Below are 274,125 nucleotides of genomic sequence, written 5' to 3'. Positions count from 1 at the left end.
TGGAGCAGAGATGGTTAAGGGAAGATTTAATAGAGGTACTCAACATCATGAGGGGTTTTAATAGAGTAGAGAGAGACAAACTGTTTCCGGGGCTGGAGGGTGGGTAACCAGAGGGCACAGATTTAAGGTGATTGGCAAAAGAACCAGAAGGGGAGATGAAGAGACATTATTTTTACGCAGCGAGTTGTTGTGATCTGGAACAGGCGGTGGGAGCAGATTCAATAGTAACTTTCTGAAGGGAATTGGATAAATACTTGAAGGGGGACAAAATTTGCAACACTACGGGGAAAGCGCAGGGGGGAGTGGGACTAATTGGATCGCTTTTGCAAAGAGCTGGCACACGCACGATGGGTCGAATGGCCTTCTTCTGTGCTGGATGATGCTGTATGAAAAGACTGTAAGAGAAGGAATAACCATCCGTGGCTAACTAAGGAAATAAAGGATGGTAGCAAATTGAAAACAAGGACATACGATGTGGCCAACATTAGTGGGAGGCCAGAGGATTGGGAAACTTTTAAAAAGCAGCAAAGAACGAATAAAAAAGATAATAAAGAGAGAGAAGATAGATTATGAAAGTAAACTAGCAAGAAATGTAAAAACAGATAGTAAGAGCTTCTACAGGTATATATATAGAAATAAAGAAAGTGGCTAATGTAAACGTTGGTCCTTTAGAGGATGAGACTGGGGAATTAATAATGGGGAACAGGGAAATGGCAGAGACATTGAACAAATATTTTGTATCGGTAGAAGACACTAAAAACATCCCAATAGTGGATTATCAAGCGGCTATAGGGAGGGAAGAACTTAATACAATCACTATCGCTAATTAAGTAGTACTCGGTAAAATAATGGGACTCAAGGTCGACAAGTCCCCTGGATCTGATGGCTTGCATCCTAGGTGTGGTGTATGTAGCACACAAATCACTGACTCCACACGGTCTGGTGTAAGTCTACCTGCTGTGATCTTCGTCCTTTATTGTTCAGCTCCAGAGTGCCTCCCAGGTGCGGTGGTCAGCCTTATATAGTCCTTGTTACAGGTGCTACCAGGGTTTCCCACCGCAGCGCCCTCTGTGGTGTGGCATAGTACTTACATTACATTTAAGGTACTGGGACGATACACACATCATTACATAACATCACCTTCCCCCCCCCCCCCCACCTGGACACAGGACAACGATACACACATCATTACATATGTATGTAGCACCAGGGTCTTAAGAGAATTGGCTGCAGAGATAGTGAATGCATTGGTTGTAATCTACCAAAATTCCCTGGATTCTGGGGAGATCCCAGTGGATTGGAAAACCACAAATGTAACGCCCCTATTTAAAAAAGGAGACAGACAAAAAGCAGGAAACTATAGACCAGTTAGCCTGACATGTGTCGTTGGGAAAATGCTGGAGTCCATTATTAAGGAAACAGTAGCAGGACATTTGGAAAAGCATAATTCAGTCAAGTAGAGTCAGCATGGTTGAATGAAAAGAAAATCATGTTTGACAAATTTGCTGGAGTTCTTTGAGGATGTAACGAGCAGGGTGGATAAAGGGGAACCAGTGGATGTGGTGTATTTGGATTTCCAGAAGGCATTCGATAAGGTGCCACATAAAAGGTTACTGCACAAGATAAAAGTTCACGGGCTTGGGGGTAATATATTAGTGTGGATAGAGGATTGTCTAACTAGAGAGAGTCGGGATAAAAGAGTCATTAAAGAAAGGTAACTTCGATGGTATGAGATGTGAATTGGCTAGGATAGACTAGTGAATGATACTTAAAGGGTTGACAGTGGATAGGCAATGGCAGACATTTAAAGATCACATGGATGAACTTCAACAATTGTACATCCCTGTCTGGCGTAAAAATAAAACAGGGAAAGGGGCTCAACCGTGGCTAAAAGGGAAATTAGGGATAGTGTTAAATCCAAGGAAGAGGCATATAAACTGGCCAGAAAAAGCAGCAAACCTGAGGACTGGGAGAAATTTTGAATTCAGCAGAGGAGGACAAAGAGTATGAGAGTAAGCTTGCAGGGATCATAAAAACTGACTGCAAGAGCTTCTATAGATATGTGAAAAGATTAGTGAAGACAAATGTAGGTCCCTTGCAGTCAGAATCAGGTGAATTTATAATGGGAAACAAAGAAATGGCAGACCAATTGAACAAATACTTTGGTTCTGTCTTCATGAAGGAAGACACAAATAACCTTCCGGAAATAGTAGGGAACCTAGGGTCTAGTGAGAAGGAGGAACTGAAGAATATCCTTATTAGTCAGGAAATTGTGTTAAGGAAATTGATGGGATTGAAGGCTGATAAATCCCCAGGGTCTGATAGTCTGCATCCCAGAGTACTTAAGGAAGTATCCCTAGAAATAGTGGATGCATTGGTGGTCATTTTCCAACATTCTATAGACTCTCGATCAGTTCTTATGGACTGGAGGGTACATAATATAACCCCACTTATTAAAAAAAGGAAGGAGAGAGAAAACAGGTAATTATAGACCGGTTAGCCTGACATCGGTAGTGGGGAAAATGTTGGAATCAATTATTATAGATGTAATAGCAGCGCATTTGGAAAGCAGTGACAGGATCGGTACAAGACAGCGTGGATTTATGAAAGGGAAATCATGCTTGACAAATCCTCTAGAATTATTTGAGGATGTAACTAGTAGAGTGGACAAGGGAGAACCAGTGGATGTGGTGTATTTGGACTTGCAAAAGGCTTTTGACAAGGTCCCACACAAGAGATCGTGCGGCTCGGCGCTCTGTAACAGGGGCCAGGCTGCGGACACGGCACCCCCCGCATCCACCGGTGGCCGAGCGGAGGCCCACCCAACGGCCGTTAACGGAAGGGGCGGGATCGTGGAACGCGTCAGCGCTACACGGAGCGCTCCAGCGTCGGTCTGGTTAGTGCCTCCCGGTTCCCCCCTCCCCCACCCCCGAGAGGAAGTGGGGCAAGCGACATCGCGCTCGACTTCCTGTCGGCGGGGGGGGGGGGGGGGGCGGGGGGGCGGGGGGGCGGCGGGAACCCCAAGTTCGCTTTCGGAAAGGTTTCCGTCCCCAAACCGGAGTGACACGCAGTTTCGGCCCCATGCGATTCTCCAATGCAGAACTTCCCTCTTTCAGCTCTTGCCTGCAGTCTCTGCATCCCAACTTTTCCTGACTGTATTTTATCAATAACACACTTTGAAAGTTGTCCTCCAATTCTCACAGAATCACAGAAACTTACAGCACAGAAGCATGCCATTTGGCCCATCGTGCCTCCGCCGTCTCTTTGAAAGAGCGACCGTGCTCAGTCCCACAACCCGCTTTGTGTCCGTAACCCTGTAAGTTCCTCATCCTCCATGAACCCTCCAACTCCCTGTCACAATTGTTTGAGAGTACAGCGGGTGCCAGGCAGCTCGGCCGAACCCAGGGGGCACAATACTCCGTCCGACTTCCAACATAAAATGGTAGCTGCAGCACTGGGCCCTCGTCTTTAATGGCCGTCGCGCAGTCAGGGCGGAGACAGAGCGCGCAAGATGCGCCGACAGAGAAAGCTCTCGGGGGCACAGCTCGGCGGCAATAGGAGTTTGTTTGCTAAATTTCATGGTAGGTGGGGAGAGGATCCCGGCAGTGCATGCTCTGAGTGGGGACCGCCAGAAAAAAACCCCCCCCCCCAAGCTGAATTTAGCTTGAGGCGGCCATTCGACAAGAAATCGGCTGTCACTCGACTCCACCACATGGCCGCTGCAAACAGGTGGTAACGGGCCTTATTGGGGAGCTAACTTTCGGCCCCCTGGAGGCCCAATTGGACAACACAGCGGGGCCTCGACCGGTGAAGTCCGAGATATATTCAGTGAGCAGTCCACGTGTTCCGGTCTTATATAATACGCCGCTGAGCTTGGTCATCGGGCGCAGAAGCATCCCTTGACATTTCTCCAAATGCCATCGCTGCAGTGGGTGAAGGGTGTGTAATGGATCCGTTGGTCCGGACCGGGGTCAAGCAGGGCTGGGTCATTGCGCCAAACCTCTTCTCGATCTTCCTCGCTGCAATGCTCCACCTCACGCTCAACAAACTCCCCGCTGGCGTGGAACTAAACTACAGAACCAGTGGGAACCTGTTCAACCTTCGCTGTCTCCAGGCCAGGTCCAAGACCGTCGCAACCTCTGTCGTCGAACTACGGCATGCGAACGACGCTCGCGTCTGCACACATACAGAGGCTGAACTCCAGGACATGGTCAACATCTTCACTGAGGCGTACGAAAGCATGGGCCTTACGCTAAACATCCGGGAGAAATTTAGAATTCAGCAGAGGGGGACTAAGGATTTAATTAGGAGGGGGAAAATAGAGTACGAGGGTAAGCTTGCAGGGAACATAAAACCTGACTGCAAAAGCTTCTATAGATATGTGAAGAAAGAGAAAAAGATTAGTGAAGACCAATGTAGATCCCTTGCAGTCAGAATCAGGTGAATTCATAATGGGGAACAAAGAAATGGCAGACCAATTGAACAAATACTTTGGTTCTGTCTTCACGAAGGAAGACACGAATAACCTCCCGAAAATACTAGGGGACCGAGAGTGTAGCAGGAAGGAGGAACTGAGGGAAATCCTTATTAGTCAGGAAATGGTGTTAGGGAAACTGATGGGACTGAAGGCCGATAAATCCCCAGGTCCTGATAGTCTGCATCCCAGAGCACTTAAGGAAGTGGCCCGAGAAATAGTAGATGCATTGGTGACATTTTCCAAAATTCCATGGATTCTGGATCAGTACCTATGGATTGGAGGGTAGCTAATGCAACCCCACTTTTTAAAAAAGGAGGGAGAGAGAAAACAGAAAATTCTAGACTGGTTAGCCTGACATCGGTGGTGGGGAAAATGCTGGAATCAATTATTAAAGATGTAATAGCAGTGCATTTGGAAAGCAGTGACAGGATCAATCCAAGTCAGCATGGATTTATGAAAGGGAAATCATGCTTGACAAATCTTCTAGAATTTTTTGAGGATGTAACTAGCAGAGTGGATAAGGGGGAACCAATGGATGTGGTGTATTTGGACTTTCAAAAGGCTTTTGACAAGGTCCCACACAAGAGATTAGTATGCCAAATTAAGGCACATAGTATTGGGGGTAATGTATTGACGTGGATAGAGAACTGGTTAGCAGACAAGAAGCAGAGAGTCAGGATAAACGGGTCCTTTTCAGAATGGCAGGCAATGACTAGTGGGGTGCCACAAGGTTCAGTGCTGGGACACCAGCTATTTACAATATACATTAATGATTTAGACGAAGGAATTGAATGTAATATCTCCAAGTTTGCAGATGACACTAAGCTGGGTGGCGGTGTGAGCTGTGAGGAGGATGCTAAGAGACTGCAGGTTGACTTGGACAGGTTAGGTGAATGGGCAAATGCATGGCAGATGCAGTATAATGTGGATAAATGTGAGGTTATCCACTTCGGTGGCAAAAACAGGAAGGCAGATTATTATCTGAATGGTGACAGATTAGTAAAAGAGGAACTGCAACGAGACCTGGGTGTCATGGTACATCAGTCACTGAAAGTAGGCATGCAGGTACAGCAGGCAGTGGAGAAAGCAAATGGCATGCTGGCCTTCATAGCAAGGGGATTTGAGTACAGGAGCAGGGAGGTCTTACTGCAGTTGTACAGGGCCTTGGTGAGCCCACACCGTGAGTATTGTGTGCAGTTTTGGTCTCCTAATCTGAGGAAAGACGTGCTTGCTATTGAGGGAGTGCATTGAAGGTTGACCAGACTGATTCCAGGGATGGCTGGACTGACATATGAAGAAAGATTGGATCGGCTAGGCTTATACTCACTGGAATTTAGAAGAATGAGAGGGGATCTCATAGAAACATATAAAATTATGATGGGACTGGACAGGTTAGATGCAGGAAGAATGTTCCAGATATTGGGGAAGTCTAGAACCAGGGGTCACAGTCTAAGGATAAGGGGTAAGACATTTAGGACCGAGATGAGGAGGAACTTTTTCACCCAGAGAGTTGTGAACCTGTGGAATTCTCTACCATAGAAAGTTGGATATATTCAAGAGGGAGTTAGATGTGGCCCTCACGGATAAGGGGATCAGGGGGTATGGAGAGAAGGCAGGAGTGGGGTACTGAAGTTGCATGATCAGCCATGATCTTATTGAATGGCGGTGCAGGCTCGAAGGGCCAAATGGCCTGCTCCTGCAACTATTTTCTATGTTTTTATGTTTCTATGTAAGACAAAGGTCCTCCACCAACCTAACCCCACCACACAGCACTGCCCCCCAGTCATCAAGATCCACGGTGCAGCCCTGGACAACGTGGACCACATTCCATACCTCGGGAGTCTACTATCAACACGGGCAGACATCAACGATGAGATTCAATACCGCCTCCAGTGTTCGAAGATCAGGCCCTCAAATTTGGCACCAAGCTCATGGTCTACAGGGCTGTAGTGATACCCGCCCTCCTGTATGGCACAGAGCCATGGACCATAGACACCGCAAATCGCTGGAGAAATACCACCAATGATGTCTCCGCAAGATCCTGCAAATCCCCTGGGAGGACAGACGCACCAACGTTAGCGTCCTCGACCGGGCCAATATCTCCTGCATCATCATCATCATCATCATCATCATAGGCAGTCCCTCTGAATCGAGGAAGTCTTGTTTCCAATATGAGAACCACAGTCCCTGTCACAGGTGGGACAGATAGTCGTTGAGGGTAAGGGAGGGTGGGACTGGATTGCCGCATGCTCTTTCCGCTGCCTGCGCTTGGTTTCTGCATGCTCTCGGCGACGAGACTCGAGGTGCTCAGCGCCCTCCCGGATGCACTTCCTCCACTTAGGGCGGTCTTTGGCCAGGGACTCCCAGGTGTCGGTGGGGATGTTGCACTTTATCAGGGAGGCTTTGAGGGTGTCGCTGTAACGTTTCCTCTGCCCACCTTTGGCTCACTTGCCGTGAAGGAGTTTCAAGTAGAGCGCTTGCTTTGGGAGTCCCGTGGCTGGCATGCGAACGATGTGACCTGCCCAGCGGAGCTGATCAAGTGTGGTCTGTGCTTCGATGCTGGGGATGTTGGCCTGGTCGAGGACGCTAACGTTGGTGCATCTGTCCTCTCAGGGGATTTGTCAGATCTTGCGGAGACATTGTTAACATCTCACAACTTGCTTTCCCACCCATCTTTGTATCATCAGCAAACTTGGCTACGTTACACTCAGTCCCTTCATCCAAATCATTAATATAGATTGTATATAGAACCAGTGGGAACCTATTCCACCTTCGCCGCCTCCAGGCCAGGTCCAAGACCACCCCAACCTCTGTCATCGAGCTACATTATGCGGAGGACGCCTCCGTCTGTGCACATACAGAGGCTGAACTCCCTGATATAGTCGACGTATTTATTGAGGCGTACGAAAGCATGGGCCTTACACTAAACATCAGCAAGACAAAAGTCCTCCACCAGCTTACAGCACGGCACTGTCCCCCAGTGATCAAGATCCATGGCACGGCCCTGGACAACATGGACCATTTCCCATACTTCGGGAGTCTTCTATCAACAAGAGCAGACATTGATGACAGAGGAAAAGAGTGTTTGAAGACCAGGCCCTCAAAACTGTCACCAAGCTCATGGCCTACAGGGCTGTAGTGATACCTGCCCTCCTGTATGGCTCAGAGACGTGGACCATGTACAGTAGACACCTCAAGTCGCTGGAGAAATACCACCATTGATGTCTCCGCAAGATCCTACAAATCCCCTGGGAGGACAGACGCACCAACGTTAGCGTCCTCGACCAGGCCAACATCCCCAGCATTGAAGCACTGACCACACCCGATCAGCTCCGCTGGGCAGGCCACTTTGTCCGCATGCCAGACACGAGACTCCCAAAGCAAGCGCTCTATTCGGAACTCCTTCATGGCAAACAAGCCAAAGGTGGGCAGAGGAAACGTTACAAGGGACACCCTCAAAGCCTCCCTGATAAAGTGCAACATCCCCACCGACACCTGGCCAAAGACCGCCCTAAGTGGAGGAAGTGCATCCGGGAGGGCGCTGAGCACCTCGAGTCTCGTCGCCGAGAGCGTGCAGAAACCAAGCGCAGGCAGCGGAAGGAGCATGCGGCAAACCAGTTCCACTCTCCCTTTCCCTCAACCACTGTCTGTCCCACCTGTGACAGGGACTGTGGTTCTCGTATTGGACTGTTCAGCCACCTAAGGACTCATGTTAAGAGTGGAAGCAAGTCTTCCTCGATTCCGAGGGACTGCCTATGATGATGATGATGTATCATAAGCAAACTTGGTTACATTACACTCGGTCCCTTCATCCAAGTCAGTAATATAGATTGGAAATATCTATACCCACGACCTTCTGACTCAGAGGGAAGAGTGATAGCTTAAACAAAATTTGAACGTCAAGAAACTCGAACGACATGAACAGGAACTTTTTCAACAGCTACTAAATCCTTAGAGAGGAATAAAGGAGCAACATGTAAGATTCAGATGAAAAAAGCGAGCTTTGTTTAAAATATAACGAACTGCTGTTTGAAGTGATAATGGGACCGTGCGTGTAAAAGGCCCCAGGCCTGACTTCAATCAGCACCAGCCCACTCTGAGCAAATCATTCCAATTCGGCTCCCCTTTCACAATAAACGTTATAATTTCTTTTGAAATCTATAAATGTCGTTCCCTCGATGCTCTTCTGGCCCCTTGCTGCAGGACACAACGTGGTTGACAGGTGAGTGACAGGTGTTGGTGAAAGGGTGCGGAGGAATGTGTTAAACGCCCCCCACAACCGTAGCCAGGAAATGGTGTACTTGCATTTCCATACCTCCTGTCACATCCTCAGGACATCCCAAAGCGCTTCACAGCCAATCAAGTACTCTTGAAGTATCATCGCTTCTCGGCCTTTTGGCTAAGATCATGCGTAACTGACCTGACAGGGGAGTAACCATGACCCCAAAATGGTTCTCCCTGGATCAGGAAGGTGGTTCTCCTATGCTTTTTGGAAATAGGAGGTGTGTGGGGTGCTGACCCATCCACCTCCATGGCACGAACCTGGTATTGCAGTCCTTCCAGGAGCGGTGCAGTGGCTCTAGGCCTTTTGGCTAAGAGCATTGGCGCAGAGTGATCCTTGATGTGTGCAAGGTGACCTCTGGCGTTTGTGATCTGACAAAGAATTGGAAAGATTGGCTACGAAAAAAAAAAAGAAAAAAAAATCATCATGATAGGCAGTCCCTCGGAATCGAGGAAGACTTGCTTCCACTCTAACAGTGAGTTCTCAGGTGACTGAACAGTCCAATATGGGAATTTCAGTCTCTGTCACAGGTGGGACAGACAGTGGTTGGAGGAAAGGGTGGGTGGGGAGTCTGGTTTGCCGCACGCTCCTTCCGCTGCCTGCGCTTGCGTTCTGCATGCTCTCGGCGACGCGACTCGAGGTGCTCAGCGCCCGCCCGGCAGCAAGCTCCCACGAACATAAGTGTGATAATGACCAGATAATCAACAACAACAACAACTTTTATTTATATAGCGCCTTTAACATAGTGAAACGTCGCAAGGTGCTTCACAGGAGTGTTCTAAGGCAAAAATATGACTCCGAGCCACATAAGAAGAAATTATGTCAGGCGACCAAAAGCTTGGTCAAAGAGGTAGGTTTTAAGGAGCGTCTTAAAGGAGGAAAGAGGTCCCTTGCAGTCAGAATCAGGTGAATTTATAATGGGGAACAGAAAAATGGCAGACCAATTGAACAAATACTTTGGCTCTGTCTTCACAAAGGAAGACACGAATAACCTTCCGGAAATACTAGGGGACCGAGGATCTAGTGAGAAGGAAGAACTGAAGGAAATCCTTATTAGGCGGGAAATTGTGTTAGGGAAATTGATGGGATTGAAGGCCGATAAATCCCCAGGGCTTGATAGTCTGTATCCCAGAGTACTTAAGGAAGTAGCCCTAGAAAGAGTGGATGCATTGGTGATCATTTTCCAACAGTCTATCGACTCTGGATCAGTTCCTATGGACTGGAGGGTAGCTAATGTAACACCACTTTTTTAAAAAGGAGGGAGAGAGAAAATGGGTAATTATAGACCGGTTAGCCTGACATCAGTAGTGGGGAAAATGTTCGAATCAATTATTAAAAATGAAATAGCAGAGCATTTGGAAAGCAGTGACAGGATCGGTCTGAGTCAGCATGGATTTATGAAAGGATAATCATGCTTGACAAATCTTCTAGAATTATTTGAGGATGTAACTTCTCCAGTGGACAAGGGAGAACCAGTGGATGTGGTGTATTTGGACTTTCAAAAAGCTTTTGACAAAGTCCCACACAAGAGATTGGTGTGCAAACTAAAGCACATGGTATTGGGGGTAATGTATTGATGTGGATAGAGAACTGGACAGGAAGCAGAGAGTCGGGATAAACGGGACCTTTTCAGAATGGCAGGCAGTGACTAGTGGGGTGCCGCAGGGCTCAGTGCTGGGACCCCAGCTATTTACAACATATATCAATGATTTAGACAAAGGAATTGAGTGTAATATCTCCAAGTTTGCAGATGACACTAAGCTGGGTGTCGGTGTGAGCTGTGAGGAGGATGCTAAGAGGCTGCAGGGTGACTTGGACAGGTTAGGTGAGTGGGCAAATGCATGGCAGGTGCAGTATAATGTGGATAAATGTGAGGTTATCCACTTTGGTGGCAAAAACGTGAAGGCAGAATATTATCTGAATGGTGACAGATTAGGAAAAGGGGAGGTGCAACGAGATCTGGGTATCATGGTTCATCAGTCATTGAAAGTTGGCATGCAGGTACAGCAGACAGTGAAGAAGACAAATGGTATGTTGGCCTTCATAGCGAGAGGATTTGAGTATAGGAGCAGGGAGGTCTTACTGCAGTTGTACAGGGCCTTGGTGAGGCCACACTTTGAATATTATGTTCAGTTTTGGTCTCCTAATTTGAGGAAGGACGTTCTTGCTATTGAGGAAGTGCAACGAAAGTTCACCAGACTGATTCCCGGGATGGCAGGACTGACATATGAGGAGAGACTGGATCGACTGGGCCTGTATTCACTGGAGTTTAGAAGAATGAGAGGCGATCTCATAGAAACATATAAAATTCTGATGGGACTGGACAGGCTAGATGCAGGAAAAATGTTCCCAATGTTGGGGAAGTCCAGAACCAGGGGACCCAGTCTCAGGATAAGTGGTAATCCATTTAGGACCGAGATGAGGAGAAACTTCTTCACTCAGAGAGTTGTGAACCTGTGGAATTCTCTACCGCAGAGAGTTGTTGATGCTAGTTCATTAGATATATTCAAAAGGGAGTTAGATATGGTCCTTACAGCTAAAGGGATCAAGGGGTATGGAGAGAAAGCAGGAAAGGGGTACTGAAGTGAATGATCAGCCATTATCTTATTGAATGTTGGTACAGACTCGAAGGGCCGAATGGCCTACTCCTGCACCTATTTTCTATGTTTCTATGTAAAGAGCCAGCGAGGTTTAGGAAGGGAGTTCCAGAGCTCGGGGCCCAGGCAGCTGAAGGCACGGCCACCAATGGTTGAACGATTATAATCAGGGATGCTCAGGAGGGCAGAATTAGAGGAGCGCAGACATCTCGCGGGAATGTGGGGCTGGAGGAGATTACAGAGATACGGAGGGGTGAGGCCATGGATCGATTTGTAAACAAGGATGGGAATTTTGAAATCGAGGCGTTGCTTAACCGGGAGCCAATGTAGGTCAGCGAGCACAGGGGTGATGGGTGAACGGGACTTGGTGCGAGTTCGGACACGGGGCAGCCGAGTTTTGGATGACCTCAAGTTTACGTAGGATAGAGTATAGGAGGCCAGCCAGGAGTGCATTGGAATAGTCAGGAAATCTGCTGTCGTGATATTGGTTGAGGGATAACACCCGGAGACAACTCCCCTGCTCTTCTTTGAATAGAGCAATGGGTGGGTACGGGCGGGTGAGGTGCGGGGGTTGGGGTGTTATTTTTACTTTCAGCAGGGGGATGGTTTATTGCCCCGTTATACACCCCACCCAATTTACCTTTCCGCTGAGCAAACGTTGCTGTTCTCATGCGAAGACTTACAGTTGTTATATTTTTTTTATGGTAAGGTCACTTAAATTGGTAGACTGATGTACAATTTCTATTTCTGCGCCTAGGAATTTAACAGTTTAATATTCTGTAATGCTGAACTATAGAGCTGTAACAACTACTTTAAAAAAAATGATAGCAAACGTGGTAGCAAATGAGGTACAGTCAAAATGGTGTCCACAGTTCTCACTGCCAAACTGAGGTAGTCACCTTTTGATTGGCTCAACATTCAACTGGAAAGCAGGACTGTAACCAAATGGACCACTTAATGCCTGCATTTTTAATCTTTATCCAAAAAAGGTCGCTCCAAGAGTGACTGACATTTCATTCAAACCCTCACATCAATCCCAGTCATCATCACAGGCAGTCCCTCGAAATCGAAGACTTGCTTCCACTCTAAAAGTGAGTTCCCAGGTGACTGTACAGTCCAATACGGGAATTACAGTCCCTGTCACAGGTGGGACAGACAGTGGTTGAAGGAAAGGGAGGGTGGGGAGTCTGATTTGCCGCACGCTCCTTCCGCTGCCTGCGCTTGGTTTCAGCACGCTCTCGGCGACGAGACTTGAGGTGCTCAGCGCCCTCCCGGATGCACTTCCTCCACTTAGGGCGGTCTTTGGGCAGGGACTCCCAGGTGTCAGTGGGGATGTTGCACTTTATCAGGGAGGCTTTGAGGGTGTCCTTGAAACATTTCCTCTGCCCACCTGGGGCTCGTTTGCCGTGTAGGAGTTCCGAGTAGAGCGCTTGCTTTGGGAGTCTTGTATCTGGCATGCGGACAATGTGGCCTGCCCAGCGGAGCTGGTTGAGTGTGGTCAGTTGGCCTGGCCGAGAACACTAACGTTGGTGCAGCTGTCCTCCCAGGGGATTTGCAGGATCTTGCGGAGACATTGTTGGTGGTATTTCTCCAGCGATTTGAGGTGTCTACTGTATATGGTCCACGCCTCTGAGCCATCCAGTCCAGAGATGACAGCAGTCATTGTGGTCCAAGCTGTAAAGAGAGGATCTGTGGTTTACATGCATTAGACCATCATGATTTCTACTCGACATTAACCGAGAGCTCAGTGTTTGTGTTGCGTTCCTCTCTGTACCATTGTAATGCCAGCGTCTATATTAAAGGGGTCCATTCTGCTCATTTAGTAAAGAGGAGAATGTCACATGGATGAATTCGTCATTTGCTTTACAGGACTGCAACAACAACAACTTGCATTTATATAGCGCCTTTAACATAGTAAAACGTCCCCCAAGGCGCTTCACAGGAGCGTAATCATACATTTGACACCGAGCCACAGTAGGAGACATTGGGACAGGTGACCAAAAGCTTGGTCAAAGGGGTTGGTTTTAAGGAGCATCTTAAAGGAGGAAAGAGAGTTAGCAAGGTTTGGGCAGAGCTTGGGGCCCAGGCATCTGAAGGCACGGCCATCGATGGTGCAGCACTGAAAATCGGGGATGCTCAAGAGGGCAGAATTGGAGGAGCGCAGAGATCTCGGGGGGTTGTGGGGCTGGAGGAGGTTACAGGGATAGGGAGGGGCGAGGCCGTGGAGGGATTTGAACACCAGGATGAGAATTTGGGTCTTAAAGGAGGAGAGGCTGAGGGATTTAGGGAGGGAATTCCAGAGTTTTGGACCTCAGCAGCTGAAGGCACGGCCGGCAATGGTGGGGTGTAAGAATGGGGCGATACACAAAGGGGGCGCACACATCCAAAGTACTTCACTGACTGGGAAGAACTTTATCACCAACTGTAATCTCTAGGCTCGGAATGTTATTTATCGGTGTGGATTGTCTCTGTTTTACTTTATTGCATTTTATGCAGGATTGAATTATAAGGACAGGTTGCATAGACTAGGCTTGTATACCTTTGAGTTTAGAAGATTAAGGGGTGATCGAATCAAGGTATTTAAAATGATAACGGAATCGAATAGGGTAGACCGAGAGAAACTATTTCCTCTGGTGGGCTGACCAGAACAAGGGGCCTAACCTTAAAATTAGAGCCAGGCTGTTCAGGGCGATGTGAGGAAGCGATTCTTCACACAGGGCAGGGGGAATCTGGAACTCTCCCCCCCAAAAGGCCGTGGATGCAGGGGGTCAGTTGAAATTCTTAAGACGTAGATTGATAGATATTTGTTGGGGAAGATTGTTAAGGGATACAGAACCAAGGCGGGTAGATGGGGTTAAGTTACAGATCAGCCATAATCTAATTGAATGACGGAACGGGCTCGAGGGGCTGAATGGCCTCCTCCTGTTGCGATCTTCCCACAAGCGTTCTCCTCTTCCTTCCCAGGCTCTGATGCTTACTCTGATCGGTTCCATGGGAACTGACCTCCCTGGCCAGAGTATGACGGTGTGTCGGCTAGATCATTGTCCGTGGTCTGTTTGTGACCGTTTGATGAAGACAGGATTGAGTTTCCCGCCCGCCATCCGCCATCCATTGATTATCCAGCTGATACCCAGTGTCCAGGCACGCCCGCAGTGGATGGTAAGGTGGGCAAGGTGTCGGAGAAAGGCAGGGTGTCACAGGGGGAGCCAGAGGGGAGGAGAGGTGGGGAGAGGGGAGGTGGGAGAGGGGAGATTGGGAGAGGGGAGGTGGGGGGGGAGAGGTGAGGTGAAGAGAGGGGAGATTGGGAGAGGGGAGGTGGGGAGAGGAGAGGTGGGGAGAGAGGAGGTGGGGAGAGAGGAAGGGGAGAGGGGAGGTGGGGAGATTGGGAGATTGGGAGAGGGGAGATTGGGAGAGGGGAGGTGGGGAGAGGAGAGGTGGGGAGAGGGGAAGGGGGAGAGGGGAGGTGGGGAGAGGAGAGGTGGGGAGAGGAGAGGTGGGGAGAGAGAAGGTGGGGAGAGAGGAAGGGGGAGAGGGGAGGTGGGGAGATTGGGAGAGGGGAGATTGGGAGAGGGAGGTGGGGAGAGGGGAGGTGGGGAGAGGGGAGGTGGGGAGAGAGGAGGTGGGGAGAGAGGAAGGGGGAGAGGGGAGGTGGGGAGATTGGGAGATTGGGAGAGGGGAGATTGGGAGAGGGGAGGTGGGGAGAGGCGAGGTGGGGAGAGGGGAAGGGGGAGAGGGGAGGTGGGGAGAGGAGAGGTGGGGAGAGGAGAGGTGGGGAGAGAGAAGGTGGGGAGAGAGGAAGGGGGAGAGGGGAGGTGGGGAGATTGGGAGAGGGGAGATTGGGAGAGGGAGGTGGGGAGAGGGGAGGTGGGGAGAGGGGAGGTGGGGAGAGAGGAGGTGGGGAGAGAGGAAGGGGGAGAGGGGAGGTGGGGAGATTGGGAGATTGGGAGAGGGGAGATTGGGAGAGGGGAGGTGGGGAGAGGCGAGGTGGGGAGAGGGGAAGGGGGAGAGGGGAGGTGGGGAGAGGAGAGGTGGGGAGAGGAGAGGTGGGGAGAGAGAAGGTGGGGAGAGAGGAAGGGGGAGAGGGGAGGTGGGGAGAGGGGAGGTGGGGAGAGAGGAGGTGGGGAGAGGGGAAGGGGGAGAGGGGAGAGGGGAGGTGGGGAGATGAGAGGTGGGGAGAGGAGAGGTGGGGAGAGGAAAGATGGGGAGAGAGGAGGTGGGGAGAGGGGAAGGGGGAGAGGGGAGAGGGGAGAGGAGAGGTGGGGAGAGGGGATGTGGGGAGAGGGGAGGTGGGGAGAGGGGAGGTGGGGAGAGTGGAGGTGGGGGGAGGGAAGGTGGGAGAGGGGAGGTGGGGAGAGGAGTGATAGGGAGAGGGGGGTGGGGAGAGGGGAGATTGGGAGAGGGGAGATTGGGAGAGGCGAGGTGGGGAGAGGGGAGGTGGGGGAGAGGGGAAAGGGGGAGAGGGGAGGTGGGGAGAGGAGAGGTGGGGAGAGGGGAAAGGGGGAGAGGGGAGGTGGGGAGAGGAGTGATGGGGAGAGGGGAGGTGGGAAGAGGGGAGGTGGGGGGAGAGGGGAGGTGGGGAGAGGGGAGGTGGGGAGAGGGGAGGTAGGGAGAGGAGTGATCGGGAGAGGGGGAGGTGGGGAGAGGGGAGATTGGGAGAGGAGAGGTGGGGATTGTCACGAGATAATGTATAGCGCCCTCTAGCTTGGAGGTATAGGGAGCTGTATTGAGAGAGAGGGTTTGTGAAGGAACACCATCTTACGCTCCACAAAGCTTTCTCAGATCTCCCAAATAAATAGAGTTGTTGAATGAAGAGTGTTCAAGAGATTATAAAATACATGGTGTCAGAAGCAGAGAGTTCCGATCTTTCGTTGAACGCATCTTTGACCGAAGTATTGGAAATGTAAGACTTTTTCGAGCTGATCGAAATCGCCGTTAAGCAGTGCAGTGCAGAGCGTGCTTCCTACACATTGCGCGTGGATCCGTGAAGGGTAATAAATAGTTATAAGCTTGCAAAATAATCTAGAGGCATTAGTAAAATAAACTTAAAGTGGCATAGGTTATTGTAGAGCCTCGATTGAAAAAGTATTTCTACAAATACATAGCCACGATATTTTACTATTAGACTTGTTCTAGTCCTCTGGGTATTTGAACTGTATACATGTATGTGACATACTAAAAGTCCTAAACTGTAGCGAGCTATCATGCATCCACATGGTGGACTTTCTCCCACTCTCCAAACAAGGACTGACTACCATACAACGCGCAACTGCAAGCGACTCCACACTACAACTACATACAATAAATCACAACGGGATGGCCAGAAACTACACATGAATGCCCACCTGAAACGCATGCATACTTCAAAGTTTTGACGAACTCACAACACAGGATGGCATAGTCTTCAAAGGCTATCACTGTGTCATACCAAAATCCTGAGATCCGACATCCATCAGCAACTTCATGCTGCTCACACTGGTGCGAGAGCACTCTTCAACGTGCCAGAGAATCCATTTACTGGCCAGAACCGAACAGTGATATAAAAGACTATGTTTCAAAGTGTGAAACATGTAACACCTATCCATCGAGCAAACCAAAAGAAGTCACGATACATCACGACCTCCCTCAGAGACCATGGGAAAAGATTGGTTGTGACATATTCACATCGAAGACAAAGACTACTTATGCACAGTGGAGTCCTAGTTGGACTATTTCGAGATAGACAATCTGCATGGAAAGAAAGATGCCACTGTCATCATCAAACACCTCAAGGAACACTTCTCTAACCACAGTATTCCAGACAAGGTTCAATCCAACAATGGACCTCCCTTCAACTCAACAGTTCACAAACTTTGCCACAGAATATGGATTCGATCACGCAACAAGCTCACCAGAATATGCACAAAGCAACGGAAGGGTTGAAAACGCAGTTAAGCTCGCAAAGTGGTTAATCAAAAAGGCAAAGAAAGACTGTGGTGTCCTCTACATGAACTTTCTCATCTGGCGAAACACACCAACTGAAGGCCTTGATATTTCGCCAGCACAACGCTTACTCAGTCACCGCACAAAGACACACATCCCAATCGCAAACGAACTACTCAAACCAAGTATCATATAGGACGTCAACATCAACAAAGAAAGGAACCATGCCAAACGAGCACACTACTACACCAGAGGTGCTACAGCACGTCCTACACTGCAGGAAGGAGAAACAGTGAGACTCAAACAAACACGAGAAAGCAAAGAGTGGCAAAAAGCTCAGGTTTCAGAAACAAGTCGGCATTCAATCATGTCAGGTCATTACAGAAGATGGCCGTGAGTATCGCAGAAATAGGAAACATCTGAGAAAGAGCGCTGAGACATTCATTGAAAGTCCAGAGATCTCAGTGACACCCACACACGATTCGCTGCCAACACGGCCAACTAACACGTGAAAACAGGGATATGTTGCCTGATATTTCCCCTCAGAGCACTGATAAAGGGACTAAAGTGATCAGTGCACAGAACACCACTGAAACAACCAGTTAGAGGCAAAGCAACAGAATCCGCACAACACCAAAATACCCGGAACACTATGTACAGAAATAAGAAATCATGGACACTGGACACATAGATAAAGAATTAATAAGACAAGAGTTTTGTGGTTGTTTAATACATGTATTCATAAGACGTTAACTACCCGTTTATATCGAAGCTAACTTTAATTCATTTTTGTTTCTTATGAAAGAAAAGGTGTAATGAGATAATGTATAGCGCCCTCTTGCTAGGAGGCATAGGGAGCTGCATTGACAGAGAGGGTCTGTGAATGAGCACCATCTTAAGCTCCACATGGTTGTCTGAGATCTCCCAAATAAATAGAGTTAAGTTAAACTAAGAATGTTCAAGAGTGTTCAAGTGATTATAAAATACAGGGACAGGAGAGGTGGGGAGAGGAGAGGTGGGGACAGGAGAAAAGCAGAGGAAGAAGATTAATGTAAACTGCCTCACACTTTTGTACCTGTAACTGCAAGTCATAGGTCTTCCTCTCACCCTATCTCTCTCACCATGTCTCACTCTATCGCTCTCTCTGTCTCTCTCTGTCTCTCCTTGTCCCTCTCTCTATTTCTCTCTTTCTGTGCCTCTGTCCTCTGTCTCTCTCTCTGTTTCTCTCTCTCTCTCTGTTCCTCTGCCCCAGTCTGTCTCACCCTGTCTCTCACTCTGTCTGTCTCTCTGTCTCTCTATCTCTCTCTCTTGCCCTTCTCCCTCTCTGTCTCTGTCTGTCTCTCTCTGTACCTCCTCTCTCTCTCTCTCTCTCTGCCTCTGTCCTCTGTTTCTCTGTCCCTCTCTCTCTCTGTCTGTCTCTGTGTCTCTTTCTGTTGCTCTCTCTGTCTGTCTCTCTATCTCTTTCCGTGCCTGTCCCTCTCTGTGTCTCTGTCTCTGTCTGTCTGTCTCTCTTTCTGTCCCTCTCTGCCTCTCTCTGTTTCTCTGAACACAACTCTCTTTGTCTGCCTCTGTCTCCTTTTCTCTGGATTTTCCAGGATGTCTTTTATGCGTTCTTGAAATTTGGGCATTGCTGGCAAGGCCGGCATTTAATGCCCATCCCTAATTGCCCCTTGAGAAGGTGGTGGTGAGCCGCCTTCTTGAACCGCTGCAGTCCATGTGGTGAAGTCGCTCCCACAGTGCTGTTAGGGAGGGAGTTCCAGGATTTTGACCCAGCGACAATGAAGGAACGGCCGATATATTTCCAAGTCGGGATGGTGTGTGACTGGGAGGGAATGTGGAGGTAGTGGTGCTCCCATGTGCCTGCTGCCCTTGTCCTTCTAGGTGGTAGAGGTCGCGGGTTTTGGAGGTGCTGCCGAAGAAGCCTTGGCGAGTTGCTGCAGTGCATCTTGTGGATGGTGCACACTGCAGCCACGGTGCGCCGGTGGTGGAGGGAGTGAGTGTTGAAGGTGGTGGATGGGGGGCCAATCAAGCGGCTGCTTTGTCCTGGATGGTGTTCAGCTACTTGAGTGTTGTTGGAGCTGCACTCATCCAGGCAAGTGGAGAGTAATCCATCACACTCCTGACTTGTGCCTTGTAGATGGTGGAAAGGCTTTGGGGAGTCAGGAGGTGAGATACTCACCACAGAATACCCAGCCTCTGACCTGCTCTTGCAGCCACAGTATTTATGTGGTTGGTCCGGTTAAGTTTCTGGTCAATGGTGACCCCCAGGATGTTGATGGTGGGGGATTCGGCGAGAGCAATTAGGGATGGGCAATAAATGCTGGTTTTGCAAGCGATGCCCACATCCCATGAACGAATATTTTTTTAAATCCCATTGAATGTCAAGGTGACATGGTTAGAATCACTCTTATAGGAGATAGACATTGCCTGGCACATGTGTGGAATGAATGCTGCTTGCCACTTATAGCAGTCGGCCAATCGGTGGTTTTGTAGGAGGGTCGGACACCTCGAAAACTGTATAACTGTAACTGTAAAACCTCTGATTGGGGAAGTGTTCATCGGGACCGTCCCAAGCATGCTTGAATAAAAACCGGTTGAAGCGAGGTTAGGTCTCAGCGATTCCATGGTCGCTATACGGCAGGGATACGGGCGGGGGTCGATTCCTTAGATCAGGGAGTCCACCGTGAGGAAGAAAAGTCTTCTTTTTACCCCAACAACTGTCAAGAATTTTGACCCTGTAAGGAATTTTGTATGTTTCAACAAGATCACCTCTCATTCGTCTAAACTCCAGGGAAACATAGGGGCTGAAATTCAGGCCCGGCAGAAAGCTAGCACAATTACGTTTTTTTAAGTGTTTTTACCACCGTCTCGGAAGAGGTCAACTCTTCATCGATCCTCAGCTCTTTGCCTATTTTTTTTATGCGGCCAGGAAGTCGGTCATAATGGGGGCGGAAGTGCGACGGTAAGTGCTGGTGAGGGGCAGAACATAAGAACATAAGAAATAGGAGCAGGAGTAGGCCATTTGGCCCCTCGAGCCTGCTCCGCCATTTAATACGATCATGGCTGATCCGATCATGGACTCAGCTCCACTTCCCTGCCCACTCCCCATAACGCTTGACTCCCTTATCGCTCAAAAATCTGTCTATCTCCATCTTAAATTTATTCAATGACCCAGCCTCCACAGCTCTCTGGGGAGAGAATTCCACAGATTTACAACCCTCTGAGAGAAGAAATTCCTCCTCATTTCAGTTTTAAATGGGCAGCCCCTTACTTTGAGACTATGTCCCCTAGTTTTAGTTTCCCCTATGAGTGGAAATATCCTCTCTGCATTCACCTTGTCGAGCACCCTCATTATCTTATAAGTTTCGATAAGATCACCTCTCATTCTTCTGAACTCCAATGGGTAGAGGCCCAACCTACTCAACCTTTCCTCATAAGTCAACCTCCTCATCTCTGGAATCAACTTTGTGAACTTTCTCTGAACAGCCTCCAAAGCAAGTATATCCTTCGGTGTCATGGGGCCAATATTTATCCCTCGACCAACATCGCAAAAAAACATGATCTGGGTCATTATCACATCGCTGTGTGTGGGAGCTTGCTGTGCACAAATTGGCGTTTCCCCACATTGCAACAGTGACTGCACTCCCAAATAAAAGTATTTCTTTAGCTGTGAGGCACATTAGCCACCCGAATGTGCTGTAGGAATCCACGTTCTATATTATATGGTCCTAGTGGTTTTTTTGTCAAGGGATCAAAATTGGATTCGATGGGGTAGATAGCGAGAGAGAGAAAGTGTTTCGTCTGATGGGGGAAGCCCAGAGTAAGGGGGCCCTCACCGTTACATTCGAGCCAGGCCGTTCAGGAGTGATGTTGGGAACCAATTCTCTCCGTAAAGGGTTAGTGGGAATCTGCAAATCTGTACCCCTCAAAAATGGTTGAGGGGTCCCCACAGTTTATGGGGGTTAAGAAGTCCTACGCAAGAGGTTAGTGTGCAAAATTAAAGCACATGGTATTGGGGGTAATGTACTGACCGTGGATAGAGAACTCGTTGGCAGACAGGAAGCAGAGAGTCGGGATAAACGGGTCCTTTTCAGAATGGCAGGCAGTGACTAGTGGAGTGCCGCAGGGCTCAGTGCTGGGACCCCAGCTATTTACAATATACAATGATTTAGATGATGGAATTGAATGTAATATCTCCAAGTTTGCAGATGACACTAAGCTGGGTGGCGGTATGAGCTGTGAGAAGGATGCTAAGAGGCTGCAGGGTGACTTGGACAGGTTAGGCGAGTGGGCAAATGCATGGCAGATGCAGTATAATGTGGATAAATGTGAGGTTATCCACTTTGGTGGCAAAAACAGGAAGGCAGAATATTATCTGAATGGCGGCAGATTAGGAAAAGGGGAGGTGCAACGAGACCTGGGTGTCATGGTTCATCAGTCATTGAAAGTTGGCATGCAGGTACAGCAGGCGGTGAAGAAGGCAAATGGCATGTTGGCCTTCATAGCGAGAGGATTTGAGTATAGGAGCAGGGAGGTCTTACTGCAGTTGTACAGGGCCTTGGTGAAGCCACACCTGGAATATTGTGTACAGTTTTGGTCTCCTAGTCTGAGGAAGGACATTCTTGCTATTGAGGGAGTGCAGCGAAGGTTCACCAGACTGATTCCCGGGATGGCAGGACTGACATATGAAGAAAGACTGGATCGACTAGGCTTGTATTCACTGGAATTTAGAAGAATGAGAGGGGATCTCATAGAAACATATAAAATTCTGACAGGATTGGACAGGTTAGATGCAGGAAGAATGTTCCCGATGTTGGGGAAGTCCAGAACCAGGGGTGGAAGTGGAGAAAGCCAGAAGAAAACCCCTCCTTAATTTAGCTTGTGGCGGACATTGGATTCCGCCACTTGGCCGTCACAACCAGCAGTCACGGGCCTGATCCGGATCCTGAATTTCCGCCCCCTAGTCTCCTCAATCTCTCATCATAGGATAATTCCCACCCACTCACCCCCCCCCCCCCCGCCCATCCCAGGAACCAATCAGGTGAACCTTCGTTGCACTCCATCCATGGCATGTATATCATTCGTTAGGTTAGGAGTCTCCAAGTCACACCAAGGGCCTATATAATCACTCAGAGGGTGGTGAATCTTTGGAATTCTCTGCCCCAGGCTCAGTCGGTGAGTATATGCAAGGCTGAGATCGATAGATTCTAGGGGAATCGAGGGATATGGGGATAGTGCAGGAAAGCGGAGTTGGGGTCGATGATCAGCCATGATCTTATTGAATGGCGGAGCAGGCTCGAGGGGCCGAATGGCCGACTCCTGTTGCTAATTCTTATGGTTCTTATGAACAGCTGCATGAATGCTGCTGCCCACTAAAGCAGGCAACACCCTCGAGGGAGAAGCTGGGCGATGGGGAGGTGATGGAAAAAGCAGTGGGAGGTTTTCCAAATAGGCCTTGAATGGTACAGATTTTAAAGGGGACGCTTGAACCTGGGAGTGTACATACACTAATCTTTGAAGGTGCAGGACAAGTTGAAAAGGCTGATACAAAAGCACATGGGGTCTTTGGGCTGGATTTTTTGCTGATTTCGGGGCAGGTAATGGCGGCGGGGCGGTGAAGTTTGCGCCCGGGAAATAGTTTGCGCCTCAGTCAGCAAAAGTGGTCAGCTGGACCCTGAGTGTGGGGCGGAGCGCTAAGGGAGGCGTTACACACCTCTCTCAGGGCGCTAGGCCGGCTGGGCATGGGAACGTCCCGAGCTAAACAGCCGGCCTCGGAGCGCTGTGAGAGAGAGGCCTGGCGGGGGCGGGGAGAGAAAAAGTCTGAAAAAAACCCACCAAAAACATTCCCAATTCATAGCCCACGCCACCACAACATAAATCGGCAAAAAAAAAAAAGAATAAACGATCACACTTACCTGAGGAGGACATGACGCACCTCACTGCAGCCGGTCTAGGTCGGACTGCCCGCTTTCACAGGCGGTCCCAGCAGTGGGGGCGCTACAGAGCGCCACAGATCGGGCAGGAGTCAAAATTCAAGCCGGTGTCACAATCAGGGGGCGTTGCACACTGGCTCACCCCTCCCGGGCAGTAATTGGTCCCCGCCCTGCCAAATCCAGCCCCGAAAACCCCGGCGGGGCGCAGGAAGCTGGCTGCCCGCCCGCAAGAGCTCACCGCGTCCGGGGCGAAAACAGAGGCGGACAGGACCGGAACATCCAGCCCAAATTGACCTTGTAGAGGAATAGAGTGCAAGAGCAAGGAAGTTCTGCTAGACCTTTCTCAGGGCCCAATTTTCCCCCAACCCGTTTTTTCCGGCGCACTTACCCGAAATGCGCCGACTTTGCGCGCTGGAAACGACGCAGAAAAAAAGTGGCCCTATCCTGCCCGTTCTGCCGAGTCTCCCGTGTGCTAGCGCGGTGTACATAATGCAGTGTGCGGGGTGGGGGGAGGGGTGGAACAACAGCCCAGTGCAGAAAACACTGCCGGCAGCTGTCCGCATGCGCAATGGAGTCTGCGCGCATGCTCCTCACCCTCCCAGCATGTCCTGCAGGCTGTGAGCAGAACCCGATGCTCCCAGCCCCTATTCCTGGTTCGGCCCCAGCTGGAGTATTGTGTACAATGTAGGGCACTGCCCTATAGGAAGGATGTCAAGGCCTTGGAGAGGGTTGAATATATTTGAATATATTGAATATATTTAAGGCGGAGATAGACAGATTTTTGAGCGATAAGGGAGTAAAGGCTGATGGGGAGCGGGCAGGGAAGTGGAGCTGAGTCCGTGATCAGATCGGCCATGGTCGTATTAAATGGCGGAGCAGGCTCGAAGGGCCGAATGGCCTACTCCTGCTCCTATTTCTTATGTTCTTATGGCGCAGAAGAGAGTTACTGGAATACAAAAGCAAAGTACAGAGGATCCTGGGAATCTGAAATAAAAGCAGAAAAAGCGGATAATAATTGCAAATGCAGATTTACTAGACTGGTGCCCGGGATGAGGGACTTCAGATACGTGGATAGACGGGAGAAGCTGGGGTTGTTCTCCACAGAGCAGAGAAGGTTAAGGGGAGAATTAGTAGAGGCGTTCAAAATCATGAACCGTTTTGAGCGGGTCAATAAGGAGACACTGTTCCCAGAGGCAGGAGGATGGGTAACCAGAGGGACACAGATTGAAGGTGATTGGCAAAAGAACCAGAGGGGGCGATGAGGAGAATGATTTTACGCAGTGAGTTGTTGTGATCGGGAGCGCGCTGCTTGAAAGGGCGGTGGGAGCAGATTCAATAGTAGTTTGCAAAAGGAAATTGGATAAATACTTGAAAAGGGATAAATTTGCAGAGCTATGGGGAAAGGGCAGGGGGCACGGCACAGGTTTGATGGGCCGAATGGCCTCCTCCTGCGCTGTCAGGCTCTATGATTGTATATATGCGGGGATATAGACCAGCCAGGACATGATTCAACATCTGGTCTTCAAAGGTAAGAATCTGCTGGGGTTATTATCTGAGCAAATGGAGGTAGATTTACAAGCAGAGAGCTTTAATCCTGTAATTGTACGGCAATAATGTGATTAAGGTGTATAAACCTTCAAAATGCCCAGAGAAACATGTTCGAATGATGCCATTAATACAGTAATTCCCATGTGGGGGGGTGGGGGGTGGGGGGGAGGGAATAGACAAAACACCTTGAAGCAGAGGATTATAGGTCATCGCTCTGCCACGCACAATCCAGAGAAAAGGAACCTCTGAGCACGGAGAAAGACATGACACGTCATTGGCCGTGTTTGAAGTGAAACTTTCCCTTCCTACCCTCTGCCCTCTCCTCTGCTGACGGTGTGGGTTCTTGCTGGGGTCCAGTTCCACTGGGACCGCCGGTCTGACCACCCCCCTTCCCGCACCCCCTCCCCAACCCCCCGCACCCCGTCACAGTTGGTCACTCGACATGTCCATCCTCGTAAGGCCCCGCCCCCACGCTCCCACCATCGGTCGCCCGGCATGTACAACAACAACAACAACATAGTCATATAGCGCCTTTAACGTAATAAAATAATAACATAAGAACATAAGAAATAGGAGCAGGAGTAGGCCACCTGGCCCCTCGAGCCTGCTCCACCATTCAATAAGATCATGGCTGATCTGATCATGGACTCAGCTCCACTTCCCTGCCCGCTCCCCATAACCCTTTACTCCCTTATCGCTCAAAAATCTGTCTATCTCCGCCTTAAACACATTCAATGACCCAGCCTCCACAGCTCTCTGGGGCAGAGAATTCCACAGATTTACAACCCTCTGAGAGAAGAAATTTCTCCTCATCTCAGTTTTAATGGGCGGCCCCTTATTCTGAGACTATGTCCCCTAGTTTTAGTCTCCCCTATGAGTGGAAATATCTTCTCTGCATCCACCTTGTCGAACCTCTTTATTATCTTATATATTTTGATAAGATCTCCTCTCATTCTTCTGAACTCCAGTGAGTATAGGCCCAACCTACTCAACCTATCTTCATAAGTCAACCCCCCTCATCTCCGGAATCAACCTCGTGAGCCTTCTCTGAACAGCCTCCAATGCAAGTATATCCTTCCTTAAATACGGAGACCAAAACTGCACACAGTACTCCAGGTGTGGTCTCACCAATACCCTGTACAGTTGTAGCAGGACTTCTCTGCTTTTATACTCTATCCCCCTTGCAATAAAGGCCAACATTCCATTTGCCTTCCTGATTACTTGCTGTACCTGCATACTAACTTTTTGTGTTTCATGCACAAGGACCCCCAGGTCTCTCTGTACTGCAGCACTTTGCAATTTTTCTCCATTTAAATTATAATTTGCTTTTCTATATTTTCTGCCAAAGTGGATAACCTCACATTTGCCCACATTATACTCCATCTGCCAAATGTTTGCCCACTCACTTAGCCTGTCTATATCCTTTTGCAGATTTTTTGTATCCTCCTCACAATTTACTTTCCCACCCATCTTTGTATCATCAGCAAACTTGGCTACATTACACTCAGTCCCTTCATCCAAGTCATTAATATAGATTGTAAATAGTTGAGGACCCAGCACTGATCCCTGCGGCACCCCACTAGTTACTGTTTGCAAACTGGAAAATGACTCATTTATGTCAACTCTCTGTTTCCTGTAGTTAGCCAATCCTTTATCCATGCTAATATATTATCCCCAATCCCATTAGCTTTTATCTTGTACAGTAACCTTTGATGTGGCACCTTATAGAATGCCTTCTGGAAATCCCAATACACCACATCCACTGGTTCCCACTTATCCATCCTGCTCGTTACATCCTCAAAGAGCTCCAGCAAATCCAGTAAATCCATGCTGACTCTGTTTGATTGAATTTTGCTTTTCCAAATGTCCTGCTACTGCTTCCTTAATAATGGACTCCAGCATTTTCCCAACGACAGATGTTAGGTTAACTGGTCTATAGTTTCCTGCTTTTTGTCTGCCTCCTTTTTTAAATAGGGGCATTACATTTGCAGTTTTCCAATCCGCTGGGACTGGTTGAGATTCCAGGGAATTTTGGTAGATTACAACCAATGCATCTACTATCTCTGCAGCCACTTCCTTTAAGATCCTATGATGCAAGGCATCAGGTCCAGGGGACTTGTCCGCCTTTAGTCCCATTATTTTACCAAGTTCTACTTCACTAGTGATAGTGATCGTTAAAGTTTCTCCCTCCCTATAGCCCCTTCATTATCCACTATTGGGATGTTTTTAGTGTTTTCTACTGTGAAGACCGATACAAAATATTTGTTCAACGTCTCTGCCATTTCCCTGTTCCCAATTATTAATTCCCCAGTCTTATCCTCGAGGGGACCAACATTTACTTTAGTCACTCTCTTCCTTTTTATGTATCTGTTTTTATATTTCATGCTAGTTTACTTTCATAATCTATCTTCTGTCTCTTTATCATTTTTTTAGTTATTCTTTGCTGGTTTTTAAAAGTTTCCCAATCCTCTGGCCTCCCACTAGTCTTGACCACATTGTATGCCCTTTGTTTTCAACTTGGATACCATCCCATATTTCCTTAGTTAGCCACAGATGGTTATCCCTTCTCTTACAGTCTTTCCTTCTCATTGGGATATATTTTTGTTGCGATTTGTGAAATATCTCCTTAAATGTCTGCCACTGCCCATCAACCGTCCCATACTTTGTCTATTTTCCCAGTCCACTTTAGCCAACTCTGCCCTCATATCTTTGTAGTCTCCTTTATTTAAGCTTAGGACACTGGTTTGAGTTCCAACTTTCTCATCCTCCAACTGAGTTTGAAATTCAACCATATTATGGTCACTCATTCCTAGAGGATCCTTTACTAGGAGATCATTTATTAATCCTGTCTCATTACACAGTACCAGATCTAAGATAGCCTGCTCACTGGTTGGTTCCGCAACGTACTGTTCAAGGAAACCATCCCGGATACACTCTCTGAACTGTTCCTCAAGGCTACCCTGGCCAATTTGCTTTATGCAATCAATATGAAGGTTAAAATTGCCCATGATTATTGCCGTTCCTTTAATACAAGCCTCCATTATTTCTTGATTTATACTCCATCCAACTGTGTAGTTACTGTTAGGGGGCCTATAGACTACACCCAACAGTGACTTTTGCCCCTTATTATTCCTTATCTCTACCCAAACTGATTCTACATTTTGATCTTCTGAGCCAATATCATTTCTCACTGCTGTACTGATCTCATTCTTTATTAACAGAGCTAGCCCACCTTCTGCCGCAAGGCACTTCACAGGAGTGTTCTAAGACAACAAAATACATTTGACACCGAGCCAGATTTTTGAGCGATAAGAGAGTAATGGGTTATGGGGAGCGGGCAGGGAAGTGGAGCTGAGCCCATGATCAGATCAGTCATGATCTTATTAAATGGCGGAGCAGGCTTGAGGGGCCAAATGGCCTATTTCTTATGTTCTTAAAAGCAAAATACTGCGGATGCTGGAATCTGGAATAAAAACAGAAAATGCTGGAAATCTTAACGGGTCAGGCAGCATCTGTGGAGAGAGAAAGAGAGTTAACGTTTCAGGTCATAAGAACATAAGAACATAAGAAATAGGAGCAGGTGTAGGCCATACAGCCCCTCGAGCCTGCTCCGCCATTTAATACGATCATGGCTGATCCGATCATGGACTCAGCTCCACTTCCCCGCCCGCTCCCCATAACCCCTTATTCCCTTATCGGTTAAGAAACTGTCTATCTCTGTCTTAAATTTATTCAATGTCCCAGCTTCCACAGCTCTCTGAGGCAGCGAATTCCACAGATGTACAACCCTCTGGGTCGATGACCCTTCGTCAGAACTGGAGAGTGTTCGGAAAGAACGGATTCTTAAGAAGCACTGACAGGGGGGAGGGGAAGAAAGAACAAAAGGGAAGGTCTGTGATAGGGTGGAAGACAGGAGAGATTAGAGAGATAAAAGGGACGATGGGCCCGAACTCAAATGGTAATGGCAGGGGTGAGAAAAACATTAGTCAGGATAGGGTATGAATGACGGGATAATGACCGACCACCAAGGAGAAAAAAAGAAAGAAACAGGCTCTGAGGGGGTGCGGGGGTGGGGGGGGCGGGGGGGCAGGGAGGGGAAAGGGAGCCAAAGTTTGGCAGCGGTTATGCTCTCAAACTTTTTAACTTGATGTTGAGTCCAGAAGGCTGTAAAGTGCCTACATTTCTATCACCCTTTGTGTGTAGAAGTGTTTCCTAACTTCACTCCTGAAAGGTCTGGCTGTAATTTTTAGGCTATGCCCCCTAGTCCTAGACTCCCCAGCCAGCGGGTAAAGGAGACCAACAGTTAAAAACGAAAGATTGAGGTTGTTTCTATGTCCTTGTGTGTGAGACCGTCCCAACCTTTGTCGTCGAACTACAGTACGCGGATGACACTTGCGTCTGCGCACATTCAGAGACTGAACTCCAAGTCATAGACAACATCTTCACCAAGGCGTACAAAAGCATGGGCCTTACACTAAACATCCGTAAGACAAAGGTCCTCCACCAACCTGTCCTTACCGCACAGCACTGCCCCCCCCAGTCATCAAGATTAACGGTGCGGCCCTGGACAAGGTGGACCACTTTCCATACCTCGGGAGCCTATTATCAGCAAGGGCAGACATCGACAACGGGGTCCAACATCGCCTCCAGTGCGCCAATGCAGCCCTTCGCCGCTTGAGGAAAAGAGTGTTCGAAGATCAGGCCCTCAAATCTGCCACCAAGCTCATGGTCTACAGGGCTGTAGTGATACCCGCCCTCCTGTATGGCTCAGAGACATGGACCATGTACAGTAGACACCTCAAATCGCTGGAGAAATACCACCAATGATGTCTCCGCAAGATCCTTCAAATCCCCCGGGAGGACAGACGCACCAACGTTAGCGTCCTCGGCCAGGCCAGCAGCCCCAGCATCGAAGCACTGACCACACTCGACCAGCTCCGTTGGGCAGGCCACACTGTTTGCACGCCGGACACGAGACTCCCAAAGCAAACGCTCTATTTGGAACTCCTACACGGCAAGCGAGCCCCAGGTGGGCAGAGGAAATGTTTCAAGGACACCATCAAGGCCTCCCTGATAAAGTGCAACATCCCCACCGACACCTGGGAGTCCCTGGCCAAAGACCGCCTTAAGTGGAGGGAGTGCATCCTGGAGGGCGTTGAGCATCTCGAGTCTCGTCGACGAGAGCATGCAGAAATCAAACGCAGGCAGCGGAAGGGGTGTGCGGCAAACCAGACTCCCCACCCACCCCTTCCCTCAACGGCTGTCTGTCCCACCTGTGACAGAGACTGTAATTCCCGTATTGGACTGTTCAGTCACCTGAGAAGTCACTTTTAGAGTGGAAGCAAGTCATCCCCGATTTCGAGGGACTGCCTATGTTCACTTGTATGAGAAAGGGACCTAGGCTGCTCCCAACAGCTGTTTCCCCGTATTGTCAGTTCACAGGGATTGACGAGGGAGGGCGCTGTTTGCCTATAAATGTTCTCAGGCAGGGACCGATCTGAACAACTCTCCTCAAGGCTACGTTCAAATGTTTCCTCCTGTCTGAGCAGCAATATTTCTTCCTGATTTATCCTTGGGGCTTTGATTGGCCCCTTGTTTGGCAGAAGTGTACAGTTTTAAAGCACAGATTGAAAGTAATTGGTAGGAGGTTTAGAGGGGATTTGACGGGAACTTTTTTCACCCAGAGGGTGGTGGGGGTCTGGAACTCACTGCCTGAAAGGGTGGTAGAGGCAGAAACCCTCACCACATTTAAAAAGTACTTGGATGTGCACGTGAAGTGCTGTAAGCTACAGGGTTACGGACCTAGTGCTGGACAGTGCGATTCGGCTAGGTAGCTCTTTGTCAGCCGGTGCAGACACGATGGGCCGAAATGGCTTCCTGCCGAGCTGTAAATCTTTATGATTCCATGAGATGCAATTGTTTCAGCTGTGGCTCAGTGGGTAGCACTCTCTCTCTTGCCTCCAAGTCAGAAGGTTGTGGGTTCAAGACCCATTCCAGAGACTTGAGCACATGATCCAGGCTGACATTCCCAGTGCAGTGCTGAGGGAGCGCTGCACTGTCGGAGGTGCCGTCTTTCGGACAAGACGTTAAACCGAGGCCCCGTCTGCTCTCTCAGGTGGATGTAAAAGATCCCACGGCCACTATTTCGAAGAAGAGCAGGGGAGTTATCCCCGGTGTCCTGGGGCCAATATTTATCCCTCAACCAACATCGCTGGAACAAATTAACTGGTTACCTCTAAGAACATAAGAAATAGGAGTAGGCCATACGCCCCCTCGAGCCTGCTCCGCCATTTAATACGATCATGGACTCAGCTCCAATTCCCCGCCCGCTCCCCATAACCCCTTGTTCCCTTATCGGTTAAGAAACTGCCTATCTCTGTCTTGAATTTATTCAATGACCCAGCCTCCACAGCTCTCTGAGGCAGCGAATTCCACAGATTTACAACCCTCTGAGAGAAGAAATTCCTCTTCATCTCAGTGTTAAGTGGACGGTCCCTTATTCTAAGATTATGCCCCCTAGTTCTAGTCTCCCCCATCAGTGGAAACATCCTCTCTGCGTCCACCTTGTCAAGCCCTCTCATAATCTTATACATTGCTGTGTGTGGGAGTTTGCCATGCGCAAATTGGCTGCCGCGTTTCCTACATTACAACAGTGACTGCACTTTAAAAAGTACTTCATTGGCTGTAAAGTGGTTTGGGACATGCTGAGGTTGTGATAGGCGCTGTACAAAGGCAAGTTGTTGTTGTGCATCTGCTGCAGCCCAGGCTGGGATCAGCGAGCTCACCATCCATCAGCGATTGGACCTCCAACATTCCTGAGGCAGTGTTGCACAGTCCATCCCACACTGTGTGCTGCCTCATGGGGCTTGGGGCACCATTGTCGTGGTTTTAATGCCTTCACTTCTGTGCGTGGCGTGACACGGACAGCTGACCAGTGCCTTGAAGACGTAGCAGTTCCCTGGGAGGACAGACGCACCAACGTCAGTGTTCTCGATCAAGCCAACATCCCCAGCATCGAAGCACTGACCACACTCGACCAGCTCCGTTGGGCGGGGCCACATTGTCCGCATGCCCGACACGAGACTCCCAAAGCAAGCGCTCTACTCGGAGCTCCTACACGGCAAGCGAGCCCCAGGTGGGCAGAGGAAACGTTTCAAGGACATTCTCCTTGATAAAGTGCAACATCCCCACCGGCACTTGGGAATCCCTGGCCAAAGACCGCCCTAAGTGGAGGAAGAGCATCCGGGAGGGCGCTGAGCACCTCGGGTCTCGTTGCCGAGAGCATGCAGATAACAAGCGCAGGCAGCGGAAGGAGCGTGCGGCAAACCAGTCCCACCCACCCTTTTTTCCAACCACTGTCTGTCCCACCTGTCACAGAGACTGTAATTCCCGTATTGGACTGTTCAGTCACCTGAGAACTCATTTTTTAGAGTGTAAGCAAGTCTTCCTCGACTCCAAGGGACTGCCTATGATGATGAGTTGAAAGAAGCCAACTGATGCACAGCATGGTCCCAGAAACAGCAGAGACATGATGACCAGGTTATAAAGGTTGATTCCGGAGATGAGGGGATTGACTTATGAGGATAGGTTGAGTAGGTTGGGCCTCTACTCATTGGAGTTCAGAGGAATGAGAGGTGATCTTATTGAAACTTATAAGATTATGAGGGGGCTTGACAAGGTGGATGGAGAGAGGATGTTTCCACTGATGGGGGAGACTAGAACTAGGGGGCATAATCTTAGAATAAGAGGCCGCCCATTTAAAACTGAGATGAGGAGAAATTTCTTCTCTCAGAGGGTTGTAAATCTGTGGAATTCTCTGCCCCCAGAGAGCTGTGGAGGCTGGGTCACTGAATATATTTAAGGTGGAGATAGACAGATTTTTGAGTGATAAGGGAGTAAAGGGTTATGGGGAGCGGGCAGGGAAGTGGAGCTGAGTCCATGATCAGATCAGCTACGATCTTATTGAATGGTGGAGCAGGCTCGAGGGGCCAACTGGCCGACTCCTGCTCCTATTTCTTATGTTCTTAAAAGCAAAATACTGCAGATGCTGGAATCTGAAATAAAAACAGAAAATGTTGGAATACTCAGCGGGTCAGGCAGCATCTGTGGAGCGAGAAACAGAGTTAACGTTTCGGGTCGATGAACCTTCATCAGAACTGGAGTGTGTTCGAAATATAACAGATTCTTGAGGAGCACTGAAAGGGGGAGGGGATGAAAGAACAAAAGGGAAGGTCAGTGATAGGGTGGAAGGCAGGAGAGATTCGAAAGACAAAGGGGATGATGGGCCGAATTGCGATGGTAATGGCAGAAGTTAGAGAAATTGTCCAGATAGTGTTATTGGCAGAATTATGTCCATGGGAAACAAAGAGATGGCCAGATCATTTGTTTTAGTGATGTTGATTGAGGGAAAAAACAGTAAATATTAGGACCGAAAACTTGGACAAAGAGGTAGGTTTTAAAGGAGCGTCTTAAAAGAGGGGAGATAGGTGGAGAGACAGAGAGGTTTAGGGAAGGAGTTCCAGAGCTCAGGGCCTTGGTGGATGAGGATACAGCCACCGATGGTGAAACCATGGAAGTTGCTCATGGTGTTCATGGTCAATGAAGGGAAGTAAAGGTGGCTGCTCACAACTGGTTCCTCTTGGAAAGTAGGCATCAGGTTGGACATCATTCGACCTAATGTCAAACATGCTGCCACCACTCACTTCTCAGAATTTGTGGGTTGATGTCCCACTCCAGAGACGAACATAAGAACATAAGAAATAGGAGCAGGAGTAGGCCATACGGCCCCTCGAGCCTGCTCCGCCATTCAATAAGATCATGGCTGATCTGATCATGGACTCAGCTCCACTTCCCTGCCCGCCCCCCATAACCCCTTATCCCTTTATAGTTTAAGAAACTGTCTATTTCTGTCTTAAATTTATTCAATGTCCCAGCTTCCACAGCTCTCTGAGGCAGCGAATTCCACAGATTTACAGCCCTCTGCGAGAAGAAATTTCTCCTCATCTCAGTTTTAAATGGGCGGCCCCTTATTCTAAGATCGTGCCCTCTAGTTCTAGTCTCCCCCATCAGTGGAAACATCCTCTCTGCATCCACCTTGTCAAGCCCCCTCATAATCTTATACGTTTCGATAAGATCACCTCTTATTCTTCTGAATTCCAATGAGTAGAGGCCCAACCTACTCAACATTTCCTCATAAGTCAACCCCCTCATCTACGGAATCAGTCTAGTGAACCTACTCTGAACTGCATCCAAAGCAAGTATATTCTTCCTTAAATACGGAGATCAAAACTGTACACTTGAGCACGTAATCCAAGCTGACACTCCCAGTGCAGTACTGAGGGAGTGCCGCACTGTCAGAGGTGTCCTGGGCAATATTTATTCAGCAACCCACAACGCTCAAAACAGATTAGCCGATCATTCACCCAGCAGCTGCAGGTCCGTACACCAGCAGTGATCCAGGAGAGGAGGGAGGAAATTGGAGAGGAAAAGAGAGTTTGTATTGGAGTCGAGGAAATGGTTGAGTAAACTAGTTGAATTTCTGGGGAATCAGGTTGACACGATGCAGTACTGAGGAAGCGCCGCACTGTCGGAGGGGCAGTACTGAGGGAGCGCCGCACCGTCGGAGGGGCGTTACTGAGGGAGTGCTGCACTGTCAGAGGGGCAGTACTGAGGGAGCGCTGCACTGTCGGAGGGGCAGTACTGAGGGAGTGCCGCATTGGCGGAGGGGCAGTACTGAGGGAGTGCTGCACTGTCGGAGGGGCAGTACTGAGGGAGCATTGCACTGTCGGAGGTGCAGTACTGAGGGAGTGCTGCACTGTCGGAGGGGCAGTACTGAGGGAGTGCTGCACTGTCGGAGGGGCAGTACTTTGAGACGTCCGGTGAACGTGAAAGGCGCTATATAAATGCAAGTCGTTCTTTCTTTTATTAAAAATGAAGTAGGGTTTTGATAGAGTAAACGAGGAGGAATTGGTCCCTCTTCCGGGAGAGTGGGTAACGAGAGCACTCAGTTTTAAGGTAATTGGCAAAAAATACCAGAGGGGAGATGAGGAGAAAGTTTGTACGCAGCGAGTTGTTGTGATCGGGAACGCGCTGCCTGAAAGGGCGATGGGAGCAGATTCAATAGTAACTTTCAAAAGGGAATTGGATCAACACTTGAAGGGGAGAAATTTGCAGGGCTATGGGGAGCGAGTAGGGTGAGTGGGACTGATTGGATCACTCTTTCACAGAGCCGGCACAGGCACGATGGGCCGAATGTTCTCCTCCTGTGCGGTGTGAGTCTATGGTTGTACGATATGGGGAGGCTGATAGACAAACTGCTGGAGGTTATGGAGTAGGATTCTGTGTTACTGGTGGTCGGATCAGTCAAGAGTGGGAATCATTCACAGTTAATGATCGACTGCAAAAGTGCCGGGGCTGGGGGGGAGTGTTTGAACAGATAGATTTCATTAGGTTTGACAGAAAGGTGAAACATTCTGGCGAGCTATCAAGATCGGGAGCGTAGCTGGTTTCAATGATGTGAGAGAGAGGGAGAGAGAGAGAGAGAGAGACGGGAGGAGTCGGGTACACAAGGGATTATGGACGAGGAAGGCCATTCAGCCCGTATTAATTCATCCACCCAGCAGATGGGTGCATACTTTGATATCAGGTGCATGGGAACACCACCACCTCCACGTTCCCCTCCAAGTCACACACCATCCTGACTTGGAAATACATTGGCCATTCCTTCATCGTCACTGGGTCACAATCCTGGAACTCCCTCCCTAACAGCACTGTGGGAGCACCTTCACCACACGGACTGCAGCGGTTCAAGAAGGTGGCTCACCACCATCTTCTCGAGGGGCAATTAGGGATGGGCAATAAATGCTGGCTTTGCCAGCGATGCCCACATCCCAGGAACGAACAAAAAAATCCTCTTCACTGCCCTCTGAATAGGCCTAGCTCAGTTGTGTTGCAGCCCCTCTTCCGATATTTGAAGGTGCCGCTCCTCAAATTCTGGTTGCACTTCAGTCCCACGCTCCTGATCTTTGGGCACCCTGTGCGGAGGGGAGCGGGCAGGTCCGAGGGCCTCCTCGTAGGCCTGCTCCTGGGCCTGGCCAAGGGGGCCATCAGCCGGTCCAGGCAGCGGGCGGTCGAGGGGGTCGTTCAGCCCGACTGCCTGCCTCTCTTCCGCGGTTACATCCGGGCCAGGGTGTCCCTGGAGATGGAGCACGCGATGTCCACCGGTACACTCGCGGCCTTCCGCGAGAGGTGGGCGCCGGAGGGACTGGAGTGCATCATCACCCCCGGCAACCCAATTCTAATTTGTTTAACATCCAAAGTTTAATTTGTTTATTTGTCAGTTTCAGTGCCTCCTTTTAAAGGGGGCACTTGGTCTATCGTTTTACTAAAATAGCTGTGTCAAAGCATTGCCAGCGGTTCACGAAGAAGGCCCAACACCAGCTCCTCGGAGTAACTAGGGATGGGCAATAAATTCCGGCCTAGCCAGCAACGCCCACATCCCCAGAATGAATAAATGTAAAACAAACGAACAGACACAACGAAGGCATGTGCCTACAGAAAACATCCTTCATTTCTCACCAGTCTATTCCCTCTCCCCACCCAACACAGTGATTTCAAGGTTGCCCCTTTTACTACATTAATGGCGCTATATAAAGGCAGGTTTGTGTTGGTCAGTCCAATGATCTTTCCCTGTGCCTGGCACTGCCTCAAACACTTGCGGAATGGAAGATCAAGCTGAGCTTAGAATGAATGTGCTTTTTCCAGAGTGCGCACACAACCAACACTGGCTCCTCAGTATTGAGTAGTTCAGGAGCCACACACTACTTCCTGGTGGCAGCCTCAATGGTGCTATCGGCCCTGGCATTCGTGATGGCAGAGCGAGAGAGAGAGAGAGAAAAACAATCAAGTGAGGGAGACACAGAGGGGGAAACAGAGAGAGAGGAAAGAGAGAAGGAGAGAAACAGAGGGAGAAACAGAGAGAGGGGAAAGAGAGAAGGAGAGAAACAGAGGGAGAAACAGAGGGAGAAACAGTGAGAGAGGAAAGAGAGAGAGGAAAGACTGAAGGAGAGAAAGAGGGAGAAACAGAGGGAGAAATAGAGAGAGAGGAAAGAGAGAAGGAGAGAAACAGAGGGAGAAACAGAGAGAGAGGAAAGAGAGAAGGAGAGAAACAGAGGGAGAAACAGAGAGAGAGGGAGAGAGGAAAGACAGAAGGAGAGAAAGAGGGAGAAACAGAGGGAGAAATAGAGAGAGAGGAAAACAGAAGGAGAGAAACAGAGTGAGAAACAGAGAGAGAGAGAGAGAGGCAAGAGAGAGAGGAGAAGGAGACAGAGAGAGCGAGAAAATAAGAGGGGAAAGGGGGAAGGAGGGAAACAGAGACAGATGAAAAAAGAGAGCGAGAAGGAGAGAGAAAGAGGGAGAAACAGCGAAGCAGACAGATAGAGACAAAATAGAGAGGGACAGCGATGAAAGGGAGAGAAGGAGTAAGGGAGAGAAAAAGAGGAAGAAATAGAGAAAAAAAATAGGGGAGACATAGAGAAGGAAAGAAAGAGGGAGAGAAATAGCAAAGGGAATAACATGTTCTGACTTACAATGAAGTGCATAAAATATCTAAAAATCAGCAAGTGTGACTGATGAGTTGATATTGCACATGGCGATGAATCTAGAGCAGAGATAACCAATCTGTTGGAGCAGTGAGCTGGCTTGGTGCCACATCGAGTGCGGGGGCCACTCTGATTATGTAACTCGAGGTCCAGCATTATCTGACTCAGGGCAATGTCTAACTCCCACGGTTCTCCATTTCGTGCAAACCTTGCACACAGCATTTAACCCCACCGCCTTCAATGCACTTTCTCCCTCCACATATGTAAACATTACCAATGTATAAGACTTGCCACCAGGGGGCGCACCTGTGGGAGACCCAAGGGTCACCTGCACCACACTGGGTAGTCTAGCATGCTGCCTCCTCACTCTGGAGTTACAAGAGACCAAGGACACAACAGTTTGAGCTTAAGATATACAGTCTTGTGGAGTTATTCTAAACGTAACAATTGGCGACGAGTAACAGATCATGAATTTTCACGCAATTATGGCTGCCGTTGGTATTCTTGAGAGGTTTGTTGAGGGTGATGATTGGGAAGCCTTCGTTGAGCGTCTTGACCAGTACTTCGTGGCCAACAAGCTGGAAAAGGCAGAAACCGCGATCAAGCGCAGGGCGATTCTCCTCACCGTTTGTGGGTCCACGATATATGGCCTCATCAAAAATCTGCTAGCACCGACGAAACCAACGGACAAGACATATGAAGAGCTGTGCACGCTGGTTCAGGAACACCTCAAGTCGAAGGAGAGCATCTTGATGGCCAGGTATCGCTTTTATACACACCACCACTCCGAGGGCCAGGACGTGGCGAGCTATGTCGCCCACCTAAGACGCCTTGAGGGACCGTGCGTATTTGCTGGACTTGTGGGGGAAGTGTTGCAGGACTTTTTTGTGCTTGGAATCGGCCATGAGGTCATTCTTCGCAAACTGCTGTCTGCCGAATCCCGAGATCTGAGCAAGTCCATCACGATAGCCCAGGCTTTTATGTCCATGAACGATAACACTAGACAGATATCATTGCAGCATCGGAACTCACCGCCAATGTACTGTGCATAGATCATCATCATAGGCAGTCCCTCGGAATCGAGGAGGACTTGTTTCCACTCCCAAAGTGAGTTCTTTGATGGCTGAACAGTCCGATACGGGAGCCACAGACCCTGTCACAGGCAGGACAGACATTCGTCGAGGGAAAGGGTGGGTGGGGCTGGTTTGCCGCACGCTCCTTCCGCTGCCTGCGCCTGGCCTCTTCATGCTACTTGCGTCGAGACTCGAAGAGCTCAACGCCCTCCCGGATGGACTTTCTCCACCTCGGGCGGTCTGCGGCCAGGGTCTCCCAGGTGTCAGTGGTGATGTCGCACTTTACCAGGGAGGCTTTGAGGGTGTCCTTATAACGTTTCCGCTGCCCACCTTTGGCTCGTTTACCATGAAGGAGCTCCGCATAAAGCATTTGCTTAGGTGGTCTCATATCTGGCATGCAAACTATGTGGCCTGCCCAGCGAAGCTGATCGAGTGTGGTCAGTGCTTCAATACTGGGGATGTTGGCCTGGTCGAGGACACTGATGTTGATGTGCCTGTCCTCCCAGGGGATTTGCAGAATCTTGCAGAGACATCGTTGGGGATATATCTCCAGTGACTTGAGGTGCCTTCTGTTGTGTTCCTAACATACATGAGACTGCGCACAGGGAGGTTAAAGTAGCAGTGACCTCAGTCTTTATTAAGACACTCCAGAGTGAGTAACAGGCCTTAGGGGTCGGCTTGTATACAGTGCTCCCAAGGGATGCTGGGATCCCTTGGGACTTCAGGGGATGCGCTCCCTGGTGGCGGAACATGGGAGTGCATACTTTATAGATACACAACATCACTCCACCCGCAAAGTCAAAGTGAAAACTATTTACAAGGTGAGGCGGTCGGGAGCCTTTCTTTCCCTGGTGGACCGCCTCGGTACAAATGTCTGTTCTGGTGTGTTGGCTGTGCCCTTGCTGGGCTGGCGTATTGTTGGCCTTGCAGGGCTGCTGGGTGAGCCTGGCCTTGCTGGGCTGTTGGACGTGATGGGTTCGATTTCCTGTTCCGGGGTGGTGCCGTTGATCCTTTGGGTGTGTGTTGTGGGCTCGAAAAAGGTGGTGTCTGCTGTGGGTTGTTCAGGGCAGCCTGTGAACCACAGCCTCGTTTGGTCCAGGTGCTTTCTGCAAATTTGTCCATTGTCTAGTTTGACTACAAACACCCTACTCCCTTCTTTAGCTATCACCGTGCCCGCGATCCACTTGGGACCATGTCCATAGTTTAGCACATACACAGGGTCATTCAGATCAATTTCCCATGACACAGTGGCGTGACCATCGTTTACATTTTGTTGCTGCCGCCTGCTCTCTACCTGATCATGCAGGTTGGGGTGAAACAGCGAGAGTCTGGTTTTAGTATCCTTTTCATGAGTAGCTCAGCCGGGGGCACCCCTGTGAGTGAGTGGGGTCTCGTGCGGGAGCTGAGCAGTACTCGGGACAGGTGGGTTTGGAGTGAGCCTTCTGTGACTTGTTTGAGGCTCTGTTTGATTGTTTGTACTGCCCGCTCTGCCTGCCCATTGGAGGCTGGTTTAAACGGGGCCGAGGTGACATGTTTGATCCCATTGCGGGTCATGAATTCTTTAAATTCGGCACTGGTGAAACACGGCCCGTTGTCACTGACCAGTATGTCAGGCAGGCCGTGGGTGGCAAACATGGTCCTCAGGCTTTCAATGGTGATGGTGGCGGTGCTTCCCGACATTATTTCACATTCAGTCTATTTTGAAAAAGCATCCACCATCACCAGGAACATTTTACCGAGAAACGGGCCCACATAGTCGACATGGATCCTCGACCATGGTCTGGAGGGCCAGGACCACAAACTTAGTGGTGCCTCTCTGGGCACGTTGCTCAACTGAGCACACACGCTGCATTGCCGTACACAGGACTCTAAGTCAGAGTCGATACCGGGCCACCACACGTGGGATCTGGCTATCGCTTTCATCATTACTGTACCCGGGTGTGTGCTGTGGAGATCCGAGATGAACGTCTCCCTGCCCTTTTTGGGTAGCACTACGCGGTTACCCTACAACAGGCAGTCTGCCTGAATGGACAGCTCATCCTTTCACCGCTGGAACGGCTTGATTGGCCCTTGCATTTCAATTGGCCCAGCTCCCATGCAGTACATAGTTTTTTACTAGGGACAGTAGAGGATCTTGGCTGGTCCAAGTCCTAATCTGGCGGGCCGTGACAGGTGATTTATTATTTCCAAACCCTTCCATGACCATCAACAAGTGTGCGGGCTGCGCCACTATCAACAAGTTTTCAGGCTGTGCCATTTCCACCCCCGTGGTGGGCAATGGTAGCCGACTGAGAGCATCCGCACAGTTCTCGGTGCCTGGCCTGTGGCGGATGGTATAGTTATACGCTGATAGCGCGAGTGCCCACCTTTGTATGCGGGCTGAGGCATTAGTATTTATCCCCTTGTTTTCAGTGAACAGGGATACGAGGGGCTTGTGATCGGTTTCCAGCTCAAATTTGAGGCCAAACAGGTACTGATGCATTTTCTTTACCCTGAACACACACGCTAATGCCTCTTTCTCAATCATGCTGTTGGCCCTCTCGGCCTTAGACAAGCTCCTGGAGGCGTAGGCCACAGGTTGTAACTTCCCCGCAACGTTAGCTTGTTGTAATACACACCCGACTCCGTACGACGACGCATCACATGCTAGCACAAGTCTTTTACACGGCTTATACAATACAAGCAGCTTGTTGGAGCATAAAATGATTCTGGCTTTCTCAAAAGCAATTACTTGTTTTTTTCCCCATACCCAGTTCTCACCTTTACGCAATAACACATGTAGGGGCTCTAAGAGGGTGCTTAATCCCAGTAGGAAGTTACCAAAATAGTTGAGTCCCAGGAACGACCGCAGCTCTGTGACATTCTGTGGCCTGGGCGCATTCCTGATAGCCTCTGTCTTGGCGTCTGTGGGCCGAATGCCGTCCGCCATGATCTTTCTCCCTAAAAACTCCACTTCTGTTGCCATGAAGACGCATTTCGACCTCTTCAACCGCAGCCCTACGCGATCCAGTCGCTGGAGGACCTCCTCCAGGTTTTGTAGGTGCTCGACGGTGTCCCGACCCGTGACCAATATGTCGTCCTGAAAAACCACCGTGCGTGGTACCGACTTGAGTAGGCTCTCCATGTTTCTCTGGAAGATCGCTGCAGCCGACCGAATTCCAAACAGGCATCTGTTGTAGATGAACAGTGTCTTGTGTGTGTTGATGCAGGTGAGGCCCTTCGAAGACTCCTCCAGCTCCTGCGTCATGTAGGCCGAAGTCAGGTCGACCTTAGTGAACGTCTTGCCTCCTGCCAGCGTTGCAAATATGTCGTCTGCCTTCGGTAGCGGGTATTGGTCCTGTAGCGAGTAGCGATTAATAGTTACTTTATAATCGCCGCAAATCCTGACCGTGCTATCACTGGAACAATCGGGCTGGCCCACTCACTGAATTCCACTGGGGAGATGATGCCCTCGCATTGCAGCCTGTCCAGCTCGATTTCCACTCTCTCCCTCATCATGTGAGGTATCACTCACGCCTTGTGGTGAATGGGTCGTGCCTCTGGGACCAAGTGGATCCGCACCTTCGCCCCGGAAAAGTTTACAATGCCTGATTCAAAAAGGGAAGGAAATTTGTTAAGAACCTGGATACATGAGGCCTCATCGACATGTGATAGCGCTCGGATGTCATCCCAGTTCCAGCGGATTTTGCCCAGCCAGCTCCTTCCAAGCAGTGTGGGACCACCGCCCGGGACAATCCAGATTGGCAGTTCGTGCACCGTGCCCTCTTAGGTGACCTTGACCATGGCACTGCCCAGGACAGTGATAAGCTCTTTGGTGTACATTCTCAGTTTCGTGTGGATGGGGCTCAGGGCTGGTCTGAGTGCCTTGTTGCACCACAGTCTCTCAAACATCTTTTTACTCATGATGGATTGGCTAGCGCCAGTGTCCAGTTCCATGGCTACGGGTAAGCCATTCAATTTGACGTTTAGCATTATAGGTGGACATTTCGTCGAAAATGTGTGCACCCCGTGTACTTCAGCATCTGCCTCCTCTCTCTGAGGTTCGAAATTGCTTTGGTCCACCATGGACCGATCTTCCTCTGCCACGTGGTGGTTAGCAGGTTTTGCAGAGCTTGCAGCTCATTGGAGGTGCCCCATTGTTCCACAGTTCTTGCAAACATACCCTTTTAAGCGGCATGAATAGGCTGAATGGAAGCCTCCATAACATCAGCAAGGTGAGAATTGCCTTGCATTCATCCTTTGTTGCAGACTCTGAGTCATCTGTGTCACCTGAGGCCTGCTGGCAGTTGCAGACTCATGGGTTCTGCCCTGTACATTTCTGCTCGCAAACACAGTTACAGTTAATTTATGAACATTGCTAGCACTTGCGTGCTGAGAGATTTGTTTGGTGTTATCACTGGTGGACATAAACGCCTGTGCTATCGCAATGGCCTTACTGAGGGTCGGTGTTTCTAACAGTCAAAAGTTTTGGTAGGTGGTCTCGTGGCCAATGCCCAGTACAAAATAGTCTCTGAGCATTTGCTCAAGGTAGCCATCAAACTCACATTGTCCTGCAAGTCGCCTTAGCTCGGCGACGTAGCTCGCCACTTCCTGACCTTCAGATCGCTGGTACGTATAGAACCGATACCTCGCCATCGTACGCTCTCCCTCGGGTTAAGATGCTCCCGAACCAGTGTACACAGCTCCTCATATGACTTATCTGTGGGTTTCACCGGAGCCAGAAGATTCTTCATGAGGCTGTAGGTCGGTGCCCCGCAGACTGTGAGGAGGACCGCTCTCCTTTTTGCAGTGCTTCCTTCTCCGTCCAGCTTGTTGGTTACAAAGTACTGGTCTAGCCGTTCGACATAGGCTTCCCAGTCCTCACCCTCCGAGAACTTCTCCAGGATGCCCACAGTTTGCTGCATCTTTGCGTTGGATACGTATACTCGTCACCAGTTGTTGTGTTCCTAACACAGATGAGACTGCACACAGGGAGGTTAAAGTAACAGTGACCTCAGTCTTTATTAAGATGCTGCAGAGTGAGTAACAGGCCTTAGGGGCCGGCTTATATACAGTGCTCCCAAGGGATGCTGGGATCCCTCGGGACTTCAGGGGATGCGCTCTCTGATGGCGGAACATGGGAGTGCATGCTTTACAGATACACAACACCTTCTGTACATCGTCCATGCCTCAGACCCATACAGGAGGGCGGGTATTATTATAGCCCTGTAGACCATGAGTTTGGTGGTAGATTTGAGGGCCTGGTCTTCAAACACTCTTTTCCGCAGGCGGTCGAAGGCTGCACTGGTGCACTGGAGGCGATGCTGAATCTCCGCATCAATGTCTGCCTTTGTTGATAAGAGGCTCCCGAGATATGGGAAATGGTCCACGTTGTCCAGGGCCACGCCGTGGATCTTGATGATTGGAGGGCAGTGCTGTGCGGCGATGACAGGCTGATGGAGGACCTTTGTCTTACGGATGTTAAGCGTAAGGTCCATGCTTTCATATGCCTCAGTGAATACATCGACTGTATCATGCAGTTCAGTCTCTGAATGTGCACAGACGCAGGCATCGTCCGTATACTGCAGCTCAATGACAGAGGTTGGGGTGATCTTGGACCTGGCCTGGAGGTGGGGTAGGTTAAACAGCTTCCCACTGGTTCTGTAGTTTAGTTCCACTCCAGCGGGGAGCTTGTTGACTGTGAGGTGGAGCATGGCGGCGAGGACGATTGAGAAGAGGGTTGGAGCAATAACGCAGCCCTGTTTGTGCATAAAATAACACGTTCAGCAGGCAGAACTGTGCATGGCAGGGCCCACACGCCCGCAGAGACCAGACCTAGGATGACTCAGAGTCCGCCGTGGGGCGTGAATGCGAATCCATTAGCACCATGTTGGCGCTGCGGGGGTAATCATCGAGCCCATCAATGTCGATTCAAGCACTACGAGTGCAAGGGCTGTGGAACAATGGGGCACCTCCAGCGAATGTGCAGATGTGCTGTGACTCACCACGTGGCAGAGTCGGCAGGAGATGACCGATCCGACGTGGATCACGCTGATCGAGTAAGAGAGGCAACACAACCCGAGGCTGAAGAGGAAGTGTCTGGGGTACACACCTTCACCACCAAAAGCCCTCCGATAATGTTAAAAGTCAAATTAAACGGAATTCCAGTTTCCATGGAATTGGACACGGGGGGGGCGAGTCAGTCAATTATAAGACAGAAGGCTTTTGAGAAACTGTGGGGCAACAAGGCACAAAGGCCAAAACTAAGTCCGATCCACACCAAGGTGTGCACTTACACCAAAGAGCTCATACTAGTCATTGGCAGTGCGGCAGTTCAGTTATCGTACGATAGAGCGGTGCATGATTTACCACGATGGATTGTACCAGGCGATGGCCCAACCCTGTTCGGCAGAAGCTGGCTAGGAAAGATCCGATGGAACTGGGACGACATCAAAGCACTGTCTTCGGAGGATGATGCCAAGTGCTAAACAAATTCCCGTCGTTATTCGAGCCAGGCATCGGCACCTTCACAGGCCATCTAGACCCTGATGCATGCCCCGTTCATCACAAGGCACGAGCGGTTCCATTCATGATGCGAAAGTCGAGGTCGAGCTGGACAGACTTCAACGAAAGGGGATCATATCGCCAGTCGAGTTTAACGAGTGGGCCAGTCCAATTGTTCCGGTGTTGCAGAGTGATGAGACGGTCAGAATCTGCGGGGACTACAAGGTAATGATCAACCGAGTCTTGTTACAGGACCAGTACCCACTACCCAAAGCGGATGACCTGTTTGCAACGTTAGCAGGGGGGGAAGTCGTTCACCAAGCTGGATCTAACCTCTGCTTACATGAAACAGGAGCTGGCTGAACCTTCGAAAAAATTGACATGCATCAACATGTACAGAGGACTGTTCATATACCACAGATGCCCCTTTGGGTTCGTTCGGCGGTGGCCATTTTCCAGAGGATCATGGAGAGTCTGCTGAAATCGTGGTGTTCCAAGACAACATCTTGATCACTGGCCGCAACACCACCGAACACTTGCCCAACCGGGAAGAGGTTCTCAAGTGACTGAACAGAGTGGGACTCAGGATGAAATGTTCCAAGTGTGTTTTCCTGCCGCCAGAGGTCGAATTTTTGGGGAGAAAGATTGTGGCGGATGGCATCAGACCCACAGACTCCAAGACGGAGGCCATCAAGAATGCACCCAATCCACAGAATATGACGGAGCTGCGTTCGTTCCTGAGACTCATCAATTATTTTGGTAACTTTCTACCGGGGTTGAGCACTTTGCTGGAACCATTGCATTTATTGCTATGCAAGGGTGACGACTGGGTTTGGGGTAAAGCTCAAGATATAGTCTTTAATAAGGCCAGAAACCTGCTATGTTCCAACAAGTTACTTGTATTGTATGACCCGTGTAAACGTCTAGTACTAATTTGTGATGCATCTTTGTACGGGGTCGGTTGTGTGTTACAGCAAGCCAATGGGTCAGGCAAACTGCAACCGGTTGCATATGAGTCCAGAAGCTTATCTAAGGCTGAAAGAGCCGACAGTGTGGTTGAAAAAGAAGCATTAGCATGTGTATACGGGGTTGAGAAAATGTACCAATACCTATTTGGGCTCCGGTTCGAGCTCGAAACCGACCACAAGACGGCTCATTTCGTTGTTCTCAGAAAGCAAAGGTATTAACACCAACGCTTCGTCCCGCATCCAAAGATAGGCACTGACGTTATCTGGGTATGATTATGTAATCCGCCACAGACCAGGCACGGAGAACTGTGCGAATGCCCTCAGACGGCTACCATTGCCCACCACCGGGGTGGAAATGGCACAACCCGCAGACTTGCTCCTTGTAATGGATGCTTTTGAAAGCAAGGGGTCACCTGTCACAGCTCGCCAGTGAAGAACCTGGACTGGCCAGCACTCAGTGCTATCACTAGTAAAAAGCTGTGTCCTCAATGGGAGCTGGTCGGTGGTCCCAAGGGAAATGCAGCCGTTCCACCGATGCAATTAAGACGAAATGTCCATCCATTCAGACTGCTTCCTATGGCGGATTCCTGTAATTTTGCCAAAAAAAGCAGGGAAATGTTTATACGCGACCTTCACAGTACCCAACCAGGCCTAGTCCTGATGAAGGCTATCGCCAGGTCGCACGTTTGGTGGCCCAGCATTGACTCGGAATTGGAGTCATGCGTACACCAATGCAACACTTGCTCACAGTTGAGCAATGCACCAAGAGAGGCCCCACTGAGTCTGTGGTCATGGCCCTCCAAACCATGGTCAAGGCCCACGTAGATTTCGCTGGCCCCTTTCTAGGAAAGATGTTCCTAGTAGCAGTGGACGTTTACTCCAAATGGATTGAATGTACAATAATGTCGTCATGTACGTCCGCTGCCACCCTTGAAAGCCTCAGGGCCATGTTCTCCACCCATGGTTTACAGTGACAATGGACCATGCTTCACCAGCTCGGAATTCAACGAGTTCATAACCTGCAATGGCATTAAGCATGTCAGGTCTGCGCCGTTTAAGTCCGCATCTAATGATCAAGCGGAACGGGCAGTCCAAACCATCAAGCAGACCTTGAAATGCTTGACAGACAGTGTACTGCAGACCCGGCTATCTCGGGTTCTGCTCAGCTACCGCACGCGACCCCACTCGCTTACCGGAGTTCCCCCTGCAGAATTGCTAATAAAGAGAGCACTCAAAACCAGGCTCTCCTTAGTCCACCCGGATCTCAATGATCATGTACAAACCCGGCGTCACCGGCATTACATGTACCACGATCGCGCGGCTGTATCACGTGACATTGAGGTTAATGACCCTGTGTTTGTTCTTAATTATGGTCATGGTCCCAAATGGGTTACTGGCACCATGATAGCCAAGGAGGGGAATACGGTGTTTGTCGTCAAACTTTTGAACAGACCAACGTGCAGAAAGCACTTGGATCAGGCCAAACTGCGGTTCACTGACAACCAAGAACAGTTTGAAGAGGACATTACCATCATTGATCCACCCACACACACCCAACCAGCAATCGACCTCGCGGTCAACCACCAGGATGAACCCACCATGCCCGACAGTCCGATTAGACCAGCCACACCACAGCACTGCAATGATCCGACCAATTCACCCATACCAGGACTTCAACTCAGGCGATCAACCCGGGAACACAGAGCCCCGGATCACCTCAACTTGTAAATAACTGGTACATAAGACTTCAGGGGTGGGAAGGGGGGGGGCTGGGGGGGGGGGGGAATGATGTTATGTATGTAAACATTACCAATGTGTAAGACTTGCCACCAGGGGGCGCACCTGTGGGAGACCCAAGGGTCACCTGCACACCCTGGGCAAGCAGGTATAAAAGGCAGACTACCATGTTCCCTCCTCACTCTGGAGTTACAATAAAAAGACCAAGGTCACAACAGTTTGAGCTTAAGATGTACAGTCCTGTGGAGTTGTTCTAAACAGAACAGAAAGAGAGGAGAGCAACAGAGGGAAAAACAGAGAGAGAAACAGAGCGAAAGAGAAAAGAGAGGAGAGAAACAGAGTGAGAAACAGAGAGACAGAGGAAAGAGAGAAGGAGAGAAACAGGGGGAGAAACAGAGAAAGAGAGAGGAAAGAGAGAGAGGAGAAGGATAGAGAAAGAGGGAGAAACAGAGAGAGGATAGGGAGAAGGAGGGAAACAGAGACAGACATAAAAAGAGAGTGAGGAGGAGAGAGAAAGAGGGAGAAACAGTGAAGCAGACAGATAGAGACAAAATAGAGAGGGACAGCGATGAAAGGGAGAGAACGAGTGAGGGAGAGAAAAAGAGGAAGAGATAGAGAAAAAAATAAGGGCGACACAGAGAGGAAAAGAAAGAGGGAGAGAAATAGCAAAAGGAATAACACGTTCTGACTTACAATGAAGTGCATAAAATATCTAAAAATCAGCAAGTGTGACTGATGAGTTGATATTACACATGGCGGTGAATCTAGAGCAGAAATAACCAATCTGTTGGAGCAGTGAGCTGGCTCGGTGCCACATCGAGTGCGGGGGCCAGTCTGATTATATAACTCGAGGTCCAGCACTATCTGACTCAGGGCAATGTCTAACTCCCACGGTTCTCCATTTCGTGCAAACCTTGCACACAGCATTTAACCCCACCGCCTTCAATGCACTTTCTCCCTTTCTCCAACATCACTTCCACATTTCCAGCCTGTAACTCACTCCCGGGTAACCGTTATTCTATATATATAAACCCCCCCCCCGACCCCCGAACACCTTGATTAGATTCCAGCCTGTAACTCACTCCCGGGTATCCGTTATTCTATATATAGCCCCCCCGAACCCCTCAATTAGATTCCAGCCTGTAACTCACTCCCAAGTATCTGTTATTCTATATATAAACCCCCCCGAAACCCTCGATTAGATTCCAGCCTATAACTCACTCCCGGGTATCCGTTATTAGAAACATAGAAACATAGAAAATAGGTGCAGGAGTAGACCATTCGGCCCTTCGAGCCTGCACCACCATTCAATAAGTTCATGGCGATTATTCACCTCAGTACCCCTTCCCTGCTTTCTCTCCATACCCCTTGATCCTTTTAGCCATAAAGGCCATATCTAACTCCCTCTTGAATATAGCCAATGAACTGGCATCAACAACTCTCTGCAGTAGAGAATTCCACAGGTTAACAACTCTCTGAGTGAAGAAGTTTCTCCTCATCTCAGTCCTAAATGGCTTACCCCTTATACTTAGACGGTGTCCCCTGGTTCTGGACTTCCCCAACATCGGGAATATTCTTCCTGTATCTAAACTGTCCAGTCCCGTCAGAATTTTATATGTTTCTATGAGATCCCCTCTTATACTTCTAAACTCCAGTGAATATAGGCCCAGTCGATCCAGTCTCTCCTCATATGACACTCTTGCCATCCCGGGAATCAGTTTGGTAAACCTTCGCTGCACTCCCTCAATAGCAAGAACATCCTTCCTCAGATTAGGAGACCAAAACTGAACACAATATTCCAGGTGAGGCCTCACTAAGGCCCCGCAGTAAGACCTCCCTGCTGATATACTCAAATCCTCTAGCAATGAAGGCCAACATACCATTTGCCTTCTTCACTGCCTGCTGTAGCTGTATGCCAACTTTCAATGACTGATGAACCATGACACCCAGGTCTCGTTGCACCTCCCCTTTTCCTAATCTGTCGCCATTCAGATAATATTCTGCCTTCGTGTTTTCAGCACCAAAGTGGATAACCTCAGAGTTATCCACATTATACTGCATCTGCCATGCATTTGCCCACTCACCTAACCTGTCCAAGTCACTCTGCGGCCTCTTAGCATCCTCCTCACAGCTCACACCGTCACCCAGTTTAGTGTCATCTGCAAACTTGGAGATATTACACTCAATTCCTTCATCCAAATCATCGATGTATATTGTAAAGAGCTGGGGTCCCAGCACTGAGCCCTGCGGCACTCCACTAGTCACTGCCTGCCATTCTGAAAAGGACTCGTTTATTCCGACTCTCTGCTTCCTGTCTGCCAACCAGTTCTCTATCCACGTCAGTACATTACCCCCAATACCATGTGCTTTGATTTTGCACACCAATCTCTTGTGTGGGACCTTGTCAAAAGCCTTTTGAAAGTCCAAATGCACCACATCCACTGGTTCTCCCTTGTCCACTCTGCTAGTTACATCCTCAAAAAATTCCAGAAGGTTTGTCAAACATGATTTCCCTTTCATAAATTCATGCTGACTTGGACCAATCCTTTCTCCGCTTTCCAAATGCACTGCTATTTCATCTTTAATAATTGATTCCAACATTTTCCCCACTAGTGATGTCAGGCAAACCGGTCTATAATTATCCGCTTTCTCTCTCACTCACTTTTTTAAAAGTGGTGTTACATTAGCTACCCTCCAGTCCATAGGAACTGATCCAAAGTCGATAAACTGTTGGAAAATGATCACCAATGCATCCATTATTTCTCGGGCCACTTCCTTAAGTACTCTGGGATGCAGACTATCAGGCCCCGTGGATTTATCGGCCTTCAATCCCATCAATTTCCCTAACACAATTTCCCACCTAATAAGGATATCCTTCAGTTCCTCCTTCTCACTAGACCCTCAGTCCCCTGGTACTTCTGGAAGGTTATTTGTGTCTTCCTTTGTGAAGACAGAACCAAAGTATTTGTTCAATTGGTCTGCCATTTCTTTGTTATAAATTCACCTGAATCCGACTGCAAGGGACCTACGTTTGTCTTCACTAATCTTTTTCTCTTCACATATCTATCGAAGCTTTTGCAGTCAGTTTTTATGTTCCTGGCAAGCTTCTTCTCATACTCTATTTTCTCCCTCTTAATTAAACCCTTTGTCCTCCTCTGCTGAACTCTAAATTTCTCCCAGTCCTCAGGTTTGTTGCTTTTTCTGGCCAATTTATGTACCTCTTCCTTGGAATTAATGTCTCATCCGAAAGATGGCACCTCTGACAGTGCGGCATTCCCTCAGCACTGCACTGGGAGTGTCAGCCTGGATTATGTGTTCCAATCTCTGGAGTGGGACTTGAACCCACAAACTTCTGACGCCAAGGCACAAGAGAGGGTGCTACCCACTGAGCCACAGCTGATACCTCAGTCTGTCTGATTCTCGATGTCTGTCTGTGTGTGTCTCTCTCTCTGCACATATTTCTCTCTGACTCTCTGTCTATCCCCTCTCTCTTGCTCTCTTTCGATCTGGTTTCTCTACATCTTACTGTAATTTACTGGGCCAATATTTACCCATGATGTGCTGGGGTCAGGCAATGCAGTAAGTACGTGTGATTCCTATTTGCTGTGTGTTGTTTATTATATACTTGCCCCATTGTGCAGTGTGCATTTGACTTCTCAGCATTATGACCAGCAGATAAGTCGTGTCCTGTTCTCCAATCTGATTATTTTCTGTTTTCATTTAATTAATTCTATCATTTTTGAAAGCTCAATGTTTGTGCCTGAGGGATATTGGTGGTTGTGAAATTACCAGAGACCGTCTCTGTTTCCTCAAGCTGACTGTTGTCTTATAGATTTGGATATAATTCTATCTCCCCATTTTACTGGGAGGGGGAGTTTGTGAGAGTCTGGTTCCATTGTCTGATAACCCTGGGCTGGAGTCTAAGCGAGGGGTTCGGGGGGGTTTATATATAGAATAACAGATACCCGGGAGTGAGTTACAGGCTGGAGTCTAAGCGAGGGGTTCGGGGGGGTTTATATATAGAATAACAGATACCCGGGAGTGAGTTACAGGCTGGAATCTAATCGATGGGTTTGGGGGGTTTATATATAGAATAACAGATACCCGGGAGTGAGTTACAGGCTGGAATCTAATCGATGGGTTTGGGGGGTTTATATATAGAATAACAGATACCCGGGAGTGAGTTACAGGCTGGAATCTAATCGAGGGGTTCGAGGGTTTATATATAGAATCACAGATACCTGGGAATGGGTTACAGGCTGAAATCTAATCGAGGGGTTCGGGTGGTTTATATATAGAATAACAGATACCCGGGAGTGAGTTACAGGCTTGAATCTAAACAAGAGGTTCAGGGGGGTTTATATATAGAATAACAGATACCCGAGAGTGAGTTACAGGCTGGAATCTAATCGAGGGGTTCGAGGGTTTATATATAGAATAACAGATACCCGGGAGTGAGTTACAGGCTGGAATCTAATCGAGGAGTTCGAGGGTTTATATATAGAATCACAGATACCTGGGAGTGAGTTACAGGCTGAAATCTAATCGAGGGGTTCGGGTGGTTTATATATGGAATCACAGATACCTGGGAGTGAGTTACAGGCTGAAATCTAATCGAGGGGTTCGGGTGGTTTATATATAGAATAACAGATACCCGGGAGTGAGTTACAGGCTTGAATCTAAACAAGAGGTTCAGGGGGGTTTATATATAGAATAACAGATACCCGAGAGTGAGTTACAGGCTGGAATCTAATCGAGGAGTTCGATTAGAACCCATTTATCCCGATTCTCTGCTTCCTGTCTGCCAACCAGTTCTCTATCCACGTCAGTACATTACCCCCAATACCATGTGCTTTAATTTTGCACATCAATCTCTTGTGTGGGACATTGTCAAAAGCCTTTTGAAAGTCCAAATACACCACATCCACTGGTTTTCCCTTGTCCATTCTACCAGTTACATCCTCAAAAAATTCTAGAAGATTTGTCAAGCATGATTTCCCTTTCATAAATCTTGGACCTGGACCTGGACTGGACCTATCCCGTCACTGCTTTCCAAATGCGCTGCTATTTCAACTTTAATAATTGATTCCAATATTTTCCCCACTACCGATGTCAGGCTAACCGGTCTATAATTACCCGTTTTCTCTCTCCCTCCTTTTTTAAAAAGTGGTGTTACATTAGCAACCCTCCAGTCCATAGGAACTGATCCAGAGTCGATAGACTGTTGGAAAATCATCACCAATATATCCACTATTTCTAGGGCCACTTCCTTAAGTATATATATACCCCCCAAACTCCTCGATTAGATTCCAGCCGGTAACTCACTCCCGGGTATCCGTTATTCTATATATAAACCCCCAAACCCCTCGATTAGATTCCAGCCTTTAACTCACTCCCGGGTATCCATTATTCTATATATAGACCCCTCGAACCCCTCGATTAAATTCCAGCCTGTAACTCACTCCCGGGTATCCGTTATTCTATATATAAACACACTGAACCCCTCGATTCGATTCCAGCCTGTAACTCACTCCCGGGTATCTGTTATTCTATATATAAACACACTGAACCCCTCGATTCGATTCCAGCCTGTAACTCACTCCCGGGTATCTGTTATTCTATGTATAAACACACTGAACCCCTCGATTAGATGCCAGCCTGTAACTCACTCCTGGGTATCCGTTATTCTATATATAAACCCCCCGAACCCATCGATTAGATTCCAGCCTGTAACTCACTCCCGGGTATCTGTTATTCTATATATATAAACCTCCAAATCCCTCGATTTGATTCCAGCCTGTAACTCGCTCCCGGATATCCGCAATTGGAGTATTGTGTACAGTTTTGGTCTCCTTACCTAAGGAAGGGTATACTTGCCATAGAGGGAGTGCAGCGAAGGTTCACTGATTCCTGGGATGGCAGGACTGTCGTATGAGGAGAGATTGGGTCGACTAGGCCTGTATTCACTAGAGTTTAGAAGAATGAGAGGGGATCTCATTGAAACATATAAAATTCTGACTGGGTTGGATAGACTGGATGCGGGGAGGATGTTTCCCCTGGCTGGGAAGTCTAGAACAAGGGGTCACAGTCTCAGGATACGGGGTAGGAAATTTAGGACCGAGATGAGGAGAATTTTTTTCACTCAGAGGGTGGTGAACCTGTGGAATTCTCTACCACAGAAAGCTGTGGAGGCCAAGTCACTGAATATATTTAAGAGGGAGATAGATAGATTTCTAGAAACAAAAGGCATCAAGGGGTATGGGGAGAAAGCGGGAATAAGGTGTTGAGATAGAGGATTAGCCATGATCATATTGAATGGTGGTGCAGGCTCGAAGGGCCGAATGGCCTACTACTGCTCCTATTTTCTATGTTTCTATGTTTCTGTGTTATTCTATATAGAAACCATTCGAAACCTTCGATTACATTCCCGCCTGTAACTCACTCCCAAGTATCTGTTATTCTATATATAAACACCCTCCCCCAACCCCTCGATTAGATTCCAGCCTGTAACTCACTCCCAAGTATCTGTTATTCTATATATAAACCCCCCGAACCCCTCGATTAGATTTCAGGCCTGTAACTCACTCCCAAGTATCTGTTATTCTATATATAAACCCCCCGAACCCCTCGATTAATTCCAGCCTGGAACTCACTCCCAGGAATCCATTATTCTAAAAAACCCCTCGAACCCCTCGATTAGATTCCAGCCTGTAACTCAGTCCTGGGTATCCATTATTCTATATATAAACCCCCCTGAACCCCTCGATTAGATTCCAGCCTGTAACTCACTCCCGAGAATCCGTTATTCGATATATAAACCCCACCGAATCCCTCGATTATATTCCAGCCTGTAACTCACTCCCGGGTATCTGTTATTCTAGAAATAAAACCCCCAAACTCCTCGATTAAATTCCAGCCTGTAACTCACTCCCGGGTATCTGTTATTCTATATATAAACCCCTCTGAACCCCTCAATTAGATTCAAGTCTGTAACTCACTCCCGGGTATCTGGTATTCTATATATAAACCCCACTGAATCCCTCGATTAGACTCCAGCCTGAAACTCACTCCCGGGTATCTGTTATTCTATATATAAACTCCCCTGAACCCCTCGATTAGATTCCAGCCTGTAATTCACTCCCGGGTATCTGTTATTCTATATATAAACACCCCGAACCCCTTGTTTAGATTCAAGTCTGTAACTCACTCCAGGGTATCTGTTATTCTATATATAAACCCTCGAACCCCTCGATTAGATTCAAGTCTATAACTCACTCCAGGGTATCTGGTATTCTATATATAAACCCCACTGAATCCTTCGATTAGATTCCCGCCTGTAACTCAGTCCTGTGTATCTGTTATTCTATATATAAACCCCCCCTGAACCCCTCGATTAGATTCCAGCCTGTAACTCACTCCTGGGTATCCATTATTCTATATATAAACCCCCCGAACCCCTTGTTTAGATTCAAGTCTGTAATTCACTCCCGGGTATCTGTTATTCTATATATAAACCCTCGAACCCCTCGATTAGATTCCAACCTGTAACTCACGCCCGGGTATCTGTTATTCTATATATAAACCCTCGAACTCCTCGATTAGATTCCAGCCTGTAACTCACTCCCGGGTATCTGTTATTCTATATATAAACCCTCGAACCCCTCGATTAGATTCCAGCCTTTACCTCACTCCCGGTTATCTGTTATTCTATATATAAACCCCCCGAACCCCTCGATTAGATTCCAGCCTGTAACTCACTCTCGGATATCTGTCACTCTATATATAAACCCCCCGAACCCCTCGATTAGACTCCAGCCTGTAACTCACTCCCGGGTATCTGTTATTCTATATATAAACCCTCGAACCCCTCGATTAGATTCCAGCCTGTAACTCACTCCCGGGTATCTGTTATTCTATATATAAACCCTCGAACCCCTCGATTAGATTCCAGCCTGTAACTCACTCCCGGGTATCTGTTATTCTATATATAAACCCTCGAACCCCTCGATTAGATTCCAGCCTGCAACTCACTCCCGGGTATCTGTTATTCTATATATAAACCCCCCCGAACCCCTCGCTTAGACTCCAGCCCAGGGTTATCAGACAATGGACCCAGACTCTCACAAACTCCCCCTCCCAGTAAAATGGGGAGATAGAATTATATCCAAATCTATAAGACAACAGTCAGCTTGAGGAAACAGAGACGGTCTCTGGTAATTTCACAACCACCAATATCCCTCAGGCACAAACATTGAGCTTTCAAAAATGATAGAATTAGTTAAATGAAAACAGAAAATAATCAGATTGGAGAACAGGACACGACTTATCTGCTGGTCATAATGCTGAGAAGTCAAATGGGGCAAGTATATAATAAACAACACACAGCAAATAGGAATCACACGTACTTTCTGCATTGCCTGACCCCAGCACATCATGGGTAAATATTGGCCCAGTAAATTACAGTAAGGTGTAGAGAAACCAGATCGAAAGAGAGCAAGAGAGAGGGGATAGACAGAGAGTCAGAGAGAAATATGTGCAGAGAGAGAGACACACACAGACAGACATCGAGAATCAGACAGACTGAGGTATCAGCTGTGGCTCAGTGGGTAGCACCCTCTCTCGTGCCTTGGCGTCAGAAGTTTGTGGGTTCAAGTCCCACTCCAGAGACTGGAACACATAATCCAGGCTGACACTCCCAGTGCAGTGCTGAGGGAATGCCGCACTGTCAGAGGTGCCATCTTTCGGATGAGACATTAATTCCAAGGAAGAGGTACATAAATTGGCCAGAAAAAGCAACAAACCTGAGGACTGGGAGAAATTTAGAGTTCAGCAGAGGAGGACAAAGGGTTTAATTAAGAGGGAGAAAATAGAGTATGAGAAGAAACTTGCCGTGAACATAAAAACTGACTGCAAAAGCTTCAATAGATATGTGAAGAGAAAAAGATTAGTGAAGACAAACGTAGGTCCCTTGCAGTTGGATTCAGGTGAATTTATAACAAAGAAATGGCAGACCAATTGAACAAAAATACTTTGGTTCTGTCTTCACAAAGGAAGACACAAATAACCTTCCAGAAGTACTAGGGGACTGAGGGTCTAGTGAGAAGGAGGAACTGAAGGATATCCTTATTAGACGGGAAATTGTGTTAGGGAAATTGATGGGATTGAAGGCCGATAAATCCCCGGGGCCTGATAGTCTGCATCCCAGAGTACTTAAAGAAGTGGCCCTAGAAATAGTGGATGCATTGGTGATCATTTTCCAACAGTCTATCGACTCTGGATCAGTTCCTATGGATTGGAGGGTAGCTAATGTAACACCACTTTTTAAAAAGTGAGTGAGAGAGAAAGCGGATAATTATAGACCGGTTTGCCTGACATCAGTAGTGGGGAAAATGTTGGAATCAATTATTAAAGATGAAATAGCAGTGCATTTGGAAAGTGGAGAACGGATTGGTCCAAGTCAGCATGGATTTATGAAAGGGAAATCATGTTTGACAAACCCTCTGGAATTTCTTGAGGATGTAACTAGCAGAGTGGACAAGGGAGAACCAGTGGATGTGGTGCATTTGGACTTTCAAAAGACTTTTGACTAGGTCCCACACAAGAGATTGGTGTACAAAATCAAAGCACATGGTATTGGGGGTAATGTACTGACATGGATAGAGAACTGGTTGGCAGACAGGAAGCAGAGAGTCGGGATAAACGGGTCCTTTTCAGAATGGCAGGCAGTGACTAGTGGAGTGCCGCAGGGCTCAGTGCTAGGACCCCAGCTCTTTACAATATACATTAATGATTTGGATGAAGGAATTGAGTGTAATATCTCCAAGTTTGCAGATGACACTAAATTGGGTGGTGGTGTGAGCTGTGAGGGGAACGCTAGGAGGCTGCAGGGTGACTTAGACAGGTTAGGTGAGTGGGCAAATGCATGGCAGATGCAGTATAATGTGGATAAATGTGAGATTATCCACTTTGGTGGCAAAAACACGAAGGCAGAATATTATCTGAATGGTGGAAGATCAGGAAAAGGGGAGGTGCAACGAGACCTGGGTGTCATGGTTCATCAGTCATTGAAAGTTGGCATACAGGTACAGCAGGCGGTGAAGAAGGCAAATGGTATGTTGGCCTTCATAGCCAAGGGATTTGAGTATAGGAGCAGGGAGGTCTTACTGCAATTGTACAGGGCCTTGATGAGGCCTCACCTGGAATATTGTGTTCAGTTTTGGTCTCCTAAGCTGAGGAAGGACGTTCTTGCTATTGAGGGAGTGCAGCGAAGGTTTACCAGACTGATTCCAGGGATGGCAGGACTGACATATGAGGAGAGACTGGATCAACTGGGCCTTTATACATTGGAGTTTAGAAGGATGAGAGAGGACCTCATAGAAACATATAAGATTCTGACAGGACGGGACAGGTTAGATGCGGGTAGAATGTTCCCGATGTTGGGGAAGTCCAGAACCAGGGGACACAGGCTTAGGATAAGGGGTAGGTCATTTAGGACTGAGATGAAGAGAAACTTCTTCACTCAGAGAGTTGTTAACCTGTGGAATTCTCTACCGCAGAGAGTTGTTGATGCCAGTTCATTGGATGTATTCAAGAAGGAGTTAGATATGGCCCTTGCGTCTAAGGGGATCAAGGGGTATGGAAAGAAAGCAGGAAAGGGGTACTGAGGGAATGATCAGCCAGGATCTTATTGAATGGTGATGAAGACTCGAAAAGCCGAATGGCCTACTCCTGCACCTATTTTCTATGTTTCTATGTTTCTAAACCGAGGACCCGTCTGCTCTCTCAGGTGGACGTAAAAGATCCCACAGCACTATTTCAAAGAAGAGCAGGGGAGTTATTCCCGGTGTCCTGGGCCAATATTTATTCCTCAACCAACATTACCAAAAAAATCAGATTATCTGGTCATTATCACGTTTCTATTTGTGGGAGCTTGCCACATTTCCTACATTACAACAGTGACTAAACTTCAAAAAGTGCTTCATTGGCTGTAAAACGCTTCATTTTTATTTTGATAGACACATGTAGACAGAGAGATAAAGATAGATGGACAGAGACAGACAACGAGATTGATCGAGTGAGACAGACAGAGATGATAGTGAGAGGCAGAGAAGACAGGGAGGGGGAGAGTTAGTGATATATGATGATAGGGAGATATGGCGGAGGGGGGGGAATTGGGCCGCTTTACGCCTCCCATTAACGTCGCTAGCGGGGCACAAAATGAGTTTGCAACCTGCCGCAGTGCGAACAGCGCCACCTGCTGGACTCGCCGTGAGCTTTGCGGTGGCGGTAAGATGTTGCAACCGGCTCTGCTGAGCCTGGCGATGCTGATGTCATCACCGTGCGTCGCGTCCCAGAACAAAAATTGGTGTTCGCCCCCCCTGGTTGGGCGCCTGGTGCTGACAGCAACAGCTTTAGTAGTCGTGTTTCTGTCGGATGTGGGCTGGAGGAGCGCGATTTAAAGGCGTCAGTATCCGGTGAAGATTTAGTTGGCCAATAATGTTTCCTTCTTGGTTTCACCTCGGCAGACCGGCGTTTTGACCAATTAGAGCGATTTGCAGTTGTTCTGGCTCTTAAAGATTCATGACTTTCATTGAGGGCAGATTTGAAAGTCCATCATTTATGTCATTTCACGGAGGCTGTGTTGGCACTGGAACTCAGGCTCTGACTTCATCGTCGGAGGCGATTTAAGCACAGAGAGAAAGGCAGCAAAATATGGCCAAGAGAGAGGAGGGCCAACAATGCTCTCAACAGGAGACCTTACACTCCCAGGGTATTCCAGCAGCATTTCTCCAACATCAATTTCACTGAGGCACAGTGTGTTTGAAGGCTGCGCTTCAACAAGGACATGATCACAGAGCTCTGTCACCTCCTGCAACCTGACCTCGAGCCTCAGACCAGGGTGAGGATGGCTCTTTCAGTGGCAGTCACGGTCACCATCGCGCTCCATTTCTACACCAGTGGATCCTTCCGGTGCACAACAGGAGACACCTCCAACATCTCCCAGTTCGCCGTCATTGCTGTATCCCCGAGGTCACAGATGCTCTGTGCAGGAGGAGCACGGACTATATTTCCTTCCCCGTCACCAGACAGAAGCAGCATGAGCGTGCATGTGGCTTTGCCAGGATAGCGGGCCTCCCCATGGGGCCGGGCGCCATTGACTGCACCCACGTCGCTTTGAGGGCACTGCATCACAATCCTGGGATCTTCCATAACCGCAAAGGCTACCACTCACTGAATGTGCAGTTGGTGTGCGACCACACATGCCGAATCCTCACCGTCAATGGCCCGCTATTCTGGCAGCAGCCACACTGCCTTTATCCTGTGCCAGACCGGTGTGCCAGCTCTGTTCCAGCCACCACGTCAAGCTCGCGGCTGGCTGCTTGGAGACAAGGGCTATCCGCTCTCCACCTGCCTCGTGACTCCCCTCCACAACCCCAACACTTCTGCCCAGCACTCATATAATGCCACCAGGAACATTAGGGAGCAGATCATCGGAGTGCTGAAGCAACGGTTCCGCTGCCTTGACCGCTCGGGAGGAGTCCTCCAGTACTCGCCTGAGCGGGTGTCCCCATTCATCGTCATCTGCTGCATGCTGCACAACCTGGCCACCATGAGGGCGCAGACGTTGCCACCAGGCACAGCTCCCCCACCTCAGGAGGAGGTGGAGGATAAGGATGAGGAGCAGGAACAGCAGCTACGGAGGAGGCAGCCCCTCCCTTGGCCTTCTGCTAGGTTTGTCCGTGACTGTCTCATCAGACTTCAGTTCCAGTGAATTCCGAGCCACTTCCCAATTGCTCGGCACGTTCCCATCATTGCATCAATTTCTCATTCCATACCTCAGCCCCAAAACTGAAATGAGAGACAGCACCAAATATGCAACATTCCAATTATAATTTTATGCAAAAACGTTAACCGCATGTATACACAACAATTAAATTTACTATTAACACTGCCTTTACCTGTTCTACTGCTCCTACGCAGTGTGTCCCCTTTGGCATGGCTGGTGGAAGGCTGCTGAGTGTCGGGGCCAGAGACTACAGGTGGCCTTGCAGGATGCCCTCGACCAGCTCTGGGCCTGGAAGGCCCGGCTGTAGACCGCACCACCTCAGGCTGGGCGGCAGCAGTCCGGGCTGGCTGAATGACAGGCAGCGACAAGGGCAATGGTGGAGTGGCAGTGGTGGGATCAGGAATGCTGTCATCCTGAGAGAGGACAGCAGGTTCCTGCTCCACTGACCCACTGCCACGCCCCCCCCCCCCCCCCCCCCCGGGGCAACACCTTACCACCTTCCCCCGATCTGCTGGAGCACAGATTGCTGGCCTGCTGCAACACCGTGACATCCCGGTGGATTGTGGTGGACCCAGCGATGATGGCAGCAGTCAGAGATTGTGTGGCATCCAGCTGAGACTGCATGTGGGCAGTCTGAGGCTCGAAGCCATTAACCATTGTCTGCATTACAGCACTAAGACGTTGCGTTGCTTCCGCCTGTGCTACAATGGAAGCTGCCACATCGCCCATGACACACAAAAGGTCTGGATCTGCACGGTCTCTCTAGGAGTCCACCATCGTCTGCACACTGGCAATGATGGGCTCCATGGTGTGTGCAGAGCTCTGTGCAATGTTGGAGATGGACTCCTCCACGCTCCGTACCATTGCCGGGAGGCTCTCGGGCACCCTTGCCATTGCACCTATAATGTCAGAGCGCATGGGCATCACCCTTCTTGTGAATGCATTCCCATCGAGGTCCTCATCTGAGTCCTGTGCAGCAGAACTCGTGTGCGAGCTCTCCCTCCGCGCAGCTGACTCCCAAGCTAACCGTTCCCCTTGGACTTGTTGCAGCTCGCTAGGCCCTGGTGCATCGCCCAGCGCAGACCCCTCCACTGAGCTAACTTCTAATGAACTCACAGTGCCAGTCTCTGAGCTGGTGTCTGCGAGTGAGAGATGCAATGATGCAGTGCTTGGGTCCTTCTCCTCCTCTTCTCCTTCTTCACTCTCATTCGGAGGCTCAGGGATAGGCTGGTCATCTGCTTGCTGATTATCTGAAAACATAAAGGCACAAGACTCTCGTTAAGGTGAGGGCGAGGGGCTGGGATAGAGCAAGGAAGGCAGACGGTATCAGGAGCTTCAAAGTGATAAAGCCTCCTGGTGTGAGGGGGAAGTGGGATGAGAAAAGGAGAGGGGATAAAGATACCGTTGTTGCCTCCAGCGAGGTCAATGTCGCCAATGGCCACGGCGCCCACCACCTGTTGACCAATCAGTCGCAGCACTCGCTCCATTACGGCTCAGTGGGTAGCACTCTCTCTCGCCTCTGAGTCAGAAGGTTGTGGGTTCAAGTGCACTCCAGGGACTTTATCACATAAATCTAGGCTGACACTCCCAGTGCAGTGCTGAGGGAGTGCTGCACTGTCGGAGGTGCTGCCTCTCAGATAAGACGTTAAACCGAGGCCCCGTCTGCTCTGTCAGGTGGACATAATAGATCCCATGAAACTATTTCGAAGAAGAGCAGGGGAGTTATCCCCGGTGTCCTGGGCCAATATTTATCCCTCAAGCAAAACAACAAAAACAGATGATCTGGTCATTATCACATTGCTGTTTGCGGGAGCTTGCTGTGCGCAAATTGGCTGCCGCATTTCCCACATTACAACACTGACTACACTCCAAAAGTACTTCATTAGCATGAAGCGCTTTGAGATGTCCGGTGATTGTGAAAGGTGCTATATAAATGCAAGTCTTTCCTTTTTTTCTTTCTGAGAGCTGCTGGAGCTGAGGTTCACCTCCGGCTGACCTCTGCTACTCCCTCCTATTGTGGGCAATCTTGGCCTTCAAAATAAACGAGTGTGTGTGAATCAGCTATGTGGTCCGGGAAATATTCCTGCCGTCGCTGAATAGCTGTGAATGTAGGCAAGGCGCGAGATGAAGATGTCAGATTGAGTCGGTGCAGATGTTTGGTGGGTGAGTGGTGGTCTGTGCACAGACAGACGTTCAGGTGCTGGTATGCAGGACCTGTTGAAGCATGTACTCACCTTGACCATCCAAATGAGGTCATTGAATTTCTTCCGACACTGTGTTAGGCTGCGTACGACCACGAGACTGGCCGAGACCTCCTCTGCTCCTTCCCTCCACATTGCCCTGAAGACCTGGGCCAATGAATGGCCTTCCTCCACTGACCGGGAACAGCGCTGCCCTCCTTCGCTCCACTGAAGCCACCAATGCCTCCAATGCGACGTCAGTGAATTCACGAGCTCTCTCCCTGGGATTGGGATTGGGTTCAGCCATCGTCATGAGGTGTTTCACTTGCTCGCAGGTTGCCTTCAGTTCCATGAATGCTGAAAATGAGCAGCCGCACATTGATACAACCTCCCCGTTAAGAGCTGGAATGAGCCAGTGTGAAGGATCATTGTTGAATGAAAGTCACCTTTTGTGAAAATGGATAGCGCTTTGCTGGTAGCGACCCCTGTAGCACCCCACTGAGGTCATTAGTGTTTGATCAACGGCAAAGTGATGGGAGATGTCATCAACAGAGCTATCAAGCAGCACTTACTCACCAATAACCCGCTCACTGATTCCCAGTTTGGGTTCCGCCACGACCACTCAGCTCCAGACCTCATTATGGTCTTGGTCCAAACATGGACAAAAGAGCTGAATACCAGAGGTGAGGCAAGAGTGACTGCCCTCGACATCAAGGCAGCATTTGACCGAGTGTGGCATCAAGGAGCCCGAGTAAAACTGAAGTCAATGGGAATCAGGGGGAAAACGCTGTACTGGTTGGATTCATAGCTAGCACAAAGGAAAATGGTTGTGGTGGTTGAAGGTCAATCATCTCAGCCCCAGGACATCGCTGCAGGAGTTCCTCAGGGCAGTGTCCTTGGCCCAACCATCTTCAGTTGCTTCATCAATGAACTTCCCTCCATCATAAGGTCAGAAGTGGGGATGTTCGCTGATGACTGCACAGTGTTCAGTTCCATTCACAACTCCTCAGATAATGGAGCAGTCCGTGCCCGCATGCAGCAAGACCTGGACAACATTCAGGCTTGGGCTGATAAGTGGCAAGTAACATTCGCGCCACACAAGTGCCAGACAATGACCATCTCCAACAAGTGAGAGTCTAACTGTTATGTCTTGAATAAAGAGTCAGACCAGATACTGCAAGCTCAAAGGTGTGACCATAGTCCTTTATTACAGGTCTCAGAGTGCCTCTCCAGCCTGTGAGGCCTCCTTATGTGCTTCCAAGGGAGTGTGGAATCCCTTGGGACACCAGGGGATGAGCCTTCTCATGATTAAACATGGTATTTACAGGTTTACATATATAACAACACTCCCCCTTCCACCCCCAAAGTCAATAGTGTAACTATTTACAATGTCAGTCGATCTGGGGTCTTCCTTTCCCTGGTTGATTGTCTCGGTGCAAATGCTGGTTTTGGTGAGTCGTTTGTTGGGCCCTTGCTGGGTTGCTGCACAGCTGGCCTTGTTGGGCTGCTGGGCGTGGTGAGTGCTGCTGGGCTGCTGCGGGTGATGGGGTTCTGTTTCGTGGTCAATCGCTGGGACGGTTGCCATTTGTGTGTGTGTTGCAGGGTCAAAAAAGATAGAGTCTATTGTGGGTCAAAAAAGATAGAGTCTATTGTGGGTTGTTCTGGATAGTCGATGAATCTGAGTTTGGTTCGGAAAGTGTGAGGTCATCCACCTTGGAAAAAAAAAACAGTAAAAGGGAATATTATTTGAATGGGGAGAAATTACAACATGCTGAGGTGCAGAGGGACCTGGGGGTCCTTGTGCATGAATCCCAAAAAGTTAGTTTGCAGGTGCAGCAGGTAATCAGGAAGGCGAATGGAATGTTGGCCTTCATTGCGAGAGGGATGGAGTACAAAAGCAGGGAGGTCCTGCTGCAACTGTGTAGAGTATTGGTGAGGCCGCACCTGGAGTACTGCATGCAGTTTTGGTCACCTTACTTAAGGAAGGATATACTGGCTTTGGAGGGGGTACAGAGATGATTCACTAGGCTGATTCCGGAGATGAGGGGGTTACCTTATGATTGAGTAGACTGGGTCTTTACTCATTGGAGTTCAGAAGGATGAGGGGTGATCTTATAGAAACATTTAAAATAATGAAAGGGATAGACAAGATAGAGGCAGAGAGGTTGTTTCCACTGGTCGGGGAGACTAGAACTAGGGGGCACAGCCTCAAAATACGGGGGAGCCAATTTAAAACCGAGTTGAGAAGGAATTTCTTCTCCCAGAGGGTTGTGAATCTGTGGAATTCTCTGCCCAAGGAAGCAGTTGAGGCTAGCTCATTGAATGTATTCAAATCACAGATAGATAGATTTTTAACCAATAAGAGAATTAAGGGTTACGGGGAGCGGGCGGGTAAGTGGAGCTGAGTCCACGACCAGATCAGCCCTGATCTTGTTGAATGGCGGAGCAGGCTCGAGGGGCTAGATGGCCTACTCCTGTTCTTAATTCTTATGTTCTTATGTTCTTATGTCCAAGTGTTTCATAGAAACATAGAAAATAGGGGCAGGAGTAGGCCATTCGGCCCTTCGAGCCTGCACCGCCATTCAATGAGTTCATGGCTGAACATGCGACTTCAGTACCCCATTCCTGCTTTCTCGCCATACCCCTTGATCACCCTAGTAGTAAGGACTACATCTAACTCCTTTTTGAATATATTTAGTGAATTGGCCTCAACAACTTTCTGTGGTAGAGAATTCCACAGGTTCACCACTCTCTGGGTGAAGAAGTTTCTCCTCATCTCGGTCCTAAATGGCTTACCCCTTATCCTTAGACTGTGACCCCTGGTTCTGGTCTTCCCCAACATTGGGGTCATTCTTCCTGCATCTAACCTGTATAAACCCATCAGAATTTTAAATGTTTCTATGAGGTCCCCTCTCCAGTGAATACAAGCCCAGTTGATCCAGTCTTTCTTGATAGGTCAGTCCCGCCATCCCGGGAATCAGTCTGGTGAATCTTCGCTGCACTCCCTCAATGGCAAGAATGTCCTTCCTCAAGTTAGGAGACCAAAACTGTACACAATACTCCAGGTGTGGCCTCACCAAGGCCCTGTATAACTGTAGCAACACCTCCCTGCCTCTGTACTCAAATCTCCTCGCTATGAAGGCCAACATGCCATTTGCTTTCTTAACCGCCTGCTGCACCTGCATGCCAACCTTCAATGACTGATGTACCATGACACCTAGGTCTCGTTGCACCTCCCCTTTTCCTAATCTGTCACCATTCAGATAATAGTCTGTCTCTCTGTTTTTACCACCAAAGTGGATAACCTCACATTTATCCACATTATACTTCATCTGCCATGCATTTGCCCACTCACTTAACCTATCCAAGTCACTTTGCAACCTCATAGCATCCTCCTCACAGCTCACACTGCCACCCAACTTAGTGTCATCCGCAAATTTGGAGATACTACATTTAATCCCCTCATCTAAATCATTAATGTACAATGTAAACAGCTGGGGCCCCAGCACAGAACCTTGCGGTACCCCACTAGTCACTGCCTGCCATTCTGAAAGGTACCCATTTACTCCTACTCCTTGCTTCCTGTCTGCCAACCAGTTCTCAATCCACGTCAGCACACTACCCCAATCCCAAGTGCTTTAACTTTGCACATTAATCTCTTGTGTGGGACCTTGTCGAAAGCCTTCTGAAAGTCCAAATACACCACATCAACTGGTTCTCCCTTGTCCACTCTACTGGAAACATCCTCAAAAAATTCCAGAAGATTTGTCAAGCATGATTTCCCTTTCACAAATCCATGCTGACTTGGACCTATCATGTCACCTCTTTCCAAATGCGCTGCTATGACATCCTTAATAATTGATTCCATCATTTTACCCACTACCGATGTCAGGCTGACCGGTCTATAATTCCCTGTTTTCTCTCTCCCTCCTTTTTTAAAAAGTGGGGTTACATTGGCTACCCTCCACTCCCTCGGAACTGATCCAGAGTCTATGAAATGTTGGAAAATGACTGTCAATGCATCCGCTATTTCCAAGGCCACCTCCTTAAGTACTCTGGGATGCAGTCCATCAGGCCCTGCAGGTGAGTCCATTTGAAAGTTTGACTAGAAACATCCTACTCCCCTCTTTGGCGAAGATAGTACCGGGAAGCCACTTGGGACCTTGACCATAGTTCAACACAAATAGAGGATCATTAATCTCGATTTCGCGTGACACATTTGCACGATCATGATATGTATTCTGTTGAAGCCGCCTGCTCTCTACCTGTCATGTTGATGAGGGTGGACTAACGAGAGCCTTGTCTTAAGTGCTCTTTTCATGAGCAGTTCAGCAGGGAGAACCCCAGTGAGCGAGTGGGGTCTTGTGCGGTAACTAAGCAGGACTCGGGATAGGCGAGCCTGCAGCGAGACTTCAGTTACCCTCTTCAAGCTCTGCTTGATGGTTTGCACTGCTCTCTCTGCCTGACCGTCGGATGCTGGTTTAAAAGGGGCAGATGTGAAATGTTTGATCCCATTGCGGGTCATGAGCTCTTTGAACTCGGCACTGGTGAAGCACGGCCCATTGTCACTCACAAGGACATCAGGCAGGCCGTGTGTGGCAAACATGGCCCGCAGGCTTTCAATGGTTGCAGAGGACGTGTTTGCTGACATTATCTAACATTGAATCCATCCGGAGTATGCATCTGCAACCACAAGGAACATTTTTCCAAGAATGGGCCTGCATAGTCGACATGGACCCTGGACCACGGTTTGGAGGGCCAGGACCAAAAACTTAGTGGCGCCTCCCTGGGTACATTGCTTAACTGTGAACATGTATTACATTTGTGCACGCAGGACTCTAAGTCCGCATCGATACCGGGCCACCACACGTGGGATCTGGCTATCGCTTTCCATCATTACGATGCCTGGGTGGGTGCTGTGGAGGTCTCTCATGAAGGTATCCCTGACCTTTTTTGGCACCACTACCCAATTACCCCATAGAAGACAGTCTGCCTGTAAAGACATTTCATATCTGCACCGCTGGTACGGCTTTATTTCTTCCTGCATCTCTAACGGGACACTAGACCAACTCCTGTGGAGCAGACTTGTTTTTTTACGGAGGACAGTAAGGGGTCCAAGCTCATCCAGGTTCTAATCTGTCGGGTGGTAACAGGTGATTGCTCACTCTCGAATGCTTCCATTACCATAACTAAATCTGCGGGCTGTACCATCTCCACCCCTGTGCTGGGCAATGGGAGCCTACTGAGAGCATCGGCGCAGTTTTCTGTGCCTGGCCTGTGGCGGATGGCGTAGTTGTATGCGGACAACGTGAGCGCCCATCTCTGGATGCGGGCCGATGCATTCGTATTTATCCCCTTACTTTCAGAAAAGAGGGATATTAGTGGTTTATGGTCAGTTTCTAATTCAAGTTTGAGCCCGAACAGATATTGATGCATTTTCTTTATCCCATAAACACACGCAAATGCTTCTTTTTCGATCATGCTATAGGCCCTCTCGGTCTTAGACAGACTTCTGGATGCACAAATAACCGGTTGCAATTTCCCAAATTCATTAGCTTGTTGCAATACACACCCGACACTATATAATGACGCATCACATGCTAGTACCAAACGCTTACATGGATCATACAACACAAGCAATTTGTTTGAGCATAACAGTTTCCTAGCTTTCTCAAAGGCATTTTCTTGGCTTTTATCCCATACCCATTCATCTCCTTTATGCAGTAAAGAGTGCAGTGGTTCTAACAATGTGCTAAGACCCGGTAAGAAGTTACCAAAATAGTTCAGGAGTCCTAGAAACGAACGCAGCTCCGTCACGTTCCGTGGTCTTGGTGCGTTCTTAATTGCCTCCGTCTTCGAATCGGTGGGCCTGATGCCGTCCGCCACGATTCTTCTCCCCAGGAACTCCACTTCAGGCACCAGGAAAACACACTTCGAGCGTTTTAACCTGAGCCCCACACGATTAAGCCGACTAAGAACCTCCTCTAAGTTCTGCAGGTGCTCGACGGTGTCCCGACCTGTAACCAAGATGTCATCCTAGAAGGCTACTATGCGCGGGACCAACTTCAGCAAGCTTTCCATGTTCCTCGGGAATATCGCCGTGGCCGATCGAATCCCAAATGGGCATCTGTTGTAAATAAAGAGACCTTTGTGCGTGTTGATGCAGGTGAGGCCCTTCGATGATTCTTCCAGCTCCTGTATCATGTAGGCTGAGGTCAAATCCAGCTTCGTGAACTTTTTTCCTCCCACCAGCGTCGCAAATTGGTTGTCTGCCTTTGGTAGTGGGTATTGATCCTGCAGGGAGAAACGATTGATAGTTACTTTGTAATCACCACAGCTTCTGACGGTGCCGTCTCCCTTGAGGACTGAAACAATCGGACTGGCCCACTCATTTAATTCGATCGGCGAAATGATGTCCTCTCGTTGCAGCCTGTCCAGCTTGATCTCCACCCTCTCTCTCATCATGTATGGTACTGCTCTCGCCTTGTGATGGATGGGTCGCGTCCCCGGAATCAAGTGGATCTGCACTTTTGCTCCTTGGAACTTCGCGATGCCCGGTTCAAACAGCGAGGGGAACTTGTTTAGGACCTGAGCACATGAAGTGTCGTCGACAGATGAGAGCACTCAGACGTCATCCCAGTTCCAGCGTATCTTTCCCAGCCAGCCATCGCCCGGTACCACCCAGAGTGGTAAATTGTGCACCGCTCCATCGTAGGAGACCTTTACTGTAGCACTGCCGATTACGGGAATCAGTTCCTTTGTGTACATTCTCAGTTTAGTACGAATGGGGGTCAGGACAGGCCTTGAGGCCTTGCTGCACCACAATTTATCGAAAGTCTTTTGGCTCATTATGGACTGGCTCGTGCCCGTGTCCAGCTCCATTGACACCGGGAGTCCATTTAATTCAACCTTCAGCATTATCGGGGGATGCCTTGTGGTAAATGTGTGCACCCCATGTACCTCTGCCTCCTCAGTCTGAGGTTCTGGTTCATCATGATCCACCGTGGATCTGATCTTCTCTGCAACATGGTGGTTTGCAGAATTAGCAGGGTTTGCAGCTTGCCTGCACATACATTGGAGGTGTCCCATTGTTCCACAGCCGTTGCAAAGCACATGGGATTGGGGGTAGTGTGCTGACATGGATTGAGAACTGGTTGGCAGACAGGAAGCAAAGAGTAGGAGTAAATGGGGACTTTTCAGAATGGCAGGCAGTGACTAGTGGGGTACCGCAAGGTTCTGTGCTGGGGCCCCAGCTGTTTACATTGTACATTAATGATTTAGACGAGGAGATTAAATGCAGTATCTCCAAATTTGCGGATGACACTAAGTTGGGTGGCAGTGTGAGCTGCGAGGAGGGTGCTATGAGGCTGCAGAGCGACTTGGATAGGTTAGGTGAGTGGGCAAATGCATGGCAAATGAAGTATAATGTGGATAAATGTGAGGTTATCCACTTTGGTGGTAAAAACAGAGAGACAGACTATTATCTGAATGGTGACAGATTAGGAAAAGGGGAGATGCAAAGAGACCTGGGTGTCATGGTACATCAGTCATTGAAGGTTGGCATGCAGGTACAGCAGGCAGTTAAGAAAGCAAACGGCATGTTAGCCTTCATAGCGAGGGGATTTGAGTACAGGGGCAGGGAGGTGTTGCTACATTTGTACAGGGCCTTGGTGAGGCCACACCTGGAGTATTGTGTACAGTTTTGGTCGCCTAACCTGAGGAAGGACATTCTTGCTATTGAGGGAGTGCAGCGAAGGTTCACCAGACTGATTCCCGGGATGGTGGGACTGACCTGTCAAGAAAGACTGGATCAACTGGGCTTGTATTCACTGGAGTTCAGAAGAATGAGAGGGGACCTCATAGAAACGTTTAAAATTCTGACAGGGTTCGACAGGTTAGATGCAGGAAGAATGTTCCCAATGTTGGGGAAGTCCAGAACCAGGGGACACAGTCTAAGGATAAGGGGTAAGCCATTTAGGACCGAGATGAGGAGGAATTTCTTCACCCGGAGAGTGGTGAACCTGTGGAATTCTCTACCACAGAAAGTTGTTGAGGCCAATTCACTAAATATATTCAAAAAGGAGTTAGATGAGGTCCTTACTACTAGGGGGATCAAGGGGTATGGCGAGAAAGCAGGAATGGGATACTGAAGTTGTATGTTCAGCCATGAACTCATTGAATGGCGGTGCAGGCTAGAAGGGCCGAATTGCCTACTCCTGCACCTATTTTCTATGTTTCTATGTTTCTATGAATGGAACCGATGATCACCCCCGCAGCACCAACCAGGTGTTAATGGCCTTGCATTCACCACCCTTGATGATGGACTCTGAGTCACCTGCGGACGTGCAGCTGCAGGCATGTGAGTCCAGCCCTGTACATTACGATTCAAAAACAACATTACTCTGTTCACAGTACTTGCAGCAGCACTCGAATGCTGAGAGATTTGTTTGGTATTGTCACTGGTGGAGATAAAAGCCCGGGCTATCGCTATGGTTTTACTCAAGGTTGTGGTCTCTACAGTCAAAAGTTTGTGAAGTATTACTTCATGGCCAATGCCAAGTACATTGTCCCTGAGCATGTGCTCCAAATGTCCTTCAAATTCACAATGTCCTGCAAGGCGCCTGAGCTCGGCGACATAGCTCGCCACTTCCTGGCCTTCAGACCTCTTGTACATGTAGAACCGATATCTCACCATCAGAACGCTTTCCTTCAGGTTTAGATGCTGCTAGACCAGTGTGCACAAATCATCGTACGACTTCTCTGTGGGTTTCATCTCCCTCCGAAAATTTCTCCAGGATGCCCACGGTTCTCTGCATTGTTGCGGTCGGGTTCGTCATCTGTATCTCGTCGCCAGTTGTTATATCTTGAATAAAGAGTCAGACCAGATACTCCAAGCTCAAAGTAAGATGTGACCGTAGTCCTTTATTACAGGTCTCAGAGTGCTTCTCCAGCCTGTGAGACCTCCTTATGTACCTGTGCTCCCAAGGGATTGTGGAATCCCTTGGGACTCCAGGGGATGAGCCCTCTGGTGGTTAAACATGGTATTTACAGGTTTACCTATATAACACTAACCACTGCCCCTTGACATTCAATGGCATTACCATCGCCGAATCTTCCACCATCAACATCCTGGGAATCCCCAGTGATCAGAAACTTAACTGGACCAGTCACATAAATACTGTGGCAACATCGGGTCAGAGGCTGGGTATTCTGCGGCGAGTGTCTCACCTCCTGACTCCCCAAAATCTATCCACCATCTATAAGGCACAAGTCAGGAATGTGATGGAATACTCTCCACTTGCCTGGATGAGTGCAGCTCCAACAACACTCAAGATGCTCGACACCATCCAGGACAAAGCAGCCGCTTGATCAGCAGCCGATCCACCACCTTCAACATTCACTCCCTCCACCGCCGGCGCACCGTGGCTGCAGTGTGCACCATCTACAAGATGCACTGCAGCAACTCACCAAGGCTTCTTCGGCAGCACCTCCCAAACCACGACCTCTACCACCTAGAAGGACAAGGGCAGCAGGCACATGGGAACACCACCATCTCCACTTTCCCCTGCAAGTCACACATCATCCTGACTTGGAAACATATCGCAGATCCTTCATCGTCGCTGGGTCACAATCCTGGGACTCCCTCCCTAACAGCACTGTGGGAGCACCTTCACCACACGGACTGCAGCGGTTCAAGAAGGCGGCTCACCACCACCTTCTCAAGGGGCAATTAGGGATGGGCAATAAATGCTGGAATGAATAAAATTTTGTTTCACCGCCCACCCTTCCTTCCTGGGGCGCTAAAGCCCAATTTAGAAGAAGTTCAGAATGCTTAGCGCCTAGCGCTAAATTTTCAAAATTTCAAAAGTTAACGCAACCGAAGCCGGATGCTATCTAATTTCTCCCCCGTAGAGCGATTTGGAGATAGAGAGGGAGACAGATAAAGAATGAGAGAGGCAGAAAGTAACAGGCAGAGTGAGACAGAGAGACGGATATAATAGAGGTGTCAAAGGCAGAAAAGGCAGATAGAGTCAGAGATAGAGTGAGAGAGGTGGACATGCAGACGCACAGAGGAGATATAGTCAGAGAGAGGCAGTAAGGCAGAGATTCAGACAATGAGCGAGGGGCAAAAGAAGAGATTCAATGGAGAGGGAGAGACACACACACCCACACACCCACACACCCACACACACACTTACATACACAAACCTAAACACACATACTCACTCCACACACAAACCTACACATATACACTGACACACACATAAACCTATACACACACACACACACCCACACACCGACAAACCTACACACACCGATACACACACACACACACACAAACACTTACATATACAAGCCTAAACACACACACTCACTACATACACACACCTACAGACACCCACACACATATACACCGACACACACACACAAACCGATACATCCACACACTCACACTCACAAACACACCTACACACACAAACCTACACACACACACACACACAAACATATCTATACACCCATACACCCATACACACACCCACACACCTTTATACCCACACACACACATACCCACACCACACACCTATATACACCCACACACATCTACACACACATACACTGAAACACTACACACAAACACACTCACAGATACACATTTACATACACACACTCAAACATACACACCTACACACACACAAAACAATATGTGTTTATAAAGCATCTTTAACATCCCAAGGTACTTCACAGGAGCATTAGCAGACAAAATTTGACACTGAGCCATATAAGGAGATATTAGCATCGGTGATCAAAGGCTTGATCATCAGTGACTAAGGTGACATCAGGGAAAAATAGATAAAAGTCAAAACTAAAGGCACTATATCTGAATGCGCGAAGCATTCACAACAAAATAGATGAATTAATAGCGCAGATAGAAATGAATAGGTTTGACCTAATAGCCATTACAGAGATGTGGTTGCAAAGTGACCAAGGTTGGGAACTAAATATTCCAGGATACTTAACTTTTAGAAGAGATAGTTAAAATGGAAAAGGAGGAGGGTAGCCCTGATAATAAAGGATGGGACAAAGATAGCAGAGAGAAAGGATCTTAGCTCGGAAAATCAAGAAGCAGAATCAGTTTGGGTGGAGCAAAGAAACAGCAAGGGGCAGAAAACATCAGTGGGAGTTGTTTATAGGCCCTCAAACAGTAATGGTAATGTAGGGCAGACTATAAATCAGGAAATTACAGGCGCATGTAACCAGGGTAATGCAGTAATCATGGGGGACTTTAATCTATAGATAGACTGGGCAAATCAAATTTGCAGTAATAGTGTGGAGGACAAACTCATGGAACGTATACAAGATGGTTTTCGAGATCAGTATGTTGAGGAACCAACTGTGGAACAGGCTATTTTAGATCTAGTATTGTGCAATGAGAAAGGGTTAATTAATAACCTTGTAATAAAGGAGCCCTTAGGGGAGAGTGACATTAATATGAGAGAATTTTACATTGAGTTTGAAAGTGATTTAGTTAATTTCAAAACTAGGGTCTTAAATCTAAACAAAGGATACTACGTAGGTATGAGGGGGAGAGTTGGCTAGGGTGGATTGGGAAACTACATTAAAAGGTATGATGATGGACAAGCAATGGATAGCCATTTAAATAATTAATACATAATTTACAACAAATATACATTCCTTTAAGGCACAAAACCCAAAAGGAAAAGTGGTCCAACCGTGGCTAACAAGAGAAGTTAAAGATAGTATTCAATCAAAGGAAGAGGCTTATAATGTTGCCAAAAAGGGCAGGAGCCCAAGGATTGGGAGGATTTTAGAATTCAGCAAAGGAGGACCAAGAAATTGATCAAGAATATGATCAAGGAAAATAGAATATGAGAGTAAACGAGCAAGAGACATAACAACAGACTATAAAAGCTTCTATAGGTATGTAAATAGAGAGAAATTAGTAAAAGTAAATGTGGGTCCCTTACAGGCTGAGACAGGAGAAATTATAATCATCATCATCATCATCATCATAGGCAGTCCCTCGAAATTGAGGAAGACTTGCTTCCACTCCAAAAGTGAGTTCTCAGGTGACTGAACAGTCCAATACGGGAATTACAGTCTCTGTCACAGGTGGGACAGACAGTGGTTGAGGGAAAGGGAGGGTGGGACTGGTTTGCCGCACGCTCCTTCCGCTGCCTGCGCTTGGTTTCTGCATGCTCTCGGCGACGAGACTCGAGGTGCTCAGCGCCCTCCCGGATGCTCTTCCTCCACTTAGGGTGGTCTTTGGCCAGGGACTCCCAGGTGTCGGTGGGGATGTTGCACTTTATCAAGGGTGTCCTTGTAACATTTCCTCTGCCCACCTGGGGAATAAGGAATAATGAAATGGCAGAGAAATTAACCAAATACTTTGGAGTGGAAATTTGTTATTGCCTGCTTTGAGGTGTTAACATAGACATAGACATAGACATAGAAAATAGGTGCAGGAGTAGGCCATTCGGCCCTTCGGGCCTGCACCACCATTCAATGAGTTCATGGCTGAACATGCAACTTCAGTACTCCATTCCTGCTTTCTCGTCATACCTCTTGATCTCCTTAGTTGTAAGGACTACATCTAACTCCTTTTTGAATATATTTAGTGAATTGGCCTCAACAACATCCTGTGGTAGAGAATTCCACAGGTTCACCACTCTCTGAGTGAAGAAGTTTCTCCTCATCTCGGTCCTAAATGGCTTACCCCTTATCCTTAGACTGTGACCTCTGGTTCTGGACTTCCCCAACATTGGGAACATTCTTCCTGCATCTAACCTGTCTAAACCCGTCAGAATTTTAAACGTTTCTATGAGATCCCCTCTCATTCTTCTGAACTCCAGTGAATACAAGCCCAGTTGATCCAGTCTTTCTTGATATGTCAGTCCCGCCTGGTCGGTAACTTTACCGCCTGGCAGTAATTACCGCCGCCCACCGCAAAATTCAATTTTACCACCTAAAGAGGGGATTGCAGCGGTAAATCAGCCGTTACATGTGAATCTCGAGGCGCTAAGCGGCGATAAGATCAGAGCGGTATTCTGCATTTGTCGCTGTGCAACAGACATACTGGTGCCATCTGGATTCAATAGAGGTGGTGATATGATGCAGAACCTCCTCGTGCTTATCATCGCTGCCTGCGCACTCTTACTCAGAGGGCGAAGGTGGCAGAGGCAAGAGGCTGTCAGCGTGTGCACTGATTCTCCGCCGCCGCCGTGGACGCACTCCTCGACTCAGCGGAGAGGCGACGGGAATTGGTGCGGTCAGGTACTGGCAAGAGGCCACAGCCACAGATGTTTCGCCGATTATGGAGAGTGGGTGGCACAGAATATGTCTACGAGGAACACAGGAGAGCCACGCAGTGCAGGAAAAAGTTTAACGACCTGGCACGGCTCACCTGGGTGAGTATCTTTTACGTTAATCTCAGCATGCCGTGCTCTGAACAAAATATATAGTGTGTGCGGTCTCTCTTCAATCAGCATGTCTAGGCCCCATGCTCTTCGTGGGTAAGCCCAGATGCAAAGTTCGAGTTTGCAGCCTCAGCCACACCCTGAGTCTGCACGTGCACTTAACCTTCCTGCTCCGCTGTTGAGGCCCACCCCTGGTGTCGATACCTCCTCAGTCTTCTGATGCATGTGCAAAACGATAACCTCACCTTAACTCTTAGGTGCTGGCCCCCGAATCTCAGCATTGCCACACCTCGCGCGCGCAGCTATTCCGAGTGACATCGACATCTGAAGACTAGCATACAGTGACTTCTAGTCAACTATGCAAGGCACTTTGGACAGATGGATAGAAGCACATTAATTCAGATGTTCTGATCCTTCTTGCAGGCCAAACTCGCGCATAACCACCGCGAGAAAATGCGGACCGGAGGAGGGGGACCCTGATTTAACATAAGAACATAAGAAATAGGAGCAGGAGAAGGCCATACGGCCCCTCGAACCTGCTCCGCCATTTAACATGATCATGTGGCTGATCCAATCATGGACTCAGGTCCACTTCCCCGCCCGCTTCCCATAACCCCTTATTCCCTTATCGGTTTAGAAACTGTCTATCTCTGTCTTAAATATATTCAATGTCCCAACTTCCACAGCTCTCTGAGGCAGAGAATTCCACAGATTTACAACCCTCTGAGAGAAGAAATTCCTCCTCATCTCAGTTTTAAATGGGCGGCCCCTTATTCTAAGATTATGCCCTCTAGTTCTAGTCAGTGGAAACATCCTCTCTGCATCCACCTTATCAAGCCCCCTCATAATCTTATACGTTTCGATAAGATCACCTCTCATTCTTCTGAATTTCAATGAGTAGAGGCCCAACCTACTCAACTTTTCCTCATAAGTCAACCCCCTCATCCCCGGAATCAACCGAGTGAACCTTCTCTGAACTGCCTCCAAAGCAAGTATATCCTTTCGTAAATATGAAAACCAAAACTGTATGCAGTATTCCAGTTGTGGCCTCACCAATACCTTATATAGCTTTAGCAAGACTTCCCTGCTTTTGTACTTCATCGCCTTTGCAATAAAGGCCAAGATTCCATTTGCCTTTCTGATCACTTGCTGTACCTGCATACTAACCTTTTGTGTTTCATGCACAAGTACCCCCAGGTCCTGCTGTACTGCATCACTTTGCAATTTTTCTCCATTTAAATAATAACTTGTTTTTTGATTTTTTTTTCTGCCAAAGTGCATGACCTCACACTTTCCAACATTATACTCCATCTGCCAAATTTTTGCCCACTCACTTAGCCTGTCTATGTCCTTTTGCAGATGTGTCCTCCTCACACATTGTTTTTCCTCCCACCTTTGTATCGTCAGCAAACTTGGCTACGTTACACTCAGTCCCTTCCTCCAAGCCGTTAATATAGATTGTAAATAGTTGGAATCCCAGCACTGATCCCTGCGGCACCCCACTATTATTGATTGCCAAGCAAAGAATGACCCATTTATCCCGACTCTCTGTTTTCTGTTAGTTAGTCAATCCTCTATCCATGCTAATATATCACCCCCAATCCCGTGAACTTTTATCTTGTGCAGTAACCTTTTATGTGGCACCTTGTCAAATGCCTTCTGGAAGTCCAAATACACCACATCCACTGGTTCCCCTTTATCCACCCTGTTCATTACATCCTCAAAGAATTCCAGAAAATTTGTCAAACATGACTTCCCTTTCATAAATCCAAGCTGACTCTGCCTGACTGAATTATGATTTTCCAAATGCCCTGCTATAGCTTCTTTAATAATGGACTCCAACATTTCCCCAACCACAGATGTTAGGCTAACTGGTCTATAGTTTCCTGCTTTTTGTCTGCCTCCTTTTTTAAATAGGGGCGACACATTTACAGTTTTCCAACCTGCTGAGACCTCCCCAGAATCCAGGGAATTTTGGTAAATTACAACCAATGCATCCACTATCCCTGCCGCTACTTCTCTTAAGACCCTAGGATGCAAGCCATCAGGTCCAGGGGATTTATCTGCCTTTAGTCCCATTATCTTACTGAGTACCACCTCCTTAGTGATTGTGATTGCGTTAAGTTCCTCCCCCGCTATAGCCCCTTCACTATTCACTGTTGGAATATTGTTAGTGTCCTCTACCGTAAAGACTGATACAAAATATTTGTTCAGAGTTTCTGCCATTTCCATTACTAATTCCCCATTTTTTTGCATGCATAACACCCACTTAATGTTCATTTTACCACTGAAATGACGTATCGCCCATTTAGCCACAAAATGGAAACTGACACCTATTTTTCAGAAAATTTGTCGCCGAGCATTACTTTCCCCATGTGTGTAACGCTGGGAAAAAATAATACCGCACGCCCACTTTCTTTGGGCGGAATCATCAGAATTCGACGCCCATAGTATCGCCCAGCATTAGTTTCTGCTCGTAATTAACGCCGAGATTCAATAATACCTGTTATATATGCAGACTATAGATATACTCTCTGTGTAGTCACTGTATAGTTACATAAGATGGAGACTTGTTACCTGATGTACTATCAATAAGGTTCACACTGTGTATATACTATGCTGGCACCACCAGAGGGTGCAACTGGTGGAGACCGGGGTTTCCTGCCCTGGTGGCAGGGGCTGTATAAAAGGGTAGCCACCATGCGGCTGCCTTACTCTGGAGTTACGAATAAAGGGCCGAGGTCACTACAGTTTGAGTACAACACATTACCTCGCGGAGTCTTTCATAAGTACATTACAGACATAACAATACCGACCGCCCACTTTTTTTTGTCGTAAAGATCACATTTGCCGAAACTAACACCCAGAAGATCGGCCAGCATCACTTTCACCACCTCGCCCATATATCCTCCACAATATTGCTCGCCCAAAAGAACGCCCGGAAAAAGTGGAACTGTTCTGAACTACTCACAGCGGTGTGGGCGCCATGTTCTCAATCACAGGTCGCATCATTTAAAAGGCTGCTCTGTTTCAACCTCGCCAGAGTTCGGATGTACTCTGGAGGTCTTTGGAGGTGATGTGAACATCTGAACAAACATCTTTATCATACTGTGAATGATTGGAATTTAATAGGTGTCTTCATCAGGACATTCATTCTTTGTGACCAGTCGGTGGAAAACTGATAGCTACTGCAATGGGGCCTGTCCTTTCTCACCCTCTCTTGATGACCAATTACATGCTGCAGAGTTGAGATTGCCGAAGGTATGCTCCACTGCATTATGTGCCCAATGTAAGACGTGCCAGACTGATGAGGAGGACCGGACGTTACACCCGCTGCAAGTACAGGGAGAAGCAGTCTTACCTCAACTTGCCCGACACCACCTGCTTTTGGAGCCTGCGCTTCCACAAAGAGATTAGCACTGAGGTATGCCAGCTCATAAGGGGAGATCTGCAGCCTGCCAGCACCATCAGGACCGCACTGTCCGTCGAGGTCAAAGTCACCGCGGCACTGTCGTTCTATGTGTCGGGTCCCTTTCAGGCCTCAGCTGGCGACATTTGTGGTCTGTCTCAGCATGCCACACATTGCTGCATTAGACAGGTCACTGAAGCCCTGTATGCACGCAGGAGGGACTTGATCAGCTTCCCTATGACCAGGGAGGCACAGAGTGAGAGGGCTCTAGGTTTCTCCAGAATTGCAAACTTCCCCAAGGTGCAGGGAGCAATAGACAATACGCTCATCATGATGCGGGCACCTTTTCAGGATGCAGAGGTTTTCAGGGACCGCAAGGGATTCCACTCCCTGAATGTCCAACTCATTGTCGACCACCAGCAAATTATTATGGCAGTGAATGCTAAATTTCCGGGCCGCATCTATGATGTTCACATCCTGCGTGAGAGCACTGTATCTGACTTGTTTAACAATCAGCCACAAGGTCAATGCTGGATGCTTGGTGACAAAGGATATGGACTCGTCACCTGGCTGATGACCCCCCTGTGTGACACCCACACCAAAGCCGAGAGGCGATACAATGAGAGCCATAGAACCACTCGCAATATCGTGGAGAAAACCATTGGAGTGCTTAAGCAGTGCTTTGGATGCCTGGACCACTCAGGAAGTGGGCTCCAATACCACCCTGAGCAGGTAGCTCAATTCATGGTGGTGTGCTGCATGCTGCATAACTTGGCTATCGGGGGGACAAGATTTACCTGATGTGTTTGACAGTCCACCTCATCAGAGAGAGAAAGAGGAGGACAAGGAGGCGGACGCTGACATCGGCCCAGACAAAAGGCTGATGCTGAAGCCATAACCCCGCCCCCCTGTAGACCACATGAAAGGGCCCGTGGTGGCATGATAGCTGCAAGACTTTTACATCAGGAGCTCATCAATAAGCGCTTTGCCTGAAAGAACTTTAGTGGTATTTACAAAGCTGATACACTGCTGGGTGTGCAGGTCATACCTCAATGATGGGCATCACCTTGGTGACAGTTAAAGTTTACGTTGATTGAAGTTAAGTGTAATTATACCCTTTGATGTTAAGGAATCACCAGCGTGTAATAGTGCAGCTATCTGAGCTAATGTGCAACGAGGTTTTGTTAAATAAAAAACATTTAAACCGAACATTTGTCTGAAATCGTCATTATTTGTGTAAAAAACAACTCTTCCGCCTGGCTGAGGAGCTCCTCAGGCGATGCTTCATTGTGGGGTGGAGGGGGGGATGACGGCCGAACTGCTGCTTGGACGGATACGGGAGAGGACAGTCCCGAGGTGGGAACGTGCTCCGAACCAGAAGCAAGATGTTGCTCCTGGCAATGTGGGTGCAATGTGGGTGCAGCACCTTGGGGTGCAGTGCCACGCTCCGGGACCACTGGGAGCCCTCTGCCACCAGTGTTCCTGGCTACCAGCTCCAGGGCCTCCTCCATCCCTTCCATGTTATATCTTATTTGTTGGACAAAAACTCGATGCCAACTATGTTCTTGGTGCTTAGCAGGCTTTTTGCTGCTGGTGAATCTCCCTCGCTCCTCCTATAACAGCCAGACAAGCACACACCACAGCCACACAGGCTTTCAGTGCCTCTCAGCTCCCTCTCACTCTGTCTCCTCTTCTGCGCATATCATGATGACCCTTGACCTCCTGAATCGTGGGAATTGAGCGTTGCCATGCCGTTGCTAAGGACGGCGACACTTTACGGCAGAAGCTCAGAGAGATTTAACGTTAACGCCCATTTGATTTCGCTCGCAGTAATGCCCAATTTTAAAATGGGGCTTTGAGAATGGGTGACAAGCTGGCGATCTGAAAACCCATTTTTACCGCCCACGCCGGAAGTAACACGCATTTTTGGGCGATCTGCACAAAAGTGTAAAATCTAGCCTATAGTCTATCTTCCCTTTCTTAATCATTTTTTAGTCATTCTTTGCTGGCTTTTAAAAGCTTCCCAATCTTCTGTCCTCCCACTAGTTTTGGCCACTTTGTATGCCCTTGTTGCATTGGATGCCGTCCTTTATTTCTTTAGTTCGCAATGGATGGCTATCTTTTCTTTTACAGTCTTTTCTCCTCACTGGAATATATTTTTCGAGAGTTGTGAAATATCTCCTTAAATGTACGCCACTGTTCATCAACTGTCATACACTTTAATCTATTTTCCCAGTCCACTTTGGCCAACTCTGCCCTCAAACCTTCATAGTCTCCTTTATTTAAGCTTAGTACGCTGGTTTGAGATCCAACTTTCTCACCCTCCATTTGAATTTGAAATTCAACCATGCTTTGCTAGGAGATTGTTTATTAATCCTGTCTCATTACACAGGACCAGATCTAAGATAGCCTGCCCCCTGGTTGGTTCTGTTACATACTGCTCAAGGTACCCGTCCCTTATGCACTCTGTGAACTCTTCCTCAAGGCTACCCAGACCAATTTGATTTGTCCAATCAATGTGGAGGTTAAAATGACCCATGATTATTGCTGTTCCCTTTTTATAAGCCCCCACTATTTCCTGGTTTATACTCCGACCAACAGAGTTGCTACTGTTAGGGGGCCTATAGACTACGTCCCCTTATTATTCCTTATCTCCACGAAAAATGTTTCAACATCTTGATCATTTGAGCCAATATTGTTTCTCACTATTGCAGTAATTCCATCCTTTACCAATAGAGCTATCCCAGCTCCTTTTCCTTTCTGTCTGTCCTTCCGGATGGTCAAATACCCCTGAATATTTAATTCCCAGTCCTGGTCGCCTTGCAACCACGTCTCTGTAATGGCTATCAGATCATACCCATTTGTATCCATTTGTGTTGTCAAATCATCTATTTTGTTATGAATGCTACGTGCTTTACTCCCCTCCCTACTGAATCTATTTTCAGATTCCCATCCCCCTGCCAAGCTAGTTTAAACCCTCCCCAACAGCACCAGCAAACACCCACACCTACACACACACACCCCTATACCTACACACACAGACACACACACAAGCACACACACACACACACTAACATACACACAAACAGACACACACAAATAGACACACACACAAACCTACACACAAACGCACGCACACCTACACACACAAACACACACACACACACAAACACACACACACATACATAAACCTACACACAAACACAAAATTTGTTTTTTTAACCTTTTTTCCTGCTTGTTTCCTCTCTCTTTCAAACTCACTTTTTTATTTTTGCTTTCAAATTGCAGCTTTACTCCCCTCCCTACTGAATCTATTTTCAGATTCCCATCCCCCTGCCAAGCTAGTTTAAACCCTCCCCAACAGCACCAGCAAACACCCACACCTACACACACACACCCCTATACCTACACACACAGACACACACACAAGCACACACACACACACACTAACATACACACAAACAGACACACACAAATAGACACACACACAAACCTACACACAAACGCACGCACACCTACACACACAAACACACACACACACACAAACACACACACACATACATAAACCTACACACAAACACAAACCTACACACAAACACACACACACACAAACCTACACACAAACGCACACACACAAACACACACGCACAAACCTACACACAAACAGACACACACCTACACACACACACAAATCTACACACAAACACATACACACACAAACCTACACACACACACAAACCTACACACACGCACACACAAACCTATACACACACACACAAACCTACACACAAACGCACACACACAACCCTACACACACACACATACACACAAACCTACACACAAACACATACACACAAACCTACACACAAACACACACACACAAACCAACACACACAAACCTACACACAAACAGACACACACCTACACACACAAACACAAACACACACGCGCACAAACACACACACACACCTACACACCCATACGTACAAATCCTCACCTACACACACACCGGCACCAGACCTACACACACTCATGCACACAATAATGATCCACTCCTGATTCAGCGGCCAAGCCACACTGCACTTGGTACAGTCTGGAGCATCCCAGAAGCAGAGAATAAGAATTGCTGATGGATTATGAGAGTAAGCTAGCAAGAAATATAAAAACAGACAGTAAGAGCTTCTACAGGTATATTAAAAGGAATAGAGTAGCTAAAGTAAACATTGGTCCCTTAGCGTTTGGGGAATTAATAATGAAAAACAGGGAAATGGTAGACACTTTGAACACAGGACATTTGCAAAAGCATAATGCAGTCAGGCAGAGTCAGCGTGGATTTATGAAGGGGAAGTCATGTTTGACAAATTTGCTGGAATACTTTAAGGATGTAAAGAACAGGGTGGATAAAGGGGAACCAGTGGATGTGGTGTATTTCAACTTCCAGAAGGTAATTGACAACGCACCACACAAAAAGTTACTGCACAAGATAAAAGATCATGGGGTTGGGGGTAATATATTAGCTTCGATAGAGGATTGGCTAATAAACAGAAAACAGAGAGTCGGGATAAATGGGTCATTCTTTGGTTGGCAACCAGTAACTAATGGGGTGCCGCAGGGAACAGTGCTGGGACCCCAACTATTTACAATCTATATTAACGACTTGGAAGAAGGGACTGAGTGTAACGTAGCCAAGTTTGCTGACGATACAAAGATGGGAGGAAAAGCAATGTGTGAGGAGGACACAAAAAATCTGCAAAAGGACATAGACAGGCTAAGTGAGTGGGCAAAAATTTGGCAGATGGAATATAATGTTGGAAATTGTGAGGTGCCGCAGTACAGTGGGACCTGGGGGTACTTGTGCATGAAACACAAAAGGTTAGTATGCAGGTACAGCAAGTGATCAGGGAGGCCAATGGAATCTTGGCTTTTATTGCAAAGGGGATGGAGTATAAAAGCAGGGAAGTCTTGCTAAAGCTATATAAGGTATTGGTGAGGCCACACCTGGAATACTGCGTGCAGTTTTGGTTTCCATATTTATGAAAGGATATACTTGCTTTGGAAGCAGTTCAGAGAAGGTTCACGAGGTTGATTCCGGAGATGAGGGGCTTGACTTATGAGGAAAGGTTGAGGAGGTTGGGCCTCTACTCATTGGAATTCAGAAGAATGAGAGGTGATCTTATCGAAATGTATAAGATAATAAGGGGGCTTGACAAGGTGGATGCAGAGAGGATGTTTCCATTGATAGGGATGACTCGAACGAGGGGTCATAATCTTAGAATAAGGGGCCGCCCATTTAAAACTGATATGAGGAGGAATTTCTTCTCTCAGAGGGTTGTAAATAGAAACATAGAAACATAGAAAATAGGTGCAGGGGTAGGCCATTCAGCCCATCGAGCCTGCACCACCTTTCAATAAGATCATGGCTGATCATTCCCTCAGTACCCCTTTCCTGCTTTCTCTCCATACCCCTTGATCCCCTTAGCCGTAAGGGCCATACCTAACTCCCTCTTGAATATATCCAATGAACTGGCATCAACAACTCTCCGCGGCAGGAAATTCCACAGGTTAACAACTCTCTGAGTGAAGAAGTTTCTCCTCATCTCAGTCCTAAATGGCCTAACCCTGATCCTAAGACTGTGACCCTGGTTCTGGACTTCCCCAACATCTGGAACATTCTACCCGCATCTAACCTGTCCCGTCCCGTCAGAATCATATATGTTTCGATGAGATCCCCTCTCATCCTTCTAAACTCCAATGTATAAACGACCAGTTGATTCAGTCTCTCCTCATATGTCAGTCCTGCCATCCCAGGAATCAGTCTGGTGAACCTTCGCTGCACTCCCTCAATAGCAAGAACGTACTTCCTCAGATTAGGAGACCAAAACTGAACACAACATTCCAGATGAGGCCTCACCAAGGACCTGCACAACTGCAATAAGTCCTCCCAATGATATACTCAAATCCCTGAGCTATGAAGCCCAACATACCATTTGCTTTCTTCACCGCCTGCTGTACCTGCATGCCAACTTTCAATGACTGATGAACCATGACACCCAGATCTCGATGCACCTGCCCTTTTCCTAATCTGTCACCATTCAGATAATATTCTACCTTCGCGTTTTTGCCACCAAAGTGGATAACCTCACATTTATCCACATTATACTGCATCTGCCATGCATTTGCCCACTCGCCTAACCTGTCCAAGTCACCCTGCAGCCTCCTAGCATCCCCCTCACAGCTCACACCGCCACCCAAGTTTAATGTCATCTGCAAACTTGGAGATATTACAGTCAATTCTTTCATCTAAATCATGACTGTATATTGTAAAGAGCTGAGGCCCCAGCACTGAGCCCTGCGACACCCCACTAGTCACTGCCTGCCATTCTGAAAAGGACCTGTTTATCCCGACTCTCTGCTTCCTGTCTGCCAACCAGTTCTCTATCCACGTCAGTATATTACCTCCAATACCATATGCGTTGATTTTGCACACCAATCTCTTGTGTGGGACCTTGTCAAAGGCGTTTGAAAGTCCAAAAACACCACATCCACTGGTTCTCCCTTGTCCACTCTACTAGTTACATCCTCAAAAAATTCCAGAAGATTTGTCAAGCATGATTTCCCTTTCATAAATCCATGCTGACTTGGACTGATCCTGTCACTGCTTTCCAAATGTGCTGCTATTTCATCCTTAATAATTGATTCCAACATTTTCCCCACTACTGATGTCAGGCTAACCGGTCGATAATTACCTGCTTTCTCTCTCCCTCCCTTTTAAAAAGGTGGTATTGCATTAGCTACGCTCCAGTCCATAGGAATTGATCCAAAGTCGATAGAACATAAGAACATAAGAATTAGGAACAGGAGTAGGCCATCTAGCCCCTCGAGCCTGCTCCGCCATTAAACAAGATCATGGCTGATCTGGCCGTGGACTCAGCTCCACTTACCCGCCCGCTCCCCGTAACCCTTAATTTCCTTATTGGTTAAAAATCTTCCGATCTGTGATTTGAATACATTCAATGAGCTAGCCTCAACTGCTTTCTTGGGCAGAGAATTCCACAGATTCACAACCCTCTGGGAGAAGAAATTCCTTCTCAACTCGGTTTTAAATTGGCTCCCCCATATTTTAAGGCTGTGCCCCCTAGTTCTAGTCTCCCCGACCAGTGGAAACAACGTCTCTGCCTCGATCTTGTCTATCCCTTTCATGATTTTAAATGTTTCTATACGATCACCCCTCATCCTTCTGAATTCCAACGAGTAAAGACCCAGTCTGCTCAATCTATCATCATAAGGTAACCCTCTCATCTCTGGAATCAGCCGAGTGAATCGTCTCTGTATCCCCTCCAAAGCTAGTATATCCTTCCTTAAGTAAGGTGACCAAAACTGCACGCAGTACTCCAGGTGCGGCCTCACTAATACCCTATACAGTTGCAGCAGGACCTCCCTGCTTTTGTACTCCATCCCTCTCGCAATGAAGGCCAACATTCCATTCGCCTTCCTGATTACCTGCTGCACCTGCAAACTAACTTTTTGGGATTCATGCACAAGGACCCCCAGGTTCCTCTGCACCGCAGCATGTTGTAATTTCTCCCCATTCAAATAATATTCCCTTTTACTGTTTTTTTCCCCAAGGTAGATGACCTCACACTTTCCGACATTGTATTCCATCTGCCAAACCTTAGCCCATTCACTTAACCTATCTAAATCTCTTTGCAGCCTCTCTGTGTCCTCTACACAACCCGCTTTCCCACTAATCTTTGTGTCATCTGCAAATTTTGTTACACTACACTCTGTCCCCTCTTCCAGGTCATCTATGTATATTGTAAACATTTGTGGTCCCAGCACCGATCCCTGTGGCACACCACTAACCACCGATTTCCAACCCGAAAAGGACCCATTTAGCCCGACTCTCTGCTTTCTGTTAGCCAGCCAATTCTCGATCCATGCTAATACATTTCCTCCGACTCCGCGTACCTTTATCTTCTGCAGTAACCTTTTGTGTGGCACCTTATCGAATGCCTTTTGGAAATCTAAATACACAACATCCATAGGTACACCTCTATCCACCATGCTCGTTATATCCTCAAAGAATTCCAATAAATTAGTTAAACATGATTTCCGCTTCATGAATCCATGTTGCATCTGCTTGATTGCACTATTCCTATCTAGATGTCCCGCTATTTCTTCCTTAATGATAGCTTCAAGCAATTTCCCCACTACAGATGTTAAACTAACCAGCCTACAGTTACCTGCCTTTTGTCTGTCCCCTTTTTTAAACAGACGCGTTACATTCGCTGTTTTCCAATCCGCTGGTACCTCCCCAGAGTCCAGAGAATTTTGGTCGATTATAACGAATGCATCTGCTATAACTTCCGCCATCTCTTTTAATACCCTGGGATGCATTTCATCCGGACCAGGGTAATTGTCTATCTTGAGTTCCATTAGCCTGTCCAGCACTACCCCCCTAGTGATAGTGATTACCTCAAGTTCCTCCCTTCCCACATTCCTGTGACCAGCAATTTTTGGCATGGTTTTTGTGTCTTCCACTGTGAAGACCGAAGCAAAATAATTATTTAAGGTCTCAGCCATTTCCACATTTCCCATTATTAAATCCCCCTACTCATCTTCTAAGGGACCGACATTTACTTTAGTCACTCTTTTCCGTTTTATATATCTGTAAAAGCTTTTACTATCTGTTTTTATGTTTTACGCAAGTTTACTTTTGTAATCTATCTTTCCTTTCTTTATTGCTTTCTTAGTCATTCTTTGCTGTCGTTTAAAATTTTCCCAATCTTATAGTTTCCAACTAATCTTGGCCACCTTAGACGCATTGGTTTTTAATTTGATACTCTCTCTTATTTCCTTGGTTATCCACGGCTGGTTATCCCTTCTCTTACCGCCCTTCTTTTTCACTGGAATATATTTTTGTTGAGCACTATGAAAGAGCTCCTTAAAAGTCCTCCACTGTTCCTCAATTGTGCCACTGTTTAGTCTGTGTTTCCAGTCTACTTTAGCCAACTCTGCCTTCATCCCACTCTAGTCCCCTTTGTTTAAGCATAGTACGCTTGTTTGAGACACTACTTCCTCACCCTCAATCTGTATTACAAATTCAACCATACTGTGATCACTCATTCCGAGAGGATCTTTTACTTGCAGATCGTTTAGTATTCCTGTCTCATTACACAGGATCAGATCTAAGATAGCTTGCTCCCTTGTAGGTTCTGTAACATACTGTTCTAAGAAACAATCCTGTACGCATTCTATGAATTCCTCCTCAAGGCTACCCCGTGCGATTTGATTTGACCAATCGATATGTAGGTTAAAATCCCCCATGATTACTGCCGTTCCTTTTTCACATGCCTCCATTATTCCTTTGATTATTGCCCGCCCCAGCATGAAGTTATTATTTGGGAGCCTATAAACTACGCCCACCAGTGACTTTTTCCCCTTACTATCTCTAATCTCTACCCACAGTGATTCAACATTTTGTTCATTAGAGCCAATATCGTCTCTCACAACTGCCCCGGAAAATGATCACCAATGCATCCATTATTTCTAGGGCCACTTCCTTCAGTACTCTGGGATGCAGACTATCAGGCCCCGGGGATTTATTGGCCTTCAATCCCATCAATTTCCCGAACACAATTTCCCGCCTGATAAGGGTATCCTGCAATTCCTCCTTCTCACTCGACCCTCGGTCCCCTAGTACTTCTGGAAGGTTATTTGTGTCTTCCTTCGTGAAGACAGAACCAAAGTATTTGTTCAATTGGTCTGCCATTTTTTTGTTCCCCATTATAAATTCACCTGAATCTGACTGCAAGGGACCTACGTTTGTCTTCACTAATCTTTTTCTCTTCACATATCTATGGAAGCTTTTGCAGTCAGTTTTTATGTTCCCAGCAAGCTTCTTCTCATACTCTATTTTCCCCCTCTTAATTAAACCCTTTGACCTCCTCTGCTGAGATCTAAATTTCTCCCAGTCCTCAGGTTTGTTGCTTTTTTTGACCAATTTATATGCCTCTTCCTTGGATTTAACATTATCCTTAATTTCCTTTGTTAGCCATGGTTGAGCCATCTTCCCCATTTTATTTTTACTCCAGACAGGGATGTACAATTGCTGAAGATCATCCATGTGATCTTTAAATGTTTGCCATTGCTTATCCACTGTCAATCCTTTAAGTATGATTTGCAGGTCTATTCTAGCCAATTCACGCCTCAAACCATTGAAGTTACCTTTCCTTAAGTTCAGGACCCTCGTTTCTGAATTAACTGTGTCACTCTCCAGCTTAATAAAGAATTCTACCATATTATGGTCACTCTTCCCCAAGGGGCCTCGCACAACAAATTGCTAATTCGTCCTTTCTCATTACACATCACCCAGTCTAGGATGGGTAGCTCCCTAGTTGGTTCGTCGGCATATTGGTCTAGAAAACTGCTGTGTATCTGTAAAGCATTCAAACCCATGTTCCTGAACCAGGAAGCACATCCCCTGAAGTCCCAAGGGATCCCAGCATCCCTTGGAAGCACTGTATATAAACCGGCCCCTAAGGCCTATTACTCACTCTGGACTGTCTTAATAAAGACTGAGGTCTCTATTACTCTAACCTCCCTGTGTGCAGTCTCATCTGTGTTAGGAACACAACAAATGGCGATGAGTATACGAATCCAACGCAAAGATGCAGCAAATTGTGGGCACCCTGGAGAAGTTCTCGGAGGGTGAGGACTGGGATGCCTATGTCAAACGGTTAGACCAGTACTTTGTAGCCAACGAGCTGGACGGAGAAGGAAGCGCTGCAAAAAGGAGAGTGGTCCTCCTCACGGTCTGCGGTGCACTGACCTACAACCTCATGAAGAATCTTCTGGCTCCGGTGAAACCCACAGATAAGTCGTATGAGGAGCTGTGTACACTGGTTCGGGAGTATCTTAACCCGGGGGAGAGCGTGCTGATGGTGAGGTATCGGTTCGACACATGCCAGCGATCTGAAGGTCAGGAAGTGGCGAGCTACGTCGCTGAGCTAAGGCGACTTGCAGGACATTGTGAGTTTGATGGCTACCTGGAGCAGATGCTCAGAGACATTTTTGTACTGGGCATTGGCCACGAGACCATCCTACGCAAACTTTTGACTGTAGAGACACCGACCTTCAGTAAGGCCATTGCGATAGCACAGGTGTTTATGTCCACCAGTGATAAAACCAAACAAATCTCTCAGCACACAAGTGCTAGCAATGTCATAAATGAACTGGAACTGTGTTTGCAGCAGAAATGTACAGGGCAGAAACCACGAGTCTGCAACTGCCAGCAGGCCTCAGGTGACCCAGATTGATATGTCCTTACTATACAATATAAATGCACACGAGGCCCATATTTGAGAGAAGGTCACTCTGTGACCAGTTACCTTTATTACCAAGACCTCAAGTGATGAAGGTGGGTGGAGCTTCCCCTTTTACACCTGAAAGTCCAGGTTAGGAGTGTCTCCCACAAGTTCACCTCCTTGTGGTCAATGTTCTCAAAGTGTACAACTTAGGTCAGCTTATACATGGGTTACAATGATAGTTGAATACATGACATCACCTCCCCCCCCCAAAGTCTTATTGGGATCACAGGTTGAGTCTCTCTGGTGGTTTACGCTCCCTTGTAGAGCGTCTGAGTTGGGGCTCCGGTTGTTGGGCGCTGGCCTGAGTGTCTGCTGTTTGCGGTGCCTGAGGCCTGTCCGGACTGCCCACAGTGACTGGGCTCTCCTCCACTTGGTTCCGGTGTTTGGTTACCTGTGGTGGAGTAAACTTTACGTCGTGTTCTTCCTCTGCTTCTTCTATGGGGTTGCTGAACCTCCTTTTAGTTTGATCCATGTGTTTGCGGCAAATTTGTCCATTGGTAAGTTTAACTACCAAAACCCTATTCCCCTCTTTGGCAATCACAGTGCCTGCAAGCTATTTGGGCCCTGCAGCGTAATTAAGGACAAAAACAGGGTCATTGACATCAATACATCGCGCCCTCGCATTCCTGTCATGGTAGTCACATTGTGACTGACGCCTGCTCTCAAAAATTTCTTTCATGGTGGGGTATATAAGGGATAACCTGGTTTTGAGCGTCCTTTTCATTAGCAGCTCTGCGGGTGGAACCCCTATGAGTGAGTGTGGTCGGGACCTATTGGCCAACAGGAAGCGTGATAAGCGGCTTTGTAGGGAACCCCCTTGGATTCTGAGCATCCCCTGTTTGATTATCTGCACTGCTCGTTCTGCCTGGCCATTGGAGGCTGGCTTGAACGATGCCATTCTGACATGGTTGATTCCATTGCCTGCCATGAAGTCCTGGAATTCAGTGCTTGTGAAGCACAGGGGTCTGCTGCTACCCTCCTCCCCAAGAATTCTACCTCTGGAGCTAAGAAGATGCACTTCGCCTCTTTCAGTCACAGCCCTACCCGGTCCAGTCTGCGTAGCACCTCCTCCAGGTTGTGGAGGTGTTCTTCTGTATCACGACCCGTGATGAGGATATCGTCTTGAAAAACCACCGTCCCTGGAATCGACTTGAGGAGGCTTTCCATATTTCGCTGAAAGATCGCGGTGGCCAAACGAATCCCGAACGGACATCTGTTATACTCAAACAACCCCTTGTGTGTCGTGATGGTGGTCAGCTTCTTCAACTCACTCGCCAGCTCCTGGGTCATGTAAGCTGAGGTCAGGTCCAATTTTGAAAAAAGTTTGCCACCGGATAGCATCGCAGAGATCCTCCGCTCTCGGTAGCGGGTACTGGTCTTGGAGTGACACCCGATTGATGGTGGCCTTGTAATCGCCACATATCCTGACCGACCCATCCGCCTTGAGCACCGGCATGATCGGGCTCACACAGTCACTTAATTCAAATGGCGAGATGATGCCTTCCCTCAGCGAGCGGTCCAATTCGTATTCTATCTTTTCCCGCATCACGTACGGCACTGCTCTGGCCTTGTGGTGTACTGGCCTGGCGTCCGGGTTTATGTGAATCACTACTTTGGGCCCCATGAAAGTGCCGATGCCGGGTTGAAATAATAAGTCAAATTTGTCCAGAACCTGTGAGCATGATACTCGCTCCACAGAAGAAATTGCATTGACATCGCCCCATTTCAAGTTCATGACAGCAAGCCAACTCCTCCCCAGTAGTGCGGGACTGTCCCGCAGGACAATCCAGAGTGGCAACCTGTTCTCCGAATCTTTGTGGGTCACGACTACCGTGGCGCTGCCTAACACCGGAATAACCTCCTTTGTATATGTCCATAGCAGTGCGTCAATTGGCAATAATTTTGACCTCCTGGCCTTGGACACCCACAACCTTTAGAACTGTTTGATACTCATCAGAGACTGGCTGGCCCCCGTGTCTAACTCCATTGATACTGGGATGCCATTGAGGAGCACTTTCATCATTATCGGTGGCGTCCTGGTATATGAACTGTATATGTACTCCACATGAACTTGCTGAACTTCAGCTTCCAGTGATTTCCCCCAGTATTCATTTGGCCTCGTAGGGCTTACATTGGGCCCGTCCTCCTCGTACATTAACCTGGCTGCAGGCTTCCTGCACATATGTGCCAAGTGACTGCTGACATTGCAGTTTCTGCAGGTATATTGCTGATAGCTGCAAGTTCTGGCTGGGTGTTTGCCTCCACACCTCCAGCATTAGCTGGAGGTCCCATTGTTGGAAACAAAAGGTCCATTACCAGTCGATCGTTTCTGACTCTGTAACTGTCCTTAAGTGCACCATTAACAGGTGTTGATGGCCCCATTACTGGCCGCATTGTCCATTGCGATGGCATGAATCACTGTTCAGCTAGCCATTGTCTCTGTTGAATTCCCCCTTTGAGTTCGACTACATGCTGGGGCATGTCCAATTGCCCTTGTCTGCCTAGAGAACTGTGTGCTACATTAACAATGTTGACTCCCTGGTCATTTGCCGCATTTGAGCCAAGACTTTTGTCAAACGTCATTCTGGTCTCTTCCTCCCCTGAGATAAATGTCTGGGCTATCAGAGCTGCCGCTTCCAAGGTCAATCTTTGGTCTCAATCAGTTTCCTGAAAACCCCAGCGTGCCCGATGCCCTCAATAAAAAAGTCTCGCAGCATCTCCGCTCTGCATACATCTGGGAACTTACATAGGCTCGCCAGTCGCCGGAGATCTGCCACGAAGTCTGGAATGCTTTGCCCTTCTCGCCGCCGGTGCGTGTAAAACCGGTGTCTCGCCATGTGCATGCTGCTCGCTGGTTTAAGGTGTTCCCCGATCAACTTACTGAGCTCTTCAAACGTCTTGTCCGCCGGCTTCTCTGGCGCTAGAAGGTCCATCATCAGGGAGCACGCTCTGGATCCACAAACCGTCAGGAGATGAGCCCTGCGTTTGTCGGCCGAATCCTGCCCCAGCCATTCCTTAGTGACAAAACTTTGCTGTAGTCTCTCAATAAAGTCATCCCAATCATCACCAACACAGTACCTCTCTTCTGTGCTGCTAGTGGCCATGCTCGCGTGGTTTAAATCCCAGTTCCTCGTCCTTACTATGCAATATAAATCCACACGAGGCCCATATTTGAGAGAAGGTCACTCTGTGACCAGTTACCTTTATTACCAAGACCTCAAGTAATGAAGGTGGGTGGAGCTTCCCCTTTTATACCTGAAAGTCCAGTTTAGAAGTGTCTCCCACAAGTTCACCCCCTTGTGGTCAATGTTCTCAAGGTGTACAACTTAGGTCAGCTTATACATGGGTTACAATGATAGTTGAATACATGACACAGCTGATTCAGATTCTGCAACAAAGGATGAATGCAAGGCAATTCACATCTTGTTGACGTTGTGGAGGCTTCCATTCAGCCTATTCATGCTGCTTCAAAGGGTATGTTTGCAAGAGCTGTGCAACAATGGGGCACCTCCAACAAGCTTGCAGATGAGCTGCAAGCTCTGCAAAGCCTGCTAACCACCACGTGGCAGAGGAAGATCGGTCCATGGTGGATCAAAGCAATTTCGAGCCTCAGAGAGAGGAGGCAGATGCTGAAGTACACGGGGTGCACTCATTTTCGACGAAATGTCCACCTATAATGCTAAACGTAAAATTGAATGGCCAGTGTCCATGGAACTGGACACTGGCGCTAGCCGATCCATCATGAACAAAAAGATGTTTGAGAGACTGTGGTGCAACAAGGCACTCAGACCAGCCCTGAGCCCCATCCACACAAAACAGAGAATGTACACCAAAGAGCTTATCACTGTCCTGGACAGCGCCATGGTCAAGGTCACCTACGAGGGCACGGTGCACGAACTGCCACTCTGGATTGTCCCGGGCGATGGTCCCACACTGCTTGGAAGGAGCTGGCTGGGCAAAATCTGCTGGAACTGGGATGACATCCGAGCACTATCACATGTCGATGAGGCCTCATGTACCCAGGTTCTTAACAAATTTCCTTCCCTTTTTGAGCCAGGCATTGGAAACTTTTCCAGAGTGAAGGTGCGGATCCACTTGGTCCCAGAGGCACGACCCATTCACCACAAGGCGCGAGCGGTACCTCACATGATGAGGGAGAGAGTGGAAATCGAGCTGGACAGGCTGCAATGCGAGGACATCATCTCCCCAGTGGAATTCAGCGAGTGGGTCAGCCCGATTGTTCCAGTACTCAAAAGTGATGGCACGGTCAGGATTTGCGGCGATTATAAAGTAACTATTAATCGTTTCTCGCTACAGGATCAATACCCGCTACCTAAGGCAGACGACCTATTTGCGATGCTGGCAGGAGGCAAGACGTTCACTAAGCTCGACCTGACTTCGGCCTACATGACGCAGGAGCTCGAAGAGTCTTCGAAGGGCCTCACCTGCATCAACACGCACAAGGGACTGTTCATCTACAACAGATGCCCTTTTGGAATTCGGTCGGCTGCAGCGATCTTCCAGAGAAACATGGAGAGCCGACTCAAGTCGGTACCACACACGGTGGTTTTTCAGGATGACATATTGGTCACGGGTCGGGACACCGTCGAGCACCTACAAAACCTGGAGGAGGTCCTCCAGCGACTGGATCGCGTAGGGCTGCGGCTGAAGAGGTTGAAATGTGTCTTCATGGCAACAGAAGTGGAGTTTTTGGGGAGAAAGATCGCGGTGGACAACATTCGGCCCACAGACGCCAAGACAGAGGCTATCAGGAACACGCCCAGGCCACAGAACGTCACAGAGCTGCGGTCGTTCCTGGGACTCCTCAACTATTTTGGTAACTTCCTACCGGAGTTAAGCACCCTCTTAGAGCCCCTACATGTGTTATTGCATAAAGGTGAGAACTGGGTATGGGGAAATAAATCAAGTAATTGTTTTTGAGAAAGCCAGAAATATTTTATGCTCCAACAAGCTGCTTGTATTGTATAACCCATGTAAAAGACTTGTGCTAGCATGTGATGCGTCGTCGTACGGAGTCGGGTGTGTATTACAACAAGCTAACGTTGCGGGGAAGTTACAACCTGTGGCCTACGCCTCCAGGAGCTTGTCTAAGGCCGAGAGGGCCGACAGCATGATTGAGAAAGAGGCATTAGTGTGTGTGTTCGGGGTAAAGAAAATGCATCAGTACCTGTTTGGCCTCAAATTTGAGCTGGAAACCGATCACAAGCCCCTCATATCCCTGTTCACTGAAAACAAGGGGATAAATACTAATGCCTCAGCCCGCATACAAAGATGGGCACTCACGCTATCAGCGTATAACTATAACATCCGCCACAGGCCAGGCACCGAGAACTGTGCGGATGCTCTCAGTTGGCTACCATTGCCCACCACGGGGGTGGAAATGGCGCAGCCCGCAAACTTGTTGATGGTGATGGAAGCATTTGAAAATGATAAATAACCTGTCACGACCCACCAGATTAGGACTTGGACCAGCCAAGATCCTCTGCTGTCCCGAGTAAAAAACTGTGTACTGCATGGGAGCTGGGCCAGCATCCCCGTTGAAATGCAAGAGCTAATCAAGCCGTTCCAGTGGCAGAAGGACGAGCTGTCCATTCAGGCAGACTGCCTGTTGTCGGGTAACCGCCTAGTGCTACCCAAAAAGGGCAGGGAGAAGTTCATCTCGGATCTCCACAGCACACACCCGGGTATAGTAATGATGAAAGCGATAGCCAGATCCCGCGTGTGGTGGCCCGGTATCAACTCTGACTTAGAGTCCTGTGTACGGCAATGCCGCGTATGTGCTCAGTTGAGCAACGCGCCCAGAGAGGCACCACTAAGTTTGTGGTCCTGGCCCTCCAGACCATGGTCGAGGATCCATGTCGACTATGCGGGCTCGTTTCTCGATAAAATGTTCCCAGTGCTGGTGGATCCTTTTTCAAAATGGATTGAACGTGAAATAATGTCGGGAAGCACCGCCACCGCCACCATTGAAAGCCTGAGGGCCATATTTGTTACCCATGGCCTGCCTGACACACTGGTCAGTGACAGCGAGCCATGTTTCACCAGTGCCAAATTTAAAGAATTCATGACCCGCAATGGGATCAAACATGTCACCTCAGCCCCGTTTAAACCAGCCTCCAATGGGCAGGCAGAGCGGGCAGTACAAACAATCAAACAGAGCCTCAAACAAGTCACAGAAGGCTCACTCCAAACCCGCCTGTCCCGAGTACTGCTCAGCTACCGCACGAGACCCCACTCACTCACAGGGGTGCCCCCGGCTGAGCTACTCATGAAAAGGACACTTAAAACCAGACTCTCGCTGGTTCACTCCAACCTGCATGATCAGGTAGAGAGCAGGCGGCAGCAACAAAATGTAAACGATGGTCGCGCCACTGTGTCACGGGAAATTGATCTGAATGACCCTGTGTATGTGCTAAACTATGGACATGGTCCCAAGTGGATCATGGGCACGGTGATAGCTAAAGAAGGGAGTAGGGTGTTTGTCGTCAAACTAAACAATGAACAAATTTGCAGAAACCTCCTCGACCAAATGAGGTTGTGGTTCACAGACTGCCCTGAACCACCTTTTTCGAGCCCACAACACACACCCAAAGGATCAACGACACCACACCGGACCAGGAAATTGAACCCATCATGCCCAATAGCCCAGCAAGGCCAGGCTCACCCAGCAGCCCTGCAGGGCCAACAACACGCCAGCCCAGCGAGGGCACAGCCAACACACCAGAACAGACATTTGTACCGAGGCGGTCCACCAGGGAAAGAAAGGCTCCCGACCGCCTCACCTTGTAAATAGTTTTCACTTTGACTTTGGCGGGGAAGTGATGTTGTGTATCTGTAAAGCATGCACTCCCATGTTCCGCCACCAGGGAGCGCATCCCCCGAAGTCCCAAGGGATCTCAGCATCCCTTGGGAACACTGTATATAAGCTGGCCTCTAAGGCCTGTTCCTCACTCTGGAGTGTCTTATTAAAGACTGAGGTCACTGTTACTCTAACCTCCCTGTGTGCAGTCTCATCTGTGTTAGGAATACAATAAAAACCATCCCTAATACACTCCAGGAAATCCTCCTCCACCGCATTGCTACCAGTTTGGTTAGCTCAATCAATATGTAGATTAAAGTCGCCCATGATAACTGCTGTACCTTTATTGCACACATCCCTAATTTCTTGTTTGATGCTGTCCCCAATCTTACTACTACTGTTTGGTGGTCTGTACACAACTCCCACTAGCATTTTCTGCCCCTTGGTATTCCGTAGCTCCACCCATACTGATTCCACATCATCCAAGCTAATGTCCCTCCTTACAATTGCATTAATTTCCTCTTTAACCAGCAATGCCACCCCGCCTCCTTTTCCTTTCAGTCTATCCTTCCTAAATGTTGAATACCCCTGGATGTTGAGTTCCCAGCCTTGGTCACCCTGGAGCCATGTCTCCGTGATGCCAATTATACCATACCCGTTAACTGCTATCTGCACAGTTAATTCATCCACCTTATTCCGAATACTCCTCGCATTGAGGCACAGAGCTTCAGGCTTGTCTTTCTAACACACTTTGCCCCTTTAGAATTTTGCTGTAATGTGGCCCTTTTTGCTTTTTGCCTTAGGTTTCTTTGCCCTCCACTTTTACTTTTCTTCTTTCTATCTATTGCTTCTTCCCCCATTCTACTTCCCCCTGTCTCCCTGCATAGGTTCCCATCCCCCTGCCATATTAGTTTAACTCCTTCCCAACAGCACTAACAAACACTCCCCCTAGGACATTGGTTCCGGTCCTGACCAGGTGCAGACCGTCCAGTTTGTACTGGTCCCACCTCCCCCAGAACCGGTTCCAATTTCCCAGGAATTTAAATCCCTCCCTTGTGCACCACTCCTCAAGCCATGTATTCATCTGAGCTATCCTGCGATTCCAACTCTGATTAGCACATGGCACTGGTAGCAATCCCTATAATCTGTGGAATTCACTGCCTCAGAGGGCTGTGGAAGCTTGAATAAATTTAAGACACAAATGGACAGTTTCTTAAACGATAAGGGGATAAGGGGTTATGGGGATCGGGCAGGGAAGTAGAGCTAAGTCGATGATCAGATCAGTCACGATCTTATTGAATGGCAGAGCAGGCTCGAGGAGCTGTATGGCCGACTCCTGCTCTAATTTCTTATGTTCTTATGTTCTTGTTATATTTTATATCGGTCTTCACGGTAGAAGAAACTGAAAGCATTCCAATAATAATAGATAATCAAGGCGCTATAGGGAGGGGGAATTTAGAACAATCATTATCACTAGAGAAAACTACTAGGCAAACTAATGGGACTAAAGGTGGACAAGTCCCCAGGATCTGATGGCCTGCATCTGACAAAAAGCAGTGATTGTAATCCAGCAAAAGTCCCTTGCTTCTGGGGAGGTCCCAGCAAATTGGAAAACTGCAAATGTAATTCCCTTATTTAAAAAAGGAGGCAGACAGAAAGCAGGAAACTATAGACCAGTTAGCCTAACATCTGTCGTTGGGAAAATGCTGGAGTCCATCATTAAGGAAGCAGTAGTGGGACACATTTGGAAAAGCATAATTCAGCCAAGCAAAGTCAGCATGGTTTTATGAAAGGGAAATCATGTTTGACAAATTTGCTGGAGTTCTTTGAGGATGCAATGAGCAGGGTGGATAAGGGGGAACCAGTGGATGTGGTGTATTTGGATTTCCAGAAGGCATTCGATAAGGTGCCACATAAAAGGTTACTGCACAAGACAAGAGCTGACAGGGTTGGGGATAATATATTAACATGGATAGAGGATTGGTTGACTGACAGAAAACAGAGAGCTGGGATAAAAATGGCTCATTTTCCGGTTTGCAAACAGCAACTGGTGGGGTGCCACAGTGATCAGTGCTGGGGCCTCAACTATTTACAATCTATATTAATGACTTGGATGAAGGGACCGAGTGTAATGTAGCCAAGCTTGCTGATGATACAAAGATGGGTGGGAAAGCAAGTTGTGAGGAGGACGCAAAGGGCTAAAAAGTCACCGACCTGGGACCATTGTTTGGGCGCTTTTTCACCATTTTTGAAGACCGGTCGGTGAGAAATTCAGAGGCGTCTCGCAGCGACGGTTTTTAAGTACCACTGGGGAGCGGACCGCCGCCGTGCAAGACTCGAAATATCGCTTTCGACAAAAACTTGGCTCAGTGTGCAACCCGTATTTCGGGTGAAAAATACCGGTGGGTAAAAAGCTGCGTTGCAGCTCTTGGTGCAGCAGTAAGACTTGCAAAAAAGGAAAGTTAAAGTTTTGATGTTTGAATTCTTTTTCAGCGATTCGATAGTTAAGTGCCTTGCGAATGGTTTGTGATTTTTTAAAATTTTTTGTCCTTTTGCAATTTATTATAGGTGTTTTGGAGTGCAGCGGCAGGTCAGGGTGCAAAGGTAAGAGTTTGGCAAGTGGGAGAACTTGAAGGGTTAATCCCTTTTAAACCATTTCAGGGTTTTGGTGTAAATTACTAGTGACAATCTCCTAGTAGCTTCTAAAGGTAAAATAAGATTACAAGTTTAAGTAAAACTGCAGGATTAAACAGATAGGATTCTTGTCGGTTTAAGCAGAGACAAACAAACAAGCTAGCTTTGTTAATTGGGCAGCTAGCAAAAACTGTTTCCCTAAACAGGCCAGTGGTGAGTCAGCCAGGAACAGCATAAAAAGAGGGGACTTGGTGCAGTCTTGCGCGGAGTGCAGCGGCAGGTCAGAGTGCAAAGGTAAGAGTTTGGTAAGTGGGAGAGTTTAGGCAAGTGGGAGCAGGAGGTGTTGCTTTGTCTTGTTTTCCCCGCCAGTGTTGACTCCCCGACTTGGGAGGAAAAGAAAACGAAGTGTGACGTCAAGCAAGAGGTTCGGGGACGTCAGAGCGGCCGATAAAGGCCCAGCTGGTGCAGCTGCAGCAGGGAGAGAAGGCAAAAAAGAAGTACAAAGAAACCGAAAGGTGACGTCACAGCCAAGGGAGTAAGTGATTGGCTGGTGATTGGTGAGCAGTTTTTTCTTTTTCTTTTCTTTATCAGTAAGTAACCTTTAGCATTATTGTTGCCAAATTAAATTAATCTAGGGGTTAAGTCATGGCAGGAGAGCTCAGACACGTGTTATGCTCCACCTGTATTATGTGGAAAGTCAGGGACGCTTCCAGTGTCCGTGACGACTAGATGTGCGGGAAGTGTATCCGGCTGCAGCTCCTGACAGACCGCATTACGGCACTGGAGCTGCGGGTGGATTCACTCTAGAGCATCCATGATGCTGAGAATGACGTGAATAGCATGTTTAGTGAGTTGGTCTCACCGCAGGTAAAGGTTAGACAGCCAGATAGGGGATGGGTGACCAACAGGAAGAGCAGTGAAAGGAAGGTAGTGCAGGGGCCCCCTGCAGTCATCCCCCTGCTAAACAGATGCACCACTTAGGGGGATGACTCATCAGGGGAGGGCAGCAACAGCCAAGTCCATGGCATCGTGGCTGGCTCTGCTGCACAGGAGGGCAGAAAAAAGAGTGGGAGAGCTATAGTAATAGCGGATTCTATTGTAAGGGGAATAGATAGACGTTTCTGCGGCTGCAACCGAGACTCCAGGATGGTATTTTGCCTCCCTGGTGCAAGGGTCAAGGATATCTCGAAGCAGGCGCAGGACATTTTGAAGGGGGAGGGCAAACAGCCAGTTGTCATGCTGCATATAGGCACCAACGATATAGGTAAAAAAACCTCCAAGACGAATTTAGGGAGCTAGGAGCTAAATTTAAAAAGTAGAACCTCAAAAGTAGTAATCTCAGGATTGCTACCAGTGCCACGTGCTAGTCAGAGTAGGAATCGCAGGATAGCTCAGATGAATACGTGGCTTGAGCAGTGGTGCAGAAGGGAGGGATTCAAATTCCTGGGACATTGGAACCGGTTCTGGGGGAGGTGGGACCAGTACAAACCGGACGGTCTGCACCTGGGCAGGACAAAAGCCAATGTCCGAGGGGAAGTGTTTGCTCGTGCTGTTGGGGAGGGGTTAAACTAATATGGCAGGGGGATGGGAACCTATGCAGGGAGACAGAGGGAAGTAGAATGGGGGTAGAAGCAAAAGATAGGAAGAATAAAAGTAAAAGTAGAGGGCAGAGGAACCCAAGACAAAAAGCAAAAAGGGCCACGTTACAGCTAAAGGGGCAAAGTGTGTTAAAAAGATAAGCCTCTGTGCCTCAATGCGATAAGAATTCTGAATAAAATGGACAAATTAACTGCGCAGATAGCAGTTAATGGATATGATGTAATTGGCATCACAGAGACATGGCTCCAGGGTGACCAAGGCTGGGAACTCAACATCCAGGGGTTTTCAGCATTTAGGAAGGATAGACAGAATGGAAAAGGAGGTGGCGTGTCGTTGCTAGTTAAAGAGGAAATTAATTCAATAGTAAAAAAGGACATTGGCTTGGATAATGTGGAATCTGTATGGGTGGAGCTACGGAATTCCAAAGGGCAGAAAACACTAGTGGGAGTTGTGTACAGACCACCAAACAGTAGCAATGAGGATGGGCCCAGCATCAAACAAGAAATTAGGGATGCGAGCAATAAAGGTACAGCAGTTATCATGGGCGACTTTAATCTACATATAGATTGGGCTAACCAAACTGGTAGCAATGCAGTGGAGGAGGATTTCCTGGAGTGTATTAGGGATGGTTTTCTAGACCAATATGTCGAGGAACCAACTAGAGGGCTGGTCATCCTAGACTGGGTGATGTGTAATGAGAAAGGACTAATTAGCAATCTTGTTGTGCGAGGCCCCTTGGGTAAGAGTGATCATAATATGGTAGAATTCTTTATTAAGATGGAGAGTGACACAGTTAATTCAGAGACTAGGGTCCTGAACTTGGGGGAAGGTAACTTCGATGGTTTGAGGCGTGAATTGTCTAGGATAGACTGGCGAGTGATACTTAAAGGGTTGACGGTGGATAAGCAATGGCAAACATTTAAAGATCACATGGATGAACTTCAGCAATTGTACATCCCTGTCTGGAGTAAAAATAAAACGGGGAAGGTGGCTCAACCGTGGCTAGCAAGGGAAATTAAGGATAGTGTTAAATCCAAGGAAGAGGCATATAAATTGGTCAGAAAAAGCACCAAACCTGAGGACTGGGAGAATTTTGTAATACAACACAGGAGGACAAAGGGTTTAATTAGGAGGGGGAAAATAAAGTATGAAAGGAAGCTTGCTGGGAACATAAAAACTGACTGCAAAAGCTTCTATAGATATGTGAAGAGAAAAAGATTAGTGAAAACAAACGAAGGTCCCTTGCAGTCAGATGCAGATAAATTTATAATGGGGAACAAAGAAATGGCAGTCCAGTTAAACAAATACTTTGGTTCTGTTTTCATGAAGGAAGACACAAATAACCATCTGGAAATACGAGGGGACCAAGGGTCTAATGAGAAGGAGGAACTGAAGAATATCCTTATAAAGCAGGAAATTGTGTTAGGGAAATTGATGGGATTGAAGGCCGATAAATCCCCGAGGCTTGATAGTCTGCATCCCAGAGTACTTAAGGAAGTGGCCACAGAAATAGTGGATGCATCAACTCTGGATCAGTTCCTCTGGGCTGGAGGGTAGCTAATGTAACACCACTGTTTAAAAAAGGAGGGAGGGAGAAAACGGGGAATTATAGACTGGTTAGCCTTACATCAGTAGTGAGGAAAATGTTGGAATCAATTATTAAAGATGAAATAGCAGCGCATTAGGAAAGCAGTGACAGGATCAGTCCAAGTAAGCATGGATTTAAGAAAGGGAAATCATGCTTGACAAATCTTCTGGAATTTTTTGAGGATGTAACTAGTAGAGTGGACAAGGGAGAACCAATGGATGTGGTGTATTTGGACTTTCAAAGGCTTTTGACAAGGTCCCACACAAGAGATTGGTGTGCAAAATCAAAGCACATGGTATTGGGGGTAATGTACTGACGAGGATAGAGAACTGGTTGGCAGACAGGAAGCAGAGAGTCGGGATAAACAGGTCCTTTTCAGAATGGCAGGCAGTGACTAGTGGAGTGCCGCAGGGCTCAGTGCTGGACCCCAGCTCTTTACAATATACATCAATGATTTAGATGAAGGAATTGAGTGTAATATCTCCAAGTTTGCAGATGACACTAAACTGGGTGGCGGTGTGAGCTGTGAGGAGGACGCTAAATGGCTGCAGGGTGACTTGGACAGGTTAGGTGAGTGGGCAAATGCATGGCAGATGCAGTATAATGTGGATAAATGTGAGGTTATCCACTTTTGGGGCAAAAACACAAATATTATCTGAATGGTGGCAGATTAGGAAAGGGGAGGTGCAACGAGACCTGTGTATCATGGTTCATCAGTCATTGAAAGTTGGCATCCAGGTACAGAATGCAGTGAAGAAGGCAAATGGTATGTTGGTCTTCATAGCTAGGGGATTTGAGTATAGGAGCAGTGAGGTCTTATTGCAGTTGTACAGGGCCTTGGTGAGGCCTCACCTGGAATATTGCATTCAGTTTTGGTCTCCTAATCTGAGGAAGGACGTTCTTGCTATTGAGGGAGTGCAGCGAAGGTTCACCAGACTGATTCCCGGGATGGCTGGACTGACACATGAGGAGAGGCTGGATCAAGTGGGCCTTTATACACTGGAGTTTAGAAGGATGAGAAGGGATCTCATAAAAACTTACAAAATTCTGACAGGACTGGACAGGTTAGATGCAGGAAGAATGTTCCCGATGATGGGGAAATCCAGAACCAGGGGACACAGTCTTCGGATAAGGGGTAAGCCATTTAGAACTGAGATGAGGAGAAACTTCTTCACTCAGAGATTTGTTAACCTGTGGAATTCCCTACCGCAGAGAGTTGTTGATGCCAGTTTATTGGATATATTCAAGAGGGAGTTAGATATGGCCCTTACGGCTAAAGGGATCAAGGGCTATGGAAAGAAAGCAGGAAAGGGGTACTGAGGGAATGATCAGCCATGATCTTATTGAATGGTGGTGCAGGCTCGAAGGGCCGAATGGCCTGCTCCTGCACCTATTTTCAATGTTTCTACGTTTCTAAGTTTTACCTGCTCCCGAGGCCCAACTCGCAGCGAAATCGGCCTCGCAGTAAAGATGCAGGAAACTCGCGGTTTGCGCCATGAATCCTCATGCAATGATGATTTTTACCGCTGCGCAAATTGAAACTTGAATTTTAGGCCTGATAGCGGTAGTGAAGCTAAAGAGGTATTTTTGCCGAAAATTCTAGCCCAAAGAATCTGCAAAGGGATATAGACAGTGAGTGAGTGGGCAAAAATTTGGCAGATGGAGTATAAAGTGGGAAAATGTGAGGTTATCCACTTTGGTAGGAATAATAAAAAAGCAAATTATTATTTAAATGGAGCCCACAAAATGCTGCAGTACAGCAGGACCTGGGGGTCCTTGTGCATGAAACACAAAAAGTTAGTATGCAGGTACAGCAAGTGATTAGGAAGACAAATGGAATATTGGCCTTTATTGCAAGGGGGATAGAGTATAAATGCAGAGAAGTCCTGCTACAACTGTACAGGGTATTGGTGAGGCCACACCTGGAGTACTGCGTACAGTTTTGGTCTCTGTATTTAAGGAAGGATATACTTGCATTGGAGGCTGTTCAGAGAAGGTTCACTAGGTTGATTCCTGAGATGAGGGCGTTGTCTTATGAAGAAAGGTTGAGTAGGTTGGGCCCATATACATTGGAGTTCAAGAAGAATTAGAGGTGATCTTATTGAAACATATAAGATTCTGAGGGGGCTTGACAGAGTAGATGCAGAGAGGATGTTTCCCTACGTGTGGGAATTTAGAACTAGGGGGGCGGCGGTGATAGTTTCAGAATAAGGAGTCGCCCATTTAAAACGGAGATGAGGAGGAATTTCTTCTCTCAGAGGATCGTGAATCTTTGGAATTCTCTGCCCCAGAGAGCTGTGGAGGCTGGGTCATTGAATATATTTATGGCAGAGATAGACATATTTTTGAGCAATCAGGGAGTAAAGGGTTATGGGGAGCGGGCAGGGAAGTGGAGTTGAGGTCATGATCAGATCAGCCATGATCGTATTAAATGGCGGAGCAGGCTCGAGGGGCCGTTTGGCCTACTCCTGCTCCTATTTCCTATGTTCTTATGTTCTAATGCTGAGGCTCATTTCAACACCTGTGACCAAAGTAAGTTTTCTTGGGATGTGGGCGTCGCTGGTGAGGCTGGCATTTATTGCCTATAAGGTGATGGTGGACATTCTTGAACTACAGATAGTGGTTTGTTACAACTGAGTGTCTCGCTGGGCCAATTCAGAGGGCAGTTAAGGGTCAACCACGTTGGTTGTGGGACTGGAGTCACATATAGGCCCAGACCGTGTTTGGACGGCAGGTTTCCTTCCCTCAAGGACGTCAGCAAACCGGTTGAGTTTTTACGACAAGCCAACAGCTTCATGGTCACTTTGACTGACACCAGCTTTTCATTTCCAGATGTTATTTTAACTAAATTCAAATTCTCATACTGCCCTGGTGGGCTTCTGGAGTACTGGTCCAGTAACATGGGTACCACGCTACTGTGCCTGGAGTAACATAGAAACATAGAAAGTAGGAGCAGGAGTAGACCATTCGACCCTTCGAGCTTGCACTGCCATTCAATATGATCGCATGTACGTGATAAAGCTAGAGAACAATGCCTGGGCAGGGTTACGCCAGAGAACCTCTGGTGGAGGTCCACAGCTATCCTGACTTGCCTATCTTGGTCAATGGAGCGATGGTGAGCTATGAGGAAATCCCTGTGAGAGAGGGCAGCCAATTCTCCAGCCTGCAGAAGCAGGATCAGAATCCTGGAACTCCCTCCCTAACAGCACTGTGGGAGCACCTTCACCACACGGACTGCAGCGGTTCAAGTAGGCGGCTCACCACCACCTTCTCGAGGGGCAATTAGGGATGGGCAATAAATGCTGGTCTTGCCAGCGACACCCATAGCTTTTATTGTCAATGCTTCTAACTGGATACATTAAACAAGGATGGCATATTGTTTTAGCACTGTTGTGTACTTGGCTACTTTTCTTTCAACATTCTTCTCAGCAATCGTCTCCAGTTTCAAAATGTTCTTCTTTTTCTCATAGTGAATCTTAGCCTTTTCTTTACGCTTCTCTTCGAGAGTGGCTGTAATGGCCTGGTATTTCCAGCCAACCTCATGAGCAAGGCCACCCAACAAAGCAAAACTTACCAGTTGGCTTCAAGCGTGCAATGTTCAGCGCTGCTGGCACAACCATGTGTTCCCTCTTGTCACAGAGGTGGAATCCAATCAGAGACCTTCAGTCTGTCCAGGGTAGCTTGACCTCGCTTTGCCTTGTGTGGCAACATCACCGCTTACGGTCCTCCAGAAGAATCGGCTCGGTGGCTCTTTGCATCTGACGACGTCCAATCCCGTGAATGAACACTAACAAAGCCAGCACTGCAATTCCCGGCACCTCACCTCGGGTTTTGCCTGAGGAATTTATCTGCAATTCCATCCAACCTGAGCAACCCCATCCATACGAAAGTAAGAACAAAAGAATTAGGAGCAGAAGTACGACCCCTCGAGCCTACTCCGCCATTCAATAAGATCATGGCAGATCTTCGACCTCAAATCCACTTTCCCGCCCAATCCCCGCATCCCTTGATTCCTCTCGAGTCCAAAAATCTATCGATCTCAGCCTTGAATATACTCAACGACTAAGCATCCACAGCCCTCTGGATTAGAGAATTCCAAAGATTCACCACCCTCTGGGTGAAGAAATTTCTCCTCATCTCAGTCCTAAATGGCCGACCCCTTATCCTGAGACAATGCCCCCTGGTTCTAAACTCTCCAACCAGGGGAAACAACCTCTCAGCATCTACCCTGTCAATCCCCCTCAGAATCATAGATGTTTTAAAGAGGCATATCCATCTCAGATAACACATCCAACTAGACAAGGCCAATCCTTACATCATTGTAATAATCTCAAATTGTCCCTCTAAGCTTACTTTCCTCGAAAGTGAGGTGGTGGTGAGCCGCCTTCTTGAATGGCTGCAGTCCATGTGATGAAGTTTCTCCCACTGTTGGAGCTGTCATGTATGTACATACTGCTTGTAGCCACCAGATGGTGTCATTGTTGGAAGCCACTGAGCAGCTCTGGTATAAAAGGCCAACCATTTTGTGAGTCAGGCACTTTGGGCCGTGATAAAGCAAGGGTGTGCCTTGTTCAGTTAAACAGTACTCAGTTTGTACCTTTATTGCATACCGAACAGGAGCCTACACTGATAACTGATAGTCTCTAGGCCTCATTGATGGTGCAGAAAATGATGACTTTCTCCAGAGCACTGACATCTTTCCCTACGTGCAGAGGTCAAAACATGACACAATACTCTAAAGTGCACATGTACCAAAGCCTTGTCGAGCCTAAGTGCACTGCTTGTAGTTTGACACTCAATGGCAGTCCCTCTACACCCAATACCTCTACTTGCCTTCCCTCTAACCTGTCTGGCATTATTGGGGATTGAATTGAATGCATTCCAAAGTCACATGCTTGGCTCAGTTGGTATTACTTTTGCCTCTGAGTCGGAAGGTCGTGAGTTCAAGTCCCACTCCAGAGAATTGAGCACAAAAATCCAGGCTGACACTCCCAGTGCAGTGCTGAGGGAGCGCTGCACTGTGGGAGGGGCCGTCATTTGGATGAGGCGTTAAACCGAGGCCCCGTCTGCTCTCTCAGGTGGACGTAAAAGATGGTACTCTTTGAGCAGTTGTGGCCAATGTCCTGGCCAATATTTGTCCCTCAACCAATGTCATTAAAAACAGATAATCTGGTCATTATCACATTGCTGTTTGTGGGAGCTTGCTGTGCGTAAATTGGATTCTGTGTTTTAAGCATTACAATGACTACACTTCAAAAGTAATTAATTGGCTGTAAAGCGCTATGGGACGTCCTGAGGTTGTGAAAGGCGCGATGTAAATGCAAGTTCCCTCTTTCACCTTGCGGTTTGTTTTGAGTTTGATTCCCCCCTCGTTTGTTGGGCCATTTGTACTTGTGTTTGCTGGAGTTTGACTACAGTCTCTGCTACTCTGTTACAGTTTCGCCATCGTGTATCCTCTTTTTGCTGAGGTTAGCTGTATGTTATGCTCTCTCTGTTTATTCTAAGACTGCACTCTCTCTCCTCTGTCAGTTTACTGAACTCTATCTCTGTTGTGTCTGTAATGTACTTGTGAATGACTCCACGAGGCAATGTGTTGTACTCAAACTGCAGTGACCTTGGTCCTTTATTCGTAACTCCAGAGTGAGGCACCAGCATGGTGGGCAGCCTTTTATACTGGGCCCTGCACACCTATGCAGGTGACCGTCAGGTCTCCCACTGCAGTGCCCTCTGGTGGACAGCCTCTGTCACAGGGGCAGGAAACCCCGGTCTCCACCAGTTGCACCCTCTAGTGGTGCCAGCATAGTATATACACAGTGTAAACCTTATTGATAGTACATTAGGTAACAAGTCTCCATCTTATGCAACTATACAGTGACTATACAGAGAGTATATCTATAGTCTGCATATATAACAATCTCCTCTCTGTTACACAATCATGGAATGAGGTCATTCGCACCATCATGCCCTGTGCTGGCTCTTTGAACAAAATTTCCAATTAATCCCACTCTCTCCCCCATAGCCCTGCAAACTTCCCCCCTTCCAATTCCTTTTTCAATCTGCTTCCACCACCTTTTCAGGCAGTGAATTTATTTTTCTTCCTGATGCCTCTGCTTCTGTTGCCAATTACCTTACATAGAAACATAGAAATTTACAGCACAGAAGGAGGCCATTTCGGCCCATCGTGTCCACGCCGGCCGACAAAGAGCCGCACGGCCCTCGGTCAGCAGCCCTGGAGGTTACAGATAAACCTACGAACAATGAACAATGGCGGAAATGTAAAGAGCACCCGGCCCAACCAGTCCGCCTCACACAACTGCGACACCCCTTCTACTGAAACATTCTACACTCCACCCCAACCGGAGCCATGTGATCTCCTGGGAGAGGCAAAAACCAGATAAAAACACTGGCCAATATAGGGAGAAAATATCTGGGAAAATTCTTCTCCGACCCATCCAGGCGATCAAAACTAGACCAGGAGATCACCCTGGCCATATCCTATTTCCTACAGTACTTACCATTATATCTGCTCTGTCCAACAAAAGGTTGTCCAGTCTAATCCCAATTACCAGCTCTAGGTCTGTAACCCTGCAGGTTACTGCACTTTAAGTTCCCATCCAACCATCTCTTAAAAGTGGTGAGGGTTTCTGCATCCACCACTCTTCCAGGCAACGAGTTCCAGATCCCCACAACCCTCTGCGTAAAGAAGCCCCCCCTCAAATTACCTCTAAACCTTCCACCTTAAAACTATGCCCCCTCATAATAGACCCATTCACCAATGGAAATAGACCCTTACTATCCACTATGTCCAGGCCCCTCAATATTTTGTACACCTCAATGAGGTCTCCCCTCAGCCTCCTCTATTCCAATGAGAACAAACCCAGCCTATCAAATCTGTCCTCATAACTAAGATTCTCCATTCCAGGCAGCATCCTAGTAAATCTCCTCTGCACCCTCTCTAGTGCAATCACATCCTCCCTATAATACGGCGACCAGAACTGCACACCTCTACCACAGAAAGTTGTTGAGGCCAGTTCGTTAGATATATTCAAAATGTAGTTAGATGTGGTCCTTACGGCTAAAGGGATCAAAGGGTATGGAGGGAAAGCAGGAATGGGGTACTGAAGTTGCATGATCAGCCATGATCATATTGAATGGTGGTGCAGGCTCGAAGGGCCGAGTGGCCTACTCCTGCACCTATTTGCTATGTTTCTATGTACTCCAGCTGTGGCCTAACCAAAGTATTATACAATTTAAGCATAACCTCCCAGCTCTTATATTCTAAGCCTCAGCCAATAAAGGCAAGCATTCCGTATGCCTTCTTAACCACTTTATCCACCTGGCCTGCTACTTTCAGGGATCTGTGGATAAACACTCCAAGGTCCCTTTGTTCATTTACACTATTAAGTGGCCTACCGTTTAATATGTATACCCTTTCCTTATTAGCCCTCCCAAAGTACATTACCTCATACTTCTCTGAATTAAATTCCATTTGCCACTGCTCTGCCCACCTGACCAGTAGATTGATATCCTCCTGCAGCCTATGACTTTTCTCTTCATTATCAACCACACAGCCAATTTTAGTGTCATCTGCAAACTTCTTAATCATACTCCCTATATTCAAGTTTAAATCGTTGATATATATCACAAAAAGCAAGGGACCCAGCACTGAGCCCTGCGGAACCCCACTGGAAACATCCTTCCAGTCACAAAAACATCCATCAACTCTTTGCTTCCTACCTCTGTGTCCTCTGGTTACCAACCATCCTGCTACTGGAAACAGTTTCTCTTTATTACATGGGATCAAACAGGATTCACAGCACAGAAACTGACCATTCAGCCCAACCAGTCCATGCCAGCATTTATGCTCCACTCGAGCCTCCTCCCATCTTTCCTCATCTGAATCTATCAGCATAACCCTCTATTCCCTTCTCCCTCATATGCTTGTCCAACCTCCCCTTAAATGCATTGATACTATTCACCTCAACCCCTCCCTGTGGCAGCGAGTTCCACATTCTCACCGCTCTCTAGCTAAAGAAGTTTCTTCTGAATTCCCTGTTGGATTTCTTGGTGACTATCTTATATTGATGGCCTCTAGTTATGCTCTTCCCCACAAGTGGAAACACTCTCTCTGTATCCACTCTATCAAAACCTTTCATAATTTTAAAGGCCTCTATTAGGTCACCCCTCAGCCTTCTTGTTTCAAGAGAAAAGAGACCCAGCCTATTTATCCTTTCCTGATATGCATACCCTCACATTTCTGGCATCATCCTTGTAAAACTTCTCTGCACCCTCTCCAACGCCTCTATATGCTTTTTATAACATGGTGACCAGAACTGTACGCAGAGCTCTAAGTGTGGTCTAACCAAGGTTCGATACAGGTTTAGCATAACTTCCCTACTTTTTAATTCTATACCTCTAGAAATAAACTCTAGTGCTTGGTTGTTTTTTTTTACGGCCTTGCTAACCTGGTTGCAACGTTTAGTGATTTGTGTATTTGTACTCCCAGATCCCTTTGTTCCTCTACCCCACCCAGACTCTCACCCTCCCTTTTCTTCCTACCAAAATGTAATACCTCACATTTATCTGTGGTGAATTTTATTTGCCAATTATATGCCCATTCTGCAAGTTTGTTAATGTCCTCCTGTAATTTGTTGGAGTCCTCCTCAGTATTGACTATCCCCCCAATTTGGCGTCATCCGCAAATTTAGAAATTGCGTTTTTGATTTCAATGTCTAAATCGTTAATATAAATTGTGAACAACAGTGGTTCCAGCACTGATCCTTGTGGAACACCACTGCCCACCTTCTGCCACTGTGAATAGCTGCCCTTCACCCCAATCTCTCTGCTTCCTGTCTTGAAGCCAGCTAGCGATCCATTCTGCTACTTGTCCCCTGACTCTGCATTCTCTGACCTTGTTCATCAGTCTATTATGGGATACCTGATCGAAGGCCTTTTGAAAATCTAGATAAATTACATCTACTGCATTATTATTGTCTACTCTCTCTGTTACCGCTTCAAAAAATTCACTGAGGTTGGTCAAGCAAGACTTACCCTTTTGAAATCCATGCTGACTATTCATTATTATATTTTTGGTTTTTAGATGGTCTTCTATTTTCTCCTTTAGTAGGGATTCCATTATTTTTCCTACCGCCGATGTTAAGCTGACTGGTCTATAATTGTCTGTTCTATCCCCCTTCTTAAATATAAATATTACGTTAGCTATCTACCAGTCATTTTCTAACGAATGATTAAATATGTGTAGTAATGCCTCTGCTAATCTCTTCCCTAGATTTTTTTTTTAATGCAATCCATCCAGACCAGGGGTTTTACCCTCTTTGAGTTTGATTAGTTTATTTAATATATTCCCCTCTTTTTATTTTAAATGCATCATCTAATGTCATGTCCACCTGTTCTATCTCTCTCGTAAATACTGAAGCAAAATAATTATTTAATATTTCTGCCATCTCTCTATCGTTATCTGTGGTAATGGCCCAGAAATCCCGATCGAGGTCTTCCCGTGGGCAAACTATTGAAAAAAGGAAAAAAAATGCGCACTTACCTGAAGGTGCTACGCCCGCTCGAACCTCCGAGCCTGAGGCCTTCACTCACTGCGCATCGGAGCGCGTGCACGTTGGGGCGTCCGTAGGCTGGAGCTGGAGTCACATGGCTCTGGGCAGCCAATCAAGGTACAGTACAGTATGGAGTTCCCATTATTATGAATGAGAACTCCCCCCCCCAAACACACAAAACACTAATAAAAAATAGAAAATATACACTACATATTTAAGATTCATTTAAATTAAAGCTCTTTTAAAAATATATATTTTCCCGACTTTTTAAAAAAGTTTTTAAAATTATGCCTTAAAATAAACTTACAGTAGTGGCGAGGGTTTTTAAACAATAAAATATGTTTTCATATGTGTTTATTTAATTTAATTTTAATGTTTATGTATGTTTTTCAGGCGCAAGATTTTTGAGGACATTTGCTGGGCAAGATATCCATAAATATCGCAAATCTTGCCCTTGCAAATGTCCCCGCTCCCGATCTGCGTGAGATCTGTCAAGCCAGAAACATGACAGATCGGAAAAGCCGGTTTTTAGCGCATGTGCGCTGCACGCTGAAAACCAGCTTTTCCGATACCTTCCCGGGTACGTAGAAACTTAGTACGGACCCGGGACATCGGAATTTCAGGCTCATTATTCTGTCTATCCCTTAATAGTCCTATTCCCATCCCAACCTTCCTTCCTTTTGTATTGATGTGCCTGTAAAATATTTCACTATTTTGTTTTATGTTCCTTGATAATTTAATTTCATAGTTCCTCTTTGCCTTCCTAATTGTTTTTTTTTACTTCTCTCCTAATCTCTTCATATTCTCCCTTATTGTGCACTCCCCTGCTGTCTATGTACTTAATGTATGCCTCTTCCCTTACCCTCAATTGTTCCCTTATGGATTTATTCATCCATGGAGTCTCACTAGTGTTTAGTTTGTTCTTTCCTTTGAGCAGAATATATTGTTCCTGCACTCTGTTGAACACCATTTTAAATGTTTCCCATTGCTGTTCTACATCGTTTTTTGCCATTATTGTTGCCCATTTTATTTTCCCAAGTTCTATTCTCAACCCCTCAAAATCAGCTTTTCTCCAATCTATTAACCTGTTTTTGTCATACTTTTGTCCTTCTCAATTATCAACTTAAAGCATATTATATTATGGTCACTATTGCCGAGGTATTCCCCTATTTTTACTTCTCTTATCTGCTCTGGTTCATTCCCTGTTACTAGATCTAATACCGAATCCTCCCTTGTTGGACTTTTTACACACTGAGTTAGAAAAGAGTCCTGTACACATTTTAGAAACTCCATTCCCTTATCCCCTTTATCTACCTCTTCTGTCCAATTAATATCAGGGTAGTTGAAATCCCCCAGGATTATTATTCTATGTTTTTTACTCATTTCCCTAATTTGCTTGCATATTTTTTCCACCTCCTCCCTTCCATTATTAGGTGGTCTGTAGACCACATCTATTAGTGCGATTGATCCTTTATTATCTTTTATCTCTATCCATATGGGATCTATTTTGTCTTGCTGATAGCTGCGTCACTTGCTTCTACTGCCATTATGTTATCCCTAATTACAGCTACTCTGCCTTCCCTTTTTCCCTCTCTATCTTTTCTAAATATGTTATACCCTGCAATGTTTAATTCCCAGTCCTGATTTTTCTGCAGCCGTCTCAGTAATCCATAATATGTCTGGTTCCTTGTAACGCGTGATTGCCTCCAGCTCCCCTGTTTTATTACAGACACTGTGTGCATTGCTGTACAGACAGTTTAATTCATTTTTAATAGGATTTCCAACCACTTCATGTTTAACCATCTTTTTAGACTCCTGTTCTATAACTCTATTTATTCCCTTGCCATCAATGTCCTCCCTTACTTTATTCTTTCCTATGCTCTCCTTTCGTGTTTTGTTTATATTTAGGCTGGTTACGTTTCTTGCAGAGCGCTCCCCCCATCTTACTAGTTTAAAGCCTTTGCCACCTCCCCAGTTAAACCTTTCTGCTGGGACATGGGTCCCATCCCGGTTCAGGTGGAGCCCGTCCCATCGGTACAGCTCCTTCCTGTCCCAGAACTGGTGCCAGTGTCCCATGAAAAGAAACCCCTCTTTCAAACACCAGCTCTTTAGTCACGTGTTAATTTTCCTGATCTACACGTTGCTCGGGCAATAATCCAGAGCTTATTACCGTCGATGTATTATATGCTGACTATAGATATACTCTCTGTGTAATCACTGTATGGTTGCATTAGATGGAGACTTGTTACCTGATGTACTATCAATAAGGTTTAGACTGTGTATATACTATGCTGGCACCACTAGAGGGTGCAACTGGTGGAGACCGGGGTTTCCTGCCCCTATGGCAGAGGCTGTCCACCAGAGGGTATTGCGGTGGGAGACCTGAGGGTCACCTGCATAGGTGTGCAGAGCCCAGTATAAAAGGCTGCCCACCATGCTTGTGCCTCACTCTGGAGTTACAAATAAAGGACCAAGGTCACTACAGTTTGAGTACAATACATTGCCTCATGGAGTCATTCATAAGTGCGTTACAGACATAATACTCAAGGTCCTGCTTTTTAACTTAGAGCCTAACTCCTGATACTCTTTCAGCAGGACCTCCTCCCTGTTCCTACCAATGTCGTTTGTTACATGACAATTGGATTTACCCCCTCCCTTTCCAAGTTCCTCTCCAGCCGCTGTGGGATATCCCTTACCCTGGCAACACACCCTTCGGGATTCTCGTTCTTGGTTGCAGAGGCCATAATATATCCCCCAAATTATAGAGTCGCCGATCACTATCACAATTCTCTTCTGCCCTTCCATCCTGTAGACAGCCTTCTGAGCCATGGTGTCTTGGTCTGCACTGTGGCTGTCCTCCTTGCAGTGTTGCTCCTTGCCAACACAGGCAGCGAGTCCATTTAAAAAATGTATTCATGGAATGTGGGCATCGCTGGCAAGGCCGGCATTTATTGCCCATCCCTAATTGCCTCTTGAGAAGGTGGCGGTGAACCGCTTTCTTGAACAGCTGCAGTCCGTGTGGTGAAGGTGCTCCCACAGTGCTGTTAGGGAGGGAGTTCCAGGATTTTGACCCAGCGACGACGAAGGAACGGCCGATATATTTCCAAGTCAGGATGGTGTGTGACTTGGAGGGGAACGTGGAGGTGGTGGTGTTCCCATGCGCCTGCTGCCCTTGTCCTTCTAGGTGGTAGAGGTCGTGGGTTTGGGAGGTGCTGCCGAAGAAGCCTCGGTGAGTTGCTGCGGTGCATCTTGTAGATGGTGCACACTGCAGCCAGGGGGCGCCGGTGGTGGAGGGAGTGAATGTTGAAGGTGGGCTGCTTTGTCCTGGATGGTGTCGAACTTCTTCTTGAGTGTTGTTGGAGCTGTGCTCATCCAGGCAAGTGGAGAGTATTCCATCACACTCCTGAATTCCTAGAATATAATCAGAGACATTTACAGCACAGAAGCAGGCCATTTTGGCCCATTGTGTCCGCACCAACCAACAAAGAGCTATCCAGCCTAATCCCACTTTCCAGCTCTCGGTCCGTAGCCCTGTCGGTTACAGCACTTCAGGTGCACATCCAAGTACTTTTTAAATGTGGTAAGGGTTTCTGCCTCTACCGCCCTTTCAGGTAGTGAGTTCCAGACCCCCACAACCCTCTGGGTGAAGAAATTTCCCCTCAAATCCCCTCTAAACCTGCTATCAATTATTTTAAATCTGTGCCCCCTGCTTGTTGACCCCTCTGCTAAGAGAAATAGGTCCGTTCTGTCCACTCTATCTAGGCCCCTCATAATTTTATACACCTCAATAAGGTCTCCCCTCAGCCTCCTCTGTTCCAAAGAAAACAACCACAGCCTATCCAATCTTTCCTCATCGCTAAAATTATCCAGTCCAGGCAACATCCTCATAAATCTCCTCTGTACCCTCTCTAGTGCAATCACATCTTTTCTGTAATGTGGTGACCAGAACTGCATGCAGTACTCTAGCTGTGACCTAACTAGTGTTTTATACAGTTCAAGCATATCCTCCCTGATCTTGTATTCTATGTCTCGGCTAATAAAGGCAAGTATTGTGCCTTGTAGATGGTGGGAAGGCTTTGGGGAGTCAGGAGGTGAGACACTCGCCGCAGAATACCCAGCCTCTGACCTGCTCTTGTTACCACAGTATTTATGTGGCTGGTCCAGTTAAGTTTCTGGTCAATGGTGACCCCCTGGATGTTGATGGTGGGGGATTCGGTGATGGTAATGTCGTTGAATATCAAGGGGGCAGTGGTTAGACTCTCGCTTGTTGGAGATGGTCATTGCCTGGCACTTGTGTGGTGCGAATGTTACTTGCCACTTATCAGCCCAAGCCTGAATGTTGTCCAGGTCTTGCTGAGGAGTTGCACTGAACACTGTGCAATCATCAGCGAACGTCCCCACTTCTGACCTTATGCAATTCAGCTTTCTTGTCCATGTTTGGACCAAGGCAGTAACGAGGTCTGGAGCCGAGTGGTCCTGGCGGTACCCAAACTGAGCATCAGTGAGCAGGTTATTGGTGAGTAAGTGTTGCTTGATGGCACTGTCGACATCGTCCATCACTTTGCTGATGATTGAGAGTAGATGATGGGGTGGTATTTGGCCAGATAAGATTAGTCCCGCTTTTTGTGGACAGGTCATACCTGGGCAGTTTTCTATATTGCTTGGTCTGCAGGAGTGGAGGTCGAGAGCGGCGAGAGCGAAGGGCCGGAGGAGCGGCGAGGTCAGAAGCAGCGACCCAGGAGCGAGGGCGGGGGCCCAGGAGCGAGGTCGGGACCCAGGAACGAGGTCGGGGGCCCAGGAGTGAGGTCGGGGCCCAGGAGCGAGGTCGGGACCCAGGAACGAGGTCGGAGCCCAGGAGCGAGGTCGGGGCCCAGGAACGAGGTCGGGGCCCAGGTGCGAGGTCGGGGCCCAGGAGCGAGGTCGGGGCCCAGGAGCGAGGTCGGGACCCAGGAGTGAGGTCGGGGGCCCAGGAGCGAGGTCGGGGGACAGGAACGAGGTCAGGGCCCAGGAGCGAGGTCGGGGCCCAGGAACGAGGTCGGGGCCCAGGAGCGAGGTCGGGGCCCAGGAGCGAGGTCGGGGCCCAGGAGCGAGGTCGGGGCCCAGGAGCGAGGTCGGGGCCCAGGAGCGAGGTCGGGGGCGAGGAACGAGGTCGGGGCCCAGGAACGAGGTCGGGGCCCAGGAACGAGGTCGGGGGCCCAAGAACGAGGTCGGGGCCCAGGAACGAGGTCGGGGCCCAGGAACGAGGTCGGGGCCCAGGAACGAGGTCGGGGCCCAGGAACGAGGTCGGGGCCCAGGAGCGAGGTCGGGGCCCAGGAGCGAGGTCGGGGCCCAGGAGCGAGGTCGGGGGCCAGGAGCGAGGTCGGGGCCCAGGAACGAGGTCGGGGGCCCAAGAACGAGGTCAGGGCCCAGGAGCGAGGTCGGGGACACAGGAACGAGGTCGGGGCCCAGGAGCGAGGTCGGGACTCAGGAGCAGGATCGTGGACCAGGAATGAGGTCGGGGACCCAGGAGCGAGGTCGGGGGCCCAGGAGCGAGGTCAGGGACACAGGAACGAGGTCGGGGCCCAGGAGCGAGGTCGGGACTCAGGAGCAGGATCGTGGACCAGGAATGAGGTCGGGGACCCAGGAGCGAGGTCGGGGGCCCAGGAGCGAGGTCGTGGGCCCAGGAGCGATGTCGGGGGCCAGGAGCGAGGTCGGGGCCCAGGAACGAGGTCGGGGGCCCAGGAGCGATGTCGGGGGCCAGGAGCGAGGTCGGGGCCCAGGAACGAGGTCGGGGGCCCAGGAGCGATGTCGGGGGCCAGGAGCGATGTCGGGGCCCAGGAGCAGGATCGTGGACCAGGAACGAGGTCGGGACCCAGGAACGAGGTCGGGACCCAGGAGCGAGGTCGGGACCCAGGAGCGAGGTCGGGGCCCAGGAGCAGGATCGTGGACCAGGAACGAGGTCGGGGACCCAGGAGCGAGTACGGGGCCCAGGAACGAGGTCGGGGGCCCAGGAACGAGGTCGGGACCCAGGAGCGAGGTCGGGGGCCAGGAACGAGGTCGGGGGCCCAGGAACGAGGTCGGGGGCCCAGGAGCGAGGTCGGGGCCCAGGAGCGAGGTCGGGGGCCAGGAACGAGGTCGGGACCCAGGAACGAGGTCGGGGGCCCAAGAACGAGGTCAGGGCCCAGGAGCGAGGTCGGGGCCCAGGAACGAGGTCGGGGCCCAGGAACGAGGTCGGGGCCCAGGAACGAGGTCGGGGCCCAGGAGCGAGGTCGGGGCCCAGGAGCGATGTCAGGGGCCAGGAGCGAGGTCAGGGCCCAGGAACGAGGTCGGGGGCCCAGGGGCGATGTCGGGGGCCAGGAGCGAGGTCGGGGCCCAGGAGCATGATCGTGGACCAGGAACGAGGTCGGGACCCAGGAACGAGGTCGGGACCCAGGAGCGAGGTCGGGGGCCCAGGAGCAGGATCGTGGACCAGGAACGAGGTCGGGGACCCAGGAGCGAGGTCGGGGCCCAGGAACGAGGTCGGGGCCCAGGAGCGAGGTCGGGGGCCCAGGAGCGAGGTCGGGGCCCAGGAGCAGGATCGTGGACCAGGAACGAGGTCGGGGACCCAGGAGCGAGGTCGGGGCCCAGGAACGAGGTCGGGGCCCAGGAGCAGGATCGTGGACCAGGAACGAGGTCGGGGATCCAGGAACGAGGTCGGGACCCAGGAGCGAGGTCGGGGGCCCAGGAGCAGGATCGTGGACCAGGAACGAGGTCGGGGACCCAGGAGCGAGGTCGGGGCCCAGGAACGAGGTCGGGACCCAGGAGCGAGGTCGGGGGCCCAGGAGCGAGGTCGGGGCCCAGGAACGAGGTCGGGGACCCAGGAGCGAGGCCGGGGGCCCAGGAGCGAGGTCGGGGCCCAGGAGCGAGGTCGGGGCCCAGGAACGAGGTCGGGGCCCAGGAGCGAGGTCGGGACTCAGGAGCGAGGTCGGGGGCCCAGGAGCGAGGTCGGGGGCCCAGGAGCGAGGTCGGGGCCCAGGAACGAGGTCGGGGGCCCAGGAGCGATGTCGGGGGCCAGGAGCGAGGTCGGGGCCCAGGAGCAGGATCGTGGACCAGGAACGAGGTCGGGACCCAGGAACGAGGTCGGGGCCCAGGAGCAGGATCGTGGACCAGGAACGAGGTCGGGACCCAGGAGTGAGGTCGGGGCCCAGGAGCAGGATCGTGGACCAGGAACGAGGTCGGGGCCCAGGAGCAGGATCGTGGACCAGGAACGAGGTCGGGACCCAGGAGTGAGGTCGGGGCCCAGGAGCAGGATCGTGGACCAGGAACGAGGTCGGGGATCCAGGAGCGAGGGCGGGGCCCAGGAGCGAGGTCGGGGCCCAGGAGCGAGGTCGGGGGCCCAGGAGCGAGGGCGGGGCCCAGGAGCGAGGTCAGGGCCCAGGAGCGAGGTCGGGGCCCAGGAGCGAGGTCGGGGGCCCAGGAGCGATGTCGGGGGCCAGGAGCGAGGTCGGGGCCCAGGAACGAGGTCAGGGACCCAGGAGCGAGGGCGGGGCCCAGGAGCGAGGTCGGGGGCCCAGGAGCGATGTCGGGGGCCAGGAGCGAGGTCGGGGCCCAGGAGCGAGGTCGGGGGCCCAGGAACGAGGTCGGGGCCCAGGAACGAGGTCGGGGCCCAGGAGCGAGGTCGGGGCCCAGGAACGAGGTCGGGGCCCAGGAACGAGGTCGGGGCCCAGGAACGAGGTCGGGGCCCAGGAGCGAGGTCGGGGCCCAGGAGCGAGGTCGGGGCCCAGGAGCGAGGTCGGGGGCCAGGAGCGAGGTCGGGGCCCAGGAACGAGGTCGGGGGCCCAAGAACGAGGTCAGGGCCCAGGAGCGAGGTCGGGGCCCAGGAACGAGGTCGGGGCCCAGGAGCGAGGTCGGGGCCCAGGAGCGAGGTCGGGGCCCAGGAGCGAGGTCGGGGGCCAGGAGCGAGGTCGGGGCCCAGGAACGAGGTCGGGGGCCCAAGAACGAGGTCAGGGCCCAGGAGCGAGGTCGGGGCCCAGGAACGAGGTCGGGGCCCAGGAACGAGGTCGGGGGCCCAGGAACGAGGTCGGGGCCCAGGAGCGAGGTCGGGGCCCAGGAACGAGGTCGGGGCCCAGGAGCGAGGTCGGGGCCCAGGAGCGAGGTCAGGGACACAGGAACGAGGTCGGGGCCCAGGAGCGAGGTCGGGACTCAGGAGCAGGATCGTGGACCAGGAATGAGGTCGGGGACCCAGGAGCGAGGTCGGGGCCCAGGAGCGAGGTCGTGGGCCCAGGAGCGATGTCGGGGGCCAGGAGCGAGGTCGGGGCCCAGGAACGAGGTCGGGGGCCCAGGAGCGATGTCGGGGGCCAGGAGCGATGTCGGGGCCCAGGAGCAGGATCGTGGACCAGGAACGAGGTCGGGACCCAGGAACGAGGTCGGGACCCAGGAGCGAGGTCGGGACCCAGGAGCGAGGTCGGGGCCCAGGAGCAGGATCGTGGACCAGGAACGAGGTCGGGGACCCAGGAGCGAGTACGGGGCCCAGGAACGAGGTCGGGGGCCCAGGAACGAGGTCGGGACCCAGGAACGAGGTCGGGGGCCAGGAGCGAGGTCGGGGGCCCAGGAGCGAGGGCGGGGCCCAGGAACGAGGTCGGGGGCCCAGGAATGAGGTCGGGGGCCCAGGAGCGAGGTCGGGGCCCAGGAGCGAGGTCGGGGGCCAGGAACGAGGTCGGGACCCAGGAACGAGGTCGGGGCCCAGGAACGAGGTCGGGGCCCAGGAACGAGGTCGGGGCCCAGGAACGAGGTCGGGGCCCAGGAACGAGGTCGGGGCCCAGGAACGAGGTCGGGGGCCCAGGAACGAGGTCGGGGGCCCAGGAGCGATGTCAGGGGCCAGGAGCGAGGTCGGGGCCCAGGAACGAGGTCGGGGGCCCAGGGGCGATGTCGGGGGCCAGGAGCGAGGTCGGGGCCCAGGAGCGAGGTCGGGGGCCCAGGAGCGAGGTCGGGGCCCAGGAACGAGGTCGGGGGCCCAGGGGCGATGTCGGGGGCCAGGAGCGAGGTCGGGGCCCAGGAGCAGGATCGTGGACCAGGAACGAGGTCGGGGGCCCAGGAGCGAGGTCGGGGCCCAGGAGCAGGATCGTGGACCAGGAACGAGGTCGGGGGCCCAGGAGCGAGGTCGGGGCCCAGGAACGAGGTCGGGACCCAGGAACGAGGTCGGGGGCCCAGGAGCATGATCGTGGACCAGGAACGAGGTCGGGACCCAGGAACGAGGTCGGGACCCAGGAGCGAGGTCGGGGGCCCAGGAGCAGGATCGTGGACCAGGAACGAGGTCGGGGACCCAGGAGCGAGGTCGGGGCCCAGGAGCGAGGTCGGGGCCCAGGAGCAGGATCGTGGACCAGGAACGAGGTCGGGGATCCAGGAACGAGGTCGGGACCCAGGAGCGAGGTCGGGGGCCCAGGAGCAGGATCGTGGACCAGGAACGAGGTCGGGGACCCAGGAGCGAGGTCGGGGCCCAGGAACGAGGTCGGGACCCAGGAGCGAGGCCGGGGGCCCAGGAGCGAGGTCGGGGCCCAGGAGCGAGGTCGGGGCCCAGGAACGAGGTCGGGGCCCAGGAGCGAGGTCGGGACTCAGGAGCGAGGTCGGGGGCCCAGGAGCGAGGTCGGGGGCCCAGGAGCGAGGTCGGGGCCCAGGAACGAGGTCGGGGGCCCAGGAGCGATGTCGGGGGCCAGGAGCGAGGTCGGGGCCCAGGAGCAGGATCGTGGACCAGGAACGAGGTCGGGGATCCAGGAACGAGGTCGGGGCCCAGGAGCAGGATCGTGGACCAGGAACGAGGTCGGGACCCAGGAGTGAGGTCGGGGCCCAGGAGCAGGATCGTGGACCAGGAACGAGGTCGGGACCCAGGAACGAGGTCGGGGCCCAGGAGCAGGATCGTGGACCAGGAACGAGGTCGGGACCCAGGAGTGAGGTCGGGGCCCAGGAGCAGGATCGTGGACCAGGAACGAGGTCGGGGATCCAGGAGCGAGGGCGGGGCCCAGGAGCGAGGTCGGGGCCCAGGAGCGAGGTCGGGGGCCCAGGAGCGAGGGCGGGGCCCAGGAGCGAGGTCAGGGCCCAGGAGCGAGGTCGGGGCCCAGGAGCGAGGTCGGGGGCCCAGGAGCGATGTCGGGGGCCAGGAGCGAGGTCGGGGCCCAGGAACGAGGTCAGGGACCCAGGAGCGAGGGCGGGGCCCAGGAGCGAGGTCGGGGGCCCAGGAGCGATGTCGGGGGCCAGGAGCGAGGTCGGGGCCCAGGAGCGAGGTCGGGGGCCCAGGAACGATGTCGGGGGCCCAGGAGCGATGTCGGGGGCCAGGAGCGAGGTCGGGGCCCAGGAGCGAGGTCGGGGCCCAGGAGCAGGATCGTGGACTAGGAACGAGGTCGGGGGCCCAGGAGCGATGTCGGGGGCCAGGAACGAGTACGGGGCCCAGGAACGAGGTCGGGGCCCAGGAGCAGGATCGTGGACCAGGAACGAGGTCGGGGATCCAGGAACGAGGTCGGGGCCCAGGAACGAGTACGGGGCCCAGGAACGAGGTCGGGGCCCAGGAGCAGGATCGTGGACCAGGAACGAGGTCGGGACCCAGGAGTGAGGTCGGGGGCCCAGGAGCGAGGTCGGGGCCCAGGAACAAGGTCGGGGCCCAGGAACGAGGTCGGGGCCCAGGAGCGAGGTCGGGGGCCCAGGAGCGAGGTCGGGGCCCAGGAACGAGGTCGGGGGCCCAGGAGCGAGGTCGGGGGCCAAGGAGTGAGGTCGGGGCCCAGGAGCGAGGTCGGGGCCCAGGAGCGAGGTCGGGGGCCCAGGAGTGAGGTCGGGGGCCCAGGAGCGAGGTCGGGGCCCAGGAGTGAGGTCGGGGGCCCAGGAGCGAGGTCGGGGCCCAGGAACGAGGTCGGGGCCCAGGAACAAGGTCGGGGCCCAGGAACGAGGTCGGGGCCCAGGAGCGAGGTCGGGGGCCCAGGAGCGAGGTCGGGGCCCAGGAACGAGGTCGGGGGCCCAGGAGCGAGGTCGGGGGCCAAGGAGTGAGGTCGGGGCCCAGGAGCGAGGTCGGGGCCCAGGAGCGAGGTCGGGGGCCCAGGAGCGATGTCGGGGGCCCAGGAGCGATGTCGGGGGCCAGGAGCGAGGTCGGGGCCCAGGAACGAGGTCGGGGGCCAGGAGCGAGGTCGGGGCCCAGGAGCAGGATCGTGGACCAGGAGCAGGATCGTGGACCAGGAACGAGGTCGGGGACCCAGGAGCGAGGTCGGGGCCCAGGAGCAGGATCGTGGACCAGGAACGAGGTCGGGGACCCAGGAGCGAGGTCGGGGCCCAGGAGCGAGGTCGGGGCCCAGGAGCGAGGTCGGGGGCCCAGGAGCGAGGTCAGGACCCAGGAACGAGGTCGGGACCCAGGAACGAGGTCGGGGGCCAGGAACGAGGTCGGGGGCCAGGAACGAGGTCGGGACCCAGGAACGAGGTCGGGGCCCAGGAACGAGGTCGGGGCCCAGGAGCGAGGTCGGGGGCCAGGAACGAGGTCGGGACCCAGGAGCGAGGTCGGGACCCAGGAGCAGGATCGTGGACCAGGAACGAGGTCGGGGCCCAGGAACGAGGTCGGGGCCCAGGAGCAGGATCGTGGACCAGGAACGAGGTCGGGGGCCCAGGAGCGAGGTCGGGACCCAGGAACGAGGTCGGGGCCCAGGAACGAGGTCGGGGCCCAGGAACGAGGTCGGGGCCCAGGAACGAGGTCGGGACCCAGGAGCGAGGTCGGGGCCCAGGAGCAGGATCGTGGACCAGGAACGAGGTCGGGGCCCAGGAGCGAGGTCGGGGCCCAGGAGCAGGATCGTGGACCAGGAACGAGGTCGGGGGCCCAGGAGCGAGGTCGGGACCCAGGAACGAGGTCGGGACCCAGGAGCGAGGTCGGGGCCCAGGAGCAGGATCGTGGACCAGGAATGAGGTCGGGGCCCAGGAGCGAGGTCGGGGGCCCAGGAGCAGGATCGTGGACCAGGAACGAGGTCGGGGGCCCAGGAGCGAGGTCGGGGCCCAGGAACGAGGTCGGGACCCAGGAACGAGGTCGGGGACCCAGGAGCGAGGTCGGGGCCCAGGAGCAGGATCGTGGACCAGGAACGAGGTCGGGGACCCAGGAGCGAGGTCGGGGCCCAGGAACGAGGTCGGGGCCCAGGAGCAGGATCGTGGACCAGGAACGAGGTCGGGGATCCAGGAACAAGGTCGGGACCCAGGAGCGAGGTCGGGGGCCCAGGAGCAGGATCGTGGACCAGGAACGAGGTCGGGGGCCCAGGAGCGAGGTCGGGGCCCAGGAACGAGGTCGGGACCCAGGAACGAGGTCGGGGGCCCAGGAGCGAGGTCGGGGCCCAGGAGCGAGGTCGGGACTCAGGAGCGAGGTCGGGGGCCCAGGAGCGATGTCGGGGGCCAGGAGCGAGGTCGGGGCCCAGGAGCAGGATCGTGGACCAGGAACGAGGTCGGGACCCAGGAACGAGGTCGGCACCCAGGAGCGAGGTCGGGGCCCAGGAGCAGGATCGTGGACCAGGAACGAGGTCGGGGGACCAGGAACGAGGTCGGGGACCCAGGAACGAGGTCGGGACCCAGGAGCGAGGTCGGGGCCCAGGAGCGAGGTCGGGGCCCAGGAGCGAGGTCGGGGGACCAGGAACGAGGTCGGGGACCCAGGAGCGAGGTCGGGGCCCAGGAGCGAGGTCGGGGCCCAGGAGCGAGGTCGGGGGACCAGGAACGAGGTCGGGGCCCAGGAACGAGGTTGGGGTCCCAGGAGCGAGGTCGGGGCCCAGGAACGAGGTCGGGGCCCAGGAACGAGGTCGGGGGCCAGGAGCGAGGTCGGGGCCCAGGAGCAGGATCGTGGACCAGGAACGAGGTCGGGGCCCAGGAGCGAGGTCGGGGGCCAGGAGCGAGGTCGGGGCCCAGGAGCAGGATCGTGGACCAGGAACGAGGTCGGGGCCCAGGAGCGAGGTCGGGGGACAGGAACGAGGTCGGGGGCCCAGGAACGAGGTCGGGGGCCAGGAGCACGGTCGCGGGCCCAGGAACGAGGTCGGGGCCCAGGAGCGAGGTCGGGGCCCAGGAGCGAGGTCGGGGCCCAGGAGCGAGGTCGGGAGCCCAGGAACGAGGTCGGGGCCCAGGAGCGAGGTCGGGGCCCAGGAGCGAGGTCCGGACCCAGGAACGAGGTCCGGACCCAGGAACGAGGTCGGGGCCCAGGAGCGAGGTCGGGGGCCCAGGAACGAGTTCGGGGGCCCAGGAACGAGGTCGGGGGCCAGGAACGAGGTCGGGGCCCAGGAGCGAGGTCGGGGCCCAGGAGCGAGGTCGGGGCCCAGGAACGAGGTCCGGACCCAGGAACGAGGTCGGGGGCCAGGAACGAGGTCGGGGCCCAGGAGCGAGGTCGGGGCCCAGGAGCGAGGTCGGGGCCCAGGAGCGAGGTCGGGAGCCCAGGAACGAGGTCGGGGCCCAGGAGCGAGGTCGGGGCCCAGGAGCGAGGTCCGGACCCAGGAACGAGGTCCGGACCCAGGAACGAGGTCGGGGCCCAGGAGCGAGGTCGGGGGCCCAGGAACGAGTTCGGGGGCCCAGGAACGAGGTCCGGACCCAGGAACGAGGTCCGGACCCAGGAACGAGGTCGGGACCCAGGAACGAGGTCGGGGCCCAGGAGCGAGGTCGGGGCCCAGGAACGAGGTCCGGACCCAGGAACGAGGTCGGGGGCCAGGAACGAGGTCGGGGGCCAGGAATGAGGTCGGGGCCCAGGAATGAGGTCGGGACCCAGGAATGAGGTCGGGGCCCAGGAACGAGGTCGGGGGCCAGGAACGAGGTCAGGGCCCAGGAACGAGATCGGGGCCCAGGAGCAGGATCGTGGCATGGCGTGGACCAACAGAGGGGTCGGGGCCCAGAGAAGGAGCAGCACACTCCAGCAGCGAGGTCAGGAGGCCAACACTGCGCTCTAATAGGGCTAGACTTTCCACTATGGTCACTATTATCCAAAAATGCCCGATATTTCCAGCCTTAGTGCTTTCTTTATTTTTCAAGATCTCTGGCATATCGCCCATTTTAAAAACCGCTAGTTTCGCCTTTTTAATTTGAGCGATCGGCTTAGCGATGTGAAATAGGCCTTAGCGATGTATTCAGTTATGCAAGGCTGGCGTCCATAGCAATGGCTGTTCTGCGCATGCACATTTTTTTCTGGCAAAGAACTTTTCCCGCGGCGGTTGATGGAGAGAACAGGGGACCTGGGCCCCATCAATAACATTATGGAACCTTTCTTTTATTCTCGGCCCTGTTGCTTTATAAAATAAAATCCATCAGCCAACTGAGATGAACTCTATTTCCTTTCTCATAGGATGACATACCCTCGTTCTGCTTCTACTTGTACTGTGGATCAGAGGGGGGGAAAATCCATGATTAACATTAACCCTGACATTATAGCATTGTACTTGTATGTAACTTTTCTCATTTTATTCTCCCATCTCTATTCTGCAGCCTGTAATTAGTGATCGATATTGGTTGAGAAATTACAGGCCCCATCACTATAAATCGCTACAAATGCCCTTAATTTGTCCTCAACAAATAAAAAATGATTAGATGACTGGCAAGAGTCAAAAAAGCCCTTAAAATCACTCACAAATTAATTCTCCTGGCAGCCTTTTACTACAGATCTTCCCCATGGTGCCGAGTTATTGCAGCTTTTCTTCAGCCTATTTTTGGGCCAGAGATCATTTGAGCGAATTGTGGGTGAAACGGGAAAGAGGAGGACAGTGGGAGTATGCGTGTGTGTATGAACTCAGCCCATGCAGCGGAGAATGCTCTCCAGTCGTCTTGGATCCCCTCGCCATTGGATCAAGACCTTGCTCTGTCAAGCCTGCGTTAAAATAACTCACGTCGGGCATCTTCCATACTTTAAGATGAAGTTCGGGACCCTCATGGACAACCATTGCCCGGGAACTCAGATGTGTCGGCTATCGTTGCCTGGGAACTCATAGAAACATAGAAACATAGAAAATAGGTGCAGGAGTAGGCCATTCGGCCCTTCGTGCCTGCACCGCCATTCAATGAGTTCACGGCTGATTTGACATCGACATCGCCGCTCTAAGCGAGACCCGGCGGGCAGGGGAAGGCCAGCTCAAGAAACAAGGTGGTGGTTACATCTTCTTCTGGAAAGGAAAACCAGAAGTAGAATGCTGCCACTATGGGGTTGGCTTCGCCATAAAAAATGGGCTAGTTAGCCATCTCAGAGACTCCCCTTGCGGGATAAACGAATGCCTCATGACCCTTCGGCTAGCCCGGAACCTGTGCCCTACGGTCTTCAGTGCGTACGCCCCAAGACTGGACGCTACAGGCGAGACCAAAGAGGAATTCTACTCCAGCCTCGAACAATCACTGTCCCGAGTCCCAACCTTGGGGAGTTCAACGCCAGAGTCGGAAAGGACTCAGACCTCTGGGGAGGTGTGATCGGCAGAGAGGGGGTAGGTATAAACCAATTTCAATGGCACTCTCATGCTGACGAAATGCTCAGAAAATGACCTTGTCATAACCAACACCTTGTTCTGTCAGAGAGACAAGTACAAGGCCTCATGGAAACACCCTCACTCCAAGCACTGGCATCTGCTCGATTACGTCATCGTCCGAGCGAGGGACCGCAAGGACGTGCGCATCACCCGCGCCATGACAGGAGCTGACGGCTGCTGGACAGACCACCGCCTAATCCGCTCGGTGATGTCCATCAATGTAGCCCGGAAGCAGTGGGAGCAACAGAAATGATGCCGCAGGAAAATCAACGCTGGAGCACTCAAAGAACCTGCTAAGAAAGCGCTATTCAGCCATTGCCTCGCTACCAACCTGACGACTCTCAGTGACCCAGAGACACAGAGTGCCCACAGCGCCTGGTTTGCCCTCAAGGCCTCCATAATTAGCCCCTGTGAAGAGACGCTCGGTCACTCCACCAGGAAACAACCAAGACTGGTTCGACGAGAACGACCAGGAAATCCAGGAGCTAATAAACCGCAAACGCAAGGCATTCTTGAACTGGAAACAGCAACACAGCCAGAGAGCAAGAAAGCAGCTCTATAGATGTCTGAAGACCGAGATCCAACATTAAACTCCCGACCGAAAAAACAGATGGTGGATGGAGAAAGCTCAGGAGACCCAGCAGCTAGCCGACAACGACGATGTGTAAGGATTCTTTAGCGCAGTCAAGACCACCTATGGCCCAAGCACCCAAGGTCCTACCTCACCGCTGGCCAAGAATGGAGAGGTGCTCATCAAGGACAGAGAGGCAATCAGTGCCCGCTGGAAGGAGCACTTCGAAGATTTCCTCAACCGAGATTCTGCCTTTGTCGTGAGTGTCCTCGACTCCATCCCACAGCGTGCTACCTGCCACCATCTCAGCCAAACCCCAGCCCGGCACAAGGTACAAAAGGCCACCTGACAACTGGAAAACAAGGCCTCAGGAGCAGATGGAATCTGCACCAAAGCACTAAAGTATCGAAACATAGCAAATAGGTGCAGGAGTAGGCCATTCACTAAGGAGGACACTAACAACCTTCCGGATATAAAAGGGGTCGGGGGGTCTAGTAAGGAGGAGGAACTGAGGGAAATCCTTATTAGTCGGGAAATTGTGTTGGGGAAATTGATGGGATTGAAGGCCGATAAATCCCCAGGGCCTGATGGACTGCATCCCAGAGTACTTAAGGAGGTGGCCTTGGAAATAGCGGATGCATTGACAGTCATTTTCCAACATTCCATTGACTCTGGATCAGTTCCTATCGAGTGGAGGGTAGCCAATGTAACCCCACTTTTTAAAAAAGGAGGGAGAGAGAAAACAGGGAATTATAGACCGGTCAGCCTGACCTCAGTGGTGGGTAAAATGATGGAATCAATTATTAAGGATGTCATAGCAGCGCATTTGGAAAGAGGTGACATGATAGGTCCAAGTCAGCATGGATTTGTGAAAGGGAAATCATGCTTGACAAATCTTCTGGAATTTTTTGAGGATGTTTTCAGTAAAGTGGACAAAGGAGAACCAGTTGATGTGGTATATTTGGACTTTCAGAAGGCTTTCGACAAGGTCCCACACAAGAGATTAATGTGCAAAGTTAAAGCACATGGGATTGGGGGTAGTGTGCTGACGTGGATTGAGAACTGGTTGTCAGACAGGAAGCAAAGAGTAGGAGTAAATGGGTACTTTTCAGAATGGCAGGCAGTGACTAGTGGGGTACCGCAAGGTTCTGTGCTGGGGCCCCAGCTGTTTACATTGTACATTAATGATTTAGACGAGGGGATTAAATGTAGTATCTCCAAATTTGCAGATGACACTAAGTTGGGTGGCAGTGTGAGCTGCGAGGAGGATGCTATGAGGCTGCAGAGTGACCTGGATAGGTTAGGTGAGTGGGCAAATGAATGGCAGATAAAGTATAATGTGGATAAATGTGAGGTTATCCACTTTGGTGGTAAAAACAGAGAGACAGACTATTATCTGAATGGTGACAGATTAGGAAAAGGGAAGGTGCAACGAGACCTGGGTGTCATGGTACATCAGTCATTGAAGGTTGGCATGCAGGTACAGCAGGCGGTTAAGAAAGCAAATGGCATGTTGGCCTTCATAGCGAGGGGATTTGAGTACAGGGGCAGGGAGGTGTTGCTACAGTTGTACAGGGCCTTGGTGAGGCCACACCTGGAGTATTGTGTACAGTTTTGGTCTCCTAACTTGAGGAAGGACATTCTTGCTATTGAGGGAGTGCAGCGAAGGTTCACCAGACTGATTCCCGGGATGGTGGGACTGACCTATCAAGAAAGACTGGATCAACTGGGCTTGTATTCACTGGAGTTTAGAAGAATGAGAGGGGACCTCATAGAAACGTTTAAAATTCTGACGGGTTTAGACAGGTTAGATGCAGGAAGAATGTTCCCAATGTTGGGGAAGTCCAGAACCAGGGGTCACAGTCTAAGGATAAGGGGTAAGCCATTTAGGACCGAGACGAGGAGAAACTTCTTCACCCAGAGAGTGGTGAACCTGTGGAATTCTCTATCGCAGTGAGTTGTTGAGGCCAGTTCACTAAATATATTCAAAAGGGAGTTCGATGAAGTCCTTACTACTCGGGGGATCAAGGGGTATGGCGAGAAAGCAGGAAGAGGGTACTGAAGTTTCATGTTCAGCCATGAACTCATTGAATGGCGGTGCAGGCTAGAAGGGCTGAATGGCCTGCTCCTGCATCTATTTTCCATGTTTCTATGTTTCTATTCAGCCCTTCGAACCTGCACCAACATTCAATAAGATCATGGCTGATCATCACCTCAGTATCCCTTTCCTGCTTTCTCTCCATACCCCTTGATCCCTTTAGCTGTAAGGGCCATATCGAACTCCCTCTTGAATATATCCAACGAACTGGCATCAACAACTTTCTGCGGTGGAGAATTCCACAGGTTAACAACTCTCTGAGTGAAGAAGTTTATCCACGTCTCGGTCCTAAATGGCTTACCCCCTTATCCTTAGACTGTGACCCCTGGTTCTGGACTTCCCCAACATCGGGAACATTCTTCCTGCATCTAACCTGTCCAGTCCCGTCAGAATTTTATATGTTTCTGAGATCCCCTCTCATCCTTCTAAACTCCAGTGAATACAGGCCCAGTCGATCCAGTCTCTCCTCACATGTCAGTCCTGCGGAGAAGCACTATTGACGAAAATCCATGACCTCATTTCTCTTATCTGGAAGGAGGAGAGCATGCCAGGGGATCTCAGAGACGCTGTAATCATGACCATCTTCAAGAAAGGTGACAAGTCCGATTGCGGTAATTACAGAGCAGTTTCCCTGCTGTCTGCCACAGGGAAAGTCATCGCAAAAATCCTCCTCAATCGCCTTCTCCCTGTGGCTGAAGAGCTCCTCCCAGAGTCACAATGTGGATTCCGCCCACTAAGGGGCACAATGGACATGATCTTCACCGCGTGTCAAATTCAAGAGAAATGCAGGGAACAACGAGAACCTCTGTACATGGCCTTCTTTGACCTCACAAAGGCCTTCCACGCTCTAAACCGTGAGGGATTATGGAGTGTCCTCCTCAAATTGGGCAGCCCTCAAAAGCTTGTCACCAACCTCCACCTGCTTCACGATGACATGCAAGCCGTGGTCCTGGCCAACGGATCCACCACAGACCCAATACATGTTAGACTTTGCAGGATCTTACGGAGGCAGCGTTGGTGGTACTTCTCTAATGATCTTCTCGATCTTCCTCGCTGCAATGCTCCATCTCACCCTCGATAAGCTCCCCGCTGAAGTGGAGCAAATCTACAGAACAAATGGAAAATTCTTCAACCTCCGTCGCCTCCAGATCAGATCCAAGGTCGTCCCATCCTCGGTCATTGAACTACAGTATGCAGACGATGCTCGAGTCTGCGCACACTCGGAGGCCGAACTCCAAACCATCGTTTACACCTTCACCGAGGCGTATGAGAGTATGGCCTTACATTAAACATCCATAAGACAAAGGTCCTCTACCAACCAACCTGACCTCGCCACACAGCACTGGCCCCCGGTTATCAAAATCCACAACAAGGCCTTGGACAACGTGGACCACTTTCCATGCCTCGGGAGCCTACTGTCAACAAGGGCAGACATCAACGACGAGGTCCAACACCGCCTTCAGTGTGCCAGTGCAGCCTTCGGTCACCTGAGGAAGAGAGTGTTTGAAGACCAGGACCTCAAATCCAGCACCAATCTCATGGTCTGCAGAGCAGTGTTGATAGCCGCCCTCCTATATGCTTCAGAGTCATGGACTATGTACAGTAGGCACCTCAAAGTACTGGAGAAGTACCATCAACGCTGCCTCCGCAAGATCCTGCAAATCCATTGCAGGGAAGTCCTGCTCCAACTGTACAGGGTATTGGTGAGGCCACACCTGGAGTACTGTGTACAGTTTTGCTCTCCTTATTTAAGGAAGGATATACTTGCATTGGAGGCAGTTCTGAGACGATTCATGAGGTTGATTCCTGAGATGAAGGGGTTGACTTATGAAGAAAGGTTGAGCAGCTTGGGCTTATACTCCTTGAAGTTTAGAAGAATGAGAGGTGATCTTATTGAAACATATAAGATTCAGAAGGGGCTTGACAGGGTAGATGCAGAGAGGATGTTTCCCCTAATGGAGGAATCTAGAACTAGGGGCCATAATTTCAGAATAAGGGGTCGCCCATTTAAAACTGAGATGAGGAGAAATCTCTTCTCTCAGAGGGTTGTAAATCTGTGGAATTCTCTGCCCCAGAGAGCTGTGGAGGCTGGGTCATTGAATATATTTAAGGTGGAGACGTGTAGGCGTGGGATTGTGGCCAGGAGGATCTCATCGTTGAATTCAGAACATTATTTGATATGCACTTAACCTGCTCTGATAGAAAATATTTTGGATATTTTTGAACGATAAGGGAGTCGAGGGTTATGGGGAGCGGGCGGGGAAGTGGAGCTGAGCCCATGATCGGATCAGCCATGATCTCATTGAATGGCGGAGCAGGCTCGAGGGACCAAATGGCCTACTCCTGCTCCTATTTCTTATGTTCTTGAGGCAAAAATTGCGGTTGGAGGCTTCCTTCGGACGAACACATCCGACCCGAAAATATTTGGCGAAAGTACCTGGTGGTCCTGGACGCGCCTTCGATTCCGGTTGGACCCTTCATTCGATGCGTAGCGTACAGGGGGAGGACTTCCCCATACGTACGGACATGTTGGAGTCACGTGGGCCTGGCCCAACAATCACTCTGCAGCATTCTCATTGATAATGGGAGCTCCGTTTCTCCGAGTATTATCCATTATTACCAATGAGAATAAACTCCTAAAGCAAGAGACACAACATAATAAATAAACAGAACACCTTACATATTTATATTAATTAAAATTAAATTTAATTTAAATTTAATTAAATGTTTTAGAAAAAATATCTATTTTTTGAAATTTATTTTAATGTATTTTAATAGGGTTTAAAATAAACTTACCTTCACGGACAGGGTTTTTAACGTAAAAATGTGTTTTTAAATTTAATTTTTATATGTTTTAAAACTCCTACGCTGTTAAAAGTAAGCTATGCGCCTGCTTTTACCAGGTGTATGGGTTTGAAGGACATTCGCCTAGCATGAGTTGGGCAAATCGGCCAATCTCTCCCACACGGATGTCCTTCTCCCGGGGATGAGGAGGACCTGTACGGAGAAATCTTGACAGATCGGAAAAGCCGGTTTTCGGCGCATGAGCATCGCGCCCCGAAGACCGACTTTTGCGAGGTCTCGCCGTGGCCATACGCATACCCGACACGAGACTCCCAAAGCAAGCGCTCTACTCAGAAATCCTACATGGCAGGCGGGCCCCAGGTGGGCAGAGGAAACGTTTCAAGGACACCCTCAAAGCCTCCCTGATAAAGTGCAACATCCCCACCGACACCTGGGAGTCCCTGGCCAAAGACCGCCCTAAGTGGAGGAAGTGCATCCGGGAGGGCGCTGAGCACCTCGAGTCTCGTCACCGAGAGCACGCAGAAACCAAGCGCAGGCAGCGGAAGGAGCGTGCAGCAAACCAGACTCCCCACCCACCCTTTCCTTCAACCACTGTCTGCCCCCACCTGTGACAGAGACTGTAATTCCCATATTGGACTGTTCAGTCACCTGAGAACTCACTTTTAGAGTGGAAGCAAGTCTTCCTCGATTTCGAGGGACTACCCATGATGATGATGATGACGTACAGACCCGACAAGGCCAGAATTTTAGCCCCAATATATAGAAAATAGGTGCAGGAGTAGGCCAATTGGCCCTTCGAGCCTGCACCGCCATTCAATAAGATCATGGCTGATCATTCAACCTCAGTACTCCTTTCCTGCTTTCTCTCCATACCCCTTGATCCCTTTAGCTGCAAGGGCCACATCTCACTCCCTTTTGAATATATCTAATGAACTGGCCTCAACAACTTTCTGCGGTAGAGAATTCCACAGGTTCACAACTCTCTGAGTGAAGAAGTTTCTCCTCATCTCGATCCTTATTTGGCTTAACCCTTATCCTTAGGCTGTGATCCCTGGTTCTGGACTTCCCCAACATCGGGAACATTCTTCATGTCTTTAACCTGTCCAATCCCGTCAGAATTTTATATGTTTCTATGAGATCCCCTCTCATTCTTCTAAACTACAGTGAATACAAGCCCAGTCAATCCAGTCTCTCCTCATATGTCAGTCCTGCCATCCCGGGAATCAGTCTGATGAACCTTCGCTGTACTCCCTCAATAGCAAGAACGTCCTTCCTCAGATTAGGAGAGCAAAACTGAACACAATATTCAAGGTGAGGCCTCACCAAGGCCCTGAACAACTGCAGTAAGATCTCCCTGCTCCTATACTCAAATCCTCTAGCTATGAAGGCCAACATGCCATTTGCCTTCTTCACTGCCTGCTGTACCTGCATGTCAACTTTCAATGACTGATGTACCATGACACCCAGGTCTCGTTGCACCTCCCCTTTTCCTAACCTGTCACTGTTCAGATAATATTCTGCCTTCCTGTTTTTGCCCCCAATAACCTCACATTTATCCACATTATACTGCATCTGCCATGCATTTGCCCACTCACCTAACCTGTCCAAGTCATCCTGCAGCCTCTTAGCAACCCCCTCACAGCTCACACCGCCACTCAACTTAGTGTCATCTGCAGACTTCGAGATATCACACTCAATTCCTTCATCTAAATCATTAAATGTATATTGTAAAGAGCGGGGGTCCCAGCACAGAGCCCTGCGGCACCCCACTAGTCACTGCCTGCCATTCTGAAAAGGACCCATTTATTCTGACTCGCTGCTTGATCCCTTTAGCCGTACTCCCAGCATTTTCTGTTTTGATTTCAAAAAACCGTCTTCATTGTCCTGAGATTGAGAAAGGCGCTACAGAAATGCAGCTTTTAGTTGCTGCCCTCTTTCTCTTCGGCTAATGACTCCCTCTAATCTTTTCTCTGTTAGTTCTCCTCTTATTCACTGCACTTTTTATTTTGTTGCTAAACAGGACAGTCATGCCTGCAGTTTTTTTGCCTGATTTCTCTCTCTCTCTCTCTCTACATTTCAGCCGGGATCTCCGCCCCAGATTGACGTCAGTGTCCTCGGGGCGGTGCGCTAAGGCTCCTCGGCTGAGTGCTGGGGCTGACACAGACTGCGGGAAGCAGCGAGGAGCGCACACACACACACACACAGACAGAGCAGAGAATGGCACTGCAGGGCCAGCACTGGTCTCCCAGTCACGTCCAGGTGACGGTGCTGCGGGCCAGGGGCTTGCGGGCGAAAGGCAAGCACGGCACCAGCGATGCCTTCGCCATCATCCAGCTGGGCAAGGAGAAGTATTGCACCTCGGTGCTGGAGAAGACCCTGGAGCCCCAGTGGAGGGAGGAATGCAGCTTCGAGGTGATGCCGGGCTGGGTCGAAGAGCCGCAGCAACACGGGAGGGAGCTGTTCTTGGCTGTCATGCACCGGTCGCTGATGGGCTTGGACAAGTTCCTGGGCCAGCTCAGTCTGCCCCTGGTCACGCTCTTCCAGGACAAAAACAGCAGGAAATCAGCGTGAGTTATCCATCCCATAATTATCATCATTTAAAAAAAACACAGCCAAATCTTTTTGCACTTCAGGGATAAGCTATCTGGGCAAAAAAAAAAGGTCGAATGGGGAGGGGTCCAATGAGTTAGCAAACTTTGTGCAGAAGTTTTAGCTGTACGACTAAGTGAGTTTAATTCTCTGCCAGTACTTCAGCCTTAGCATTCTGCATTTCCACATTGAAAAGTGCATCAAGAAATGTAGTTGTGTTTTTTTTTAAAAAAGAGTTTTGGGTGGGTGTTGCTTTCAGCCCACATTGAGGTTCAGATGTGTGAAGCATCTCAATTTGGCTGCCACTTTATTTGTGTTCATTGGCAAGCTTGCTAGGTGTCAGAAATGTCTTTTTAGTGTGGTGTGGGGAAGGGAGGGGGGCGGGGGGAAGGGTTGTATGAAGCGTTTGGAGTGGGGAAGGGGTGGGGTGAATTCTCTCACTGACTTGCCAAGTTCCTGTTGAAGAAGTCTGCTTTAAGTAAAGAAAGACGAGACTTTCATTTCTGTAGTGGCTGGCACCAGCTCTGGTCGTCTCAAAACACTTCACAGCCAGTGAGGTACTTTTTTTTCGAAGTGTGGTCGCTGTCGTAACGTGGGAAACGCGGCAGCCAATTTGCGCACAGCAAGCTCCCACAATTAGATAACGACCAGATCATCTGATGTGGGTTCAGGGATGAATATCGGGCCCAGGGCACTGGGGGTGAACTCCCCTGCTCTTCTTCAAAATAGTGGCTGTGGGATCTTTTACAACCACCTGAGAGAGCAGACGGGGCCTCGGTTTAACATCTCCTCTAAAAGACGGCACCTCTGGCAGTGCAGCACTCCGTCAATACTGTGTTGAAGTGTCAGCCTGGATTCTGTGCTCAAGTCTATGGAGTAGGACTTGAACCCACGACTATCTGACTCAGCAATGTAGGTTGTATCAGCAAAGGATTAATGGACTTGAAAAGAGAAGGCTGAGGGGTGATGTAATAGAGACTTCTAAAATTATGAAAGGTTTTGATCGAGTGGATACAGAGACAGTGTTTCCACTTGTGGGGAAGAGCAAAACGAGAGGCCATCAATATAAGATAGTCACCAAGAAATTCAATGGGGAATTCAGGAGAAACTTCTTTACCTAGAGAGTGGTGAGAATGTGGAACTCACTGCCACAGGGAGTGGTTGAGACAAATAGTATCGATGCATTTAAGGGAAGGCTAGACAAACATATGAGCGAGAAGGGAATAGAGGGTTATGCTGATAAAGTGGGAGGAGGCTCGAGTGGAGCATAAACGCCGGCATGGGCTGAATGGTCTGTTTCTGTGCTGTACATCCTGTGTAATGCTCTCTTTTTATTTAAATTTCAGCCTGTTGTGTGGCTGTGAGTGAGGTGGTCGTCACAGGGTGGGGAGGTCCTTTCCCTAACATGGCTGCTGGATCAACATGTGGTTATGATGTTGCAGTCTCTCTTGTATTCACTTGGCATTTGTGCTATGGACAGGCGGGCTGGGGAGGGTGCTGGGGGACTGGGGAGGGTGTGGGGGACGGGGGAGGGTGTGGGGGACTAGGGGACTGGGGAGGGGGAGGGTGTGGGGGACTAGGGAACTGGGGTGGGTGTGGGGCTGATGGACCGGGGAGGGGGAGGGTGTGAGACTAGGGGGGGGGGAATGGGGAGGGTGTCGCACAGGCGGGTTGGGGAGTGTGTAATTTGCTCTCCTATCCCCTGTGCGTGCTTGTGCAAGAGCATTGAGCGACCGTTGTCATGCCCTGGGGTACCTCCCACACCTGGCCATGGGCCGAGACGGTGCGTGCTGGTTGGCTATTCGATGTGGGGGAGGGAGACGGCCAAGTTCTCAGTTGACAACCAGCTGCACTTTCCAGCGGGTTTTACTGGACAGCAATAAGGTTGTTGGACCCCTGACATTGTTTTTTTTCTCCCGTCCTGCCACCCACCCCTCCCTCTGACCGAAGGATTCTGAGTCCATCTCTTGCATTGCTGTTGTTGGCCGGACGGAGTCCAGCCCACCCAGCATAGACCAGTGACGGAGACCGCCATTCTCTGGGTCTGTGTGGCTCGGCACCACATTGTCAGCCCTTGAGTTGAACACACACTGCACTTCCTATGTGCCCTCCCTTGCAGGAGGCTACAGGGTGGGGGTGGGGTGCGCGGAGTGGGGTGTTGGGGAGGGGAGTGGGCTGGGGCGGAGGCAGGTCGGGCGGGGGGATCGAACAGCCTAAGAGAAAGGTTGCTCTCCAATTCCAGCAACCGCAGTATTTTGCTTCTGCCTCTTGGCCAGAGTTTGGAATTGGCTCCAAAACCGAAGAGGATTTTTGTTGGTGTTCCATGGAATATATGAGTGAACCGGTGGGTGTTGCAATGTCAGGGCGGTGTGAAGTATTGAGTACACAGGCACTTCTGTAATCCTTTAATATTGTGTCTTTAAATAGATTGTGCGTGGTTCCTATAGTTTCAGTTTGGGTGTTTGTGGAAGGTGTCTGATGGGAAATCTCTCGGTAAGCTCAGAATCCCAGCTCCCCCTCTTGTTCTGGTCTGTACCTGTGCTCATTCCCCTCTCTCTTCCCCCAAACACACTGTCCTGCACACTCTCTCTCCTCCCCGAGCTGGAATTAAAACCCATCGCACCCCATCCTACTTCAATTCATTCATCCCCAGGATCTCAAAACTGTGGAACTCCTCCCCTGTCCCCCCCCCCCCCCCACACCCTCGGTCTCATCCCCCACCCCCCTTGTCTCATCACCCCCCCCCCCCCCTCCGTCTCATCCTCCCCCAGCCCCCTCAGTGTCATTCCCCACGCCCCCCACCCCTGCTGCTGCCCCGTCTCCTCCCTTTCCTCGGTCCCCCCTCCTCCCTCTTTCCCCGCACTGTCTCCTCCCTTTCCTCGGTCTCCCCGCCCTCACCCCATGCTCCCTCGGCCTCCTGCTCCCTCGGCCTCCCACTCACCCGCCCCCTCCCTCGCTCGGTCTGTGTGTGGCTGAACCCCTCACTGCCATGTCCTGATTCCCCTGCATCGTTCCTATTGACCCTTGCTGGTGCCCTGACCCTGGGGGGAACTGAGTCCTTCACCCGGGGTCCCAGTAATAAAATTACACTACTCCCGGACATCATGGTGATAAAACAAAGCATTATATGGAGCAGTGATGCTCACATTGGACTGAGGGATCAGTGCTGGGACACCAACTATTTACAATCTCTATTAGTGACTTGGAGGAAGGGACTGAGTGTAACGTAGCCAAGTTTGCCGACAATATAAAGATGGGAGGAAAAGCAATGTGTGAGAAGGACACAAAAAATCTGCAAAAGGACACAGACAGGCTAAGTGAGTGGGCAAAAATTTGGCAGATGAAGTATAATGTTGGAAAGTGTGAGGTCATGCACTTTGGCAGAAAAAAAATCAAAGAGCAAGTTATTATTTAAATGGAGAAAGATTGCAAAGGGCCATAGTACAGCGGGACCTGGGGGTACTTGTGCATGAAACACAAAAGGATAGTATGCAGGTACAGCAAGTGATCAGGAAGGCCAATGGAATCTTGGCTTTTATTGCAAAGAGGATGAAGTATAAAAGCAGGGAAGTCTGCTACAGTTGTACAGGGTATTGGTGAGGCCACACCTGGAATACTGCGTGCAGTTTTGGTTTCCGTACTTACGAAAGGATATACTTGCTTTTGGAGGCAGTTCAGAGAAGGTTCACTAGGTTGATTCCGGAGATGAGGGGGTTGACTTATGAGGAAAGGTTGAGTAGTTTAGGCCTCTACTCACTGGAATTCAGAAGAATGAGAGGTGATCTTATAGAAAAGTATAAGATTATGAGGGGGCTTGACAATGTGGGTGCAGAGAGGATGTTTCCACTGATGGGGAAGACTAGAACTAGAGGGCAGGGAAGTGGACCTGAGTCCATGATAGTATTGAATGACGGAGCAGGCGCGAGGGGCTGTCTGGCCTATTCCTGCACCTATTTCTTATGTTCTTTTAAGGGTCACAGACTGTATAACTGTACAGAGACACCTTATTCAGAGTACTAACTGTACAGAGTCACAGTTTATTCAGGGGTATATTAGTTGAGATAATTTTGGGACATTAGGTATTTCCCCTGTGTAGGGCCAGGATGACTAACTATCCGAGCCGCAGTTTAAATGAAGGGCAGACATGATGGTCTATTCTCTGAAAACCATTTTTATCAGTTTTTTAAAAAAAAGCAGAAATGAAAGCAGAAATTGTACAACAATATCCTTGAAAAGTTAACGGTGCGTGTTTGGATTCTGTCAGACATGGTAGAGAGTTGTGGCCAATGGTCCACACCCAGAACTCGGGCTTGGCTCTTACCTTGCCAGACGCTGTCACACCCGAGCCATGCAGCCCCAGCACTGTCTGCCTTTGACCCTTTCCCTGTATAATCCTCGAGGAGACTGAGCTGTGAGCCCTGCTTGCTGTCGGGTTGCCAACACTGGTTGGACGTATTCCTGGAGATTTGATCTCTTGAATGGCGGCGCAGGCTTGAGGGGCAGTATGGCCTACTCCTGTTCCTATTTCTTATGTGACCTCCTGCCTCCAACAAGTCCCGTCCGGTCTTATATTCTTCATTTAATAATGATAAACAAAAGTGTTCAATGGAAAATAAAACCCCACCCAAATTGATTTTTCTCCTGGGAAACGCTTGTCCTGCAGATTACCCGTAGAATTCCCGGAGACTCTGGGACCATCCCGGAGGGTTGGCGACCGGCGTTCTCTGCCCGTTTCCTTTCTGTGCGCGGGTCTCTTTAACTGGCCGTGCCGCCTCTTCTTATTTTGGCCCGGTGCGTGATTATTTCCATCGATCGGTCAGGTGAACGACCTGTGCGGGACCTCCAGACCACTGCACGGCTGCACAGCTGAGTGGCAACCAGGAATTCCTGCAGGAGGTCTCGCGCGGCGATCAAGAGCAGCGACCTTGGTTAAAAATCCCCCTTTTCCACCCCGGCCCCGAATCCAGCAGCACTACGGGCCAGCTCGAAACATAGAAAATAGGAGCAGGAGTAGGCCATTCGGCCCTTCGAGCCTGCAACGCCATTCAATATGATCATGGCTGATCTTCTATCTCAACACCATATTCCTGCTTTTTCCCCAAACCCTCATTTGTCTAGAAATCTATCTATCTCCCTCTTAAATATATTCAGTGACTTGGTGACTTCTGTGGAAGAGAATTCCACGGGTTCACTACCCTCTGAGTGAAAAAAATTCTCCTCACCTCGGTCCTAAAACAGATTGGGACTGAACCCATGAGAAAATTCTCATCCTTGTTCTCAGATCCCTCCATGGTCTCGCGAGCACCATCCCCCCCTCCCCCCCCAAAAACTCCCGGTCTCTGTAATCTCCTCCAGCCCCATAACCAACAACAACTTGTATTTATATAGAGCATTTAACGTAGTAAAGCGTCCTAAGACACTTGATAGGAGTGCTCTCGGGGACACAATCAGGGATGCTCAGGAGGTAAGAATTAGAGGAGCGCAGACATCGGTGGGGGGGGGGGGGGGGGGGGGCTGAAGGAGATTACAGATTTAGGGAGGGGTGAGGTCATGGCGGGAAATGACCACAAGATTGAGAATTTAAAACACTCCGCGCTCCTCCAATTCTGCCCTCTTGAGCTTCCCTGATTATAATCGCTGTACCGTCGGTTGCCGTGCCTTTTGTTGCCTGGGTCCCAATCTCTGGAACTCCCCTTCCGAAACCTCTCCCCCTCTCTACCTCTCTCTCCTCCTTTAAGACGCTCCTTTAAACCTACATCTTTGACCAAGCTTTGGATCACCTGCCCTAATATCTCTTTATGTGGCTTGCCGTCAAATTCTGTTTGATAATCGTTGCTGTGAAGCACCTTGGGACAATTTACTGCATTAAAGGTGCTATATAAATGCAATGTACTGTTGTGTCCGGGACGTTGAAGTTCAGCTGCTGCTAATTCAGTGAAAGAAGGACCTGGGCCAATTTGCTTCTGCTCGATTCATAGGGATGGGGGAGGGGGGGGGGGGGGGTCTTCCCTTTAGATTTACAAGGAACCCCCCAAGGACTGAGGATTCAGTTTATAAATTCCACCTCTGTAAAAATACAGGTGTGATTTATATTCCAGTTTATACCGTAATTAATGAACAAAATAATAATTTATAAAAACAGGAAGTTGGATGAATTTTGAACAGGGAAATTTCTGACCAGGGCCACAATCTTTAACTGCTTAACTCTGAACCACGGAAGATGCCGCTTCCTCGACAGGAGCTGTGTTTTAGTTGCATTTGGTCCGAGGCGGTGTCGCCGGCAACGACTTCTGTGCACAGATCTCGGCCTCTCGGTTGGCCTTTGTCAACCCGTCAATGTTAAGAACATAACATAAGAAATAGGAGCAGGAGTAGGCCATTCGGCCCCTCGAGCCTGCTCCGCCATTCAGTAGATCAGGGCTGATCATCGACCTCAACTCCACTTTCCTGCCCGATCCCCATATCCCTCCATTCCCCTCGACCCCCAAAATCTATCGATCTCAGCCTTGAATGTACCCCATGTCTGAGCCTCCACAGCCCTCTGGGGCAGAGAATTCCAAAGATTCACCATCCTCCGAGTGAAGAAATTTCTCTCCATCTCTTTCCTGGTTCTAGACTCGTTAGCCAGGGGAAATGACCTCTCCGCATCTGCCTTGTCGATCCCTCCAATATGACCTCTCGTTCTTCTAAACGCCAGAGAATATAGGCCCAGTCTACTGAGTGGGACCAATTGGACAGCTCTTTCAACGAATGGCCTCCTTACATAAGAAATAGGAGCAGGAGTCGGCCATACAGCCCCTCGAGCCTGCTCTGCCATTCAATACGATCATGGTTGATCTGATCATGGACTCAGCTCCACTTCCCTGCCCGCTCCCCATAACCCTTTACTCCCTTATCGCTCAAAAATCTGTCTATCTCCGTCTTAAATTTATTCAATGACCCAGCCTCCACAGCTCTCTGGGGCAGAGAATTCCACAGATTTACAACCCTCCTGAGAAGAAATTTCTCCTCATCTCCATTCTAAATGGACGGCCCCTTATTCTGAGACTATGCCCCCTAGTTTTAGTTTCCCCTATGAGTGGAAACATCCTCTTTGCATCCACCTTGTTGAGCCCCCTCATAATCTTATATCTTAACTTCTTCACCCAGAGAGTGGTGAACCTGTGGAATTCTCTACCACAGAAAGTTGTTGAGGCCAATTCACTAAATATATTCAAAAAGGAGTTGGATGTAGTCCTTACTCCTAGGGGGATCAAGGGGTATGGCAAGAAAACAGGAATGGGGTACTGAAGTTGCATGTTCAGCCATGAACTCATTGAATGGCGGTGCAGGCTAGAAGGGCCGAATGGCCTACTCCTGCACCTATTTTCTATGTTTCTAAGATCACCTCTCATTCTTCTAAACTCCAATGTGTATAGGCTCAACCCCCTCATCTCCGGAATCAATCTAGTGAACCTTTTCTGAACAGCCTCCAATGCAAGTATATCCTTTTTTAAATACGGAGACCAAAACTGTATGCAGTACTCCAGGTGTGGCCTCACCAATACCCTGTACAGTTGTAGCTGGGCTTCTCTGCTTTTATACTCTATCCCTCTTGCAATAAAGGCCAATATTCCATTTGCCTTCCTGATTACTTGCTGTACCTGCATACTCACTTTTTGTGTTTCATGCACAAGGACCCCCAGGTCCCTCTGTACTGCAACACTTTGCAATTTTTCTCTCGTTCTGTGCTAAACCCACTGCAATCGTGACTTCTGTCCTGTCAGACTAGCAGAGTGACTGGATGGAACACTCTGAGCTGTACAGTGGGATAACGTCCTGGTCTGTCATTGCAAGCAAGTTGAGGGGATGAATTGGCCCAGTGATGGCACTCTCTCCTCTGAGCTGGAAGTGTGTCTGTTCCAGAGACCTGTGGGAGTGCTGCACTGTCGGAGGTGCCGTCTTCTGCGTGAGACATTAAAGCAAGACCCCCTGTCTGCCCTCTCGGGTGGATGGAAACAATCCCATGAAGAGCAGGGGAGTTCTCCCCGGCGACGTTTGTTGATCAACCAACTCCACCAAAAAGCGATTAATAAGAACATAAGAAATAGGAACAGGAGTAGGCCATACGGCCCCTTGAGCCTGCTCCGCCATTCAATCTGATCATGGACTCAGCTCCACTTCCCTGCCCGCTCCCCATAACCCCATATCCCTTTATTGTTTAAGAAACTGTCTATCTCTGTCTTAAATTTATTCAATGTCCCAGCATCCACAGCTCTCTGAAGCAGCGAATTCCCCAGATTTACAACCCTCCGAGAGGAAATTTCTCCTCATTTCTGTTTTTAAACAGAAAGGGCGGCCCCTTATTCTAAGATCGTGTCCTCTAGTTCTAGTCTCCCCCATCAGTGGAAACATCTCTGCATCCACCTTGTCAAGCCCCCTCAATCTTATACGTTTCATAGAAACATAGAAAAATAGGTGCAGGAGTAGGCCATTCGGCCCTTCTTGCCTGCACCGCCATTCAATGAGTTCATGGCTGAACATGCAACTTCAGTACCCCCTTCCTGCTTTCTTGCCATACCCCATCGATAAGATCACACCTCATTCTTCTGAATTCCAATGAGTAGAGGCCCAACCTGCTCAACCTTTCCTCATAAGTCAACCCCCTCATCTCTGGAATCAGTCTAGTGAACTTTCTCTGAACTGCCTCCAAAGCAAGTATATCCCTCCTTAAATATAGAAACCAAAACTGCACGCAGTATTCCAGGTGTGGCCTCATCAATACCCTGTACAACTGTAGCAAGACTTCCCTGCTTTATCTCATTGCTTCGTTTATCTCCCTGCTTTGTGGGAGCTTGCACAAATTAGCCAGTGCATTTGTGTACAAAATGGTGACTGCAATTAAGAAAGGAGGTTCTTTGAGCCAATTTGGGTTGTCCCAACAGTCATTTTCCAACAGTCTATCGACTCTGGATCAGTTCCTATGGACTGGAGGGTAGCTAATGTAACACCATGGTTTAAAAAAGGAGGAAGAGAGAAAATGGGTAATTATAGACTGGTTAGCCTGACATCAGTAGTGGGGAAAATGTTGGAATCAATTATTAAAGATGAAATAGCAGCGCATTTGGAAAGCAGTGACAGGATCGGTCCAAGTCAGCATGGATTTATGAAAGGGAAATCGTGCTTGACAAATCTTCTAGAATTTTTTGAGGATGTAACTGGTAGAGTGGACAAGGGAGAACCAGTGGATGTGGTGTATTTGGACTTTCTAAAGGCTTTTGACAAGGTCCCACACAAGAGATTAGTGTGCAAAATTAAAGCGCATGGTATTGGGGATAATGTACTGATGTGGATAGAGAACTGGTTGGCAGACAGGAAGCAGAGAGTCGGGATAAACGGGTCCTTTTCAGAATGGCAGGCAGTGACTAGTGGGGTGACGCAGGGCTCCGTGCTGGGACCCCAGCTATTTACAATATACATTAATGATTTAGATGAAGGAATTGAGTGTAATATCTCCAAGTTTGCAGATGACACGAAGCTGGGTGACAGTGTGAGCTGTGAGGAGGACGCTAAGAGGCTGCAGAGTGACTTGGACAGGTTAGGTGAGTGGGCAAATGCATGGCAGATGCATTATAATGTGGATAAATGTGAGATTATCCACTTTGGTAGCAAAAACACGAAGGCAGAATATTATCTGAATGGCGGCAGATTAGGAAAAGGGGAGGTGCAATGAGACCTGGGTGTCATGGTACATCAGTCATTGAAAGTTGGCATACAGGTACAGCAGGCGGTGAAGAAGACAAATGGTATGTTGGCCTTCATAGCTAGAGGATTTGAGTATAGGAGCAGGGAGGTCTTACAGCAGTTGTACAGGGCCTTGGTGAGGCCTCACCTGGAATATTGTGTTGAGTTTTGGTCTCCTAATCTGTGGAAGGATGTTCTTGCTATTGAGGGAGTGCAGCGAAGGTTCACCAGACTGTTTCCCGGGATGGCAGGACTGACCTATGAGGAGAGACTGGATCGACTGGGCCTGTATTCACTGGCGTTTAGAAGGATGAGAGGAGCTCTCATAGAAACATATAAAATTCTGACGGACTGGACAGGTTAGATGCAGGAAGAATGTTCCCGATGTTGGGGAAGTCCAGAACCAGGGGACATCGACTAAGGATAAGGGGTAAGCCATTTAGGACCGAGATGAGGAGAATCCTCTTCACTCAGAGAGTGGTTAACCTGTGGAATTCTCTACCGCAGAGTTGTTGATGCCAGTTCATTGGATATATTCAAAAGGGAGTTGGATATGGCCCTTATGGCTAAAGGGATCAAGGGGTATGGAGAGAAAGCAGGAAAGGGGTACTGAGGTGATGATCAGCCATGATATTATTGAATGGTGGTGCAGGCTCGAAGGGCTGAATGGCCTACTCCTGCACCTATTTTCTATGTTTCTATGTCCCGTGAATGTGAAAGACGCTATACAAATGCATTGGAGTTTTCCTGCCATGTCACTAACCGCTTTTTGACAACTCTGTTGGTTTTTTTTTTTCACACGTTTCCGAGATGTGGGCGTTGCTGGCAAGGCCGGCATTTATTGCCCATCCCTAATTGCCCCTTGAGAAGGTGTTTGGTGAGTCGCCGCCTTGAACCGCTGCAGTCCGTGTGGTGAAGGTGCTCCCACAGTGCTGTTAGGGAGGGAGTTCCAGGATTTTGACCCAGTGACAATGAAGGAACGATCGATATATTTCTAAGTCAGGATGGTGTGTGACTGGGAGGGGAACGTGGAGGAGGTGGTGTTCCCATGCACCTGCTGCCCTTGTCCTTCTAGGTGGTAGAGGTCGCGGGTTTGGGAGATGCTGCCGAAGAAGCCTTGGCGAGTTGCTGCAGTGCATCTTGTAGATGGTACACACTGCAGCCACGGTGCGCCGGTGGTGGAGGGAGTGAATGTTGAAGGTGGTGGATGGGGGGCCAATCAAGTGGGCTGCTTTGTCCTGGCTGGTGTCGAGCTTCTTGAGTGTTGTTGGAGCTGCACTCATCCAGGCAAGTGGAGAGCATTCCATCACACTCCTGACTTGTGTCTTGTAGATGGTGGAAAGGCTTTGGGGAGTCAGGAGGTGAGACACTCACCACAGAATACCCAGCCTCTGACCTGTTCTTGTAGCCACAGTTGCTGGTCCAGTCATTCTATGAGGAAATGTTTATGGTGAAATCGTTGCATGTTGAAATGAATAATTGTTGCTGATTATTATTTAAATTATAATAGCTTGATATTCGCAGATTGCGTAAGATCTCCTGATGAGCAGAATGCACGGAGTTAAGCACATAGCACAGTATTGCAGAGGAGGAGTTCATTTAAGCTGATTTATGGCAGGAGGTTGCTACAGTTGGCCTCAGTGCCTCTGGTGGTGGGGGCGCGACACGTCAGTCAGAGTTCCTCCTACTCTAGATTGCTCACTAGGAATCGCTGCTTGGCGTGTAGACACTGAGTGGGGACAGCATTGGACACAGCGGCGTTGTCTTTCATGGTTGAGTAGGCTGGTGGCACACCAGGGGAATGGTCTGCTGGATGAGGTAGAATTGGGAGGGGGGGGAGATGCACCTTAGCTAGAGTTACTGCCGTCAGGAGAAAAGGGCAGGGGTCGGGGGTGGCGAAAAGATGAAGGGGAGACTGAAAAGCCAACACACTCACTCCCTCCACCACCGGCGCACCGTGACTGCAGTGTGCACCATCTACAAGATGCACTGCAGCAACTCGCCAAGGCTTCTTCGGCAGCACCTCCCAAACCCACGACCTCTACCACCTAGAAGGACAAGGGCAGCAGGCGCATGGGAACACCACCACCTCCACGTTCCCCTCAAAGTCACACACCATCCCGACTTGGAAATATATCGGCCGTTCCTTCATTGTCACTGGGTCAAAATCCTGGAACTCCCTGCCTAACAGCACTGTGGGAGCACCTTCACCACACGGACTGCAGCGGTTCAAGAAGGCGGCTCACCACCACCTTCTCAAGGGGTGATTGGGGATGGGCAATAAATGCCGGCCTTGCCAGCAACGCTCATGTCCCATGAATGAATATATATTTTTTGTGATGTTGCTGCTATGAATGGTGCTGACTGTTAACTCATCGATACTGGGCGTAAACTGAGACCACTTGTGCTGGGTGTTTCCTGTAAGCAAGGCCAGACATCATGATTATACGATTATCTTCACTAATGAAGTGAGGGTTTACGCCCTTCAATAACGAGGCCCTGATCTACTCTGGGATGCCTTGTCCTGATGATGTCAGCCCTGGGGTCAGAGTTCAGGCCAGGGATGCGTCATCTGCTCAATGCAAAGAGCCAGGAGCATTCAATGGGCTTGTTGACTGGTGAATGTTGCTGAAGCCTCTTTCTCTCTCAACAATAATGCATTTATATAGCGCCTTTGTCAGAGTAAAATGTCCGAAGGCGTTTCACAAAACTTGACACCGAGCCACAAAAGGAGATACTGGGGCAGTGGCAGCTTGGTCAAAGAGGTAGATTTTAAGGAGTGTCTTAAAGGAGGAAAGAGATGTAGAAAGGCAGAGAGGTTTCGGGAGGGAATTCTCGAGCTTGGGGCCTGGGCGGCTGAAGGCACGATCACCAATGGTGGGCCGAAGAAAATCGGGATGGGCATGAGGCCAGAATTAGAGTGTAGGGAACTCCAGGGGAGAGGTTTGTGAGGCTGAAAGAGATTACAGATATGGGTGGGGGGGGGGGCAATGGCGAGGCCATGGAGGGATTTGAAAACAAGGATGAGAATTTTTAAAATCGAGGCATCATGGGTGAGCGGGACTCGGTGCGAGTTAGGACACGGGCAGCTGGGTTTTAGCTCACCTCAAGTTCACGTAGGTTAGAATGTGGAAGGCCAGCTAGGAGTGCTTTGGAATAGTCAAGTGTGGAGGTAACAAAGGTGTAGATGAGGGCTTCAGCAGCGGATGAGCTGAGGCAATTTGTTTACATTTTACCCCCCCCCCCCCCCACGTTTTTCTGTCATATTTACCTCTCTGACCCCTCATGTATGAGCCTCGACAGCGAAGGCTAGATCTCCTCATTTGTGTTCTTCTAACACCAGCGTTAACCCATTTAAGATGACTGGACAATTGCTGGCAATTAAAGGACACCAAAGGGGACTATCTGGGCGTCGGTGGGCAGTAGGTCCAGAGGATGGAAGCAGCAGAACTGAGCCTGATCCAGTCCTCACCCGAGATTCACCTTGGAACAGGAGGAGGCCATTCAGCCCCTCGAGCCTGTTACACAGGAACAGGAGGAGGCCATTCAGCCCCTCGAGCCTGTTACACAGGAACAGGAGGAGGCCATTCAGCCCCTCAAGCCTGTTACACAGGAACTGAAGGAGGCCATTCAGCCCCTCGAGCCTGTTACACAGGAACTGAAGGAGGCCATTCAGCCCCTCGAGCCTGTTGCACAGGAACTGAAGGAGGCCATTCAGCCCCTCGAGCTGTTACACAGGAACAGGAGGAGGCCATTCAGCCCCTCGAGCCTGTTACACAGGAACAGGAGGAGGCCATTCAGCCCCTCGAGCCTGTTACACAGGAACAGGAGGAGGCCATTCAGCCCCTCAAGCCTGTTCCGCCATTCAATCAGGTGATGGCTGATCTGTATGTTAATTCCATCTACCTGCCTTGGTTCTGTCACTCTTAATCCCCTTACCCAACAAAAGTCCATCAATCTCAGTTTTGACATTTTCAATTGGCTCCCAGTATCCACAGCTTTTTGAACAGAGAGTTCCAGATTCCCACTGCCCTGTGTGTGATCAAGTGCTTCCTGACATCACTCCTGAACGGCCTGGCTCTCATTTTAAGGTTCTGCCCCCTTGTTCTGGACTCCCCCCACCCGAGGGAATAGTTTCTATCTACCCAATCAACACCTTTAATCATCTTAAACGCCTCAATTGGAAAAAGAAACTCTTGCATTTATATTGCGCCTTTCGTGACCACCGGACGTCTCAAAGTGCTTTACAGGTAATGAAGTAATTTTGGAGTGTGGTGCCTATTGTAAAGTGGGAAACACGGCAGCCAATTTGCGCACAGCAAACTCCCACAGCCAGCAATGCGATAATTACCAGATAATCTGTTTTTGTTATGTTGAATTGAGGGATAAATATTGGCCCCAGGACACTGGGGATAACTCCCCTGCTCTTCTTCGAAATAGTGCCATGGGATCTTTTACATCCACCTGAGAGAGCAGACGGGGCCTCGGTTTAACGTCTCATCCGAAAGACGGCACCTCCGACAGTGCAGTGCAGTGCTCCCTCAGCACCGCACTGGGGTGTTAGTCTAGATTTATGTGCTCGAGTCCTTGGAGTGGGACTTGAACCCACAACCTTCTGACTTAATTGGCACTTGGCAGCCGCTGGGTCATTGGGCGGCGATCGGGAATCTTATTTTCTCTGCTGAGGTGAAGTTCAGTTGTGTCCGACTCGTCTGACCACCCACTGTTGGGGACAAGAGTCTTCACACGGTTTTCTGAGGCGAGGCCTTGGACAATGTGGATCACTTTCCATACCTCGGGAGCCTATTATCAGCAAGGGCAGACATCGCTGACAAGGTCCAACACTGCCTCCAGTGCACCAGTGCAGCCTTCGGTCGCCTGAGGAAGAGAGTGTTTGAAGACCAGGCCCTCCAAACTGCCACCAAGCTCATGGTCTACTGGGCTGTAGTGATACCCGCCCTCTTGTATGGCTCAGAGACATGGACCATGTACAGTAGACACCTCAAATCGCTGGCGAAATACCACCAATGATGTCTCCGCAAGATCCTGCAAAAATCCCTTGGGAGGACAGACGCACCAACGTTGGCGTCCTCGACCAGGCCAACATCCCCAGCATCGAAGCACTGACCACACTCAACCAGCTCTGTTGGGCAGGCCACATTGTCCGCATGTCCGACACGAGACTCCCAAAGCAAGTGCTCTACTCGGAACTCCTTCACAGCAAACGAGCCCCAGGCGGGCAGAGGAAACGCTTCAAGGACACCCCCAAACCCGCCCTGATAAAGTGCAACATCCCCACCGACGCCTGGGAGTCCCTGGCCAAAGACCTCCCTAAGTGGAGGAAGAGCATCCGGGAGGGCGCTGAGCACCTCGAGTTTCGTCGCCGAGAGCATGCAGAAAACAAGCGCAGGCAGCGGAAGGAGCGTGCGGCAAACCAGACTCCCCACCCACCCTTTCCTTCAACCACTGTCTGTCCCACCTGTGACAGGGACTGTAATTCCCGTATTGGACTGTACAGTCACCTGAGAACTCACTTTAGAGTGGAAGCAAGTCATCCTCGACTCCGAGGGACTGCCTATGATGATGTCACGTGGTTTTGAGTGTTTAATGTGCGTGTGTGGTTTTTTTTTTCCAGTTCCTGCTCTGAGTTGATACAAGATCTTTGATCGTGACCAAAGCTCTCGTGTTGGGGAGTCAACTTGGGAAAGTCACCTCCCTCTCGTTGAACCTGGAGGAGTTTCACTCTGAGGCGCCCACCCGCTGACGGAAGGAAGTTGTGTTACCATACTCCTGCCTGCATGCGTCCAGCTGTATCTGTAATAAGCTCAGAAATGTTGCACTCCCAGCAGAGAAATGGCCCCAGGGCTTCCCGATGGATGGATGAGGGAAAACAAAACACAGTTGGAATCGCGCGGACCACGAACATCAGCATCGGCCTATTGGGCTCTTTGTGCGCTGTAAAATTCTAGATCATTCTCTGTGACTAGAATTACAATAAAATACTACATCGAATTTCCAGCAACAGGTCCGTGCCGGTGTTTATGCACCACACCTTCTCCCACCCCTCTTCATCTCACCCCATCAACATATCCTGCTAATCCTTTATCGAACGTCCCTTACAGGCATCTATGCTATTTACCTCAACCATGGCTTGTGATAACGAGTTCCATATTCTCATCATTCTCTCGATGCAGAGATTTCTCCTGAATTCCCTGTTGGATGTATTTGTGACTCATCATTATAGGCGGTCCCTCGTATCGGACGATTTGCTTCCACGCCAAAAAGGGACGAGTTCGCATTGTGTTTCAATGACGGACCTGATATTCCGGATCTCGAACTACATCCTGAAGGGTGGATTTTTTTTAACGTGGGGTGACCGTTGCACACCAGGCACCACACGGGCTTGACAGAGCTAGGTCTTGGTCCAGTGGCAAGGGTTAACCAGGACGACTGGAGACCAGCTCTGCTGCACTGACCCAGTGCGTGCGCGCACATATCGCAGTGTGGGCTGGGCCCGTGCTGCCCCTGGGCCCCTCGCCTCTCCTGGGCCCCGATCACTCGCCGCTCCTTCGCCCCGACCTCGCCGTTGCGGCTGTACCAGCTCACGCTCCAATCAGCGACCTGGACCTTGACGTTCAATCCAGTCGTCCTCTTCGCTGCAGTCACCCTCCTTCACCAGCTCGTGCTGTACCTTGCAGTGGTATGCCACCAAACTGCTCATAGCCACCGCTCGCTGCTCCTTTTGGCTGCTGTTAGTTATCTTATCTTGACTATCTTGCATAAGAATGTAAGAAATAGGAGCAGGAGTAGGCCATTTGACCCCTCGAGCCTGCTCTGCCATTCAATAAGATCATGGCTGATCTGATCATGGACTCAGCTCCACTTCCCTGCCCGCTCCCCATAACCCATTACTCCCTTATCGCTCAAAATCTGTCTATCTCCGCCTTAAATATATTTAATGACCCAGCCTCCACAGCTTTCTGGGGCAGAGAATTCCACAGATTTACAACCCTCTGTACTGATGGCTCCTGGTTCTGCTTCCCTTCCCCTCCCCTCCCCTCCCCCCACAAGTGAAAACGTCTCTATATCTACCCTATCCAACCCCTTCATAATCTTAAAGACCTCTTCTATCGGGTCACCCCTCAGTCTTCTCTTTCCAAGAATAAAGAGCTCCTGCCTGTTCAACTGTGTGTTGCTTCACAGAGTCGAGTTTTAATGCGATGGAGTGCTGTATGAGCTGTTGGGTCACGTTTAGCTGTGTCGGGTTGACCTGTGTGTTGGTCCGTGTTGGCCTGCTTGACGGTTCGTAGTAGGCGGTAAGCTGGATAGCTCCAAATGGGCACAACCGGGGAAATGTGAGCAGGAAGGGGGCAAGAGTGACCAATGGCTGTCGTCCGGCATTTCGACCATGGGACACGCAACTGCCCACGATCCCGGTTACACCTGGCATCCGCAGACAAGCACATTTCCAGTTTGCGGGGTGGGGGGGGTCACTGGATAGTGATTAGGAGTGGGACCCCTCTGCTGTTTCCCCTCCCTAGCCTGGGCCACTTTATCGATAGACTTTTGGATATGAAGGGAATCATAAGGATCGGACGGGAAAGTGGAGTTGAGTAGATCTTATTGAATGGAGGAGCAGGCTCGAGGGGCCAAATGGCCGACTCCTGCTCCTATCTCTCTGTTCTTCTTCCAAGTACAAGGTAGCTGCGTGTAATTATATTGCGGTTGGGCTCTGCCTGAAGGGGGAAAGTTGACTGGCGATGCCCCCTGCTGGGCAGTGGATGCAAGGGCGAAAGTAGAGCTCGGCTGTGATGCCGGGCGTAGTCGAAGAGCTCGCTACGACTTCAACTGTGTGGGCTTGAGTGTGAAGATTGGCCACTTGGATGCAGTACCAGGGTGCTTGGGCGCTGCTGTGGAAATCTATCTCTGTCGGTGGATCTGTGTTGTGTGCGGGAGGTGAGGGAGACATTCGACTAGGAGGGGGATGTCAACCGGGCAAAGCATGGTACAGTAGCCAGCAGCTGTGGAGCCAGCCCATGTCGGGGCTTGCTACAGCTTTTAGGAGGTGCGAGGGAATCACCCAAATTTACAGCACGGAAGGAGGCCATTTCGGCCCATCGTGTCTGTACCGGCCGACCAAGAGCTATCCCAGCTTAATTCCACTTTCCAGCTCTTGGTCCGTAGCCCGGCAGGTTACGGCATTTCAAGTGCACATCCAGGCACTTTTCAAACGTGGTGAAGGTTTCTGCCTCTACTGCCCTTTCAGGCAGTGAGTTCCAGACCCCCACCACCCTCTGGGTGAAAAGGTTCCCCTCAAATCCCCTCGAAACCTCCTACAAATTACTTTAAATCTCTGCCCCCTGATTGTTGACCCCTCTGCTAAGAGAAATAAGAACATGAGAATGAGGAGCAGGAGTCGGCTATTCGGCCCCTCGAGCCTGCTCCACCGTTCAGAGATCACGGCTGATCATCGACCTCAACTCCACTTTCCTGCCCGATCCCCATATCCAACGATTACCTTAATATCCAAAAATCTATCGATCTCTGTCTTGAATATACTCAAAGACTGAGCCTCCACAGCCCTCTGGGGTAGAGAATTCCAAAGATTCACCACCCTCCTGAATGAAGAGGTTTCTCCTCATCTCAGTCCGAAATGGCCGACCCCTTATTCTGAGACTGTGTGCCCCCTGGTTCTACACTCACCAGCCAGGGGAAACATCCTCCCTGCATCTACCCTGCCAAGCCCTGTATAAGAACATAACATAGGAGCAGGAGTAGGCCATACGGCCCCTCGAGCCTGCTCTGCCATTTCACACGATCATGGCTGATCCGATCATGGACTCGGTGTCTATCCTATCCACGCTGTCTGAGCCCTTGATAGTTTTATGTGCCTCAGCAGTACTCTTGAGAAATCGCCGACTGTTGAAAGGATATTTTGGGCCGTTGAGTGAAATGCTTTTTTTTACTGCTCCCAACAGTGGCTTAATGTTCTGAGTCATCGCTCGTGCACATATCCAGGCTTGGAACCGAGGGGCGCTGGGAATGTAACAGGTTGCTGACACAGCGGGTTCGGGCCAAGTGCTCTGCTCGAGCTGAACTCTGTCCAGCCCCTGGATGCTAAGTACTCTGCTTCATTGGGCTGTTCATCACGCAGGGGAGGATTTTTCTCCTCTCCACCAGCCAGTCACGTGAGATCATGTCGGACTGATTTGTTTTTTTGGGACAACAATAACAACTGTTTATATAGCGCCTTTAACGTAGCGAAATGACCCAATGCGCTTCACGGGAGTACTATTTACAATCTATATAAACAACTTGAAAGAAGGGACTGAGTGTAACGTAGCCAATTTTGCTGACGATACAAAGATGGGAGGAAAAGCAATGTGTGAGGAGGACACAAAATCTGCAAAAGAACATACAGACTAAGCGAGTGGGCAAAAATTTGGCAGATGGAGTATAATGTTGGAAAGTGTGTGGTCATGCACTTTGGCAGAAAAAAATCAAAGAGCAAGTTATTATTTAAATGGAGAAAGATTGCAAAGTGCCGCAGTACAGCGGGACCTGGGGGTACTTGTGCATGAAACACAAAAGGATAGTCTGCAGGTACAGCAAGTGATCAGGAAGGCCAATGGTATCTTGGCCTTTATTGCAAAGGGGAAGGAGTATAAAAGCAGGGAAGTCTTGCTACAGTTATACAGGGTATTGGTGAGGCCACACCTGGAATACTGCGTGCAGTTTTGGTTTCCATATTTATGAAAGGATATACTTGCTTTGGAGGCAGTTCAGAGAAGGTTCACTGGGTTGATTCTGGAATTGAGGGGGTTGATTTATGAGGAAAGGTTGAGGAGGTTGGGCCTCTACTCATTGGAATTCAGAAGAATGAGAGGTGATCTTATCGAAACGTATAAGATTATGAGGGGGCTTGACAAGGTGGATGCAGAGAGGATGTTTCCACTGATGGGGGAGACTAGAACTAGGGGGCATAATCTTGGAATAAGGGGCCGCCCATTTAAAACCGAGCTGCATAAGGAGAAATTAGGTTGGTTGACCAAAAGCTGGGTCAAAGAGGGAGGTTTTAATAACAACTTGTATTTATAGCAGTGAAACGTCCCAAGGTGATTTACAGACGTGCTATAAAACAAAACAAACAAATTTGACACCGAGCCACATAAGTAGAAATTAGGGCAGACAACCAAAAGCCGGGTCCAAGAGGTAGGTTTTAAGGAGCGTCTTGAAAGAGGTAGAGAGGCGGAGAAGTTTAGGGAGGGAGTTCCAGAGCTTGGGGCCCAGGCATAGCCACCAATGGTTGAGCGATTATAACCAGAGATGCTCTAGAGGGCAGAATTAGAGGAGCGCAACATCTTGGTGGTGGGGGGCGGGTGGGTTGGAGATTAGAGATAGGGAGGGGCAAGGCCATGGAGGAATTTTAAAACCAGGATGAGAATTTTTTAAAGTTGAGGCGTTGCTGAACCGGGAGCCAATGTAGGTCAGCGAGCACAGGGGGGTGATGGGTGAGCGGGACTCGGTGCGAGTTAGGACACGGGGCAGCCGAGTTTTGGATCACCTCTAGTTTACGTAGGTGGGAGGCCGGCCAGGAGTGTGTTGGAATAGTCACGTCTGGAGGTGACAAAGGCCCAGATGAGGGTTTCAGCAGCAGATGAGCTGAGGCAGGGGCAGAGGAGGGCGATGTTACGGAGGTGGAAATAGGCGGTCTTAGTTATGCTGCGGATATGTGGGCGGAAGCTCATTTTCAGAGGCAAATATGACACCAAGGTTGCGAACAGTCTGGTTCAGCCTCCGACAGGAGTTGGGGAGAGGGATGGAGACGGTGGCTAGGGAACGCAGTCTGTGGCGGGGACCGAAAACAATGGCTTCGGTCTTGCCAATATTCAATTGGACAGACAATCCGAATGGATCAAACCCCTTCCCCATCCGTTCCCACAGTGCACAATCCCAATGGATGAAATCTCTTCCCACTCCTTCCTGCTGTATAAGTCTGTTGCTCCAAGCACAGAGCATCGAATGCGTTCTCGGTGTGCATCAGTCGTCCCGGATTCTCCAGCAGCCAGAGCTGAAAGCAGAGACTGTGTGTGATTGTATTTTGCTGCCTGACTGACTGACGAACTGTTTTCTAAATATTACAGATTGGCTGCTTCCTTTTTAAGCAGTCTGTCGAACTCCTAACGCAAGCATAACACGTTCTTTGGCCAGCAAGCCATTTATCCTGGTTAAGCAGCCTTCATTTTCTGCTGTGTCATGGCTTTTTACAGATGCATGCTTGTGGAGGCTTCTTTCGAAGGCTTGACCTTATTTAAAGATAACGGTGCAAGCTCGCGGATGCGGGAGGGGGTTGTGCCAGCGTGGCTGTGTGTTTGACAGTGGCTGGTCGAGGAAACTTTAGACCACGTTTTCATGTGGAAGTGATTTGGAAATCAATTGTTTAACTGGAATTACAGCGTAGCTGAACATTGGCTTGCCCTCCTCGGGGACCGACATCTCCCAAGGACGTTACAAAGACGAGCGACAGAAATCGAGCGGCAAATTGACCCAATTAAAGCACTGATTCTGCGTGTACTTTCAGGTCCTGATTTAAGGTCCTTGGCAAAAGAGCCAGAGGTGGGACGTGGAGACTTTTTTCTTGTTAATTAAACGCAGCGAGTTGTTGCGATCGGGAACGCGCTGCCTGAAAAGGGGCAGTGGAAGCAGATTCAATAGTAACTTTCAAATAGGGAATTGGATAAATACGTGGAAGTGGGGATATTTGGGGGAAAGAGCACGGGGTGGCAGTGGCACTAATTGGATAGCCTCTTTCACAGAGCCGGCGCGCGCACATGATGGGCCGAATGGCCGCCTCCTGTGAGCTATGATTCAATGATGCCCAACTCTTGCAAAGTGAGCGGAAAGACCACAGAGACACTAATCGGGAAGGCCGAATGCTGGCAGAATGTTGGAGCAGCTTTAGAGAGGGAGACTGTAGGCGCAGGTGAAGAGAGTGAAGGGTTATGGGGAGCGGGCGGGGAAGTGGAGCTGAGGCCAAGATCAGATCAGCCCCCTGATCGTATTGAATGGCGGAGCAGGCTCGAGGGATCCTATTTCTTATGTTATGTTCTTACGTGGAGGTTGCAGCAAGCTTTTGAAGGTAGAGAGCAAGGTGACGAGGTGAAGGGGTATTGGGGCGGAGGAGAGGAGAGGGTTCATAAGAACATAAGAAATAGGAGCAGGCCATACGGCCTCTCGAGCCTGCTCCGCCATTTAATACGATCATGGCTGATCTGATCATGGACTCAGGTCCACTTCCCTGCCCGCCCCCTTATTCCCTTATCGGTTAAGAAACTGTCTATCTCTGTCTTAAATTTATTCAATGACCCAGCCTCCACAGCTCTCTGAAGCAGCGAATTCCACAGATTTACAACCCTCCGAGAAGAATTTCGTCCTCATCTCAGTTTTAAATGGGCGGCCTCTTATTCTGAGACTTTGCCCTCTAGGTCTAATCTCCTCCATCAGGGGAAACATCCTCTCTGCATCCACCTTGTCGAGCCCCCTCATAATCTTGTACGTTTCGATAAGATCACCTCTCATTTTTCCAGAGGGGAAGGGTGACCTAGGTCAGCTGTGGCTCATTGACAACCCTCTTTGCCTCTGAGTCAGAAGGTTGTGGGTTCGAGTCCCACTCCAGGGACTTGAGCACATAAATCTCGAAATCTCGTCTGGCACTCCCAGTAGAGCGCTGCACTGTCGGAGGTGTCGTCTTTTAGATGAGACGTTGAACCCTCTCCGGTGGATGTAAAAGATCCCACCGTGCTATTCGAAAAAGAGAAGGGGCGTTCCCTGTTGTCCTGGCTGTTATGTCTGTAATGCACTTATGAATGACTCCACGAGGCAATGTGTTGAACTCAAACTGTGGTGACCTTGGTCCTTTATTCGTAACTCCAGAGTGAGGCACAAGCATGGTGGCAGCCTTTTATACTGGGCCCTGCAGGTCTCCCACCGCAGTGCCCTCTGGTGGACAGCCTCTGTCACAGGGGCAGGAAACCCCGGTCTCCACCAGTTGCACCCTCTAGTGGTGCCAGCATAGTATATACACAGTGTAAACCTTATTGATAGTACATCAGGTAACAAGTCTCCATCTTATGCAACTATACAGTGGCTACACAGAGAGTATATCTATAGTCTGCATATATAACACTGGCCAATATTTCTCCCTCAACCGATACTTCCAAACCATCTTATTGCTGCTTGTGGGACCTTGCTGTGGGCAAATAATCTGCAATAGTCATTACAATTCAGAAATACTTCACATCTTAAGGTCGTGAAAAGTGCTATAGAAATGCAAGTCTTTCTTTTCCTTTCCTCCTTTGGTTGAAAGATCATCAGATGTGCATCTCCCTCCCAAAACGTCTCTACCTCTCTCGCCTCCTTTCATCATCATAGGCAGTCCCTCTGAATCAAGGAAGACTTGCTTCCGCTCTATATAAGTGAGTTCTCAGGTGACTGAACAGTCCAATATGGGAATTACAGTCTCTGTCACAGGTGGGACAGACAGTGGTTGAGGGAAAGGGTGGGTGGGACTGGTTTGCCGCACGCTCCTTCTGCTGCCTGCGCTTGGTTTCTGCATGCTCTCGGCGATGAGACTCGAGGTGCTCAGCGCCCTCCTCGATGCACTTCCTCCACTTAGCGCAGTTTGGGCCATGGACTCCCAGGTGTCGGTGGGGATGTTGCACATTATCAGGGAGGCTTTGAGGGTGTCCTTGAAACGTTTCCTCTGCCCACCTGGGGCTCGTTTGCCATCGATGTAGGAGTTCTGAGTAGAGCGCTTGATTTGGGAAACACTTCTGCACACAAAGGGCGGTAGAAGTTTAGCCACTTTCCAGCCTTGCTTTGGGAGTCTTGTGTCCTTTTAAGATGCTCCTTTAAAACCTACCTCTGACCCAGCTTTTGGTCACCGTCACACTATCTCCTTCTGAGGCTCAGAGTCAAATTTTTGTTTGATAATCGCTGCTGCTGTGAAGCATCTCGGGATGTTTTACTCTGTTAAAGGCAGCTATATAAATGCAGGTTGTTGTTGTCGAGATGGAAGGAGCTGGAAATAAGCAGTAGCCTGGAATATGAGGCGTGCAGGCTGTAGGTTGGGGAGTGTAGATGGCAGAGGCCCTCCAGGTCTTCAGAGGGGAGTACAGAGAAGGGGAAGCTATAGAAGTACATGAGGGGGGGGAAAGGAATAAAGGGTATGTTGATTGGGTGGGGAGGAGGCTCGTGTGGAGCATAAACAGCGGTTCGGCTGAATAGTCTGTTTCTGTGCTGTGAGGGACTGGAGCTTGAAGTCAATGAGCTGGAGCATGGGGATGTTTGGAAGCCACAAAAGCAGCGTGCCATATTGATCTCGAAGTGACTTGATGGTGCATTTGGATGCCTTGTGTGTTTGCTTATAAACGGGAAAGTCTTTATTGCAAAGGGAAGGAGTATAAAAGCAGGGAAGTCTTGCTACAGTTGTACATGGTATAGGTGAGGCCACACCTTGAATACCGCGTGCAGTTTTGGTTTCCATATTTACGAAAGGATATATTTGCTTTGGAGGCAGTTCAGAGAAGGTTCACTAGGTTAATTCCAGAGATGAGGGGGGTTGACTTATGAGGGAAGGTTGGGCCTCTACTCATTGGAATTCAGAAGAATGAGAGGTGATCTCATCGAAACGTATAAGGTTATGAGGAGGCTCAACAAGGTGGATGCAGAGAGGATGTTTCCACTGCTGGGAGAGACTAGAACTAGAGGGCATAATCTTAGAATAAGGGGCCGCCCATTTAAAACTGAGATGAGGAGGAATTTCTTCTCTGAGGGTTGCAAATCTGTGGAATTCGCTGCCTCAGAGAGCTGTGTAAGCTGGGACATTGAATAAATTTAAGACAGAGATAGACAGTTTCTTAACTGATAAGGGGTTATGAGGAGTGAGCAGGGAAGTGGACCCGAGTCCATGATCGGATCAGCCATGATCTTATTGAATGGCGGAGCAGGCTCGAGGGGCTGTATGGCCGACTCCTGCTCCTATTTCTTATGTTCTTATGTTTAAAGTCGCTTTCCAGTTTTTGTTTTTAATAGTTTGTCAGTGCCGCTCAAAAACACCATGCCAAGACAGCTGTGGAGTGTGGAGGCCCACAATGATGGCTTGTGTCACCCTGCTTCAGACCGGTGCTGTACAGGGAGCCAGGAACATCCTATCTGTGGAGGGGATGAGGCGGGGGTGGGGGGGTGCGGGGGTGGGGGGAAGAGCAGGAACATGGTGAGGGTGGGATACCCTGGGCTGTTCTTGTACAGGCCTTGGAGCAAAAATGGGTAACCAAATCAACAAATGGTGGAAATCGAAAAGAAAATGTGGGAAATGCACAAATTCTAGCAGGGCCTCAGCTGATCTTCTGACAAAACGTTTGTACTGGAGCTATGAACTTGTCTTCGCTCATTTCTGATGTAGACAGGCCCTTGTGTTTACTTCCCGTAAGAGGGAGTCAAGGGTTATGGAGAGTGGGCGGGGATGCAGAGTTGAGGCCAAGATCAGGTCAGCCATGATATTATTGAATGGTGGAGCAGGCTCGAGGGGCCGAATGGCCTACTCTTCCTATTTTTTTATGTTCTCATGTTATTTTCTGTTTTAATGTCTCTTGCATTCTCCACTGGGGGCCAAGCAGGGCTAGTTGATTGTTGGCAGCAGGTTGAACTTCATTCTACAGCTATACAGGGGTTTTTGCCTTTTGGGTAGCGCTATCCAGGATAAAAGTTTTACTGAGGAAAAGAGTGTTGCCCTTGCGCCCCCTCGGCCCAAGATAATGGGACTGAAGGCAGATAAATCCCCTGGACCTGATGGCTTGCATCCTAGGGTCTTAAGAGAAGTAGCGGCAGGGATTGTGGATGTATTGGTTGTAATTTACCAAAGTTCCCTGGATTCTCGGGAGGTCCCAGCAGATTGGAAAACTGCAAATGCCCCTATTTAAAAAAAAAAAATGGAGGCAGACAAAAAATCAGGAAACTATAAACCAGTTAGCCTAACATCTGTGGTTGGGAAAATGTTGGAGTACATTATTTAAGTAGCAGAACATTTGGAAAAGCAAAATTCGGTCAGGCAGAGTCAGCATGGATTTATGAAGGGGAAGTCATGTTTGACAAATTTGCTAGAGTTCTTTGAAGATGCAATGAACAGGGTAGATAAAGGGGAACCAGTGGATGTGGTGTATTTGGACTTCCAGAAGGCATTTGAGAAGGTGCCACTTAACTTTTATCTTCTGCACTAACCTTTTAACGGGGTTGGGGGTAATATATTAGCATGGATAGAGGATTGGCTAACTAACAAAAAACAGAGAGTCAGGATGAATGGTTCATTCTCTGGTTGGCAACGGGTAACTAGTGGGATGCTGCAGGGATCAGTGATGGGACCCCAACTATTTACAATCTATACAAACGACTTGGAAGAAGGGACTGAGTGTAACGTAGCCAAGTTTGCTGACGATACAAAAATATGAGCAAAAGCAATGTGTGAGGAAGACACACAAAATCTGTAAAAGGACTTAGACAGGCTAAGTGAGTGGGCAAAAATTTGGCAGATGGAGTATAATGTTGGAAAGTGTGAGGTCATGCACTTTGGCAGAAAAAAATCAAAGAGCAAGTTATTATTTAAATGGAGAAAGATTGCAAAGTGCCGCAGTACAGCGGGACCTGGGGGTACTTGTGCATAAAACACGAGGTTAGTATACAGGTACAGCAAGTGATCAGGAAGGCCAATGGAATCTTTGCCTTTATTGCAAAGGGGATGGAGTATAAAAGCAGGGAAGTCTTGCTACAGTTAGTACAGGGTATTGGTGAGGCCACACCTGGAATACTGCGTGCAGTTTTGGTTTCCATATTTATGAAAGGATATACTTGCTTTGGAGGCAGTTCAGAGAAGGTTCACTCGGTTGATTCTGGGGATGAGGGGGTTGACTTTTATGAGGAAAGGTTGGGCCTCTACTCATTGGAATTCAGAAGAATGAGAGGTGATCTTATCGAAACATATAAGATTATGAGGGGGCTTGACAAGGTGGATGCAGAGAGGATGTTTCCACTGATGGGGGAGACTAGAACTAGGGGGCATGATCTTAGAATAAGGGGCCGCCCATTTAAAACTGAGATGAGGAGAAATTTCTTCTCTGAGGGTTGTAAATCTGTGGAATTCGCTGCCTCAGAGAGCTGTGGAAGCCGGGACATTGAATAAATTTACGACAGAGATAGACAGTTTCTTAAACGATAAGGGGTTACGGGGAGCGGGCGGGGAAGTGGAGCTGAGTCCATGATCAGATCAGCCATGATCGTATTGAATGGCGGAGCAGGCTCGAGGGGCCGTATGGCCTTCTCCTGCTCCTATTTCTTATGTTCGTATAAGATGGCCGCCCTTGCGCCCCCCCCCCTCCCTGGCCCAAGACGACCACCCACAATGATACTGCGGCATCATTTCCATATTTTACAAACTTGCTTTTGTAATTTTAAAAAAAAAGAATTGAAAAGCATGCCGTTAAGCACACTCCTCAACTTCTAGTTCTTGGGCTGGATGTATTACAGTCCTCCTGGTGACCATGGCCTGGGGATGAGTGGGTGGGGAGCAGGAGTGCCCCCACTGTCTGTCGGGTGACATCCTATCCTCACTGGCCAGATTTCTGGGGAAAGTGCGCGGGGGGGGGGGGGGGGGAGTGGGAGTGGGACTGGGAGAAGTGCTCTTGCAGAGAGCCAGCACGGGCTCGACGGGCCGAATGGCCTCCTTCCGTGCTCGTAACTCCTCTCTGATTTCCATTGCCGTGCTGGTTTAAAGCTCCCGGTGGTGTATTTTTCCCTTTTTTTGTAAGCTCCTGCCCCGGTTACAATGACCTTCAGTGGACACTCTACAATGAGAGAAGTATTTCCCATCCCCACCTGCCGCTGGGAAAGAGTCGCCTCGCCTGCTTAAAGCAAACAAAATGCTGTTCTCCTCCAAGCATCAACAGCGGGACGTTGTTTGGAAGAGAATGCGATGGCAAGATAACCCGTTCTGAAAGCCCTCGCGTGCCACATCTGAGGGCTTAGTGCGTCAATCCTGTTGGGGCCGTGTGACCAGCGGACTCCCAGCAGTTCAATAAAGCACGTTTCCCAGTGCCCTGGGGCGAGGACAAACTTCCAAACACTGGCTCTCTTGTGCCTCACTCCCAAAGAACTTGGGAGGGGAAGTGAGCTGAGGAGGTGAAGTCAAGTGACTCTTCCTTTCACAAGGGACTGTTGTTTTTACTATTAAATATCCCATCAGTCACTGCTGTCAGTTGCCTGAGGCTGGATTTGTGTGTGGTGGCGGTTGTTGCTGTGTTGGGTATGGGGCACCAGTCCTGACTGACGCCAGTTCACGCTACGGAAGTTCTGAGTTTGTCTTCCTCTCTGGCTTTGCTCCGCACTTTCTGAGGAATATGTCTCCCTTTGTGCCTCCCATTCTGGATCCTCGGCGGTCTAACTCCGTGCCCGCTGCACCTCACCTCTGCCCCTACCCTCTTCTGAAACCATTTGAGCTAGCCAGCTCCCTGCTGGATCATATACAGCAGTCACCTCAAATCGCTGGAGAAATACAAGCAACAGTGTGGCCGCAAGATTCTGCAAATCCCCTGGGAGGACAGACGCACCAACGTCAGTGTTCTCAACCAGGCCAACATCCCCAGCATCGAAGCACTGACCACACTTGATCAGCTCCGCTGGGCGGGCCACATTGTCCGCATGCCCGACACAAGACTCCCAAAGCAAGCGCTCTACTCGGAACTCCCACACGGCAAGCGAGCCCCAGGTGGGCAGAGGAAACACTTCTAAGGACACCTTCAAAGCCTCCCTGATAAAGTGCAACATCCCCACCGACATCTGGGAGTCCCTGGCCAAAGACCGCCCTAAGTGGAGGAAGTGCATCCGGGAGGGTGCTGAGCACCTCGAGTCTCATCGCCGAGAGCATGCAGAAATCAAGCGCAGGCAGCGGAAGGAGCGTGCGGCAAACCAGACACCCCACCCACCCTTTCCTCCAATGACTGTCTGTCCCACCTGTGACAGGGACTGTGGTTCTCGTATCGGACTGTTCAGTCACCTGAGAACTCACTTTTGGAGTGGAAGCAAGTCTTCCTCGATTTCGAGGGACTGTCTGTGATGATGTTGGTCTCCCAAGGCCTACTAACAGGGATGTGTTAACCTTATTTCCTATCACTCGCTCCCTGCTCCGAGGTTACCACCTCTCTGCTGATCGATGTCCAGTGTGCACTTTGGGAGGCCCTCGGAGATGTGAACCAGACTGTTCGCAATCTTGGCATCATATTTGACCCTGAAATGAGCTTTGACCATATATCCGCGGCGTAACTAAGACCGCCTATTTCCACCTCCGTAATATCGCCCGTCTCTGCCCTTTCCTCAGCTCATCAGCTGCTGAAACCCTCATCCGTGCCTTTGTTACCTCTCGACTTGACTATTCCGATGCACTCCTGGCCGGCCTCCCACATTCTACCCTACGTAAACCAGAGGTGATCCAAAACTCTGCAGCCCATGTCCTAACTCGCACCAAGTCCCGCTCACCCATCGCCCCTGTGCTCGCCGACCTACATTGGCTTACGATTAAGGAACGCCACGATTTCAAAATTCTCATCCTTGTTTTCAATTCCTGCCATGGTCTTGCCCCTCCCTACCTTCCAGCACTACAACCCCCCTCCCCGAGATGTCTGCGCTCCTCTAATTCTGCCCTCTTGAGCATCCCTGATTGTAATTGCTCAACCATTGGTGGCCGTGCCTTCTGTTGCCTGGGACCCAAGCTCTGGAACTCCCTGCCTCAACCTCTCTGCCTCTCTACCTCTCTTTCCTCCAAGATGCTCCTCAAAACCTACCTCTTTGACCAAGCTTTTGGTCACGTGCGCTAATTTCTACTTATGTGGCTGCTGTGAAGCGCCTGGGGACGTTTCACTATGTTAAAGGCGCTATATAAATACAAGTTGTTGTTGTTTCTGAATGAGATGTGCTATATAGATGGAAGTTACAGGATCTCTTTGCCCCTTCCCCCACACACCAGTCAAATGAAGATCACGATTCTGACTCCACTTGGCTCAGTTAGTTGTACGCTTGATTACATAAGAAATAGGAGCAGGAGTCGGCCATTTGGCCCCCCGAGCCTGCTCCGCCATTCAATAAGATCATGGCTGATCCGATCATGGACTCGGCTCCACTTCCCTGCCCGCTCCCCATAACCCTTTACTCCCTTATCACTCAAACATCTGTCTATCTCCGCCTTAAATATATTCAATGACGCAGCCTTCACAGCTCTCTGGGCAGAGAATTCCACAGATTTATAACCCTCTGAGAGAAGAAATTGCTCCCCGTCTCCATTCTAAATGGGCGACCCCTTATTCTGAGACTATGCCCCCCAGTTCTAGATTCCCCCACGAGGTGAAACATCCTCTCTGCATCCACCCTGTCAAGGCCCCTCAGGATCTTGTATGTTTCGATAAGATCACCTCTCATTCTTCTGAACTCCAATGAGTAGAGGCCCAACCTACTCAACCTTTCCTCATAAGTCAACCCCCTCATCTCAGGAATCAACCTCGTGAACCTTCTCTGAACAGCCTCCAATGCAAGTATATCCTTCCTTAAATACAGAGACCAAAACTGCACGCAGTACTCCAGGTGTGGCCTCACCAATACCATGCACAGTTGTAGCAGGACTTCTATGCTTTTATACTCTATTCCCCTTGCAATAAAGGCCAACATTGCTTCTGAATCTGTATCTTGTGTGTTCAAGACCCATTAAAGGCCTTGAATTATCTAAGCTGACACTCCATGGCCTTGCCCCCCCCCCCCTTTATTTCTGTAACATCCACCAGCTGTAAAACCCTCCGAGACCTCTGATCTATTGTGCATCGTTCACTGCCCTCACGCCACCATTGGCGGTCGTGTCTTCAGCCACCTCTGCCCTAAGCTCTGGAATTTCCTCCCTAAACCTCTCCCTGTCTCTCTCCTCCCCTTCTCAAATTTAAATCCTCCTGTAAAGCACCTTGGGATGTTATAGGCGCTGCATAAATGCAGGAGCTGACTACTTGGACTGCTCTTTTTCGGGCTTTCTGCGACTGTGTCCCCTCGAGACCCCGCCCCCGATGCTTCCCGTCTGAAACCGGAAGTAGGGCCCCGACCCGGAACTGGGACCCTGCAATCAGTCCGAGGGAGAGGGGGCCAGGCCCCATAGCCTCCGACCGGGCCCCGAGCCTCCTGCTCAGCCGCCGCCGCGGTGGGGAGGGGGGAGAAGAGAGAGAGAATGAATAAGTGTGTGGGGATGGGGGGGGGGGGGCGGTGTTACAGAGAGACACGTGCTGGGGGGGTGGCGGAGAGATAAAGACACGGGGGTGGGGGAGGGAGGATCGGAACCAGAAGTCACGACACTGTCACTATTTAATTCATACCCAATAAACCTGTTAACAATCCGCACACAATGCCTGCCCCATCTATGGCGGCCGGGGGGAGGTGGGAAGGATGCACTTTTGCTGGGATAAGCGACTTTAGCTGGGGGAGGGAGGCACTTGCCCTGGGGTAAGAGACATTGGCTGGAACTTGATGGCTTTTGGGGAGATAGTCCTCTGTGGCTTCTGAAGTCAAAGTGGATCGAATTATAATTTGCGAATTCAGTGAGAACTTGGGCTGGGCGGTTCCAATTGCACATTCCAGAGAAACATCAGGGGGTGGCTTATTCTCCAAGGGGACCAATCAGCAATAGATTGTGATATTGGACAGCCAATCAGAGACAACATAGAAACATCGAATCATAGAAAATAGGTGCAGGAGTAGGCCATTTGAGCCTGCACCACCATTCAATATGATCCTGGCTGATCATTCCCTCAATACCCCTTTCCTGCTTTCTCTCCATACCCCTTGATCCCTTTAGCCGTAAGGGCCATATCTAACTCCCTCTTAAATATATCCAATGAACTGGCATCAACAACTCTCTGCGGCAGGGAATTCCACAGGTTAACAACTCTCTGAGTGAAGAAGTTTCTCCTCATCTCAGTCCTAAATGGCTAACCCCTTATCCTTGGACTATGTCCCCTGGTTCTGGACTTCCCCAACATCGAGAACTTTCTTCCAACATCGAACCTGTCCAGTCCCGTCAGAATTTTATGTTTCTATGAGATCCCCTCTCATTCTTCTAAACTTCAATGTATAAGGCCCAGTCGATCCAGTCTCTCCTCATATGTCAGTCCAGCCATCCCGGGAATCAGTCTGGTGAACCTTCGCTGCACTCTCTCAATAGCAAGAACGTCGTTCCTCAGATTAGGAGACCAAAACTGAACACAATATTCCAGGTGAGGTCTCACCAAGGCCCTATACAGCTGCAGTAAGACCTCCCTGCTCCTATACTCCAATCCACTGGCTGCCTTCACCACCTGCTGTACCTGCATGCCAGCTTTCAATGACTGATGAACCATGATACACAGGTCTCATTGCACCTCCCCTTTTCCTAATCTGCCGCCATTCAGATAATATTCTGCCTTCGTGTTTTTGCCCCCAAAGTGGATAACCTCACATTTATCCACATTATACTGCATCTGCCATGCATTTGCCCACTCACCTAACCTGTCCAAGTCACCCTGCAGCCTCTTAACATCCTCCTCACAGCTCACACCGCCACCCAGCTTAGTGTCATCTGCAAACTTGGTGATAATACACTCAATTCCTTCATCCAAATCATTGATGTATATTGTAAATAGCTGGGGTCCCAGCACTGAACCCTGCGGCGCCCCACTAGTCACTGCCTGCCATTCTGAAAAGGACCCATTTATCCCGACTCTCTGCTTCCTGTCTGCCAACCAATTCTCTATCCACGTCAATACATTACCCCCAATACCACGTGCTTTGATTTTGCACACTAATCTCTTGTGTGGGACTTTGTCAAAAGCCTTTAGAAAGTCCCAATACACCACATCCACTGGTTCTCTCTTGTCCACTCTACTAGTTACATCCTCAAAAAATTCCAGAAGGTTTGTCAAACATGATTTCCCTTTCATAAATCCATGCTGACTTGGACCGATCCTGTCACTGCTTTCCAAATGCACTGCTATTTCATCCTTAATGATTGATTCCAACATTTTCCCCACTACTGATGTCAGGTTAACTGGTCTATAATTACCTGTTTTCTCTCTCCCTCCTTTTTTTAAAAGTGGTGTTACATTAGCTACCCTCCAGTCCATAGGAACTGATCCAGAGTCGATAGACTGTTTGGAAAATGATCACAAATGCATCCACTATTTCTAGGGCCACTTCCTTAAGTACTCTGGGATGCAGACCATCAGTCCCCGGTGATTTATCGGCCTTCAATCCCATCAATTTCCCTAACACAATTTCCCGTCTAATAAGGATATCCTTCAGTTCCTCCTTCTCACTAGACCCTCTGTCCCCTAGTATTTCCGGAAGGTTATTTGTGTCTTCCTTCGTGAAGACAGAACCAAAGTATTTGTTTAACTGGTCCGCCATTTCTTTGTTCCCCAATATAAATTCACCTGAACCTGACTGCAAGGGACCTACGTTTGTTTTCACTAATCTTTTTCTCTCCACATCTATAGAAGCTTTTGCAGTCAGTTTTTATGTTCCTGGCAAGCTTCCTCTCATATTCTAATCTCCCCCTTCTAATTAAACCCTTTGTCCTCCTTTGCTGAATTCTAAATATCTCCCAGTCCTCAGGTTTGCTGCTTTTTCTGGCCAATTTATATGCCTCTTCCTTGGATTTGATGTTTGCCATTGCCTATCCACCCTTTAAGTATCACTCGCCAGTCTATTCTAGCCAATTCATGTCCCATACCATCGAAGTTACCTTTCATTAAGTTCAGCACCCTAGTCTCTGAATTAACTGTGTCACTCTCCATTTTAATAAAGAATTCTACCCTGTTACAGGTGAAGCAGATCGTCATTGAGGAGAAGGGAGGGTGGGACTGGTTTGCCGCACGCTCTTTCCGCTGTATGCGCTTGATTTCTGCATGCTCTCGGCGATGAGACTCGAGGTGCTCAGCGCCCTCCCGGATGCACTTCCTCCACTTTGGGCGGTCTTTGGCCAGGGATTCCCAGGTGTCAATGGGGATGTTGCACTTTATTAGGGAGGCTTTGAGGACGTCCTTGTAACGTTTCCTCTGCCCAATTTTGGCTCGTTTGCTGTGAAGGAGTTCCGAATAGAGCGCTTGCTTTTGGGAGTCTCGTGGCATGCAGATGATGTGGCCTGCCCAGCGGAGCTGATCGAGTGTGGTCAGTACTTAAATGCTGGGGATGTTGGCCAGGTCGAGGACGCTAACGTTTTTTGCATCTGTCCTCCCAGGGGATTTGTAGGATCTTGCGGAGACATTGTTGGTGGTATTTCTCCAGCGACTTGAGGTGTCTACTGTACATGGTCCATGTCTCCGCGCCATACAGGAGGGCGGGTATTACTACAGCCCTGTGGACCATGAGCTTGGTGGCAGATTTGAGAGCCTGGTCTTCGAACATTCTTTTCCTCAGGCGGCCGAAGGCTGCACTGGAGGTTCAGTGTTGAATCTCGTCATCAATGTCTGCTCTTGTTGATAAGAGACTCCCGAGGTATGGGAAATGGTCCACGTTGTCCAGGGCTGCGCCGTGGATCTTGATGATTAGGGTGGGGCGGGGGAAGTGCTGTGCTGTGAGGACAGGCTGGTGGAGGACCTTTGTCTTCCGGATGTTTAGCGTAAGGCCCATGCTTTCGTACGCCTTGGTAAACTCGTCGACTATGTCCTGCAGTTCGGCCTCTGAATATGTGCACAGACGCGGGCGTCGTCCGCGTACTGTAGCTCGACGGGGTGGTCTTGGACCTGGCCTGCAGACGGAGAAGGTTGAACAGGTTCCCACTGGTTCTGTAGTTTAGTTCCACTCCAGCGGGGAGCTTGTTGACTGTGAGGTGGAGCATGGCGGCGAGGAAAATTGAGAAGAGGGTTGGGGCGATGACGCAGCCCTGCTTGACCCCGGTCCGGACGTGGATTGGGTCTGTGATGGATCCGTTGGTAAGCATCACGGCCTGCATGTCGTCGTGGAGCAGGCGGAGGACTTCTTTAAACCGAGTAATCGCAGCTGAAAAAGGACAGTGGGTAAGACCAGGAGACTGGAATCGTTTACTAAATGTGACACGTGATGAGGCCCTTTTAAGACAAAAACAAGCTCTCGGGTTTATTTCTAGAAATTGAAAAGGAAGACCTGCATTTCTATCGAGCCTTTCATGGCCACCGGATGTCTCAAGGCGCTTTGTAAGCCAGTGAAATACTTGTGAAGTGTAGTCACTGTTGTAATGTGGGAAACGCGGCAGACACTCTGCGCACTGCAATCTCCCACAAACAGCAATGTGATCATGACCAGATAATCTGTTTTTTTTGGTTATGTTGATTGAGGGATAAATATTGGCCCCAGAACATTGGGGGATAACTCCCCTGCTCTTACATAGAAACATAGAAAATAGGTGCAGGAGTAGGCCATTCGGCCCTTCGAGCCTGCACCGCCATTCAATGAGTTCATGGCTGAACATGCAACTTCAGTACCCCCTTCCTGCTTTATCACCATACCCCTTGATCCCCCGAGTAGTAAGGACTACATCTAGCTCCTTTTTGAATATATTTAGTGAATTGGCCTCAACAACTTTCTGTGGTAGAGAATTCCATAGGTTCACCACTCTCTGGGTGAAGAAGTTTCTCCTCATCTCGGTCCTAAATGGCTTGCCCCTTATCCCGAGACTGTGACCCCTGGTTCTGGACTTCCCCAACATTGGGAACATTCTTCCTGCATCTAACCTGTCTAAACCCATCAGAATTTTAAATGTTTCTATAAGATCCCCTCTCATTCTTCTGAACTCCAGTGAATACAAGCCCAGTTGATCCAGTCTTTCTTGATAGGTCAGTCCCACCATCCCGGGAATCAGTCTGGTGAACCTTCGCTGCACTCCCTCAATAGCAAGAATGTCCTCCTTCAAGTTAGGAGACTAAAACTGTACACAATACTCCAGGTGCGGCCTCACCAAGGCCCTGTACAACTGTAGTAACACCTCCCTACCCCTGTAGTCAAATCCCCTCGCTATGAAGGCCAACATGCCATTTGCTTTCTTAACCGCCTGCTGTACCTGCATGCCAACCTTCAATGACTGATGTACCATGACACCCAGGTCTCGTTGCACCTCCCCTTTTCCTAATCTGTCACTATTCAGAAAATACATCCAACTGAGAGAGCAGACGGGACCGCGGTTTAATGTCTCATCCGAAAGATGGCACCTCTGACAGTGCAGCGCTCCCTCAGTACCGCACTGGAGTGTCAGCTTGGAGTTATGTGCTCCAGTTCCTGGAGTGGGACTTGAACCCACCACCTTGAGGGATACAATTGAAAAATAGGGAAGTTATTCTTAACCTGACTTGAACCTTGGTTAGACCACACTTGGAGTACTGCGCAGGATATAGAGGCACTGGAGAAGGCGTAGAGAAGATTTACAAGGATGATACCAGAAATGCGAAGGTATACCTATCGGGAAAGGCTGGATAACTTTTCACTAGAAAAGAGAAGGCTGAGGGGTGACCCACGAGGTTTTCAAAATGATGACAGGTTTTGATCGAGTGGATACAGAGAGAATGTTTCCACTTGTGGGGAAGAGCATAACTAGAGGCCATCAATATACAATAGTCACCAAGAAATCAAATCGGGAATTCAGGAGAAACTTCTTTACCCAGAGAGTGGTGAGAATGTGGAACTCACTGCCACAGGGAGTGGTTGAGGCGAATAGTATCGATGCATTTAAGGAGAGGTTGGACAAGCGTATGGGGGAGAAGGGAATAGAGGGTTATGCTGATAGATTTAGATGAGGAAAGATGGGAGGAGGCTCGAGTGGAGCTTAAACACCGGCACGGACTGGTTGGGCCGTATATCCTAATGTAATCCTGTGTAATAAGTGCATTGGTGTAACGGAGAGATGAGAGGGTTGGTATTCTGGGAAGATGAGATTGTTTTGGCCAAAGAGCCGCCTTCATCGGAATCGACCTTGATGTTCTGGGAATGATGCTATTGTCTGACTTGTGGGAGGGTGTAACATAGAAACGAGTGTTCCAGTTCTCAAGTAGAATCTATCTAATCTAATCTAATCATGTATATGGGCATTTGAAAGGAAGAATTAATTGGGAGTTATATTACATTGCAATAGATTAGCGTTCTGAAATCTCTTGCTAGTGTCATTGATTTATGGCTGGACGCCTTTTCCTCACGGGCTGGCAGAGCCCTGCTCCCAGGCCTCGGCATGTGCCCACTGGAGGGGTGTGAGTGAGGTCTGGGATGTCCCTGCCTTCTGAGCCACTCTGTGGGACACAACCCTCGCTCCTCCCTATCTCTGTAATCTCCTCCAGACCTACCACCCCCCGAGATCTCTGCGCTCCTCTAATTCTGCCCTCGTGAGCATCCCTGATGATATTCGCTCAACCATTGGTGGCCGTGCCTTCTGTTGCCTGGGCCCCAAGCTCTGGAACTCCCTCCCTAAACCTCTCCGCCTCTCTACCTCTCTCTCCTCCTTCAAGATGCTCCTTAAAACCTACCTCTTTGATTAAGCTTTTGGCCACTTGCCCTCATTTCTACTTGTGGGGCTCTGTCAATTTTTTTTAAATCTTGTGAAACTCCTGTGAAGCGCCTTGGGACGTTTCACTACATTAAAGGCGCTATATAAATGCAAGTTGTTGATGTGAGGTTATGAGCTCTCCCTCCATCCTGCAGGGTCGTCAACTCTGGATGTATTCTTGGAGCTTTCATCTCATGACCTCATGCCTTCCCTTGCACCCTCCCCCACACTCCCGCCATTGGTCGCCTGACACCTCCATCCTTCCCACGGCCAATCAGGAAGCGGAAAGTCTCTTTGTTGACCAATTGGATGACCCTTGACTGTCGGTCCCACCCCCACAAAATCCAATATTTCTGTAATTAATAAACAGAAGCATTTGAAGAAAGTGAAAACAAACGTACACTGTTTTTCATGCCCCTGTGATTTTTCTCCCATGTGTTGGTCGCGGTTGTGTCTTGGAGATTAATCTTCAGTTCCCGGGGACTCCAGGCCAATCCTGGCCACCCCTTACAGCTTTCTGATTCCGACGACATCTTGTGCGGGGCGAGGGGGAAGGTATGGCTTCAAGCTGCTGTGGCCCTTTGACGGGAGGCCATTTTTCTCCTCCAACCTCTCGCTGCCGAGACCAGCTTTAAACGCAAGGAAGTCTCCATTGGCAATCTTCATCTGTTGTCATGGAAACCATCGGTTTGCAGCTTAACCCTTCACCTAGAGGCTCGGCTCATAGTTGCTACCTTGAGGAGATTACAACGGAGGGAATTTTTTTTTTCGTGGAGTATGTATTCTCTGTCCAATTGTCCCTTTCAATGCAATAATTTTATTGCCTGATCGGTGTGTGAATTGAAGCATAGAAACATAGAAAATAGGTGCAGGAATAGGCCATTCGGCCCTTCGAGCCTGCACCGCCATTCAATAAGATCATGGCTGATCATTCACCTCCGTACCCCTTTCCTGCTTTCTCTCCAAACCCCTTGATCTCGTTAGCCGTAAGGGCCATATCTAACTCCCTTTTGAATATATCTAACGAAGTGGCCTCAACAACTTTCTGTGGTAGAGAATTCCACAGGTTCACAATTCTCTGAGTGAAGAAGTTTCTCCTCATCACGGTCCTAAATGGCTTACCCCTTATCCTTCGACTGTGACCCCTGGTTCTGGACTTCCCCAACATCGGGAACATTCTTCCTGCATCTAACCTGTCCAGTCCCGTCAGAATTTTATATGTTTCTATGCGATCCCCTCTCATCCTTTTAAACTCCAGTGAATACAGGCCCAGTCGATCCAGTCTCTCCTCGTATGTCAGTCTTGATCGAGGTGAAACTCTCCTCCGCCTATCCTCAAAAAGGGAGGCACTGGAGAAAGTGCAACAAAGAGTCACTCTGATGATACAGGTACCAGAACCAAGAGGTTAAACACATCAGGGAAGATTGTACAGACACTGGCTCTTTTCTCTCAAATAGGGAAGGCTGAGAGTCGACCCTGATGTAGAGGTCTTTAAGATTATGCAAGGGTTCGATAGGGTAGATGTAGTGAAGATGATTCCACTTTTGGTGGAGCCTAGACCAGGGGTCAGAAATAACCAGATCGTCACTAATAAATCCAAGAGGGAATTCAGGAGAAACTTCTTTACCCAGAGAGTGGTGAGAATGTGGAACTCGCTACCACAGGGCGTGGTTGAGGCAAATAGTATAGAGGCACAGATAGATTTTTGGAGTCTAAGGAAATCGAGGGATATGCGGATCGGGTGGGAAAGTGGAGTTGAGGTCGATGATCAGCCCTGATCTCATTGAATGGCGGAGCAGGCTCGAGGGGAGTCCTGCTCCTATTTCTTCTGTTCTTGTGTTCAGTGAAAGGTAGATCAACACATGAGGGAGAAAGGAATAGAAGATTATGTTCATGGGGTGAGATGAAGTAAGGTGGGAGGAGGCTTGTGTGGAGCAGAACTTGGGCCGAATGGCCTGAATGTGCTGTCGATTCAATACAATTACAGGGAGCAGCGTGCAGTGGCCCGGCCCGGAAATCGGCGCGGTTCCGGCCTGCGAGACCATCAGCAGGCCGGGGCCATTGGAGGGAGCAGCGTGCGGTGATATACCACTGCAGGGAGCAGCGCGTGCTGCTGCAGGAGGGCGACGGCTACAAAGAGAACGACTCGATTTGACGTCACCCAAATCCAGATCGCTGATTGGAGCGCGGGGCAGGTACAGCAGGAGCGGCGAGGTCAGCGCGAAGGAGCGGCGAGAGTTCGTAGAGGGATGTGATCAGGGCCCAGAAGAGGCGAGGGGCCCAGGGGCAGCACGGGCCCAGCCCACACTGCGATATGTGCGAGCACTAGGTCCGTGCAGCAGAGCTGGTCTCCAATTGTCTTGGTCAATCCTTGCCACTGGACCAAGACCGAGCTCTGTCAAGCCCGTGTGGTGGCTGGTGTGCAATGGTCACCCCACGTTAAAAAAATCCACCCACAGACATCTTCCACCCTTCAACATGTAGTTCGGGATCTGGAATATTAGGTCGTTCATTGAAACGCCTGTGAACTCATCCCTTTTTGGTGTGGAAGCAAGTCATCCTCGATACGAGGGACTTGCCTATGATGATGACAATTCTATGCAATCCACAGTGTGACACAGCTCAGAGACTCCATCACATTGATGCCGGGCTCTTTATTTTCCCCCTCGCCTTGTCTCCTGAAGTGCTGAGTGTTGCTGGGGTACAATTGGCACCTCACCTCCAGTGCCTGTTCTAAAGGTGTGAACTTACTGAGTGTCACAGCTGAGCGGGAATCCGGATATGGACCAGGGAATGTGGCTGGTAACCCACCCCCCAAACCCCCTCCCCCGGGGACTGAGCCCAATCGCTGAAACTCAATCGATACCCCGGCTGAGATTGGCTGAGCTCACTGACCCTCGCACTGCCTGTGGATTAACCTTGGGTCTTTCCTGGTGTGATGAGCAGTGCCTCACTGGGAGGTGCTTATTACTCCCTGAGCTTTGGGGAACACAGGAGTCCCACTTGGGTCTTGACTGTTCCGCTGATTGGAGTTGGGTGATTGGCTGATGATAGTCCTGCTATCTGTAGCCTCCAGGAGCGGGGAGGGCGAATAAAGACTTCTGTGAGTCGAATGTCAGTTGTGGGCAGCTTCTTCGAACTGATCATTTTGAGATAAAATGAGGGAGCATTTAGAAATCCCTAGTTTATCAAGAACTGCCAGTGCGTATTTGTTGAAGACGGGTCATGTCTAACCAACTTGGATAGACACGGGGAAGCTTTAGATGCTGTGTTTAAGGATATTGGGTTAAAGTGTGTCTCGGGAGGCTCGTTGGATAAGGTAAATAGGGGTAATGCTATTTCCACTGTTAGAAAGAAAGACTTGCATTCATATAGTGCCTTTCGCGACCACCCGACATTCCAAAGCACTTTACAGCCAATGAAGTACCTATTCGAGTGTAGTCACTGTTGTAATGTGGGAAATGCGGCAGCCGATTTGTGCACAGCAAGCTCCCACAAACAGCAATGTGATAATGACCAGATCATCTGTTTTTCTCATGTTGATTGAGTGATAAATATTGGCCCCGGGGCACTGGGGATAACTCCCCTGCTCTTCTTCGAAATAGTGCCATAGGATCTTTTACATCTGCCTAAGAGGGCAGACGGGGCCTCGGTTTAACGTCTCATCCATTGATAGGGGAGTCTAGAACTAGGGGGCATAATCTTAGTTTTAAATGGGCGGCTCCTTATTCTGAGATGAGGAGGAATTTCTTCTGAGGGTTGTAAATCTGTGGCATTCACTGCCTCAAGGAGCTGTGGAAGCTGGGTCATTGAATAAATTTAAGACAGAGATAGACAGTTTCTTAACTGATAAGGGATTAAGGGGTTATGGGGAGCGGGCAGGGAAGTGGACCTGAGTCCATGATCGGATCAGCCATGATCTTATTGAATGGCGGAGCAGGCTCGAGGGGCTGTGTGCCCTACTCCTGCTCCTATTTCTTAAGTTACGTTCTTATCCGAAAGACAGCCCCTCCGACAGTGCACCACTCCCTCAGCACTGCACCGGGAGTATGTCCGCCTAGATTTTTGTGCTCAAGTCTCTGGAGTGGGACTTGAACCCACAACCTTCTGACTCGGGGGCGAGCGAGTACTACCCAGTGAGCCACAGCTGGCACTGTAAAAGGATGAAGTCAGAGTTCAGGAGGTAGGAAGGGAATGGGGTTCAGTATTTGCGCCTCCTCTCACTGCGTAGCATGCAGCAACTGAGAGTTCTGATTTGGCGTTAACGTGTGTGGACGTTGGCTTGGTTTGTCTGGGTGAGATCGTGGAGGGAGCTTGGTACCTGTAGATTGTAACCCAGCGTCAGGCTTCACCCTGGGGGGAAGAGAAGCAACAGAAGTTGAACAGGGGAGGGGGAAAATGCTCCTGAACGATTTTGTGAGACAGGTGTTTGGGTCTTGTTTCCATGGTGACTGATACTGGATGGGCGATCAAAGGTCAACAATTAGGGAAGGACTGAAAAAGACCAGGCCTAAATTTTTCTGCGAATTCGCCGCGGGATGTGTGGCAATGTTCGTGTTTGGGATGAAGCTTGGAGCTTGTTCTGACGGTGCTGGGCTTTTTCGAACCTCCCTTCGCAATGGCAAATTGGATCTACATGGGAGCGTGGTATTTCTCGTTGCGGTGAAAGTATTTTATTTAGAAGACAACTTGGAGGTGGGAGATGTTTTTTGGAGATGACCAATTTCCTCTCGGGAATATCCTTAGAAATGAGCAGTGCTTTGGTAATGCCCGTCTCCGCCCCTTGCCTCAGCTCATCTGCTGCTGAAGCCCTCACCCGTGCCTTTGTTCACTCAACTATTGGTGACCGTGCCTTCTGTTGCCATGGCCCCAAGTTCTGGAACTCCCTGCCTAAGCGCCTCCACCTCTACCTCTCTCTCCTCCTTCAAGACGCTCCTTAAAACCTACCTCTGTGACCACCTGCGCTAATGTCTACCTATGCGGCTCGAAGTCAAATTTTTATCCCATAATACTCCTGTGAAGCGCCGTGGGGCGTTTCACTACGTTAAAGGCGCTATATAAATACAAGTTGTTGTTGTATTGGCAGGGAGGGTCAGTGGATATCGGTCCAGTATAGTTGACTTACGACCCACTAAGGGCTCACCCTGGCCCTTGTACAGCTGATGGTTCCAGCAGCGATGAAATGCAGCCAAGCCGATACTAAAGACGAGCACTGGGAATGGTGGCAGATCATCAGTCTTGATGGAGTACAGTAGCCTGGTGGTTATGTTGCAGGACGAGTAATCCAGAGGCCTGGACTAATGATCCGGAGACATGAGTTCAAACCCCACCACGGCAGCTGGGGAATTTAAATTCAGTTAATTAAATACATCTGGAATTAAAAAGCCAGTATCAGTAATGGTGACCTTAAAACTAACAGATTGTCGTAAAAACCCAACTGGTTCACCAATGTCCTTTTTAGGGAAGGAAACCTGCCTGGGCCTATGTGACTCCAGACCCACAGCAATGTGGTTGACTCTTAACTGCCCTCTGAAATGGCCCAGCGAGACACTCAGTTATAACAAACTGCTGTAAAGTATACTTTCCTCCCTAACAGCACTGTGGGAGCACCTTCACCACACGGACTGCAGCAGTTCAAGAAGGCGGTTCACCACCACCTTCTCGAGGGCAATTAGGGATAGACAAAATCATCATCATGGGCAGTCCCTCGAAATCGAAGATGACTTGCTTCCACTCTAAAAATGAGTTCTCAGGTGACTGAACAGTCCAATACGGGAATTACAGTCTCTGTCACAGGTGGGACAGACAGTGGTTGAGGGAAAGGGAGGGTGTGACAGGTTTGCCGCACACTCCTTTCGCCGCCTGCGCTTGTTTTCTGCATACTCTCGGCGACGAGACTCGAGGTGCTCAGCGCCCTCCACTTAGGGATTCCCAGGTGTCGGTGGGGATGTTGCATGTTATCAGGGAGGCTTTGAGGGTGTCCTTGAAACGTTTCCTCTGCCCACCTGGGGCTCACTTGCCGTGAAAGAGTTCCGAGTGGAGCGCTTGCTTTGGGAGTCTCGTGTCGGGCATGCGGACAATGTGGCCTGCCCAACGGAGGTGATCAAATACGGTCAGTGCTTTGATGCTGGGGATGTTGGCCTGGTCGAGGACACTAACGTTGGTGCGTCTGCCCTCCCAGGGGATTTGCAGCAAAGAAGGTGGCAATAAATGCCGGCCTTGCCAGCGACGCCCACATCTTCTGAACAAATTTTTTTTAAAAAACGCACGGAAGCACTCGCTGAGCTTGAGTCCGTCGACCTTAAAGAGATGTCTCGGGGCAGATGTTGAAACAGAGACGATGCGAGCACGTGGGATACCCCAGGGCTGCCGGGCAAACCGATAACTGGGTCACGTTCAGGGCAGAGGTCAGGAAGTATTCCTGTCCATGCGGAGGGTGATCACAGCTGGCACAGGACAGGTGGGTGAAGTCAGGGCACCAATAACCAACCGGATGATGTAATGGGTCGTGTGCTGAAAGGATGTGAGGAAAAAAACAGCACCAGAAGAGACAAGGGCCCAGGGACAGCACGGGCCCAGCCTCACACTGCAATATAAGTGCGCACTAGGTCCGTGCAGCAGGGCTGGTCTCCAGTCGTCCTGGTTAACCCTTGCCACTGGACCAAGACCTAGCTCTGTCAAGCCCGTGTGGTGGCTGGTGTGCAACGGTCACCCCACGTTAAAAAAATCTACGCACAGGCATCTTCCACCCTTCAACATGTAGTTTAGGACTGGAATATTAGGTCCTTCATTGAAACACCTGTGAACTCATCCCTTTTCGGCGTGGAAGCAAATTATCCTTGATACGAGGGACCACCTATGATGATGATGATGCAGGAAATACAGCAGCCATATTTGCGCACAGCAAGCTCCCACAATTAACTACGTGATAATCTGATTTAGTGATGTTGGTTGAGGGATAACTATTGGACCAGGACAGCTGGGGATAACTCCTCTGATCTTCAAAATATTGCCGTAGGATCATTTAACTCAGCAGGCAAATGGGGCCTCGGTTTTATGTCGCCTCTAACAGTTAGCACCTCTGCCAGTGCAGCGTTCCCTCTCTGACCTCCCTAAGTAATCCATTCTAACCTCAGAGGCCACTGGCCAAGTTCTCCTGCCCCCCCCCCCCCCCCCACCTCCCTCCCCCGAATTGGCCTGGGTTTTTAAGCCTCTCTCTGGAGATCCCATGGTTTCGGATGGGGTGGGGAGTGTATACATTGTGATACACGAGGTATTGCAGTTGTGTGTAAACTCCCTAGGTAATCCATTCTAGTCTAGGAGGCCACTGGCCCTGATAACACTGTGGGGGAGCCACCTTTTGTACAAGGTGATCTCTGCCCCAGCCAGGTGCAGTGCTCGCTTGAAGGAAGAATGAAATTAATCTCCACTTGTACTATAAGCGGTCAGAAATCTATTGCCGTGACAACTGAGAAGGAATTGATAACCATGTTCTACTCCAAATTCTAATGGGACAAAGCCTCACCTTCACTCCTATATTCTCTGGAGTTTAGAAAAATGAGAGGTGATCTCATTGAAACATATCAGATTCTGAGGGGGATTGACAGGGTAGATGCTGAGAGGTTGTTTCCCCCTGGCTCGAGTGTTTAGAACCAGGGGTCACAGTCTCAGGATAAGGGGTCGGCCATTTAGGACCGAGATGAGGAGAAACTTCTTCTCTCAGATTTGTGAATCTTTGGAATTCTCTACCCCAGAGAGCTGTGGGGGCTCAGTCTTTGGAGTATATTCAGGTCTGGGATCGCTAGAATTTTGAAGTCTATGGGGAATGGGCGGAAAAGTGGAGCTGAGGTCGAAGATCAGCCATGATCTTATTGAATAGCGGAGCAGGCTCGAAGGGCCGAATGGCCTGCTCCTGCTTCTATTTCTAATGTTTACCCAAGCTTATCTGGAATCTCCAGAATGTGTGTGTATACCACAGCAAGACACTGTCACCCTGGCCTGACCTCCGATATTTCCATGGTTCATGCAGCACTGTGCCCCCTCATTCCTTGGGGTACGTGATGATCCTTGTCCATTAATTATCCCTGTAACCTTTAATCCCACACCCAGTCAGATATTATTCCGTGTTTTTTCTTGGAATGTTAATTTAGTCACTTTGCTGGATGGCTGTTTACTTGCCAATTACTGGGGTGTGGTTGGATTTCTTCACGACTCCAATTTCGCTTAAACCTAATTAATTTAATACTTCCGTCCGCTAGCTCTGTGATCGCACTAGAAGTTAAAGATCGCGCTTGCATCTGGAATTGGAATAACCCTCTTTATACGTAGAAATTACCTGAGGGAGATGGGCCATTCAGCCCCACCAGTCTATGCTGCCGTTTAACCTTCACACGAGCAAATGGTTCCAGTCACATTCACCCGCCTACCTCTCCAATCTAATCCCGAATGTTGACATCGTTTCTGCCTAAACCACTAACCATTGCAGTGAATTCCACAGCCACCCATCTCTCTCTCTCTCTCTCTCTCTCTCTCTCTCTGTGTGCGAAGACATGTTGCAGGATTGTCGTATGAGGAGAGATGGGGTCGACTAGGCCTGTATTCACTAGAGTTTAGAAGAATGAGGGGATCTCATTGAAACGTATAAAATTCTGACTGGGTTGGATAGACTGGATGCGGGGAGCATGTTTCCCCGGGGCTGGGAAGTCTAGAACAAGGGGGCACAGTCTCAGGATATGGGGTAGGAAATTTAGGAGTGAGATGAGGAGAAATGTTTTCACTCAGAGGGTGGTGAACCTGTGGAATTTTCTACCACAGAAGGCTGTGGAGGCCAAGTCACTGAATATATTTAAAAGGGAGCTAAATTTCTAGAAACAAAAGACATCAAGGGGTATGGGGAGAAAGCGGGAATATGGTGTTGAGATAGAGGATCAGCCATGATCATATTGAATGGCGGTGCAGGCTCGAAGGGCCGAATGGCCTACTACTGCTCCTATTTTCTATGTGCCCCCAGGGGCACTTTACACAGGAGAGCACAGACTGAGCAGAACTGATGTGTGTCTTCAATATTATGAAGTCTTTGATCGGGTTGACGTAGAGTTGCTGTTTCTATTTGTTTCCTCTACCCCTCTCTCTCCTCCTTCAAGACTCTGCTTAAAGCTTTTGGTCACCTGCGCTAACTTCTACTTATGCGGCTCGGTGTCAAATTTTTAAATCTCTCAATACTCCTGTGAAGCGTCTTGGGACGTTTCAATACGTTAAAGGCGCTATATAAATAGAAGTTGTTGTTTGGGAGACCATCAATCTGAGATAGTCACTGATAAATCCAATGGGGAATTCAGGAGAAACTTCTTGACCCAGAGAGTGGTGAGAATGTGGAACTCGCTGCCACAGGGAGTGGTTGAGGCGAATAGTATCGATGCATTTAAGAGGAAGCTGGATAAACAGATGAGGGAGAAGGGAATAGAGAGATATGCAGATAGGATGGGAGGAGGCTTGTATGGGGAATTAACACCAGTAGGAACCATTTGGGCCAAATGGTCCGTTTCTAGGCAGTAAATTCCATGTAATTCGAAGGTGAGCTCGAGCTGATTGGAAGACTGCATGCCTCTATTAGCGATCCAGGTTGGTTGGTCATAGTTGGGAGCACTGGGTGACAAAGCATGGTTTGAAAAGATCTTGTACATAGGAACAGGAGGCCGTTCAGCCCCTTGAGCCTGTTCCACCATTCAATTAGATCAGGGGTGACCTGTATCTTAACTCCATTTACCTGCCGTGGTCCTATATTCCTTAATCCCCTTGCCTAACACAGCTATCAATCTTAGCTTTGAAATTTTTAATTGACCCCCCAGTCTCAACAGCATTTTGGGGGAGAGAGTTCCAGATTCCCTCTGCCCTTTGTGTGATGAAGTGCTTCCTGACATCACTCCTGAACGGCCTGGCTCTCATTTTAAGGTTATAATCCCCTTGTTCTGGACTCCCCCCACCAGAGGAAATGGTTTTTCTCTCTCTACACTATCAACTCATTAAATCTCAGTTAGATCACCATTTAATCTTCTGTATTCGAGAGAATACAAGCATCGTCTGGGCAACCGGCCCTCAAAATTTAGCCCTTTTAGCTCCAGTATCAGTCTGGCTACACCCAATGCTCCCTTTAAATTTGGGGGTGGGCCTGGCCCCTTTAGCGGGCTGAGCGGCCCATTCAAATTTCCGCACCTGCAAGGTTTTTCCATTCAGAAGCCGGTGAGCTGTCTGCACGGGACCTCCAGACCTGAAAGGCAACATTACTTCACCCCAACCGAGGCCGATATGTACCGTGGCTAAAATTATAGAATCATCGAATGATGCATCACAGAATGAGGCCGTCCGCCTTAAGCACTCCCTCGTATCGAGGATGACTTGCTTCCATACCAAAAAGGGATGAGTTCACAGGTATTTCTATGAAGGACCTAATATTCCAGATCACGAGCTACATCCTGAAGGGTGGAAGATGCCTGTGCGTGGATTTTTTTTAATGTGGGGTGACCGTTGCACACCAGCCACCACACGGGCTTGACAGAGCTAAGTCTTGATCCAGTGGCAAGGATTAACCAAAGCTAACTGGAGACCAGCTCTGCTGCACGGACCTAGTGCGCGCACACATCGCAGTGTGGGCTGGGCCCGTGCTGCCCCTGGGCCCCCCCCGAACTCGAGCCTCTCCTGGGCCCTGATCACGTCGCTCGTGTGCCCCAATCTCTCTCCGTTCCCCTGCCCCGGCCATTTGCCGCCAAGGTCTCTCGCCGCACCTCCGCCCCGATCATTTGCCCCACCTCTGCTGTACCTGGGCCCTGCTGAAGATCCTGCCCACCCTCCAATCAGCGACCTGGGTTTTGGTGATGTCACCCAGTCGCCCTGCTTGAAGCTGTTCCCCCTCCTGGAGCGGCTCGCGCTGTGTCTTGAAGTGGCTCCTCCTCCTATACCAGCCCGACCCTGTGTCTGGTGTTTCGGGGTGCCACTAAGGGGAATAAAGGCCCACAGCATCCCCTGGCCCCAGGCCCTGAACAAGGGACTGCGAGGTTTTTCCATTCGGAACCCGGTGAGCTGTCCGCACCCGACCTCCAGACCTTAAAGTCAACAATTGACTGCACCCCATGCAAGGCCGATGCGTACCGTGGCTAAAATTATAGAATCACAGAATGATGCAGCACAGCAGGCCATTCGGCCCATCGTGCCGGCTCTTTGGAGCTAACCAATCAGCCTCACTCTCCCCCCCCCCCCCCCCCCCATGCTCCCCCCCCACCCCTGCCCTTTCCCCACAAAACCCTGTCAATTGTTTCACTTCAAGTATTTATCCAATCTCCTTTTGAAAGTTACCATTGAATCTGCTTCCACCGCCCTTTCGGGCAGCAGCGCGTTCCCGATCACAGCACCTCGCCGTGTTCGAAAAGGAATATTTCCTCCTGTCGGCCTCCGGCTCTTTTGCCGATCGCCGTTCCAGGCGGAGAGGCCGGCAGCACTGACTGTTAACGGTGTTTGCGTGATTGATTGGTGTGAGCGCCCCTTTAAGAGACGCCAGCTGAGGCTCAGCCTGACTCTAGCTCTTGCGGAGATGGACGATAAGGGTGCATTTTGATGATTTAAATGCTGAAGCTGGTTTCCGCCCCCCCCTCTCCCAGAGTGCGGGAGTGGTCGTGGGACGGATGGTGGCCTCCTGACCCCAGACCGGCTGCTCCAAATAAAACCACCTGTTTGTTTGTTGTTTGCACTGATCTGATCTCTCGTCTGGCCGACTGTCGACACTTGCCCGCTTCCGCGGGTGGCCAATCTTTGCCTGGCAGCGCGGGTAAGCAAAGTCACGAAAAGTTGCGCCGCAGGTGAACATGGCTATTTTTTAAAAAAGCAAACCAAGCACTAGAGTTTATTTCGAGAGGGATAGAATTGAAAAGTTTTGCTAAACTTGTATCGAACCTGAATTAGACCATACTTTAAAAAAAAAAATTCATTCACAGGATGTGGGCGTCGCTGGTAAGGCCGGCATTTATTGCCCATCCCTAATTGCCCCTAACTGAGTGGCTTACCATTTCATCATCATCATAGGCAGTCCCTCGAAATCGAGGAAGACTTGCTTCCACTCCAAAAGTGAGTTCTCAGGTGGACTGAATAGTCCAATACAGGAATTACAGTCTCTGTCACAGGTGGGACAGACAGTGGTTGAAGGAAAGGGTGGGTGGGGAGTCTGGTTTGCCGCACGCACCTTCCGCTGCCTGCGCTTGGTTTCTGCATGCTCTCGGCGACAAGACTCGAGGTGCTCAGCGCCCTCCCGGATGCTCTTCCTCCACTTAGGGCGGTCTTTGGCCAGGGTCTCCCGGGTGTCGGTGGGGATGTTGCAATTTATCAGGGAGGCTTTGAGGGTGTCCTTGAAACGTTTTCTCTGCCCACCTGGGGCTTGTTTGCCGTGTAGGAGTTCCTAGTAGAGCGCTTGCTTTGGGAGTCTCGTGTCGGGCATGCAGACAATGTGGCCCACCCAGCAGAGCTGGTCGAGTGTGGTCAGTGCTTCGATGCTGGGGATGTTGGCCTGATTGAGAACACTGATCCTGGTGCGTCTGTCCTCCCAGGGGATTTGCAGGATCTTGTGGAGACATCGTTGGTGGTATTTCTCCAGCAATTTGAGGTGTCTACTGTACATGGACCATGTCTCTGAGGCGTGCAGGGGGGCCTGTTTCAGAGGGCCGTTAAGAGTCAACAACATTGCTGTGGGTCTGGAGTCACATATAGGCCCAGACTGGGTAAGGATGGCAGATTTCCTTCCCTAAAGGACATTAGTGAACCAGATGGGTTTTTACTTGGAGCACTGCGTACAGTTCAGGTTGCCATATTATAAAAAGGATATAGAGACACTGCGGAGGGTGCAGAGAAGATTTACAAGACTGATACCAGAAATCCGTGGGTATACCTATCAGGAAAGGATGAACAGGCTGGGTCAGGTTTCCCTTGGAGAGAAGGCTCAGAGTTGACCTAATAGAGGTCTTTAAAATTATGAACAGTTTTGATAGACAGAGAATGTTTCTACTTGTCTAACCCCACTCTCCCCTCACTCCACCACCCTTCCATATTCCACCCAGTCTAATCCCACTCTCCCCTCACTCCCCATGCCCTTCAATATCCTACCCAGTCTAATCCCACTCTCCCATCACTCCCCCTACCCTTCAATATCCCACCCAGTCTCCCCATATCGGAAACAACCCAGGGGTCTTCAGCTTCAATGAATGATGTCCAATAGCATGAATTGATGTGTAGACAAACGCAGCAGCAATCTGTATGCAAACAGCAGTGAGCCATACGAGTGGTTCCTTTGTATTGGCAGTGGTGTTTGGGGGATGAATGTTGCTCAGGATATGGGGAGACCTCCCTGCTCTTCGAACAGCACCACGGGATCTTGAGGGCCAGTTGAAAGGGGGCAAACAGGGCTTGGTGTGAAGTCTCATGTGGAGGACAGCAGCTCCGACAGTCCATCGCTCCGCTCTGGTTAACGAAGGCACTGCTGGAAGAGCAGCGAGGAGTACGCTTACCATCCTGGCTACGTCGCCATCGCTCCCCAAAGCAACAGCACCGAGATTGGAAGCTGGGATGAAAACAGGCCTGACCTGCTGACTGTTTCCAGCATTTTCTGTTTTTATTTCTGATTTGAGGCACCCGCAGTATTTTGCTTTTGTTCTAGAGAAGGTGGGGTTGTTCTGCTTTATGAAATACTGGTTTGGTTTCAGCTTGGAGTATTGTGTCCAATTCTGGGCACCGCACTTTGGGAAGGAGATTGACCAGAATGGTTCCAGGGATGAGGGACTTCAGTTATGTGGATAGACTGGAGAAGCTGGGGGTTGTTCTCCTCCGAGCAGAGAAGGTTAAGTGGACATGTAACAGAGGGCTTCAAAATCATGAGGGGTTTTGATAGAGTGTAAATAAGGAGAAACTGCTTCAACTGACAGAAGGGTCAGGAACCAGAGGACACAGATTTAAGGTAATTGACAAAAGAACCACGGGTGAGATGAGAATTTTTTTCAACTTTCAAAAGGGGAAATTGGAGATATATTTGAAAAATGAGAAATTTGCACAACTACAGGGGAAGGAGGAAGTGGAACCAATTGTATCGCTCGATCAAAGAGCTGTCACAGACACGATGGGCAGAATGGCTGCCTTCTGTGCTTTTTAAAATGTATTCATTCCTGGGATGTGGGCATCGCCGTCAATTATTGCCCATCCCTAATTGCCCCTTGAGAAGGTGGTGGTGAGCCGCCGCCTTGACCCGCTGCAGTCCGTGTGGTGAAGGGGCTCCCACAGTGCTGTTCTGGAGGGAGTTCCAGGATTGTGACCCCAGCGACGATGAAGGAACGGCCGATATATTTCCGAGTCAGGATGGTGTGTGACATGGAGGGAATCTTGGAGGTGATGGTGTTCCAATGCGCCAGCTGCCCTTGTCCTTCTAGACGGTAGAGGTCGCGAGTTTGGGAGGTGCTGTTGAGGAAGCCTTGGCGAGTAGCTGCGGCCTCTGACCTGTGTTTATATTAAGTATATTTATAATTAGTATTTATGTGGCTGGTCCAGTTAACTTTCTGGTCAATGGTGACCCCCAGGGTGTTGATGGTGGGGTATTTGGCGATGGTAATATCGGGGGGCGGTGGTTAGACTCTCGCTTGTTGGAGATGGTCGTTGCCTGGCACTTGTGTGGCACAAATGTTACTTGCCACTTATCAGCCCAAGCCCGAATGTCGTCCAGGTCTTGCTGCATGCGGGCACGGACTGCTCCTGTTAATCTGAGGAGTGTCGAATGGAACGGAATACTGTGTAGTCACACATGATTCTAATGTCTCTCTTTGTGAAGATGGTGCTGTGGTTTGGGCTGAACACAGCCAGGGATAGTTGAGATGTTCTTTGTTTTCAATGAGTAACAGACTGAATATCTGTGGAATTTGACCTCGGCCAAGGAAGGTGGCAATGACTGCAAGCTTGCAGGGTGGGGCAGTGTCCTTGACCGGAGTGGAGACCGGGGAGCGATGTGCATGCTTTGAGCAGAAGCGAAATGTTCGACTGAGACTGCTGGGAGTGTCTGAATTAAGCGGGATATTTTTCACACACAGAGCGAAGTACCATTAGGATGCATCTTGCGGGTGATCTACATATCAGGGTCTTGTTTGACTTTGCTGTTTACAGGAGATAGAAAGCCTTCAATTCTATCCTTAACGGATCTGATACCAACGTATCAGCTGTGGCTCAGTGGGCAGCACCCTTGCCTCTGAGTCACAAGGTTGTGGGGTCAAGTCCCTCTTCAAGAACTTCAAGAACTTGAGCACAGCCTCAAAATACGGGGGAGCCAATTTAAAACCGAGTTGAGAAGGAATTTCTTCTCCCAGAGGGTTGTGAATCTATGGAATTCTCTGCCCAAGGAAGCAGTTGAGGCTAGCTCATTGAATGTATTCAAGTCACAGATAGATAGATTTTTAACCAATAAGGGAATTAAGGGTTACGGGGAGCGGGCGGGTAAGTGGAGCTGAGTCCACGGCCAGATCAGCCATGATCTTGTTCAATGGCGGAGCAGGCTCGAGGGGCTAGATGGCCTACTCCTGTTCCTAATTCTTATGTTCTTATGTTCTTATAACACCCCAGTGCAGTGCTGAGGGAGCGTTGCACTGTCAGAGGTGCTGTCTTTCGGATGAGACGTTAAACCGAGGCCCCGTCTGCCCCCTCAGTTGGATGTAAAAGATCCCACAGCACTATTTCGAAGAGCAGGGGAGTTATCCTGGTGTCCCGGGCCAATATTTATCCCTCAATCAACATAACAAAAACAGATTATCTGCTCACTATCACATTGCTGTTTGTGGGAGCTTGCTGTGCGCAAGTTGGCTTCCGCGTTTTTATCGAAACATATAAGATAATGAGGGGGCTCGACAAGGTGGATGCAGAGAGGATATTTCCACTCATAGGGGAAACTAAAACTAGGGGACATAGTCTCAGAATAAGGGGCCGCCCATTTAAAACTGAGATGAGGAGGAATTTCTTCTCTCAGAGGGTTGTAAATCTGTGGAATTCTCTGCCCCAGAGAGCTGTGGAGGCTGGGTCATTGAATATATTTAAGGCGGAGATAGACAGATTTTTGAGCGATAAGGCAGTAAAGGGTTATGGGGAGCGGGCAGGGAAGTGGAGCTGAGTCCATGATCGGATCAGCCATGATCTTATTAAATGGCGGAGCAGGCTCGAGGGGCCGTATGGCCTACTCCTGCTCCTATTTCTTATGCTATGTTCTCCCTGTGGATGCCGTTCTATCACACGCAGAAGGATACCACCAGCGCCGCAGGACAAACAACCACTTGCATTTATATAGCGCCTTTATCGTAGAAAAACTTTCCAAGGCGCTTCACAGGAGCATGATAGATAAAATTTGACAACGGGCCAAATAAGGAAATATTAGGACAGAGCTTGGTCAAAGAGGTATATTTAAATGAGCGTCTTAAAGGAGGAGAGGCAGAGAGGATTATGGAGGCATTTCCAGAGCTTGGGGCCTCAGCAACAGGAGGCATGGCCACCAATGGAGCGATGGAAATCAGGGATGCTCAAGAGGCCAGAATTGGAAGAACGCAGCGACGTCAGAGGACATAATCACAAAAACATAAGAAATGGGAGCAGGATTCGGCCCCTCGAGCCTGCTCTGCCATTCAATGGGATCATGGCTGATCTGTTCTTGGCCTCCACTCCAATTTCGTGCTTGTTCCCCATAACCTTGTACTCCCCCTGCAGCTCAAAAATCTGTCCGTGTCTCCGCTTTGAATATCTTCAATGACTCGGGAGATTCCAGAGATAGGGAGGGGCGAGGCTATGGAGGGATTTGAACACGAGGATGAGAATATTACATTTGAGGCGTTACAGGACCGGGAGCCAATGTCGGTCACAGGGATGATGGGTGAGTGGGACTTGGAGCGAGTTAGGACATGTGCAGCGAGCACGGGGGGTGATAGGTGAGCAGGACTTGGTACAAGTTATGACACGGGGCAGCGAGCACAGGGGGTGATGGGTGAACGGGACTTGGTGCGAGTTAGGACACGGGGCAGCGAGCACAGGGGGTGATGGGTGAGCGGGACTTGGTGCGAGTTAGGACACGGGGCAGCGAGCACAGGGGGTGATGGGTGAGCAGGACTTGGTGCGAGTTATGACATGGGGCAGCTGTGTTTTGGATAAGCTCAAGTTTACAGTGTGTGCAGAGTGGGAGGCCGGGCAGGAGAGCTTTGGAATAGAATAGAAATTGCAGCTACCTTTCCCTCCAGTGTAACACGCTTTGGCTATCTTGCTCCAATCTGTCTTATCCAGGCACTTGCATGGAGTGTTGCAAGGAGGTATTTGGAGAGTGGGCGGTTAATTCTTTTCAGGCTCCAGCCAGCAGTCACGGGACATGGAACAGAGACTGACGCGAGCATTCAGAACATTCCGGACCGCTCGGCAGAAATCCACCTTGAGGCAACTGGGAGAAGCACGAGGGGCACAGTGGAGGTGCAGCCCTGAGAGAGAGGCTGACCTAGTGTGGATTACAGTGTGGGTTACAGTCAGGCAGTAGCTCAAGGAGCAAACATCACGGAGAGTGGAAGGGAGGGGAGAGGGGGCGGGAGGCCCAATCGATGTTTTAAAAATCTGGCATTGCCGCCTTGTTAAATGTGGGTGAAAGAGTCATTGGAATCGACTTACCCTTTTAAAGGGGCAGACAGCGTCTTTGTGAAATAGGTTTTGCTCGTTCTACTTTTTATCATCATAGGCAGTCCCTCGGAATCGAGGAAGTCTTGCTTCCACTCTAAAAGTGAGTTCTCCGGTGACTGAACAGTCCAATACGGGAATTACAGTCTGTGTCATAGGTGGGACAGACAGTGGTTGAGGGAAAGGGAGGGTGGGACAGGTTTGTCGCACGCTCCTTCCGCTGCCTGCGCTTGTTTTCCACATGCTCTCAGCGACGAGACTCGAGGTGCTCAGCACCCTCCCGGATGCACTCCCTCCACTTAGGGCAGTCTTTGGCCAGGGACTCCCAGGTGTCGGTGGGGATGTTGCACTTTATCAAGGAGGCTTTGAGGGTGTCCTTGAAACGTTTCCTCTGCCCACCTGGGGCTCGCTTGCCGTGTAGGAGTTCCGAGTAGAGCGCTTGCTTTGGGAGTCTCGTGTCGGGCATGTGAACAATGTGGCCCCGCCCAACTGAGCTGATCGAGTGTGGTCAGTGCTTCGATGCTGGGGATGTTAGAGTTGAACTGCTTACTCTACTTTTTAATGTCATTGTTGGGTCTTTAGATGATGCAACAATGTGTTGCAACGCTCCTTTACGTCAGAGTTATATTGTGCGAGGAAGTGACGGTTTGTGTCACTTTTTTTTTGTCAAATGTTTTATTGACTGTAAACATCTGGAATACTGTAAAACATGCATTATCTGTAGATTCAGAAAGGGGCAAGTGTCTGTCTTTTCTGTCAAATGTGTCAGATTTGGCATTGAGTGATGGAGATTAATGAAGTATCGCGAGAGTAATATGGTTCTTGAAATGTTCCAATTTAGAGTAGAGCTCTAATCTTGAATTAAAGCTGTGGACATTTAGTGAATCTACATTTTCATTGGAATAACATTATCTCAATCCAGAGCAAACATGAGGGGTACAATTAAAGGAAGAACAGGCAGTCCCCACAGGACGCAATCCTGATTTGCAGTCAAATATATTTAAAAAGTTAATGGCAAATTCCATAACAGTTCAGTTGTTTTAGAACATATATCAATATTACATGTATGTGAATTTAACTAAGCAGAAACCTCATTCCCATGCGGACTGTTTCTAGCACAGAAACAGGCCATTTGGCCCAACAGGTCTGTGCCTGTTGATGCCCCACACGAACCTCCTCCCACCCCTCTTCATCTCACCCCATCAACATATACTGAGCTGTGGCTCAGTGGGCAGCACTCTCTCTCCTCTGAGTCAGAAGGTTGTGGGTTCAAGTCCCACTCCAGGGACTTGAGCACTAAAAATCTAGGCTGACACTCCCAGTGCAGTACTGAGGCAGCGGTGCCGTCTTTCGGATGAGACGGTAAACCGAGGCCCTGTCTGCCCTCACTGGTGGGATGTGAAAGATCCTGTTGCACTATTTTGAAGAAGAGCAGGGGAAGTTATCCTTGTGTCCTGGGCCAATATTTATCCCTCAATCAACATCGCCAAAAAAAAAAACATTATCTGGTCATTATCACATTGCTGTTCGTGGGAGCTTGCTGTGCGCAAGTTGGCTGCTGTGTTTCCTACATTGCGACAGTGACCACATTCTAAAAGTACTCCATTGGCTGTAAAACGCTTTGAGACGTCCAGTGGTCGTGAAAGGCGCTATACAAATGCAAATCTTTTCCTCTTAAATGCATCTCTGCTGTTTGCCTCACACACTCCACGCGAGTTCCATATTCTAACTCTGTGGATCAGCTGATGGGCTGTGAGCGATCACCTGACCCTTGCATGACTGGGGAGGGGGAGGGGAGGAAGGGAATGAGAGTGCAACATCTGGATGTGATCGCTTGCTGGCCTCCTGTTCCAGCTGTTGACCGAGAGGAGTGGCCGTGGGCTGGTGGAGGGAGCTCCCCTTATCTCGGGCTCCCAGGGGCATTGTGGGCTGGCTGACTAACACGGGCCTGAGGGCAGGCCATGGCCAGCTGCTGCTAAACCAGCGCCTCTCCGCCAATCCTCAGGGGCTCTTAACTAACAAACTTGTCAGGCTTTCCTGGCAGGAAGTTTGCTCAACAGTTTGTCTGTCGGCTGGCTCTCTGCCATTTCCCCTCCCTCTACCTCTCGTTTCTGTTGCCTTTCCCTCTTCCTCCTCTCTCTTCATCTTTCTTATTCTCTGCTTTCTACCTCTCATTTTTCTCTCCCTTCTCTATTTATTTTCTTGTTCTCTCATTCCCTCCACAATTCATCCCACCTCGGGCTCTGCTCGCCCTCCTGTCCCCTTCCCTCATTCCCTCTGCCTACCACATCCCCCCTCGCCTTCTGTCCCCTTCTCTCATTCCCTCCATCTACCCCATCCCTCCTCACTCTCTGATCCTTTCCCTCATTCCCTCCCACTTGCACTTTGTCCCCTTCCCTTATTCCCTCCCCCCAAGCTCATTCTCCACCCCCCCCTTTGCTCTCTGTCCCCTTACCCCATCCCACCCTCCCCCATCGCTCTCTGACCCCTTCTCCTTACCCCATCCCACCCCCCCCATCGCTCTCTGTCCCCTTCTCCTTACACCACCCCCTCCCTCGCTCTCTGTCCCCTTCCCCTCTCATCTCTCCTTTCTCCTCGTGTCTCCTGCACGTTTCTGTCTCCCTGTCCCCCCTCGTTACCCGTCCCCTCACTTTGTCTCTCTTCCTGATTTCTTTCCTCGACCTCAGCTCCCTCTCCAAGCACACTCTCTCCTCTCCCTCGCCCCACTGTGTGTCTCTCTCTCTCTCTCTCTACCCACTCTCACCCTGCGCTCTTTCATTCTGTGCTCCAATATATCAAGTGTTTCCACTGTGCTCGGATTTTGTTAAACTCCTGACAATTGTGCATTCTAGGAACACTGAGCAGTTCGGAGTGCTAGTGTCTGTAATCTGTTTGTGAATAGATGATCTGTACATTTTGCTGCTGTGCTCAAGGTGAAACTGGGCCTCATCTCACCATTGGACATCTAACTGTGCTGTCCTTTCAAGGACACCATCAGATTGCTTAAACATAATACCAAAGTTTTAGTCAATACAGTCAGAACACACACTGACCTTTCACACAGTGGGTCACACACTGACCTTTCACACACTGACCTTTCGCACTCTGGGTCACACACTGACCTTTCACACTCTGGGACACTGGGTCACACACTGACCTTTCACACTATGGGACAGTGGGTCACACACTGACCTTTCACACTCGGACAGTGGGTCACACACTGACCTTTCACACTCTGGGACAGTGGGTCACACGCTGACCTTTCACACATCTCGGGAAGATTTAACTTGAAGACATTGTAATGTATGTTTAGTCCCATGCTCCTGATCTTTGGGCACCCTGTGCGGAGGGGAGCGGGCAGGTCGGGAAGGCCTCCTCGTAGGACTGCTCCTGAGCATGGCCAAGGGGGCCATTAACCGGTCCAGGCAGCGGGTGATCGAGGGGGTCGTTCAGCCCGACTGCCTGCCTCTCTTCCACGGTTACATCAGAGCCACAATGTCCCTGGAGATGGCATGCACGGTGTCCACTGCTACGCTCGTGGCCTTCTGCGAGAGGTGGCCACTGGAGGGACTGGCGTGCATCATCGCCCCCGGCAACCAAATTCCAAATTTTTTAAGTTTCTGGTAAAAAGTTAATTGGTTTAATTGTCGGTTTTAATGCCCCCGCTCCCCTGTTAATAAGGGGGCACTTGATTTATGGTTTTACACAAAATAGTTGTAGAGCTGTTGCATTGTGAGTGGCTTAGCCAGTCACTTGATGTTAACAAGACTCCATAAAACCCCAACCAGTTGGGTTCGGGGGATCCACGATGAGGCAGGAGGTTAAGAAAGCAAATGGCATGTTAGCCTTCATAGCGAGGGGATTTGAGTACAGAGGCAGGGAGGTGTTACTACAGTTGTGCAGGGCCTTGGTGAGGCCACACCTGGAGTATTGTGTACAGTTTTAGTCTCCTAACTTCTGGAAGGACATTCTTGCTATTGAGGGAGTGCAGCGAAGGTTCACCAGACTGATTCCTGGGATGGTGAGACTGACCTATCAAGATAGACTGGATCAACTGGGCTTGTATTCACTGGAGTTCAGAAGAATGAGAGGGGATCTCATAGAAATGTTTAAAATTCTGACGGGACTGGACAGGTTAGATGCAGGAAGAATGTTCCCAATGTTGGGGAAGTCCAGAACCAGGGGTCACAGTCTAAGGATAAGGGGTAAGCCATTTAGGACCGAGATGAGGAGAAACTTCTTCACCCAGAGAGTGGTGAACCTGTGGAATTCTCTACCACAGAAAGTTGTTGAGGCCAATTCACTAAATATATTCAAAAAGGAGTTGGATGTAGTCCTTACTACGAGGGGGATCAAGGGGTATGGCGAGAAAGCAGGAATGGGGTACTGAAGTTGCAGGTTCAGCCATGAACTCATTGAATGACGGTGCAGGCTCGAAGGGCCGAATGGCCTACTCCACCTATTTTCTAATGTTTCTATGAACTGATAATGTGTAGTGTAGTGTGATAAACCTTTGCTAATAAACCAACTAGTTCTTAATAGCAACGTGTTGCTATGAATTCTTAAGCAAAGATCCTATGAAGCAAATACATTACAGACACAGAGGTGTTTTTGTCACGCTGGGTGCTGCGAGTTTGGGAACTTGCTGTGCTGCACTGGTGAAGTGTACGGGGCCTCTGCTGTTCTGATGTACAGCCCACGCCCTGCACTGCTCTCCAGGCTGCACTCTCCTGTGAGCGACGGTTTGACGCACACCGATAGGATCGCGTCGACTCAGGGAAGTTGGCTAACTGAGCCTGGCCCTGGAGTCACCAGGGAAGGAGTCAGTCCTGCTTCCTGCTGATAAAATTTCAGTCCCCAGTGACATTAAGTGGTGTCAGCCATCTCTCAGTGGGTAGCGCATTTCGCCTCGGAGTCAGAAGGTTGTGGGTTCAAGTCCCACTCCAGGGACTTTAGCACATAATTCTAGGCTGACACCCCCAGTGCAGTGCTGAGGGAGCGCCGCACTGTCGGAGGTGCCGTCTTTCGGATAAGGCGTTAAACCGAGGCCCTGTCTGCTTTCTCTCTCTCTCTCTCTCTCTCTCTCTCTCTCTCTCTCTCGTACACGCAAAAGATCCCACAGCATTATTTTGAAGAAGAGCAGGTGAGTCCTCGGTGTCCTGGGTCAATATTCGCCCCTCAATCAATATCACTAACACAGACCATCTGGTCTTTCTCACATTGCTGTTTGCGGGAGCTTGCTGTGCGCAAATTGGGGCTGCCGCGTTTCCCACATTGCAACAGTGACTGCACTCCAATAGTATTGCAAACCAGTTGAATGCTGATCGGGTTGACTGGGGAGGGGTGGCAACTGACGGCATCACTGGACAAATGCCCCCCCCCCCCCCCCCAGAGGAGATGTGTTGAGCGAGAGTTTGGTGTTTGTGGGTGGTATAATGTGGGGCCCCACAGTACTTGGCTCAGGACTGAGCGCTCAGGGTGTGCAAGAGGGAGGCAGAACGTTGCCGATTCGCGGCCCACCCTTCTCTCCCTCTGACATGTCGGCGAGTGGTTCGGGCGGGCGTCCTGCCGAATACACCCTGGACGTAACCCGCCTGGTTTTCCAGAGCTGCGTCACTTACGAAGGCAACATCCATATTTAAAACGGGGAGGGAGGGTGGTGATTGCACCGATCCAGAATGGTTTGTGTTTCTGCATACTAGAAAGAAAGAACAACCTCCGGTTGTCCCAAAGTGCTTTACGGCCAGTGAAGTACTTTTGAAGTGTAGTCGCTGATGCGATGTAGGGAAACGCGGCAGAGAAGTTGCGCACAGAAAGCTCCCTCAAAAATGCAATGTGATAAATGAGCAGATAATCTGTTTTTGGTGTTGGTTGAGGGATAAAAATTGATCGGGCAGGGGGAAGAACTCCCTTTGTTCTTTGAATAGGTCCATCTGAGAGAGAAAATAAGAAATCGGGGCAGGAGTCGGCCATTTGGCCCCTCGAGCCTGCTCCGCCATTCAATAAGATCATGGCTGATCTGATCATGGACTCAGCTCCACTTCCCCGCCCGCTCCCCATAACCCTTCACTCCCTTATCGCTCAAAAATCTGTCTATCTCCGCCTTAAATATATTCAATGACCCAGCTTCCACAGCTCTCTGGGGCAGAGAATTCCACAGATTTACAACCCTCTGAGAGAAGAAATTCCTCCTCATCTCAGTTTTAAAAGGGTGGCTCCTTATTCTGAGACTATGCCCCCTAGTTTTAGTTTCCCCTGTGAGTGGAAACATTCTCTCTGCATCCACCTTGTCCAGCCCTCTCATTATCTTGTATGTTTCAATAAGATCACCTCTTATCTGAACTCCGATGTGTACAGAGCAAACGGGGCCTCGATTTAACGTCTCATCCGAAAGACGGCACCTCTGACAGTGCAGCGCTCCCTCGGCAATGTACTCGGAGTGTCAGTCTAGGTTTATGTGCTCCCGTCCCTGGAGTGGGACTTGAACTAACGACCTACTGACTCAGATGAGTGTGCTGCCCACTGAGCTGCGGCTCGCACTATAGGATGTAGCCCCCCCCCCCGCCATAATCATGTCTGTGTATAATCTGTAACTTAGCAACTGTCTTCCTCTCCTCCCCACCCTCCGTCCACCACCCTTTCGGGACTGGTTAAATGGCTGCCGCTCTGCACTACAGGGGTAAAAATATTCTGACCTTGTGTACAGAGCGGCTATCTCTTGGGTTTCCTGTGCTGCCGATTGTGTAATTTAGACAGTTTGCAGCATTTTTAATCTCCTCTCCCTCCCCTTCCCTGAGTCATCACCTCATAAATTCAGCCAGCGCAGGAGGAGGCCATTTGGCCCACCGTGCCTGTCCCTGTTCTTTCCCCATAGCCCTGCAATGCTTTGCTTTTTCCAAGTCTTTTATCGAGCACGGGTTTCCCCTATGGCATGGTTTGGACCAGTAGGCCTCTGTCACTGCTGATCCAGCCTCTGGGGTAGGTATCTGAGCGTAAATAGGCCTCACCCCTTGCTTTCCCTCACGGACCGGACCTGCTCCTCCCTCCCCTCCCTCCCCTCCACCCCACTCCTCCTCTGGAGGGTGCAAAGAATCATCATCATCCTCATCCTCATCCTCATCCTCATCCTCATCCTCATCCTCATCCTCATCCTCATCCTCATCCTCATCCTCATCCTCATCCTCATCCTCCACCTCCTCCTCCTGAAGTTGCTTCCACTCTCACAGTGAGTTCTCAGGTGACTGAACAGTCCAATACGGGAATTACAGTCTCTGTCACAGGTGGGACAGACAGTGGTCGAAGGAAAGGGAGGGTGGGACTGGTTTGCCGCACGCTCCTTCCGCTGCCTGCGCTTGGTTTCTGCATGCTCTCGGCGACGAGACTCGAGGTGCTCAGCGCCCTCCCGGATGCACTTCCTCCACTTGGGGCGGCCTTTGGCCAGGGACTCCCAGATGTCAGTGGGGATGTTGCATTTTATCAAGGAGGTTTTGAGGTGTCCTTGAAACATTTCCTCTGCCCACCTGGAGCTCGTTTGCCGTGTAGGAGTTCCGAGTAGAGGGCTTGCTTTGGGAGTCTCGTGTTGGGCATGCGGACAATGTGGCCTGTCCAACGGAACTGGTCAAGTGTGGTCAGTGCTTCAATGCTGGGGATGTTGGGCTGATCGAGGACGCTAACGTTGGTGCGTCTGTCCTTCCAGGGGATTTGCAGGATCTTGTGGCGGCATCGTTGGTGGTATTTCTCCAGTGATTTGAGGTGTCTGCTGTATATTCATACTGTATATCTACATATTGAAGAGACTTCAAGCAGATATAGACAGGTTAAATGAGTGGTCAAGGACATGGCAAATGGAATATAATGTGGAGAAATGTGAGGTTATGCACTTTAGTAGGGAAAATAGGAAAGCAGAGTATTTTTTAAATGGTGAGAGATTGGGAAATGTTGGTGTTCAGAGGCACCTGGGTGTCCTTGTACACCAATCACAAAGTTAACATGCAGATACAGCAAGCAATTAAGAAAGCAAATGGTACGTTGGCCTTTATTACAATAGGATTTGACACTAAAGACATCTTACTGCAATTAGATAGGGCACCTGGAGCATTGTGCACAGTTTTGGTCTCCTTACCTAAGGAAGGATATACTTGCCATTGAGGGAGTGCAACAAAGGTTCACCAGACTGATTCCTGGGATGGGGGGATTGTCCTATGAGGAGAGATTGAGCAGACTAGGCCTATATTCTCTAGAGTTTAGAAGAATGAGAGTTGATCTCATTGAAACATACAAAATGCTTACAGGGCTTGACAGGGTAGATGCAGGAAGGATGTTTCCTGTTATATATGTATACTATCAATATACTCTCTGTGTAGTCACTGTATAGTTGCATAAGATGGAGACTTGTTTATCGGAGGTACCATCACTGAATACACTATGCTAGCACCACCAGAGGGCGCAACTGGTGGAGGCACAGGGGTCACCTGTACACCACAGGTATCCAGGTATAAAAGGGAGAAAGGAGTCCACCATGTGTGATCCTCACTCTGGAGTTATATTAAACGGACTAAGGTCACTACAGTTCAAGTGCAATACTTTGTCTCGTGGAGTCATTATCAGAGCATCTAAAGACATAACATTTTCCCCTGGGCTGGGAAGACTAGAACCAGGGGGGTCACAGTCTCAGAATAAGGGGTCGGCCATTTAGGACTGCGATGAGGAGAAATTTCTTCACTCAGAGGGTGGTGAATCTTTGCCAGCAGGAACTCTCCACCCTAGAGGGCTGTGGAGGCTCAGTCTTTGAGTATATTCAGCACTGGGAGCACCTTCACCACACTGACTGCAGCGGTTCAAGAAGGCGGCTCACCACCCCCTTTCTCAAGGGCTATTGGGGATGGGCAATAAATGCCGGCCTTGCCGATGACGCCCACATCCTGTGAATGAATCTAAAAAAACTTCCTCTGTTGCTGCAAACAGCTGAGTCAGTTTTGCTTACATTTTTATATAAATTGTGGCATAATCCCAGCAGGAGATATTTTATTTGTTTAAAAAAAATACCGAAAAAGTGGTCCAGCACTCGAGGACTCTTGCAGCAACAGGAAGTCGGAATATCTGTTTGAACTCCGTCCTGGCAAAACCCTACTGTTGCAAGCAGAGGTCACTGAAGGGAGTTAATGAGCTTCACACCAATTACTGTCTGTGCATCAGGGACAGGGCGGGAGACGGGCCGATAATTGCTGCATTAACCCATTGGCTGCTGGTTTCTTGACGTTTATTGTGATCATTGAGAAGCCCAGGTGACGGTAGCAGGCACACATTGCAAGAGGAGAGAACTCGAGACATTGGTGCCACCAAAAATGAAAAACTTGCACTTGTATAGCGTCTTTCATCTCCACCAGATGTCTCAAATTGCATTCCAGCCAATTAAGTACTTTTGGAGTGTGGTCACTGTTGTAATGTGGGAAACGCAGCAGCCAACGTGCGCACAGCAAGCTCCCACAATCAGCAATGTGCTGATAGCATAAGAAATAGGAGCAGGAGTCGGCCATTCGGCCCCTCGAGCCTGCTCCGCCATTTAATAAGATCATGGCTGATCTGATCAATGGACTCAGATCCACTTCCCTGCCCGCTCCCCATAACCCTTTACTCCCTGATCGCTCAAAAATCTGTCTCTTAAATATATTCAATGTCCCCGCTTCCACAGCTCTCTGGGACAAAGAATTCCACAGATTTTACAACCCTTTGAGAGAAGAAATTTCTCATCTTCAGTTTTAAATGGGCAGCCCCTTATTCTGAGACTATGTGCCCTAGTTTTAGTTTCCCCTATGAGTGGAAACATCCTCTCTGCATCCACCTTATCGAACACCCTCATTATCTTATACGTTTTGATAAGATCACACCTCATTCTTCTGAACTCCAACGTGTATAGGCCCAACCTACTTGACCTTTCCTCATAAGTCAACCCTCCTCTCCGGAATTGACCTAGTGAACCTTCTCTGAATGGCCTCCAATACAAGCATATCCTTCCTTAAATCCGAGACCAAAACTGTACGCAGTACTCCAGGTGTGGCCTCACCAATACCCTGTATAGTTGTAGCAGGACTTCTCTGCTTTTATGACCAGATAATGTTGATTGTGGAATAAATATTGGCCAGGACACTGGGGAGAACTGCCCTGCTCTTCTTCAAAATAGCGCCATGGGATCTTTTACGTCCACCTGAGAGAGCAGACGGGGCCCCGGTTTAACTTCTCCAAAAGACAATACCTCTGACAGTGCAGCGCTCCTCAGCATTGCACTGAGTGTCAGCCTAGATTTATGTGCTTAAGTTCCTATAGCGTGCCTTGAACCCACGACCTTCTGACTCAGAGGTGAGTGAATACTACCCACTGAATCCACGCTTGAAGCCTGTAGGTTGAAAGAGGAAAGGGCAGAGGGGGAGATTCACAGTCTGGTGATCTAGGAGTAAGGGTAGGGGACGGTGCAATGAGTCTTGATTTCAATGGTGAGGATACAGAGAGGAGGAAGAGTGTATAGGCCAGGGAACATAACATAAGGATTAGGAGCAGGAATAGGCCTTGTGGCACCTCGAGCCAGACCCGTCATTCAATCGTGGCTGATCTTCGACCTCAACTCCACTTTCCTGCCAGATCCCTTGATTCATAGAAACATAGAAAATAGGTGCAGGAGTAGGCCATTCGGCCCTTCGAGCCTGCACCGCCATTCAATGAGTTCATGGCTGAACGTGCAACTTCAGTACCCCATTCCTGCTTTCTCACCATACCCCTTGATCCCCCTAGTAGTAAGGACTACATCTGACTCCTTTTTGAATATATTTAGTGAATTGGCCTCAACAACTTTCTGTGGTAGAGAATTCCACAGGTTCACCACTCTCTGGGTGAAGAAGTTTCTCCTCATCTCGGTCCTAAATGGCTTACCCCTTATCCTTAGACTGTGACCCCTGGTTCTGGACTTCCCCAACATTGGGAACATTCTTCCTGCATCTAACCTGTCTAAACCCCAAGAGTCCAAAGATTTAGCGATCTCGGTCTTGAATAGGGTATTTAGAACTTGTAGGACCAGAGCGGAAGGTACTGAGGTGCATTGGCCATAGTGGTATCAATAAAATGGAGCGAGGTATTGGAGGTTAGAGAGGGATCACTCATTGTTCCAGTCGCTGAATCTTGTTCCCTGTCCAGCAGGTGGGGGATTAAAATAACTTCCCCAAGGGAGCAGTATTGAACTCTGGATAGATTTGCATGTCACAGATGAATGTCTCCCTCGTGTCAGCTTGGCTCTGTTCATAGCCCTCTTTCTGAGTCAGAAGATTTTGGGTGCAGGCCCCACTCTTTAAAAACAAATATATTTATATAGCGCCTTTTATGACCTCTGGACTAAAGTCCCAAAGCGCTTTACAGCCAATGAAGTACTTTTGGAGTGTAGTCGCTGTTGTAATGTAGGAAACGCAGCAGTCAATTTGCGCACAGCAAGCTCCCACAAATAGTAATATGATAATGACTAGAACTGTTCGAGTGATGAGTGATAAATATTGGTTCAGGACACCGGGGAGAATTCCCCTGCTCTTTTGCAAAATAGTGGCCGTGGGATCATTTACATCCAGCTGAGAGGGAGGACAAGGCCTCGGTTTAACGTCTCATCCGGAAGATGGCATCTCCGACAGTGCGGCGCTCCCTCAGCACGGCACTGGAGCGTTGGCATGCTTTATGTGCTCAAGTCCCTGGAGTGGGACACAGTCTCTCGGACTGGGACACCTATTCTCGGCCCGTCCCCCACTGCAATACCGAGGGAGTGCTGCATTGTTAGAGGTGCCGTCTGTCTCTGTGCTAACTGCCAGCTTTTGAGAAGATAATCACTGGCAAAATTCTGTCCAGTTTGGGCCCCTCAGAGTCCGCTGCACATGGAGTGACTCCTGCCATGATATACAGTACATTGCAGGCTAGAATTCTTGTGTGAGCAGGACTTGATTCCCGCAGTATACAGCTGTACCGAGCCACTCCACGAGCAGTAGGACGTGAGTAGGAGTGCTATTGAAGGGAAAGATTAGGCAGGCAATGAAACCGAGGGGGAAGGACAGAATGGATGAGAGTAAAAGGGGGAATGGATGTTAATATCGGGGAAAGGGGAAGATGGTGACAGTGGTGCTTTGGAGGGAAAGAGCTGGGTGGGGGTTTTGAGGTGAGGGGGGGACCATGTCATCATGGGCAGTCCCTCGGAATCGAGGAAGACTTGCTTCCACTCTAAAAATGAGTCCTTGGGTGGCTGAACAGTCCAATACGAGAACCACAGTCCCTGTCACAGGTGGGACAGACAGTGGTTGAAGGAAAGGGTGGGTGGAGAGTCTAGTTTGCCGCACGCTCCTTCCGCTACCTGCGCTTGTTTTCTGTATGCTCTAGGCGATGAGACTCGAGGTGCTCAGCGCCCTCCCGGATGCACTTCCTCCACTTAGGGCGGTCCTTGGCCAGGGACTCCCAGGTGTCGGTGGGGATGTTGCACTTTATCAGGGAGGCTTTGAGGGTGTCCCTGGAACATTTCCTCTGCCCACCTTTGGCTCGTTTGCTGTGAAGGAGTTCTGAGTAGAGCGCTTACCTTGGGAGTCTTGTGCCTGGCATGCGAACAATGTGGCCTGCCCAGCGGAGCTGATCGAGTGTGGTCAGTGCTTCAATGCTGGGGATGTTGGCCTGATCGAGGACGCTAATGTTGCTGCGTCTGTCCTCCCAGGGGATTTGCAGGATCTTGCGGAGACATCGTTGGTGGTATTTCTCCAGCGACTTGAGGTGTCTACTGTACATGGTCCATATTTCTGAGCCATACAGGAGGGCGGGTATTACTGCAACCCTGTAGACCATGAGCTTGGTGGTAGATTTGAGGGCCTGGTCTTCAAACATTATTATCCTCAGGCGGCCGAAGGCTGCACTGGAGGCAGTGTTGAATCTCGTCGTCAATGTCTGCTCTTGTTGATAAGAGGCTCCCGAGGTATGGGAAATGGTCCACGTTGTCCAGGGCCGTGCCGTGGATCTTGATGACCGGGGGGAAGTGCTGTGCAGCGGTGTCAGGTTGGTGGAGGACCTTTGTCTTACGGATGTTTAGTGTAAGGCCCATGTTTTCGTGCGCTTCAGTAAATACGTTCACTATGACTTGGAGTTCGGCCTCTGAATGTGCGCACACGCAGGCGTCGCCCACGTACTGTAGCTCGACGACCGAGCTTGGGGTGGTCTTGGACCTGGCCTGGAGATGGCGAAGGTTGAACAGATTCCCACTGGCTGCGTAGTTTAGTTCTGTGCCAGGTGGAGCATGGCAGCGAGGGCGACCATGTAGATTGCCAACATTACCTGAGATGCAGTTAGATACAGGAAGAATGTTCCCGATGTTGGGGGAGTCTAGAACCAGGGGTCACAGTCTAAGGATAAGGGGTAAGCCATTTAGGACCGAGATGAGGAGAAACTTCTTCACTCAGAATTGTGAACCTGTGGAATTCTCTACAGGTTGTTGAAGCCAGTTCATTGGATATATTCAAAAGAGAATTAGATGTGGCCCTTACGGCTAAAGGGATCAAGGGGTATGGAGAGAAAGCAGGAATGGAGTACTGAGGTTGCATGATCAACCATGATCATATTGAATGGTGGTGCAGGCTCGAAGGGCCGAATGGCCTACTGCTGCACCTATTTTCTATGTTAACGTGGGGTAGCCGCTGCACAGCGGCTAATGCACAGGTTTAGTTGAGTAAAGTCTTAGTCCAATGGCAAGGGGATCCAAGACGACTGAAGACCAGACTCTGCTGTATGGGCCTAGTTGCCTACGGCGAGATGCGGACCTTAAGCTCGGCGCTGAGTAGTGGCCTTCAGTGACATGGTAGGTGATCCGAGGTTTTGGCTGGGGGCAGGCATTGGGAAAGTCGTGATCCCCTGGTGTTCAGAGTGGAAGTAGGAGAGGTCAGAGTGGTCACAGCCATTGTGCTTACCACGTGCTGGAGGAGAAAGAGGTTCACTCACCGCAGCAGGGGAAGAGGCCCGTTCTGTTTTTGTGGCCAACACAGTCATAGAATTTGGTCACTCTGGTTACCTACTGTATATGACTCCTAATTCAAGATGGTGTATGGGATAGCAGCTCCCCAGGGAGCTCTCCCCGAACAAACCCTCTCCTGACCATCTGCCGCCATCTTCCACCTTTCTCTCCCATTTAATCTCCACCGCCCCCACCCCCCCAAAATACTCTACCTACCCCTTAAACCGTGCTACAAGGGCCCACTGGCCATCGCCCATCCCCCCAACTGCGGCCTACCCTCTAGGCTGACCTCCTCGCCACCAGCTACAAAACCGGTTTGGGCCTACCTCACGCGCGAGCCTTCCCTCCGAGCCTCCATGCACCGGTGACGACCGGGCCTCCTCTTCATCGCTCTCCTGAGCACTGTGCGGTGACCCCCAGTGGGACGTGTGTTGGGGGTACTAAGTAAGGAGAGGAGCAGTGTTGGTTGCAAGGCCCTTATCTCTGCCTGACCCTGGCCACAGCCAATACCACGCAGGGCCTGGTGGGGGGGCGGATGGTAGGCCTCACCACTGGAACTCAAGTCACCGGGAGTCAATAACCTCCAAATACGTGGATAGAAAATTCAGAGGGGGCAGTTAAAAAAGATGGATACTGGGTTGTCTGGCATCAGGATATTAGTGTTGGAGTCACAAGGGGTACAGCTGGGGTCAGGATGTATTAATCTAGGATGACGGTATATGAACACGTCTGGACTGTTGGCTGGGGTGTGGGCTAGAATCACAGAAATTTACAGCACTGAAGGAGGCCATTTCGGCCCATTGTGTGCACGCCGGCCGATCAAGATCTACCCAATCTAATCCCACTTTCCAGCTCGGGGTCTGTAGGTTACAGCACTTCAAGTGCACATCCACGTACTGTGTACATGTGATGAGGGTTTCTGCCTCTACCACCCTTTCAGGCAGTGAGTTCCAGACTGCCACCACCCTCTGGGTGAAGACATTTTGCCTTCAATCCCTTCTAAACCTACTAATTACTTTAAATCTAGTTGTTGACCCATCTGCTAAGGGAAATAGGGCCTATTCTATCCACTCTATCCAGGCGCCTCATAATTTTATACACCTCAATCAGGTCTTCCCTCAGCCTCCTCTGTTCCAAAGAAAACAACCCCAGCCTATCCAATCTTTCCTCATCGCCAAAATTCTCCAGTCCAGGCAACATCCTCGTAAATCTCCTCTGTACCCTCTCCAATGCAATCACTAGTGTGAGATACATGAGTATTTGGGCTGTGGTGGGAGAGTGTTCTAGTGTGGGGTACATGAATTTCTATAGGCTGGGGATGTACTGGCGTGGGGTACGTGAATTTCTATAGGCTGGGGATGTACTGGCGTGGGGTACGTGAATTTCTATAGGCTGGGGATGTACTGGCGTGGGGTACGTCAATTTCTATAGGCTGGGGATGTACTGGCGTGGGGTACGTCAATTTCTATAGGCTGGGGATGTATTAGTGTGGGGTACGTCAATTTCTATAGGCTGGGGATGTATTAGTGTGGGGTACGTGAATTTCTATAGGCTGGGGATGTACTAGTGTGGGGTACGTCAATTTCTATAGGCTGGGGATGTACTGGCGTGAGGTTGGAGTACCTGGGCTGTGATTGGAAGCTGTACTGGTGTGAGTTGAATGAATACCTACGAACTGCTGGTCAGGAAACCTTTGGGTTGTGCTCGCGAGTAAATGTCCTAAAAAAGCAGGCGGAAGGTTTCAGCCTGGATTTGGTGGTGGAGGATAATCGCCGGAACAGACCCGTCTGGCCGAACGGCCTGTCTCTGTGCTGCAAAATTCTGTGTAGTTGAAAGGAGGCCTGGCTGCAGTTTGAAATGCTAACCAGGGTCTGTGCAGGAATGTTGACGTCCTGTTTGGCTGGGCTCGGGGGCATCTCACCAGAGGTTTGCAGCACAGATTCTGTGCGGGGCTTGTGTTCCGTCTCTCTGCTCTCGTGCCAACATCTGTGTAATTCTGTGCGGCACACTGAGAGCGCGAGCGAGATCACCTCTGGTGACCCCAACACGGAATAAGACGTGGAGAGTCCGTAAGAAAAGCAGAGTGCTTGCACTGCACTGTGCTGGCTCCTAGCAGGCTCTGTTTATTTTGAGAGTTCCAACGTTCCTGATTTCTCTTGCCATCTCCGCACGGATCAAGTTTCTTCTGAAGAAAGTAAACAAAAAGCTGAAATAGACCGGATGCAAAGTCCGTACGCAGCCCCCTCCGATCCCCCCCTGAGGTCCCTGACCATTGCTTGAGGAGCAATGCCATCGGCGCAGTGACCCGTGTGTACCTTGTACCAGTGCTCATCGTGAGTGCCAGCAATTCAACTGTGGAGTGCATCTCGGCAGAACCCAGTCCTGCTTTTTTTTAAAATTCATTCCAGGATGTGACCATTGCTGGCAAGGCCGGCATTTATTGCCCATCCCTAATCGCCCCGTGAGAAGGTGGTGGTGAGCTGCCTTCTTGAACCGCTGCAGTCCGTGTGGTGAAGGTGCTGCCTCAGTGCTGTTAGGGAGGGAGTTCCAGGATTTTGACCCAACGATGATAAAGGAACGGCCGATATATTTCCAAGTCGGGGTGGTGTGTGACTTGGAGGGGAGCGTGGAGGTGGTGGTGTTCCCATGTCTGGAGTCACATACAGACCAAACCGGGTAAGGATGGCAGATTTCCTTCCCTAAATGGAATCTTGGCCTTTATTGCAAAGGGGATGGAGTATAAAAGCAGGGAAGTCTTGCTGCAGCTATACAGGATTTTGTTGAGGCTACACCTGGAATACTGTGTGCAGTTTTGGTTTTCATATTTACGAAAGGATACACTTGCTTTGGAGGCAGTTCAGAGAAAGTTCACTAGGTTGATTCCAGGGTTGAGGGGGTTGACTTTTATGAGGAAAGGCTGAGTAGGTTGGGCCTCTACTCATTGGAATTCAGAAGAATGAGAGGTGATCTTATCGAAACGTATAAGATTATGAGGGAGCTTGACAAGGTGGATGCAGAGAGGTTGTTTCCACTGATGGAGGAGACGAGAACTAGAGGGCATAATCTTAGAATAAGGGGTCGCCCATTTAAAACTGAGATGAGGAGAAATTTCTTCTCGGAGGGTTGTAAATCTGTGGAATTCGCTGCCTCAGAGCTGTGGAGGCTGGGATTGAATAAATTTAAGACAGACATAGACAGTTTCTTAACCGATAAGGGGTTATGGGGAGCGGGCGGGGAAGTGGACCTGAGTCCATGATCGGATCAGCCATGATCGTATTAAATGGCGGAGCAGGCTCGAGGGGCCGTATGGCCTACTCCTGTTCCTATTTCTTATGTTCTTAAAGGACGTTGGTGAATAAGATGGGTTTTTAACGATAATTGAGTAGTTTCATGGTCACCATTACTGATACTAGCGCTTTATTGCAGATTTATTGAATTAACTGGCACCCTCGATGGTGGTCAGGCGATGGAGTCTCCTTCCTAGTCCAGAGACCTGACCCTGTATGGTACAGCTATCTGCTTAATGCCTGTTGGGTGTCAGCTGGGGCTGCACTCTGGGTAACGCACTCGCCCCTGACATAGAAGGTCGTTGGTTCAAGTCCCACTCCACGCACTTGAACCCATAAGTAGGCTGACAATCCAGTGCAGTGCTGAGGGAGCGCTGCACTGTCGGAGGTGCATCTTTCGGATGAGACATTAAACCGAGATCCCATGGCCACTATTTCGAAGAAGAGCCATGGGAGTTATCCCCGGTGTCCTGGGGCCAATAGTTATCCCTCAACCAACACCTAAAACAAGATAATTTAGGATCTGTTATGTCTGCCTGATCAATGTCTCATCCGCAAGACGGCACCTCCGACAGTGCAGCACTCCCTCGGCAAAATATCTGGAGTGGGACATGAACCCATGACCTTCCGACTCCGAGGCGTGAGGGAGACCACGGCTGACCATCATCATCATCGGCAATCCCTTTGAATCGAGGAAGACTTGCTTCCTTAACATGTCCTTAGGTGGCTGAACAATCCGATATGAGAGCCACAGTCTCTGTCACAGGTGGGACAGACAGTGGTTGGAGAAAAGGGTGGGTGGGGAGTCTGGTTTGCCGCACGCTCCTTCCGCTGCCTGCGCTTGGTTTCTGCATGCTCTCAGTGATGAGACTCGAGGTGCTCAGCGCCCTCCCGGATGCACTTCCTCCACTTAGGGCGGTCTTTGGCCAGGGACTCCCAGGTGTCGGTGGGTATGTTGCACTTTATCAGGGAGGCTTTGAGGGTGTCCTTGTAACATTTTCGCTGCCCACCTTTGGCTTGTTTGTCATGAAGGAGTTCCGAGTAGAGCGCTTGCTTTGGGAGTCTCGTGTCTGGCATGCGGACGATGTGGCCTGCCCAGCGAAGCTGATCAAGTGTGGTCAGTGCTTCGATGCTGGGGATGTTGGCCTGGTTGAGGACGTTAATGGTGGTGCGTTTGTCCTCCCGACGGTATTGTAGGATCTTGCGGAGACATTGTTGGTGGTATTTCTCCAACGACTTGACACTCTGTGGAAAAGCAGATGGGGATGGGGGGTTGGTTTCGGTAAACGTCACTTCTGGATATTATCCGGTGTGACACTCTGGTCCCGCCCATTTCCCGCGCTGGTGTTTTAATCCCTCACGTCCTCCTCCATCTTCTTTTTCTTCTTCTTTGTCCTCAGGTGGTACAAGCTGTGCTCGAAGCCCGGCCAGCCGGAGAAGCCGCGGGGCGAGATCCAGATCAGCGTGCAGTTCGTGCGCAACAACCTGACGGCTAGCATGTTTGACCTGTCCTCCCGGGAGAAGCAGCGCTCGGCCCTGGGCAAGCTGAAGGACAAGATGAAAGGCCGGAAGAAGCACGACGGCCTCATGGCCGAGTCAGCCTCAGCCATCGTGCCCAGCAGCGTGGGCCAGATCTATAGCGACGAGGAGTTCGGCGAGCGGGAGACGCCGGAGAAGAAGCCCAAAAAGGGTTTCTTCTCCAAGCCCAGGCTCCACAAGTCATCACTGACCAAGTCCAACACCTCCCTCTGCTCCCAGCACAGCATGAAGTCCATGGAGAGCATCGGCAGCAGCACTGGGGCCCTGACCGTATCGCCTCCTCAAACCCCCAAAACTCCGACTGGCTTCCCGCCTCTGCTGATCAATAAAACAAGTAAGGTCACCTGCGTTCTGGTGCTCTGGTGCTCATCAGGGTCGGGCATATTAGTGCTGGGGGATCAAAGACTTTCCCTCTCTGGTACTGTTGTTGGTAATTTGCATTATTGGGCAGGTACAGCACGGGGTTAGATACAGAGTAAAGCTCCCTCTACACTGTCCCATCAAACACTCCCAGGGCACGTGCAGCATGGGGTTAGATACAGAGTAAAGCTCCCTCTACACTGTCCCATCAAACACTCCCAGGGCAGGTACAGCCTGGGTTAGATACAGAGTGAAGCTCCCTCTACACTGTCCCATCAAACACTCCCAGGGCAGGTACAGCATGGGGTTAGATACAGAGTAAAGCTCCCTCTACACTGTCCCATCAAACACTCCCAGGGCAGGTACAGCACGGGGTTAGATACAGAGTAAAGCTCCCTCCACACTGTCCCATCAAACACTCCCAGGGTAGGTACAGCACGGGGTTAGATACAGAGTGAAGCTCCCTCTACACTGTCCCATCAAACACTCCCAGGGCAGGTACAGCACGGGGTTAGATACAGAGTAAAGCTCCCTCTACACTGTCCCATCAAACACTCCCAGGGCAGGTACAGCACGGGGTTAGTTACAGAGTAAAGCTCCCTCTCTCTCAGATTGGCTGATTTGATCATGGATTCAGATCCACTTCCCTGCCCATTCCCCATAACCCCTTATTCCCTTTTGTCGGTTAAGAAACTATATATCTCTGTCTGTCTGTCTTAAATATATTCAATGTCCCAGCTTCCACAGCTCTCTGAGGCAGTGAATTCCACAGATTTACAACCCACTGAGAAGAAATTCCTCCTCATCTCAGTTTTAAATGGGCGGCCCCTTATTCTAAGATTAGTCCCCTAGTTCTAGTCTCCCCCATCAGTGGAAACATCCTCTCTGCATCCACCTTGTCAAGCCCCCTCATAATCTTATACATTTCAATAAGATCACCTCTCATTCTTCTGAACTCCAATGAGTAGAGGCCCAACCTCCTCAACCTTTCCTTATCTCCGGAACCTATAGAACCTTCTCTGAACTGCCTCCAAAGCAAGTATATTCTTTCCTAAATAAGGAAACCAAAACTGTATGCAGTATTCCAGGTGTGGCCTCATCAATACCCTGTATAACTGTATTGTCCTTCCTGATCACTTGCTGTACCTGCATACTATCCTTTTGTATTTCAGGCACAAGTACCCCCAGGTCCCACTGTACTGCGGCACTTTGCAATCTTTCTCCATTTAAATAATACCTTGCTCGTTGATTTTTTTTTTCTGCCAAAGTGCATGACCTCACACGTTCCAACATTATAATCCATCTGCCAAATTTTTGCCCACTCACTTAGCCTGTCTATATCCTTTTGCAGATTTTTTGTGTCCTCCTCACACATTGCTTTTCCTCCCATCTTTGTATCATCAGCAAACTTGGCTACGTTACACTCAGTCCCTTCTTCCAAGTCGTAAATATAGATTGTAAATAGTTGGGGTCCCAGCACTGATCCCTGCGGCACCCCACCAGTTACTGATTGCCAACCAGAGAATGAATCATTTATTCTGACTTTTGGTATTCTGTTAGTTAGCCAATGCTCTATCCATGCTAATATATTACCCCAACCCTGTGAATTTTTATCTTGTGCAGTAACCTTTTATGTGGCACTTTGTCAAATGCTTTCTGGAAGTCCAAATACACCACATCCACCGGTTCCCCTTTATCCACCCTGTTCGTTACATCCTCAAAGAATTCCAGCAAATTTGTCAAACATGACTTCCCCTTCATAAATCCATGCTGACTCTGCCTGACTGAGTTTTGCTTTTCCAAATGTCGTGCTACTGCTTCTTTAATAATGGACCCCAACATTTTCGCAACCACAGATGTTGGGCTAACTAGTCTATAGTTTCCTGCTTTTTGTCTGCCTCCTTTTTTAAATAGGGGAGTTACATTTGCTGTTTTCCAATCTGCTGAGACCTCCCTAGAATCCAGGGAATTTTGGTAGATTACAACCAATACATCCACAATCCCTGCCGTTACTTCTCTTAAAGGCGGAGCAGGCTCAAGGGGCCTGCGTATGGCCTACTCCTGCTCCTATTTCTTATGTATTTACCTTCTTTTCTCTCTCTACGTTTCTGCACACCATCCTGAGTATCCTGAGAATGCGGTGGCTTCTCCGCCAAGCCCTGCACCAACATTACACCTGGACTGGCAGTTATCGGAGCTGACTCGCTCTGCCAGCTGTGCGCGGAATATATCTCGCCAGTGCCCTTCCACGGGGCCAGGGTGTTGCTGGATTGTTCGATCACGGGACCTATTCTCAGCCGAGAGAGAGCGAGAGAGAGATCCTGTTTTCCTGTGGCATCCACATGTGCAATTCCCAGCAGGAGTTACTGGATATCCTGAGCACACATTGACTGAGGCACATGATGACGAGTTCTTCATTCTCATCAAAGTATGACCAAGTAATTACAACACGGAAACAGGCCATTCGCCCCAACAGATCCGTGCCGGTGTTTATGCTCCACACAAGCCTCCTTCCCATCCCTCTTCATCTCACCCATCAACATATAGAAATTTACAGAGCAGAAGCAGGCCATTTCGGCCCATCGTGTCTGCGCCGGCCGACAAAGAGCCGCACGGCCCTCGGTCAGCAGCCCTGAAGGTTACATATAAACAATGACGGAAAGGCAAAGAGCACCCAGCCCAAACAGTCTGCCCCACACAACTGCGACATCCCTTATACTGAAACATTCTACACTCCACCCCAACCGGAGCCATGTGATCTCCTGGGCGAGGCAAAAACCCAGGCCAATTTAGGGAGAAAAAAATCTGGGAAAATTCCTCTCCAACCCATCCAGGCGATCGACACTAGTCCAGGAGATCATCCTGGCCGTATTCTATTCCCTACAATATTTACCATTATATATCTTTCAATTCCGTTTTCCCTCATGTGTTTATCCAGCTTCCCCTTAAATACATCGATACTATTCTCGTCAACCATTCTCTGTGCCAGCGAGTTCCACATTCTCACCGCTCTCTGGGTAAAGATGTTTCTCCTGAATTCCCGATTATATTTATTCGTGATTATCTTACATTGATGGCCCCTGGTTCTGGACTGCCCCCACAAGTGGAAACATTTTCTCTACGTCTATCCTATCGCACCTTTTCATAGAAACATAGAAAATAGGTGCAGGCCCCTCGAGCCTGTTGCACAGGAACAGGAGGAGGCCATTCAGCCCCTCGAGACTGTTACACAGGAACAGGAGGAGGCCATTCAGCCCCTCGAGCCTGTTACACAGGAACAGGAGGAGGCCATTCAGCCCCTCGAGCCTGTTACACAGGAACAGGAGGAGGCCATTCAGCCCCTCGAGCCTGTTGCACAGGAACAGGAGGAGGCCATTCAGCCCCTCGAGACTGTTACACAGGAACAGGAGGAGGCCATTCAGCCCCTCGAGCCTGTTACACAGGAACAGGAGGAGGCCATTCAGCCCCTCGAGCCTGTTACACAGGAACAGGAGGAGGCCATTCAGCCCCTCGAGCCTGTTACACAGGAACAGGAGGAGGCCATTCAGCCCCTCGTGCCTGCACCACCATTCAATAAGATCATGGCTGATCAGTCACCTCAGTATCCCTTTCCTGCTTTCTCTCCATACCCCTTGATCCCTTTAGCTGTAAGGACCATATCTAACTCCCCCTTGAATATATCCAACGAACTGCCATCAACAACTCTCTGCGGTAGGGAACTCTCTGAGTGAAGAAGTTTCTCCTTATCTCGGTCCTAAATGGCTTACCCCTTATCCTGAGACTACGTCCCCTGGTTCTGGACTTCCCCAACATCGGGAACATTCTTCCTGCATCTAACCTGTCCAGTCCCGTTTCTATGAGATCCCCTCTCAATTTTGAAGACCTCGATCAGGTCATCCCTCAGCCTTCTTTATTCTAGGGAAAAGAGACCCAGCATGTTTAGCCTTTCCAGATGAGTATAACCTCCCAGTTCTGGTTTCATCTTTGTAAATCTTTTTTTTTAAACCTTCTCCAGTGGGTCTATATTCTTTTCATTATATGGAGTCCAGACCCTGTGCACAGTACTCCAAGTGTGCTTTAACCAAAGCTCTATATAAATTTAATGTAACTTCTCTGCTTTTCAATTCTGTCCCTCGAGAAATCAACCCCACCTTTGCATTTTAATGGTCTTGTTAACCTGCATCATAACTTTTAGTGATCCACGTATCTGTGACCCCCAGGTCCCTCTGTTCCTCCACCCCATTTAGAACCTTAATTTCCAAGAAGTATGGGACCTCCTTATTCTTCCTACCAAATGTTATTCCATCGCACTTATCTATATTGAAGTTAATTTCCCAATTACGCACCCATTCTGCAAGTTGATTAATGTCTTCCTGTATTTTGCCGCAGTCCTCCTCCTATTATTGGTGTCATCTGCAAATTTTGAAATTGTACTTCCGATTGCCAACTCCAAATCGATTATGTAATTGGTTATCTACCTTATCTGTCACTTCTTCATAGAATTCAGTAAGGTTGGTCAAGCATGAACTTCCCTTTTCATAAGAACATAAGAAATAGGAGCAGGAGTAGGCCATTTGGCCCCTCGAGCCTGCTCCACCATTCAATAAGATCATGGCTGATCTGATCATGGACTGAGCTCCACTTCCCTGCCCGCTCCCCATAACCGTTTGCTCCCAGATTGCTCCAAAATCTGTCTATCTCTGCCTTAAATATATTCAATGACCCAGCCTCCACAGCTCTCTGGGGCAGAGAATTCCACAGATTTACAACCCTCGGAGAAGAAATTCGTCCTCATCTCGATTCGCCCACAAGTGGAAATATCCTCTCTGCATCCATCTTGTCCAGCCCTCTCATTACCTTATGTGTTTCGATAAGATCACCTCTCAGTCTTCTGAACTCCAATGTGTACAGGCTCAACCTTTCCTCATAAGTCAACACCGTCATCCCCGGAATCAACCTAGTGAACCTTCTCTGAACTGCCTTCAATGCAAGTATATCCTTCCTTAAATATGGAGACCAAAACTGCACGCAGTACTCCAGGTGTGGCCTCACCAATACCCTGTACAGTTGTAGCAGGACTTCTCTGCTTTTATACTCCATCCCCCTTGCAATAAAGGCCAACATTCCATTTGCCTTCCTGATTACTTGCTGTACCTGCATACTAACTTTTTGTGTTTTCAATTGGTGTGCTGTACATAACATAAGAAGCAGGAGCAGGAGTCGGCCCTGTGGCCCCTTGAGCCTGCTCCGCCTTTTAATATGATCATGGCTGAACTTCTACCTCAACTCCACTTCCCCGCCGATCTCCATATCCAAACATCTATCCATCCCACCTTGAATATACTCGAAGACTGAGCATCCACAGCCCTCAGGAGGCCACTCAGCCCCTCGAGCCTGTTACACAGGAACAGGAGGAGGCCATTCAGCCCCTCGAGCTTGTTACACAGGAGCAGGAGGAGGCCATTCAGCCCCTCGAGCCTGTTACACAGGAGCAGGAGGAGGCCATTCAGCCCCTCGAGCCTGTTACACAGGAACAGGAGGAGGCCATTCAGCCCCTCGAGCCTGTTACACAGGAGCAGGAGGAGGCCATTCAGCCCCTCGAGCCTGTTACACAGGAACAGGAGGAGGCCATTCAGCCCCTCGAGCCTGTTACACAGGAACAGGAGGAGGCCATTCAGCCCCTCGAGCCTGTTACACAGGAGCAGGAGGAGGCCATTCAGCCCCTCGAGCCTGTTACACAGGAACAGGAGGAGGCCACTCAGCCCCTCGAGCCTGTTACACAGGAACAGGAGGAGGCCATTCAGCCCCTCGAGCTTGTTACACAGGAGCAGGAGGAGGCCATTCAGCCCCTCGAGCCTGTTACACAGGAGCAGGAGGAGGCCATTCAGCCCCTCGAGCCTGTTACACAGGAACAGGAGGAGGCCATTCAGCCCCTCGAGCCTGTTACACAGGAGCAGGAGGAGGCCATTCAGCCCCTCGAGCCTGTTACACAGGAACAGGAGGAGGCCATTCAGCCCCTCGAGCCTGTTACACAGGAGCAGGAGGAGGCCATTCAGCCCCTCGAGCCTGTTACACAGGAACAGGAGGAGGCCATTCAGCCCCTCGAGTCTGTTACACAGGAACAGGAGGAGGCCATTCAGCCCCTCGAGCCTGTTACACAGGAGCAGGAGGAGGCCATTCAGCCCCTCGAGCTTGTTACACAGGAACAGGAGGAGGCCATTCAGCCTCTCGAGCCTGTTGCCCCATTCAGTTACATCAAGGCATGGTAGGCAGGGATTAATAACATACCGAGCTCAGAAAATTGGCGTTTCTTGGTAGGAGAAATGACATCGTGGTTGTTGTAAGTAGAGTGAAGGAATTGCTCCTGAGGATGTTTTCCTGCAAACATGTAATATCCTTGCATCAAATCCAATCGGGATTTCAGGAGAAACTTCTTTACCCAGAGAGTGGTGAGAATGTGGAATTCGCTGCCACAGGGAGTGGTTGAGGCGAATAGTATCGATGCATTTAAGGGGAAGCTGGATAAACATGAGGGAGAAGGGAATAGAGGGTTATGCTGATCAAGTTAGCTGAGGGAAGACGGGAGAAGGCTTGAGTGGAGCATAAACACCGCATGGACTGGTTGGGCCGAATGGTCTGTTTCTGTGTCGTATATCCGATGTAGTCCTATGTAAAACGAAAACTCTTCGTTGTGGAGAGAGGAGTTTGATACACGTGTGGTGAATGTTTGCCGACTGTGATTTCTGCTCTCAGATTAAAAAAGAGAGGACCTCCATTTACATAGCGCCTTTCACAACCTCATGCCATACAAGAAGCACTTCACAGTTTCTTTGGGAGTGTAGTCACTGCTATATGTTCACATTTTACTACATTAAAGGCGCTATATAAATAAGTTATTATTAAAGTTATTATAATAATGCAGGAAATGCGACAGCCAATTTGCACACAGCAAGCTCCCGCAATCAGCCATGTGATAACAACCAGATAATCTCTCTGTGGTGATGATTGTAGGATAAATATTGGCCCCAGGTCATCAGAGGTGAACTCCCCCTGCTCCTCTTTGAAACAGTGCCATGGGATCTTTTATGTCCACATGAGGGCAGACAAGGCTCAGTATAAAATAGGAGAATCCTTTGAACGAATTGGACTCCCTTGATCCTGTTGAGGAGTAACTTCCTGTGTTTGGAGTTAGCGAGTTACAGAATAGACAGGCAGCTCGTGTAGTTAACAACATGAGAAATAGGAGCAGGAGTCGGCCCCTCGAGCCTGCTCCACCATTCAATAAGATCATGGCTGATCTGATCATGGACTCAGCTCCACTTCCCTGCCCGCTCCCCATAACCCTTTACTCCCTTATCGCTCAAAAATCTGTCTATCTCCGCCTGAAATATATTCAATAACCCAGCCTCCACAGCTCTCTGGGGCAGAGAATTCCACAGATTTACAACCCTCAGAGAAGAAATTTCTCCGTCTCAGTTTGAAATGGGCAGCCTCTTAATCTGAAACTATGTCCCCTAGTTTTAGTTTCCTCTGAGTGGAAATATCCACCTTTTTGAGCCCCCTTATTATCTTATAGAAACATAGAAAATAGGTGCAAGAGCAGGCCATTCAGCCCTTCTAGCCTGCACCGCCATTCAATGAGTTCATGGCTGAACATGAAACTTCAGTACCCACTTCCTGCTTTCTCGCCATACCCCTTGATCCCCGAGTAGTAAGGACTTCATCTAACTCCCTTTTGAATATATTTAGTGAATTGGCCCCAACCACTTTCTGTGGCAGAAAATTCCACAGGTTCACCACTCTGGGTGAAGAAGTCTCTCCTCATCTCGGTCCTAAATGGCTTACCCCTTATCCTTAGACTGTGACCCCTGGTTCTGGACTTCCCCAACATTGGGAACATTCTTCCTGCATCTAACCTGTCTAAACCCGTCAGAATTTTAAACGTTTCTATGAGGTCCCCTCTCATTCTTCTGAACTCCAGTGGATACAAGCCCAGTTGATCCAGTCTTTCTTGATAGGTCAGTCCCACCATCCCGGGAATCAGTCTGGTGAATCTTCGCTGCACTCCCTCAATAGCAAGAATGTCCTTCCTCAAGTTAGGAGACCAAAATTGTACACAATACTCCAGGTGTGGCCTCACCAAGGCCCTGTACAACTGTAGCAACACTTCCCTGCCCCTGGACTCAAATCCCCTCGCTATGAAGGCCAACATGCCATTTGCTTTCTTAACTGCCTGCTGTACCTGCATGCCAACCTTCAATGACTGATGTACCATGACACCCAGGTCTCGTTGCACCTTCCCTTTTCCTAATCTGTCACCATTCAGATAATAGTCTGTCTCTCTGTTTTTACCACCAAAGTGGATAACCTCACATTTATCCACATTATACTTCATCTGTCATGCATTTGCCCACTCACCTAACCTATCCAAGTCACTCTGCAGCCTCATAGCATCCTCCTCGCAGCTCACACTGCCACCCAACTTAGTGTCATCCGCAAATTTGGAGATACTACATTTAATTCCCTCGTCTAAATCATTAATGTACAATGTAAACAGCTGGGGCCTCAGCACAGAACCTTGCGGTACCCCACTAGTCACTGCCTGCCATTCTGAAAAGTACCCATTTACTCCTACTCTTTGCTTCCTATCTGACAACCAGTTCTCAATCCATGTCAGCACACTACCCCCAATCCCATGTGCTTTAACTTTGCACATCAATCTCTTGTGTGGGACCTTGTCGAAAGCCTTCTGAAAGTCCAAATATACCACATCAACTGGTTCTCCTTTGTCCATTTTACTGGAAACATCCTCAAAAAATTCCAGAAGATTTGTCCAGCATGATTTCCCCTTCACAAATCCATGCTGACTTGGACCTATCATGTCACCATCTTCCAAATGCGCTGCTATGACATCCTTAATAATTGATTCCATCATTTTACCCACTACTGATGTCAGGCTGACCGGTCTATAATTCCCTGTTTTCTCTCTCCCTCCTTTTTTAAAAAGTGGGGTTACATTGGCTACCCTCCACTCGATAGGAACTGATCCAGAGTCAATGGAATGTTGGAAAATGACTGTCAATGCATATATGTTTCAATAAGATCACCTCTCATTCTTCTGAACTCCAATGAGTAGAGGCCCAACTTACTCAACCTTTCCTCATAAGTCAACCCCCTCATCTCCGGAATAAACCTAGTGAACCTTCTCTGAACAGTCTCCAATGCAAGTATATCCTTCCTTAAATACAGAGACCAAAACTGTATGCAGTACTTCAGGTGTGGCCTCACCAATACCCTGTACAGTTGTAGCAGGACTTCTCTGCTTTTATACTCTATCCCCCTTGCAATAAAGGCCAACATTCCATTGGCCTTCCTGATTACTTGCTGCATCTGCATACAGGTTAGCGAGAGCAGCGGATGGCAAATGGTGGGAGTGGGGGTAATACCAGCGGCTGGATCAGCTGCTTTGGATTGTGCTGCTGGATAGTGCTGCAGTGGCAGTCCGGGGTCTGACCTGCGGTTCGTTAGAACGGGCCTGATTTGTGCACTCGGTGCTTCACAAGTGTGCAGTATTGCCCATTCACAGCCTGGCTTTCAGCACTGAAGGTCTTTGTGGTCTTTGTTGGGGAAGGGTATCGAGGGATACGGAGTAAAGGCAGATGGGCACAGTTGCGTTCCAGACCAGCCATGAACTAATTGTCAGCTGGCCAGAGCATTCCCAGGCTTCTAGATTCAGGGTTGTGTGTGTGTGTGTGGTTTTGTGTGTGTGTGTGTGTGGTTTTGTTTGTGTGTGTGTGTGGTTTTGTTTGTGTGTGTGTGTGGTTTTGTGTGTGTGTGTGTGTGGTTTTGTGTGTGTGTGTGTGTGGTTTTGTGTGTGTGTGGTTTTTTGTGTGTGTGTTGTTTTTTGTGTGTGTGTGTTGTTTTTTGTGTGTGTGTGGTGTTTTTTGTGTGTGTGTGTGGTGTTTTTTGTGTGTGTGTGTGGTGTTTTTTGTGTGTGTGTGGTGTTTTTTGTGTGTGTGTGGTGTTTTTTGTGTGTGTGTGGTGTTTTTTGTGTGTGTGTGGTGTTTTTTGTGAGTGTGTGTGTGTGTGTGTGTGTGCGCGCGCGCGCGCTAGGCCCATGCAGCAAAGCCTGCTCTCCAATCGTCTTGGATCCCTTTGCCATTGGACCAAGACCGTGCTCTGTCAAGTCTGTGTTGTAGCTGGTGTGCACGTTAAAGGAACTCATGCACAGGCATCTTCCACCCGTTAAAATTAAGTTCTGGACCTGGAACATCATGATGCTCATGGACAACTCCATTAAGAACTGATATTAGTGTGGAAGCAAGTCATCCCCGACTCTGGGGGACAGCTTAAGTGAAGAGAGAGACTGGCGGAGCTGGCCCGAGGGGCTGAATGGCCTCCTCCTGTGCCAGTGTTCCCAATTAAATTCAACACGTCATTGATTTGGTGACCAGAATCAATGAAAGCAAATCGAATTGATTACTATTGCGTTCTTTTTCAAAAAAGTAATGGCGGAATAAAAATTCTGCACTCCCAATGGTCCGATCGTACATTTATTGCGAAGCTGACCAGAGCTGACAAAGCCCCAAGTGTGCACATGTTCCAGCATGTGCTAGTCCTCTCTCACCTTCTGTCCCTGGATGTGTGGTTAGCTTGTGTGAACTCATGCAGCTATTCACTGTCAGCCAGTGGCTCAGTGGGTAGCACTCGCCTCGGAGTCAGAAGGCTGTGGGTTCAAGTCCCACTCCAGAGACTTGAGCTCAAAACATCCAGGCCGACACTCCCAGTGCAGTGCTGAGGGTGAGCTGCACTGTCGGAGGTGCCGTCTTTTAGATGTGACGTTAAACCGAGGCCCCGTCTGCGCGCTCAGGTGGACATAAAAAAAAAACCATGGCCACTATTTCAAAGACGAGCAGGGGAGTTATTTATCCCTGGTGTCTTGGGCCAATATTTATCCTTCAACCCACATCACTAAAATCAGATCGTCACATTGCTGCTTGCTGTGCGCAAATTGGCTGCCGTGTTTCCCACATTCATCATTGGCGGTCCCTCAAACGAGGATGACTTGCTTTCACGAGTTCACAGGTATTTCGATGAAGGACCCGATGTTCCAGTCCTGAACTCTAGGGGTGGAAGGTGACTGTGCGTGGATTTTTTTAACGTGGGGTGACCGTTGCACACCAGCCACCACGCGGGCTTGACAGAGCGAGGTCTTGGTCCAGCGGCAAAGGTTACCCAAGATTAACAGGAGACCAGCTCTGCTGCACGGACCTAGTGCGCGCACACATCGCAGTGTGGGCTGGGCCCGTGCTGCCCCCGGGCCCTCGCCTCATCTCGGCCCCGTACCCTCATCTGTCGTACCCTCCGCCCACGATCTCGCGCCGCTCCTCCGCCACAAACATTCACCGCATCTCGCCACAAACACTCGCCCGCCGCTCACCCGCCCTGACCTTCCCACTCCTCTGTGCCTGGGTCCTGCCGATGTTCCAGCCCACGCTCCAAAACGGCGACCAGGGTTTTGATGACGTCGCCCATCTCAAAATCGGCGCACACTTGGAAGCAGGTCCCGCTGGAGGTTGAAGTGGTCCGCCGCTCCAGTTCTTTTATAGCCCGACCTGCGGAACTGTTCTCTCCCAGGTCAGGGGGCCACATTACAACAGTGAGACACTCCAAAAGTACTTCGTTGGCTGTAAAGCACTTTGGGATGTCCTGAGCTGGTGAAAGGCGCTATATAAATGCAAGTCTTTCTTTTAAATACACGGTCCAATGCGGTTTAGAGCTGGGAAGAGCAGGAGGAGTCCGGTTCAATCCTCGGCTGGGGTGCTCCCATTGTCCTCCGCACACCTGGGCTGCAAAATCTCCCGGGATTCACTTTCCCTGGAAAGGGAAATGCGACTGGAGCTTGGCTGTGATGCCCTCCATAGTCCAACAGCCTGCTAACGCTCACTGGGTTACATATGAAGGATGGCCACTTGAGCAAGGTATATCGGAGGGCTGACTGCTCATGGACCTGCACCCCAGCAAGAGTCGGTGCCTTCAGGAGAAGGAGAGCAGAGAATTCGACCATGGGGGAGAAGTTTTGCCACTACCAAAGCAAAGCTACAACAAATTATATTTATGTAACTCCGTTAACGTAGTAAAACGTCCCAAAGCGTTTCACAGGAGTGTAATCGAACAGAATCTAACACCGAGTCACATCGTGAGATATTGGGGCAAATGGCTAAAAGCTTGGTCAAAGAGGTAGGTTTTAAGGAGGAGAGAGAGGTTGAAGAGGTTTGGGGAGGGAGTTCCCGAGATTAGGGCCTGGGCAGCTGAAGGCACGGCCGCCAATGGAGTAGCAATGGAAATCGGTGATTCGCAAGAGGGCAGAATTAGAGGAGTGCAGAGATCTTTGAGGGGGTCGTGGGGCTGGAGGAGATTACAGAGATGGGGAGGGGTGAGGGCATGGAGGGATTTGAAAACCAGGAATGAGAATTTTGAAATCGAGGCGTTGCTTAACAGGTCAGCGAGCGCAGGGGTGACGGGTGAGCGGGACTTGGTGCGAGTTAGGACACGGGGCAGCAGAGTTTTGGATCACTTTCAGTTTACGTAGGGTAGAATTTTGGAGGCCAGCCAGGAGTGCGTTGGAATAGTCCAGTCTCGAGGTAACAAGGCAAGGGTGAGGGCTTCAGCAGCAGATGAGCTGAGGCAGTGTCGGTCAGCGGGGCGGTGGGTGAATGGGACTTGGTGCAAAGTTCAGGTTTACTGGCTGAGTGACGATTTGAAGTGTTGCCTTTCTATCTCTCCTTTCTCTCTCTCTCTCTCTCTCTCTCCTCGGTCAGTAGATGGCAGTCCGTCCCTACCCAAGATACTGACGCACAAGAGAGCCCTGAGCGACGAGGTCGGCCAGACCAACGTATCCGACGCCAAAGGCCTGGCGCCAATGTCCAGCCCCTTGTCTCGGTCGTCCCTCTGCATCAACGGGAGCCACGTCTACAGCGAGGAAACCCCCGCCTCCGGCTTGTTCCCGGCGCCTTCCTCTCTGTCCCGCTCCCTCCTGGATGTTGACCACCAGGCGGAGGAGCCCCCTCGGCCGGCTGCCAGCCAGGAGCCCGGGGGGCGGCGCGGCTCGGAGAAGGCGGACAGCAGGCTGCTGCCGCCGGTCATCACCGTGGGCGACGGAGGAGGAGCTTTGGATCCAGCCCGGGACGGCCAGGGGAAGGAGGGAGCGATCGGAAGCGCTCGGGGAGCCAAGCCCGTGCACGCTGCTGCCCCCATTATCTCCACCGTCGAGCCCACCAAGAAGAGCATCGCCGATGAGACCAAGAAGGCCAGCATCTTCCCCTTCGGTAGCGACGGCAAGGATTCGGAGAGCAAGAGATCACGGACTCCGTCTCCAGTGAGGAAATCCAGTTCTTTGGCTGAAAGGGGTCGGACCAGCGGGTGGTTCCTGAAGGATAGCAATCACAAACCCAGGTCAGTGAAGCTCTTAAAAATTCTAGCTACAGTGCAAGGGACTTGAGATGTCTCGTGAATTTAAAACTGAGATGAGGAGAAACAACTTCTCTCAGAGGGTTGTAAATCTGTGGAATTCACTGCCTCAGAGAGCTGTGGAAGCTGGGACATTGAATAAATTTAAGTCAGAGATGAACCGTTTCTTAAACGAAGAGGGGTTATGGGGAGCGGGTGGTGAAGTGGACTTGAGTCCATGATCGGATCAGCCATGATCGTATTAAATGGCGGAGCAGGCTCGAGGGGCCATATGGCCTACTCCTGCTCCCATTTCTTATGTTCTTAGGAATGACTCCATGTGGCCCTTTTGTTCATTTTTGACTGAGCTAGCCGTCTGCGTGATGTGAGGTTCAATGATCGTCCAATGGGGTACGGTAGCAAAGTAGTTACGTTACTTATCCAGTAGTTACGTTACGGATTATCCAGAGGCCTAGACTAATGATACAAAGAGTTCAAATCCCACTTTGGCCGCTGGGGAATTTAAATTCAAATACTTTAATAAATCTGGAATAAAAAGCTTGGTGACAATGAAACTACCGGATTGTCATAAAAACCTATCTGGTTCACTAAAGTCCTTTTGGGAAGGAAATCTGCCGTCCTTACCCAGTCTGGGCCGATATGTGACTCCAGACCCACAGCAATGTGGTTAACTCTGAAATGGCCCAGTGAGCTACTCAGCACCACCTTTTCGAAGGCAATTGGGGATGGGCAATAAATTGCCGGTGACGTCCACGTCCTGTGAATGAATCATTTTTTTTTTTTAAATTGTTAAGTTACAAAATAAAGAACATCAGAATTAGGAGCAGGAGCAGGCCATATGGCCCCTCGAGCCTGCTCCGCCATTCAGTAAGATCGCGGCTGATCGTGTCCTTGTTACAGCTTTTCAGTAACGAGTTGCAGAAGGGGAGGGCCTCGGGAACAATAACTAGCTTGTATGAATTGTTGCAGGAAGATTTTAGCCCACTGCATTCGTTCCAGTGTGCTGGCTGATCTTCATCAGCCTCGGGAACAGAAACGTAAAGTAAACATTTATGTTAAAATCGCACTTGACGAAGCCGCCTTTATTTCTACGTGCCATGGTGGCTCAGTGGGTATTGCACTCGCCTCTTCAGTCAGAAGGTTGTGGGTTCAAGTCCCACCCCAGAAACCCGAGCACATTAATCTAGGCTGACGCTCCCAGTGCGATACTGAGGGAGCGCTGCACTGTTGGAGGTGCTGTCTGCCAGGTGAGATGTTAAACAGACCTTGTTCAGGTTGATGCAGACGGTCCCATGATACTAATCAAATAGGAACCAACATTTAGCCTTCATCTGCTGTTATTTGTGCATTAATTGGCTGCCACATTTGCCTACAAACACTGACTACATTTCAAAAGCAATCCATTGACTGCCCTGCGGCCATAAAAGGTGCGATTATAACTGCAAGTTCCTTCCTTTATTTGTGCCAATTTTTTTAAATATATAATTTTGGAAACTGCTCCATGAAGAGATTTTTGTGCTGGTTCTGGTCCAGTTTCTGTAGGACGTGGGCACACAGCAAAACATGGTCCACAATTTAGCTCGAATTGGCAGTTTTACATAGACTGTGGTGGAAGCATTAGGTGGGCACAGTGTAGAGGGAGCTTTACTCTGTATCTAACCCCCTGTACCTGCCCTGGGAGTGTTTGATGGGACAGTGTAGAGGGAGCTTTACTCTGTATCTAACCCCCTGTACCTGCCCTGGGAGTGTTTGATGGGACAGTGTAGAGGGAGCTTTACTCTGCATCTAACCCCCTGTACCTGCCCTGGGAGTGTTTGATGGGACAGTGTAGAGGGAGCTTTACTCTCTATCTAACCCCCTGTACCTGCCCTGGGAGTGTTTGATGGGACAGTGTAGAGGGAGCTTTACTCTGTATCTAACCCCTGTACCTGCCCTGGGAGTGTTTGATGGGACAGTGTAGAGGGAGCTTTACTATGTATCTAACCCCTGTACCTGCCCTGGGAGTGTTTGATGGGACAGTGTAGAGGGAGCTTTACTCCGTATCTAACCTGTGCTGTACCTGCCCTGGGAGTGTTTGATGGGACAGTGTCGAGGGAGCTTTACTCTGTATCTAACCCCATGCTGTATCTGCCCTGGGAGTGTTTGATGGGACAGTGTCGAACGAGCTTTACTCTGTATCTAACCCCGTGCTGTACCTGCCCTGGGAGTGTTTGATGGGACAATGCAGAGGGAGCTTAATCTGTATCTTGCCCCATGCTGTACCTACCCTGGGAGTGTTTGATGGGACAGTGTAAAGGGAGCTTTACATAGAAACTAGGTGCAGGAGTAGGCCATTCTCATCACGAGAGAACAGCAGCAGCCAAGTTCATGGCAGCATGGGTGGCTCAGTTGCACAGGAGGGCAGGAAAAAGAGTGGGAGAGCTATAGTGGTAGGGGATTCTATTGTCAGCGGAATAGATAGATGTTTCTGCGGCCGCAACCGAGACTCCAGGATGGTATGTTACCTCCCTGATGCATGGGTCAATGATGTCTCGGAGCGGGTGCATATTTTGAAGGAGAAGGGTAAACAGCCAGTTGTCGTGGTGCATATAGGTACCAATGATATTGGTAAAAAAAAACGGGATGAGGTCCTATAAGATGAATTTAGGGAGCTAGGAACTAAATTTTAAAAGTAGGACCTCAAAACGAGTAATCTCAGGATTGCTACCAGTGCCACGTGCTAGTCAGAGTAGGAATCGCAGGATAGCTCAGATGAATATGTGGCTTGAGGAGTGGTGCAGAAGGTAGGGATTCAAATTCCTGGGACATTGGAAGGTGGAAGATGGGACCAGTACAAACCGGAGGGTCTGCACCTGGCCAGGACCGGAACTAATGTCCTAGAGGGAGTGTTTGCTAGTGCTGTTGGGGAGGGGTTAAACTAATATGGCAGGGGGATGGGAACCTATGCAGGGAGACAGAAGAAAGTAGAATGGGGGCAGAAGCAAAAGATAGAAAGAAGAAAAGTAAAAGTGGAGGGCAGAGAAACCCAAAGCAAAAAGGGCCACATTACAGCAAAATTCTCAAGGGTTAAAGGGTGTTAAAAAGACAAGCCGGAAGGCTCTATGTCTCAATGCGAGGAGTATTCGGAATAAGGTGGACGAATTAACTGCGCAGACAGCAGTTAACGGATATGTTGTAATTGGCATCATAGAGACATGGCTCCAGAGTGACCAAGGCTGAGAACTCAACATCCAGGGGAATTCAACATTTAGGAAGGATAGACAGAAAGGAAAAGGAGGTGGAAAGGAAATTAATGCAATTGTAAGGAAGGGCATTAGCTTGGATGATGTGGAATCGGTATGGGTGGAGCTACGGAATACCAAAGGGCAGAAAGCGCTAGTGGGAATTGTGTACAGACCACCAAACAGCAGGAGTAAGGTTGGGGACAGCATCAAACAAGAAATAAGGGATGAGTGCAATAAAGGTACAGCAGTTATCATGGGCGACTTTAATCTATATATTGATTGGGCTAACCAAACTGGGAGCAGTGCAGTGGAGCAGGATTTCCTGGAGTGTATTAGGGATGGTTTTCTGGACCAATATGTCGAGGAGCCAACGAGAGGGCTGGCCATCCTAGACTGGGTGATGTGTAATAAGAAAGGACTAATTGTTGTGCGAGACCCCTTGGGGAAGAGTGACCATAATATGGTAGAATTCTTTATTAAGGTGGAGAGTGACACGGTTAATTCAGAGACTAGGGTCTTGAACTTAAGGAAAGGTAACTTCGATGGTATGAGACGTGAATTGGCTAGAATAGACTGGTGAGTGATACTTAAAGGGTTGACGGTGGATAGGCAATGGCAGACATTTAAAGATCACATGGATGAACTTCAACAATTGTATATCCCTGTCTGGAGTAAAAGTAAAACGAGGAAGGTGGCTCAACCGTGGCTAACAAGGGAAATTAAGGATAGTGTTAAATCCGAAATAGAGGCATATAAATTCGACCAACAAGGCAACAAACCTGAGGACTGGGAGAATTTTGTAATACAGCAGAGGAGGACAAAGGATTTAATTAGGAGGGGGAAAATAGAGTATGAGAGGAAGCTTGCTGGGAACATAAAAACTGACTGCAAAAGCTTCTATAGATATGTGAAGAGAAAAAGATTAGTGAAGGCAAACATAGGTCCCTTGCAGTCAAATTCAGGTGAATTTATAATGGGGAACAAAGAAATGGCGGACCAGTTAAACAAATACTTTCATTCTGTCTTCACGAAGGAAGACACAAATAACCTTCCGGAAATACTAAATGACCGAGGGTCTAGTGAGAAGGAGGAACTGAAGGAAATCCTTATTAGGCGGAAAATTGTGTTAGGGAAATTGATGGGATTGAAAGCCGATAAATCCCCGGGGCCTGATCATCTGCATCCCAAAGTACTTCAGGAAGTAGACCTTGAAATAGTGGATGCATTGGTGATCATTTTCCAACAGTCTAATCGACTCTGGATCGGTTCCTATGAACTGGAGGGTCGTTAATGTAACGCCACTTTTTAAGAAGGGTGGGAGAGAGAAGGCGGGTAATTATAGACCGGTTAGCCTGACATCAGTAGTGGGGAAAATGTTGGAATCAATTATAAAAAATGAAATAGCAGCACATTTGGAAAGCAGTGACGGGATTGGTCCAAGTCAGCATGGATTTATGAAAGGGAAATTCTGCTTGACAAATCTTTTAGAATTTTTTGAGGATGTAACTAGTAGAGTGGACAAGAGAGAACCAGTGGATGTGGTGTATTTGGACTTTCAAAAGGCTTTTGACAACGTCCCACACACGAGATTAGTGTGCAAAATTAAAGCACATGGTATTGGGGATAATGTACTGACGTGGATTGCGAACTGGTTGGCAGACAGGGAGCAGAGAGTCGGGATAAACGGGTCCTTTTCAGAATGGCAGGCAGTGACAAGTGGAGTGCCGCAGGGCTCAGTGCTGGGACCCCAGCTATTTACAATACACATTAATGATTTGGATGAGGGAATTGAGTGTAATATCTCCAAGTTTGCAGATGACACTAAGCTGGGTGGCGGTGTGATGCTAAAAGGTTCGGTGAGTGGGCAAACGTGTGGCAGATGCAGTATAATGTGAATAAATGTGAGGTTATCCACTTTGGTGGCAAAAACACAAGGGCAGAATATTATCTGAATGGTGGCAGATTAGGAAAAGGGGAGGTGCAACGAGTCCTGGGTGTCATGGTACATCAGTCATTGAAAGTTGGCATGCAGGTACAGCAGGCGGTGAAGAAGGCAACTGGTATGTTGGCCTTCATAGCTAGAGGATTTGAGTATAGCAGCAGGGAGGTCTTACTGCAGTTGTACAGGGCCTTAGTGAGGCCTCACCTGGAATATTGTGTTCAGTTCTGGTCTCCTAATCTGAGAAAGGACGTTCTTGCTATTGAGGGAGTGCAGCGAAGGTTCACAAGACTGATTCCCGGGATGGCAGGACTGACATATGAGGAGAGACTGGATCGACTGGGCCTGTATTCACTGGAGTTTAGCAGGATGAGAGGGGCTCTCATAGAAACATATAAAATTCTGACTGGACTGGTTAGATGCAGGAAGAATGTTCTCGATGTTGGGGAAGTCCAGAACCAGGGGACATAGTCTAAGGATAAGGGATATGCCATTTAGGACTGCGATGAGGAGAAACTTCTTCACTGAGAGTTGTTAACTTGTGGAATTCCCTACCGCAGAGAGTTGTTGATGCCAGTTCATTGGATCTATTCAAGAGGGAGTTAGATATGGCCCTTACGGCTAAAGGGATCAAGGGGTATGGAGAGAAAGCAGGAAAGGGATACTGAGGTGAATGATCAGCCATGATCTTATTGAATGGTAGTGCAGGCTCGAAGGGCCAAATGGCCTACTCCACCTATTTTCTATGTTTCTATTCGGCCCTTTGAGCTTGCACCACCATTCAATATGATCATGGCTGATCATTCCCTCAGTACCCCATTCCTGCTTTCTCTCCATTCCTCTTGATCCCTTTTGCTGTAAGGGCCATATCTAACTCCCTTTTGAATATATCTAACGAACTGGCCTCAACAACTTTCTGTTGTGGAGAATTCCACATGCTCACAACTCTGTGAAAAAGTTTCTCCTCATCTGTCCTAAATGGCTTACCCCTTATCCTTAGACTGTGACCTCTAGTTCTGGACTTCTCCAACATCGGGAACATTCTTCCTGCATCTAACCTGTCCAATCCTGTCAGAATTTTCTATGTTTCTATGAGATCCCCTCCCATTCTTCTAAATTCTATTGAATATAAGCTGAGTCGATCCAGTCTTTCTTCATATGTCAGTCCTGTCTGTATCTATCCCATCCTGTACCTGCCCTGGGAGTGTTTGATGAGACAGTGTAGAGGAAGCTCCCATGGTACTGATGCGAAAGATCTAGCAGTCCGTTTATGATTCAAATCACAGGTGACGAATATAGTATTAAATTGTATGCACATCAATGTCAGTAGTGTAAATAATAAGGTTGGTGAGCTGCAAATGCAAATTGCCACACAGGATTATGACCTGGTTGCATTAATAAAGACTTAGCTCAAGCAAGGCCAGGAATGCATTCTTAATATTCCTAGTTAATGTATTCAGGAATGATCGAGAAGGAAAAAGAGGAGGAGGCATGCCGGTATTGATTAAAGATGATACAGTTGTAAATAGAAAGGGTATACTGGATCGTTCTAGGACTGAATCTATTTGGCTCGAGTTAAGGAACAGAGTGGGAGCTGTTGCATGGTTGTGGTTTTTTTTATTATAGAGCTCCAAACCGTGAGAATATTTATTGGTAAATTTCAAATACGTGTAACAAAAATACAGTAGTAATATTGGGACACTTCAATTACCCTAATGTCAACCAGGAAAAAAATTGTGCTAAGGGTAGTGAATTTGTATATATGTACAGGAGACTGTTCTCGATCAATATGTCTTTAATCTAACATGGAAGGAAACAGTGTTGGGTCTGTTTCTAGGAAGTGAGATAGTGGATATGAAAGACCCCATGGCATTATCTCGAAGAAGAGCAGGGGACTTACCCCCGGTGTCCTGGCCAATATTTATACCTCAAGCAACATTAGTAAAACAGAAGGTCGGGTCATTGTATCATTGTGGGATCTGACTGTGCACACATTGGCTGCAGCGTTTCCGACAACAGTGACGACCCTTCAAAAGTATTTCATTGGCTGTAAAGTGCTTTGGGACATCCTGAGGTCATGAAAGGCGCTATATAAAGGCACAGCCTTTCTTCCTGTTCCGTCAACACCTCAATTTTAAAATTCTTGTATGTGTTTCCAAATCCCTCCATGGCTTCCCTCCATCCTATCTCTAACCTCCGAGATCTCTGTACTCCCACAATTCTGGCCTCTTGCACATCCCCAATTTAATTCTCCCCACCATCGGTGACCGTGCCGTCAGCTGCCTGGGCCCTAAGCTCTGGAATTCTCTCTCTCTCTCTCTCTCTCTCTCTCTCTCTCTCTCTCTCTCTCTCTCTCTCTCTCTCTCTCTCTCTCTCTCTCTCTCTCTCTCTCAAACTCTCTTGGGGGTAATATATTAGTATGGCTAGAGGATTGGCTAACTAACAGAAAACAGAGAGTCGGGATAAATGGGTAATTTTCCGGTTGGCAAACAGTAACTAGTGGGGTGCCGCAGGGATTGGTGCTGGGTCCTCAACTATATACAATCTATATTAATGACTTGGATGAAGGGACTGAGTGTAATGTAGCCAAGTTTGGTGATGATACAAAGATGGGCGGGAAAGCAAATTGTGAGGAGGACACAAAAAATCTGCAGAGGGATATAGACAGACTAAGTGAGTGGGCAAAAATCTGGCAGATGGAGTATAATGTGGGAAAATATGAGGTTATCTACTTTGGCAGAAAAAATAAAAAAGCAAATTATAATTTAAATGGAGAAAAATTGCAAAGTGCTGCAGTACAGAGGGACCTGGGGGTCCTTGTGCATGAAACACAAAAAGTTAGTATGCGGGTACAGCAAGTGATCAGGAAGGTAAATGGAATGTTGGCCTTTATTGCAAAGGAGATGGAGTATAAAAGAAGGGAAGTCCTGCTACAACTGTACAGGGTATTGGTGAGGCCACACCTGGAGTACTGCATGCAGTTTTGGTCTCCGTATTGAAGGAAGGATATACTTGTATTGGAGGCTTTTCAGAGAAGGTTCACTAGATTGATTCTGGAGATGAGGGGGTTGACTTATGAAGATAAGTTGAGTAGGTTGGGCCTATATACATTGAAGTTCAGAAGAATGAGAGATGATCTTATCGAAACATATAAGATAATAAGGGGGCTCGACAAGGTGGATGCAGAGAGGATATTGCCACTCATAGGGGAAACTAAAACTAGGGGGCATAGTCTCAGAATAAGGGGCCGCCCATTTAAAACAGATGAGAAGGAATATCTTCTGAGGGTTGTAAATCTGTGGAATTCACTGCCCCAGAGAGTTGTGGAGGCTGGGCCTTTGAATACATTTAAGAAGATAGACAGATTTTTGAGCGATAAGGGAGTAAAGGGTTATGGGGAGTGGACAGGGAAGTGGAGCTGAGTCCATGATCAGATCAGCCATGATCTTATTGAATGGCGGAGCAGGCTCGAGGGGCCTACTCCTGCTCTTAGTTTTGATCTTAGGTTCTTATACACTCCTCTCCTCCTTGAAGATGCTCCTTAAAATCTACCTCTTTGAACAAGTTCTTGGTCACCTGCCCTAATATCTCCGTATGTGGCTCGTTGTCAAATTTTGATAGTCCCTACTGTGATACACGAGGTATCGCAATTGTGTGGGAAAGGCTTGATGGACCAGAGGTTATTTACCTGTCCATCATTGTTCGTATGTTCATATAGGCCCAGACTGGGTAAGGATGGCAGGTTTCCTTAACATTAGGACATCAGTGAACCAGATGGGTTTTTAACAACAATCCGACTGCTTCATGGTCACTTTTTTATTTCCAGATGTTTAAAAACAGAATTCAAATTCTCAAACTACTGCGGTGGGATTTGAACTTGCGATCTCTAGATTACTTGTCCAATAACATGTCCAGCAAAACGACCTCGACATTACCTGCCCAGTGTTAGCTTTGTCACCCAAGATCCTTTATGTGCTGTCGACCAGTGTCATTGGCAGAGGTTGAGGTGACAATTTGTTATAACCTGCCTATTAGTGAGGTGGTGTTACAGTGGCCTGTGAAGTGGCTGAGCTAACAGAACACATGCACGTTCTGGAATCCTGAGCCAGCAAGGTTGGTCAATGTCTGAAAGGGATGATGGTCATATTTCCAGTTTTGCCTGAAGCAGCATTTCGAGACTGAATCAGGAAAGGTTGAACAGCTGGGACCCTCCCCTCTTGAATAGAGAAGGCTGAGGGGGTGACCTAATAGAGGTCTTTAAAATTATGAAAGGTTTTGATCGAGTGGACACAGAGAATGTTTCCACTTGTGAAGAAGAGCAAAACTAGAGGCCATCAATATAAGATAATATAAACTAGCAGAAAATATAAAAACAGATAGCAAGAGTTTCTGTAGGTATATAAAAAGGAAAAGAGTGGCTAAAGTAAATGTTGGTCCCTTAGAGGACGAGACATAGTGATGGGGAACATGGAGATGGCAGAAACTCTGAACAAATATTTTGTATCAAACATAGAAACACAGAAATAAGGACATCCTTCCGTTCCACCTTCTCACTAGACCCTCAGTCCCCTAGTACTTCCGGAAGGTTATTTGTGTCTTCCTTCGTGAAGACAGAATGAAAGTATTTGTTTAACTGGTCCGCCATTTCTTTGTTCCCCATTATAAATTCACCTGAATTTGACTGCAAGAGACCTATGTTTGTCTTCACTAATCTTTTTCTCTTCACATATCTGTAGAAGCTTTTGCAGTCAGTTTTTATGTTCCCGGCAAGCTTCTTCTCGTACTCAAGAGAAATTAGGGATAGTGTTAAATCCAAGGAAGAGGCATATAAATTGCCCAGAAAAAGCAACAAGCGTGAGGACTGGGAGAAATTTAGAATTGAGCAGAGGAGGACAAAGGGTTTAATTAGGAGGGGAAAAAAAGAGTACGAGAAGAAGCTTGCCGGGAACATAAAAACTGACTGCAAAAGCTTCTACAGATATGTGAAGAGAAAAAGATTAGTGAAGAAAAACGTAGGTCCCTTGTAGTCGGATTCAGGTGAATTTATAATGGGGAACAAAGAAATGGCAGACCAATTGAACAAATACTTTGGTTCTGACTTCACGAAGGAAGACACGAATAACCTTCCGGTAGTACTAGGGGACCAAGGTTCTTGTGAGAAGGAGGAACTGCAGAAAATACTTATTAGTCAAGAAATTGTGTTCGGGAAATTGATGGGATTGAAGGCCAATAAATCCCCAGGTCCTGATCGTCTGCATCCCAGAGTACTTAAGGAAGTGGCCCTAGAAATAGTGGATGCATTAGTGGTAATTTTCCAACATTCTATAGACTCTGGATCAGTACCTATAGATTGGAGGGTAGCTAATGTAACCCCACTTTTTTTTTTAAAAAAAGGAGGGAGCGAGAAAACAGGGAATTATAGACCGGTTAGCCTGACATCGGTGGTGGGGAAAATGTAATCAATTATTAAAGATGTAATACCAGCGCATTTGGAAAGCAGTGACAGGATTGGTCCAAGTCAGCATGGATTTATGAAAGGGAAATCATGCTTGACAAATTTAGAATTTTTTGAGGATGTAAGTAACAGAGTGGACAAGGGAGAACCAGTGGATGTGGTGCATTTGGACTTTCAAAAGGCTTTTGACAAGGTCCCACAGAAGAGATTGGTGTGCAAAATTAAAGCACATGGTATTGGGGATAATGTACTGATGTGATAGAGAACTAGATGGCGGACAGGAAGCAAAGAGTAGGAATAAATGTGTCCTTTTCAGAATGACAGGCAGTGACTAGTGGAGTGCAGCAAGGTTCATTGCTGGGACCCCAGATATTTACAATATACATCAATGATTTGGATGAAGGAATTGAAAGTAATATCTCCAAGTTTGCAGATGACACTAAGCTGGGTGGCGGTGTGAGCTGTGAGGAGGATGTTAAGAGGCTGCAGTGTGACTTGGATAGGTTAGGTGAGTGGGCAAATGCATGGCAGATGCAGTATAATGTGGATAAATGTGAGGTTATCCACTTTGGTGGCAAAAACAGGAAGGCTGAATATTATCTGAACGGTGATAGATTAGGAAAAGGGGAGGTGCAACGTGACCTGGGTGTCATGGTACATCAGTCATTGAAAGTTGGCATGCAGGTACAGCAGGCGGTGAAGAAGGCAAATGGCATGTTGGCCTTCATAGTGAGAGGATTTGAGTATAGGAGCAGGGAGGTCTTACTGCAGTTGTACAGGGCCTTGGTGAGGCCACATCTTGAATATTGTGTACAGTTTTAATCCCCTAATCTGAGGAAAGACATTCTTGCTATTGAGGGAGTGCAGCAAAGGTTCATTAGACTGATTTCTGGGATGGCAGGACTGACATATGAAGAAAGACTGGATCGACTAGGCTTATATTCACTAGAATTTAGAAGAATGAGAGGGGATCTCATAGAAACATATAAAATTCTGATTGGATTGGACAGGTTAGATACGGGAAGAACGTTCCCGATGTTGGGGAAGTCCAGAACTGGGACACAGTCTTAGGATAAGGGGTAGGCCATTTAGGATTGAAATGAGGAGAAACTTCTTCACTCAGAGAATTGTGAACCTGTGGAATTCTCTCCCACAGAAAGTTGTTGATGCCAGTTTGTTGGATATATCCAAAAGGGAGTTTGATGTGGCCCTTATGGTTAAAGGGATCAAAGGATATGGAGAGAAAGCAGGAAAGGGGTACTGAAGTTGCATGATCAGCCCTGATCATATTAAATGGTGGTGCAGGCTCGAAGGGCCGAATGGCCTACTCCACCTATTTTCTATGTTTCTATGTAACGTAGCCATGTTTGCTGATGATACAAAGATGGGAGGAGAAGCAATGTGTGAGGAGGACACAAAAAATCTGCAAAAGGACATAGGCTAAGTGACTGGGCAAAAATTTGACAGACGAAGTATAATGTGTGAGGTCATGCACTTTGGCAGAAAAAAATCAAAGAGCAAGTTATTACAGTATTTAAATGGAGAAAGATTTCCAAGTGCTGCAGTACAGCGGGATCTGGGGGTACTTGTGCATGAAACACAAAAAGACAGTATGCAGGTACAGCAAGTGATCAGGAAGGCAAATGGAATCTTGGCCTTTATTGCAAAGGGGATGGAGTATAAAAGCAGGTAAGTCTTGCTACAGTTATACAGGGTATTGGTGAGGCCACACCCAGAATACTGTATGCAGTTTTGGTTTCCATATTTAAGGAAGGATATACTTGCTTTGGAGGCAGTTCAGAGAAGGTTCACTCGGTTGATTCCGGGGATGAGGGGGTTGACTTATGAGGAAAGGTTGAGTAGGTTGGGCCTCTACTCATTGGAATTCAGAAGAATGAGAGGTGATCTTATCAAAACCAATACGATTATGAGGGGGCTTACCGAGGTGGATGCAGAGAGGATGTTTCCACTGATAGGGGAGACTAGAACTAGGGGGTATAATCTTAGAATAAGGGGCCACCCATTTAAAACTGAGATGAGGAAGAATTTCTTCTCTCAGGGTTGTAAATCTGTGGAATTCGCTGCCTCAGAGAGCTGAAGAAGCCGGGACATTGAATAAATTTAAGAGGGAGATAGACAGTTTCTTAACTGTTAAGGGATTATGGGGAGCGGGCAGGGAAGTGGAGCTGAGTCCATGATCGGATCAGCCATGATCTTATTACATGGCGGAGCAGGCTCAAGGGGCCGTATGGCCGACTCCTATTATTTTTTATGTTCTTATTAAGATAGTCACCAATAAATCCAATAGGAAATTCAGGAGGAACTTCTTTCCCCAGAGAGTGGTGAGAATGTGGAACTCGCTGCCACAGGGAGTGGTTGAAACAAATAGTATCGATGCATTTAAGGGGAGGCTAGACAAAAATATGAGGGAGAAGGGAATAGAGGAATATGCTGATAGATTTGGATGAGGAAAGACGGGAGGAGGCTCGAGTGGAGCATAAACGCCGGCAGGGCCTGGTTGGGCCGAATGGCCTGTTTCTGTGCCGTATATCCTATGAATCACTGAACCACTCGATCACGTACTGATGCTGGAGATAGAAGAAAGTTAAGACAAAGGTATTTTTTATTAAGTAATTTTATTTTGTAAATTTTGTGCTGATCAAGTTAAGGATAATTAGTGCTAATGAATGGAACACCGTCACATTAATGTCAGCCAATGTTGATGTAAAGCATGCTGATGTCAGGTGCAGCACCGGTTTGATACCGAGTGCATTTTGGGAGTGGAGTATAAGGAGACCACACACTGCTTGGACAGTAAGTCTAAATGGGGTCGGGGGCAAAGGGATCTGGGAGCACAGATACACACAACATTTCGAGGCAGGTTCGCAAGGCCATAAAAAAGCAAACCAATCATTGGGGTTCCTTTCTAGAGAGATATGATTGAAAAGTAGAGAAATTGTGTTCAGTTTGTAGAGAACATTGGTGAGCCCACACTTGGGCCCAAAATTCCACTTGGAGTTATTTTGGAGCAGTTGTAGAGATACGTCCGATTTTTTTTTTAGTGGCCCAACTGTGCCAATAAATAGTTCCAAGTTTCGCCGGCATAATCTTCCATTTTGGAACGGCGCAGATTGTCCTTAAACTCTGTGGGTGGAGTTTAAGGTCTGCGCCAAAAAAACAGGTTGCCAGGGTAACGAGGGACGCTCTGAAGGGCTGAGGCACAAATAGAGCATTTTCCCCTTTGTAAATAGATCACTTAGTGAGACTTGGGACAACAGACTGAAATCTCAATATATCAAACAATATGAAATTCCTTTATTCCTTTTTAACACACACATTTTTTTGACCTCTATTGCTGCACCCATCCCAGTCCCAAAGGCCCCCTGCACCCATCCCGGGCCCAAAGGCCCCCCCCACCCACCCCCCTGGTGCCGTGTCTTCAGCTCCAGTGAAACAATGGTATCTTCTCTCTGCCGATTTTCTCTCCTGTGCCGATTTTTTTTTTTTTTTTTTAAAGTGTAGAGAAGGTTTTTCAACAGGGTGCAGTGTGCCGTTTTAGAAAAAGATCGTACTTGGCCAAACTCGCTTAAATGGCCAGAAATAGCGTACCCGACTGATTCCGCCCCCAGTCACGTTTTTAAAAAAAAAACAGGAAATAAAAAAAATGTGGACGTACCTACTTTAGAATGGCGATGAAACTTTGGCGAGACTTGCAGATTTTAGTCTGCTCCAAAAAGATGGTGCAAAATGGTGGTGAAAATCCAGCCCTTAGTACAGTGAACAGTTCTCCATATCATAACAAGCATAGAGAGGCACTAGAGAAGATGCATGCAAGATTTATAAGGATGAGAGGTTCTACCTATTAGGAAAGATGGAATGGTTGAAATATGGGGCCAGGTCTATCAACACTGGGGTACAGTACTGGTGGGTACAGGTCTATCACTGTATAACGGGTACAGTACTGGTGGGTACAGGTCTATCACTGTATAACGGGTACAGTATTGGTGGGTACAGGACTATCACTGTATAACGGGTACAGTATTGGTGGGTACAGGTCTCACTGTATAACACTGGGGTACAGTATTGGTGGGTACAGGACTATCACTGTATAACACTGGGGTACAGGACTGTCACTGTATAACTGGGGTACAGTACTGGTGGGTACTGGTTCATCACTAACGGGTACAGTATTGGTAGCTACAGGTCTGTCACTATAACTGGGGTACAGTACTGGTGGGTACAGGTCTGTCACTGTATAACTGGGGTACAGTACTGGTGGGTGCAGGTCTGTCACTGTATAACTGGGGTACAGTACTAGTGGGTACAGGTCTGTCACTAACTGGGGTACAGTACTGGTGGGTACAGTTCTGGTGGGTACAGGTCAGTCACTGTATAACTGGGGTACAGTACTGGTGGGTACAGGTCTGTCACTGTATAACTGGGGTACAGTACTGGTGGGTACAGGTCCGTCACTGTATAACTGGGGTACAGTACTGGTGGGTACAGGTCTGTCACTGTAACTGGGGTACAGTACTGGTGGGTACAGGTCTGTCACTGTACAACTGGGGTACAGTACTGGTGGGTACAGGTCTGTCACTGTATAACACTGGGGTACAGTACTGGTGGGTACAGGTCTATCACTGTACAACTGGGGTACAGTACTGGTCGGTACAGTTCTGGTGGGTACAGGTCAGTCACTGTATAACTGGGGTACAGTACTGGTGGGTACAGGTCTGTCACTGTATAACTGGGGTACAGTACTGGTGGGTACAGGTCCGTCACTGTATAACTGGGGTACAGTACTGGTGGGTACAGGTCTGTCACTGTAACTGGGGTACAGTACTGGTGGGTACAGGTCTGTCACTGTACAACTGGGGTACAGTACTGGTGGGTACAGGTCTGTCACTGTATAACACTGGGGTACAGTACTGGTGGGTACAGGTCTATCACTGTACAACTGGGGTACAGTACTGGTGGGTACAGTTCTGGTGGGTACAGGTCTGTCACTGTAACTGGGGTACAGTACTGGTGGGTACAGGTCTGTCACTGTATAACTGGGGTACAGTACTGGTGGGTACAGGTCTGTCACTGTACAACTGGGGTACAGTACTGGTGGGTACAGGTCTGTCACTGTATAACACTGGGGTACAGTACTGGTGGGTACAGGTCTATCACTGTACAACTGGGGTACAGTACTGGTGGGTACAGTTCTGGTGGGTACAGGTCTGTCACTGTAACTGGGGTACAGTACTGGTGGGTACAGGTCTATCACTGTACAACTGGGGTACAGTACTGGTGGGTACAGGTCTGTCACTAACTGGGTACAATTTTATTTGAAAGTCATACCTGGGATGTGGGCGTCGCTGGCAAGGCCGGCATTTTTTGCCCATCCCTAATTGCCCCTTGAGAAGGTGGTGGTGAGCCGCCACCTTGAACCGCTGCAGTCCGTGTGGTGAAGGTGCTCCCACAGTGCTGTTAGGGAGGGAGTTCCAGGATTGTGACCCCAGCGACAATGAAGGGGAACGTGGAGGTGGTGGTGTTCCCACGCTCCTGCTGTCCTCGTCCTTCTAGGTGGTAGAGGTCGCAGGTTTGGGAGGTGCTGTCGAAGAAGTTAGTGGTGCGGTATCGGTCAGTCGCTGTGTCACACAAGGGTACAGTACTGGTCTGTGTTATGATGGGGATGATCCTGTGGGACAAATTTCAGCTGATTAGTGCAGTGCTAAAAGCAGCTTACGACATTAACAGGTATTGATTTAAGTGTATGTGTTTTTTTCCTATAGCCTTTATGCACTAAATAGATGTGGTGAGGACATTGGGTCTGGATGAATGATGTTTCCCCAAGGACTCTGTGCAGCTACTGTGTGCATCTTGTTGTTCTAGATCTTGTGTGAAGTCTGGAGGGTCAGTATGTGACCTTTTGCTACTGCTAACTGACTAAAGGACAGGGCACTCACTAATACTAACCCAGTCACTATTGGTGAAGACGGAAAGGATTGCTGGGTAGGGGATTTGCTGACCTGCGGTAAGATGGTGCTCTTCACTTCTGCTGATTCATTGCAACCAATGTCTGCAGTCCACTCTGCTCTGGGGTGTCTGACAGTAATCCTCTGATTAACCTGTTTAATGAAATAGTGACCACGAGGGTTAACACAGGAGCTCTCTCTTCTATCATTCTGACACAGCGCCCCTCACTGTGACACTGATATACCCCACACCCCTCGCTGTAACACTGAGATACCCCACACCCCTCGCTGTAACACTGATATACCCCACACCCCTCACTGTAACACTGATATACCCCACACCCCTCACTGTAACACTGATATACCCCACACCCCTCGCTGTAACACTGATATACCCCACACCCCTTGCTGTAACACTGATATACCCCACACCCCTCACTGTAACACTGATATACCCCACACCCCTCACTGTAACACTGATATACCCCACACCCCTCGCTGTAACACTGATATACCCCACACCCCTCGCTGTAACACTGATCCACCCCACACCCCTCGCTGTAACACTCCGATATACCCACCGTAACACTCCGATATACCCTACACCCCTCACTAACACTGATATACCCCCAACCCTTCCCTGTAACACTGATATACCCTACAACCCTCACTGTAATACTGTGATGTACCCCACACCCCTCACTAACACTTGATATACCTCACACCCCTCACCTGTAACACTGATATACCCCACACTCCTCACTGTAGCACTGATATACCCCACACCCCTCGCTGTAACACTGATATACCCCACACCCCTCGCTGTAACACTGATATACCCCACACCCCTCACTGTAACATTGATATACCCCACACCCCTCACTGTAACATTGATATACCCTACACCCCTCATTGTAAGACTCCGATATACCCCATCAACCTCTCCAACAGTCTGATTCAGTGATCAACCTTAATACAAAATACACCCCTTTACTTAGAACACTTCAATGTTCCATTGTGCGGAGGTCCCACTGAACGATGATTGTAAACGTCAAACACCGACTATTGTACAATAAAGTGAGCAGCGTACGGTGGGAGAAATTTCTAGAACATTAGACTGCAGAACAAGTAACCAAAACTCTTTGCATATTTTCGTACATTGTGCTTGTCCAGAAAGAAAGGTTTAAAAATATACAAATGTAATGTTTGGGTCTGACACAACACTAACCAGGAGGACTATTTTGTCTTCCCTCCACAGCCTGGAAGTGTCTCCTATGGTAGAAACCAGTTCAGATGCTCCCTTGTTCTCTCCTTGCTTACCATTGCATCCTCCTCCTCCTGTTCCTCCTGTACCTCTTCTTCTTCCGCCTTCTCTCCATCCTTCCACCCGTCCTGGCTCGCTGGGTCACACCACTAACACTAACCCCTTCACTGCTGAGGAAGGCCCAGTGCCATCCTTGAAGCCAACTACCAATCCTTTCTTCAGTGCTCTGCAGAGTAACCCTTTCTTTGAGGACCTCTTAGCTGATCAGGTACTAAAGTCTCCTCCATTCACGCCCTCTTTCTCCAGTTTAACCTTTGGGTCTCCAGGCACACCCGATGTGTCGGTTCCTTGCTCGGGCACCACCGGCTCCAATGGAAGAGACTCGTTTGCCTTGGCGGAGTCGACAGCCAAAGAAGAGCTTCGCGCCGGACGACCTCCCCCTGCCCCAGCCCCCGCAGTGACCACGACGAATGTGAGCTCCTTCCAGAGGTCGGTGCCGTCCGCCCCAATGGTGGCCTCGGAGGCAGCCATGTGGTCAGCCGTCTTCCCCGCAACTGGACCGGACGCTGAGGTTAAAGGTCAGGCAAGGCCGTCGCCCCCGGTGACCACCAACGCCGTGTCGATGGGTGACTGGAACATTGCTGTGCCTTCTGTTGTGCCAAGGCAAAGGAAGATGGAGCCTCGGACGGATGGTGCAAGCTCCTCCTCCATATTCGCCCAAGCAGTTGACCGCAAGGATGTAGAAATGGGGCCTTCAGTTCCAATTCCAGATACTGTGCCAATCCAGGCCTGCGTCCAAAGAGGTAGCATTTTGGTTAACTTCTCGGGACCAAGGGCCAACTCTAAGGCCAAGGATGACTCGTGCTCAGACACGACTCAGGACATTGCTGCTACCGTGAACGCAAAACCCTTGGATTTGAAAACCTGCCCTGCCCCGGACACTCCCCTTTCACCGGCGATGGAAAGCCTGCCCCGGGTGGAAGGCGAAGGGTCGCCGGCGACGATTCCGAGTGCTGCCTTCGGTAAAGCCGGCCGTGACCGTGCGCCAGAAATCGAGACCGGCCGCGGCACCCTCGCCGCGCACCAAGAGACGGCGAAGGAACAAAAAGACCCCGGTGATGCGGGGAGGTCCTCGGCACCGGCGGAGGGTGGCACTGCCGGCGAGGCCAAAGGTCGGCGGCATGTTGGGAGTGCTCCGCCGCCGGTCTCCGCGCCAGACGCCGCTGCCGATGATGGTGACGGGACAAAACCTGCCAGAGGTGGCATTGTGCCTTCATTGCACGAGGGCGCGGATCATGCCCGCGGTGATGAGTGCCTTGTTTCTCCGCCCGATTCCCAAGTCACAGCGGCAAGCGAGTCTCGGGACACGGGCTCGCCCTGCGACAGTGCGGAGAGGACCCCAGAGAGCACGGCGGACAAAAGGGGCGTCATTTCTGGGCCGCCCGACGAACGGGGTGTCCAGTTCACGCAGGCTGGCCCCCCACCTCCCAAACCGCCCAGGTTGCTTGCGTGCACCAATCCGGCTTTGGGAGAGGAGAGGGAGAGGCCGCAGGGCCACCCGGAGAGTGCTCTGCCGCTCATCAGCCTGTCACAGCGAAGGTTGGAACAAAAGGCCTCCCTTGTGGCCTGGGGCCCATCTGTCGACGAGCTGAATCCCGATCGGACTGATTCCATCCCCGCGCTGTCTGCCGTTGAGCCGGTGGATGATGTTCGGCCGTCCACTGATGTGACAACGAAGCGGGAGGCCTCCTGTGGGGCCGTCGAGCTGAGCGCAAATGAGAAAACCGGGTTTGAGCACTACAAGACCTGTCTCTCGACGCTCTCCGTGGAGGGAATCAACACGTCCGCCGACGGCGAGGGGAATTCAAACAAATTGGACGTTTTCCAAGAGACGCTGGTCTCGGGGCTAATTGAGGTCGACCAGGCAAAGCAACGCGTCCAGTCACCGCCCGCTCTGTTGGAAGCGACTGCGCCTGCGAGCTCGCTGGAGACGGCCTCGCGGGTGTGGGACAGGCCGCCCGCGGTCCCCGAGAGGCGCAGCGTGCGGCGGGGAGCGGAGGGCGAGGTGCCCTGGCCCGATCCCGATCGGGCTGACCAGTCGGAGCTGGGATTCGTGTCGGCCGTCGAGGAGTTGCCACACAAGTCCAGCCCCCTCTTCCCCGGGGCGGAGACGTCTTCGGGGAGTGGCGGGACGAGCGAGGGAGCGGGACGGCCGGGCGGGGCCCCCTCCGCGCCGAGCGACTCCGAGGGGACGCTGACCGGCAGCGCGGAGGCGGAGGCGGAGCCTCGGGGTCCGGGGCTCGGGCCGTTCCCGCGCAGCGAGACGCGGCCAGCCCGAGCGGAAGAACCGACACCAGCTGACGGCCCCGCCCTGTCGGATTTGCACCCGCCCTCAACTGACCAGGAGCCGGGCCCGGCAAAGGCGGATGACCCGACATGCGACCGCCAGCCCGTTGACCTCCAGCCCGTCGGCGGCGAGCAGCCAGCGGGGGAGGGCTGCACCCCGGCCGCCCTCCACCGCCACCCCGAGGCCAACGACTCCTTCTTCGAGCAAGGCCTGAGCTTCAAGGACCTCCATCGCAGGGCTGCCCCCCACGCCCTGCAGGCCGCTAAACCCGGTGGGGCATGGTCGGGCCAGGCCCAGCCCCGGCTCCCGCCCAGTAGTACGCCTCTGGCCTTCTCTACCCCTTACCCTGTGGCTGTGACTAACTCTCGAGTAACCGACCTCCCCTCCCCTATCCTCTTCCCTTCGAATGTTGCCCCCCCTTCGGTGACCACCCAGGCAGCAGTCGCCTCCCATCACTCGCTGCCGCCCAGCAGTCCGACGGTGCCGGCGCTCACGGTTTTGCCCCGGGAGACACAGCCGGCTGAGATGCTCTTCCCACCGCAGACAATCAGGTGAGCATGGCGGGGAAACTCAAAAAAAAAATTAACGTTTTATGTTCAAAATGTTCTTTGTAATTCATTTCCACGTACTCAAGTGTTCGTGGGGGGGTGGGGGGGGGTGGTGGGGGGGGTGAGGAGGGAGTGGCTGATGGTGTCCATCATTTCGCCTCCCGGTTTTCTCCCCTCGACTCCAGGTTCATTGGGTAGTCCTTTCTCAGAGCCAGCACCTGCATGATGGGCCGAACGGCCTGCTTCTGTGCTGTCATTGCTTCTGTGAAGCCATTGTTTTCAGTCCCCGCCGCAAACTCCATTCCCCTAGCCACTGACTCCATCCCTCTCCCCAACTCCTCCTGAGGCTGAACCAAACTGTTCGCAACCCTGGTCATGTTTGACCCTGGGGAAAATGAGCTCCCGACCACACATCCGCAGTATAACTAAAACCGCCTATTTCCCACCTCCGTCACATCGCCCGTCCCCGCCCTTGCCTCAGCTCATCCGCTGCTGAAGCCCTCATCCGTGCCTTTGTAACCTCTAGACTGGACTATTCCAAAGCACTCCTGGGCAGCCTCCCACATTCTACCCTACGTAAACTAGAGGTGATCCAAAACTCGGCTCCCCGAGTCCTAACTCGCACCCATCACCCCACCCCCCACCCTGTGCTCGCTGACCGACATTCGCCTCGATTTCAAAATTCTCATTTTTGTTTTCAAATCCCTCCCTGGGCTCGCCCCTCCCTATCTCTAGCCCCACAACCCCGAGATGTCTGCGGTCCTCTAATTCTGCCCTCCCGAGCATCCCCGATTGTAATCGCTCAACTATTGGTGGCCGTGCCTTCTGTTGCCTGGGCCCCAAGCTCTGGAACTCCCTGCCTAAACCTCTCCGCCTCTCTTTCCTCCTTCAAGACGCTCCTGAAAACCTACCTCTTTGACCAAGCTTTTTGGTCACCTGCGCTAATTTCTCCTTATGCGGCTCGGTGTCAAATTTTTATCACACAATACTCCTGTGAAGCGCCTTGGGACCTTTCACTACATTAAAGGCGCTATATAAATACAAATTGTTGTATGATTCGAGGTGCCGACTCCTTGCTGCATACAATTCACTAGCTGCAGCAGACCTTTGGTATTTAACCAAGTGGTCATTCTTCATGTTTGAGCCTTGGCGCTGACTGTTCAACCATTGAGGGTCATCCTCTCTCTCTCTCTCTCTCTCTCTCTCTCTCTCTCTCTCTCTCTCTCTCTCTCTCTCTCTCTCTCTCTCTCTCTCTCTCTCTCTCTCTCTCTCTCTCTCGAACATAAGAAATAGGAGCAGGAGTCGGCCATACGGCCTCTCGAGCCTGCTCCGCCATTCATGGACTCAACTCCACTTCCCTGCCCGCTCCCCATAACCCTTTACTCCCTTATTGCTCAAAAATCTGTCTATCTCCGCCTTAAATATATTCAATAACCCAGCCTCCACAGCTCTCTGAGGCAGAGAATTCCACAGAGTTACAACCCTCCGAGAGAAGAAATCTCAGTTTTAAATGGGCAGCCCCTTATTCTAAGACTATGTCCCCTTGTTTTAGTTTCTCCTATGAGTGGAAATATCCCCTCTCCATCCACCTTGTCGAGCCCCCTTATATGTTTCAATAAGATCATCTCTCATTCTTCTGAACTCCAATGTGTATTGGCCCAACCTACTCAACCTCTCTTCACAAGTCAACCCCCTCATCCCCGGAATCAACCTGCCGGAGTCCGGGGGCACTGAAGCCGATTGTACTTCTGGTGTCCTGGCTGAGATAATTCACTCGGCACAGATCAGCAATTGATCCTGGGTGCTTCTGTGCTGTACGGCTCAGTGTCACACTTACCCATTCGACCACCGGGGGAGCTCAATGTTCAAACCATTTTTTTTCCCCCCTTGCATTTACAAGCTGGTGGGTTTCTTATTCAAGCTTTCACTGTTGCGCCATTTCTGAGTCTAAGGGTTGACATTGTCTCCCAGAATCCTCAGCGTGGGGGGGGGGGGGGGGGAAGGGGTGTTTGTGTGTGTGGGGGAGGGGGGGGAGAGGGAGGGAGAGAGAGAGAGAGAGAGAGAGTGGTGGTGTGGGAGGGGGGAGTGGGGAGATGCTGGGGGAAAATTAGTAACAAGGTCCTTGTGCATGAAACACAAAAAGTTAACATGCAAGTACATCAAGTAATCAGGAAAGCAAGTGGCCTTTATTGCAAGGGGGATAGAGTATAAAAGCAGAGAAGTCCTGCTACAACTGTACAGGGTATTGGTGAGGCCACACCTGGAGTACTGTGTACAGTTTTGGTCTCCGTATTTAAGGAAGGATATACTTGCATTGGAGGCAGTTCAGAGAAGGTTCACTCGGTTGATTCTGGAGATGAGGGAGTTGATTTATAATATTGGGACACTTCAATTACCCTAATGTCAACCAGGAAAAAAAATCGTGCTAAGGGTAGTGAATTTGTATATATGTACAGGAGACTTCTCGATCAATATGTCTTTAATCTAACATGGAAGGAAACAATGTTGGGTCTGTTTCTAGGAAGTGAGATAGTGGATATGAAAGACCCCATGGCATTATCTCGAAGAAGAGCAGGGGACTTACCCCCGGTGTCCTGGCCAATATTTATACCTCAAGCAACATTAGTAAAACAGAAGGTCGGGTCATTGTATCATTGTGGGATCTGACTGTGCACACATTGGCTGCAGCGTTTCCGACAACAGTGACGACCCTTCAAAAGTATTTAGTTGGCTGTAAAGTGCTTTGGGACATCCTGAGGTCATGAAAGGCGCTATATAAAGGCACAGCCTTTCTTCCTGTTCCGTCAACACCTCAATTTTAACATTTTTGTACGTGTTTCCAAATCCCTCCATGGTCTCCCTCCATCCTATCTCTCCATCCTATCTCTAACCTCCGAGATCTCTGTACTCCCACAATTCTGGCCTCTTGCGCATCCCCAATTTAATTCTCCCCACCATCGGTGGCCGTGCCTTCAGCTGCCTGGGCCCTAAGCTCTGGAATACACACACTCGCTCACTCGCTCACTCGCTCAAAACAGAGAGTCGGGATAAATGGGTCATTTTCCGGTTGGCAAACAGTGACTAGTGGGGTGCCGCAGGGATCGGTGCTGGGTCCTCAACTATTTACAATCTATATCAATGACTTGGATGAAGGGACTGAGTGTAATGTAGCCAAGTTTGCTGATGATACAAAGATGGGTGGGAAAGCAAATTGTGAGGAGGACACAAAAAATCTGCAGAGGGATATAGACAGGCTAAGTGAGTGGGCAAAAATCTGGCAGATTGAGTATAATGTGGGAAAATATGAGGCTATCCACTTTGGCAGAAAAAATAAAAAAGCAAATTATAATTTAAATGGAGAAAAATTGCAAAGTGCTGCAGTACAAAGGGATCTGGGGGTCCTTGTGTATGACGCACAAAAAGTTAGTATGCAGGTACAGCAAGGCAAATGGAATGTTGGCCTTTATTGCAAAGGCGATGGAGTATACAAGCAGAGAAATCCTGCTACAACTGTACAGGATATTGGTAAGGCCACACCTGGAGTACTGCATGCAGTTTTGGTCTCCGTATTTAAGGAAGGATATACTTGCATTGGAGGCTGATCAGAGAAGGTTCACTCGGTTGATTCCGGAGATGAGGGGGTTGAATTATGAAGATAGGTTGAGCCTATACACATTGGAGTTCAGAAGAATGAGAGGTGATCTTATTGAAACATACAAGATAATGAGGGGGCTCGACAAGGTGGATGCAGAGAGGATGTTTCCACTCATGGGGGAAACTAAAACTAGGGGACATAGTCTCAGAATAAGGGGCCGCCCATTTAAAACTGAGATGAGGAGGAATTTCTTCTGAGAGTTGTAAATCTGTGGAATTCTCTGCCCCAGAGAGCTGTGGAGGCTGGGTCATTGATGGACAGATTTTTGAGCGATAAGGGAGTAAAGGGTTATGGGGAGCGGGCAGGGAAGTGGATCTGAGTCCATGATCAGAGTCCATGATCAGATCAGCCATGATCTTATTAAATGGCGGAGCAGGCTCGAGGGGCCAAATGGCCGACTCCTCATATTATGTCCTTATGGAAGGATGGTTGAGAGAACAGGAAGAAACAAATAAAAAGTCATGTAGTGGTAGAAGAATAAATTGATTCATTGAAGCACTGGGCAGTCAATTCTCCAAAGCCCAACCCCCTCTCTCTTCAGTGCTGATTGTCTGTCACAATGGTGCAGTAATCAAGGGTCGCTTTAGTCTGTGCATTTATATTCTTTTTCATCCCAAATTTCTCCCCTCTTTGTGGGGTTTAGCTCTCTGGGCACCAGCAGCCCCCTGGTAACTCTGTTAAGTGACCATTCTTAATGAGCATGTACATAAGAATTAGGAGCAGGTGTAGGCCATTCGGCTCCTCGAGCATGCTCCGCCATTCAATAAGATCATGGCTGATCTGATCCTGGCCTCAACTCCACTTTCCTGCTTGTTTCTTGACTCCCCTATAGTTCAAGAATCTTTCTAACCCAGCCTTGAATATATTCAATGACCCAGCCTCCACAGCTCTCTCGGGCAGAGAATTCCAAAGATTCATGACCCTCAGAGAAAAAATTTATTTCCGTCTTAAATGGGTGACCCTTTATTCTGAATCAATGTCCCCTAGTTCTCAACTCCCCCCACGAGGCGAAACATCCTCTCTGCATTTACCTGTCGAGCCCCTCCGTATCTTATATGTTTCGATAAGATCACCTCTCATTCTTCTAAACTCCAATGAGTATAGGCCCAACCTACTCACCCTTTCTTCATAAGTCAACCCCCTCATCTCCGGAATCAACCTAGTGAACCTTCTCTGAACTGCCTCCAATGCAAGTATATCCTTCCTCAAATACGGAGACCAAAACTGTACGCAGTACTCCAGGTGTGGTCTCACCAATACCCTGTACAGTTGTAGCAGGACTTCTCTGCTTTTATACTCTATCCCCCTTGCAATAAAGGCCAACATTCCATTTGCCTTCCTGATCACTTGCTGTACCTGCATACTAACTTTTTGTGTTTTATGCACAAGGAACCCCAGGTCCCTCTGTACCACAGCATTTTGTAGTCTCTCTCCATTTAAATTGTAATTTGCTTTTCTATTCTTCCTATCAAAGTGGATGGCCTCGCATTTTCCCACATTATACTCCATCTGCCAAATTTTTGCCCACTCACTTAACCTATCCATATCCTTTTGCAGACTCTGTGTCCTTCTCACAACTTGCTTTCCCACCTATCTTTGTATCAGCAGCAGCATTACACTTGGTCCCTTCATCCAATTCATTCATATAAATTGTATTTAGTGGACCATGAGGACCATGAGGACCATGAGGACCATGAGGACCATGAGGACCATGAGGACCATGAGGACCATGAGGACCATGAGGACCATGAGAATTAGGAACAGGAGAAACATAGAAAATAGGTGCAGGAGTAGGCCATTTGGCCCTTCTAGCCTGCACCGCCATTCAATGAGTTCATGGCTGAACATACAACTTCAGTACCCCATTCCTGCTTTCCAGCCATCTAGCCCCTCGAGCCTGCTCTGCCATTTAAAAAGATCATGGCTGATCTGGCCGTGGACTCAGCTCCACTTACCCGCCTGCTCCCCATAACTCTTAATTCCCTTATTGGTTAAAAAACTATCTTTCTGTGATTTGAATGCATTCAATGAGCTAGCCTCAACTGCTTCCTTGGGCAGAGAATTCCGCAGATTCACAACCCTCTGGGAGAAGAAATTCCTTCTCAACTCGGTTTTAAATTGGCTCCCCCCGTATTTTGAGGCTGTGCCCCCTAGTTCTAGTCTCCCCGACCAGTGGAAACAACCTCTCCGCCTCTATCTTGTCTATCCCTTTCATTATTTTAAATGTTTCTATAAGATCACCCCTCATCCTTCTGAACTCCAACGAGTAAAGACCCAATCTACTCAATCTATCATCATAAGGTAAGCCCCCTCATCTCCAGAATCAGCCTAGTGAATCGTCTCTACCCCTTCCAAGGCTTAGTATATCCTTCCTTAAGTAAGGTGACCAAAACTGCACGCAGTCCTCCAGGTGCGGCCTCACCAATACCCTAGACAGTTGCAGCAGGACCTCCCTGCTTTTGTACTCCATCCCTCTCGCAATGAAGACCAACATTCCATTCGCCTTCCTGATTACCTGCTGTACCTGCAAACTAACTTTTTGGGATTCATGCACAAGGACCCCCAGGTCCCTCTGCACCGCAGCATGTTGTAATTTCTCCCCATTCAAATAATATTCCCTTTTACTGTTTTTTTTTTCCCCAAGGTGGATGACCTCACATTTTCCGACATTGTATTCCATCTGACAAACCTTAGCCCATTCGCTTAACCTATCTAAATCTCTTTGCAGCCTCTCTGTGTCCTCTACACAACCCGCTTTCCCACTAATCTTTGTGTCATCTGCAAATGTTGTTACACTACACTCTGTCCCCTCTTCCAGGTCATCTATGTATATTGTAAACAGTTGTGGTCCCAGCACCGATCCCTGTGGCACACCACTAACCACCGATTTCCAACCTGAAAAAGACCCATTTATCCTGACTCTCTGCTTTCTGTTAGCCAGCCAATTCTTGATCCATGCTAATACATTTCCTCTGACTCCGCGTACCTTTATCTTCTGCAGTAACCTTTTGTGTGGCACCTTATCGAATGCCTTTTGGAAATCTAAATACATCACATCCATCGGTACACCTCTATCCACCATGCTTGTTATATCCTCAAAGAATTCCAGTAAATTAGTTAAACATGATTTCCCCTTCATGAATCCATGTTGCGTCTGCTTGATTGCACTATTCCTATCTAGATGTCCCGCTATTTCTTCCTTAATGATAGTTTCAAGCATTTTCCCCACTACAGATGTTAAACTAACCGGCCTATAGTTACCTGCCTTTTGTCTGCCCCCTTTTTTAAACAGAGGCGTTACATTAGCTGCTTTCCAATCCGCTGGTACCTCCCCAGAGTCCAGAGAATTTTGGTAGATTATAACGAATGCATCTGCTATAACTTCCGCCATCTCTTTTAATACCCTGGGATGCATGTCATCAGGACCAGGGGACTTGTCTACCTTGAGTCCCATTGGCCTGTCCAGCACTACCCCCCTAGTGATAGTGATTGTCTCAAGGTCCTCCCTTCCCACATTCCTGTGACCAGCAATTTTTGGCATGATTTTTGTGTCTTCCACTGTGAAGACCGAAGCAAAATCATTGTTTAAGGTCTCAGCCATTTCCACATTTCCCATTACTAAATCCCCCTTCTCATCTTCTAAAGGACCAATATTTACTTTAGTCACTCTTTTCCGTTTTATATATCGGCAAAAGCTTTTACTATCTGTTGTCATGTTTTGCACAAGTTTACTTTCGTAATCGATCTTTCCTTTCTTTATTGCTTTCTTAGTCATACTTTGCTGTCGTTTAAAATTTTCCCAATCTTCTAGTTTCCCACTAACCTTGGCCACCTTATACGCATTGGTTTTTAATTTGATACTCTCCTTTATTTCCTTGGTTATCCATGGCTGGTTATCCCTTCTCTTACCGCCCTTCTTTTTCACTGGAATATATTTTTGTTGAGCACTATGAAAGAGCTCCTTAAAAGTCCTCCACTGTTCCTCAATTGTACCACCGTTTTGTCTATATTCCCAGTCTACTTTAGCTAACTCTGCCCTCATCCCACTGTAGTCCCCTTTGTTTAAGCATAGTATGCTCGTTTGAAATTCTATCTCCTCACCCTCAATCTGTATTACAAATTCAACCATACTGTGATCACTCAATCCGAGAGGATCTTTTACTCGGAGATCGTTTATTATTCCTGTCTCATTACACAGGACCAGATCTAAGATAGCTTGCTCCCTTGTAGGTTCTTAACATACTGTTCTAAGAAACAATCCCGTATGCATTCTATGAATTCCTCCTCCAGGCTACCCCGTGCGATTTGATTTGACCAATCGATATGTAGGTTAAAATCCCCCATGATTACTGCTGTTCCTTTTTCACATGTCTCTATTATTCCCTTGATTATTGTCTGCCCCACAGTCAAGTTATTATTTGGGGCCCTATAAACTACGCCCACCAGTGACTTTTTCCCCTTACTATCTCTAATCTCCGCCCACAATAATTCAACATTTTGTTCATTAGAGCCAATATCATCTCTCACAACTGCCCTGATATCATCCTTTATTAACAGAGCTACCAACCTCCTTTCCCTTCTTGTCTATCCTTCCGAATTGTCAGATACCCCTGTATGTTTAATTCCCAGTCTTGGCCACCCTGCAACCACGTTTCTGTAATGGCCACCAAATCATACCCATTTGTAATGATTTGTGCCGTCAACTCATTTACTTTATTTCGAATGCTGCGTGCGTTTAGGTAGAGTGTTTTAATACTCGCTTTTAAACTGTGATTTTTAGTTTTGACCCTTCCTGCAGCCCCTTTATATTCATACATATTGTCCCTTCCTATCACCTTGTGGTTTACACTTACCCCAGTGCTACTCTGCTCTGTTGCCTCCTGCCTTTTGCGTTCTTTCTTTGGGTCCTGAGGCCCCAGCACTGATCCCTGTGGCACCCCACATTCACTGTTTGCCAACCGGAAAATGACCTATTTATCCCAACTCTCTGTTTTCTGTTAGCTAACGAATCCTCGATCCATGCTAATATATTACCCCCAACACCGTGAGCTTATTATCTTCTGCAGTAATCTTTTATGCGACACCTCATCGAATGCCTTTTGGAAATCCAAATACACCACATCTACTGGTTCCCCTTGATCCACTCTGCTCATTACATCCTCAAAGAACTCTAATAATTTTGTCAAACACGATTTCCTTTTCATAAAACCATGTTAACTCGGCTTGATTGTAGTAGGGTACGGTAGCATAGTGGTTACATCAGTGGACTAGTAATCCAGAGCCTGGATTAATAATCCACTGACATGAGTTCATATCCCACCAGGGCAGCTGGGACAATTAAATTCAGTAAATAAATCTAGAATCAAAAAGCTGGTATCAGTAATGGGTGACCATGAGGCTACCGGATTGTCATAAAAACCCATCTGGTTCACTAATGTCCTTTCAGGAAGGAAATCTGCCGTCCTTACCCAGTCTGGGCCTATATGTGACTCCAGACCCACAGCAAAGTGGTTGACCCTTAACTGGAGATTCCTGGGCTGTTGGAACTGTCTTTTGAGGAGAGATTGGGTCAACTCGGCCTGTATTCACTAGAGTTTAGAAGAATGAGAGGGGATCTCATTGAAATGTATAAAATTCTGACAGGGTTGGACAGACTGGATGCGGAGAGGATGTTTCCCCCGGGCTGGGAAGTCTAGAACAAAGGGTCACAGTCTCAGGATACGGGGTAGGAAATTTAGGACCGAGATGAGGAGAGATTTTCTCACTCAGAGGGTGGTGAACCTGTGGAATTCTCAACCACAGAAGGCTGTGGAGGCCAAGTCACTGAATATATTTAAGAGGGAGATAGATAGATTTCTAGACACAAAAGGCACCAAGGGGTATGGGGAGAAAGCGGGAATATGGTGTTGAGATAGAGGATCAGCCATGATCATACTGAATGGCGGTGCAGACTCAAAGGGCCAAATGACCTACTACTGCTCCTATTTTATATGTTTCTATGTTAACTGCCCTCTGAGGTGGCCCTGCAAGCCACTAAGTTGCACCAAACTGCTACGACAAAGTCACTACCTTCATCACACGGACTGCAGCGGTTCAAGAAGGCGGCTCACCACCACCTTCTCAAGGGCAGTTGGGGGATGGGCAATAAATGCCGGCATTGCCAGCGAGGCCCACCTCCCAATGGACGAGTAAATAAAAAATAGTCAACCAGGAGGGACGTCAGTGGCAAGCCTGGTCTGTCCTCACCCAACATCTGCAGATTGATCCCCGGGATGGGAGGGTTGTCCTATGAGGAGCGATTGAGTAGATTGGAGTTGGAGTTTAGACGAATGAGAGGTGATCTCATTGAAACTTATCAGATTCTGATGGGGATTGACAGGGTAGATGCAGGGAGGATGTTTCCCCCTGGCTGGAGAGTCTGGAACCAGGGGGCACAGTCTCGGGATAAGGGGGCGGCCATTTAAGACTGCGAATTTCTTCAGAGGGTGGTGAATCTTTCGGATTCTCTGCCCCAGAAGGCTGTGGAGGCTCATCGTTGAGTATATGCGAGGCTGAGATCGATAGATTTTTGGACTCTGGGGGAATCGAGGGATAGGGGTATCGGGCGGGAAAGTGGAATTGAAGTAGAAGGTCAGCCATGATATTGAATGGCGGAGCAGGCTCGAGGGGCCGAATGGTCGTCTCCTGCTCCTAATTCTTATGTTGCATTCTTCAGTCAGTGTAGCTCGATAGTGATCGGGACCAGGAACCCTGGCTGCCCCAGCCTGAGGACATGAAGGCCCATTGCCTTATGGCTGAGGTTAAAATAGACCAGGAATCGACCCTGTGCTACTTCCGTTTTAATGTAATGGAGAGAAACGCTGTCCCTTTCTTTTCAAAGCTCCATTCTGATTTGTGTGATGCGAGGCTATAATAGCGCGTATCTGGTGTTTGTATCACTCTGATCTTCACAGGCGGTCCCGCGAACGAGGATGACTTGCTTCCACACCAAAAGGGTTGAGTTCACAGATGTTTCAATGGAGGACCCGATATTCAAGACCTGTACACCAGTTGAGGGGATGGAAGATGCCTGTGCGTGGATTTTTTTAACGTGTGGTGACCGTTGCACACCAGCCACCACACGGGCTTGACAGAGCTCGGTCTTGGTCCAGTGACGAGGGTTAACCAGGATGACTGGAGACCAGCCCTACTGCACAGACCTAGTACGCGCACACATATCGCAGTGTGGGCTGGGCCGTGCTGCCCCTGGGCCCTCCTGGCCCCGCACCCTCATTTGCCGCCACGATCTCTCGCCACTCCTCCGCCACAAACATTTGCCGCACCACCTCCACGATCTCTCACCGCTCAACTCTCGTCACATCCCAGCCACGATCTCTCGTCGCTCAACTCTCGTCACATCCCAGCCACGATCTCTCACCGCTCAACTCTCGTCACCTCTCGCCTCTCACCGCTCAACTCTCGTCACATCCCAGCCACGATCTCTCGTCGCTCAACTCTCGTCACATCCCAGCCACGATCTCTCACCGCTCAACTCTCGTCACATCCCAGCCACGATCTCTCACCGCTCAACTCTCGTCACATCCCAGCCACGATCTCTCACCGCTCAACTCTCGTCACATCCCAGCCACGATCTCGCACCGCTCAACTCTCGTCACATCCCAGCCACGATCTCTCACCGCTCAACTCTCGTCACATCCCAGCCACGATCTCTTACCGCTCAACTCTCGTCACCTCTCGCCTCTCACCGCTCAACTCTTGTCACATCCCAGCCACGATCTCTCGCCGCTCAACTCTCGTCACATCCCAGCCACGATCTCTCGCCGCTCAACTCTCGTCACATCCCAGCCACGATCTCTCGCCGCTCAACTCTCGTCACATCCCAGCCACGATCTCTCGCCGCTCAACTCTCGTCACATCCCAGCCACGATCTCTCGCCGCTCCTGCGCCTCAAATCATTCGCCGCACCTCCGCCACAATCTCTCGCCTCTCGTCCGCCCCGACCTTCCCGCTCCTCTGCTGTGCCTGGGCCCCGCCGCTGCTCCTGCCCACGCTCTAACCGGCGACCTGGGCCCCGGTGACGCCACGCAGTCGCCCACCCTGAAGCCGCCGCACACCCGGGGCAACGCGCGCTGGAAGCTGTAGTGGCCGCGCTCCAGCCCTTGTACTCCCGCTTTGCGGTGGTGTCCTCTCGCAGGGTGGGGTGACCCACGACTGCTCCGGTTCACTCTGATAATGGAGGCATGTTGGCAGACTGGTTGAATGCTCTCGGTAGAAGATGGCTGGCGTGGAGGAGAGTTCCTGGCGGCAAGACAGGTGGCCATCCTCCTGGTTTATGTGGCACGGACACTTGTTGAGAGCGAGAGTGCTTTAACCCCCGGCCTGTTTTTCTCCAGTAAAGGGGCTGTGTCGAGTTGACCGCTTACTGGACCGCACTGGAAGGGAAATTAATTTTTCCCCAGAGGGAATGCACTGCAGTGAAAATCTCTGTCCGTCTGGGAAGCGAGGTCTTATCCTGAGGGAAATTCTGAAGATTCCCTTCGGAAGCGACCTGCACAGCGCTCTGTCCAATTTAGATCCGTAACGAGCCTGGAATTTCATCCCAGTCTGCGCTCTGATGCCAATGTGATACCGTCTCTTCAGATGTCACTTTGTGCATTTAATGGGAAGCTAAGCAAGTACGTGAGGGAGACAGGAATAGCAGGATATGTTGATGGGGTGAGATGAAGAGGGATGGGAGGAGGCTCGTGTGAAGCATAAACACCGGCACGGAGCTTTTCGGCCGAATGGCCTGTTTCTGTGAAATTTCACATCACTGGCTCACTGATCCAGCAACGGCTGGTTTATAAATAACCCAGCATGACTTTACATAAAAAGCCGGTGTCCTGGGCCAATCTTGATCCCTCAACCAACAGCACCAAAACACATTATCCGGTTATTATCACATTGCTGTTTCTGGGAGCTTGCTGTGTACAAATTCTCTGCCATATTTCCCACATTACAACAGTGACTGCACTTCAAGAGTACTTCATTGGCTGGGAATCGCTTTGGGACGTCCTCCTGTCGTGAAAAGCAATATATAAATGCAAGTCTTTTTTCCTCTCTCCCTTCCCCCCCCCCCCTTCTTCTCTCCCTCCCCCCCTTTCCCTTTCACCCCCCCTCCCTTTCTCCCCTTCCCCCCCTCCCTTTCTCCCCTTTCCCCCCCCCCTCCCTTTCTCCCCTTCCCCCCCCTCCCTTTCTCCCCTTTCCCCCCCCTCCCTTTCTCCCCTTTCCCCTTTCTCCCTTTCCCCCCTCTCCCCCCCTTTCTCCCCTTTCCCCCCCTTTCCCCCCCTTTCTCCCCTTTCTCCCCTTTCTCCCCTTTCTCCCCTTTCCCCCCCTTTCTCCCCTTTCTCCCCTTGCCCCCCCTTTCTCCCCTTGCCCCCCCTTTCTCCCCTTTCCCCCCCTTTCTCCCCTTTCCCCCCTTTCTCCCCTTTCCCCCCCCTTTCTCCCCTTTCCCCCCCTTTCTCCCCTTTCCCCCCCTTTCTCCCCCTTTCTCCCCCTTTCTCCCCTTTCCCCCCTTTCTCCCCTTTCCCCCCCTTTCCCCCCCTTTCTCCCCTTTCCCCCCTTTCTCCCCTTCCCCCCTTTCTCCCCTTTCCCCCCTTTCTCCCCTTTCCCCCCCTTTCTCCCCTTGCCCCCCCCTTTCTCGCCCCCTCCCTTTCTCGCCCCCCTCCCTTTCTCGCCCCCCTCCCTTTCTCGCCCCCCTCCCTTTCTCGCCCCCCTCCCTTTCTCGCCCCCCTCCCTTTCTCGCCCCCCTCCCTTTCTCGCCCCCCTCCCTTTCTCGCCCCCCTCCCTTTCTCGCCCCCCTCCCTTTCTCGCCCCCCTCCCTTTCTCGCCCCCCTCCCTTTCTCGCCCCCCTCCCTTTCTCGCCCCCCTCCCTTTCTCGCCCCCCTCCCTTTCTCGCCCCCCTCCCTTTCTCGCCCCCCTCCCTTTCTCGCCCCCCTCCCTTTCTCGCCCCCCTCCCTTTCTCGCCCCCCTCCCTTTCTCGCCCCCCTCCCTTTCTCGCCCCCCTCCCTTTCTCGCCCCCCTCCCTTTCTCGCCCCCCTCCCTTTCTCGCCCCCCTCCCTTTCTCGCCCCCCTCCCTTTCTCGCCCCCCTCCCTTTCTCGCCCCCCTCCCTTTCTCGCCCCCCTCCCTTTCTCGCCCCCCTCCCTTTCTCGCCCCCCTCCCTTTCTCGCCCCCCTCCCTTTCTCGCCCCCCTCCCTTTCTCGCCCCCCTCCCTTTCTCGCCCCCCTCCCTTTCTCGCCCCCCTCCCTTTCTCGCCCCCCTCCCTTTCTCGCCCCCCTCCCTTTCTCGCCCCCCTCCCTTTCTCGCCCCCCTCCCTTTCTCGCCCCCCTCCCTTTCTCGCCCCCCTCCCTTTCTCGCCCCCCTCCCTTTCTCGCCCCCCTCCCTTTCTCGCCCCCCTCCCTTTCTCGCCCCCCTCCCTTTCTCGCCCCCCTCCCTTTCTCGCCCCCCTCCCTTTCTCGCCCCCCTCCCTTTCTCGCCCCCCTCCCTTTCTCGCCCCCCTCCCTTTCTCGCCCCCCTCCCTTTCTCGCCCCCCTCCCTTTCTCGCCCCCCTCCCTTTCTCGCCCCCCTCCCTTTCTCGCCCCCCTCCCTTTCTCGCCCCCCTCCCTTTCTCGCCCCCCTCCCTTTCTCGCCCCCCTCCCTTTCTCGCCCCCCTCCCTTTCTCGCCCCCCTCCCTTTCTCGCCCCCCTCCCTTTCTCGCCCCCCTCCCTTTCTCGCCCCCCTCCCTTTCTCGCCCCCCTCCCTTTCTCGCCCCCCTCCCTTTCTCGCCCCCCTCCCTTTCTCGCCCCCCTCCCTTTCTCGCCCCCCTCCCTTTCTCGCCCCCCTCCCTTTCTCGCCCCCCTCCCTTTCTCGCCCCCCTCCCTTTCTCGCCCCCCTCCCTTTCTCGCCCCCCTCCCTTTCTCGCCCCCCTCCCTTTCTCGCCCCCCTCCCTTTCTCGCCCCCCTCCCTTTCTCGCCCCCCTCCCTTTCTCGCCCCCCTCCCTTTCTCGCCCCCCTCCCTTTCTCGCCCCCCTCCCTTTCTCGCCCCCCTCCCTTTCTCGCCCCCCTCCCTTTCTCGCCCCCCTCCCTTTCTCGCCCCCCTCCCTTTCTCGCCCCCCTCCCTTTCTCGCCCCCCTCCCTTTCTCGCCCCCCTCCCTTTCTCGCCCCCCTCCCTTTCTCGCCCCCCTCCCTTTCTCGCCCCCCTCCCTTTCTCGCCCCCCTCCCTTTCTCGCCCCCCTCCCTTTCTCGCCCCCCTCCCTTTCTCGCCCCCCTCCCTTTCTCGCCCCCCTCCCTTTCTCGCCCCCCTCCCTTTCTCGCCCCCCTCCCTTTCTCGCCCCCCTCCCTTTCTCGCCCCCCTCCCTTTCTCGCCCCCCTCCCTTTCTCGCCCCCCTCCCTTTCTCGCCCCCCTCCCTTTCTCGCCCCCCTCCCTTTCTCGCCCCCCTCCCTTTCTCGCCCCCCTCCCTTTCTCGCCCCCCTCCCTTTCTCGCCCCCCTCCCTTTCTCGCCCCCCTCCCTTTCTCGCCCCCCTCCCTTTCTCGCCCCCCCTCCCTTTCTCGCCCCCCCTCCCTTTCTCGCCCCCCCTCCCTTTCTCGCCCCCCCTCCCTTTCTCGCCCCCCCTCCCTTTCTCGCCCCCCCTCCCTTTCTCGCCCCCCCTCCCTTTCTCGCCCCCCCTCCCTTTCTCGCCCCCCCTCCCTTTCTCGCCCCCCCTCCCTTTCTCGCCCCCCTCTCTTTCTCGCCCCCCTCCCTTTCTCTCTCCCCCCCCTCCCTCCCTGCCCTCCCCCCCCTCCCTCCCTGCCCTCCCCCCCCTCCCTCCCTGCCCTCCCCCTCCCCCCCCCCGCTCTCCCTCCCCCTCCCCCCCCCGCTCTCCCTCCTCCCCCCCCCCCCTCTATACCACACAAACCATGGGGTACTCGGGAAGGTATGGGAGATGGCTAGGCTCCTTCTTTGCGATTACTCCGAGGTTGTTGATGATTAAAAAGGTGTAAAATGTATTATCTAGGGCAATTTGTGGTACCTGTATGAGAAAATGGATATTTTGACATCTAATTTGGTATGTCTTGTCATTTTGGAGCCCATTATTCAGAGAAAATCTCAATCATTTTTGCAAATTGAGTGAAATATTTCACTAACCCAGCATTTTGGTTCCAAAGCCTGGAAATTCCACAAATGCAATGATGGGAATGTTAAAATTAAGCCAGTTAACACCTTCACACCTGGGAACATGCTCCTCAACTCGAACACAAGTGGCTGCAACCTTTTTTTATGCAAGGAGTGGTTAGGATCTGGAATGCTCGACCTGAAAGGGTGATGGAGGCAGACTCGATCGTGGCTTTCAAAAGGGAGACGGATAAATATCTGAAGGAACACAATCTGCAGGGCTACAGGGAAAGGACGGGGGGAGTGGGCCTGGCTGAGGTGCTCTTGCAGAGAGCCGGCACGGGCTCGACGGATCGAATGGCCTCCTTCTGTGCTGTAGCCATTCTATGATTCAAGCGACAAAGAATGCCCTAGAAAGTTTTTTTTTCCCCAAGTTAGCGACAAAGAAAGACTTGGACGCAGCAAGGAATCAGCACCTCGAAACATATAGCATAGAAGAAAAGAAAGACTAGGATTTCAATAGCGCCTTTCACGATCACCGGACGTATCAAAAGAAATAGGAGCAGGAGTAAGCCATTTGGCCCCTCGAGCCTGCTCTGCCATTTCATCATAAGCAGTCCCTCGAAATCGAGGAAGACCTGCTTCCACTCTAAAAGTGAGTTCTCAGGTGACTGAACAGTCCAATACGAGAATTACAGTCTCTGTCACAGGTGGGACAGACAGTGGTTGAGGGAAAGGGTGGGTGGGACTGGTTTGCCGCACGCTCCTTCCGCTGCCTGCGCTTGGTTTCTGCATGCTCTCGGCGACAAGACTCGAGGTGCTCAGCGCCCTCCCGGATGCTCTTCCTCCACTTCGGGCGCTCTTTGGCCAGGGACTCTCATGGCTGATCTGATCTTGGGCTCAGCTCCACTTCTCTGCCTTCCCCCCATAAGCCTTCATTCCCTTTACAGCCAATGAAGTACTTTTGGGGTGCAGTCAGTGTTGTAATGTAGGAAACTTCTTTGGCGAAGAACACTGTACACAGCCTCTCTCCGAAACCATCAGCTTATCTTTAAAATGTTCTGCGTGAAGTTGCTAAGGACCCAACAGAAGGCGAAAGTAACAGCCATTTCCACTTTCCAAAGGATCTGATTGGTTGACATTGACGGCCTCTGATCCCAGTGACGATAGCTCAATTTTCTGGCAAAACTTCAACAAATGTGCTGACTTGACGATGTCAATGAAAATGTTGATGGGTGACATGCATCGTGTTATCCCATCTAGTGTCAGCCTTGGCTCAGTGGGTAGCACTCTCGATGCTGAGCCAGCAGGTTGTGGGTTCAAACCTCTTCCCAGAGACTTCTCATAATCCAGGCTGATACTCTCGCGCAATACTGTCTCATGAGACGTTGAACCGAGGCCCCATTGCCTTCTTGGCTACACACAAAAGATCCCACAGCACTATTTGAAGAAGAGTAGGGGAATTATTCTGGTGTCCTGGCCAATATTCATCCCGCAACGAATACCTAAAACCGATGATCTGGTCATTATCGCATTACTGTTGGTAAGAGGGCTTCGGTTTAACCACTCACCTGAAGGTCGGCAGTGCAGTACTCCCTCGGTACTGCACTGATATTTTAGACTGGATTATGCCCCGAATGCTGGAGTGGGTCTTGAACCCATGACCTTTTTTAAAAAAATTTGTTAATGGGTTGTGGGCATCGCTGGCCAGGCTGGCACTTATTGCCCATCCCTAACTGCCCTTGAGAAGGTGGTGGTGAGCCGCCACCTTGAACCGCTGCAGTCCGTGTGGTGAAGGTGCTCCCATGAGTTAGAGACGGGAGTTCCAGGATTTTGACCCAGCAATGATGAAGGAACGGCCGATATATTTCGAAGTCAGGATGGTGTGTGATTTGGAGGGGAACATGAAGGTGGTGGTGTTCCCATGCGCCTGCTGCCCTTGTCCTTCTAGGTGGCAGAGGTCATGGGTTTGGGAGGTGCTGTTGAGGAAGCCAAGTTAGAAATTTCATCGTCATAGGCAGTCTCTCGGAATCGAGGAAGACCTGCTTCCACTCCTAAATTGAGTCCTTTGGTGGCTGAACAGTCCAATACGAGAGCCACTGACCCTATCAGAGGTGGGACAGACATTCGTGGGGGGTGGGACTGATTTGCCGCACTCTGACCTCTTCATGCTTGCGGCGTTGAGATTCAAAGAGCTCAACGCTCTCCCGGATGGACTTTCTCCACCTCGGGCGGTCTTCGGCCAGGGACTCCCAGGTGTCAGTGGTGATGTCGCACTTTACCAGGGAGGCTTTGAGGGTGTCCTTGTAACATTTCCACCTTTGGCTCGTTTGCCCCAGCATTGAAGCACTGACCACACTCGATCAGCTTCGCTGGGCAGGCCACACGGTTTGCATGCCTGACACGAGGCTCCCTAAGCGCAGAAATGTACAGCACGGAAGGAGGCCATTTGGCCCATTGTGTCTGCGCCAGTCGATGAGCTATCCAGCCTAATCCCACTTTCCAGCTCTTGGTCCGTAGCCCTGTAGGTTTATGGCACTTCAAGTGCACGTCCAAGTACTTTCTAAACGTGGTGAGGGTTTCTGCCTCTACCATCCTTTCAGGCAGTGAGTTCCAGACCCCCACCACCCTCTGGGTGAAAACATTTCCCCTCAAAACTCCTCTAAACCTCCCCCCAATTACTTTAAATCTGTGCTCCCTGGTTGTTGACCCTTCTGCTAAGGGAAATAGGTTCGTCCTATCCACTTTATCCAGGCCCCTCCTAATTTTATACACCTCAATAAGGTCTCCCCTCAGCTTTCGCTGTTCCAAAGAAAACAGCCCCAGCCTATCCAGTCTTTCTTCATAGCTAAAATTGTCCAGACCCAGCAACATCCTTGTAAATCTCCTCTGTACCTTCTCTGGTGCAATTTCATCTTTCCTGCAATGTGGTGACTAGAACTGCACGCAATACTTTAGCTGTGGCCGAACTAATATTTTATACAGACCAATAATAAACTCCCTGCTCTTGTATTCCATGCCTCGGCTAATAAAGGCAAGTATTCCGTATGCCTTCTTGACCACTTTCTCTACCTGACCTGCTCCCTTCAGGGATCTGTGGACCTGCACTCCAAGGTCCCTTTGTTCCTCTACACTTCTCACTGTCCTACCATTTAATGTGTATTCCCTTGCCTTGTTAGACCTCCCCAAATGCATTACCTCACACTTCTCCGGATTGAATTCCATTTGTTCCACTGTTCTGCCCACCTGACCAGTGGATTGATATCCTCCTGCAGTCCGCAGCTTTCTTCTTCCTTCATCATCATAGACAGTCCCTCGGGGTCGAGAATGACTTGCTTTCACACTACAAATGAGTACTCAGGTGACTGATGAACGGTAGAAGATGTCTGTGCGTGGATTCTTTTAACATGGGGTGGCCGTTGCACACCAGCCACCATACTGGCTTGACGGAGCACAGTCTTGGTCCAGTGGCAAGGGGTATCCAAGACGACTGGAGACCACGCTCCACCGCATGTGCCAATACATACGCACACACTCAAACATACTCCTACTGTCCTCCTCCCTTCCTCCTTCCCACAGGACCTCCCGCTACGTGGAATTCATAGTACGCAATGTGAGCCTCGCTATTGGCCCGTGTTGCGCCTTCCCTTGGTCTGCTTCACCTCTGGACTCCAACTCCTCCGTGCCTCGTCCGTCCTCTCCTCTCTGCTTCCGATCTCTAGACCTCGCCCGTCCCCACCTCCCGCCCGTCCTGACCTCTTCTTTATTATCAACCACACGACCAATTGTTGTATCGTCTGCAGACTTCATAATCATACCCCCTACATTCAAGTCTAAATCATTGATATAATACCACAAAGAGCGATTTATGTTGTTGAGAACGCTGCATGGGATGGATAGGCTTAGGTTGGTGTTGCGATGAAACTGGTGCAGTCACTTATTTTAGTTGCCAAAGATTCCGATCCCACCGCTGAAACTGGGACTGGCTGAGTGTGTGTGTGTGTCTGTGCCTGTGACTTGTGGGCTTCTCTAGATGTGCGGTGCGTTGAGATTTCACTGTTGTGCTTCACCGGAGAATCATAGCTCTGAACCAAATGGACAATTCCAGCAGCGGATATGTACTGAGTGGGAGTGGAGCAGAACGATCAGCTTGATCTAAAAGTAGGAATTGAGCTTTGCTTTTTGGTGCATCTGATCCTGGGAGGACGGGGCGGGCAGATTTGGTTCTGGCTTGAACTTTACTCTCCTGCTGCCGAGGCTCAAACAAGCACTGTTGTGTTTGGCCGCCAAGCTACTCAGTCCTGATCTGTGGAAAGAAGCAGTCACGAGGGCAGTTGGCAATCACTACCTCTGTTCTACTTCAGCAATGCCATTTAATCCTGATGTGAGGGGACAGCTTGCTTCCCCCCCCTCTCGAGCCAATGATCATTTCCATTTCCCACACCAGACCACTCTTCCGGCCCGTCTGAGTCACATTACCTGTTTAACGATGAGCTAGGCGCATTTTGTTTCATGCTGTAAGCTGGGAGCTGATCACAAACCGCATTGAGAAACTGCATTGGAAAAAAAATAATCTCCGAGAGGGATACTGCCTGCCCTAATCTGGCTGTGAAATGACCCAAGTCTTTATTATTGCAACGTTGAACATGAATCAGTCTGGTCTTTCTCATACCCCCCGTGGCTCCGTGCACTGTGACACTGAACCGGAAAGCCCACAGAAATCTTAGCAAAGCTACACATAGCCACAGCCCCCCCCTGGAGGAGGGAGGGGAGAAAATCAGCCTGCCCTTCATCAGTGACCTCTGGCTGGAAAGTGTGTTGGGTGGGCCGTGAGGGGAGGGAGTTAGGACGTTAGGATAAACACAGGATCAGGCTTGCCTGTAACACTTCCTCCACAGTCAAATAGCCTGTTGATGCTCACTGGCTGAGCCCCACACATAATAATTAGGAGCAGGAGGAGGCCATTCAGCCCCTCAAGCCTGCTGTGCCATTCAATGAGATCATGGCTGATCTTCGACCTTAACTTCACTTTCCTGCACTATTCCTGTATCTCTTCTTTCCCTTTTAAGGTGAGGGTGACTATTGCGGGTGGCATTGAATTAGGAGCATTAGGAACAGGAGGCGGTTATTCAGCCCCTCGAGTCTGCTCCGCCATTCAATGAGATCATGGCTGACCTGTACCTCAAGTCCATTTACCCGCCTTTGATCCATATCCCTCGATACCCTTACCCAACAAAAATCTATTGATCTCAGTCGTGAAAACTCCAATTGACCCCCAGCATCCACAGCCTTTTGGGGCAGAGTTTTCCAGATTCCCACTAACTTTTGTGTGAATAAGGGCTTCCTGATTTCACTTCTGATTGGCCTAGCATTCATTTTAAGATTACATCCCCTCATTCTACGTATTCTACATATCTACCCTATCGAATCCTTTTAAATCAGGATACTTCGGAAAAGAGGGCAAAAATCAGAGTGAAAGGAAAATACAAGAGGTTGCAAAATTATCCCTTGCTCCTCATAGAAAGCGAGGGCTGGATTGGGCTGATGTCTGCAGTGTCAAAGTGAGGTAATGGAGATCTGTTGGTCTTTAAGGATCTGTAACTCAGCAAGTTTATGTTACTGGACTTGTAAACCAGAGTCCTGGATTAATGAGAACAGTTTTGGTTTCCATATTTACGAAAGAATATACTTGCTTTGGAGGCAGTTCAGAGAAGGTTCACTAGGTTGATTCCGGGGATGAGGGGGCTGACTTATGAGGAAAGGTTGAGTAGGTTGGGCCTCTACTCATTGGAATTCAGAAGAATGAGAGGTGATCTTATTGCAACGTGTGTGTTTATGAGGGGGCTTGACAAGGTGGATGCAGAGAGGATGTTTCCACTGATGGGGGGGAGACTAGAACTAGGGGGCATGATCTTAGAATAAGGGGCCGCCCATTTAAAAGAGATGAGGAGAAATTTCTTCTGAGGGTTGTAAATCTGTGGAATTCTCTGCCTCAGAGAGCTGTGGAAGCTGGAACATTGAATAAATTTAAGACAGAAATAGACAGTTTCTTAAACAATAAGGGGTTATGGGGAACGGGCAGGGAAGTGAGCTGAGTCCATGATCAGATCAGGCATGATCTTATTGAATGGCGGAGCAGGCTCAAGGAGCCGTATGGCCTACTCCTGTACCTATTTCTTATGTTCTTATAAGAAATAGGAGCAGGAGTAGGCCATACGGCCCCCTGAGCCTGCTCCACCATTTAATACGATCATGGACTCGGCTCCACTTCCCTGCCCGCTCCCCATAACCCCTTATTACCTTATCGGTTAATGATCTGGAGACATGAGTTCAAATCCCACCACAGCAGCTGGAGGAATTTAAATTCAATTAAATAAATCTGGAATAAAAAGCTAGTGTTAGTAATGATGACCATGAAACTATCGGATTGTCGTAAAAACCGTATCTGGTTCACTGATGTGCTTTCGGGAAGGAAATCTGCCGTCCTTACCTGGTCTGGGCCTATATGTGACTCCAGACCCACAGCAATGTGGTTGACCCTTAACTGCCCTCTGAAATGGCCTAGCGAGCACTCGGTTGTATTCAAGAAGGCAACTTCCCACCATCTTCGAGGGCAATTAGGGATGGGCAATAAATGCTGGCTTTCCCAGCGATCCCGTGAATGAATTTTAGGAAGAAAAGTGTCTAAGGGAGACGAAATTAGATTTTTAAAAAAAGGGGATCTCGCTCTGTACAGTTGTAGCATGGTGTGTGAGTGATGCTCTCTTTGTTCTCTGACCAGCCCTCACCCGGTGAAGCCGATCAGTACCGCTATGCCTGAGGTTACGGAGAAAAAGTCTGGTCGGTTAGGTATTGGCAGCACGCTGAGCAGCGGGCTTGAAAAGCTGAAGAACGCAACCACTGGAGGTATCATCCCCGTCCGGTCACCAGCACCGGCTCACGAGGAGCAGGAAGCTGTAAAGGTACATTTTTGAATTTGTTCATGAAATGTGGGCATCACTGGCAAGGCCAGCATTTATTGCCCCATCCCTAATTGGTGGTGGTGAGCCGCCTTCTTGGAACAGAAATAGGAGCAGGAGTCGGCCATTTGGTCCCTCGAGCCTGCTCCGCCATGGCTGATCTGATCATGGACTCAGCTCCACTTCCCTACCCGCTCCCCATAACCCTTGACTCCCTTATCGCTCAAAAATTTGTCTCTCTCCACCTTAAATATATTCAATGACCCAGTCTCCACATCTTTCTGGGGTAGAGAATTCCAAAGATTTACGACCCTCAGAGAAGAAATTAGTTTGTTTTAAATGGGCAACCCCTTGTTCTGAAACTATGCCCCCTAGTTCTAGCTTCCCCCATGAGGGGAAATATCCTCTCTGCATCTACCCTGTCAAGGCCCCTCAGAATCTTATGTTTCAATAAGATCACCTCTCATTCTTCTGAACTCCAAGTAGTAGAGGCCCAATCTCTTTATTCACAACAACTCCCTCATCTCAGGAATCAACCTCATGAACCTTCTCTGAACAGCCTCCAATACAAGTATATCCTTCCTTAAATAAGGAGACCAAAACTGTACGCAGTGCTCGAGGTGTGGTCTTACCAATACCCTGTACAGTTGTAGCAGGACTTCTCTGCTTTTATACTCTATCCCCCTTGCAATAAAGGCCAACATTCCATTTGCCTTCCTGATTACTTGCTGTACCTGCATACGAACTTTTTGTGTTTCATGCACAAGGACCCCCAGATCCCTATGTACTACAGCATTTTATAATCATTCCCCATTTAAATAATTTGCTTTTTTATTTCTCCGAACAAAGTGAATAACCTCACATTTTCCCACATTATAATCCATCAGCCAAATTTTTGCCCACTCACTTAGCCTATCTATATCCCTTTTTAGATTCCTTGCATCCTCCTCACAACTTGCTTTCCCACCTATCTTTGTATCATCAGAAAATTTGGCTACATTACACTCGGTCCCTTCATCCAAGTCATTATTATAATTTATAAATAGCTGGGGTCTCCGCACTGATCCCTGTAGCAGAAACATAGAAAGTAGGTGCAGGAGTAGGCCATTCGGCCCTTCGAACCTGCACCGCCATTCAATAAGATCATGGCTGATCATTCCCTCAGTAACCCTTTCCTGCTTACTCTCCATACCCCTTGATCCCTTTAGCCATAAGGGCCATATCTAACTCCCTCTTGAATATATCCAATGAACTGGCCTCAACAACTCTCTGTGGCAGGGAATTCCACAGGTTAACAACTCTGAGTGAAGAAGTTTCTCCTCATCTCAGTCCTAAATGGCCTACCCCTTATTCTAAGACTATGTCCCCTGGTTCTGGACTTCCCCAACATCGGGAACATTCTTCCCGCATCTATCCTGTCGAGTCCCGTCAGAATCTTATATGTTTCTATGAGATCCCCTCCCATCCTTCCAAACTCCAGTGAATAAAGGCCCAGTTGATCCAGTCTCTCCCCATATGACAGTCCAGCCATCCCTGGAATCACCCCACTAGTTACAGTTTGCTAACCTGAAAATGACCCATTTATCCCGACTCTTGTTTTCTGTTACTTAGCTAATCTTTTATCCACGCTAATATATTACCCCCAACCCCGTGAGCTCTTATCTTGTGCAGTAACCTTTTGTGTGGCACCTTATCGAATGCTTTCTAGAAATCCAAATATATGACATCAACTGGTTCTCCTTTATCCACTCTGCTCGTTACATTCTCAAAGATCTCCAGCAAATTTGTCAAACACTATTTCCCTTTCATAAAGCCATATTGACTCTGCTTGACTGCATTATGATTTTCTAAATGTTCTGCTACCACTTCCTTAATGATGGACTCCAACATTTTCCCAATGACCAATGTTAGGCTAACTGGTCTATTGTTTCCTGCTTTCTGTCTCCCTCCTTTCTTAAACAGGGGCATTACATTTGCGGTTTTCCAATCCGCTGGGACCTCTCCAAATTTCAGGTAATTGTGGTAGATTACAACCAATCCAACCATTATCTCTGCAGCCACGTCTTTTAAGATCCTAGGATGCAGCCCATCAGGTCCAGGTGACTTGTCAGCCTTTAGTCCCATTAGTTTGCCTAGTACTTTATCTCTAGATGCTGGCAAGGTGTAGCCATTGGTTTTCATGGAGATTGAGGGTGTGAAGGATTCTGATCCACTGTGTGGATTTGTCTCTAATGGTCATCCAGTGGATTAGAGAGAGGAGGAAGCTGCATTCCTTTCTGCGAGTGGAACCGGTGTGTTTGGGCTATTGCACCGGTGCACAACAATGAACAGTCTGTCTACGGGAGGCATTCTTCAGTGAACTTGGTTTGGTCTGGTTAGACTACTCCAGTTGACAGGGTCTAGCCTGAAGACTGGTATTGCTTAATTACAGTTGAGGAAAAATATGTTGAGGCCCCTGCCCTTTTCATGTACGGGTCTGATTGTGGCCTATTTGAAAGATTCTTGGAAGGTGTCTCCTACCAGTATATGATGGAAGAGCTTAATCTGGTTATTTAAGATGGGAAGGGACTTGGAGACTTGCTGGCATGCTCAATTATTTTTTTGTATTGGAGAGGACTGGGTGTGATGAAATGGGTCCTCGTCGCAATAATAGCTATTAAGGAAAGTCCCTAGCTGCCAAGATAATGAGATGGTGACTGGTAATTAAAGGCTCGCCTCTCCTGTGAATGCTTGGTTGTCAGTTACCTAACTTAATTCACCCGTCGGATACAGGTGACTTTATAATGGGGAACAAAGAAATGACAGATCAATTGAACAAATACTTCGGTTCTGTCTTCACGAAGGAAGACACAAATAACCTTCCAGATGTCTGAAGGGACAGTGAGTCTAATGAGGAGGAGGAGGAGGAGGAACTGAAGGATATCCTTATTAGGCAGGAAATTGTGTTAGGGCAATTGATGGGATTGAAAGCTGATAAATCCCCGGGGCTTGATAGTCTGCATCTCAGAGTACTTAAGAAAGTGGCCCTAGAAATAGTGGAAGCATTGGTGATCATTTTTCAACAGTCTATCGATTCTGGATCAGTTCCTATGGACTGGAGGGTAGCTAATGTAACACCACTTTTTAAAAAAGGAGGGAGAGAGAAAACGGGTAATTATAGATCGGTTAGTCTGACATCAGTAGTGGGGAAAATGTTGGAATCAATCATTAAGGATGAAATAGCAGCGCATTTGGAAAGCAGTGACAGGATCGGTCCAAGTCAGCATGGATTTATGAAAGAGAAATCATGCTTGACGAATCTTCAGCAATTCTTTGAGGATGTAACTAGCAGAGTGGACAAGGGAGAACCAGTGGATGTGGTGTATTTGTTTTTTCAAAAGGCTTTTGACAAGGTCCCGCACAAGAGATTGGTGTGCAAAATCAAAGTACATGGTATTGGGGGTAATGTACTGACGTGGATAGAGAACTGGTTGGCAGACAGGAAGCAGAGAGTCGGGATAAACGGGTCCCTTTTCAGAATGGCAGGCAGTGACAAGTGGAGTGCCGCAGGGCTCAGTGCTGGGACCCCAGCTCTTTACAATATACATTAATGATTTAGATGAAGGAGATATTACACTCAATTCCAAGTTTGCAGATGACACTAAACTGGGTGGCGGTGAGAGCTGTGAGGAGGACGCTAAGAGGCTGCAGGGTGACTTGGACAGGTTAGGTGAGTGGGCAAATGCATGACAGATGCAGTATAATGTGGATAAATGTGAGGTTATCCATTTTGGGGGCAAAAACACGAAGGCAGAATATTATCTGAATGGCGGCAGATTAGGAAAAGGGAAGGTGCAACGAGACCTGGGTGTCATGGTACATCAGTCATTGAAAGTTGGCATGCAGGTACAGCAGGCGGTGAAGAAGGCAAATGGCATGTTGGCCTTCATAGTTAGGGGATTTGAGTATAGGAGCAGGGAGGTCTTACTGCAGTTGTACAGGGCCTTGGTGAGGCCTCACCTGGAATATTGTGTTCAGTTTTGGTCTCCTAATCTGAGGAAGGAAGTTCTTGCTATTGAGGGAGTGCAGTGAAGGTTCACCAGACTGATTCTAGGGATGGTTGGACTGACATATGAGGAGAGACTGGATCAACTGGGCCTTTATTCACTGGAGTTTAGAAGGATGAGAGGGGATCTCATAGAAACGTATAAGATTCTGACGGGACTGGACAGGTTAGATGCAGGAAGAATGTTCCCGATGTTGGGGAATTCCAGAACTAGGGGACATCGTCTTAGGATAAGGGGTAGGCCATTTAGGACTGAGGTGAGGAGAAACTTCTTCACTGAGTTGTTAACCTGTGGAATTCCCTGCCGCAGAGAGCTGTTGATGCCAGTTCATTGGATATATTTGAAGAGGGAGTTAGGTATGGCCCTTACGGCTAAAGAGATCAAGGGGTATGGAGAGAAAGCAGGAAAGGGGTACTGAGGGAATGATCAGCCATGATCTTATTGAATGGTGGTGCAGGCTAGAAGGGCCGAATGGCCTAATTCTGCACCTATTTTCTAAGTTTCTAACTTGATTAGATGCGGCACTACCATAATTTTCCCATCTTTCCAAAACAATAGTCGCCCATTGGGTTGCGCACAGGCTGTACTGAGAGTATCAGTTCCTATTGGGTTTAGTTGTCTATGATCTCTCTTCACTGCCCCCCCCCCATTACATTTGTTCCTATATTTGCTTTATTTTCTCCCTTTTATATTGTGGGGCGGAGAGGGCTAGTGGTCTGCCAGCATTAGAATGATTGATTTAAAAACATGAAAACGTCCCATTTGGCCGCAACAAACTTTATCCTCAGTTTAATAGCTCAATGAAAAGACGGCACCTCCGACCGTGCAGCACTGCACGAACGTGTCAGCCTGGATTACGTACGTGCTGATGTCCTGGTGTGGGGCTTAGACCCAGAGTCTTCTGGTGAGAGTTCGACCAACTGAGTCATAGCTGACACTAGCAAAAATCAAATAGTAATTAGGCACATATGAACAGGAGTCGGCCATTCAGCCCCTCGAGCCTGTTCTGCCATTCAATCAGATCACTGCTGATCTGTGACGCAATTCTATATGCCTGCCTTTGGCCCATACACCATACCTTTGGTTAACAAAAATCTATGAATCTTAAATTTAAAATTAACCATTGAGCTATCTACAGTTGCTGTTTGCAGTAAAGAGTTCCAAACTTCGACTATCCCTTATGTATAGAAGTGTTTCCTAATTTCGCTCCTGAAAGGTCTGGCGCTCCTTTTTTAGATTATGCTCCCTAGTCCTAAAATCCCTAAGCAGTGGAAAGTTTCTCTCTATCTACCCTGTCTGCTCCCCTTACTATCTTGAAAACTTTGATCAGATCACCCCTTAAGCTTTTCAATGCTATGGAATACAAACCTAGTTTGTGTAATCTCTCCTCCGAATTTAACCCTTTAAGTCTGGGTATAATTCTGGTAATCTCATGCTGCACTCCTTCCAAGGCCAATATATCCTTCCTAAGGTGTGGTGCCTGGAAATTCTGGCTCGGAGGCTATTTGCAATAGCTGATCTTCTGCCTCAACTGGGTTCAGTTGCTCCGCACAGATTAGAGCTAGAACCTGGTCCCTCTGGACTTGTGCGGCTTGGTGGTGCATGAGGTGGTACCCAATGAGCCAGGAAGGGAGGCACTTTTCAATTTGACGATTCTCCTACTTCGTGTACTGTGTTTTTTTTTTTAAACGGGTTCTTCTCGTTGCAGGAATCCAAGCCTGGGGACCCTGTCGCCAGGTACTACCACCTCACGCACGATGAGCTGATCCAAAAAATCCTGCAGCAAGAATTGGAGCTACAAAAGAAGAGCAACCATGTGCGGGATCTGGAGGACTACATTGACCTCTTGCTAGTGCAAATTATCGAGCAAAAGCCCAGCATTCTCCAATCAGTGAGTCAAACCGTGAAGAACAAGGCAGCTCACAAATAGAAGTGCATGGGTGTCCTCTCTGCACCCTCACACTAGCAAACGCTGGAATTACACGCAAATAGTGCAACAGATTTAAAGCAACAGATTTAAAGCAACCGCTTTCTTGCTGTAAATGGCCTGTGTCTTTAAATGATTGTCCCAAGAGGGGATTGATGATTGTGGTGAAGGGGGGGGGGGGGATGGGAGAAGGGGAACAAGACTCGGTGGCACTTTGGGTTTGGAACACTGTGTTTTCACTATTGGCACCCTGGAGGCGATGTGTCTGCAAACACTAAGTCAGTCCTCAGCAAACGACTTGTCCTATAATTCAGCACAGATTGATGTCAGATTAGCAATTATGTTTGCAGAGGCCACAAGAAGGCTGCTGTGGGAAATGTAAAGTATGAATGAAAAACGGTCTGAGCTGGTGCAATGGTGGAATCTTCTCTAGTATTGAGGCAAAGTTGGATGGAGTTATAAGCTG

The 274,125-nt window shown here is 49.5% G+C and overlaps 1 protein-coding gene and 1 non-coding gene across 3 annotated transcripts; both read left to right on the top strand.

The window, feature by feature from the left end:
* The first annotated feature begins 8,856 nt into the window (after positions 1-8,856).
* LOC139251749 (U2 spliceosomal RNA) lies at positions 8,857-9,056 on the top strand. The gene has a single exon (XR_011591426.1). It is a non-coding gene; the product is annotated as a U2 spliceosomal RNA (small nuclear RNA).
* A 127,048-nt stretch (positions 9,057-136,104) lies between these two features.
* LOC139235659 (rab11 family-interacting protein 5-like) lies at positions 136,105-273,818 on the top strand. 2 transcript variants are annotated; one of them, XM_070866710.1, is made up of 5 exons: positions 136,105-136,494; positions 210,254-210,726; positions 223,577-224,207; positions 267,509-267,689; positions 273,441-273,818. In XM_070866710.1, exons 1-5 carry the CDS (start codon positions 136,145-136,147, stop codon positions 273,660-273,662), a joined length of 1,857 nt encoding a protein of 618 aa, XP_070722811.1. In that variant the 5' UTR covers positions 136,105-136,144; the 3' UTR covers positions 273,663-273,818. The 2 variants fall into 2 exon arrangements, with proteins under 2 accessions (XP_070722811.1, XP_070722808.1); XM_070866707.1 differs by having other exon boundaries at positions 223,574-224,207.
* Positions 273,819-274,125: the final 307 nt, after the last annotated feature.

This window comes from Pristiophorus japonicus, chromosome 2 (genome assembly GCF_044704955.1).
Source record: "Pristiophorus japonicus isolate sPriJap1 chromosome 2, sPriJap1.hap1, whole genome shotgun sequence".
Taxonomy (NCBI): Eukaryota; Metazoa; Chordata; class Chondrichthyes; family Pristiophoridae; genus Pristiophorus; species Pristiophorus japonicus.
The sequence above is the reverse complement of the archived record's forward strand: the minus strand, read 5'-3'. Positions and strand labels throughout refer to the sequence as shown.

Bases quoted from the DNA above. Each gene is read 5' to 3' on its own strand.
- LOC139235659 (XM_070866707.1), top strand. From the start codon at position 136,145: ATGGCACTGCAGGGCCAGCACTGGTCTCCCAGTCACGTCCAGGTGACG. The intron at 136,495-210,253 runs GTGAGTTATCCA...CTTTGTCCTCAG, and splicing joins AAAAACAGCAGGAAATCAGC to GTGGTACAAGCTGTGCTCGA. The intron at 210,727-223,573 runs GTAAGGTCACCT...CTCCTCGGTCAG, and splicing joins TCTGCTGATCAATAAAACAA to TAGATGGCAGTCCGTCCCTA.